The 238,723-nt window shown below is 52.2% G+C and overlaps 9 protein-coding genes across 32 annotated transcripts; 6 read left to right on the top strand and 3 right to left on the bottom strand.

Annotated features, from left to right (window-relative positions):
* Positions 1-3,356: 3,356 nt before the first annotated feature.
* On the top strand, positions 3,357-35,452 carry COL7A1 (collagen type VII alpha 1 chain). The gene is made up of 118 exons (XM_050781043.1): positions 3,357-3,529; positions 4,056-4,236; positions 4,903-5,062; positions 5,150-5,243; positions 5,336-5,497; positions 5,661-5,824; positions 5,900-6,029; positions 6,132-6,248; positions 6,351-6,497; positions 6,585-6,701; positions 6,781-6,930; positions 7,011-7,139; positions 7,760-7,903; positions 7,992-8,117; positions 8,220-8,363; positions 8,864-8,983; positions 9,113-9,256; positions 9,588-9,713; positions 9,795-9,941; positions 10,196-10,318; positions 10,656-10,802; positions 11,043-11,177; positions 11,264-11,407; positions 11,489-11,625; positions 11,913-12,039; positions 12,124-12,270; positions 12,356-12,528; positions 12,943-12,978; positions 13,062-13,088; positions 13,185-13,229; positions 13,301-13,363; positions 13,804-13,884; positions 13,974-14,009; positions 14,150-14,185; positions 14,363-14,434; positions 14,543-14,620; positions 14,857-14,883; positions 14,965-15,018; positions 15,139-15,201; positions 15,304-15,363; positions 15,491-15,526; positions 15,745-15,789; positions 15,867-15,902; positions 16,257-16,301; positions 16,397-16,432; positions 16,552-16,587; positions 16,962-16,994; positions 17,145-17,198; positions 17,580-17,639; positions 17,729-17,764; positions 17,872-17,952; positions 18,054-18,089; positions 18,285-18,329; positions 18,559-18,630; positions 18,867-18,911; positions 19,154-19,180; positions 19,398-19,427; positions 19,544-19,624; positions 19,696-19,731; positions 19,807-19,842; positions 19,934-20,014; positions 20,257-20,292; positions 20,717-20,779; positions 20,867-20,911; positions 22,514-22,549; positions 22,622-22,657; positions 22,775-22,870; positions 22,989-23,024; positions 23,112-23,147; positions 23,251-23,298; positions 23,645-23,680; positions 23,789-23,911; positions 23,994-24,194; positions 24,290-24,325; positions 24,406-24,468; positions 24,667-24,735; positions 24,811-24,855; positions 24,982-25,044; positions 25,226-25,270; positions 25,600-25,635; positions 25,765-25,800; positions 25,923-25,967; positions 26,132-26,164; positions 26,244-26,306; positions 26,423-26,458; positions 26,537-26,617; positions 26,751-26,819; positions 26,950-26,985; positions 27,066-27,107; positions 27,305-27,349; positions 27,431-27,475; positions 28,192-28,227; positions 28,310-28,369; positions 28,508-28,615; positions 28,764-28,835; positions 28,976-29,011; positions 29,142-29,201; positions 29,298-29,342; positions 29,557-29,592; positions 29,713-29,748; positions 29,825-29,881; positions 30,022-30,093; positions 30,610-30,681; positions 30,924-30,959; positions 31,311-31,391; positions 31,591-31,644; positions 31,720-31,773; positions 31,847-31,909; positions 32,284-32,346; positions 32,451-32,567; positions 32,732-32,809; positions 32,906-32,959; positions 33,194-33,242; positions 33,858-33,890; positions 34,029-34,115; positions 34,324-34,416; positions 34,548-34,745; positions 35,105-35,452. Exons 1-118 carry the CDS (start codon positions 3,445-3,447, stop codon positions 35,119-35,121), a joined length of 8,832 nt encoding a protein of 2,943 aa, XP_050637000.1. The 5' UTR covers positions 3,357-3,444; the 3' UTR covers positions 35,122-35,452.
* A 942-nt stretch (positions 35,453-36,394) lies between these two features.
* On the top strand, positions 36,395-36,739 carry UCN2 (urocortin 2). The gene has a single exon (XM_050781028.1). It carries the CDS (start codon positions 36,395-36,397, stop codon positions 36,737-36,739), a length of 345 nt encoding a protein of 114 aa, XP_050636985.1.
* A 1,452-nt stretch (positions 36,740-38,191) lies between these two features.
* PFKFB4 (6-phosphofructo-2-kinase/fructose-2,6-biphosphatase 4) lies at positions 38,192-80,679 on the top strand. Of its 8 annotated transcripts, none has more exons than XM_050780892.1 (15): positions 42,680-42,756; positions 48,440-48,510; positions 49,136-49,252; positions 49,410-49,506; positions 57,890-57,956; positions 61,481-61,555; positions 61,939-61,995; positions 62,634-62,755; positions 65,101-65,308; positions 65,959-66,105; positions 72,788-72,892; positions 74,604-74,733; positions 74,835-74,897; positions 76,384-76,448; positions 78,553-80,679. In XM_050780892.1, the coding sequence occupies exons 3-15, from the start codon at positions 49,141-49,143 to the stop codon at positions 78,610-78,612; spliced, it is 1,308 nt and encodes a 435-aa protein (XP_050636849.1). In that variant the 5' UTR covers positions 42,680-42,756; positions 48,440-48,510; positions 49,136-49,140; the 3' UTR covers positions 78,613-80,679. The 8 variants fall into 8 exon arrangements, with proteins under 8 accessions (XP_050636845.1, XP_050636850.1, XP_050636843.1 ...); XM_050780891.1 differs by having other exon boundaries at positions 42,682-42,756; positions 48,404-48,510; XM_050780888.1 differs by lacking the exons at positions 42,680-42,756; positions 48,440-48,510 and adding an exon at positions 38,192-38,320.
* Positions 80,680-98,365: 17,686 nt separating this feature from the next.
* On the top strand, positions 98,366-135,283 carry SHISA5 (shisa family member 5). Of its 5 annotated transcripts, none has more exons than XM_050780993.1 (6): positions 98,366-98,540; positions 101,244-101,400; positions 122,166-122,246; positions 133,409-133,524; positions 133,678-133,890; positions 134,065-135,283. In XM_050780993.1, exons 1-6 carry the CDS (start codon positions 98,471-98,473, stop codon positions 134,142-134,144), a joined length of 717 nt encoding a protein of 238 aa, XP_050636950.1. In that variant the 5' UTR covers positions 98,366-98,470; the 3' UTR covers positions 134,145-135,283. The 5 variants fall into 5 exon arrangements, 4 of the variants coding, with proteins under 4 accessions (XP_050636950.1, XP_050636949.1, XP_050636948.1 ...); XR_007723509.1 differs by lacking the exon at positions 98,366-98,540 and having other exon boundaries at positions 101,099-101,400; positions 134,065-134,836; positions 134,942-135,283; XM_050780992.1 differs by lacking the exon at positions 98,366-98,540 and having other exon boundaries at positions 101,099-101,400; positions 134,065-134,186; positions 134,610-135,283.
* A 236-nt stretch (positions 135,284-135,519) lies between these two features.
* Positions 135,520-229,598, bottom strand: TREX1 (three prime repair exonuclease 1). Of its 2 annotated transcripts, XM_050780881.1 has the most exons (3): positions 229,595-229,598; positions 136,835-136,898; positions 135,520-136,520 (listed from the first exon to the last, which is right to left on the bottom strand). In XM_050780881.1, the coding sequence occupies exon 3, from the start codon at positions 136,493-136,495 to the stop codon at positions 135,554-135,556; it is 942 nt and encodes a 313-aa protein (XP_050636838.1). In that variant the 5' UTR covers positions 136,496-136,520; positions 136,835-136,898; positions 229,595-229,598; the 3' UTR covers positions 135,520-135,553. The 2 variants fall into 2 exon arrangements, with proteins under 2 accessions (XP_050636838.1, XP_050636837.1); XM_050780880.1 differs by lacking the exon at positions 229,595-229,598 and having other exon boundaries at positions 136,835-137,410.
* ATRIP (ATR interacting protein) lies at positions 137,500-158,643 on the bottom strand. 4 transcript variants are annotated; one of them, XM_050780787.1, is made up of 14 exons: positions 158,275-158,643; positions 154,947-155,080; positions 152,458-152,628; positions 149,638-149,756; positions 145,506-145,663; positions 143,680-143,775; positions 143,223-143,352; positions 142,341-143,030; positions 139,272-139,408; positions 139,021-139,112; positions 138,495-138,575; positions 138,071-138,323; positions 137,765-137,801; positions 137,500-137,668 (listed from the first exon to the last, which is right to left on the bottom strand). In XM_050780787.1, coding segments are annotated over exons 1-14 (2,346 nt in total). In that variant the 5' UTR covers positions 158,522-158,643; the 3' UTR covers positions 137,500-137,667. The 4 variants fall into 4 exon arrangements, with proteins under 4 accessions (XP_050636744.1, XP_050636745.1, XP_050636742.1 ...); XM_050780788.1 differs by having other exon boundaries at positions 137,765-137,798; XM_050780785.1 differs by lacking the exon at positions 137,765-137,801.
* On the top strand, positions 164,889-173,692 carry CCDC51 (coiled-coil domain containing 51). 6 transcript variants are annotated; one of them, XM_050780927.1, is made up of 4 exons: positions 164,889-165,102; positions 170,533-170,731; positions 171,994-172,158; positions 172,699-173,692. In XM_050780927.1, exons 3-4 carry the CDS (start codon positions 172,009-172,011, stop codon positions 173,455-173,457), a joined length of 909 nt encoding a protein of 302 aa, XP_050636884.1. In that variant the 5' UTR covers positions 164,889-165,102; positions 170,533-170,731; positions 171,994-172,008; the 3' UTR covers positions 173,458-173,692. The 6 variants fall into 6 exon arrangements, with proteins under 6 accessions (XP_050636884.1, XP_050636881.1, XP_050636879.1 ...); XM_050780924.1 differs by having other exon boundaries at positions 164,889-165,211; positions 170,538-170,731; XM_050780922.1 differs by having other exon boundaries at positions 164,889-165,211.
* On the top strand, positions 175,755-202,193 carry PLXNB1 (plexin B1). 4 transcript variants are annotated; one of them, XM_050780648.1, is made up of 38 exons: positions 175,755-175,850; positions 180,468-180,520; positions 181,184-182,296; positions 183,166-183,348; positions 183,653-183,781; positions 183,907-184,007; positions 184,307-184,439; positions 184,733-184,889; positions 185,160-185,268; positions 185,343-185,451; positions 185,860-186,540; positions 186,751-186,873; positions 187,078-187,200; positions 187,486-187,579; positions 187,665-187,837; positions 187,966-188,117; positions 189,600-189,705; positions 189,887-190,023; positions 190,295-190,471; positions 190,707-190,893; positions 191,012-191,254; positions 191,984-192,160; positions 192,237-192,385; positions 192,892-192,992; positions 193,092-193,309; positions 193,430-193,608; positions 193,745-193,811; positions 194,041-194,187; positions 194,999-195,167; positions 195,481-195,584; positions 195,659-195,743; positions 195,962-196,134; positions 196,310-196,470; positions 196,565-196,712; positions 198,951-199,015; positions 199,144-199,219; positions 200,253-200,327; positions 201,458-202,193. In XM_050780648.1, exons 3-38 carry the CDS (start codon positions 181,190-181,192, stop codon positions 201,560-201,562), a joined length of 6,423 nt encoding a protein of 2,140 aa, XP_050636605.1. In that variant the 5' UTR covers positions 175,755-175,850; positions 180,468-180,520; positions 181,184-181,189; the 3' UTR covers positions 201,563-202,193. The 4 variants fall into 4 exon arrangements, with proteins under 4 accessions (XP_050636605.1, XP_050636607.1, XP_050636609.1 ...); XM_050780650.1 differs by lacking the exon at positions 175,755-175,850 and adding an exon at positions 175,856-175,886; XM_050780652.1 differs by lacking the exon at positions 175,755-175,850 and adding an exon at positions 176,536-176,594.
* Positions 213,507-234,974, bottom strand: FBXW12 (F-box and WD repeat domain containing 12). The gene is given in 10 exon segments (XM_050781389.1): positions 213,507-213,754; positions 227,490-227,667; positions 228,327-228,459; positions 228,570-228,728; positions 229,621-229,740; positions 229,742-229,831; positions 232,358-232,476; positions 234,024-234,181; positions 234,385-234,422; positions 234,871-234,974. Coding segments are annotated over 10 exon segments (1,182 nt in total). The 5' UTR covers positions 234,961-234,974; the 3' UTR covers positions 213,507-213,657.
* Positions 234,975-238,723: the final 3,749 nt, after the last annotated feature.

Here is a 238,723-nt window from a genome sequence, read left to right as displayed (position 1 = left end):
GACCTTGTGCCAGGTCACCCCCTGGTGGTCTCTAGTTTGCTGGGGTGGACCAGAGGGGCCAAGGGGTATCTCCAAGGATGCCTCTTGCGTGTGTTTACTCTGGATTCTGGGAGGAGGATAGCCTGGGGCATAGTGTTCCCATTTGGTTTCTAACTGCTGCCTGGACAAGCAGGGCAAGAATCCTTTGCCTCCGCTGACTCAGGCTCCAAGAATAGCCCTGAGCTCAGTGGGGCCCAAGCCCCCTCCTTCAACTACATCTGTCCCAGGCAAGTCCAGAGCTGCTGCCCTGACAATCCCCTCCCCATTTTCCTGAGGCTGCCAGGACCCGGTACAGCTCTTAGCTACCTAGTCCCTCTGTTACCTCTTTGGATTCTGGTCCCCATGGTGGGTGGGCAGGTAGGCCGTTCCTCCTTCACCCCCCAGTGCTTCCACAATCAGGTTCTCTGGGATCCCAGGGGGAAGTTGAAAGTGAGGGGCCTAGTTTTCCTTTGAGGAAGTCACTGCCTGGCAATCACAAACAGGGTGCTGGGACAAGGTCGTTTAGAAGAGGGCTGTTGAGAAGTCCCCCCGGCATCCTAGCTTGGAAGTAGCCCAAGGAACCCTTGTACCGTTCTCACCCTGCCCCAGTGCCTTTCCTTCACCATTGGGTGCCGTAAGTTGTCAATTCGGAGACATTTGTTAAGCACCTTCTATGGTCCGGGACCAGGGCATTGCACAGATCATTCTACTTTGTGAACCGCTGGAGAGAAGATGCTGGGCAGCACAGAACCCTGACAGGCCCAACCCTGGGTGCTCGTGGAGATGCAACACCCAGGCAGGGGAACAAGTGCCAAGTCTGTTGCCAAGTTTGAGCTCCTGGAGGATGGGGCTTCATCTGTAAGCCCAGCCTGGCCCTTAGAGACTACAGGTGTGCTGGTCACGAGAGCTTGAGCTGCTGGGAGTGGTCTGGTTCTAAGGGACCTTGCATACCAAGCCAGGGACTCTGGTCTTTACCCTGGAGCCATGCTGGGGAGGTGTGTGGAGGTTACCATGAAGAGAAGTGACTTGGTCAGCGTTGAGATTCAGCATGGGGACTCTCGGGCCACATTTCTGTATCAGTCCTGGTGAGCTGTGCTGTGGCAGAGCAGAGGTCATGGCCACACAAGAGCTGGAGCCAGCTGCAGGGGACACAAAGAGGACTACATTCCCAGCAGGGCTGGGAGACGCAGGGGCAGGAGTGGATTGGAGGAGGGTAATCTTCCATAGTCCAGTGAGGAGTTTGGTGGTGTCTAGGGCACAGTGGGATGTGTGGGGCTGGCACCTGATAAAGAGGCCCTGGTTGGAAACAGATGGGGAGAGGTAGTGACTGAGGCCAGGGAAGGAAATGTTCAGGGAAGCTTGGGAGGGAGAAAGATGTGCTCTGGGGGCTCCACTGCCCTGATGGGATTGCAGATAGGTACTGGCCTCTGGGGCTGTGCCCTAGGCTGTGTGCCTCCCAGGAGGCCAGAGCCGGGGCCTCAGAGGGCCACACTCCTGCTCATAAGCCTCATAGGAGCTCCAGACATGTAGTCATTCCAACCTTACTCCTACCTTCCCAACAGCCTCTCCCAGCACCCTTTGAGAGACCCTCTCACAGCAACCTGTCCTTTCTTTTGGGGGTACCTCAATTCTGATGAGGTTTGCCTGAGCACCCACCCTCCCAGCTGGGCCTCCTGTCTCCCCTAAGGCTGGCCCACATATGCACATATGTCTGTACTGTACTGTCTGTGCCACTGGCCTGCTCTCGCCCGCCCTGGCTGTGCAGGAGGAAGTGACAGTCTTAGTGGGAAGGGGCTGCTTGTGTGATGAGAACATATGTGGTTCTCTGCAGCCCTCACCTGGAGCACACCTTGCAGGGATGGGGGGTCCTGGGACATGGTTGAGGAGACTCTGACCTTGGAATAAGGTTCTAGGCCCCATGGGGTCACAGCACTGTGCCCCAGGATAGTTTCGGGGGTCAGTAATAAGGAATAGCCCCAGCCTTCCTTGGGCAATAGGAAAGCAGGCAGCATGGATGGTCTTCACTGCCTCCAGCTCTGGCCACACCGGAGTCCTCAGGCTGTGGGGCTGGGCATATTAGAAGGGGCCCAGCAGCCTTGGTGAGTATAGATGTGCTTTCTGGGCTGCCCAGAGTTATTCAGGATTAGCAGAAAAAAAGGGGGAGCAGGACCCAGATGGAGGCCTGCCCTTCTTAGGGGTGCCTGTCTGCTTTAGTGTCACCCATCTAATGAAGAGATACGCATATACAAAGTCCCACCTCCTTGGGACAGTGGCCCTGGTCTGGTGTGTTGGGGGACTGTCCACAGCCTCAGAAGCCAAGCTGGAGGAGGGTGGGAAGTCAGCCTGGGTAAGGGGAGAGGAGTAAGGTAGCGGGCAGTTAGGAAGCCAGAAGCTACAGGTACCATGAGGGCAATGAGGAAAGGAGGAAGGGGCCCAAGGAGACCTCGGCCTGGTGGGGGAGATGGGTGGCAGGGACCTGCAAGAAAAGTAGATGGAATGAGGGGATGCCTATGGGTGAGGACATGTAGGTAGGGGGACCCGGCCTGAGGCATGGAGGGCTGGATTCCTGAGAGATGAGCTGTCACTGTGGGTGGTCCCGCTCCCTTCAGGCACAGCTGGATTGCATCTGCCTGGGACATGGTAGAGGGTGTGGGACACTGGGACATATGCATAAGCATGACACAGGTTCTCTCCTCCTTCTGGCTTATCCCCTACAAAGACAGGGTGAGTTACTTGGATCTAGGCCAAGGGGACCTTGGTTTCCCTAAGACAGGCCCAGAGTCACTCATTTGCCAGGGCTTCTCTCCTGTCAAGGAGATTGGGGTGGGGCTCAGGAGGCCCACCAGACAGATGGCTGAATCACAGGAGTGGCCGGCGGGACCCATGGCCTGAGGGCTTGTCTGGGCACCCCCACCGGATTGGGGGTGAGTCATCCTCAGCTGCAGCCCCCACCCCCCACGGCGCTGCTGCCTTGTGGCTCTGCAGGAACCTGTCCACTCCTCAGCCTGGTCACTGTGATTGACCTAAAGCAGCCAAGACCTGTGACCTTAGATGGAGTTAGGGGTACTCCCTCAGCATCTGTCCATGGAGAACCTTCTGGGAAATTCCCAGAAGCCAAGGGGGGTCGGTGGGTTTATAGTTAAGTGCGTCATATCGTTTGTCTGGGGGAGGGGTGGTGGGGGCGGCGACCTCTCAGGGATGTGGGTGAGGGCGGGTGCCTGGGTCCCCGCCTGCCGCTCCGCCCCCCGAGATCAGGGACTTTTCTCTGCTCTGCCCGCGGGACTGCAGCGGCGGCGGCGGGAGCGGGCGGACGCGCAGGCAAGACCAGGACTCGGGCTGGAGGGGCGCTGGGCTCGGACCCGCCAAGGCCGCAGGGGAGCAAGGGGCAGAGGCGGGGGTCCTAGCTGACTGCTTCTACCGACTAGGATGAGGCTGCGGCTTCTGGTGGCCGCGCTCTGCGCCGGGATCCTGGCAGGGGCGCCCCGAGTGCGAGCCCAGCACAGGGAGAGAGGTGGGCACCGCAAGGGAGGACCCGGCCCGGGGCACTGCACCGTGTCACCCTCCGCTCCACTCGGCCTTCATCCCCGACACCCCCCCGCCCACAACCCAGCCAACTCCGCGACTCCCCGAGGATTCCTCCTAATTCTGGGACTCCCCGAACCCTCCGCGGTCGGTGCTGGGTTCCCTAAACTGCCTCCTATCCTGTTCCGACTCAAATTCTGGCTCCCTGGATGCACGCGGGGTCCCCTGCCTTATGTCAATCCGCGCCGGCCCCTAGAGGCTGACCTCAGTCCCAAGTCCACACCCGTGCTGGCGACTCTCCCTCCCCCGCACACCCCAACCCCCCGCGGGAGTCTGCTCTGGGACCCACCCAGCTCGACTCCCTCCAAGGCCCCCAGGCTCAGGCCGACTCGGCCCTGGTTTGCATAAGATGAGGCCTACTCTCCCCACCATCCCAAGTCCCAGCGAGGCCACCGTGCGGGGAGGCGGGTGGTTGGCCTCCCAGAAGAGGCCCTGATCTCTTCTGCCCGCCCCAGTGACCTGCACGCGCCTTTACGCCGCTGACATTGTGTTCTTACTGGATGGCTCCTCATCCATTGGCCGCAGCAATTTCCGCGAGGTCCGCAGCTTTCTCGAAGGGCTGGTGCTGCCTTTCTCTGGAGCAGCCAGTGCACAGGGTGTGCGCTTTGCCACAGTGCAGTACAGTGATGACCCACGGTGAGTAGCGGCCCTAGGGGCTGGGGACCCCGGGATCCCACCAAGACCCCTTCCCCAGGAAGGGAGGAGACCCCGGAAACCTCAGACCGGGTCTTTCCGGAAACAAGTTTTGGGGAACCTAGAGACCCCCTAGCCAGGACCTCCTCTGGAGACAGAGATAAGGATTCCCTAGGTAGAACCTTCATGCCCTGAAGCACCTCCAGGCTATTGCAAGACAGGAAGGTGCAAGACAGGCTGTGTTTTCTGAGCTGGAGATGGGGAGCCCAGGAGGGGCCCCCCATGCCTGTTGGACTCTTCATGTTCTAGCCCCTTAACCCCTGCAGCCGTTCACCAGAGGTGCTCCATCTGGCCAGCATCCACTTTCCTACATCTGGACCCCTTCTCCTGCAATTATTTAATTAAGCAGCATCTTGTTTCCCACAGACTGTGAGCCCCTAAGGGCTCCTTCAGGCCTGCCCAGGCCCAGCTGCAGATGGTGCACAAAGGAGCCCCTGGGGAGTTTGTTAACCTGGGGGTTCCAGAGGAAAGTGGATGTGGAGAATCACAGAATGAAGGGACCTCTCAAGAGAGCCTGATACCCATAACCCTCACCCTAGAGGCCTCCTCAAGGCCAGGGCCAGAAGAGATCCTGAGTCCTAGCCTGTTGCCACCCCTACCCTCCAACAGGACAGAGTTCAGCCTGGATGCACTTGGCTCTGGGGGTGATGTGATCCGCGCCATCCGTGAGCTCAGCTACAAAGGGGGCAACACTCGCACAGGGGCTGCAATTCTCCATGTGGCTGACCGTGTCTTCCTGCCCCAGCTGGCCCGACCTGGTGTCCCCAAGGTGATCCTTACCCCTTCCATGCCTCCCAAGATGACCCCAAATTAAGTGTTCAGAGGAGCCGTGATTTGACCCCTGCACCTGTCCCAGGTCTGCATCCTGATCACAGATGGGAAGTCCCAGGACCTGGTGGACACAGCTGCCCAAAAGCTGAAGGGGCAGGGGGTCAAGCTGTTTGCTGTGGGTAAGGACCGAGCAGGGATGACAGGTCAGCTGGGGAGTGGGAGCGGTCAGAGAGCATGTGGGTGACTGAGTCCTGACTGGTTGTCACTTCAGGGATCAAGAATGCCGACCCTGAGGAGCTGAAGCGAGTTGCCTCACAGCCCACCAGTGAGTTCTTCTTCTTCGTCAATGACTTCAGCATCTTGAGGACACTACTCCCCCTCGTTTCCCGGAGAGTGTGCACAACTGCTGGTGGCATGCCTGTGACCCGGCCTCGTGAGTTCCTGCCTACATGGTGTGCCCCGACCTAGACCCTGGACCCCAACCCCCACTTGGGAGTGCTGATTCCATCCTATGTGCTCCTGACCCTAACCCCAACTCTGCACCACACATGCCCACCCCAATCCTCCTGCCTGATGCCCTGATCCCCCATTCCCAGTGGATGACTCAACCTCTGCTCCACGAGACCTGGTGCTGTCTGAGCCAAGCAGCCAATCCTTGAGAGTACAGTGGACAGCGGCCAGTGGCCCTGTGACTGGCTACAAGGTCCAGTATACTCCTCTGACGGGGCTGGGACAGCCACTGCCGAGCGAGCGGCAGGAGGTAGGATGTCAGGAGTGATAAGTGGTGGCTGGGGACTTGGCTGGGCAAGATAAAGTGACCTCTGGCCCTGGGCAGGTGAACATCCCAGCTGGTGAGACCAGCGTGTGGCTGCAGGGTCTCCGGCCACTGACTGAGTACCAAGTGACTGTGGTTGCCCTCTACGCCAACAGCATCGGGGAGGCAGTGAGCGGGACAGCTCGGACCAGTGAGCAATTCTGCCAGCCTCTGACCCCATTCACCTAACTCCCCACCCCAGTACCCCCTCCCACTCCTGACTCCATGAATCCCTGGTGGGACTCTCCCCCAGCTGCCCTGGAGGGGCCGGAACTGACCATCCAGAATACCACAGCCCACAGCCTCCTGGTGGCCTGGCGGAGTGTGTCAGGTGCCACTGGCTACCGTGTGACATGGCGGGTCCTCAGTGGTGAGTGAGAGATGTGGGCTGAGGGGAGTCCCTGCACCTCAGATAAAACTGTAGAGTCCTGTGTCTGCAAGGCTCACTGGCCTTTTGGTGCCCCCCATGCAGGTGGGCCCACACAGCAGCAGGAGCTGGGCCCTGGGCAAGGTTCAGTGTTGCTGCATGACTTGGAGCCTGGCACAGACTATGAGGTGACCATAAGCACCCTGTTTGGCCATAGCGTGGGGCCCACCGCTTCCCTGACGGCTCGCACTGGTGAGAAGGCTGGGCACTTTCGTCAGGCTGGGATGGGCAGGCAGGGCAAGGACCGGAGGCCACTGACATCCCATGTGCCCTGGGCAGACACTTCTGTTGAGCAGACCCTACGCCCGGTCATCCTGGGCCCCACATCCATCCTCCTTTCCTGGAACTTGGTGCCTGAGGCCCGTGGCTACCGGTTGGAATGGCGGCGTGAGACTGGTCAGTGTGGGGGAAGGGACGGACAGGCAAGGGTCAGGCCAGGCATGGCGTCAGCTGGCCTGACCCTGTCATCTTGCAGGCTTGGAGCCACCACAGAAGGTGGTGCTGCCCTCTGATGTGACCCGCTACCAGTTGGATGGGCTGCAGCCGGGCACAGAGTACCGCCTCACACTCTACACTCTGCTGGAGGGCCGCGAGGTGGCCACCCCTGCAACTGTGGTTCCCACTGGTGAGGGCTCTGTGGGCTGGGCCAGTGAGTGGGGGAGGTGTCGGAGCCCCAGGCTGCCTCTATGCTGTGCTCTCCAACAGGACCAGAGCTGCCTGTGGGCCCTGTGATGGACCTGCAAGCCACCGAGCTGCCCGGGCAGCGGGTGCGAGTGTCCTGGAGCCCAGTCCCTGGTGCCACCCAGTACCGCATCATTGTGCGTAGCACCCAGGGTAAGGTGGACACAACCAGCACCCCCACCACACACACTGAAGTTCCAGCCTCTCCTTCCACACCTGGGTCCCTATAGTCTCCTCCCTGTCTCCTTATCCATCTGCTTCCCAGGATGGCACTGAGCCCTGAAGTGTCACAGGGTGTGTCTGCCCCTACCCTGCCCCAGCCGATCTCCTCCCTGCCCCACACCCCTGTCCATGGCTTGCGACTCTGCACAGCCACAAACTCAGTCACCTGCCTTTCTGTGACCCTAGTGGTGACCACTGTACACCAACCTCTCATTGCACGTCCCCATCCAGCACCGACTTCTGCCATCCCACGTCAGTGTCTATCAACAGCTCATCAGTTCTCACTGCAGTCCACTGGCTCCTGTCATCCTACATGCCAGCATCCCACGGACCCCTGTCCTCCAGTGTCCCTGACCATCACTGGCCCCTTTCATCCTATGTCCTTGTCTTGCATTCACTTTTTTCAACCATATCCCATCTCTCTGGTCCCCACCACCCCACATCCCCACCTCCATGGCCCTTCTCGCTGTGTGTCCCTGTCCATCACTGCCATCGTCCCACGTCGCTGTCTCTTTTTGACCCCTGCCCACCTACGCTGACTTCTCTCTTAGGGGTTGAGCGGATCCTGATGCTTCCCGGGAGTCAGACAGCGTTCGACTTGGATGACGTTCAGGCTGGGCTTAGCTACACTGTGCGGGTGTCTGCTCGAGTGGGTTCCCGTGAGGGCAGTGCCAGTGTCCTCACTGTCCGCCGGGGTAAGCACTACAGGAAGCTTGTGGAGGACAGCTGTCTGCCTCACTCTGGTCCTGGTTCTGACCTCTGACCTCTGTGTTTAACCCCTAGAGCCGGAAACCCCACTTGCTGTTCCAGGGCTGCGGGTTGTGGTGTCAGATGCTACGAGAGTGAGGGTGGCCTGGGGACCCGTCCCTCGAGCCAGTGGATTTCGGATTAGCTGGAGCACAGGCAGTGGTCAGTGTGGGGTGTGTGGGGGGACTGCTGAAGGGACCAATGAGGGTATGGGGGCCGGAGGGGACAGGCAGGAGCCATGCCAGCATTTCCCTCTGACCTCAGGTCCAGAGTCCAGCCAGACACTGCCCCCAGACTCTACTGTCACAGACATCACAGGGCTGCAGCCTGGAACCGCCTACCAGGTGGCTGTGTCTGTACTTCGAGGGAGAGAGGAGGGCCCTGCTGCGGTCATCGTGGCTCGAACAGGTCAGGGCCTACCCCTGTCCCTTGACTCTCTGCCTCCATTGCTCTTTCAGACCCACATGCCTTCCCTTGCAGACCCTTGCTACTCCCCAGAACTCCTGCCTCCCCCTTCAGATTCCTACTCCCTCCTCCCTCAGAGACTCTGCTTCCCCTTCAGTTTCAGCTGTCTCCCCTTAAGCCCTTCCCATCTTCAGATTCCCCCGCTTCTCCCCTAAGACTCCCACAATCTTTGCCCTCAAATTTCCACCACCTCAGCCCTCAGACCCCCACCCCTTTTTTGCTGGACCCAAATCTCCTCTGAGATTTACACTTTCTCCTCCATCAGACCCCCTCACTGCCTCCTAAAACCTCCATCTCCCCACTTCTCCACTGGACCTATTCACCATCTCCTCTATCAGATCCCTGTCTTCTGTTAGACTCTCATCGCCTTCCACTATCAGTATCAGATAGCCCCACTCCTTCCTGCCTGCTCCAACAGACTCCCCATTGCCTCTCCCCACTAGACCCACTGGGCCCAGTGAGGACCGTCCATGTGACTCAGGCCAGCAGCTCATCTGTCACCATTACCTGGACCAGGGTTCCTGGCGCCACAGGATACAGGGTTTCCTGGCACTCAGCCCACGGTGGGGACTGGGGTTTGGGAGGGGGCAGGTCAGGGTGGAATGGGGGCTGGGGGTTTATTGGGGGTCCAAGTGGGGCTCTGGGGGACAGAGTTTGACTAGCCCTGGAGTTGCCTCCATCCCTGCTCCTAGGCCCAGAGAAATCCCAGTTGGTTTCTGGGGAGGCCACAGTGGCTGAGCTGGACGGGCTGGAGCCAGATACTGAGTATACGGTGCATGTAAGGGCCCATGTGGCTGGTGTGGATGGGCCCCCTGCCTCTGTGGTTGTCAGGACTGGTGAGTGGACCCTGACCAGCTGCTAGCCACACTGAAATAGCTACCCTGCCCTGCTGTGTATTCCTGATTGCCCAGCTGCCTCCACGCCCCTGCTTAGTGACTGTCCTGTCCACACTGACCCACCCCGCACTGATTAAGTGTCCACCCACGGTGACTTCCTGGTGGCCCCACACTGCCCACCCCAAGGCACTGACCTCCTCCTTCTCAGGGCTGCCTACAGTGACCTGTCCATACTAACCTCACACTGACTTTCAGATTACCCCCGTGTCAACCATGCCTGCACTACCACTCTGTTCTCTGCCAGACCCCTTTACCTTGCCTCTGTCCCCAGCCCCTGAGCCTGTGGGCCGTGTGTCAAGGCTGCAAATCCTCAATGCTTCCAGCGACGTTCTGCGGATCACCTGGGTAGGGGTCACTGGGGCCACAGCTTACAGACTGGCCTGGGGCCGGAGTGAAGGTATGGCTCCCTGATGCCACCCCTATCCTTCCTGGCTGGGACTGCCCACCCCTAACCATTGCTCTATGCCCACCTGGCCAGGTGGCCCCATGAGACACCAGATACTCCCAGGAAACACAGACTCTGCAGAGATCCGGGGTCTCGAAGGTGGAGTCAGCTACTCAGTGCGAGTGACTGCACTTGTCGGGGACCGCGAGGGCACACCTGTCTCCATTGTCGTCACCACGCGTAGGCAGAGCATGAGCTGGAGAGCCTCGGGATGGGTGGTGTGGATGGTTTGGGGATCGGGGCTTGTGCTCCAGATTGGAGAAAGGACCAGGATTGGTAGTGAGCCTTTGGGGGTGGGGTCTGAGAGGAGGGAAGGTGAAGCCCGGGATAGGCAGAGGGGCTGGCTGGGTGGGGTGCGTGTGCCAGGGTGGGCCTGGGATTGGCACAAGGGCCATTGGGGCAGAGCCTCCCTGATTCCTGAGCTTTCTCTCCAGCGCCTGAGGCTCCACCAGCCCTGGGGACGCTTCATGTGGTACAGCGCGGGGAGCACTCGCTGAGGCTGCGCTGGGAGCCGGTGCCCGGAGTGCAGGGCTTCCTTCTGCGCTGGCAACCAGAGGGTGAGGGGTGTCCCTGGGAGGGGGTTAGGAACCAATGGGGGCAAAGCTGTGACAGATGCTGCAAGGTAGGTGAGGACAGTGACAGTGAGTGGGGTCTGTCATTGGGGGTCTGCGAGATCAGTGACAGTAGGTAAGATCAGTCAATGAAGTGGGCAGGATCAATGAGTTCATGGAGGGTCAGTCTGGCAAGGTCCATAAAGTGGGCAGAGTCAGTGAGGATAAGGAAGTCAGGAGGGTGGACCCAGTTAACAGAGCCAGTGAGGTGGGCGGGCCCTTTAATGCCTCCAGGTGTCACTCTCCCACATGCTCTTGGCCCCCACCCTCACGCCTGCCCCAGGTGGCCAAGAACAGTCCCGGGTCCTGGGGCCCGAGCTCAACAGCTATCACCTGGACGGGTTGGAGCCAGCCACACAGTACCGCGTGAGGCTGAGTGTCCTAGGGCCGGCTGGAGAAGGGCCCTCTGCAGACGTGACTGTGCGCACTGGTAAGCCTGCCTCACCTTGGCGTGCTCCTCCCCTACTGATGACCCACCCTGGCTTCCTGCACCCCGATTCTGAGTGACTCCTCCTGTACCCCCACCCCTCACCCTCTGACCCTGGGTGACCCCAGCATGACCTCTCATGACGCTTCAATAAGACAAACCCGACCCAGGATCTCAGATCTCTCTCCCCTCTGGGTTCTCAGGACTCAACCTCTGATCCTCGATCTTTCATTCCTCCTTCAGAGTCACCTCGTGTTCCAAGCACTGAACTACGTGTGGTGGACACCTCGATCGACTCGGTGACTTTGGCCTGGACCCCAGTGTCCAGGGCATCCAGCTACATCCTATCCTGGCGGCCACTCAGAGGCCCTGGCCAGGGTGAGGGGGAGGCCAGGGTTGGGGTGGGCTGGCAGTTGGGGTTCTGTGGAGACTGATTTTTAATCAAGTTCTCTCTCCTGCATAAGTGCCTGGGGCCCCGCAGACACTTCCAGGGATCTCAAGCTCCCAGCGGGTGACAGGGCTAGAGCCTGGCGTCTCTTACATATTCTCCCTGACGCCTGTCCTGGATGGCGTGCAGGGTCCTGAGGCATCCATCACACAGGCGCCAGGTATGGTGGGCATAGTGGGAAGGGCAGAAAGGTGTGTCTGGGTGGGCTGCTCGCTTCAGTAACTTGTTCCCCTTCCTGCAGTGTGTCCCCGTGGCCTGGCGGATGTGGTGTTCCTACCACACGCCACTCAAGACAATGCTCACCGTGCGGAGGCTACGAGGCGGGTCCTGGAGCGTCTGGTGTTGGCACTTGGGCCTCTTGGGCCACAGGCGGTTCAGGTTTGGTCCTGGGGCAACCAGATTCTTACCTCTCCCTGTGGCCCCCCACCCAGGCTCCATGCCAGTTACCATCTCCTGACCACCCAACAGGTTCAGTCATTCTCCCAGCTCTCCCACAGGCTCCAGATCTCACCTGCTGCCTGGCTTCCTATCCTGCCGTCACTGCTGACTCCCTAATAGATAGTCAGGCTTTGGTCACATACAGCCTGATGTGTTTCTCCAGGCTCTGTGCACCCCCATCCCTGCTCTATCATCCTCCTTAGGCTCTGTGTCTCCCTCCACCCCAGGTTGGCCTGCTGTCTTACAGTCACCGGCCCTCCCCACTGTTCCCCCTGAATGGCTCCTATGACCTTGGCATTATCTTGCAAAGGATCCGTGACATGCCCTACATGGACCCAAGTGGGAACAACCTGGGTGAGGACTGCAGCAGGCATGGACTCTTGGGGCTATCCACTGGGAACTTGGTGCCCCAGGGTTCTGACATGTCCTTCCTTCCAGGCACAGCCGTGGTCACAGCTCACAGATATGTGTTGGCACCAGATGCTCCTGGGCGCCGCCAGCACGTGCCAGGGGTGATGGTTCTGCTAGTGGATGAACCCTTGAGAGGTGACATATTCAGCCCCATCCGTGAGGCCCAGGCTGCTGGTAAGGAGTAGGCTGATGGGGAAGGGGTCTGGGAATAGGGGTGGCCCTGACAGGGCTATCAAGCAGCCACTGGACCCCACCTTAGGGCTTAAAGTGGTGATGTTGGGAATGGCTGGAGCGGACCCAGAGCAGCTGCGTCGCTTGGTGCCGGGCATGGACTCTGTCCAGACCTTTTTCGCCGTGGATGATGGGCCAAGCCTGGACCGGGCAGTCAGTGGTCTGGCCGCAGCCCTGTGTCAGGCATCCTTCACTACTCAGGTTTGGAAGAGGCCTCTGGGGGACTGGGTGGTAGAAAATAAGGGATCTGGCCGGGCGCGGTGGCTCAAGCCTGTAATCCCAGCACTTTGGGAGGCTGAGACGGGCGGATCACGAGGTCGGGAGATTGAGACCATCCTGTCTAACACGGTGAAACCCCGTCTCTACTAAAAATACAAAAAACTAGCCGGGCGTAGTGGCGGGCGCCTGTATCCCAGCTACTCGGGAGGCTGAGGCAGGAGAATGGCGAGAACCCGGGAGGCGGAGCTTGCAGTGAGCCGAGATCGCGCCACCGCACTCCAGCCTGGGTGACTGAGCAAGACTCCGTCTCAAAAAAAAAAAAAAAAAAAAAGAAAATAAGGGATCTGGGGGTTCTTGGTAGAAATGTTCAACCTCAAAGAGACCCTATGTCCACAGCCCCGGCCAGAACCCTGCCCAGTATATTGTCCAAAGGTAAGAGTCCTGTGACGAGAGGTGGGCAGAAGCTGCACCTGGGGCTAGCCACTCTGACCCACATCTGACATGTCTTTCCCCAGGGCCAGAAGGGGGAACCTGGAGAAATGGTGAGTGCCCCTGTAGGGCGGGGAATAGAGAGTGGGTTGGGTGTCAGTGGGGCAGGGGAGGTTGGCAGCACAGGTCTCACTGATCACCCTTCCTAGGGCCTGAGAGGACAAGTTGGGCCTCCTGGCAACCCTGGCCTCCCGGTGAGTGGCCCCCACATCTGTCCCTGCACCCTGACTGGCTTATCACCACCTAACCTGCTCTCTTCTCTCAGGGCAGGACTGGTGCTCCTGGCCCCCAGGGGCCCCCTGGAAGTGCCATTGCTAAGGGCGAAAGGGTGAGTGTGGGGACCATCGAGGTTTCTCTGAGGCACTCCTCAAAGCTTTCTCAGGGTTTTTACAAGAGGGAAGGAATAAGCAGAGTTAGAATCATCGGAAATTCCTAGAAGCCCAGCTGGAGGTTATAAACCACCGCAGAGACTTTAGGGGACACTCTGAAGTAGAAGGGCCAGTGGGGCTTCTAGCCCCTCTGCAGAGCCTGAGCAGCAGCTCTAAGTCCCAGAGGCAGGGAAGCCCTCTGCCTTGTCACTGCCCTTGTGCCTGGAATTGGACTCCGTGCAGCTCTGAGGGGCCACTTCTCTGCCTCACTGTTCCACCCCCAATAATACCTGGGGGCCAGTGAGGTAGGGGACCCCTTGTTGATGGGGTGAGGCCCCTCCAGCAAACCAGGGGCCTTGGGGCAGGGTCCCTTCCTGCCCTGACCTCTTCACCTCCTCAGGGCTTCCCTGGAGCAGATGGGCGTCCAGGCAGCCCTGGCCGCCCCGGGACTCCTGGGACCCCTGGAGCCCCTGGCCTAAAGGTGAGCAAGCCTTGCCCTGCGGGTCAGGGTGGGCGCTGCCTGAGTGGGTGGGTGGCTCCGACTGTTCTGCCTCTGGCCTCCATTTGCAGGGCTCTCCAGGGTTGCCTGGCCCTCGTGGGGAACCGGTAAGGCGCCCTCCCTTCTTTGCTCTCCAAGTGTCTTCCCAGGGCTCTTCCACAGGGCGGGAGCCTGGGGTGGTGGGTCAGTGCCCACGCTGACACTCGCCTGAGCCCAAGCACCACCCTCTGCTCTGTTTGGTCCTCAGGGAGAGCAAGGACCTCGAGGCCCAAAGGGGGAGCCGGTAGGTGAAGGGGGAAGGGAGGCGGCCGGGATGTCCCAGGGAGGAGCAGGACTGCCCCACGCCAGACCCTGTGCAGGGCCTAAGGCGCGAATAGGAATAGCTGGACGTGTCTAGGGGCTTATTCCAGCTCAAGGCCCCCATATCCTGAATCCTGCCCACTGCTCTCTGTCCCTACAGGGGGCTCCCGGACAAATCACTGGAGGCGAAGGACCTGGGCTTCCTGGGCGGAAAGGGGACCCTGGACCATCGGTAAGTCCAGAGTATGTGGTGGCGAGTGATGGGTAGTGGGGGGACTGACAAGAGCGGGTGAGAGGAGGGTCTATGGGGTTGCACCTTATACTTTGTCTCCTCCATCAGGGCCCCCCTGGACCTCGTGGACCACTGGGGGACCCAGGACCCCGTGGCCCCCCAGGGCTTCCTGGAACAGCCATGAAGGTGACAACCTCATGAGTGCCATGTGATGCAGAGACCTGGTGACCCCATTTGAACCCACATAACCCCTACCAGTTCCTCTGGCTCTTGTGACCCTCTGATCACCCCCATCCTCACCATGATGCCTCAGTTCTCCCAAGATCCTTGTAATCCAATTGGACCCCATGACCCTCATCCCTCCTAGTATCTTTGGGAGTGAGGTGTGGCCCAGGGTCATGGGGTCATCATCTGTTTTCTAGGGTGACAAAGGTGATCGTGGGGAGCGGGTAAGTGAGGGACAGGTTGTGCTGGGGGTGGCTTGGAGTCTGATTCCCCTGTTCATTCCGTGACCTGCTGTTCTCTTCCAGGGTCCCCCTGGACCAGGTGAAGGTAGCATTGCTCCCGGGGAGCCTGGGCTGCCGGTGAGTGGGCCTTGAGGCTCTGCTGGGGGCCCTGCTCAGGGCTGTGGGTCTCTCCTGGGGCAGTGGTTGGGTGCTGGGCTTCATAGTTCTTTGCTCACATTTTTACTCATTTCCTCCTAGGGTCTTCCCGGAAGCCCTGGACCCCAAGGCCCCGTTGGCCCCCCTGGAGAGAAAGGAGAAAAAGTAGGGAGCCTGACTTGATGATATCCCAGTTCTGGGGTGGGAGGCTGGGTGCTAGGGGCAGGGCCTCCCTTCGGTCTTCCCACCCGCGCGTTTCTCCTTCAGGGTGACTCTGAGGATGGAGCTCCAGGCCTCCCAGGACAACCTGGGTCTCCGGGTGAGCAAGTGAGTGGAGGGGCCAGGGGTTCTGAATGTGGTGGGCACAGCTCCAGCCCCCACCTCAATCATCAACCACTGCTCCATCCTCATGCCCAAACGCAAATCTCTGAACCCCCAAATTCATCCCTTCCAGGGCCCACGGGGACCTCCTGGAGCTATTGGCCCCAAAGTGAGTACCAGTTGGGGGACTGAGGTGTGAGGGGTGCTACTCCGGGCTCCCCGTGGTGTTAGGGGAGGCTGGAAGATCAGGAGATAACAGTTCCCTCCAGGTCAGAGGTTGTGGTTTTGGAGGGGGTGGTTGGAGTTTGAGACCCCTTGTCTGGGGTTTGACATTCAAGCCCGCCACCAACCCTCTCTCTCTGTTGTTCTCTCATCCTCTGTCTTCAGGGTGACCGGGGCTTTCCAGGGCCCCTGGGTGAGGCTGGAGAGAAGGTAAGTGCAACCTGGGGGGCTCCAAGGGCCCTGGAGGATCTGGCCCAACTCAGCTCTGACCTCTTCTGTTCCATCAGGGCGAACGTGGACCCCCAGGCCCAGCGGGATCCCGGGTAAGCCCACTGGCTGCAATGCTCATACCAGCTGACCTGGCTGTGCCCTTTCTGGTTTTGGCTTTTTGCCCTTGACCCCCGCTGCCCCTGCTCCTCACCCCTCCTCAATGACCCCTTATCCCTGCTGATACAGGCTCTAACCATCAGCCCCAGGGACCTGGCTTTAAATCTCTGACCCTGCTGAACTGACCTTGACTTTCACTGACCTGGTCTCTGTCCTCCTGCCAAGTCTACCCCTGCCAACCTAAATCCCAATCTTCCCTGACCCCTCTCCAGCCCCCACCCCAGCCTCTAGCCCTGCCCATATCCCCCATCCCCACCCACCTGCACAGCTCTTCCCTTTCTTTCCTCCAGGGGCTGCCAGGGGTTGCTGGACGTCCTGGAGCAGAGGGTCCTGAAGTGAGTCTGTGACTGTGGTGGGACCACGAGTGGGACTTTTGTGTGTCCCTCCCCTTTCCTTTCCCCTCCTGGACTCCCACTTTCTCTACATTCAGGGGCCACCAGGACCCACCGGCCGCCAAGGAGAGAAGGTGGGTCCTCGACTGGGGGTGTTACTATCTGGTACTAGGGGTGTGGCAGGTGGGACACTGGGATTTGGGGCTCCAAGGTGACTCCCTGACCTGTCCCTGCTCCTATCCTCTCTCCACAGGGGGAGCCTGGTCGTCCTGGGGACCCTGCAGTGGTGGTGAGTGATGAGAGGATGGGGCTCTGAGCACAGCACAGCCCTTGAGCAGTGATCCTCCTATAGAACACTATCTGGGCTGTGATTCCACAGTGCTGGGCCCGTGAGCAGTCTCAGAGCTCTGTGGCTCACCTGCTAGAACCTGCCTCCAGACTCCTGGCTGTGATCCTGTGACCCCATGACCGCCATGCAGGTCATGAGCTCTTTGTGTCAGTCCATTTCGTATAACCCCTTCCCTGCTATCGGCGGTGACCCTGTGACTTCTGGGTGGAGACTGAGCTGTATGACTTCGAATTCCGTGTGACCTCCATTCCAATGAAGACTGGTCATACAACCCCAAGGCAGGGCCAAGCTGTATCTGTCCTGTTTGTTTTCAGGGACCTGCTGTTGCTGGACCCAAAGGAGAAAAGGTAAGCCTGGTATGGGGCAAGGGGAGGTTTCTACAGAGTTGAGGTCTAGGTCATAGGGCCTATGTATGGGACTTGAGGGTCATAGGACTTGCTAGGTCAGGGGGTTAACTGGAGCCTGGGACTAGCACTGATGGTCTTTGTCACCTCCAGGGAGATGTGGGGCCTGCTGGGCCCAGAGGAGCTACTGGAGTCCAAGGGGAACGGGTAAGTGAAGGGAAGTGGTTTTTTTTGGGTTTTTTTTTTGTTGTTTTTTTTTTGAGACAGAGTCTCGCTCTGTTGCCCAGGCTGGAGTGCAGTGGCGGGATCTCGGCTCACTGCAAGCTCCGCCTCCCGGGTTCAAATGATTCTCCTGCCTCAGCCTCCCAAGTAGCTGGGAGTACAGGCGCCCGCCAGCATGGCCGGCTAATTTTGTAGAGACAGGGTTTCACCGTGGTCTCAATCTCCTGACCTCGTGATCCACCCGTCTCGGCCTCCCAAAGTGCTGGGATTATAGGTGTGAGCCACTGCGCCTGGCCCGTGAAGGGAAGTGTTTAGGGGGCGGTTGGTAGAGGTTGTCTTCCTGACTTCTTATCCTTCCATCCACAGGGCGCACCTGGCTTGGTTCTTCCTGGAGACCCTGGCCCCAAGGGAGACCCTGGAGACCGGGTGAATCAATGTCGGAATGGGGAGTGTGACAGAGGGAGATGAGGTGGTAGGACCCTGACTAAATCCTGTCCCCCTTCTATTCCCTTCAGGGTCCCATTGGCCTTACTGGCAGAGCAGGACCCCCAGTGAGTACCCATGACCCTGGGCAACCTCAAGGCTTCCGGGATCCCCTCCCATTGAGGACTGCCTGCTTTGAGCATCCTGCATCACCTCCCTCTTGCCTCCTCCACAGGGTGACTCAGGGCCTCCTGGAGAGAAGGGAGACCCTGGGCGGCCTGGCCCCCCAGGACCTGTTGGCCCCCGAGGACGAGATGTAAGAGGCTGGAGCCGGGGGAGTCATGGCGGGTAAGGGAGTAGGGCTGTTGCCAGCATCATGGGGTTCTTGAAACCAGGGCTGACACTCATGTTTCACAGGGTGAAGTTGGAGAGAAAGGTGACGAGGGTCCTCCGGTGAGACTTCTTCCCACTGTGGTTTCTGATCCTTTACCCTTGAACTAGGATCCCAGTGGGCTGGGGCTCCACCAGACCATCCATCCACTCCTTGCCTCCTGTCCAGCTGCTGCTCAGGCCCTTCTCTGTCCCCTTTCCCTGAGTGAGTTAGATCCTAACTCCCCTGTGCAGTATGACTTTTCTTTCTATCACCAGGGTGACCCAGGTTTGCCTGGAAAAGCAGGCGAGCGTGGCCTTCGGGTGAGTCTTGGCAGAGAGAAGTAACGGGGTGATGGGAGGTGGGCATGAAGGTGATAGGAAAGGCTGAGGGGGGCTAAGGGGTGATGGGAGGCCCTGCAGGGAGGCATGGGGTGATGGGAACCTCTGATGTGGATTTTGGAGTGATGGGGAGCCTGAGGCAGTGTAGGGGGTCACAGGGGTACCTGCAAAATACTGGGAGGGTCTGTCTCAGGCCAGCTGCTCTTCTTAGGGGGCACCTGGAGTTCGGGGGCCTGTGGGTGAGAAGGGAAACCAGGGAGATCCTGGAGCGGATGGACAAAATGTGAGTCCCAATCTATGACTCCTCACCCCAACCTTAACCCTCCAACCAGTCAATTCCCAACACCTGATCCTATCCCCAACCCCGTAATGCTAAACCCTCCCAATCTTTACTTCCTGTGACCCCTGCATCACGCCCACCTGAAGCCTACCAACATTCCCATGAGTCCCCATGGTGCTTCCAAAGCTCCCCCAAACTGCTGCCCACCTTGAGTGGTCCTGACCCCTGCCTTTCTGCAGGGCAGCCCTGGACCATCTGGATCCAAGGGTGACCGTGGGGAGCCGGTGAGTAGGGCTGGTGTCCTGGGCTCAGAAAGGATTGAGGGTCCCCTGGCACTGCTGCCAGTGTGCCTTCACACGAGGGGTCTGGAGGTCAAGGTGGGAAGCATGGATGGCCACCCATGCCTGCTGGGGGCTGGCATTGGGGTACTTCGGGGAACTTGGGGGCAGAGTTGAGCCTGGAGCAAACCAGAGCCATGGCCTGGGACCTGAGGCTTCCTGTTGACTATAATCATTTCCTTTCCCAGGGTCCCCCAGGACTCCCGGGACGGCTGGTAAGGGCTGCACTGGGTCTGGTCCTCTGTCATTGCCCTCACTTGCCCCTTTGGCTCCACGTCATGTCCCCTCGTTCCTTCCACTAATTCCCACTTCCCCCAGCTGCCCCTCTGAAACCTCCACAGATCCCTGGAGCCCCTCACAGACCCTGTATCCCCTCGCCAACCACTCTTCCCCTTGTTGAGCCATTCTTCTCACTGGCCATTCCCCCCACAGGTAGACATAGGACCTGGAGCAAGAGAGAAGGTATTAGGGTCTGTGGGTGGAGGGTAAGAAAGACCCCAGTGCCCCTCCCGGCAGGTTCTACCTTGGGCATGGCTTAGCTTCCAGGCTGTTCCTCAGCAAGCTTATCTCTGCCACAGGGAGAGCCTGGGGACCGCGGACAAGAGGGTCCTCGAGGGCCCAAGGGCGACCCTGGCCTCCCTGGAGCCCCTGGGGATAGGGTGAGTATGGCTGGTCCTGGGGGTGCAGGTGTGGGAGGGCCCACTCTGATTTCTTCCTCCCCTATCTTCAGGGCATAGATGGGCTTCGCGGGCCCCCAGGCCCACAGGTGAGTGATGCACTTTGCCCTGTCTGCCGAGTCCCCATCTTGCCCTCACCTCTTATCTGACCCTGTTCCCTCCAGGGGGACCCAGGTGTCCGAGGCCCAGCAGGAGAAAAGGTGAGAGGGTGTGGAGGTTTCTCAGGACATGAGCCTGGGTTATCAGATCCACCTCGGCCTTGGTGGCCTCTTACCACTCTATTTTCCACAGGGTGACCGGGGTCCCCCTGGGCTGGATGGCCGGAGCGGACTGGATGGGAAACCAGGAGCCTCTGGGCCCCCTGGGCTGAATGTGAGTCTAGGTAGTCCTGCCTGGTTGTCCCCTTCCCTTATCCCTTCACATGAGGGCCCTAGACCCCAGCCTCGTTGGTTGGTCTTGGCCTTGACGGGCTCTGGGGCCAGACATGTTGTCTCTGTCTTCTCCCAGAGCCCTGCCTGGGTGGGGTGCATTGTTGCCATGCAGGCCTTAGGCTTACAGGGACTAGAGCCCCTGACCCCATGACCATGATGAACTGACTTTGAGTCTCTCCTCAGGGTGCTGCAGGCAAAGCTGGGGACCCAGGGAGAGACGTAAGTGAGGGGAGATGCTGGGACAGAGGGAACTCAGGGGTTTGCATAAGCTCCGACCAGATCATCATAGTCACAGCATCAGGAGAGTGGGGGGCGTTGGTTCACCCTTGCCTTTGGGAGGGGTCTCAGTCCTCGGGAGGGGTCTCAGTCCCTGGCAGACAGGTTTTAGTAGAATCCCCCTTTCTGACCTTCTTTGCCTTGGGAGTCTTCATAGGCCCTCCAAGTTCTGGGAGTTCTTCCCTTGGGAGTATCAGCAGGGGGCCCCCCATCCATGGGGTCTGTGCCTGAGGGATCTCAATGGGACCTCCCAGTCTTGGGGGTCTGTACCCTGGAGGGAGATCTTATTGGGGTCCTCTTAGTCCATGGGGTATGCCCCAAGGAATATCTCAGAGGCCCTATAAATCTTAACAAATACTTTTTCCAGGGGCTTCCAGGCCTCCGTGGAGAACAGGGCCCCCCTGGCCCCTCTGGTTCCCCTGGATTACCGGTGAGTCCAGACTTTCATGTTACCCTATTTTCCCCCTTACTACCCTCACCTGATCCCTGACATCTGACCAGTGATCTGTTCCCACAGGGAAAGCCAGGCGAGGATGGCAAACCTGGTCTGAATGGAAAAAACGTGAGTGTGTCCAGGGCAACTGCGGCGAAACCTGCCAAGAAACGCCAGCACACCTACATAGCCAAGATCTCTAGCAACACATGAGGCACACGTGCAGACACATGCATCCTGGCCCAGACATACAGATGCATCCAGAAACATAGTTCTTTTTTTTTTTTTTTTTTTTTTGAGACGGAGTTTCGCTCTTGTTGCTCAGGTTGGAATGCAATGGCACGATCTCGGCTCACCGCAACCTCTGCCTCCTGGGTTCAAGTGATTCTCCTGCCTCAGCCTCCTGAGTAGCTGGGATTACAGGCATGCGCCACCACGCCTGGCATTTTGGGTTTTTTTGTTTTTGAGACGGAGTCTCGCTCTGTCGCCCAGGCTGGAGTGCAGTGGCCGGATCTCAGCTCACTGCAAGCTCTGCCTCCCGGGTTTACGCCATTCTCCTGCCTCAGCCTCCCGAGTAGCTGGGACTACAGGCGCCCGCCACCTCGCCCGGCTAGTTTTTTGTATTTTTTAGTAGAGACGAGGTTTCACCGTGTTAGCCAGGATGGTCTCGATCTCCTGACCTCGTGATCCATCCGTCTTGGCCTCCCAAAGTGCTGGGATTACAGGCTTAAGCCACTGCGCCCGGCCGCATTTTGTATTTTTAATAGAGACAGGGTTTCTCCATGTTGGTCAGGCTGGTCTCGAACCGACCTCAGGTGATCCGCCCGCCTCGGCCTTCCAAAGTGCTGAGTTTACAGGCGTGAGCCACCGCATCAGGCCTGGAAAAATAGTTCTATATGCACACACATGCAGCCTCACAGAAACATAGGGGTTTGGTGAATGGGCCAATTTGTGCCAGGATGGGTTGACACATGCCCAGATAATCCACAGCCATAGGCACAAGTGAAGAGCCACAGACAGGTCAACAGGCACAAGCACACTAGTGTGAAGCCACATTTGAGGCACTTAGAGACATGTTGACACCCAGACACTTCCACCCAGACTCATGTGCTCAGACATGGACCCCAGACTGCATGTGGACCTGTGTTGAGACATGGTGAGACACACATGGATGGCTCTGACCTGTGACATGTGCTACGACATGCTGGCACATGACTTTATATCGTCACCCACACGCTTATGGTCGTACACATTGAGCTACACACGAGTTGCAGACAGATGCCAAGACATAGGCCTCAAGACCCAAGGCACTGGGGGCCTTTGGAGACATGTATAAGCCCATGCCCATATGCAGACATGGGCCAAGATGTGCAAACAGACTAGGACACCCAGACCCATGGGTACATGTACTAAGACACACATGGATATGCACACACCCAGGACATGTGGACAATCACCAACCCCGAGATGCATGAATGTGGAGCTACCTCTAGAGAGCCAGAGACAGAGGACATGTGTGCAGTTGCCTGTTGGGGTGAGCAGGGCTGCACAGGCACACCCTTAGACATGCAGCAGCTCACTCGGACGGCCACAGGCCATGCTCCAAGACATACACAGCCATGGAGCTACAGGCCCAGAAATACAGTCATAGTCATCTGAAATCTGCCAAGATAGTGTCTTGCAGTCAGACACAAGTGAATGTTTGGGCTGATGTGAGTCCTCTGCCCACAGGGAGAACCTGGGGACCCTGGAGAAGACGGGAGGAAGGTAAAGTCCCCCACCTGGGGTCTCCCTGGTCTCTGCTTGGAGCCATGTCTGAAGCATCCTTGTTTTCCTTAGGGAGAGAAAGGAGATTCAGGTGCCCCTGGGAGAGAAGTGAGTGTTGGAGTTTTCTGCAACCTCTGACCCCTGACCCTGACCCTGACCCTGGGGGATATGACTCCACTCTTTTCTGAGGTCTCAGGGTCCTGATGCTGACTGCATCCCTCACAGGGTCGTGATGGCCCCAAGGGTGAGCGTGGCGTTCCTGGCATCCTTGGACCCCAGGGCCCTCCAGGCCTCCCAGGGCCAGTGGGCCCTCCTGGCCAGGTGAGTGTCCTGGGTCATTCTGGGACTTGGGAGCATTAGAAGCCATTATGTTTTCATGGATAACCCTCCCAGGAAGCCATAGGCCTGTGTGACCCCTTTGTGTTCTGCCGTATCTCAGGGTTTTCCTGGTGTTCCAGGAGGCACGGGCCCCAAAGTAAGTGTGTGGATGTTGGGTAGGGGGCGTGATGAGGGGCTGACCAGGCTGGGGGTCATTTCCTCACCTGGTCATTCTTGTTTTCAGGGTGACCGTGGGGAGACTGGATCCAAAGGGGAGCAGGTGAGGCCCCCACCTTTTCCACACGCCCAGGTAGCCACAGCACCCACATGCGCACATGCACGCCCATAGGCTGGTTCCTAGCAGTTTGTCTTCATTTTTCCAGGGCCTCCCTGGAGAGCGTGGCCTGCGAGGAGAGCCTGGAAGTGTGCCGGTGAGCCAGCCTTGGGAAGTCCCCTTGATTCTGTTTTGCATGCCCATGGGGGCCACCTCACCATCCCCTTCCCCTTGCCACGAGGCTCCATAGGTTCTGTGCTGTGTGTTCAGTGCCCTGCCCCATTGGGGTTCTTGTAGCCCACACTCAAGGGAACTTGGGCAGTGGGGACATGCCAGAAAGGGGCTCTCAGGGGTCTCCAGCCATGCCTCAGCCAAGTGCTAAAGGGTGCTCTGGGCAAGAGGCCTGGGGAAAAGGGCGTGGAGGTGCTTTCCTGAGGCTGCGTGGAGCAGAAGGCAGGAGCTTCTCTGTCATGGGCAGCCCTTCACCCAGCCTTTGTCCCTAGAACGTGGATCGGTTGCTGGAAACTGCAGGCATCAAGGTGGGTTGTTTAGGGGCTGGGGATAGGGGCAAGTGGGCCTAGCAGGGCCCACAGGCACGGGAGCTGCAGCGATGCACCCCGCTCCTCTGACCTCTTGCTGTCCCTCAGGTGTCTGCCCTGCGGGAGATCGTGGAGACCTGGGATGAGAGCTCTGGTAGCTTCCTGCCTGTGCCCGAACGGCGTCGAGGCCCCAAGGGGGACCCAGGCGAGCGGGGCTCCCCAGGCAAGGAGGTGAGCAGAGGTGGCTCAGTGGGGTGTACCCTGTGGGGGTGTAGCTGTACAGCAACCAGCATTCTCTCTTCAACTCCTGCAGGGCCCCATCGGCTTTCCTGGAGAACGCGGGCTGAAGGGAGACCGTGGAGACCCTGGCCCTCAGGGGCCACCTGGCCTGGCCCTTGGGGAGAGGGGCCCCCCTGGACCTCCCGGCCTTGCCGGGGAGCCTGGAAAGCCTGGTATTCCCGGGCTCCCAGGCAGGGCTGGGGGTGTGGGAGAGGCAGGAAGGCCAGGAGAGAGGGTGAGGCTGGGGGCTGGCCGGGAGAGTAAGGGAAGAGCGGTTGGGAGGGGTGGGACCCCCATGGGCTTGGCCCTCACCCGCTATTTGCATTTCAGGGAGAACGGGGAGAGAAAGGAGAACGTGGAGAACAGGTGGGCTGCGATGGGCTCTGTGGCGCAGGCTGCCTGGAGGCTGTGCTGGGGCTGCCACCCCATTTTCTTGTTTCCTGCAGGGCAGAGATGGCCCTCCTGGCCTCCCTGGATCCCCTGGGCTCCCTGGACCCCCTGGCCCCAAGGTGATCACCCCATCCCTGCCCTAAGCCTGTGACTGGTGACCAGGAAGCCACCCTTAGCTTGGTCCCCAGAAATATGGTAGTGTGTGCCATGACCCTGGAATTTCTGACCCTGTAACCCTCTGTGATGCTAAGATCTGTGATGACCCGCCCATGCCTCTATGACAGAGACATCTCTCCCCTGTGACCTTGTGTTTTTAGGTGTCTGTGGATGGGCCAGGTCCTGCACTCTCTGGAGAACAGGGACCCCCTGGACTCAAGGGTGCTAAGGTCAGTGTGTGGGTTCAGCTCGGGGCCACCCTCTACCGTGGCACTAGGGACTGACTTGACATCTCATCCCCACAGGGGGAGCCAGGCAGCGATGGTGACCGAGGTCCCAAAGGAGACAGGGTGAGACCTCTCCCCACACTTCCATAGAGTCCCCCTCCTTTCTGGGGGCACGTGAGAGGTGATGTGCTTAAGTACCTGGGTGTGTGGCAGTGACTGGGGGCTCAGGGCACAACACTCTGCCTTCAGGGTGTGCCAGGCATCAAAGGAGACCGGGGAGAGCCTGGACCGAGGGGCCAGGATGGCAACCTGGTAAGTCCTTGCCCAACAGCCACACATGTGCAAGAAGGTGGCTCTCATATATGTTGTTCTATGTGCAGGGCTGGGGTCTGCACTGCCTGGGACTGTCTGAGTCCTGACTCTGTCAAGGGGGATGGTGGGTGGAGGGGAAGTTGGAACTGGGAAACTAAGGCCTGAAACCTGTTCTCTGCAGGGTCTACCGGGAGAGCGTGGTGTGGCTGGGCCTGAAGGGAAGCCGGTGAGTGATGGCTGAAGCACCCGGCCCAGGCTCTGGACCCTCCGCTAGGTGCTGCTGCTGCTGTGTGTGTGCATGTCTGTGTGTGTGTGTTTGTGTGTGCCTGCTTGTGTGTGCCTGTCTGTGTGTGCCTGTGTCTGTGTGTGTGGTTGTATGTGGATGTGTGTGTGCAGGCCCATGTGTGCTATCTGTGAGAGGCAGCCGATAGGTAGGTGTTATCTGTGACTGGAAAGGGTGAGGTATGGAAATTGCCCCAAGGTAAAAGCCCCAGAGGTTGGGAACAGGCCCAAGTGAGGCCCAGATTGAGGCTCATCAGTGCCCTCTCTACGTAGGGTCTGCAGGGTCCAAGAGGACCCCCTGGCCCAGCGGTGAGTACCCAAGAACCTTCACCTATCCTGCCTCCATCCTGTGCCCTGCCCCAATGAGCAGTACTGCCTTAGTTTCCCTGGTGGGGCGAGGCTAATTCCCCCTAATCAGACTCTTTTTCTCCCCAACAGGGTGGTCATGGAGACCCTGGACCACCTGGTGCCCCGGTGAGTGACCAGGGAGTGAGGGTCTGGAAGGGATGGGATAGGCATTGGCCACAACTGATAAGCCACACCTTCTCTGTGTTAATCCCTGAGCCCTGTTCCCTGCCCTTGACCCTTTTCTCTAGGGTCTTGCTGGCCCTGCAGGACCCCAGGGACCCTCTGGCCTGAAGGTGAGTCTAGGTGTGTGGATGGGAGGAGGAGGCTCCTTTGAGCCATGTCCATGCCCGGGGTAGTGTGTGCCAACCTCCTGGGCTGTCATCTCCTGCAGTGAGGCTGAGCTCCAGGAGCCCTGGCCGCGTGGGCTCTGCTCATGCAGTCTCTGGGTTGTTTGCAGGGGGAGCCTGGAGAGACAGGACCCCCTGGACGGGTGAGTGGCCTAGCTCACATGTTAGGGTCATAGGGAGATGGGTGGGGTTGGCACTGCCCTGAACTTTCTCTTCCTCCAGGGCCTGCCTGGACCTACTGGAGCTGTGGGACTTCCTGGTCCCCCCGGGCCTTCGGGCCTTGTGGTGAGTGAGCCCTGTGGCCCCTGCAGGGACACTGTGTTTTCACTCCTTGGGGCCCATGTTCTCTCATGTCCTTGTGTGTCCCTTGTTACCCTGACATCCTACTTGTTCTCCCTCAGGGTCCACAGGGGTCTCCAGGTTTGCCTGGACAAGTGGTGAGTTCTGGGGGTCAAGGGTTGGGCTCCAGGGGTCAGGGGTCAGCAGGCAGCCCTGACAGAGCTCCTCCCTCTCAGGGGGAGACAGGGAAGCCGGGAGCCCCAGGTCGAGATGGTGCCGGTGGAAAAGATGGAGACAGAGGGAGCCCTGGTGTGCCAGTATGTGTTCTGGGGGCAGCTCGCTGTGGGCCTGCTGTGGGGTGTGGTGGCCCGCTGTGAGCTTGAAATATGAGGAGTGGGGCAGCAGGGGTGGTAGTGGAGACACTGAGTTCCTCCCGCTGCTGTGCCATAGGGATCACCAGGTCTGCCCGGCCCTGTCGGACCTAAAGGAGAGCCTGGCCCCACGGGGGCCCCTGGACAGGTGATCTTTGACCCTGACTTCCACCCCCTGCAGTAACTCCTCTGCTTCACCCACAAGCCTGTTTCCAAACGCATGGGGGTGGCAGGGTGGGGGCGGGGAGGAGAAGGAAACTCACTAGCATTCCCCACAGGCTGTGGTCGGGCTCCCTGGAGCAAAGGGAGAGAAGGTGAGTGTGTAGGGGCTGCCAGTGAGGAGGGGTCAACTGGTGGGGGCCGAGGAATCCCACTGACCCCTCCCCCTTACCAGGGAGCCCCTGGAGGCCTTGCTGGAGACCTGGTGGGTGAGCCGGTGAGTAGGGAACTTCTGACAGCAGAAGTTCTGGGGTTCCTGTCTCTCCAGTGGCCCAACATCTGACCTTTGACCCATAGTTTACCCACCCTCATGACCCTCAGCTTTCACAGTAGACCCCATATTTGAGCCCTGGCCTCATGCCTCCCTCTGGAGTCTCATCTGTGACTGTGTTGCCTCCTGACCTCTGTCAACAGGGAGCCAAAGGTGACCGAGGACTGCCAGGGCCGCGAGGCGAGAAGGTGAGGTGGGCTGGCCCCAGGACCTGAGTACTGAGAAGAGAAGGCTCAGTCCAGACACCCCTCTCCAGCCATTCTTTGCAGGGTGAAGCTGGCCGTGCAGGGGAGCCCGGAGACCCTGGGGAAGATGTGAGTCTGGGGCCCGGGCAAGGGTGAGCCTGGCCTGAGGCGGGTGATAGTGGGCACAAGGGGCCACTCTTGGGCCTGGGCACATGTCTGAGCCCCTGAGTCAGGCTGCATGTCCCAACATCCAGGAGCCTGCTCCCTGGAGAACAGGGAGCCACAGGCTGTTAGCTTCCACACACTGAGCTCTGGGGGGCCGTGTCTTGGCTTCTGTGTGCCTGTCCTTGGTCTGTTCCTCACCGCATCTGGTCACACATGTGTGCTCTGGTCTGATCTCCCAGATCCCAGAACACACCTGAGTTCTTGTGAACCTCTCCTTGGTCCTGTGTTTACAGTCCTCCTTTCCCCTGCCCCTGACTGCCAGCGTTCAGCCTGTGGCCACGCCTGCTCTACCCGGGAGTGGACGTGTTGGGGTTCCCCTCTGAGCTCCCGTGTGTCCGCACTCACGTCTGTGGAGCCAGATGTCTGCACTCGTGTGTGGGCTCCGTGTGCCTGTGGCCATGCCGGAACTCCCACCTGTCTATGGTCGTATCTGAGTGTCCCTCTGTCTGTGCCATCCTGAGACAGGCCATGGTCATGTCTGAGTTCCAATTCTTGGTCGCATGTCTGAGTTCCCAGGTGTTCATGGTCACATCTGAGCTCCCCTGGGAATATTTTGGGCCATGTCTGAACTCTGTGCTCATGTTCCTACCCTCTCACATGCTGTTTGCTGGGATTTTTAGGGTCAGAAAGGGGCTCCAGGACCCAAAGGTTTCAAGGTATGTGTACCCAGAAGGGTCCCTGCTGGGGTCCTGGTCCTGAGACTCCATGAGCTTGATCTGATGCCTCTTTTCCTCAAAGGGTGACCCAGGAGTTGGGGTCCCAGGCTCCCCTGGGCTGCCTGGCCCTCCAGGTGTGAAGGTAAGTCATACCCCATCACCGGTTGTGGGGGCAGCGGGCCAGGCGGCTGCTGGAGGTAGGAGGAAGAGGGAGTTCTGATGAGAGTCCCGGGAGAGGTCCTGCATTGACCATTTCCTCCCTTTGCTGTGTTGATTTCAGGGAGATCTGGGCCTCCCTGGCCCCCCTGGTGCTCCTGGTGGTGTTGGGTTCCCGGGTCAGACAGGCCCTCGAGGAGAGATGGGTCAGCCAGGCCCTAGCGGAGAGCGGGTGAGGGACTGGAAACAGCATGTAGGGGCTTGGTGAATCTGTGGTGGGAGGAGAGGGCCCTGCTTTGGGGGTTCCCAGTCTTGAGGGGGCAGAGGGTAGGAGGGTTTCCAAGTCACTCTCTGCCTCTCTTGCTCCATTTTTCTGGTAGGGTCTGGCAGGCCCCCCAGGGAGAGAAGGAGTTCCAGGCCCCTTGGGGCCACCTGGACCACCGGGGTCAGTGGTGAGTAGAGGTGCCCTAAAGCCCCACGTGTTTGATTGCCTGTCCTCGTGAGGACTTAAGATGGGGGCCGGGCCATACTGTGGGGTGTTGGGGGAGGCACTTTGAGACCCACAGGACCCTCACCTCACTCTGACCTATAGGGACCACCTGGGGCCTCTGGACTCAAAGGAGACAAGGTAGGTTGGACAAATGCTACCGGCTGTCTCTTGTGCCCTCGTCACCCCCTCCAGCCTCCACTGACCTCCCATGATCCTGCGTCCCCCACTGATTCCCCTCACTGATTCCCCGTGTCCTGTTGGTCTCCAGGGAGACCCTGGAGCAGGGCTGCCCGGGCCCCGAGGCGAGCGTGGGGAGCCAGGCGTCCGGGTATGTACGTCCTACTCCACAGCCGAGCTCCCTTCATCCCAGCTCTTGCCTCAGATTTCCAACCTCTGAGTCAATGAACTTAATGTCACCATCCAGGGTGAAGATGGCCGCCCTGGCCAGGAGGGACCCCGAGGACTCACGGTGGGTCCTGCTGGAGGAAGTGACAGTGCTGTGACTTCAGTCCCCTGCCTGTGCCCTTTGTGCCCCAGGACTCTCTGCCATCCTCCCTAGCCCTCTGGCCCTCCTGGTCTACCCCTGTCCCCTTTGGTCCCCAGTGTTTCCCTCCTCCCCTCGATCCTCCTCTTTCCTCCACTGCCCTAGTTCCTGTAGCTCACAGTCGCCTTCTCTCACACAGGGGCCCCCTGGCAGCAGGGGAGAGCGTGGGGAGAAGGTAGGAATGTGGGGAAGGTCCTGGCATGAGTGGGACGGGTGAGTGGATCTTGCATGATATTAGAATTCAGGCCTGGGGCCTCCCCAGTTTGGGTGGGACTCACACTCTTTCGCACAATAGGGTGATGTTGGGACTGCAGGACTAAAGGGCGACAAGGTGAGTGTGGGCATGGGGAGGGCAGGGCAGGGGCCAGGGTGCTCCCAACTCCTCTGACTCCTCCCTGCCCCCTCAGGGAGACTCCGCTGTGATCCTGGGGCCTCCAGGGCCACGGGGTGCCAAGGGGGACATGGTGAGTGAGCCCACATGCAGACTGGGTCTTCCCTGGGTGCGAGAGGGACCCCATGGGGCTGGCCCAGGGCATCTGAGAGCTCAAACCCCCAGAGGGTGAGGGACCTTCAGCCCCTTACCATGACTTCTTACCCAACCCAGGGCGAACGAGGGCCTCGGGGCTTGGATGGTGACAAAGGACCTCGGGGAGATAGTGGGGACCCTGGTGACAAGGTACGGGGAAGGGGGTGGTGTACTGTCTGTGGGGTCCTGTGGCTATGGGAGTTCCACAGCATCTGTGAGGGCAGGAGGGGAGGATAGGAGGGGACTTTCTGGGGTTCAGGGGGAAGGGGTTCTGTGGCTGACTGTGGAGTGACTGAGAGGAGGGGCTCCAGGGAGAGCTCAAGGCTTTGGTGTGAGGTTAGGAGAGCTCTGTGCACTGGCCCTATGAGGGGCCCTATAGGGACAGGAAGGGGGCTCCTTGGGTGTCCCCATCTGAAGGTGCTTCAGATGGGATGAGGAACCCAGTGATAAGAGGGAGGGGCAAGAGTCTGGAGTCCTTGGGGTGAGAAATGAGCCAGTCTGTGGACTACAGCCCCCAGCTCCACCCTGCTATGGCATGGGCTGGGAGGGGCGTGCCGCTGGGTCCGGTCGTGAGTGACTCAAGCTCTGCCCCAGCTGGCGGGCTCATTGTATTCTAAGCTGCCAGCCTGGTCTGGTCCCGATTGTATCCCTCTCCCTATCCCACAGGGCAGCAAGGGAGAGCCTGGTGACAAGGGCTCAGCTGGGTCGCCAGGACTGCGTGGACTCCCAGGACCCCAGGCAAGTCCTGCCCCAGGCCCAGGCCCAGGTCCAGAGCCAGCATCACACACACACATATCCTGGGGGTCCTCTGAGTGCCGGGGGTTCTGGCTCCCTCGCTGCTGGCCCCATGTGTGTTCACCTGGGATCTGTGTGTGGGCTGGGCCCCGGCCACTGAGCATCTGAGTGGCCACACATGCAGCGGATGGGCCAGCATTGGGGACAGTCCCACTGAAGGGCTCCCCCATCTGTGTTTCTCACAGGGTCAACCTGGTGCAGCAGGGATCCCTGGTGACCCGGTAAGATGCCCCTGCTCCCACAGGGGCCCCCTGTTCCCAGAGGGCCCCCGTCACCGTGGTGGTCCCACCAATGTGGTAGCTTTTGACCTTACAGTGACCCAGTGCTCTCATGGTGTCCTCATGTTGCCCAGGGTCCCCCACTTCCACAGTAGCCACCTATGATGGTATCCCCTGCTGATGGTGACCCTTATCCCCTGCCTGTGGTGACCCTTGTCCCCATGGCAAGCCTCAGTGGCTCCGACCTCCAGAGGTGACTCCCATCCCATGGAGTTCCCTACCCACTATCCAGGGCAATTCTCTTTGGTCCCTCACTGACCTCCTCTGACCTCACATGGACCCTCTCCCTGCTAGGGCTCCCCAGGAAAGGATGGAGTGCCTGGCATTCGAGGAGGAAAAGGAGATGTTGGCTTCATGGGTCCCCGGGGCCTCAAGGTAGGAAAGAAACAAGATTGTATTTTTTTCTGGTCAGAAAGGCCTAATGTTGAAGGGCGAGTGGCCTGGGGTCAGATGTTAGGGTGCTGGGTCAGAGGTTGGAGTACCTGAGGCCTGTTTGGAGAGTTGGTTTCAGGGCGAAGGGGATCACAGAGTGAGGCGTCTGGGAATCACTTCTTCACCTGCTTTTCTCCCTCAGGGTGAACGGGGAGTGAAGGGAGCCTGTGGCCTTGATGGAGAGAAGGGAGACAAGGTGCAGAGGGGATGGGGGATGGGGGGGCTATGGGGCCTGGGGCCTAAGGCTGACCCCACTGCCTGATGCCTGCAGGGAGAAGCTGGTCCCCCAGGCCGCCCTGGGCTGGCAGGACACAAAGGAGAGATGGTGAGTGTGGGCACGCTCAGAATGAGGGGGCCATGGGCGGACTGGGGCCAAGCTCATGTCTTTTTTTCTCCAGGGGGAGCCTGGTGTGCCGGGCCAGTCGGGGGCCCCTGGCAAGGAGGGCCTGATCGGTCCCAAGGTACAGGGTCTGTGGACAGTGGACATGACAGGGAGTCAGGATGGGGCAGGGAAGCTCACAGTCGGGTCATGGGGGTGTAGGGACAAGGAAGGCTGTGGAGGGTTGGGACTGAAGTGGGGCTAGTCTTGAGGTGTCAAGGTGGGTTGGGGTCACAGTGGAGTTAGGATGAAAGCATGGGAGGTAGAGGGGGCATGTGTATCAGGACAGGGGGCTATAGTGGAGTTGGAGTCATGGGGATCACATCTGGTTGGCTCACAGGTACTCGGGTTACAGAAAGTTTGGGCATTAGGCCAGGGAGTGCATGGCAGTTCAGGGAGGGTCCAGAGCTGAGGGAGATCAGGGCAGAAGGTCTCTCATGCTTCTTCTGTTCCCAGGGTGACCGAGGCTTTGATGGGCAGCCAGGCCCCAGGGGTGACCAGGGCGAGAAAGGGGAACGGGTGAGTTGAGGCCATGGTCATGGTGAATTGAGGGAAGCGTGCCCTTTGGGAGAGGGTCCATCTTTGGGGCCTCTAATTACTGCCTCTGTCTTATATCTCCCCAGGGAACCCCAGGAATTGGGGGCTTCCCAGGCCCCAGGGGCAGTGATGGCTCTGCTGGTTCCCCGGGGCCACCTGGCGGTGTTGGTCCCAGAGGCCCTGAAGGACTTCAGGGCCAGAAGGTAAGGGGCCCCAGCTCTGACTCCTGACCCCTTCCCTACCCTTCCAACCTCATAATCATCCTCCAGCCTGCCTGCCCCAACCTTTGAAGCTGTGACCCCCAACCTGCCTGACTCCTGATCCCTGCTGTCTCTGACCCTGCTCATTTGGTCCCTGTGTCTGACAGGGTGAGCGAGGTCCCCCTGGAGAGAGAGTGGTGGGGGCTCCTGGGGCCCCTGGAGCCCCTGGCGAGAGAGGGGAGCAGGTGAGTTGGGATACCCAGGCTTGGGTCAGAGATCGGGGTGACCTCTGTTGTCCCTGAGATCAGAGGTCACAGCCTGGTCCCATCTGTTATACATAGGGGCGGCCAGGGCCTGCTGGCCCCCGAGGCGAGAAGGGAGAAGCTGCACTGACGGTGAGTGTGGGCCTGGATGGGCCTGGATGGGCCTGGATGGGCCTGGATGGGCCTGGGTGGGCCTGGGTGGGCCTGGGTGGGCCTGGGTAGGCTGGGGCCCTCCCTCCCTCACCCAGCACCCTGACCCCTGGGCCCTGGCTCCATGCAGTCTCTCTATGGTCCCTGCATTATGTGCCCTATGTCCTTCCTGTGAGCCATGGGTTCTTCATGGTTCCCTTGGCCTTCTGCTCCCAGGAGGATGACATCCGGGGCTTTGTGCGCCAGGAGATGAGTCAGCACTGCGGTGAGTGGTGCCCAGCCTGCAGTCTCCCACTCCGTGCCAGCACCCTAGGCAAGGGCAGGCAGGCCCCTAGAACTTACAGGGCAAGCAGTTAAGAAAATGGGGGGATGGATGGATACACAGGACACGTGTGCTTCAGTACTGACACATGACACGTGTCCCCAGTGAAGGGCGACACACAGGCAGATGAGGATTGCCATGCAGTGTTCTTGGATGTCCAGCTTGGCTGTATGGGGAGCAGGATGATGGTGGGAGCCAGAGCTGGTCCCCTTGGGCCTGACCTGGACCCGATGGGACTATGACGACCCTGAGGGGCATCAGAGTGAAGCTGTCTCTTCCCATCTCTGTCTGCGCCGCCTGCGTGTTTCTGTGTCTGGCCTGCTTCTGTCTCTTGCCTTTTGTTGGCCTGTTCCCAACTTCGCTCTCCTCTGCCTTCTTCCCTTTTTCCATCTCTCTATCTACCTCCCACCCTCTCTCTTCCTCTCTCTCCTGTCTGTTACCCTCTCCTGATGTCTCTTTGTGTATCTCTACCCCTCTGCGTGTGTGTCTCTGTCTGTCTCTCCATCTTCCCATCCTTCTCTCTGTCATTTTCTCTCTATCCCTCTCTGCCCCCTCTAGCCTGCCAGGGCCAGTTCATCGCATCCGGATCACGTGAGTAGTTTTCTACTCGCAGAACTTTCTTCACCCCAGGCCCTGCCTTGCCTATCACCTGGGTCCTTTCAGCGGGGTTGGCTGGGATGGCTGCCCATGGTGACCTCAGGGCCCTGAGGCCCCTGCTCTTGGCTCCAGGACCCCTACCTAGTTATGCTGCAGACACTGCTGGCTCCCAGCTCCATGCTGTGCCTGTGCTCCGCGTCTCTCATGCAGAGGAGGAAGGTGAGGACAGCTGAACCCGTGGGGCAGCTATGGGTGGGGCCCAGACATGCACATGGGTGTTCATGCATGCAGGGCACATGCCAAGCACATAGGGTCTGCATGCAGGGCACACGCATGGGCACTGTGTGCACACAATGGAGATCAGTGCTGCCCACCTTGCCCCGGGGCCAGCAGCCACTGTTCCCAGCACACCCTGCCCTACCTGCAGAGCGGGTGCCCCCTGAGGATGATGAGTACTCCGAATACTCCGAGTATTCCGTGGAGGAGTACCAGGACCCTGAAGCCCCTTGGGATAGCGATGGTGAGAATGGGGGGCTGCGCCCAACGGGGCTTGGGGAGGGGCAGGCAGAGCTGACCCTTGCTGACCTTCCCCTGACCTTTTAACCCTCTCTGATTCCCACAACCCCTATTGACTTGACCCCATTGGCCCAGACCCCTGTTCCCTGCCGCTGGATGAGGGCTCCTGTACTGCCTACACCCTGCGCTGGTACCATCGGGCTGTGCCAGGCAGCACAGAGGCCTGTCACCCTTTTGTCTATGGCGGCTGTGGAGGGAATGCCAACCGTTTTGGGACCCGTGAGGCCTGTGAGCGCCGCTGCCCACCCCGAGTGGCCCAGAGCCAGGGGATAGGTATGAGCTGAGCCCCCACAGTGGGGGGACTGGGCACTGAACCTGCCTGGATCAGGGTCTGGGGGAGGAGTCCTTGGGCCAGGGTCCCAGGTCAGGGTCCTGGAGGAGACGCTCCTTCACACTAGGGGACCTGGGGCAGATACCCAGACCAAAGAGCTGAATATTGAGCACCAGCTGTGGAGCCCCCAGTAGGGTCCCCTTCCATGTTCCCTTCTTTAAAGACCTAAGTATGGACCCTTCTGAGGTCAGAGCCCCCACTTCCTGTTGTAGCCTCAACTCCCTCCCCATGGGTGCCTCTGCCTGAGCTTCTCTGGGTAAGGTCAGATGGCTGATGACCGTTTCCAACCTGTCCTCACCAGGTGCTACCCAGGACTGAGGCCCAGATGATGAGCTGAGATTCAGCATCCCCTAGAGGAGTCAGGGTCTCAGCAGAACCCGCTGTCCCTCCCCTTGGTGCTAGAGGCTTGTGTGCACGTGAGCGTGCGTGTGCATGTCTGTTATTTCAGTGACTTGGTCCCGTGGGTCTGGCCTTCCCCCCTGTGGACAAACCCCCATTGTGGCTCCTGCCACCCTGGCAGATGACTCACTGTGGGGGGTGGCTGTGGGCAGTGAGCGGATGTGACTGGCGTCTGACCCGCCCCTTGACCCAAGCCTGTGATGACATGGTGCTGATTCTGGGGGGCATTAAAGCTGCTGTTTTAAAAGGCTCCTGTTGTGACTGTTTGGGAAAATGGGGGTGTCAAGGGGGAAGGTTTTCCCTGGGGGGGTTGGTATTATTCTGCATGGGTACACAGTCCCTCTGCCCAGTCCTGGTCACTGTCTTGTGATTCGCAGTCTCTAACTTGTCCCCAGAAAGGAGTAGATAGGGTGGGAGCTAAGGACATGTCTCCACTGCCCCCTGGGAGGGATGAGTCATAGCTGGGGGGCTGCCTCATGCCAGGAAGCATGTCCCAGCTCCCACCCCAGGGGGCTGAGGGAGATAAATGGGCCCTGAAGCGGGGTAGAGGGTCAGACCACAGGACAGCATTGCCTGGCCCCAGCCCCAGGCAGCCACGGCAGCCTGACTTACCCCAGAAGAAGCTGGTGGCGGTAGGACTGGGTTGGGTAGGGATGGGAAGGATCTTGGGGGTTGAGTGGATCTGGGGTTTGGCTTTATGGAGGGCTTGGACCCAGAGGGCTCTGGGATCTCTAGCTGCTTTTCTGCCTCTGAGACCCCATTCCTGCCCTTCTCTTTCCTGGATCAGCTGCAAGCTCTCCTGCTGAGAACTGCCTGCCCTCCTGTGGACTCTGTGTTTCTCTCTGTCTGAATCTTTCTTTCCATCGTGCTCCCTGTCTCTGGGATCGTTTCTGTCTCTGTCTGTTTCTTCCAGTCTCCATTTTGCTCTGCCTCCATCTCCTTCATCTCCCCCTCTTGCTGTCTCTCTGTCTCTGAATTTCTTTGTCTCTTTTTTTCTGTCTTGCTTTCTGCCTCTCCTCTTGTTTCCCCTTCTCTGTCTCCGGCCTGGCCTCTCTAACCCCTTTCTCGGTGTCTTCCTCTCTCTCCATCCCCCTCTCTGTCGCTCTGCCCTTGCCATCTGTCTCTGTCCATGGACCCCTGTTGACCAGGGCCCCTGCTTGAGCCCATTTTCTCCTTGCAGCCTGACCTCACGATGACCAGGTGTGCTCTGCTGGTGCTGATGGTCCTGATGTTTGGCAGAGTCCTGGTTGTCCCAGTGACCCCTATCCCAACCTTCCAGCTCCGCCCTCAGAATTCTCCCCAGACCACTCCCGGACCTGCACCTGCAGCCTCAGAGAGCCCCTCAGCTGCTCCCACATGGCCCTGGGCTGCCCAGAGCCACCGCAGCCCCACCCGCCACTCTGGCTCGCGCATTGTCCTATCGCTGGATGTCTCCATCGGGCTCTTGCAGATCTTACTGGAGCAAGCCCGGGCCAGGGCTGCCAGGGAGCAGGCCACCACCAACGCCCGCATCCTGGCCCGTGTCGGCCGCCGCTGAGCCTGAGGGAGAGGGTCACAGTGATAGGGCTGCCCTGGATGGGAAGACCTGGAGGTTAGCCACACAGCTGGACAGATGCTGCCACATCTGGGCATAGAGTGTCTGGACACTGCCACATGAAGCCACTGTCATGCAGGTCATTTCACATCGGAGTGCCCCACAGAGTCACAGTGTGTCTGGACAGCTTGGATATTGGACATTGCTAAGCTGGGTCACTGCCACATGGAGTCTTGCCATGCCTGTGTGCCCGACAGACCTAATATATGTCTGAACAGCTTGGATGCTACCATGTAAGGTCACTGCTGTGGCAAGTCTTGCTGTGTCTGGGTGCCCCATAGTCACAGAGCACCTGGACACTGCCACATGCAGTCATCATCATGTTACTTTCAGGAGCCTCAACACGAGAGCTCAACACTGCCTCTGAGACAACCCTCTGAGGCCCATAGGTCTGTCCTGCCACAGGCCACCACACAGGGAGATGCTGGCTGAGGGTCACTTGCTTGCTCTGTGCCCCATGAGGCAGCACCTGCCCCAGATGGACGGGGCTGTGAGGGGTATCTCCAGGCACAAAGCCTGAACACAGGAAGCCTATGACCATGGCACGCATGTGTGCGTGTGTGGCTGGTCCTCTGACAGCTATGAGTGTGTGTGAGCAGAGTAAAGGTACATGAGGGGTCTGAGAGGAGTGGGTGCTTGTCCCCCAAACCTGCATGAAGCAAGCACAACTCCTAGCCAGGCACTGTCCTCCCCATGTACCCCTGCATCCCCAGCCTCAACCCAGGGACACGCATGGCTCACAGGAGACAGGGCTCAGGCTGCTGGAGCTCTGACCAAACTCTGCCCCACTTCATGCACAGATTGCCCTGGGCAAAGGTGTTCACCTTTCCAAGCCTTGATTTCCTTATCTGTAAAGCAGAGCAACACCAGCAAGCCTGTGAGCATTGTGTGTGTAGCAGACATGGAAGTCCTACAGCAGGAGGTGCTCAATAAATGCAAAGCAATTGAAGGATGGGATGTGCAAGAATCCCAGTCATGTGCACCCAGGCTGTGACACATGAGGGGTGAGTCACACCTGGCTTCTCTGCCTTCCTCCCTAGCTCCCCCCTTGACTGACCTGGTCCCTTGGCTTGGAAGGATTAAGTTTTGCCTGATTTCACAGCCCAACTCCATTGTTGGGCCAGAGACGGAACTGACTTTCTGGGCATCGTGGATAGGCTTGCCTGCAGAGGGGACAGGCACTCTGGGCCGTGCAGACAACTCTAGGTGGACATGAAGGCAGACGCTGGGTGGCATGGGCAGCTCTGGCGGGAGAGGGAGGCCATATTAACCGAGCGTGGCCGGCTGACTGGAGTGGGGGCACTGGCGCTGCCCTCGCAGTTGTAAGCAGCCCTGTAGGGGCGGGCCTAGGGCGGGCTGGGGAGGCGGGGCTGCAGGAACCACACTCTTCAGAGTGCTGGGCGGGGTGACCCCACTCTGGAGCTGCAGGGGGCAGTGGCCCTGGCCAGTTTGGTTGCAGGATGGACAGATGCTCGTTAGGAGGCAGCTCCCTGACGGACCTGGGGCCAGGGAGCAGCAGGCGGGGTAGGCACGGGACAGTGTGGGGAGGGTGGGGGGTTAGGGAAAGACCTGGATGAAGTCAGAGTTGTGCTGGTGGGGTGCGAGAATGCTGGGGGGTCTCTCCTGGTTTAGGGGTGCTCTGAGGGGCATTCATCCGTCAGTGGCCTGAAGGAGGGGGAAGATTGTCGCCTTGCAAAGGAGAGGGGGCTGGGCCAATGGGGAACTATAAATAGTGTCTTCCTCGAGCCCAGGGGGAGGGACTGCCAGCTGGAGCTGCCCAGGCCCTCCTGCTCTGCTCTTTGCTGGCCTCCAAGGGATCATGTTTGTCCAGGTCTCCTCTTAGGGGTCACACCAGTTTGGGGAGGTCTAGAGGCTCATTTAGGAAGGGTTTCACATGATATGGCTTTAGCCCTTAAACCAGCACTTCTAGGGTGTCTGCTGTGTGCCCTGTGCCAGTCCTGAGCTTCTCTGAACACCTGCTATGTACACAGTTTGGTCATGAACCTCTCTGAACTCTTTCTGTGTGCCCTTGCTGGTCCTGAATCCCTAAGCACCTACTGTACGCCCTGTGGCAGGCTGGAAGAAGGAAGTGCAGATCAGGGTTCCCAGGCTGCTTGGTGACATGGCTCTATACCCCGAAGTCAAAACCTCACACTCCCTGTGAGCCCTGGGCCCAGGGAAACACAGGAGACAATCCTTTGCTGGAAATGGCCAGAGGAAGCTGGAATTCCTGGAAACTCCTGAACCTCCCAGTGGACAGCAGGGGTGGGGGTGGAGAGATATATATGGGAAGGGAGGCAGCAGAGAGCAGCAGGCCCCACTGCAGCCTGCCTGTCTCTGCACATGCCTGGGTACAGGGCTTGTGAGTGTGTGTGCATCTGTGTGTGCATGTGCAGCTGTGCCAGTGTCTCTGTGCATCAGTGTGAGGGCCTGTGTGGCACGCACTGACACCCCTGGGTCTTTATGCTGCAAAGGGTGGTTTGTGGGCCAGATGTGGTAGCTCACGGCTATAAACCCAGGGCTTTGGGAGGTCGAGATGGGAGGATCGCTTGAGGCCAGGAGTTCAAGGCTGCAGTGAGCCATGATTGCACCACTGTGCTCCAGGCTGGGTGACGAGTGCGAGACTCTGTCTCAAAAAAAAAGAAAATTTTGTGTGTGTGTGTGTGTGTGTGTGTATCTGCGTGTGTGTGTGTATCTGCGTGTGTGTGTGGTGGGATGGTTTGGCAGGTCTGTCACGACTGGCCAGTAGATACAGGGACTGGGAAGAGTGAACTTTGAGGACTGGCCACCACATGGCTTCTAGGCTGGGACACTGGGAGGAAGTCCATTGTCAGTGCAGAGGGCACCCTGGGAGCCAACCAGGGTCAGGCCAGCCAGGTTCATGGTGGGCAGAGGCTGAGCAGAACATGTTCACACATGTGTGTACAAACATCCCAGCGTACTTCTCACACCTGGGACAGGACAGCTGGCTCGCTTTGGGATATGCTGAGGAGGAAAAAGCCATGAGGGCCAGGGATTCTACCAGGCATCCGCTGATGCTGAGAGAGCAGACGCCGGGACAGCATCTCCATGGAGAGGACACGGGGGAGTGGGAGCACACGTGTGGAGGTGGACTGTGCAATTCCAGTGGAGTGTGGGAGGCAAGGTCCGGAAGGCTGGGAGTTGAACTGAGTCCATGCTGCACTGCGGACTCACTCTGTGATCTTGGGCCCTTCTCCCTCTTCCCGACCCTCAGGTTCCCACCTGACAAACAGGGCCATGGGAGGGGAGATGGAGAATATCCTCAGAGCAGATGTGGACTGTGGCCTTGGGGAGGAACCCCAGGCATCTCCTGATGTTGAACTGTGACCTTCCAGCTGGACATAGGGGCTTGAAGGAGGGTGCCTGGGTCAGCCACGGGTAGACTTTCTGGGGAAGAGAGGGAGGTGCAGAGCTGCTGCATTTCCTGGGAACCAGGCTCATCCTGTCTGGGTGTGAGGATGCCTTCCCAGAGATAGCCGTGGCCCCCTGCCCAGGCCGGCTGTCCTCTACCCCCAGCCCTTGATTAGTGTGCCAGGAGGTCTGGGAAGAGAAGAATGGACAGGCCGGAGGAGGTGCTGGGTGTCTGTAGATATCAGAGGAGATAGGTTTTGCAATGAGTCCTGTGGGTTAGACAGGGTGTGGGTGTGTGGTAATGAGGTCTCAGAGGCCACAGTGGCACCACGATGGCCTTGGCAGTGGCCAGAAGAAAAGAGGGTTGACTGTGTCACAAACAGAATGAGTGGCTTTGGAGAAGTAGGGAGCAGGACACAAGGGGCACCCAGTTCATCAGGAGCCGCCCATGGATGTGCTCAGATCTGCTGGGACTGGGGTGGAGGAATGAGTGGGTGGATACTGCAAAAGGAGGATGAGGAAGGAAGAAGTCGTTGACCCTGCCTGGGGCAGGGTGTTCCCAGGGCAAGCAGCTAGAGCTGGTTTGGGGGAGGGTCCAGATGGGCTTCCAGAATGTGGACCTTCGGAATCTTCATTTCCTATGATGTGGGCAAGACATCTGTGTCAGTCATCTTAAGGGTTCTTGCCAAGCTTTAAAGAGCTGGGTGGACTTGGACTGATCCAAGGCAGGGCTCTGGCAGGGATGGCATGGGAAGGGGTGCTACACCTATAGCCCACGAGGCCAGTCTTGTTGCCAGTCCCATGCCCTCAACACCTGGCTCCTGGCTGGCTACACACTGGGCAGAGAGAACTTGAGGATGCAGGGCACCGGACAGGGGTGTCGTGGATGACGTCGCTAGAGGGCAGTGTGGCTCAGGTCGAAGCCGTGTTGATGGGGGCTGGGGCGGAGAGTGTACAAAGCTTGGAGAGGCGGGGCTGGGGATCCTGAGGAGGCGGGAGCCTGAAAGAGTCCGGTGGGGGCCAAACAAGAGAGTGAGCCAGCGGTTTACGAACTTCTGGATCTCTCCCCTGTTCCTTGTCCCCAGTGCATTTTCAAAGACAAGAGGGAGATAGAAATATAGTAAAAGGCAACCTTAACGTAGTTTAAAATGAATTTCTTAGAGATTGACATATTTAATTCATACTATAATACTGCAAGATTGACGATGTGCACATCCCATTTTCCTGATGAAGAGAAAATGTTATTAACATATTATTTTCAAAAAATATGTAAAAATTTAGTTGGAAAAAAAACCAAAATACTAAAAAACAAACAAAAAAAGTTAATTGGAAAAACTGAAATTCTGGAAAGACAAGATACTGCCGGGCTTAGTGAGTACCCAAAGTACTTGGTTACTAAGTCCCACGCACGGCCGGGCGCGGTGGCTCACGCCTGTAATCCCAGTACTTTGGGAAGCTGAGGAGGGCTGATCACCAGAGGTCAGGAGTTCAAGACCAGCCTGGCCAAAGTGGTGAAACCCCGTCTCTACTAAAAATACAAAAATTAGCAGGGCGTGGTGGTAGGCGCTTGTAACCCCAGCTACTTGGGAAGCTGAGGCAGGAGAATCCCTTGAACCCGGGAGGCGGAGTTTGCAGTGAGCCGAGATAGCGCCATTGCACTCCAGCCTGGGCAACAGGAGCGAAACTCCGTCTCAAAAAAAAAAAAAAAAAAAAAAAAAAAAAAAAGGTCCCACGCATTTACTCCCAGCAGCCAAAGCAAAGAGAAAGAGGAACAATATTGAAATGTGTTTTGCGTCTCTATCCATGATATAAAGGAGCTTTTCCAGCGTGGTTGAGCGCACTCCTATGGACGGTGGAGAGTCCCGGGGCTCGGAGCAGTCAAGGGGGACCCCGAGCAGGGGCAGGAGGGCGAAGCGGAGCTGACGGCTGGCACAACAGGCCTAGTGGCCCCTGTCGGCTCTGACCAACCTGGCCATGCGGGTCACGTAGGCCTCGTCCCACTGCATGAAAACCCCTCCCTCCTGGGGGCCCCGGGCTCCCCGGCAAGGAGGGAGCAGAATTCACGCGTGCCGCTGCTCAGGTATGCAGCGCCGGGGCGGGGCCCGTAGGTGGGGCCTATGCAAATCAGCGCGGGCAGATTGGGAGCGCTGAGTTTGCGCATCCGGGGCGGGCCTACATAATCCGGGTCTTGAACTGGGGCGGGGCCAGCACGATCCGGAGTTGAGCATGCGCATTCTCGATCCTGGCCTGAAGAACTGGGCCCGCTTGTTCCAAAACGGGCGGGTACGTGAGTTGGGCATGCGTGGTCGGAGGCCGGGCCCTCCCAGCTGGGGCGGAGCCTACTCACTCTGGGGCGGGGCCTGCGGGAAGATAGACATGGGCTGTCGCGGCTTGAGGAGGGGCGTGGCCCAAGGGGCGGGACCTCGGGTGGCCCGAGGTGGCCCGGCTGCTGGGTTGGAAGCGGCGTAATCCGACTCATCCCGGCCCCGGGATGGCGTCCCCACGGGAATTGACCCAGAACCCCCTGAAGAAGATCTGGATGCCATACAGCAATGGGCGGCCCGCTCTGCACGCTTGCCAGCGCGGTGGTGAGGCGGGGTCCTCCGGGAGGGGATGGGAGGTGCACCGGGATGGGTGGGTAGGGCGGCCTGGGCGGGGGTCTCGCATGGAGAAGGGGCTGTAGACAGGTGGGGAACCGGGGACAGGTGAGGCCGCCGTGACTTGGGGAGGCTGCTGGGGACAGGTGAGGCGGTCGTGACAGTGGTGGGCCAGAGACAGGTGTGGCAGAGCAGGGGTCGGGGACAGGTATGTGGGGGCATATCGGCTTGGCGGTGACTAGGTCTGGCTATCATCACCTCGGGGAGGGCGCTGGCCCCCTCGCTTCCCGCCCCAATCCCCATCGCCCCCAGCCTGGGGAGGACCCTGTGGGCACCCCAGGCCCTTCCCTCTCTCCTGGCGAAGGAGCGTGGGCCGGATTGTTGGACTGGAACTGAGCTGTGTGGCCCTAGGTGAATTACTTGACCTCTCTGAGCCCAGAACTTTCAAAGGTGGGCTAGTTTTCCAACAGGAGGAAGGGTGCCTCTTGGCCTTAAAGCTGAGCTTGGGTAGGAACTTCAGCGCAGATGTGCTCAGGATAGAGACAGAAAAGTATGCCATGTGGGCCTGTGTCTGTGTCCCTGGACATGTAAGTATCCACCTGGGGTCATGGGTGTACAGTAAAACTGGAGGGTGAAACAGCTAGGAGAATGCTGAAATTCATGGAATTGTTCAGGGGCTCACCTCTCCTAGGGTCCCAGGTGTTTAAACCGCTTCCTTGAGTTTCTGCCTGTCCTTAAATGAGCTGGCAGTTTTGTTTTTTTTTTTTTTTTCGCTCAGTGGCCCAAGCTGGAGCAAGTGCAGTGGCTCGATCATAGTTCACTGCAGTCACAACCTACTGGGCTCAAGCAGTCCTCCCACCTCAACCTCCCGATTAGCTGGGACTACAGGTGCACCACCACACCCAACTTTTTTTTTTTTTTTTTTTTGTAGAAACAGGGTCTTGCTATATTGTCTGGGCTGGTCTCCAACTCATAGCTTCAAGTGGATCCTTTGGCCTCTGCCTTGCAAAGTGTTGGGATTACAGGCATGGGTCCTGGCCTGCAACTTTTTTATTACCAGGAAAAAGAAAGATTTGTTTTAGGAGTAACTGAAACATTGTAATGAATTTGCAACTTGTCCAGGACCTCAGAGAACATCTAGTTTAACTCACAGTGAAATGGAGATCAGGAGATTGTGTGACATGCCTGGGTCTCCCTGTGATCCTGCCTCTGCTTATGTATGATAAGCGAGGGGAGAGTTCTTTGTGCTCATCCTGCTGCAGCAGCCTGGGGCCACGGCTTTGATCATGATATGAATCCTGGGGGAAGGGTGTGTGTATTTCTGGCCCCACTGTGAGTCCTGGTAGGGGAAGGCCATGTTTCTGACCAGACCAAGTCGTGGTAACTCATGGCTCTGATTGTGATGTAGGTCCTGGGGTCTGTGGCTGTCTACAATGCACATTCAGTCCTGACGGCTATGGCCAGCCCTCCTTTGAGACTCTTCTGGAGGCATGGAGGCAGAGCCAGTCTGTGTTATTAGTGTTATGTGGTCCTGACTTAGAGGAGTGGCTGCTATTACTACACAGAGGAAAGGAGTGAGGACCTGGCCTTTTTTTTTTTTTTTGAGATGGAGTTTCACTCTTGTTGCCCAGGTTGTAGTGCAGTGGTCCTGTCTCAGCTCACTGGCAACCTCTGCCTCCTGGGTTCAAGCAATTCTCCTGCCTCAGCCTCCAAGTTGCTGGGATTACAGGCATGCACCACCACGCCCGGCTAATTTTGTATTTTTAGTAGAGATGGAGTTTCACCATGTTGGCCAGGCTGGTCTTGAATTCCTTACCTCTAATGATCTGCCCCCCCTCAGCCTCCCAAAGTGTTGGGATTACAGGCACAAGCTGCCGTGCCCAGCCAAGTCTGTGAGCCTTTAAGGAGTAGGTCCTCAATAAGTGGAGGCAGAGTATTCTGTCATCACTACCATTCTTTGTTTGCTTCTCACTACGTCTGAGTCAGGGATTGATGCATCAGCTCCAAGCCAACCCCCTTTACAGGTGAGAGGAAGCTGAGGCCCAATGGGTAGGTCTCATAGCTCCTGAGGCAGGGCCTCTGTTTCTCCAAGCTCTAAGTGGGGGACTGAAATGTGGCTCTGGCCTGAGCTGAGGGGCTCATGCCATCACAGTGTCTCAGGGTGTTGGGGTAGACTGGGTTCTAGGTCCACACTTTTTCCTGGAGGAGGAAGTAGCACCCGAGAGGTCAAAGATGAGACCTGCAGGTTGTGTGGGGACTTGGGCCTCAGCAAAGGTCCCAAGGTTCACAGCAGGGAGTGGGTAGTGAATGAATGAAACCTGCCCATGCAGCACCTCCAGCTCCCAGTGCCTGCATTTGGGCAACATTTTACCCTTTGCACGGTAGACTTGTATGTTGAGTGACTGCAAGGACAGTCCGAACCCAGAGGGCGTGGGTGGGGCTGGAAGCGGATTTGGTCCCAGGGCTTTGTGGGGAGGAGGAACTAGGACCCACTGCTGGTCTGTGCTTTGTACCGGGTTTTCTCTGGAGTCTAGTCCCCAGCTCCTCAGGGCACTAGGGGCTAGTGGACTGAGGGATGTACTGCACCTCCTCCACTCCCACAGACACACCCCCACTTGATAAAACCTAAAGCCACACCTGAGGGCTGGGAGGCTTTTACCTTTCCCATCATTGGCCTCTGAGCTCAGACCTGGAGAAACTCTGGGGGCAGGTGGGTCAAGAGCCAACTCAGGAAGGACTGCAGAAAGGACGGTGTTTGATGGCTTTTCTCAGCTGAAAGGTGGCAAGACTATTCCTGGGTAAGGACATGACTGGTGTGTGCACAGGGCGACAGGAGAGATGACTTTCTGTCCCCTCTGAACAGGGCCTCCATGGCACATTGCTTTATTTTAAAGAGCTCTTCCTTCCCCAGCCTGGCCTAAGGAGGTGAGAGCAGCTGCAGTTCAGGAGTCAATTCTGGCACCCCCTCCAGGGACTTGTGGCTGCTCCTTGGGTGGAAGTGCCGGAACATAAACACTGCCCCTTGCCAGGCATGTCTCAGGCCGCTTGGCTCCTAGAGCTCATGGGGCCTGCAGCAAATTTACAGGAAAGGAACCCGTGAGGGAAGTTGGGCTGACATGTCTTCACATTTCCTTCCGCACATGCTCAATGTTATAAACTGTGTTCTTTTTGTTTGGAGACAGTCTCACTTTGTACCCCCAGGCTGGAGTGCAGTGGCACTATTTTGGCTCACTGTAACCTCTGCCTCCTGTGTTAAAGCAATTCTCTTGTCTCAGCCTCCTGAGTAGCTGGGATTACTGGCGTGTACCACCACACCCGGCTAATTTTTGTATTTTTAGTAGAGACAGGGTTTTGCCATATTGGCCAGGCTGGTCTCGAACTCCTGACCTCAGGTGATCCGCCTGCCTCAGCCTCCCAAAGTGCTGGGATTACAGGCGTGGGCCATCACGCCCAGCTATAAACAGTGTGTTCTGCTGTCCTGTTTGCTCAGTGTCACGGTCCTGTGGGCTCACAGCCGCAGGTGCAGCTGCACACCCAGCCCGCTTAGTTCACGCGCTCTGTTTCAAGGGATGCAATGTGTTCCCTCCTTGTTGTGCCTCAGTTGGCAATTTCTCATGGCTGGAATTCCCCAGTGTTTTGCTATGGTAAGCGGAGCTGTTGTGATACACTTGAACTTTGGTTTTCTTTTGGGTCATTTCCTTGGGATCTTATCTTGGGGAGCAGAGGAGATAGGTAATTTATTGCCTTGTTTTGCACCCAGGCCTGATTTGCTGCCCTGCCTGCGCACCTTGTGCTGCGCATGTGGGTGGGAGGGGGGAAGGGAAATGTCACCAAATGCCAAGGGAGGAGGCTGGAGCTGTCTCTGGGAAAATAGGAGATGTGGAAAGGGGGTGCAGATCCCCAGTCCTGAGGTTGTGGGAGCCCCTGAAGGAGCGGTCGGGAGGTGGCCCCGTCAGCGGGAGCAGGGTGGATGCAGGATTTCCTCCTGCTTAGCAGCTGTCACACTACCCTCGGTTGCTTGAGAGCCCGGCCACCTGGCCAGGAGCTATGCAAACAATGCAGACCTTAGCTGTCCACCGGCCCTGAGGAGGCAAGGCCTTGCCTGACTTGTTTTCCTCTCACCTTAGCCAATGCTGATATTTCTCTGCAAGTTTCTTCACTCTCACTCAGTCAGCCTGTTTCATGGGGTCTCCTCCTTCCTGCCCCTGAGGCTCACTGTTTGGGTCACCTTTAAACAAGGGGCATGCACAGGAGTGATGGAGCCCCCACTGGCCAGCAAGGCCCTTTGTTTCTCTGCAGGGCCTGCCTGGGGCCAGGCCACCGCCTCCACGCCCTGAGTCCCAAGGGCAGTCAGTGCTGAGGTATACCTATGGCTTTAGCTCAGTATCTGCCAGGATAGGACAGAGGGCACAGCTTCCCAGAAATGCCCAGGCTCTTCCATGGGGATAGCACTAGGCTTCTCTGAGGGATGATTGCCCCGTTTTACAGCTGGGGACGCCGAGGCTCAGAGTTCCCAATGAGTGTCAGACTCGAGATGGCAACCCAGGCCTGACTCCTGAAACCCCGCGGAAGTGCTCCTGGGGCCTCTGTGCTCTGAGGGAGACAACTTGTTGGTGGGGACAGTCTGTCTAGGCAACCAGGTGAAGGCACTTGCAGAACCAAGTGGGCAGAAGAGGGGCAGTGACAGGTCCCCACATCTGTCCATCTGCCTGTCTGCTATGGTTTTACCTGACCCAGGTCCTAAGGATGAGGAAAAGGAAGCTTCCTGAGGCTTCTGACGTGAGACCGCATTTGATGGCACTGGAAACTGAGCTGGGGGCTGGGCTCATGCCTGTAATCCTAGCACTTTGGGAGGACAAGGCGGGCAGATCACCTGAGGTCAGGAATTCAAGACCAGTCTGACCAACATAATGAAATCCTGTGTCTACTGAAAATACAAAAATTAGCCAGGTGTGCACCTGTAATCCCAGCTACTTTAGAGGCTGAGGCACAAGAATCGCTTGAACCTGGGAGGCAGAGGTTGCAGTGAGCTGGGCGCCACTGCACTCCAGCACTCCAGCCTGGGCAAGGGCGACAGAGCGAGACTCTGTCTCAAAAAAAAAAAGAAGGCCGGGGGTGATGGCTCACACCTGTAATCCCAGCACTTTGGGAGGCCCAGGCGGGTGGATCACCTGAGGTCAGGAGTTTGAGATCAGCCTGACCAACATGGTAAAACCCTGTCTCTACTAAAAATGCAAAAATTAGCCAGGCGTGGTGGTGGTATCCTGTAATCCCAGCCACTTGGGAGGCTGAGGCAGGAGAATCTCTTGAACCTGGGAGGTGGAGGTTGCAGTGAGCCAAGATCGCACCACTGCCCTCCAGCCTGGGAGACAGAGCGAGACTCCGTCCCCAAAAAAAAAGAAAACTGAGCTGGGTGCCACGAGATGGAGCTGGCAGTTCTGCTGCCTTGGCATCTGTTCTAGCTAGCTGGGGATATAGGGGCTGCATTCAGACCCTTCATTCCTTTAGCCTGGCATCTTCTCTGGCTGGCACACTGACCTGTGGCACATGGATGGTGGTGGGTGGGCTATCAGAGGGACTGTTCTTGTGGGCATCTGTCTGGGTCTCTGGTCTCAACCCCTTGTCCTTACCCTGAGAGACTTCTAGATGCCTCCCTCCCTGATCCTGCCCACAGTTCCCGAGCACCAGCGCTGTGCCAGGCCCCAGGACCCTGAAGGGCTCAGATACCACAGGGCTTCTTCTGCTGTAAGTGATCAGTCTAGAGAGAAGAGTGTCATTAGTGAGGTGACCAGGATTGAGGGTGAGGGTGTTCCTGGTGACCATGGAGATGCCTTGGGGAAAGGACTCGTTGAGGAAGTGACTTTTGAGGTGGGCTTTGTGTGATGAAAAGAAGTTCACCACGGGGAGGGCACGCAGTGGGGCTGTGTGTTCTGGGAGCACTGAGTGATGGCTGGGGTGGGAGAGATGTAAAAATGTTAGGGTATGGATTCCTGGATGACAGAGGCAGGATGTTGATTACCCTGCTGGGTTTTGGTCCTGTCCTTCGTGATGTGGGGACCCTCCTAGCTGTGTTTAGCCAGTGGCAAGGTCGGTTGACTTTATACCTAGTGGTGCACATCAGGACGAAAAGGGCTGGAGAGATCCCACTGTGTGTGCCAGAGCCCAGGCGGGCCTGGGGAAGGGGGACACGCCAATGGTGGCTTGAAACCGGCATCTGGGGCCACTCCAGGAACTGTGTGATGCTAGGAAGCCAAGAAGATGCATCTGGTGCCATTCCCATGCCCTGAGGCTGAGAGAACACAGGCCGAGAGGGAGGGGTTTGCTGGGAGGGTCCCGGCCCTCATCTGACACCGTGCTGCTTGCCTTTTAGTGTGCATGACCAACTGCCCAACGCTCATTGTCATGGTGGGCCTGCCCGCCAGGGGCAAGACCTACATCTCCAAGAAGCTCACTCGATACCTGAACTGGATTGGTGTGCCTACTCGGGGTGAGGCTTGGCCCCAGCTATCCGAGGGAAGCTTTGTGGGGCATGGCGAAGAGAAGAGAGAAGGCCTATCCTCTATTCTTTGGCCTGGGGGTGGATCAAGGTCAGGGTTGGTAGGGGTTGCTGTTGCTGTGAAAGCTGAGCCTCTCCTTTCCGCCAGAGTTCAATGTTGGCCAGTATCGCCGGAACATGGTCAAGACCTACAAATCTTTTGAATTTTTTCTCCCCGACAATGAAGAGGGCCTGAAAATCAGGAAGTAAGTATATGTGTTGGGTGTTGGGGGAGAGGTTGCTGGGGGACCCAGTGTGGAGATAGCTAACACATTACTGACCATTTACTGAGAAGCCCCTGGAGTGGAGCTGCTGGTGAATGACTGAGCTACTCCTGAGCCCTGGCCTTGCCCGGCCCTGACGGCTGTGTGACAGGGCCGTGTGACAAGGCTGGTCTCTGGATCTCTCAGGATGTGGTGGGGGTGGGAGGTGATGGGTTTGGGGATGAGAAGAGAGGGTGTGTTGTGTGGCCTCCTGGTGGCTGGGCCATTCCTGCCCTGGGGTTAAGGAGCCCTTGGGAAGAACAGCCTGTGGGAGGGGAGGACAGAGCTTCAGGGAGGTGAGAGGGGCTCAGCCCACACAGGTCATAGGAGCTGCTGCCTGGAGGTCATCCTCGCTCACCCCAGCGCCCCCGTGGGGATGCCTGCTGCTGGGTAAGAGAACCTGAGTGAGTACAAGCATACAGGCCTTAGGGATGGAGCAGGGGGCGGGGGACTTCCTCCCTTGCCCCAGGATAAGCTCTCTCCTGTGTATTTGGAGCATGTTTGCCCTGTGCTTGCTATGTTCTTGGTGTGTGATTGCTGGTGTGATTGACTTTGCATTGACATCTCCTAGGTGCTGCTGGGTGAGTCGTTCACACTTCTGCTGTTATTCCTGAGATAGAAATGTGTATATGCTACCCCCACCCCGAACAACTTTCAGACTTGAACTGAGTCCTTTCTTCAAGGAACTGAGTACCAGCTGGTGGTCTGAGCAGCCATGCTGTGCTTTTCTCGGGAGGTGTTAGCTGGGGGCTTGAGAAGCACCTTATCAACTTAGGGTGACAGAGACTTGCTCTTGGCCCAGCCATCAGGATAGGGCAGTGAGCAGAGGTTGACCCAGCTCTAGTGACTTCCCCAAATTAAGCCCAGCCCCAGGCCAGAGGCTACCAGGCTGCCACTGGGGTCCACACTAGGCTGCCTGTTCTTTCTCTGGCCACCAGGGGGCAGGAACTCCCTGCTGTGGGTCTTGGACCTTCAGACCAGAGACTGCCTTTGTTCTTCCATCGGTGTGGCCTGGCAAGGCTGTGGCACCAAGAAGGGAAGGGGAGCCTGACATTCAGGTTTCTGTGGCTAAATTGTGGATAAAAATCAAGGCTGGACCCTCTGGTTATATTGAGTCAGATAAAAAGTAGGGGACTAATGTCTGAACCTACCGTGTGCTGGGTTCTTGATGCCTGTTGTCACCCCCCCTTTTACAGATGAGGAAACTGAGGCTCGGACAGGCCAGGAGTCTCACACAAAATAGCAAGTTTATGTCAGCACCCAGACTTGAATCTAAGCCCATCTACTGCTAAAAAGTGTCCATCATTCCAATATTCCTCAATAGGTAGGTCAAGGAACATATAAAATGCAAATTTTATTTATTTTTTTAATTATTATTATTTTTTTCATGATGGAGTCTCACTCTGTTGCCCAGGCTGGAGTGCAGTGGTGCAATCTTAGCTCACTGCAACCTCCTGGGTTCAAGCAATTCTCCTGCCTCAGCCTCCCAAGTAGCTGGTACTACAGGTACATGCCACCATGCCTGGCTAATTTTTTTGTATTTTTTTTTTTTTTTTTTTTTTTTTTTTTTTTGAGACCGAGTCTCGCTCTGTCGCCCAGGCTGGAGTGCAGTGGCCGGATCTCAGCTCACTGTAAGCTCTGCCTCCCGGGTTTAGGCGATTCTCCTGCCTCAGCCTCTGCAGTAGCTGGGACTACAGGCGCCCGCCACCTCGCCCGGCTAGTTTTTTTTGTATTTTTTAGTAGAGACGGAATTTCACCGTGTTAGCCAGGATGGTCTCGATCTCCTGACCTCGTGATCCGCCCGTCTCGGCCTCCCAAAGTGCTAGGATTACAGGCTTGAGCCACCGCGCCCGGCCATTTTTTTGTATTTTTAATAGAGACGGAGTTTCACCTTGTTGGTCAGGCTGGTCTTGAACTCCTGACCTCAAATGATCCTCCCACCTTGGCCTCCCAAAGTGCTGGGATTATAGGCGTGAGCCACCGTGCCTGGCCTATTTTATTTTATTTTATTTTATTTTATTATTTTTATTTTTATTTTTATTTTTTTTTGAGACGGAGTCTCGCTCTGTCGCCCAGGCTAGAGTGCAGTGGCGCAATCTCAGCTCACTGCAAGCTCCGCCTCCCGGGTTCACGCCATTCTCCTGCCTCAGCCTCCTGAGTAGCTGGGACCACAGGCGCCTGCCACCTCGCCCGGCTAATTTTTTGTATTTTTACTAGAGACGGGGTTTCACCATGGTCTCGATCTCCTGACCTTGTGATCCGCCCGCCTCGGCCTCCCAAAGTGCTAGGATTACAAGCGTGAGCCACCGCGCCCGGCCTTATTTTATTTTTTAATACCCCCACCAGATGCAAATTTTAAACAACCCAAGCTGTGGATGCTGATAGCCTAGCCTGTCTCATCTTCCCAGCAGCTTCTGTGGTGGGTGGTGCCTCACTTTTCCAGATGCTGAGACCAAGGCCAGAAAGTGAGGGGGGTGCCTTGGGTCACTCAGGGTTTGAATTTGAAGTCTGTCCTGTCTGAATCCATAGTGTTAGTGGGGAGAGTCTGCCAGCCGTTCCACTCTGGCTGTCCCCCTAAGGTGGGGATATTTCGGATTAATTCAAATGAAGAGACCTAGACTCAATAGAGGTTGGGAAGCTAGTCCAGCGTCACCCTGCGACAGAAGCTGGGGACAGGCTCATTGCTGCCTTTCTGCAGGCACACCCTGTGGCTGCCCTAGAAACCCTCTCTCCTGTATCCGAATCCTGGCTCTGGCTGGGCCACAGGGCCATTTCCTATTAATCAGCCCAAAATTTCCCAATTAGCAAAATAAAAGAACCGGAGTTTTTAAAGTGGAAAACCTGGGAAGAGACAGCTGTGTTTCCCAGAGGCCCAGTTACTCACACAATGTTGAAGTCCTTCTCTGACACTGGACACAGCAGAAGATCTAGAAAAGTGCATGCAAGGCCGGGTGCAGTGATTCACGCCTGTAATCCTAGCACTTTGGGAGGCTGAGGTGGGTGGATCACTTGAGACCAGGAGTTTGAGACCAGCCTGACCAACATGGCAAAACCCCGTCTCTACTAAAATCACAAAAATTAGCCACATGTGGTGGTGCACACCTGTAATCCCAGCTACATCAGGAGGCTGAGGCATGAGAATTGCTTGAATCTGAGAGGTGGAGGTTGCAACGAGCCAAGATCGCGTCTCTGTGCTCCGGCCTGGGTGATTGATAGAGCAAGACTGTGTCTCAAAAAAAAAAATGTATGCAAGGGCATGAGTACACATATTCTAAACAGGCACACTCATACTCCTGCACACAGTCATATACCACACACAAGCCCCCATGCACACACACACGTGGGCACGTGCATACATGTGCATACCTCATAGGCACACATCTGGACATGCATATACCATATGTGTATATACACATGCACACCCCCTGTGTACACAGTCACATTATACATCAGGGTATATGTACATGTGTGGGCACCTACACATATAAATACTTGGGCTCACGTGAGCCACACATGATTCAAGGGCCATTACACACATGCAGGCGCACATGTTCTCACCCTGTATATACATACACACCTGAGCAGGCTCATACATGATGTGTTGGCATTCCCCAAGACTGCCCTCAGGTTCAGTGATTTGCTAGGGTGACTCCCAGGACTGAGCATATAGCTGGACTCATAGCTAAGACTTAGTATGGCAAAATGACACAAAGCAAAATCAGAAAGAGAAAAGGGGCCTGGGGTGAAGTCCAGAGGAAACCAGGAGTGAGCATCAAGATTCTGTCCCCATGGAGTCACACAGGATGCACTTAATTCCTCCTGCATTGAACTGTGACAACACGTGTGAAATGTTGTCTGCCAGGGAATTTCATCAGAGACTCAATGACCAAGGTTTTTATTGGAGGCTGGTCACATAAGCACCCTGTGCCTAGCATGTACCAAAATTCCAGACTCCAGAAGGAAAGCAGGTATCCAACATAAACCATGTTGTTTGTATAAACAGTCTATGCACAGTGAGCTCCTCTTATAATTCAGGGAAAGGTTTTGTTTTTTTTTTTCTGAGACGGAGTCTTGCTCTGTCGCCCAAGCTGGAGTGCAGTGGCGCGATCTCGGCTCACTGCAAGCTCCGCCTCCCAGGTTCATGCCATTCTCCTGCCTCAGCCTCCCAAGTAGCTGGGACTACAGGCACCTGCCACCACACCCAGCTAATTTTGTTTTGTATTTTTAGTAGAGATGGGGTTTCACAGTGTTAGCCAGGATGGCCTCGATCTCCTGACCTCGTGATCCACCTGCCTCAGCCTCCCAAAGTGCTGGGATTACAGGCATGAGCCACTGCGCCCGGCCAATTCAGGGAAAGTTTTATATCACTAGAGGGAACCATTTACCATCAATTTCCCCGATCCTTGGCCGGGCGCGGTGGCTCAAGCCTGTAATCCCAGCACTTTGGGAGGCCGAGGCGGGTGGATCACGAGGTCAGGAGATCGAGACTATCCTGGCTAACATGGTGAAACCCCGTCTCTACTAAAAATACAAAAAACTAGCCGGGCGTGGTGGCGGGCGCCTGTAGTCCCAGCTACTTGGGAGGCTGAGGCAGGAGAATGGCGTGAGCCCGGGAGGCGGAGCTTGCAGTGAGCCGAGATCACGCCACTGCACTCCAGCCTGGGAGACATAGCGAGACTCCGTCTCAAAAAAAAAAAAAAAAGAAAAAGAAAAAAAATTTCCCCGATCCTGGCCAACGGCCAACCTCACAAGCAGGCCTTTTGAAGGGGACCATTCTCACACCTGCTGTGTTAACTCTTCCACACACATGCAGTCACCCACTACACATGAAGGTGGTGCACACACATGCATACCTCAGAGGCATGTGTGTGGGCACATACACACTTGTGCTCACCTGTATGCACATGTGGATCTGTGCACACGTACACACCAAGCATGATCACATTTGTGCTCAGTCACATAGCACATGAAGAGATGTATACACACACACCACGTGTACACACATGGGCACCCCCACATGCATACTCTATATGCTTGGACACACACACACAAACTTATACACATGGGTGCATGCACACACATCCTATGTGCACACATGCGGGCACACTCATTCACACCTGTGCCCATTTAGTCACACACTGCACACAGGGATAGTGCACGCTTATGTGTGTATGCATCTGTGCTCACACATGGGCCCAGGGAATGCTCACACAGGTACACTCACAGATTTACATGTACATATTTGGGCACAACACACTCATACATATCCACCCACACATGTGGATTCATGCACATATGCATCTCTTCACCCTATTCGCACTTTGTCACACACACACACGCACACACAGGCTCCCAGGCTCTTCCCTCAGCATCTCCACCGGGGCCCTGAGGTGTCTTCTGCATGGTGGTGTCATGGCCAGAGCAGCCCACAAAAGAGATCTTAGCCCAGAACATGGGGCTCTAAGTGCAGGTGGTGAGAAATGTCCCCACAAATGCCAGTTACCTGGACTCTCAGAATTCAGATGTTTTTGGCATGAGGAAGAAAGCACCTTCAGGCTCTAACTGAAAGAACTGTTGGGGCAAAGAAATGGTTACAAGGGCTGGACGTAGTAGCTCACGTGTGTAATCCCAATATTTGGGGAGGCTGTGGCAGGAGGATCACTGGAAGCCAGGAGTTAAAGACCAGCCTGGGGAGCATAGTGAGACCCCGTCTCTTAAAAAAAAAGAAAGAAAGAAAGAAAGAAAAGAAAGGTCACAAGGAGCCATAAGAGAAGAGCTTCTTTCAGTGCCCTGGACTCAGCTCTACCACTGATTTCTCTGTGGTTTCCAGATCAGCTTCTGCCTCTGTATTTCAGGCATATTGTCCTGATGAGAGCTCTTTGACTTTGACATGCTGGGAGTTTAAACACAAAATCCAAAGATCAACAAAGTCAGGAAGGCTGGGCACTGTGGCTCATGCTTGTAATGCCAGGACTTGGGAGGCTGAGGAGGGTGGATCACTTGAGGTCAGGAGTTTAAGACCCACATGGGGAACATGGTGAAATCCCATCTCTACTAAAAATACAAAAAATTACCTGGGTGTGGTGGCACATGCCTGTAATCCCAGCTACTCAGGAGGCTGAGGCAGGATAATTGCTTGAACCCAGGAGGTAGAGGTTGTAGTGAGCTGAGATCATGCCGCTGTACTCCAGTCTGGGCAACAAAGTGAGACTCTGTCTCAAAAAAACAAAAATCAAAACCAAAAAACACAAGGCTAGGAGATCTAGCTTTACACTTACATAGAAGAAGGAAAGAAAATAGATCAAGGCCGGGCGCGGTGGCTCACGCCTGTAATCCCAGCACTTTGGGAGGCCGAGACGGGCGGCTCACGAGGTCAGGAGATCGAGACCATCCTGGCTAACACGGTGAAACCCTGTCTCTACTAAAAAATACAAAAAACTAGCCGGGCGCGGTGGCGGGCGCCTGTAGTCCCAGCTACTCGGGAGGCTGAGGCAGGAGAATGGCGTGAACCCGGGAGGCGGAGCTTGCAGTGAGCTGAGATCCGGCCACTGCACTCCAGCCTGGGCAGCAGAGCGAGACTCCGTCTCAAAAAAAAAAAAAAAAAAAAAAGAAAGAAAATAGATCAAAAGGTAATTTAGCTGTCTCCAGACCTCATAGGAGAAATTGATACGATAAGAACAGGCCGGGCGCGGTGGCTCATGCCTGTAATCCCAGGGCTTTGGGAGGCTAAGGCAGGTGGATCATGAGGTCAGGAGATCAAGACCATCCTGGCTAACACAGTGAAACCCCGTCTCTACTAAAAATACAAAAAATTAGCCAGGCGTGGTGGCAGGCGCTTGTAGTCCTAGCTACTCGGGAGGCTGAGGCAGGAGAATGGTGTGAACCCGGGAGGTGGAGCTTGCAGTGAGCCGAGATCGCGCCACTGCACTCCAGACTGGGAGAGAGAGTGAGACTCCGTCTCAAAAAGAAAAGATGAGAACAATCCTGGCTGGGCGCAGTGGCTCGCGCCTGTAATCCCAGCACTTTGGGAGACCAAAGTGGGCAGATCAGTTGAAGTCAGCAGTTTGAGACCAGCCTGGCTAACATGACGAAACCCTATCTCTACTGAAAATACAACAGTTAGCCAGATGTGGTGGCAAGCACCCATAATCCCTGGTACTTGGATGGCTGAGGCACAAGAATTGCTTGAACCTGGGAGGCAGAGGTTACAGTGAGCTGAGATTGTACCACTGCACTCCAACCTGGGCAACAGAGAGTAATACTCTGTCTAAAAAAAAAAAAAAAAATCCTTATGTGTCAATCCATTTTGCAGCAATAAATGAAAAAGCTGAGAACTTATAAAGATTGTGTAAACCTGGGCAACATAGCAAGACCCCATCTCTAAAATAAATTTAAAGATTAGCCAGGTGTGGTGGCATACCCCTGTAGTTTCAGCTACTCTGGAGGCTGAGGCAGGAAGACTGCTTGAGCCCAGGAGTTTGGGTTGCAGTGAGACATGATCCCACTACTGCACTCCAGCCTAGGTGGCAGGGCGAGACCTTATCTCAAAAAAAAAAAGATCTGAAAACTGTATAGTCAGTGTTCGGTCATAGGTGCGGGATTCCCATTCTGGAGGGTATGCATATGATAGAAGCAGAGATGCAGAACCCTCCCCCAGAAGGGGTGGTTTGGGGAATTCTCTTTCAGGAAAGAAAGTTGAGCATTAAGCCTAACACTGCCTGAGGGCCAGCACTAGCGTTCCTCCCATCCCCACCACCAACTCCTGACATGCACACAAGAAAACGGCTGCTTTTAAAAATGGTTATTTTGAAATACAAAAATTAGCTGGGTGTAGTGGTGCATGCCTGTAATCCCAGCTACTCAGTAGACTGAGGCACGAAAAGGGCTTGAAACTGGTCAGAAGTTGCACTGAGCCAAGATCGCACCACTGCCCTCCAGCCTGGGTGACAGAGCGAGACTCAGTCTCAAAAAAAAAAGGAGGCCTATTTTGATAATCAGGGAAAATATATGACAATTAGAAATCATGAATATGGCACAATGACAACATGGATTTGCACACAATGAGAAGATGAGGGAAAATACAGAAACGTAGTGCTTAAAAAATGTTGCTAATGGCCAAGAATATATAGCCTTCCACCTCACAGGAGCAGAGTTAGCCAAACACTGAACATTATGCGGAGGAAAGACAAGAGAAATTTTGAAAAGAGAGCAAGAGATCTTGGGACTGTTCCTTCTCCTGTCATGTCTCCTCCTGTCGTGTGTCCCTGGCCACCCTCCTGCAGCCAGGGTCGGGTGCTGAGCTGACCCTGTGTTTTCTCTCCTGAAGGCAGTGTGCCCTGGCAGCTCTCCGTGACGTCCGGCGATTCCTTAGTGAGGAGGGGGGACATGTGGCGGTGAGTGTGACACCCTGGTGACAGCTGGGAGTGACACATGGGAGCCCACCCACATCTGTGCCTTTGCTCATCAGGCATCTGGAGGGGAAGGCAGGGTGTGTGTGCCCCAGATGCCCTGGGTGCCAGCCCTTGGGAGGAAGTCTACAACAGCTATGCAGGAGGAAGCGAGAGACTGGATGTGGGCCAGGAGTTTCCCTCTGGGTATGTGGTGGCCGCACTTGACCCTGCAGGACTTCCCTCTGGATACTTGTATTGTTGGCCACCCCAGAAGTTACAGGCATCAGGTTGCCTAAGTCTTTAGTAAATGTGGTTTTTCCTGGTGTGGAGAGAGTCCTGCCCAGCATTACTGGTTGTTGCAGGAACCCACCAAATCCTGGGTTAAGGGGATTCCACCTGTGTGTTGGCCCCCCTAGTCAGATGGAAGGGCGGAACAGGGTTGAGCTGGGGTGTCTGTGGGAAAGGGCTCTACCCCAACCTTATATAGTCAAACACAGGGTCTGTTCTTTCCCTTCCTTTTCCTTCTTGGAGTCATGCCTTCCGGAGTTCTCTGTCCCCAGCTACAATCTGTGCCTGTAGCACAGCCATTGCCCTTCTCTCTCCTGGGTTGAATGTTCTGCCTATGGATCCCACATCATCTTCTCCTAGACTTACTGATTTGTTTCGTTGAAGCACATTCACCAGTAACTTCCTGAGAAAGGTGCTTGGGGAGGTAAATTGTGTGAGACCTTGCATGTCTGAAGTGTCTTTTTTTAATCCTCACATTTGATGGTTGGGTATAGAATTCTAGGTGGAAAGTGCTTTTCCCTTAGAACTTCTACAACATCACTCTGATGTCTTACGGCTTCTAGTGTGGCTGTGGAGAAGTCTCACGTCATTCTGATTTGCTGATCTTCCTAAAAGCTTCATCTCTGAGAGGGAGCTGAGAATTTCTCATGCCCCTTCCTCTTGGGAGGCCTTTAGGGTCTTCAAGGTGATGTGGTTTGTGGTGGGTCTTCTCTCTTCCACCACACATGGTCCTAGGGGGCCCCTTTTCATCATAACACTCTTGTTGTCCAGGTTATGGAAATTGTCATGTATTATTTCTGTGACAAATCACCTCTGCCTCTTTCTGGCAACTCACTCCATCCCTACTCTCATTTTCTGAGCTGCTTTTTCTAGAACTGGTGGCTGCATGCTAGCTTGATTCTTTTTTTTTTTTTTTTTTTTGAGACGGAGTCTCGCTCTGTCGCCCAGGCTGGGGTGCAGTGGCCGGATCTCAGCTCACTGCAAGCTCCACCTCCCGGGTTTACGCCATTCTCCTGCCTCAGCCTCCGAGTAGCTGGGACTACAGGCATGTGCCACCATGCTTGGCTAATTTTGTATTTTTCATAGAGACAGGGTTTCACCTTGTTGCCCAGGCTGGTCTCAAGTTCCTGGTCTCAAGCAATTTGCCTGCCCCAGCCTCTGAAAGTGCTGGGATTATAGGCATGAGCCACTGCACCTGGCCCAAATTCCTTTTTTTTGTTTGTTTGTTTGATTTACTTTCTGTTTTTCTTGTTAAAGGTTTTGCTGGAGTGTCCAGTGAGCCCTGGCTGGATGCCCTTTTTAAAAAAATGATGCTGGGCTGACATGGTAGCTCGTGCCTGTAATCGCAGCACTTCGGGAGGCCAAGGCAGGAGGATTGCTTGAGCCCAAGAGTTTGAGACCAGCCTGGGCAACATAGCGAGACTCTGTGTCTACAGAAAATTTTTTAAATTAGCCAGCTGTGGGCCAGGCACGGAGGCTCACGCCTGTAATCCCAGCACTTTGGGAGGCCGAGGCAGGCAGATTATGAGGTCAGAAGATTGAGACTATCCTGGCTAACACAGTGAAACTTCGTCTCTACTAAAAAAATACAAAAAATTATCCAGGCATGGTGGCGGGTGCCTGTAGTCCCAGCTACTCAGTAGGCTGAGGCAGGAGAATGGCGTGAACCTGGGAGGCGGAGCTTGCAGTGAGCTGAAATCATGCCACTGCACTTCAGCCTGGGTAACAGAGCAAGACTCCATCTCAAAAAAAAAAAAAAAAAAAAAAATTAGCCAGGTGTGGCTGGGCGCAGTGGCTCACTCCTGTAATCCCAGCACTTTGGGAGGCCAAGGTTGGCAGATCATGAGGTCAGGAGTTCCAGACCAGCCTGGCCAACATGGTGAAACCTCATCTCTACTAAAAATACAAAAATTAACCAGGTGTGGTAGCACATGCCTGTAGTCCCAGCTACTCAGGAGGCTGAGGCAGGAGAATTGCTTGAACCAGGGAGGTGGAGCAATTCTCCACCTCCACCTCCAAATTCTTGTAGTAAGCCGAGATCATGCCACTGCACTCCAGCCTGGACGACAGATCAAGACTCTGTCTCAAAAAAAAAAAAAAAGTTAGCCAGGTATGGTGGTACATGCCTGTAATCCCAGCTACTTGGGAAGCTGAGGTGAAAGAATCACTTAAGCCCAGGAGGTTGAGGCTGCAGTGAGCTATGATTGCTCCACTATATTCCAGCCTGGGCGACAAAGGGAGACCCTGTCTCAAAAAAAATTTTTTTTAAACAAAAACAAAAAATGATGCTGTAACCCAGGTGTGGTGGTGCACAATTGTAGTCCCAGCTACTCAGGAGGCTAAGTTTAGGGGATCTCTTGAGCCCAGAGGCTTGAGGCTGCAGTGCATATGATCTTGCCTGTGAATAGCCATTGCACTCCAGCCCAGGCAACACAACGAGACTCCATCTCTGAAAAGAAAACAAAAACTTAAAAAATAAAAAAATGATGCTGTTAAAAAAACGGCTTAGACATGCTGGTGGGTGGGCCGCATCAAAGGATGCTTCTCAAAGAGCTCCAGATGGGTCAGTGCCCAGCTGGATGGGGTTGGGAAGGGGGCCTGGGCCTCCAGCTCTTCTTTATCAGCCAGCCAGTCTTCCCATTTCCTCCCCACCTTTGTCCCTTTTCCTAGCAATGCCAGCACACCCTCCTGAGTTCTCTGGTCCTGCGCAGGTGGTGTGAACTGGTTGGCGAGCACCTGTGTTTGGTTTCCTCCATGACTTTGAGTCCGTCACCATGGATCTATCTGACAGAATGTTGTAGATGCCTCCATCTCCTGTCCTCTCTTTTTCTCTTTATCTTTCCGTTCCCATTTTACTGGGTTGTCAAGATGGAGTAGAAATAAAAGTAGGTTCAGTTCACCAGGTTTAACTGGTTTCACTGAAATTCCTGTTGGTCAAACACAAACTGAGTGCCCATTGTGTGCAGAGCAGCACTGAGTAGGTTCTTCTGTGCTAAAGATCTGCTCCCCTGCTGGGAGCATAGGCATCCTCTCCTTCCATCTTCCTTGGGTCATTCTCTCCAAGGAAGGGGAGGGCCAGCCCAGCCCTTGCAAGTCTGAAGGAGACCGGCCAGGCAGGTGGCCCTGGCAGCAGCTAGTCCTTGTAAAAAACCAGTCCCCAGAGAGCCTGTGCTGCGGCCCTCAGGTGACTCCTACCTTCCCCAGGGCCAGAGGCTGAGTTAACCCTAGTTTGGTCCTAGGTTTTTGATGCCACAAACACCACCCGAGAACGGAGAGCGACCATCTTTAATTTTGGAGAACAGAATGGCTACAAGGTGAGGCCTCCTTGGCTCCTCTCCTTGGTGGAACTGTGGCATGCCCCCTGCCCTCCAGGGCTCCTTTCACCACCTGCTGATGCATAAGGGGCATGGGGCTGGCATGGCTCCTGAGCGTAATTTGGGATGAGAAGGGCTGTCTCCACCTGGGGTTTGCTTTCCAGAGGGAAGGGGGTTTTGGTGGGAGAGTCTAGGATAGGGCAGCACCTGCTTTAGCTCCGGACTCCTTGACCCTGCCTCCAGCCCCCTGAAGCAGGGTTTCAGGGCCTGGCTGCTGGTCAGCATGGGCCTCGGGGGATGGAGAGCTCCGAGCAAGGCAGGAGGCCCTGAACATGTCCGTGTTCCTTCCTCCCACCATCCCGGCGCTTCTGGTCCTGCCGCAGACCTTTTTTGTCGAGTCCATCTGTGTGGATCCTGAGGTCATAGCTGCCAACATCGTGGTGAGTGGTGCATCTGACCTTGTCAGAAGGTCGTGTGTGACAGGGACATCCCTTTTCAGGTTTTGGCTAATCTTAATTTGATCTTGAACCTTGCGGGGGCTAGGGAGGCAGTGTAACATCAAATGCTGGGTCAGGTGAGCCTTGCACTCTGTGGACCACTGTGTGGAAGGCTGGGTGGCTGGTGGACATTCACTCACCCCTCCTCCCCATCATAACCACCTGGACACTAGGAGAGCACCTTCAGCAGGGGTGGGAGGGTGGGTGAGGGGCATGTTTTATATTTCAGAGAAAGAAAGACTCATTCTTCCCTTCTCCTCCCCCAGTTTATCTCAGGAATGGCCATCTGGGTCTGGGGAAATGAGAGTTCAGGGTGGGGAAAGGCCTCTAGGCCTCCCCCGTACCCACAAGGATGAGGGACTTCAATCCCTGGACCCTTAGTGATATCCTCTCTGCACTCGTATGAGAACTCAGACCAGGGAGCTGCTGGACCAGCCCCCAACCTCAGCTTCCAGCCTCAGGTCCCCGCCCTGGTCTCTGGCCCAACCTCCTCCAGCCCCCTGCACCGCAGTCTCCTTGGTCTCTGGCCCCGCCTGGCTTCTGACCCTGGTATGTCCTTGCTCTGTGCCTGGCTCCGGCAGCAAGTGAAACTGGGCAGCCCTGACTATGTTAACCGCGACAGTGACGAGGCTACCGAGGACTTCATGAGGCGCATTGAGTGCTACGAGAACTCCTACGAGTCGCTAGATGAGGACCTGGATAGGTGAGTCAGGGCAGCGCCGGGCCCTGCAGCTGCCATGGCGGGCAGCAGGGGTCATACTTGGTTGCCTCCTGTGGCTCCCCATGGTGGTGGCTGGGGGACCAAAAAGCAGAGATGGTCTGATTTTCTTGTTTATTTCCTTGGGGCAGAAATTTTTGGCCAGAGGTGACTTGCAGAACACCTGCTACCTCATCCGAAACTCTGCGAGTCAGGATTTTATACTATTCCATCATGAAATCAAGCCAAATTTCTATGCAGGGGGTCTTAAAGCAGGGGTTGGCAAATATTTTCTGTCAAAGATCAGAAAGTAAATATTGTATTTAGACCTTGGAGGATGTACAGCCTCTGTTGCAGGCACTTGCTCTGCTGTCACAGTACAAATGAAACATAGATGATATGTAAATCAATGGGTATAGCTGTGTTCCAGTAAAACTTGATAAAAACAGCCCGCAGCTGAATTTGACTGTCTGGCCATAGTTTACCAAATCCTGTCTTACAGAACACATGGGGCAGTGGGCTGGGTAAATAATAATGTGAAGTATTACATCACAGAATGTAATACTTGGTGAAGTATTACAGTCATCATTATAACTCGTCATTGTGGAGAGACATGGGAAAATATAACACTGCATTCAGTGAAAAGGCTGGAATACAAACTTGTGCTTGGGTTCTATAATTCTATAAGCATCTGTAATACAGGCCGGGCAGAGTGGCTCATGCCTGTAATCCTAGCACTTTGGGAGGATGAGGCGGGAGGATTCCTTAATCCCAGGATTTTGATACCAGCCTGGGCAACATGGTGAAACCCTATCTCTACAAAAAATACAAAAATTAGCCTGGCGGCCGGGCGCGGTGGCTCACGCCTGTAATCCCAGCACTTTGGGAGGCCGAGGTGGGTGGATCACAAGGTCAGGAGGTCAAGACCATCCTGGCTAACACAGTGAAACCCTGTCTCTACTAAAAATACAAACAAATTAGCTGGGCGTGGTGGCGGGCACCTGTAGTCCCAGCTACTCGGGAGGCTGAGGCAGAAGAATGGCGTGAACCCGGGAGGTGGAGCTTGCAGTGAGCCGAGATCACGCCACTGCACTCCAGCCTGGGCGACAGAGCGAGACTCTGTCTCAAAAAAAAAAAATTAGCCTGGCGTGGTGGCGCACCCCTGTTGTCCCAGCTACTCAGGAGGCTGAGGTGGGAGAATCACCTAACCCCAGGGAGGTCAAGGCTGCAGTGAGTTGTGATTGCACCACTGCACTCCAGCCTAGGTGACAGAGTGAGACCCTGTCTCAAAAACAAAAAAAGGATGCACGTAAACAAAGAAACATAAGCAACTCTGAGATGAATGCTTTTGGGGTGTGCATAGAGCAGTGTCCTCAGCTGGGTTCTGGAGCCAGCCCAAGCCGGGCCTGAGCTGAATGGCCTCTGCCGCCTGGGTCTCTCTGTGGCTTTCATGGTTCCCCCACACAGCATTTCTTTTCATGGTTCTGTGGTGTGATCCATTTGTCTGGAGTGGTGGTTTGTCAGTAAGCATTGCTCTTGCTTTTATGGTGGTGTCATCACGACACCCCCAAACCAAGGTCCCAAGGTCCAGACAGTGAGAGCTCAACTGAGAATATCCAGAGGACTCTCGGCCTGAACCAGAGCCCACCGTGCACCCCCACACCCTGCACCCCCACAGAGACTGATCAGTGTGCTGTCCAAGCTGCAGTGCCATACGGATCCAGAGCACGGAAAGTGGCTGAGCTGGACTTATCGGCTGCCACCACCGGCACCATCCTCCTGTGCTTCTTGTCTCGTCCACCAGCTGCCCAGGGTGGGGTGTGGCAGCTGCTCAGCACACTTGGATGACCTGGACTGGGCTGTAGTGGGAGGAGGTCACGGGAAGGAAAGGCCAGGTCCTTGGATGGCTGGCCAGGAAGAGTGGGGGCGTGGAGCGTTTGCCAGCTACTCTCAAGTCAACAACCCTGGGGAAACCTGTCTCTTGGTTCAACTTACAGACAGTGTGTTGAGAACTCGGAGGTAGGCCAGAGGGGCCCCAGGGACACATGAGCAGCGGAGAAAGTCATGATGTGGTATGGCGGACCCCCAACTTTGGATGTCACCTTTGGGAAGCATGATGAGTGACGAGCACCTCCCATCTCCTGTCTCCCACAGGGTTTGCCTGTGCGTCACACTCACTGTGTTGCTCCCGCCTCACCCCCATCACTTGCACACCAGCTGACGGTCCTGAGGGTTGTAATCTCTGGTGGTCAGAGGTGCAAGGCCTCGCAGCGACTCTGTGGCTGGCCAGACGTGCTCTGTGAGGACCCTGGCCACACTCACAGGCTTCTTTCTACCTTCTCTGTGGACAGGGACCTGTCCTATATCAAGATCATGGATGTGGGTCAGAGCTACGTGGTGAACCGTGTAGCTGACCACATCCAGAGCCGCATCGTATATTACCTCATGAACATCCACGTGACCCCCCGCTCCATCTACCTCTGCCGGCACGGGGAGAGTGAGCTCAACCTCAAGGGCCGGATTGGCGGGGACCCAGGACTGTCCCCCCGGGGCAGGGAGGTCAGTGCATGTGTGCCTGCGTGTGCACATGGGCCTGCATTTGTACGTCTGCATGGCTAGGTTTATGCATGTGTGTGTGTGCTGGGGCTGGGCTCCCATTCTTTTTTTTTTCTTTATTTTTTATTTGTATTTTTTGGGGGTGGGGCTTCCATTCTTTTAATGTGCAGTCGAGGTGAATGACCTTCATTCAGCCTAGAATCTTCCCATCATGTAAGGAAGGTCACCAAGCAACAGGCAAATCTCTGGTGTCTGTGTGAACTGTCACTCGCTGAGCCCCTTTTGTCAGAGGCATGCCACCCTTGGAGCGACCTGAGTCCATACAGTGTAGCAGATGGCTGTGTCGCAGTCCAGGGGAGATAGTGAGACCTCAGTGGTCACGAAGCACAGGGCACCTGGTTGTGAGGAGGCAGTGGCCCTGATGAGTCACAGCTGGAACTGCGTTACTGTGCTCAGGGTCTGGGAGGGTGGACAAGAACAGCACTGTGTTCTTGTGTGTCAGCATGTGTGTCATTGACAAGTTAGTTCATGCTTTTTACCAAACCTGTAGTGAGTGTTCAAGGTGAGGATGATCTCATGAACCCTGCGGCTGTGGGATGCTTTAAGGGCATCCCAGGACCTGTGGGTCTGAGTTTGCTTATGATGTATTTCAGTTTGCCAAGAGTCTGGCCCAGTTCATCAGTGACCAGAATATCAAGGATCTGAAGGTCTGGACAAGCCAGATGAAGAGGACAATCCAGACGGCTGAGGCGCTAGGTGTGCCCTATGAACAGTGGAAGGTCCTCAACGAGATTGACGCGGTAGTTACCGTCCCTCCCTCCCTGTCTGCTTCCCGGACACCGCAGGGCCGATGCATCGCATTGTAACAACAGTGACCATTGCTCCCCTTGGGCAAAGGAGAGGAGAGAGAAAGGATACAGGAACCTAGGGGCTGGGAGCAGAGAGGAAAGGGCAGCCTAACAGGATGGGACCTTGGGTGAGCCCTAGACCATTCTCAGGAGTGAGCCTGGAAATTGACACCTCAACCTTACTCTCCTCCCTCCCTGTGGCCTCCTGCTAGGGTTCCTCATGGTCTAGCTCAACAAGAAATCAGCGGCCAGGGGAGCTTGGTAGCTGCAGTCAGCCATAGCCAACCTGCCAGGGATCTGGAGACACAAATGAGGTGAACCAGCACGGCCTTTGTCTCTTTAAAGATGCTGTTCTGGCCTGGAGCGGTGGCTCACGCCTGCAATCCTAGCACTTTGGGAAGCTGAGGTGGGCTCATCACCTGAAGTCAGGAGTTTGACTCCAACCTGGCCAACTGTCCAGTATCATCCCATAGGTCACTGAACCTCTGGTTTTTTTCTTTCTTCTGTTTATTTTTTCTCAGTCTTTTTTTCCTTCCGAGCTTTAGTTCACTTATCTTTACTTCTGCATTTTTATTTATTTATTTATTTATTTATTTTTATTTTTTTTTTTTTTTGAGACGGAGTCTCGCTCTGTCGCCCAGGCTGGAGTGCAGTGGCCGGATCTCAGCTCACTGCAAGCTCCGCCTCCCGGGTTCCCACCATTCTCCTGGCTCAGCCTCCCGAGTAGCTGGGACTACAGGCACCCACAACCGCGCCCGGCTAATTTTTTGTATTTTTTAGTAGAGACGGGGTTTCACCGTGGTCTCGATCTCCTGACCTTGTGATCTGCCCGCCTCAGCCTCCCAAAGTGCTGGGATTACAGGCGTGAGCCACCGCGCCTGGCTACTTCTGCATTTTTATTAAACCCATCCAGTGAACTTTTCATATCAGATGTGGTGTTTCAAAGCTCCGGGAATTCCACTTTTTTCCTTTCTGGAATCTTTCATTATTTCTTCATGGTGCTTGGCTCTGAAGTCCAGGAAGTGCCTCTGGGCAGTAAGCTGCTGCCTCTTCCCCTCCGCTTGCTTCCCTTTTCTCAAGGATCACAGTCCTGCCTAGTCTTGTGTCTAAAAACAGTTGTTTGATTTGTCCTTTTATTTATTTATTTATTTATTTGAGACGGAGGTTTGCTCTTGTTGTCCAGGCTGGAGTGCAATGGCACGATCTCGGCTCAGTGCCACCTTCGCCTCCCGGGTTCAAGTGATTCTCGTGCCTCCGCCTCCAGAGTAGCTGGGATTACAGGCACCCGCCACCACACCAGCTAAATTTTGTATTTTTAGTAGAGACAAGGTTTCACCACATTGGCCAGGCTGGTCTTGAACTCCCGACCTCAGGCGATCCACCCGCCTCGACCTCCCAAAGTGCTGGGATTACAGGTGTGAGCCACGGCACCCTGCCATTTTGTCCTTTTTTAAATAATAGTTGTTTTTGTTGGGGCCAGAGCAAATCTGGTACCAGTTGCTCCATCGTGGCTTGGTCTGTATTATGGGTGGTTCCCATTTCAATATGAAAAGTTTTGCTGTGGATATATACTTTGACTAATCTGAATATTACCACCCCTGCTTTTGTTTTTCAATTTTTTTTTTTTTTTTTTACTGTAGTAAAATACACATAACATAAAATTTATCATCATAGCTGTTTTGAAGTGTACATTTCAGGGCTATGAAGTATATTTACAATGTTACGCAACCATCACCACCATGCATCTGCAGAACTCTTTTAATCTTGTAAAACAGAAACTCTGTACCCATTGAACACATCAAGCCAGATGTGTTGGTTCATACCTGTAGTCCCAGGTACTTGGGAGGCTCAGGTGGGAGGATTGCTTGAGCCCATGAGTTTGAGGCTGTAGTGTGCTATGATTGCATTCACCAATGGCCCTTGCACTCCAGCCTGGGCAACATATGAGACCCCATCTCTAAAAAAATTTAAAAAAGAAAAACAATAACTCTATTTGCTACTCCCAGCCCCTGGCAACCACTTTGTCTTTATGACTTTGACTACTTTATACACCTCATGTAAGTGAAATCATATAGTATTTGTCTTTTTGTAACTGGTTACTTCAGTTAGCATAACATCCTCAAGGTTCATCCAGGTTGCAGCTTGCACAAGAGTTTCCTTCCCCCTTTTTTTTTCAAGACAGCATCTCACTCTGTCACCCAGGCTACAGTGCAATGCAGCAATCACTGCAGCCTCAAACTCCTAGACTCAATGATTCTCTTGTCTTAGCCTCCTTTGTAGCTGGGACTAGCAAGTGTACACCACCATGCCTAGCTAATTCTTTTATTTTTTGTAGAGAAGGGAGGCTCGCTATGTTGCCCAGGCTGGTCTCAAACTCCTAGCCTCAAGCGATTCTACCACCTTGGCCTCCCAAAGTGCTCAGATTACAAGTGTGAATCACCACACCCAACCTGAAGAATTTTCTTCCTTTTTAAGGCAGAATAAGATTCTATTGTATACCACATTTCCTGTATCCATTCATCTGCCAATGGACACTTGGACAGCTTCCACTTTTTAGCTATTGTGGATAATGCAGCTATGAATATGGATACAAATGTCTCTTTGAGACCCTGCTCTCAATTCAGTTGTTTTTGGTATAGACCTAGAAGTAAAATTGCCAGATCCTATGGTAATTCTGTTTTTATTTTTATTTTATTTATTTATTTATTTTTGAAACGGAGTCTTGCTGTGTCACCCAGGCTGGAGGGCAAGGCGCGATCTCAGCTCACTGCAACCTCCACCTCCCTGGTTCAGGCAATTCCCCTGCCTCAGCCTCCCGAGTAGCTGGGATTGTAGGCGCACACCACCACGCCTAGCTAATTTTTTTGTATTTTTAGTAGCAACAGGGTTTCACATGTTGGTCAGACTGGTCTCGAATTCCTGACCTCAGGCGATCCACCTGCCTCAGCCTTCCAAAGTGCTGGGATTACAGGCATAAGCCACCGTGCCCGGCATCTGCTTTTATTTTTTTGAGGAACTGCTGTACTGTTTCCCATAGCAGCTGCATCATTTTACATTTCTACCAGAAGTGCACACGGGTTCCAATTTCTCCACATCCTCGTCAACACTTGTTGTTTTCTTTTCTTTTCTTTTTATTTTTATTTTTATTTTTTTATTTTTTTTTTTTGAGACGGAGTCTTACGCTGTTGCCCAGGCTGGAGTGCAGTGGCGCGATCTCGGCTCACTGCAAGCTCCGCCTCCCGGGTTCCCGCCATTCTCCTGCCTCAGCCTCCTGAGTAGCTGGGACTACAGGCGCCCGCCACCGCGCCCGGCTAATTTTTTGTATTTTTAGTAGAGACGGGGTTTCACTGTGGTCTCGATCTCCTGACCTTGTGATCCGCCCGCCTCGGCCTCCCAAAGTGCTGGGATTACAGGCTTGAGCCACTGCGCCCGGCCTCTTTTCTTTTTAAATAGTAGCCATCCTAATGGGTGTGGTATTGCATTGTGGTTTTGATTTGTTATTCCTGCTTTCTGTCCATATAATTTTTTCTTTTTCTTTTTTTTTTTTTTTTAGCGACAGAGTCTTGCTCTGTTGTCCTGGCTGGAGCTCTATGGCACCATCACAGTTCACTGCAGCCTTGACCTCCCAAGTTCAAGTAATCCTCCTACCTCAGCCTCCCAAGTAGCTAGGACTACAGGCGCACATCACTGTGCCCAGCTAAATTAAGAAAAAAAAATTTTTTTGGCCAGGTGTGGTGGCTTATGCCTGTAATCCCAGCACTTTGGGAGGCCACGGTGGGCAGATCACCTGAGCTCGGGAGTTCAAGACCCAGGAGGTGGAGGTTGTGGTGAGCCAAGATCCTGCCACTGCACTCCAGCCTGGGCAACAAGAGCAAAACTCCCTCTCAAAATTAAAAAAAAAAAAAATTTCTGCCTCCCAGTTTCAAGTGATTCTCCTGCCTCAGCCTCCTGAGTAGCTGGGATTACAGGAATGAGCCACCAAGCCTGGCTAATTTTGTATTTTTAGCAGAGATGAGGTTTCTCCATGTTGGTCAGGCTGGTCTCAAACTCCTGACCTCAGGTGATCCCACCTTGGCCTCTCAAATTGCTAGTATTACAGGCGTGAGCCACTGCACCTGTCCTAAATTTAAAAAATTTTTAGAGATGTGGTCTTGCTATGTTGCCCAGGGTGGTCTTGAACTCCTGGGCTCAAGCGATCCTCCTTCCTTGGCCTCCCAAAGTGCTGAGATTACAGGCATGAACCACCATGCCCAACCTGTCCATATTTTTTTATTATATTTTTTCCCTTTTATTTTTAACATTTTTGTATCATTTTCTTTAGAATAAAGAGCATAGGCCAGGCGCAGTGGCTCATGCCTGCAATTCCAGCACTTTGGGAGGCTGAGGCGGTCAGATCACTTGAGGCCAGGAGTTCGAGACCAGCCTGGTCAACATGACAAAACCCCGTCTCTTCTAAAAATACAAAAAATTAGCCAGCCATGGTGGCCTCTGCCTGTAATCCCAGCACTCAGGAGGCTGAGGCAGGAGAATTGTTTGAACCCAGGAGGCGGAGGTTGCAGTGAGCTGAGATTGCACCACTGCACTCCAACCTGGGCAACAGAGCGAGACCCTGTCTCAAAAAAAAAAAATAAGATGGAAGCTTTCTCTGTCTTCCTCTTCACTTCCTTCTGTGCCTTCACCAGAATAATATTTCATGTCTAAATTTCTACTAACAGTCTCTTTAAGACAGTCTAAGCTTTTTATCATGCACCACAAAATTCTTCCAGCCTCTACCCACTATCCAATTTCATAACCACTTCCACATTTTTAGTTCTTTATTACAGCAGCCAGCAGCACTTCACTTCCTGGTACCAAAATACGTATTCAAGTGTGGTGGTGCACACCTGTAGTCCCAGCTACTTGGGAGGCTGAGGTGAGAGGATCACCTGAGCCTGGGAAGTTTGAGGCTGCAGTGAGCCAAGATCACACCACTGGACTCCAGTCTGGGTGACGGAGTAAGACTGTCTCAAAAAACAAAATGAAACAAAACAAAAGAACCACTAAATATAAAAAAAAGTATGTATTAGTTTACTAGGGCTGCTGTAACAAAGCACTACAGATGAGTGGCTTAAAATGACATGAATTGATTCTCTCACAATTCTGGAGGCTGGAAGTCTGAAATGAAGGCCTCAGCAGGGCTGTGCTCCCTCTGAAGGTGCTAATAAAGAACCTTCCTCACCTCTTCCTAGTTTCCAGTTGTTGCCAGCAATCCTTGGTATTTCTTGGCTCATAGCCTCATCATTCCAATCCCACCTCTGTCCGCTGGCTGTCGTCACATGGCTTTCTTCCCTATGTGTGTCTGTCCGTGCCTTCACATGGCATTCTTTTTTTTTTTTTTTTTTTTTTTTTTTTTTTGAGACGGAGTCTCACTCTGTTGCCCAGGCTGGAGTGCAGTGGCACGATCTCAGCTCACTGCAACCTCTGCCTCCCAGGTTCAAGAGATTCTTCTGCCTCAGCCTCCCAACTAGCTGGGACTATAGATGTGTGCCACCACACCCAGCTAATTTTTGTATTTTTTTAGTGGAGACAGGGTTTCATCATATTGGCCAGGCTGGTCTCAGACTCCTGACCTTATGATCCACCCGCCTCAGCCTCCCAGAGTGCTGGGGTTGCAGGCATAAGCCACCGCACCTGGCCTACATGGCGTTCTTAAAAGGACACCAATGATTGAATTTAGGACCCACTCTAATACAATATGTCCCCATCTTTTTTTTTTTTTTTGAGACAGAGTCTCACTCTCTGCCCCAGGCTGGAGTGCAGTGGTGCGATCTCGGCTCACTGCAATCTCCACCTCCTGGGTACGTGTGATTCTCCTGCCTATAGGCGTGCGCCACCACACCTGACTAGTTTTTGTATTTTTAGTAGAGATGGGGATTCATCATGTTGACCATGCTGGCCTTGAACTCCTGATCTCAGGTGATCCACCTGCTTCGGCCTCCCAAAGTGCTGGGATTACATGCCCAACCAACTTTTCTTTTTTTTTTTTTGAGAGGGAGTCTCTCTGTTGCCCAGGCTGGAGTGCAGTGGCCCAATCTCAACTCACTGCAACCACTGCCTCCTCCACCATGTTGGCCAGGCTGATCTTGAACTCCTGACCTCCTCAGCCTCCCAAAGTGCTGGGATTACAGGCATGAGCCATCATGCCCGGTCAGCTTTTTTTTGTTTTTTTTTTTTTTAATGGCATTTGTAGAAGATGATCTATGCTGTGTGTGTGTGTGTGTGTGTGTGTGTGTGTGTGTGTGTGTGTATCCCAAATAACACAAGTGAAGTTTTCCTTCATAGTTTGCATAACAACCTATACTCACGAGAAGTATTTTCACAGCACAGAAAAGAAAAAACACATAGCATCTCTGTATGTATTGGATGGGTGATGGATAGGTGGACAAGGCTGTCCTGGTAGCTTTTTACAAACAAGGAACCACCAATGATCAGTGTTCCTAGAGGGCCTCCCTTCCCTGGACAGGTTTCTGTTCCCTTTGCCCAGGAAATGCCCATGAATTTCGTCTCCTCTGCTTGATGCTGCCTCACCCCAAACACCCCCAAGGCTTGTCTTCTAGGCATTGTAGGAGGTGTGATGACTGTGGTATCTCCCTAGGGCGTCTGTGAGGAAATGACCTATGAGGAAATTCAGGATAATTATCCACTGGAGTTCGCCCTGCGGGACCAGGACAAGTACCGGTACCGGTACCCTAAAGGGGAGGTACGTGGGATTTGGGGCTTAGTCCCAGCCACCTACCACCCGCCTGGGAGTACCACCTGTGGCTGAGGGCCTGTGGGGCTCTACAGGGGCTGCGGGGGTAGCAGAAGGGGCCTGGTCTCAGAGGCAGGCCAGCCTGGGTGTGTGGTTCATTTCCACCCCTTCCCAGCTGTGCGGCCCAGGCCTTAGTCCCTTCCTCAGGTGTGGGGTGGGCAGTACCGTGTAGGGCAGACCTTCAACCCGGAGACCTTTGGCTCCCTGCTCTCCATTCTTGTCTTTCCCCTTCCCAGGGGTGGAGAATTCGGAAGGGCAGGGCCTGAGGTGGGGGGTCTGTGGGGTTAGGCTTTCCTGGGACCCCTATAGACAGTGAGCTGTCCCCTGGAATTCCCAGGCCAGCTCCTTTCCCAGGGAGTTGTCGGCCCTTTCCAGGGTGCTCAAATGGCTGGGGAGTTGGGGAGACCATGGCAGACCTGGGACTTGGGTCTCAGCTCATTCGCGTCCCTGTCTCGGGCCTCACCCTTCCTTTGGATGCTTCCTTTTGTCACAGGCTGAGCCCATCCTCCCTGTGGCTCCAGGCACCACCCCCAGCCCTGGCACCAGACCCGGGGAGACCTTCCACACATGAGTTGGCTACCACAAGCCACTGCACTTGTCACCTTCTCTGACAGAGGTCAGCCCCAGCCCCAGGTCAGAAACTGAGGGTCACCTTGACTGAGGCATTTCCTTCCAATTCCAGGAGGTGGCCTGGGGCAGGGGCCAAATAAAAATGCCCCCCATCAACACACATATGTACACGTATATGTACACATGTAGAAGCACCTCCACCCAGCAACTAGGCTCACAGGCCCCTATACTGTACCATCCTCAGGATAGTATAGCTCTTGGAAACATTAATTATTCCCCACATCATGTTGTGAGGCCAAGTTCAGATTTAGAACTAACCCAGATAACGGTCAGGAGAAACAAAGCAGCTGGCTGCTCAAACTTGAGAATACAGGGAGGAGAAATTCATGTTACCAAAAGAACTGATCTAGGATTTTCTCAGAACTACCAGGAGCTGGCACAAATCAGTGTGTCATTCTTGCTAATCAAAGCTCGGGGTACATTCAATTCCGACTGCTGGAGGCCATTTTTGAAGGACCACTCATTGTGTGCAGAAGGATGAAACTGATGAAAATCTAAACCTGCGAGGTCGAGAGGCCCAGCAGGGGCCCAAACCGTACATCGTGGCAGGCATAGGGGGAAGATACTGGGCAGGTAGACTGAGGATAGTTCCTGGGGACCCCAACTGTTTCTGATGAGTCACACTCCAGAAAGTTCCTGGTCTTTGCTCTCTTCCCCTGCACTTTTGTTGGTACACTCTCTTTGCTGTGGGCTGGAAGCAGGCAGAGTCTTCTCCAGTCACATTAATTCCATAGCTGAGGATTCAGTGCAGAGCTCCATGGGTGAGCACTGAGGTGGACCCTGGGATGGAGCCTGAGGCCTAGCTCTGCACTCTCAATCCTACCAGAACCTGGCCCTGAGATGGGAAAGGTGGCCCCTTTCCTCAGCTGCCCACCCCCATGCCCTCAGAAGGCTAGGCTGGAGGAGGCCCAGTCACAGCTTCCCAGAATGGTGAGCAGCTGCAGGAGTGGTAGGTGGCCCAGTGTCCGGGATGTGTCTGTCCCTCCCCCAGAGCTGGGCCTGAGGGACACCTCTCTGCTTGCCCTTGCAGTCCTACGAGGACCTGGTCCAGAGACTGGAGCCTGTCATCATGGAGCTGGAGAGGCAAGAGAATGTGCTGGTCATCTGCCACCAGGCTGTGATGCGCTGCCTGCTGGCCTACTTCCTCGACAAGGCAGCAGGTGCGGGCCATGCCCTGGGGGAGGTGGGAGGGTTGTGTGAGAAGGTAGGCACTGTCACCAGGCATTTCTGGTGTGCTAGCCATCCCCCTCTGTGTCTACAGAACAGCTGCCCTACCTCAAGTGTCCACTGCACACAGTCCTGAAGCTGACCCCTGTGGCATACGGTAAGGAAGCTTCCTGAACATTGACCATGGGTAGCCATGACCTTGGATCTCTGCACAGTTCCATGATTTTCTCCAAATTCCTGGAAAATTGTGTTAGGAACCCATTCCTTCACCCACTACCCCACTACCTTTCCCAATATGTTTTTCTTCTTTCAGACGGAGTCTTGCTCTGTCACCCAGGCTGCAGTGCAATGGCGTGATCTCGGCTCACTGCAACCTCCACCTCCTGGGTTCAAGTGATTCTCTTGCCTCAGCCTCCCGAGTAGCTGGGATTACAGGCGCCTGCCGCCATACCCAGCTAATTTTTGTATTTTTAATAGAGACAGGGTTTCACCATGTTGTCAGGCTGGTCTCGAACTCCTGACCTTAGGTAATCTACCTACCTTGGCCTCCCAAAGTGCTGGGATTACAGGCATGAGCTACCGTCATGAGCTACCATCCCCAGCCCTAATTTGCCTTTAAAAAGTTTGTTGTGGGGCCGGGCGCAGTGGCTCACGCCTGTAATCCCAGCATTTTGGGAGGCCGAGGCGGGTGGATCACAAGGTCAGGAGATCGAGACCATCCTGGCTAACATGGTAAAACCCCGTCTCTACTAAAAATACAAAAAAATTAGCCAGGCATGGTGGCGGGCGCCTGTAGTCACAGCTACTCAGGAGGCTGAGACAGGAGAATGGCGTGAACCTGGGAGGCGGAGCTTGCAGTGAGCCTATATCGCGCCACTACACTCCAGCCTGGTCGACAGAGTGAGGCTCCGTCTCAAAAAAAAAAAAAACTTTGTCGTGAAAAAGTTTATGTGGCCACACAGAAGGCCTCCCCAGTGACTTTGCTTACCCATTGCCTACCTGCATGAGGGGCTTTTCTACTGATTTTTCCAAACCCCCACAAGGCCCCATGGTCCCCAGGGCCTGGACTTTATTCTGGGTGCAGGGCAGTGTGAGTCCCACCCCTGCCTCTTGCTATACCAGCAGAGACCTCAGGCAACTTCATCTCTCAGGTCTTAGCTCCTCACCTTTAACACAGGTGCTCTTGGGGGAATGGCTGTGAAGCCCAGTGGCAGCTGATGTCACTCCACTGTGTGATAATGGCCTCATCACCCATTGCACTGTGCACCTGGCATGTGGTTGACTGGGACTTGCATGGTAGAGTTGGGATGTGGGTGGTTTGGGGGCCCTGAAGACTTTGAGAGCCAGTGACCTCACCTTAGGCCTGCTGCTCCCCCGATCCCTCTCGGCCCTGGGGTTGGGGAGCCTGGGGCCTCTGTGTGGCCCTGTCTGGGCCGCCACATATGGATAAGTATGGGTCTGGCAGGGTGTCTCGTCCTTCCTCCCGGGGCTCCCCAGAGCTGCCTAAAGTGGAAGAACTAGAGTGAGGCTGAGATGGCTGCTCCATTCCACACACCCAGACCCCCCTCCAAGAGAAGTTTCTAGCTTCTGCGGCTCAGCTGCCTTTCAGGAGTGGGGATGGATTTGCATCTTCCCTTTGGCAGGTTGTAAAGTGGAGTCCATATTCCTGAATGTGGCCGCTGTGAACACGCACCGGGACAGGCCTCAGGTAGCAATGGGGTCACTGCTGGGGTAGTGGGGTGTTCCTGATGTGGGGGTGTCCAGACTGCACATCCTCCAGGGCCAGGCCCAGCTGGGGCACCTGCCAGAGGGAGCTTGAATCTTCTGCCAAGACTGTTGTCCTATCAGCAGGGTGGGGCCTGCATCAGCCCTTCCCAAGGCACCTGCCCTGGCGATGGGGAAATCCCTGATGCTGAGCCACCAGGCTCAGGAGTGCCTGAGCTTGGGTGTGGTTGGACCCCCAGGACCTGAGGAGCCACAGGGCTCCCCAGCAGCTCCTTGGAGGTCTAAGTCAAGGGGGCCCTTAGGCTCAGTGAGAAAGAGGCTGGAGGCTAAGAATGAGGCTTACTCTTCCCACTCCCCATCCCTGCAGCTGAGGCCTCATGAGCCCCTTTTCTAACCACAGCACCTTTAAAAATTAAAATGGGATCATGCGCTTTTGGGGAAAGGGCCATGCAGATGCTGAAGGGGCCTCCGCATGGGGTGGAGACCTTGGTCCAGAAGAGCAGTCACCACCTGTGCTCCCCAAGTGCCTTGTGGAAAGTAGAAGCTCCTCAGAGTGTAGCTCAGAACCACTCTTGGTCCCATGTGGGGTCCCTCTACAATGGTGGCTCCCTCTCCCATTGGGGCCAAGGGTCGGACCTACACTTCTGGGAGCCCTGGTCCCAGTTCCTGGAGTCCATTGCACAGAGAAGGCTCCTGGGCCTCAGTGATGCCTATTGCCATCCATGATGGGGCCTGCTTCGGCTCTGGGTCCCTGCTGAGGGTGCAGGCCTTGAACTGGACCAGGACATCTGGCCTTGGACCTTATAGCATAGCTGTGTAGATGTGTCCTGTCCCTTCCCAACACCACTGCCCCCAAGCAGGACCAGTTACCCTGCAGGCCTCTCTTCCCATTGCTCTGAGAGTCCGTGCATGTCTTGGCCAAGTTCAGCCCAGGCCCAATTTAGTACCCACAAGTCACAGGGGAAGGCACCTCCCAACTGGCATCCTTTGGGCCAAGGAAGGCCCAGATGGCACTGGGCCCCCAGTGCTGACAGAGTGATGGTAAGAGAGGCCCCTGGGCCTGGCAGCCCTTGGGAGCTGACCCTGCCAGTCCATCACCATAGTGTGACTGACGGTCACTCTGCCCACTATGGGTGGGTGCTTCTCAGAGGCAAACTGCTACTAACCCCAGGTTCCTTGATGGCTCCCTTCCAGCCCATCCGTTGGGGCAGGCTGTGGTGGAAAAGGGGTGCCTCAGGAAGCCTGCCCAGCAATAAGAATTATACCTGCCCCTACAATTCCAGGGGCCGGTCCTATGAGCCCAGGCTATGGGCCATGGGGGCCATGTCTCTCTCCCTGCAGATCTGGGCATGTCATGTTGCATAAGGCAGCAGCTCAGGTCATCAGTGACCTGCTCCTGCAGGTGATGGTTCCAGGGCCCACAGCTGGGAGGAGGGCCACCAGGCTCGGGGGAACATAAGACAGCCTCAGAGATCTAAGGGAAGTTTCAGATTCCCTGTTCCTCAGGCCTGAGACACCCTGAGCCCGACAGGCCAAGGATGGGACTGAGCTCTGCAAGTTGGTGGGGGCTGTCTATAGCTGAGGGCTTCAGGAGGCCCTGTGCCCCAGTTCTGAGGGGACAGACCAGGCTGCAGACCAGGAAATGCCCTTAGGCTTCTGGGGCACCTCTGACACCTGTGTGCCCACCCTTTAAACCAGGATGGAGGCACCCCCAGGAGCTGAACCCCATCCCTGCCCCAAAAATGAGGATAAAATCCCCAAGCCAGGTTTTCCTCCTCAATTGACCCAGCCCTAAGATAGGAGGAGGTAGCAGCCTTGCTTTGGGTATTGCCTGACCTGGCTGCAGTGGAGCAGAAAACGTGGTGGCATCCTCCACCGCACCTTTGTTCTATTGTCCGTCCATCCACTGTGTGGCACGAAGCTCTTGGCCATGCATTCTCAGGGAAGCTTGCGTTCTAGAGTCTTGCGGCCAAAGCTGCTACAGTGAGAATGTGAAGCCTGACGAGCCACAGTGATAAGGAAGGTAGACAGCAGGCCTCTCATCTATTCCTGCTATGGAGTGAACGCTCTGTGTTTTTATTGTACAGAACGTGGACATCTCAAGACCTCCAGAGGAAGCCCTTGTCACGGTGCCTGCTCACCAGTGACCACGTTCATCCACTGTGACCACTAGGCAGGCACTGGTCTCTGCAGAGGGGGTCATTCCAGGCCCTCCAGTGTGTGTGACAGTCACCATGCCATGCAGGGATATTCTTGAAGCCACATATGGCTGGCGGAACCTAGAACCCCCGCCCCAACGCACCTGGCTTTGTTGACAGTCGGCAACAAGGTTGTGCATGGCTCCTGACCTGCTGCTAAGAGTCGCTTGACCAGACTGCATCTGCATGGGCTGTGCGGAGGTTGCCCAGCCCCAGGTTCTTCCGGCGCAGCTCTTAGGTGTTCACTCTCGCCAGCTCAGTTGGCTTTGTGAAGTGTGAAACCTTACAATGTGAAAGGAAAGTGCTTGCTGTGATGTTCCTACTGTGGCCCAGCTGCCCAGCGTGGACCTGGTGACTCTCCGCAGGGCCTCTACCATCCTCTCTGTGGCCACTGCCTGAGCCAGAGGCCAGGTGTTCATGGGGCCCTGAGCTTCTGCTGCCTCTGGTAAGAGGGAGAGCCCTTCCCATCCTTACCCACCAGGAACTAGAGCCCCAACCACAGCAGATGCTTCCCAGGCAGCCACTGGCCAGGCCCTTGTATCCATGTCACCCTTATTTGCAGGCATTCATGGAAGCAATGCGCTTGCTTCGGTACATTGCAATGCACAGAAATGTGCAGGCAGGGGGGCAGTTGTGGTCGCCCCTCCCCTGTTGTGCATGTACCCGGCTACTTAGGTATGCTTAGGGGAGCTGGTGGCCAGGGATGCCCCTTCAGGCCTGCTCTCACAGTAAAACCACCTCAAGACAGGGTAGGCATACGAGTTCCCTTCCTGGTGCACACACCGAAGTGCTCGAGGGAGAGGCTGCCGCCCCCTCTCCCCTTCCCTGGCTGTGAACACTGGCAGCCGATGGGGAGGTGGCCTCTCACCTGTTGCTGCCCGTGTCCACACAGGAATGTACACTGGTGGCAGAGACATGCATTTGCCATAAATGATTCAGAAACACTTGTATGGTCCTGTAAAACTTTTCTGGTGTTTTTTGACTTCTGCCTGTGGGCCTGAGGAAGGGAGAAGGCAGACCCATAGGCAGTCCCTGGGCAAGGGAGGATTTTCCCAGCTGCAGCACAGCTTTCCATTCATGTGCATGTGAGTCTGGTGAAAATGGCCTTGTGTAGTCCAGTGTCTGTCATGCCCCTGAGTTCTTGTGGTCCCAGAGAGGCAGCCTGGGCAGTCTGTTTACAGCTGGCAAACACTGGCTGGCAAGTTGTGGTGCTGGGTCAGAAAGTGTCTGGACTGGTAATCGGGTGCCCTGCTGTCCACAGGTGGACTCTGGGGAAGCCAGGCCCCTGGATCCCAAGTCCTTTGTGTCTGGAGCCTTACCTGGCCTGTGCCTGGAACGTAGCACATCTTTCCAGCCTCCCAGGGCTTTGCAGCCTGCAGATGCCACCTGCCCCTGAGAGAAGTTAGCATCCCTGGCCCTGGCTGGTGGTCTCTCATCCTTGTGTGCTGCTCTCCTAAGAGATGTCCAAGGCGGAGCAGGGGCAGGATCCTCCTTCCACACTTATCTGTCAGAGCCCCAAACCCTTTAGACCCACAGCCCAAGGACCATGCCACTCCCTTTGGGGCATGGGGACTGCAGCCTTTGCTTCTGTGTCTTTTGGAGTTTCGGTGACTTTTGTCACCTGGACACACTCACTTGTTAGCCATAGTGGGTCCCCTTGGTCAGCAACAGTGCATGTACCTCTGGATGTCACCTGAGGTGAGACCACCGAGGCCTTTTCTCTCTGTGTACAGAGGGGAGTTAGGAGCTGCTGGACTGGATGCATTACAAGGACTGGGGACACGGCAGAGGGACATCCAGGGATCAGGGCATGAGTGGGGGCAGCCCCCCAGCCTCTGCCCTGGCATGGTCTCCACATGGGCTGTGGCATGGCTGATTGGCTGCCACATTTCGGCCATGTGGGCTGGTGTGCCCATGTTGCAGGTATTTTCCCGAGTTCCCCAGAATGGATGGTATCGAATCTCAGCCACATGCAACACTGTGTCCAGCATTCTTTGCAATAAATACTTTTTAAAATATAATCTCAGGTTGTATTTGATAGCCAGTTCTCCATTTGTGAAGTGTTTTTTTTTTCTGGCCTGCTTTGTCGATGCCTGGTGCTGTGGTCTTCCTCGAAGGTCTGTGTTGGGATCCTTGGTTCAGCTTCCACCCCCATGTTCACTCTTACTGAAGAGGAATGGTGCTGCCCTGGAGTGAGCCCTGGCCTGGCACACGTGGGCAGGGGCCTGAGTCTTCCCTGGGCTGACCTGGGGTATGGGGCCGTTGTCCCTGAACAAGAGGCAAATGTGGAGGGGGCGGTGAAGCTGGAGTGGAGCACTGTTAAGGGAAGGATTCTGAGGTCCCTAGGAATGTGGGCTCCAAATGCGGCATTCTTGGGGAAGGGTCCCTGGGGGCTGGGTCGAGGATGTAGTGGCTACATGAGGCTGTGGGTGAGGGCATGCTGACCACTGTTTTGGTATTTTCTTCTTTTTTTTTTTTTATTTTTATTTTTGGAGACGGAGTTTCTCTCTTGTTGCCCAGGCTGGAGTGCAATGGCACAATCTCGCCTCACTGCAACCTCCGCCCCGGGTACAAGCGATTCTCCTGCCTCGGCCTCCCTGAGCAGCTGGGATTACAGGCATGCGCCATCACACCCAGCTAATTTTTACATTTTTAGTGGAGACAGGGTTTTTCCATGTTGGTCAGGCTTGTCTCAAACTCCCGACCTCAGGTGATCCACCCGCCTCCGCCTCCCAAAGTGCTGGGATTACAGGCGTGAACCACTGTGCCCAGCCTGTTCTGGTATTTTCTTTGTCATCTGCGTCTGGGGTGGGGAAGGTGGAGACAAGGGGCAGGGTGTTCTTTTTCCCATACCTCAGAACGTCATGGGGCTGTCCATACTTCCTGCCCTGCAGCTGGCTTTCCGGGAAGTGGGTTGTAGGGGGCTCCTCTGTGGACAAGATGGGGCAGGGCATCGCCAGGTGCCCACCTGTGCTCCTCCCAGTGTGTCAGGGCAGAGGATGGCTGTGGCTGGCCTGCTTCTGGGTGGTTTGGGTGGCCAGCAGCTATGTTTCTGCCTTCTCCAACTATGCCAAGGGGTCTGAGGGAGAGGCAGCTTTGCAGGATTCAGGTGGTGACTAAGCTCCACCTGATGAGAGCTTGGAGGACAGCTTCGGGGTCCTCACCTGTGTCTTGGCACTGAGTTCCTAGGGTGGACACCTGACTCTCTTTGAGGCTTCTCAGCACTTTTGGAAGAAGGTTTTGAAGATATTAGTAGAAAACAACAAAAGGAATGAAATATAACAATATCGGAGTTTTTCTTCAGGTCCAGTGTTGTACTATAACCTAGAAAAGGCAATTATATTATTGTGTTGAGTAGCATTTTGGGTTACCGGGAAATAATAGCCATCATATAAGGTCACAGGATATTTGTTTTGTATTTTATTTTATTTTTTTTGAGACAGAGTTTCACTCTTGTTGCCGAGGCTGGAGTGCAATGGCGTCATCTCCGCTCACTGCAACCTCCCCATCCCGGGTTCAAGCAATTCTCCTGCCTCAGCCTCCCAAGTAGCTGGGATTACAGGTGTGCGCCACCACGCCTGGCTAATTTTGTATTTTTAGTAGAGACGGGGATTCTCCATGTTGGTCAGGCTTGACTCGAACTCCCAACCTCAGGTGATCTGCCTGTCTCGGCCTCCCAAAATGCTGTGATTACAGGTATGAGCCACTGTGCCTGACTGTTTTCATTTTTTCTTACACCAACAGGAATGAACTTGAAAGGATCAGATAATATTTGGATAGAATCAAATATTGTTGCAAAGACATAGGTACGTTTCAGCAATATTGGATTTATATCTATAAATATATATAATATTTTTTACTTGCAGAGAAGAGTGTTGCCATATTTGATTTAGACTGATCATTTCTGGGTATGCTATTGTTTAAACAAAACTATTTTATTTTATTTTTGTAAAAACAGGGTCTTGCACCGAACACAATAGTTCACACCTGTAATCCCAGTGCTTTAAGAGGCCGAGGTGGGAGAGTTGAGTGAGCCCAGAAGTTTGAGACCAGCCTGGGGAACATAATGAGATCCTATCTCTACAAAAAAAATTTTCGAATGACTAAGTGTGGTGGCACATATCTACAGTCCTAGCTACTTGGGAGGCTGAGACGAGAGAATTGCTTAAGCCCAGAAGTTAGAGGTTGCAGTGAGCCAGGGTCACGCCACTGCAACCTGGGCGACAAAATAAGACCCTCTCTCAAAAGCAAAAATAAAAACAGGATTTTGCTCTGTAGCCCTGGCTGGTTATGAACTCATGGCTTCAAGTGATCCTGTTGCCTCAGCCTCCTGAGTAGCTGGGATTACAAGCGCGCGCCACTGTGTCGGCAAAACTATTTTATTAAAAGTGAAAAATGAGGTGGGGTGTAGTGGCCCATAGCTGTAATCATTTGAGATTAGCCTGGGCAGCGTAATGAGACCTTGTCTCTACACAAAATCAAAAACTTAGCTGGGCATGGTGGTTCGTGCCTGTAATCCCAGCTACTCGGGAGTCTGAGGTGGGAGGACTGCTTGAGCCCGGTAAGTTGAGGCTGCAGTGAGCTATGAGTGTGCCACTGCACTCCAGTGTGAGTGACAGAGCGAGATTCTGTCTCAAAAACCAGAAAAGTGAAAAATGGCTTTGTCGTAGACCACAAGTAGTATCTGCCACACCTGGCTTGTGGCCACAGATCTCTTTGGGGAGATTGTGAGGAAAATGCCAGGATGAATCTGTGCTGTTTTTATAGGGCCCTCCTTAAGAGTGCATGCCCCACCTCCTTCAGGGGCCCCTGGGTTTGTAAACTGACTTTTATCTAGAAAATTGGTGAGGGTCTCCTCTCTGTTGCAGACGAGTCTCTGTCAGTTGGACTTCACCCTCTCTTGTTATATAAGTGGGACTTTTCTGGCCTCTCCCTCTATTTTGGTGCTAGGGGTCTGGTGATCAGGCCCCTATTGCTAAAGATTCCTGCAGGTTGCTAAAGATCCCTCCAGGTCTGACCTTTCCGATAACCTGTAAATCCTGCATTCCCAGTCTCGGCTCCTCTCTCTCCTCTGGCAGCTCAACACTGCTGCTTGACCCTTGGCACCCCAGACTCCTCGTATCTGCATTGAAATCAAGGAGCCGGCTTGGTGCGGTGGCTCACGCCTGTAATCCCAGCACTTCGGGAGGCCGAGGTGGGTGGATCATTTGAGGTCAGGAGTTTGAGACCAGCCTGGCCAACATGGTGAAACCCTGTCTCTACTAAAAATACAAAAAAATTAGCTGGGCCTGGTGGCACATGCCTATAATCCCAGCTACTAGTGGAGGCTGAGGCAGGAGAATTGCTTGAACCCGGAAGCTAGAGGTTGCAGTGAGCCAAGATTGTGCCATACTGCAGCCTGGGCGACAGAGCGAGACTCCGTCTCAAAAAAAAAAAAGCAATCAAGGAGCCATTTCAACTCTAGTGTCTCCCACTAGAATCCCTAACCTATGGAGAAGAGTGACTATGGTGCTTATTATGCACCCCCCACCAACTTATATGTTGAAGTTCTAACCCCTAGTATTTCAGAATGTGACCTTATGTGGAAATAAGTTCATTGCAGATGTAATAAGTTAAGACCAAGTTAGACTGCGGTAGGATGGCCCCTAATCTAATATAACCTAGTGTCTTCGGAGAGAACATGGCCCTGCGAACACCCTGATCTGACTTCTAGCCCCTAGAACTGTGAGACAATACATTTTCTGTTGTTTTAGACACTCAATTTGTGGGACTTTGTCATGGTAGCCATAGCAAACTAAAACTAAAGCTTTTCAAAGATGCACCCCTCAGCAATGAATTTCCCTTTTCATTGCTGAGAAAGGAATATCTTCTGAATCTTCTTTTTTTTTTTTTTTTGAGACGGAGTCTGGCTCTGTCGCCCGGGCTGGAGTGCAGTGGCCGGATCTCAGCTCACTGCAAGCTCCGGCCCCGGGTTTACGCCATTCTCCTGCCTCAGCCTCCCGAGTAGCTGGGACTACAGGCGCCCGCCGCCTCGCCCGGCTAGTTTTTTTGTATTTTTTAGTAGAGATGGGGTTTCACCGTGTTCGCCAGGATGGTCTCGATCTCCTGACCTAGTGATCCGCCCGTCTCGGCCTCCCAAAGTGCTGGGATTACAGGCTTGAGCCACCGCGCCCGGCCTATCTTCTGAATCTTCAATCCAATCCCTTCAATCCAGGGGATTGGTTAGGGAAAAGATGAGTTGTCCATGATAAATTCAGTCCAATATTTATTCATTTATATATTTATGTATGTATTTATTATTATTATTATTATTTGAGACGGAGTTTCACTCTTGTTTCCCCTCGGCTCACCACAACCTCCGCCTCCTGGATTCAAACTATTCTCCTCTCTCAGGCTTCTGAGTAGCTGGGATTACAGGCGGGTGCCACCATGCCTGGCTAATTTTTGTATTTTTAGTAGAGACGGGGTTTCATCATATTGGTCAGGCTGGTCTCGAACTCCTGACCTCAGGTGATCCACCCGCTTCAGCCTCCCAAAGTGTTGGGATTACAGGCATGAGCCACTGCACCCGGCCTGTATGTATTTATTTTTTGAGATGGAGTCTTGCTCCCCTGAGTAGCTGGGATTACAGGCACCTGCCATCATGTCCAGCTACTTTTTGTATTTTTGTAGGGGTGGGGTTTCACCATGTTGGCCAATCTGATCTTGAACTCCTGACCTCAGGTGATCCGCCTGCCTTGGCCTCCCAAAATGCTGGGATTACAGGTGTGGGCCACCGCGCCCAGCCTCAACATTTATTTTGAATGAATAAAAATAAATACATCTTCTTTTTTTTTTTTCTTTTTTTTTTGAGACGGAGTCTCGCTCTGTCGCCCAGGCTGGAGTGCAGTGGCTGGATCTCAGCTCACTGCAAGCTCCGCCTCCCGGGTTTACGCCATTCTCCTGCCTCAGCCTCCCGAGTAGCTGGGACTACAGGTGTCCACCACCTCGCCCGGCTAGTTTTTTGTATTTTTTAGTAGAGACGGGGTTTCACCGTGTTAGCCAGGATGGTCTCGATCTCCTGACCTCGTGATCCGCCCGTCTCGGCCTCTCAAAGTGCTGGGATTACAGACTTGAGCCACCGCGCCTGGCCTGAATACATCTTCTTAAGGCTTTGGATTCTTTCCTCTGTGTTATACCAGGGAGCTTTTGGCACCTTAACTGCATTGAGTGGGATCCAGTTTTTATTCAGCCAACCAAATAGATGTATGGAACAACCCCCGACAGCTTGAGCTGGTGCATGGAATCCAAATCCTTGCTAAGTGCACCCATATTGATAAATTCAGCCCAGTATACACTTATGTTCTTATATTCTTGGTCTAGAACTTCAGTCTGTTCCCACACATATTCTCCATATTTTGGCAACATAAAATAACAGTCTTGCAATTCTTTTGATATGTGAGCCTCCCACTCTGGGCTTGACTTTGTGAAAGGGTCTCCAGACATGCTGAGATCTGTCTCCAGTTAAAAGCTCTGGAAGTCATAAGGAATTGGGGGGAGGGGCCATGAGAAGAGTTGGCTTCCTCTTGCAAGGTAACTCCTTCATGATGTCCATGGTGTCTTTCAGTGGAGGACACCTTGCCTCAGCAAGCAAGGGAGGTGCAGAAGAGGCTGAGGGTTGGTGGGGATCTTACTCCTCTGAATTCATTCATGTATCTTCATTCCACTTCATTCATTAATTTCATACTTGTGGGGGTTTTTTGTGTTTTTTGTTTCTGTTTTTGTGTTTGTTTTTGAGAGAGTTTCACTCTGTTCCCCAGGCCAGAGTACAGTGACGTGATCTCAGCTTACTGTAGCCTCAACTTCCTGGGTTCAGGTGATCCTCCCACCTCAGCCTCCCTGGTAGCTGAACTACAGGTGCACACCACCACAACCGGCTAATTGTTTTTTCTTTTTGCAGAGGTAGGGTTTTGCCATGTTGCCCAGGCTGGTCTCAAACTCCTGGATGGAAGCAATCTGCCCACCTCAGCCTCCCGAAGTGTGGGGATTACAGTTGCAAACCACTGCACCCTGTCTGTTTTTGGTTTTTTTATTATTTAAATTTTTTTTTGTTGCGATGGGGGTCTCGCTTTGTTGCCCAGGCTGGCCTCAAACCCATGGCCTCAAGAGATCCTCCCACCTTGGCCTCACAAAGTACTCAGAATATAGGCATAAGCCACAATGCCTAGCCAATTCAGCACATTTATCAAGTGCCCACCATGTGCCAGGCAGTGGGGATACAGGAGTAAGCACTACCCTGCTGTCACAGAGATGATATTCTATTGGTAGGAGATACAGTAGGCAAATAAGTAAAACACAGAGTATATGAGGGTGCTGGAATGGAGGGAACGGGCATGGGAGGGGATTGCAAGCAGGCCTCACTGAGAAGGTGACCAAAGGCTACAGGAGGCCATGGAGCATTCCATAGCCAATACAAAGGCTCTGAGGGTGGCTATGCCCAGTCAAAAAACACAGAAGAGGCTGGTGGAGCTGGAGAAGAGAGAGGAGGAGGAGGAAGACCAGGTCAGAGAGGTCATGGGGTACAGAATATGTGGGGCCTTGGAAATGGGGAGCCCGGGAAAGAGTTTTGAGCATAGTGACTTGATCTGATAAGCATTTAAAAAGAACTCCTTGGCCGGTCGTGGTGGCTCACTCCTGTAATCTCAGCACTTTGGGAGGTCAAGACGGGTGGATCACGAGGTCAGGAGATCGAGACCATCCTGACTAACACGGTGAAACCCTGTCTCTACTAAAAATACAAAAAAAAAAAAATTAGCCGGGCGTGGTGGCGGGCGCCTGTAGTCCCAGCTACTCGGGTGGCTAAGGCAGGAGAATGGCGTGAACCCTGGAGGCGGAGCTTGCAGTGAGCGAAAATCACACCACTGCACACCCCAGCCTGGGCAACTGAGCCATACTCTGTCTCAAAAAAAAAAAAAAAAAAAGAACTCCTCTGGCTGCTACAGAATCAAGACTTGATCTGAAATGGGGCTAAGTGGAAGCCAGGTCACTTATCTGGAGGCTGCTGCAATGTGAGACAATGAGCTCCTGATGGAGCTGCGGAGAAGTGGTTGGATTCTACATATACTTTTCAGGTACAGCCAAGTTTGGCTGACGATTTGGATGAAGGCATGTGAGAGAGAGATAATCCCAAGGTCTGGAGCTGCCACTTATGGACATGTGGAAGCCCGTGGGGGAAGCAAGCTGAGGATTGGGGTTGGCAGTTGAAGGTGGGTTCAAGATGTAATGCCCAGCCCGGCACAGTGGTTCAGGTCTGTAATCCCAGCATTTTGGGAGGCTGAGGCGGGTGGATCACCTGAGGTCAGAAGTTTGAGACCAGCCTGATCAACATGGTGAAACCCCATCACTACTAAAAATACAAAAATTAATTGAGCATGATGGCCTGTGCCTGTAGCCCCAGCTACTTGGGAGGCTGAGGCAGGAGAATCAGTTGAACCCAGGGGGCAGAGGTTGCAGTGAGCCCAGATCACGCCACTGCACTCCAGCCTGGGCGGCAGAGTGAGACTCCGTCTTAAAAAAAAAAAAAAAAAAGTGTGGCTTGAGAAGCAGCAGTGTAAGGAGTGTGTGATGGAAGAGGGAGTGTCCCGCCCTGTCACTGAGGCTGGAGGGTCAGGGAAGGTAGTCAGAGAACTGACCACTGGATGTAGACATGTGTGTGGACTCTAGTTTCCCAGGGGCATGCTTTGTCTTGATCGGTGCCTAACTTTCACAGGAAAGACTGAGTGAACCTGGTCAACAATGAAAGGAAAATAACGACCGGATGTGGTGGCTCACACCTGTACTCCCAGCACTTTGGGAGGCCGAGGCAGGCGGATCGCAAGGTCAGGAGTTCGAGACCAGCCTGACCAACATGGTGTTTCTACTAAAAATACAAAAATTAGCCAGGTGTGGTGGTGCGCACCTGTAATCCCAGCTACTCAGGAGGCTGAGGCAGAAGAATCGCTTGAACCCAGGAGGCGGAGGTTGCAGCGAGCAGAGATTGCGCCACTATACTCCAGCCTGGCGACAGAGTGAGACTCCATCTCAAAAAAAAAGAAAGAAAGAAAGAAAGAAAAAGACTGAGTGAGGGCCGGGCGCGGTGGCTCAAGCCTGTAATCCCAGCACTTTGGGAGGCCAAGACGGGCGGATCACGAGGTCAGGAGTTCGAGACCATCCTGGCTAACACGGTGAAACCCCGTCTCTACTAAAAAATACAAAAAACTAGCCGGGCGAGGTGGTGGGCGCCTGTAGTCCCGGCTACTCGGGAGGCTGAGGCAGGAGAATGGCGTAAAAACCCGGGAGGCAGAGCTTGCAGTGAGCTGAGATCCGGCCACTGCACTCCAGCCTGGGCGACACAGCGAGACTCCGTCTCAAAAAAAAAAAAAAAAAAAAAAAGACTGAGTGAGGCTGTGATTCAGCCAGTATTTTAATCTGGAATACACAGAATCAGCCCTTGGGTTTGATATTGGGCCATCTCAGCCCCATGGCTGCAAGAGGCTCATTTTAGCAGAGTTGAAAAAGTTTTCAGTTTGTGCCTTGACACAGGCAGCTAACAACTTGACCTCATCCTGCCGTTCTCTTTCTTTAAGCTGTTTGGTGCCATTAGAAGCAACCACTTCTCAAGCCTGTAATCCCAGCACTTTGGGAGGCCGAGACGGGTGGATCACGAGGTCAGGAGATCGAGACCATCCTGGCTAACACAGTGAAACCCCATCTCTACTAAAAAATACAAAAAAACTAGCCGGGTGAGTTGGCGGGCGCCTGTAGTCCCAGCTACTCGGGAGGCTGAGGCCGGAGAATGGCGTGAACCCGGGAGGCGGAGCTTGTAGTGAGCTGAGATCCGGCCACTGCACTCCAGCCCTGGTGACAGAGCGAGACTCCATCTCAAAAAAAAAAAAAAAAAAAAAAAAAGAAGCAACCACCTGACACCTTAGTGAATTTCTCAGGCCATTCATGCTATTCGAAAAGGCCTTGTCTTCTGTGAGCTCATCATCTGACTGGACTCCTTTGGTGTCTTTTTTTCTGATACCAAACTGTGTGGGGTTTTCCACACCAACAATCATTTGCTTATTCTGACACCAGCTGATGTCCAGCAATTCAATTCACATACCAATTCCTGGAGTTAGCACGGACCCCATGGGGTCTTTGAGACTGTGTCTCAAAAGAAAAAAAAAAAAAAGAGAGAAAACTAGGCTGAGCGTTGTGGCTCACCCTTGTAATCCCAGCACTTTGGGAGGCTGAGACGGACAGATCACTTGAGGTCAGGAGTTCCAGACCATCCTGACCAACATGGCAAAACCCCGTCTCTACTAAAAACACAAAAATTAGCTGGGTGTGGTGTGCGCCTGTAATCCCAGCAACTGGGGAGGCTGAGTCAAGAGAGTTGCCTGAACCTGGGAGGCGGAGGTTGCAGTGAGCCAAGATAATGCCACTGCACACCAGCCTGTGTAACAGGGCAAGACTGTCAAAAAAAAAAAAAAAAAAAAAGGAGAGAGAGAGAAATAAAAAATTAATAATTGTTTTTAAAAATTAGTCCTTGGCCGGGCGCGGTGGCTCAAGCCTGTAATCCCAGCACTTTGGGAGGCCGAGACGGGCGGATCACGAGGTCAGGAGATCGAGACCATCCTGGGTAACACAGTGAAACCCCGTCTCTACTAAAAATACAAAAACTTAGCCGGGCGAGGTGGCAGGCGCCTGTACTCCCAGCTACTCGGGAGGCTGAGGCAGGAGAATGGCGTGAACCCGGGAGGCGGAGCTTGCAGTGAGCTGAGATCCGGCCACTGCACTCCAGCCTGGGTGACAGAGCGAGACTCCGTCTCAAAAAAAAAAAAAAAAAAAAAAATTAGTCCTCACCAGGAATGGTAACAGATGCCCAGGGAAATGGGGGTGTCCAACTGGTCATCTGCCTGGTTGGAGCTAAAAGCAGTGGAAGTCCAACCCTGAGAAAGGAAAGGGCTCTGGCAACTTGTGGCAGGCAGAGGAGACTGAGGCGGTAAAGTCACTGCTGGTGGCGTTGCATGATAAAAAACTAAACATTTAGTCTTAGTTCTCCATTCCTCACACAGAGCGCTTTAACCCCTTAGAATTTACCGTCCTTCTGACGCAAATGAGATGACTCCTAGCAGAGCACCACCACTAGATAGCTTTAGGATATAGGCCTGAAAGACCAAGTAAGTTTCCAGGCACAGTGGCTCACGTCTGTAATCTCAGTACTTTGGGAGGCAGAGGCGGGTGGATCACCTGAGGTTGGGAGTTCGAGACAAGCCTGACCAACATGGAGAAATCCTGTCGCTACAAAAAATACAAAAAATTAGGTGGGTGTGGAGGTACATGCCTATAATCCCAGCTACTCGGGAGTCTGAGGCAAGAGAATCGCCTGAACCCGGGAGGCGGAGGTTGTGGTGAGCCGAGATCGCACCATTGCACTCCAGCCTGGGCAACAAGAGTGAAACTCTGTCTCAAAAAAAAAAAAAAAAAGAAAGAAAGAAAGAAAGGAAAGAAAGACCAAATAAGGATAAGAGTTTTGGAACTTTCAGTCACATCTCCCAAACTCTGGAGAAGGGAGGGAGGCTAGAGATTGAGTTCAATCACCAATAGCCAATGATTTAATCAGTCATGCCTTTGTAATGAAACCTCCATAAAAACTATTAAATAGTGGGGTTTGAGAGCTTCTGTGTTGGCAAACACATTGAGGTGCAGGGAAGATTGGTGTGCTCGGAGATGACATGGAAGCTCTGTGCCCCCTCCCCTCATACCTTACCCTGTGCATACCTTCATTTGGCTTGTTAAAAGAGAAAATTACAATGAATTTAGTTATAGAAATAATTGGCTTTTATTCACAATTCATGAATAGGGCAATCTCCATTCTACATGAGACTTCCCACTGGGCAGTAGCAGAATGGTGGGTTTTGTAAGGTGGGAACAAGGAAACAATACGGGAAAAGATGGCTGATTAACATCAGTTTACTTCAGGTTGCTTTCTTATAAGGGTTAAAATAGAGGGGACTCCTGACGCAGGATTTTCTTCCTGGTCACTTTGCAAGCCAGGGACCTCTGCCAGTGACATCCCGTTCAGGCCTGGCTCAGCCACACAACCTGCTGCAGGAGACAGCCCACCCACTCGGCACCCCCAGACCGAGTCTGGCTTACACACGGGTTTTCTGTGCACTGATTCCCTGTGCACATGTTCCTGAGTTCTTATCCTGCGCCCAAGAAGAATGAGGATGCACTGGCAGTCGAAGAGTGAGCAAGGCGGGGAGTTTTATTGAGTGAGGAAACTGCTTTCAGCAGAGAGCGGACGTGGGGGTGGTTCCCCTACCCAAAGGCAGGAGAGTCTCTCGTGTGGCTGGGTCTGGGGCCTTTTATGGACTCAGAATGGGGAGTGCATGATGATTGGTTTGTGAGTCTGCAAAAAAGGTTAAAGTGAAGACACCACTCAAAGGTGGGCACGACAGTGTAGAAAACCAATTGCGAAAGGGTAGGTCTATGTAAAATAGGTGAAGGATAGGAATCAATCAGAGGAAAGCACGACAAATGGGAAGACACATTCTCAATCTGGTCTGAGGATTTAATTTGTAGCTTGGCTTTCAGGCTTTAAACTGTCTTCAGCTTGGAGGTGAGGTTTCACTGGGAACCCACTCCTCTTTGACTAGGCATTTGGCTGCCTCCTGTTGCTATCACTTCCTTATTACACTGGCTCAGGTAAACTGGTTTTCAGGAAAAAACTGGTCTATTTTGAGATCTGTTTTCTTTCCTTCTTTCCTTCTTTCTTTCTCTTTCTTTCTCTCTCTCTTTCTCTCTTTCTCTCTTTCTCTCTTTCTCTCTCTCTCTCTCTCTCTCTCTCTCTCTTTCTCTCTTTCTCTCTTTCTCTCTTTCTCTCTTTCTCTCTTTCTCTCTTTCTTTCTTTCTTTCCTTCTTGATGGAGTTTAGCTCTTGTTGCCCAGGCTGGAGTGCAATGGCATGATGTTGGCTCACTGCAACTTCCACCTCACGGGTTCACACCATTCTTCTGCCTCAGCCTCCCAAGTAGCTGGGACTACAGGCACCCACCACCACACCCGGCTAATTTTTTTGCATTTTTAGTAGGGACAGGTTTTCACTGTATTAGCCAGGATGGTCTCGATCTCCTGGCCTTGTGATCGGCCTGCCTCAGCCTCCCAAAGTGCTGGGATTACAGGCCTGAGCCACTGTGCCTGGCCTGCTTTCTTAAAGTTTCAGTTTGGGCCAGGCACAGTGGCTAATGCCTGTAATCCCAGCACTTTGGGAGGCCGAGGCGGGCGGATCACCTGAGGTCAAGAGTTTGAGACCAGCCTGGCCAACACAGTGAAACCCAGCCTCTACTAAAAATACAAAAATTAGCCGGGTGTGGTGGCGGGTGCCTGTAATCCCAGCTACTGAAGAGGCTGGGGCAGGAGATTCGCTTGAACCCGGGAGGCAGAGGTTGTGGTGAGCTGAGATCGCGCCACTGCCACTACACTGCAGCCTGGGTGACACAGGGAGACTCAGTCTAAAAAAAAACAACAAAAAACCTTCAGTTTGGCCAGGTACAGTGGCTCAAGTCTGTACTCCCAGCACTTTGGGAGGCCGGGACAGGCAGATTGCTTGACTCTGGGAGTTCACTTGAATCTAGGAGGTCGAGACCAGCCTTGGTGACATGGCAAAACTCCACCTCTACAAAAAATACAAAAAAGTAGATGGGCATGGTGGTGTGTACCTGGAGTCCTAGTTACTCAGGAGGCTGGGGCAGGAGAATCACCTGAGCAAGGGGAAGTCAAGGCTACAGTGAGCTCTGGTCATGCCACTAGACTCCAGCCTGGGTGATGGAGCAAGACCTTGTCTCAAATAAAAGATAAAGTTTCAGTTTGCAGCATTTAGCATGAGTGACTCCATTTTGATTTGGTCTGGTTTGCTGGGGCCTACTGCAGGAGTTCAGTCCAAACAATGGCTCCCGTAATTTTTATTTAACAGTTGTTCCTTCTGTGGTTAGGGGAGCGCTGAGAAAAACAGCAACAGGCTACTCCTCAGTTACATCCTTTTCTTCCTTTATAATAAACCAGTAAATATAAGTAAAGTATTCTCATGAACTCTGTGAGCTACTCAGGTGAAGCACAGAACCTGAGGAGGGGGTTGTAAGAACCCCTAATTTATAGTCAGCCCAGTCAGAAATACAGTTGGCCCCCACCGGACTTGTTTTTTTGTCTGTTTGTTTGTTTTTGTTTTATTTTGATTTTTCAAGAGACAGAGTCTTGCTTTGTCACCTAGGCTGGAGTGCAGTGGTGCAATCACAGCTCATTGCAGCCTTGACCTCCTCGGCTCAAGAGATCCTCCCACCTCAGCCTCCTGAGTAGCTGGGACTACAGGTTCACACCACCACACTTGGCTAATTTTTTTTTTTTTTTTTAGAGACAGAGTTTTGCCATGTTGCCCAAGCTGGAATCGAACTCCTGGGCTCAAGAGATCCACCTGCCTAGGCCTCCCAAAGTGCTGGGATTACAGGCATGAGTCGCTGCACCCAGCCTGACCAGGTTGATCTTGGACTCCTAGGCTCAAATGATCCTCCTACCTGGGGCTCCCAAAGTGCTGGGATTACAGGTGTGAGTCACAGCATCTGGGCCCCTCTGGGACTTTTGACTGGCCTCTGAGTCTCTGTCGCCCAGGCTGGAGTGCAGTGGTGCGATCTTGGCTCACTGAAACCTCTGCCTCCTGGGTTCAAGTGATTCTCCCACCTCAGCCTCCTGAGTAGTTGGGATTATAGGTGCATGCCACTATGCCTGGCTAATTTTTTTTGTATGTTTAGTAGAGATGGGGTTTCGCCATGTTGGCCAGGCTAGTTTTGAACTCCTGACCTCAGGTTATCCACCTGCCTCGGCCTCCCAGAGTGCTGGGATTACAGGCTTGAGCCACCTCGTCCAGACGTTTTCTTTTTTTTTCTAAGGTGTTTTTTTTCCCCCTTTTTTTTTTTTTATTTGAGACAGAGTCTCGCTCTGTCGCCCGGGCTGGAGTGCAGTGGCCGGATCTCAGCTCACTGCAAGCTCCGCCTCCCGGGTCTATGCCATTCTCCTGCCTCAGCCTCCCAAGTAGCTGGGACTACAGGCGCCCGCCACCTCGCCCGGCTAGTTTTTTTTGTATTTTTTAGTAGAGATGGGGTTTCACCGTGTTCGCCAGGATGGTCTCGATCTCCTGACCTCGTGATCCGCCCGTCTCGGCCTCCCAAAGTGCTGGGATTACAGGCTTGAGCCACCGTGCCCGGCCTTTTTTCCCTTTTTGAGACAGAGTCTTGCTCTGTTGCCCAAGCTGGAGTGCAGTGGTGCAATCTTAGCTCACTGCAACCTCTGCCTCCTGGGCTCAAGCAATCCTCCCTTGTAACTGGGACTACAGGTGTGCATCACCACGCCCAGCTAATTTTTGTATTTTTTGTAGAGACAGGGTTTCGTCATGTTGCCCAGGCTGGTCTCGAACTCCTGCGCTCAAGAGGTATCTGCCTACCTCTGCCTCCCAAAGTGCTGGGATTACAGGCATGAGTCATCACTGTGCCTGGCCCTGGTGAGAATTTCTCTATCATTTGGAGGAAACTGACTCTCCTGCCACCAGGGGGAAGCAGGGGCCTTTGTGACTCACACAGCCCTCCCCACAGGTGCAGACTCATGTTGCTGCCAGGACTGCTGCAGCCCTCCATCAAAGCCGGCACCAGTGCCCCTGACTGACTCCAGGGAGGCTACGTCTGATTGGTTGGGGCTAGGGCAAAAGCACTTGCCCTGGGGCAAAGGAATCTGAAAAAGATAATATCTAGAATGTTCCTCCTCTGACGTGGAGGAAAGGGGACCAGGTGCTGAATGAAGAAGAATGGCAAGTGTTCTACTGTAGAACTCACCCATCCTAGCCCTGCGGTCAGTCCTGGGGCTGGGCTGATGGCCTCATCCTCACTGGTCACTCTCACCCTGGGCTTTACAAGCATCAATCGGTGTTGCTTTGCCCCAACAGCCTGATGCAAAGTTCTCACCTACAAACTGTAACCAAGGTCCCAGCAGAAAACAGTCATTCTTATCAAACTGGGTATTTGAGGAGAGTTTAATAAAAGTGCTCTTGCACTTTGGGAGGCTGAGGCGGGCAGACTGCTTGAGCCCAGGAGTTTGAGACCAGCCTGGGAAACATGGCAAAACCCCATTTCGACAAAAAATACAAAAATTATCTGGATGTGATGGTGTGCATCTGTGGTCCCAGTTACTCCGAAGGGTGAGGTGGGAGGATCACCCCAGTTTCCTGGGAAAACTGAGGCTGCAGTGAGCCGTGACTGTACTCCAGCCTGGGTGACAGAGTGAGACCCTGTCTCCAGAAAAAAAAAAAAAAAAAATGTGCTGTTTACAGAGCTACCTAGCCTTGGTACAGCATCTGGGCCAAGTTTGGTTTCTGCCTTGGAGGGGTCACTTTCCCCAGGCAACTTGTATTTCCAGGCTTTGTAAGCCTGACCCACAGAAAATGCCTGCACACGTGGGCATATGCCTGTGAGATGCATGGTTGCAATTTCCGAGCTACTGGGGTGATCCTAGCCTCCACTCTCTTGCCCATGCACAGCCCTGGGTGGGGCCCAAAACACCCACCAAGCTCAACCATGAGCTGTGGGCAGATAAGAGGGTGTGTGAGAGCCAAAGACTAAAAAGGCAGGGAGGAAGCCAGGTGAGAGGCCCCTAAAGGATCTGGGGGTAGGGGCAGCAGAGTAGAGAAGCCAAAGGAAGGCATGGGAGGTGGGAAAGGACAATTCTTTTTTTTTTTTCCTTTTTTTTTTTGAGATGGAGTCTCACTCTGTCACCCAGGCTGGAGTGCAGTGGTGTGATCTCGGCTCACCACAACCTCTGCCTCTGCCTCCTGAGTTCAAGCAGTTCTCCTGCCTCAGTCTCCCGAGTGGCTGGGATTACAGGCATGCACCACCTTGCCCGGCTAATTTTGTATTTTTAGCAGAGAAGGGGCTTCTCCATGTTGGTCAGGCTGGTCTCAAACTCCCAACCTCAGGTATCTGCCCGCCTCTGCCTCCCAAAGTGCTGGGATTACAGGCGTGAGCCACCGCGCCCAGCCTTGTTTTTCTTTTTTGGAGACAGGGTTTTGCTCTGTTGCCCAGACTGGAGTGCAGTGTCGCAATCATAACTCACTGCAACCTTCATCTCCTGGGCTCAAATGATCCTCCACCTCAGCCTCCCAAGTAGCTGAGACCACAGGTATGTGCCACCATACCCAGCTAATTTAAAAATTTTCTGTAGATACGGGGTCTCCTTATGCTGCCCAGGCTTAGGACAACTCTTAGGAGCTTGGCTAGAGGGCAGGGAGTGGAAAACCAAGGGAAAAGAAACCAAGCTTGTGAATGGTGCAGAGTGGAATGAGCAACCTTTAGGGAGGCAGAGGGTTGGGCACCCAGGGTGTGGAACACAGGATGGCTCTAGAGCTGGACATGAGGGGCATGCAGTGTCCATTCTGCAGAAGGGAGACCTGGGCTGCACCCAGCTTTGGAGAGTGGAGCTCAAGAGGCAGAGGTGGGATAACAAGGCTGGGCTGTCAGGGAGGATGTGACTCCAGTCCCATACTAAGACTATCCTAGAGGGCATCCTGCCTGGGGACAGTCATATCCCTGCGCCCCACATGTGTGCTGAGCACGGTGAGTCTTAAGCCCTTCTTGGCCAGGAGGTGATGGGGGCTTATTGGAGACCCAGGCCTTCCTCTCCCGGTTCTAACACCCTAGCCTGGGAAACTGCTGGGAACATCCCAGATTGTCCCTTTCGGTTCCTCTTCGTCTACAGCGATGCCCCCACCTTTAGGTGAGAAATATATGGTGGCACACAGGGTGCACAACCCGGCCTGGGTGCCTCATTAGCGTGACATTTCATGTTTTCTGTCTTGAGTGAAATGTTCTGATTGTGCCAGGTGCAGAGTGGGGGTGGGTCAGGAACTCTGGGCATAAAAGGAAGAACGACTCAACATCCCTGATTCTGCCTGGACCCCTGCCCCGCAGTGAGGGGGCAGAGCCCTGTGCGGGAAGTTGACCTGGCTGTGCCCTGGGAGCTGCCAGTTTCTAGCTCAGTCCTGGCCCACTGCGCCAGCGCTGAGCCTGCCAGGGCTGAGGCTGGGGATCACCTTGGGATGAGGGTATCAGTCCCAGGGGGCAGGAGATCGCGTGTCCTCTGAGGTGGTGACTGGGCTTGCAGAAGGGAACCGGCATTTGTGGAGTGTCTACTGAGTGCCAAGGTCTGCGCTGGGCACTGTCCTCGCACCGCCTCACTTAGTCCTCGGGCAAGTGAGGCTCCGCTGGGACCGCGGCTGGGAGGGATGGCTGTGGCTGCCCCCCACCGCCCACACAGTAGGCGCTCAGAGTTAGGGTGCATATTCCCGGGGACGCCCTCCCGGCCTGAGAGCTGTGGGCCGCCCCTACCCCCCAAGCATCCGGTCCGGGAACGGTCCAAGTTTTCACGCAGACCCCGGGCGCGGAGCTGGCCCCGAGGCTGGGAAGGCATTCGCTTCCTTCCCTCCTCCTCCCTCCTCCTCCCTCCTCCCTCCTCCCTCCTCCTCCTCCCTCCTCCTCCCTCCTCCTCCTCCTTCTCCTCCTCCTCCTCCTCCTCGCCCCCTCCCCCTCCCTCTCCCCCTCCTCTCCCTCCCCCTCCTCCTTTCCCGGGCGGGGGTTCCGGGAACCGTCCGGGCCAGGGCTGGGCGGGGCGAGGGAGGGGGCGGCCGCGCGGATCGCTGAGGCAGTGGCGGCACCGCGCCCCGCGCTCGCGTCCGTCCGTCCGTCCGCCCGTCCGTCCGCCCAGCCATGGCTGCGCCGGTCCCCGCGCTGCGGATCCTGTTGCTGTTGCTGCTGCTGCTACCGCCGCCTCCGGGTGGTGAGCCGGGGGTGGGGGCGGCCCGTCCTGCCCTGGGACCGGGCAGACACTTACCCGCGCTGCCGCTTCAACGAGCCGGGCAGCACCAGCCCCACCATGTCCCCCACCGACCCCTGATTGCCCCGAGGCCGTCAGCGTCCCCCCACGACTGCGGACCTCTCCTTCACCTGAGCACCCTCCTTTCCTGAACAACCCTGCGCAGACCCCAGGCAGCTGCCACCTTTGTCTGTCCTGGAACGGTGGGGAAGGGTCTGCCCTTCCGCCCTTGTCCCTGGGGATGGGATCCCCAGAGGCTAGGGTAGGGTTCCCCCACCTAGCTTTAGTCTGGCGGGTGGCTGCAGGGCGGCCTGGCCCCTCCATCAGAGGCCTTCCCTCTTTGCCTGTGTTTAGTGTCTGGGATCCCCCACCGCTGCCTCCATTGGCCCTTGTGTTGCTGGAGAGCCTGGCGCTGAGGCTGTCCTCTGGGGTGGAGACACCACTGTGTGTGTTGGTTGCAGATAGATAATTCACAGACTCTGGAAGGCTGGCTGGGGGCGGGCCCTTTAAAGGGTTAGGAATTGGAACAACCCCCTGCCCACCCAGGAGAAGCCAAAGACCCTTTTGGGGTGGGTGGCTTCATGGGGGGGAAGGCTATATTTCCTGGGGGCTGGGATGAATCCAGAGGACCTGGGCCAGAGAAATGAGAAAGGGGAGACCTGTGCCCAAAATCCCCCACTCCTGGAGTGAGCCTGTAGGAGGGTCACAGATTCAGTGAGGTCTGGGGGTCAGAGAGCATTTGTGCCACGGACTCAGCCTAAACAGCCTCACTGGTGTGTCTTCAGCCCTAGCTCAGAGGTTGGGCTGTGAAGACCCTGCTCCATGTGTTTTCACCTGAGCCACCAGGCGCGGGCCATGCTGATGGTACCAGGTTTCAGGTGGGCAGCTGGCCAAGCTGGGCTGGTCAATGGTCCAATCCTCTGCTCCATGGCTTTGCCAAGAGCAGGGTTCTGCCTGGAGCTGCCAAGAAGTGCAGTTCCCCCCAATTCCCCACTAAAGTTCCCTCTTCCCAAGGAGGTCACTCAGTGTCTGTCTCTGGGCTTCACTCTACTGACAGCCTCAGGATGTGTGGTGCCCTGATCAGGCTTGGGCACCAGATGCTGCACATGGCCAGGTGCCTGGCCTGGCTGGGTCTCCAGAGGCCACGTGCTATGCCAGACTGTTTCCAGGCCAACCTAGTTATGCCTCAGGGCTATCATCAGGCCTGTCCCCTGACTACTGTGGACTTGTGGGCCTTGCTGGACTAGGTGTTCTCTTTGGAGTCTGCTCTGGCAGAATCTGGTACTGTTCCTTCCTGCTAGTGGGCACAGGTCTCCGCTAATGTAGCCTGAGGATACATGGGAACATTTGACTGTAGCATCTTCCTGGAGGTTTGTAAACCTTGTGGTCATCCAAAACCCTGGGACATTTTCCACATTTGTTGTCAGCCAGATCCCCTCAGCATGACCTTGTATATTGAGACTTGTAAGGATGTCATTAGATCCCAACTCTGTGCTGAGAGGCTTGTGATGGCTCCAGGGCTACAGATGGTGCCACTGCCTTGGAGCCCTGTTGCCCAGGCTGGTCTCAAACTCCTGGAAGAAACAGACATTTCCTGGATAACTGCTGCAGGCCCAGAGCAGGGCTAAGTGCTTTGTGAACACTGGTATGGTGGGTGTGACAATTTCTGACCAGGAGCTAGCCTACCATCACGGTCATGGGGTGGTCCGTGAGAGCCAGGCCCCTGCCGTTGTGGTGCCCAGCAGGGGCTGAGGCTGCTATGGCTGAGTGAGAGGGAGAGTGAATGAGGATTAAGAACCAGACAGTCTGGCTGGGGCGTGGTGGCTTATCCCTGTAATTTTGGCACTTTGGACGCCAAGGTGAGTGGATCACCTGAGGTCAGGAGTTCAAGACCAGCCTGGCCAACATGGTGAAACTCTGTCTCTACTAAAAAATACAAAAAATTAGCTGGGCCTGGTGGCAGGCGCCTGTAATCCCATCTACTCGGGAGGCTGAGGCAGGAGAATTGCTTGAATCTGGGAGGCAGAGGTTGCAGTGAGCTGAGATCGTGTCACTGCACTCCAGCCTGGGCAACAGAGCGAGACTCTGTCTCAAAAAAAAAAAAGAAAGAAACAGACAGTCCAGTGTCTGATCCCCTGCAGGTGTTGAGCTGTGTGACTTCTTGCCTGGGCAGCTTCTGGAGGAGGCCGCCTGGAGTAGGGCCTTGAAGGATGAGTAGAGTTGAAGGGCAAGGGATAGGAACCAGGCAAGAATGTGAACAGAGTGTGGACAGGTTGGAGAGCTGGAGTGATCTTCAGGACTCTTTGCAGTTTAGACCCTGCTTGGAAACTCGGGGCCTTGATCCTGAAGTAGTGGGAGTTAGGGGAGGTCTGAGAGCAGGGTGTGGCCCCATCAGACTCACACTGAGAAAGCTCACCCTCCTATCAGGAGGCCAGTGCACTGGCGAGGGAGAGAAGGAGCCCAGATAGGGCAGCTCTGTTGTGGCATTTGGGATAGGGCAAGGCTGAGGGGGAGCAGTGGCCAGGGGTCAGAAGATGGCCTGTGGCTAGGGTGGCTCAGAGATGGTGCAGCATGTGTGTGGTCTGGTGGCTGTGCCAGGGAGGGCACTGTGTCTGCTGGGGCCTGGCCCTGTGGGCCCAGATGAACAGATGTGTTTCTCCTCTCCAGCGCATGGTGAGGTGTGTACGGCTTCCCATGGACTCAGCCTCTTCCCCGAGTCCTGTCCAGATTTCTGCTGTGGTACCTGTTATGACCAATACTGCTGCTCTGACGTGCTCAAGAAATTTGTGTGGACCAAGGAAAGGTGTGCTGTGCCTGAGGTCAGGTGGGTGCAGCGGTGGGCCACAGGGTGGGTGGCTTGAGCCTGTGCCTCGCAGGACAGTATGTGGAAGAGAAATAGCTCTGCACCTCTGGCCTCTCAGCCCTCTCCAGGTGGTGGCCAGAGCATTGGAGCAGAGGGTTTAGGGATCTCCTGTTCTGGACTGGACCCCCTAGACCTGCTCAGTTAATCCCCTGTCCATCTCCTCCCTACCCTGAGGGCTCTGGCTCGCTGAGCCTTGGGCTGAGCAGGTTTCTTAGGGGTCCTTGGCCTCAGCTGATCCTGTGGCTCACCCCAGGTGTGTACCTGTGCCAAGATACATCCTCAGGGTGGGTACCTGGGCTTGACTGTACCCCAAAGTATGCACATGCCCCCAAAGGGTATCCTTTGTTCAGGGACCCTCTTGTGGAGCCTGTAGGGCGCAGTGCGTAAGCATGTGACCCAGTGTGAGCTCTATCCGTGTCCTCCCAGTGCAGCCTATGAATTTCCCTGCATGTTGGGTGTAGACGGTTTCATGGCTGGGACCAAGGTTCCAGGCCCCTGTGTGTGGCTGTTTGCCGTATTCTGTATTTCCTTTGTTTGGCCTCATGTGTAGAGGGTTGAGATGGTCATACTCCTCTGCTCATGGCAGGTGATTATCCTGGGTCTGGGCAAGACCAACCCCCGCTGTCTTACATAATTATTTTTGTGAGATGGAGTCTCACCATGTTGCCCAGGCTGGTCTCATACTCCTGGGCTCAAGCCATCCTTCTCCCTCAGCCTCCTGAGTAGCTGGAACTATAGGTGTGCACCACTGTGCCTAGCCTATATATTTACTTTAATATCTCAGGATCATTTCATTCCCTTCCCACCCCACGGGCAACTGTCTGCTATGTATAAGGTGCATCCTTTTTATTACTTGAGTTCTTGCAAAGTAAGAACTTGTAGGTCTTGTAGTGTAAGACCTAGCCACATTGCTGTGGCATGTCTGGCTCTTGCCCACTAATGCTGTGTCCCTCTGAATGGTGTGAGTCCACAGTGGTTGTCACGATAGATAGCTTCAGTGGGCATCTGGTATACCTCCTTTTATGGAGCTGTGTAATAATTTTCTTGGAAACACATCTAGTTGTGCAGTTGCCATGTCATAGATGCACACAGTTATCCACTAAGAACTTCCAGGTGCTCTTGGGAGTGGTGCACAGGGCCACACACATGTCAGTTCTGCCTGAGGGTTCCTAACGGGTCAGCTTTTACCCTTTCACTTCACCTTTTGGCTTTTTTTTTTTTTTTTTTTTTGAGACGGAGTCTCGTTTTTGTTGCCCAGATTGGAGTGTAATAATGTGATCTTGGCTCACTGCAACCTCCACCTCCCGGGTTCAAGTGATTCTCCTGCCTCAGCCTCTTGAGTAGCTGGGATTATGGGCATGCACCATCATGTCCGGCTAATTTTGTGTTTTTAGTAGAGACGGGGCTTCTCCATGTTGGCCAGGCTAGTCTCGCACTCCCGATCTCAGGTGATCTACCTGCCTTGACCTCACAAAGTGCTGGGATTACAGGTGTGAGCCATCGCACCCGGCCTGCCATTTGTATATTTTACAAATGTCTTTAAAAACATCTATTGGCCGGGCGCGGTGGCTCAAGCCTGTAATCCCAGCACTTTGGGAGGCTGAAACGGGCGGATCACGAGGTCAGGAGATCGAAACCATCCTGGCTAACACAGTGAAACCCCGTCTCTATTAAGAAATACAAAAAAACTAGCCGGGCGAGGTGGCGGGCGCCTGTAGTCCCAGCTACTCGGGAGGCTGAGGCCGGAGAATGGCGTGAACCCGGGAGGCGGAGCTTGCAGTGAGCTGAGATCCGGCCACTGCACTCCAGCCTGGGCGACAGAGCGAGACTCCGTCTCAAAAAAAAAAAAAAAAAAAAAAAAAAAAAAAAAAACATCTATTGTAGGCCGGGCGCGGTGACTCATGCCTGTAATCCCAGCACTTTGTGAGGTCGAGGCGGGTGGATCACGAGGTCAGGAGATTGAAACCACTGTGAAACCCCGTCTCTACTAAAAATACAAAAAAAAAATTAGCCAGGCACGGTGGCGGGCACCTGTAGTCCCAGCTACTCCGGAGGCTGAGGCAGGAGAATGGTGTGAACCTGGGCGGAGGTTGCAGTGAGCCGATATCACGCCACTGCATTCTAGCTTGGGTGACAGAGTGAGACTCCATCTCAAAAAAAACAAAAACAAACAAACAAAAAACATCTATTGTAGCCGGGCATGGTGGCTCACGCCTGTAATCCCAGCACTTTGGAAGGCCGAGGTGGGCAGATCACCTGAGGTTGGGAGTTCAAGACCAGCCTGACCAACATGGAGAAACCCCGTCTCTACTAAAAATGCAAAATTAGGCTGGGTGCGGTGGCTCACGCCTGTAATCCCAGCACTTTGGGAGGCTGAGGCAGGCAGATCACCTGAGGTTAGGAGTTCAAGACCAGCCTGGCCAATGTGGTGAAACTCTGTCTCTAGTAAAAACACAAAAAACTAGCTGGACGTGGTGGTGGGTTCCTGTAACCCCAGCTATTCAGGAGGCTGAGGCAGGAGAATCACTGGAACCCGGGAGGCAGAGATTGCAGTGAGCCGAGATTGCACCATCCACTCCTGACTGGGTGACAGAGCAAGAGACTCTGTCTTAAAACAAAAACAAAAACAAAAACTATTGTGGTATTTCTTTTTTATTTTTATTTTTTTTGAGACAGAGTCTTGCTTTGTCACCCAGACTGGAGTGCAATGGCACGATCTTGGCTCACTGCAACCTCCGCCTCCCAGGTTCAAGCAATTCTCCTGCCTCAGCCTCCTGAGTAGCTGGAATTACAGGTGTGCGCCACTACGTCCGGCTAATTTTTGTATTTTTGCTAGAGACAGGGTTTCACCATGTTGACCAAGCTGGTCTTGAACTCCTGACCTCAGGTGATCTGCCCATCTCGGCCTCCCAAAGTGCTGGGATAACAGGCATAAGCCACCGCACCTGGCAGTATTTCTTTTTTTAAAAGCAGGAGCATTCCATTTAAATTTAATGTAGAGGGCCAGGTGGGTGCTGTGGCTCATGCCTGTAATCTCAGCACTTTGGGAAGCTGAGGTAGGAGGATCACTTGAACCCAGCAGGTTGAGGCTGCAGTAAGTCATGATTGGTGCCACTGCACTCCAGCCTGGGCAACATAGCAAGACCTTGTCTCAAAAATTAATTAATTAATTTAATGTAGCTATTGATATTCTGGGGTTATATTTGCATCTTTTGTGCTATTTGTCTCTCCTGCATTAACCTTTTTTTACTTCCTGTATTGTTTTGATTTGTTTTTACACTATGTTTTTCTTCGATTGTTACTTCTTTTCTATTCTGTTTTTTTTTTTTTTTTTTGGAGACAGAGTCTCTCTGTCGCCCAGGCTGGAGTGCAGTGGTGTGATCTCGGCTCACTGCAACCTCCACCTGTCGGGTTCAAGCAATTCTCCTGCCTCAGCTGCCCAAGTAGCTGGGACCACAAGCGCAAGCTGCCATGCCCAGCTAATTTTTTTTTATTTTAGGAGAGACAGGGTTTCACTGTGTTCCCAGGCTGGTCTCGAACTACTGAACTCAGGCAGTCTGCCTGCCTCAGCCTCCCAAAGTGCTAGGATTACAGGCATGAGCCACCACCCCCAGGCTTCTTTCCTATTCTGAATGCCTTTTTTTTTCTTGCCTTGTTGTGTTGGCTAAGCCCTCAGTTACAATGTTGAGTAGAAGTGGAGAAAGCAGACATCTGTGTCTTGTTTCCGAGTTAAGGGGGAAGGCATTCAGTCTTTCACTAGTAGGAAGGATGTCAGCTGTGGCTTTTTCACAGGTGTCCTTTATCAGGTTGAGGCAGTTCTCTGCATTTCTAGTACACCTAGAGTTTTAATTATGGATAGATGTTGAATTTTGTCAAATGCTTTTTGTGCATTTGTAGAGATGACTGTATGATTTTAAAATTTTTATTCTCTTAATATGGTAAATTATATTACTCTCTAAAACAGTATTTTATGTGAGTATAGAGCTTAGGTTGATGGTTATTTTTTCTTATCATATTGAAGCTTCCATTCTTCTGTCTCCCAGCTTCCATTATTTCTGTTGAGACATAGGCTTAACAGCCAGTGTCTCTCATTGAAAAGAAATCTCTCTCTTGCTCTTTTTTTTTTTTTTTTTTTTTGAGACAGGGTCTCACTCTGTTGCCCAGGCTGAAGTACAGTGGTGCAGTCACTGCTCATGGCAGCCTCAGCCTCCTAGGCTGAAGCATATCCTCCTACCTCAGTTTTCCAAGTAGCTGGGATTACAGGTGCCTGCCACCATGCCTGGCTAATTTTTGTTTATTTTTTGTAGAGATGGGGGTCTCCCTATGTTGCCCAGGCTGGTCTTGAACTCCTGGGCTCAAGTGATCCTCTCACGTCGGCCTCCCAAAGTGCTGAGATTACAGGTGCACCTAGTTGAAATCTCTCTCTCTTTTTTTTTTAAACCCTCTGATGGCTTTTTAAGATTGTTTTTTTCTTTGTCTTTGGTGTTATTCGTTCACTGTGCTGTATGTAGGTATGGATTTCTTTTTTTTATGCTGCTAAGGATTTGTTAAGCTTCTTACGCTTGTGTTGTTGTTGTTGTTGTTTGCTTTTTGTGAAGAACGGGGTCTTGCTATATTGCCCAGACAGGTCTTGAACTCCTGGGCTCAAGCTATCTTCCTGCCTCTGCTTCCCTAAGAGCTGGGATTACAGCGTGAACCACTGCACCTGGCTGGGATTTGTTAAGTTTCTTGAACTGTGGTTTCACATCCCATCAGTTCAGGAAAATTGTCTGCCATTACTTTTTTTTTTTTTGAGTCCAGGTTTAGCTCTGGCCCAGACTGGAGTGCAGTGGCACAATCACGGCTCAAACAAACCACCTGCCTCAACCTGCCAGGTAGCTAGGACTACAAGTGTGTGCCACCATGCCCTGCTATTTTTTTATGTTTTATTTTTTGTGCAGATGGGGTCTTGTTATGTTGCCTAAACTGGTCTTGAACTCCTGGCCTCAAGTGAGCCTCTAGCCTTGGCCTCCCACAGTGCTAGGATTACATCTGCCATTCCTTTTTTATTGGTAGGGGACAGAGTATTGCTCTGTTGCCCAGGCTGGAGTGCAGTGGTACAATCTCGGCTCACTGCAACCTCTGCCTCCCAGGTTCAAGCAATTCCCCTGCCTCAGCCTCCCGAGTAGCTGGAATTATAGGCGCGTGCCACCATGCCTGGTTAACTTTTGTTATTTTTAATAGAGATGGGGTTTCACCATTTTGGCCAGGTTGGTCTTGAACTCCTGACCTTATGATCTGCTCACCTCGGCTTCCCAAAGTGCTGGGATTACAGGCGTGAGCCACCGCACCTAGCCCCATTACTTCTTTAAATATTGCTTCTTTCTCCTTTTTCTTTCTGTCTGGGACTCTGAGTAGACACATGCTATACTTCACCCTTTCGTGTGCATTTCTCTTAGCCTTTCTCTTATGTTCATCTCCATGCTGCTTTCTGGGTAATATCTTCTAACTTCTCAGGTCATGTAATTCTTTCTTCAGCTGTGTCTAATCTGCTGTTTTTCTTTTTTGTTTGTTTTGGTGTTTTTTTGCGATGGAGTTTCGCTCTTGTCGCCCAGGCTGAAGTGCAATGGCGCGATCTCAGCTCACTGCAACCTCCACTTCCCAGGTTCAAGTGATTCTCCTGCCTCAGCCTCCTGAGTGGCTGGGATTACAGGTGCCCGCCACCACGCCCGGCCAATTTTTATATTTTTAGTAGAGACGGGGTTTCTCCATGTTGGCCAGGCTGGTCTCAAACTCCTGACCTCAGGTGAGCCGCCCACTTCGGCCTCCCAAAGTGCTGGGATTACAGGTGTGAGCCACTGTGCCAGCCTCATCTGCTGTTAAGCCCATCCACTGAGGTTGTTTTGTGTGCTGTTATATTGTGAAATATAAGTCACAGAAAAGTGAACAAAATAAACATACAATTCAATGATTTATCATGAAGCAACTGCTTTACTACTAGTAGTTGTAGTGAACTACAGACACACGCCACCACTCACAACTATATGCATTTATTTTAAATATGTTCGTAGTAGAAGATGTGAGAATCAAGTTTCATTTTTTAATTTGGATATCCAATTGACCCAGCACCATTTATTGAGAAATCCTTTTCTTCTATTGCTCTGCAGTTACAACTTTGTTATAAATCGAGTGTTCACATGCGCATGGATAGATACGTCTGTAGGCTCTATTCTGTTGCATTGATCTATTTTTCTATCTTTGAGCTAACAGTAGGCTCATAATTACTGTAGCTTTGTAATAAAGCTTGATATTCTTCAATATTGTCTTGGCTCTTTTTGTCTCTGGTATTTCCATATAAATTTTAGAATCAGCTTGTCAATAAAACTACCTTGGACTTCACTGACTCTATAGAACATTTCTGTGGAATTTTTTTTTTTTTTTTTTTTTTTTTTTTCCCCGAGACAGAGTCTCACTCTCACCCAGGTTGGAGTGCAATGGCGTAATCCTGGCTTACTACAACCTCCACCTCCCGGGTTCAAGTGATTGTCCTGCCTCAGCCTCCCGAGTAGCTGGGATTACAGGTACCCGCCACCACACCCAGCTAAGTCTTTTGTATTTTTAATAGAGACAGGGTTTCACCAGGTTACCCAGGCTGGTCTGGAACTCCTGACCTCAGGTGATCCACCCGCCTCAGCCTCCCAAAGTGCTGGGATCACAGGTGTTAGCCACCACACGCGGCCATTTCTGTGGAATTGATATTTTACTATATTGAGTTTTCCAATCCATTAACATGGTATTTCTGCTTGTGTATTTAGTTTTCTTTCCTTCTGTCTCAATTTTGTATTATATTTTTTCTATTTCAAAGTCTTATATATATTTCATTTTTTCCTTTGTACTTTTTTTGATGGTATTATATTATAAATAGTATAGTTTAAATTTCTTTTCTTTTTTTTTTTGAAATGAAGTCTTGCTCTTGTCCCCCAGGTTAGAGTGTGGTGGTGCGATCTCGGCTCACTGCAACCTCTGCCTCCTGGGTTCAAGCGATTCTACTGCCTCAGCCTCCTGAGTAGCTGGGATTACAGGCGCCTGCAACCACGCCCAGCTAATTTTTTTTTTATTTTTAGTAGAGACGGGGTTTCATCATGTTGGCCAGGCTGGTCTTGAGCTCCCGACCTCAGGTGATCCACCCACCTTGGCCTCCCAAAATGCTGGGATTACAGGCGTGAGCCACTGTGCCCGGCTTTTTTTTTTTTTTTTTTTTTTTTTTGAGATGGAATCTAACTTCGTTGACCAGGGTGGAGTGCAGTGGCATGATCCTTTCTCACTGCAACCTCTGCCTCTCAGGTTCAAGTGATTCTCCTGCCTCAGCCTCCCAAGTAGCTGGGATTACAGGCGCCTGCCATCTTGCCTGGCTAATTTTGTTTGTTTGTTTGTTTGTTTGTTTGTTTGTTTTTTGAGATGGAGTCTGGCTCTGTCGCCCAGGCTGGAGTGCAGTGGCGTGATCTTGGCTCAGTGCAAGCTCCGCCTCCTGGGTTCACACCATTCTCCTGCCTCAGCCTCCCAAGCAGCTGGTACTACAGGCGCCCGCCATCACACCCGGCTAATTTTTTGTATTTTTTTTTTAGTAGAGACAGGGTTTCACCGTGTTAGCCAGGATGATCTTGATCTCCTGACCTCGTGATCCCCCCGCCTCGGCCACCCAAAGTGCTGGGATTACAGGCGTGAGTGACCACACCCGGCCTAATTTTTGTATTTTTAGTTGAGATAGCGTTTTACCATGTTGGTTAGTCTGATCTCGAACTCCTGACCTCAAGTGATCTGCCCTCCTTGGCCTCCCAATAGTGCTAGGATTACAGGTGTGAGCCACTGCCCCCGGCCACGATTTTTATTTTCCAATTGTTTATTGATACATAAATGTGGAAAACTGTCTGGGTGTGGTGGCTCATGCCTGTAATCCCAACACTTTGGGAGGCTGAGGTGGGCAGATCACGAGGTCTGGAGTTCGAGATGAGGCTGGCCAACATGGTGAAACCCTATCTCTACTAAAAAATACAAAAATGGCCGGGCGCGGTGGCTCAAGCCTGTAATCCCAGCACTTTGGGAGGCCGAGGCGGGCGGATCACAAGGTCAGGAGATCGAGACCACAGTGAAACCCCGTCTCTACTAAAAATACAAAAAATTAGCCGGGCGCGGTGGCGGGCGCCTGTAGTCCCAGCTACTCAGGAGGCTGAGGCAGGAGAATGGCGGGAACCCGGGAGGCGGAGCTTGCAGTGAGCCGAGATCGCGCCACTGCACTCCAGCCTGGGCAACAGCGTGAGACTCCGTCTCAAAAAAAAAAAAAAAATAAAATAAAATAAAAATAAAAAATAAAAAATACAAAAATTAGCCAGGCATGGTTGTAGACTTAGCCACTTGGGAGGGTGACGCATGAGAATGGCTTGAACCCAGGGGGCGGAGGTTGCAGTGAGCTGACATCGTGTCACTGCACTCTAGCCTGGGCAACAGAGAGACTCCATCCCTGCCCCCCCAAAAAAGTGGAAAAACAAACTCAGAGTGCTTTATCTATTCTCTCACACCACAACAATCAACGTAAGATTTCTGTGACCAAATGTGTGGGAGTTTCTTCCCACCCACTGACCAAGCAATCAATTTGTTTTGTTTTTTGTTTTTTGTTTTGAGCCACTTCACTCCAGCCTGGGTGACAGAGCGAGACTCCCTCTCAATTAAAAAAAAAAAAAAAAAAAAAAAAAAGCATTGTAAAAGGAACATATTTTTTCTGGGTATATATCTAGGAGTGGAATTACTAAGTTATTATGTGCATGTGTTCAGTTTAGGCAGATAACTTCCAAACAGCTTTCCAACATGTTATAAATGTGCCATTTGTACTCCCACCAGCCATATATGAGGGTTCCAGTTTGCTCTACATCCTCTTCAAAACTTGGATTGTAAATCTTTTTCAAAATATTGAGATATAGGCTGGGTGGAGTGGCTCACACCTGTAATCCCAGCACTTTGGGAGGCTGAGGTAGGAGGATCGCTTGAGCCCAGGAGTTGGAGGCTAGCCTGGGCAACATAGCAAGACTCAGTCTCTAAAAAGAAAAGAAAAGGCCGGGCACGGTGGCTCAAGCCTGTAATCCCAGCACTTTGGGAGGCCGAGATGGGCGAATCACGAGGTCAGGAGATCGAGACCATCCTGGCTAACCTGGTGAAACCTCGTCTCTACTAAAAATACAAAAAACTAGCCGGGCGAGGTGGTGGGCGCCTGTAGTCCCAGCTACTCGGGAGGCTGAGGCAGGAGAATGGCGTAAACCCGGGAGGCGGAGCTTGCAGTGAGCTGAGATCCGGTCACTGCACCCCAGCCTGGGCGACAGAGCAAGACTCCATCTCAAAATAAATAAATAAATTAATTAATTAAAAAAGAAAAAAAATCGATATATAATTACATACAGTAAAATGCACAAATCTTTCATGTTTCAGTTTGATGAGTTTTAACAGATGTATACATTTCATGTATACAACATGCTAGACCACATATAAATCATTGTCATGGTAAAAAGTAGGAGGTTCCCCCAAAAATTAAAAGTAGAGCTACCATGTGCATATGATCCAGCCATCACATCACTGGCTATATATCCAAAGGATATGAAATCCATACCTCAGAGATACCTGCTCTCCCTTGTTCATTGTAGCATTATCACGATAGCCAAAGTATGCAATCAATCTACCTGTCATCAGTGGATAAATGGATAAAGAAAATGTGGTATATGTACACAGTGAAATACCATTCAGCCTTAAAAAGAAGGAAATTGGCTGGGTGCAGTAACCCACGCCTGTAATCCCAGCACTTTGGGAGGCTGACAGAGGTAGATCACGAGGTCAGGAGATTGAGACCATCCTGGCCAACATGGTGAAACCCTGTTTCTGCCAAAAATACAAAAATTAGCTGGGCGTGGTGGTGCGCACCTGTAATCCCAGCTACTCGGGAGGCTGAGGCAGGAGAATCCCTTGAACTCGGGAGGTGGAGGTTGCAGTGAGCTGAGATCACGCCACTGCACTCTAGCCTGGCAACAGAGTGAAACTCTGTCTCAAAAAAAAAAAAAAAAAAATGGAAATCCGGAAATCCTGTCATTTATGATGACATGGATGTACCTGGAGAACATTATGTTAAGTGAAATAAGCCAGGCACAGAAAGACAAATACAGCACCATCTCACTTATATGTGGAGTGTCAAAGTCAAACTCATAGAATATAACAGAATAAAATGGTGGTAACTGGAGACTAAGAGGTGGCAGGATTAGGGAGACGCTGGTCAAAGGACACAAAATTTCACTTAGGAAGAATAAGTTCAAGAGATCTATTGTACATCATAATGGTGACTATAGTTTACAATAATATGTTGTATACTTGAAAATTGCTAAGGAAATAATATATTTTGCGTGTTCTCACCACACACACAAAAAAAGTATGTGAAGTAGTGCATATGCTAATTACCTAAATTTAACCATTCAATATATACATATTTCAAAACATCATTTTTGTACACCATAAATATATACAATTTTTGTCAGTTAAAAAAGAAATCAGATGGGTGCGGTGGCTCATGCCGGTAATCCCAGCACCTTGGGAGTCCGAGGTGGGTGGATCACCTGAGGTCAAAAGTTCAAGACCAGCCTGGCCAACATGGTGCCACCCCATCTCTACTAAAAAATACAAAAATTAGCTGGGTGTGGTGGCACACACCTATAATCCCAGCTACTCGGGAGGCTGAGGCAGGGAGAATTGCTTGAACCCGGTAGGCAGAGGTTGCAGTGAGCTGAGATGGTGCCACTGCACTCCAGCCTGGGCGACAGCGAGACTCCATCTCAAAAAAAAAAAAAGAAACTGGATTTGTCAGCCTTTTTCTTCAGCTTCTCAGCTTCCTCGGGTGAAGGTTTGTACAGACATGCTCACCTCCAAACATTGGGGCATGCATGCAGAGAGAAATCGAATTTTTCTTCCTCTTTTTATAAGGACACTAATCCCATCCTGGCAGCTTCGCCCTCATGATCTCATCTAAGCCTAATTACTGTTTCACGCGTCGGTGTGAAGAGATCACCAAACAGGTTTTGTGTGAGGAACATAGCTGTTTATTTCACCTGGGTGCAGGCGGGCTGAGTCCAAAAAGGGAGTCAGCAAAGGGTGGTGGATTATTATTAGTTCTCATAGGTTTTGGGATAGGCGGTGGAGTTAAGAGCAATGTTTTGGGGGCAGGGGGTGGATCTCACAAAGTATATTCTCAAGGGTGGAGAGAATTATAAAGAACCTTCTTAAGGGTGGGAGAGATTACAAAGTACATCGATCAATTAGGGTGGGGCAGAAACAAATCACAATGGTGGAATGTCATCAGTTAAGGCTATTTTCACTTCTGTGGATCTTCAGTTGCTTCTGGCCGTCTGGATGTACACGTCCAGGTCACCGGGGATATGATGCTTAGCTTGGGCTCAGAGGCCTGACAATTACCTCTTTTTTTTTTTTTTGAGATGGAGTCTTGCTCTGTCCCCGGCTGGAGTGGAGTGGCATGGTCTCAGCTCACTGCAACCTCCACCCCCTGAGCAGTCTTACCTCATTCCAGAATCAACTCTTAACTCTAAAGTGCAAAGCCTTATTCAAATATTATCTAAATCAGATATGAATGAGACCATAGGTGCATTTCATCCTGAGGCAAAATTTATCTCCAGTTGTGAAATCTGTGAAGCCAGAAATGCATTTGTGGGACAGGCAAAGGATAGCCACTCCTATTACAAAAGGGAGAAAAATCAGTAGGAAGCGTAGCCAGGGCAACATGGTGAGACCCCATCTCTACTAAAAAAATCACCAGGCATGATGGTGCGCGTATGCGGCCCCAGCTATTGGGAGGCTGAAGTGGGAGAATTGCTTGAGGTCGGTGGGGGCAGAGGTTACAGTGAGCTGAGATTGTGCCACTCTATTCCAGCCTGGGACAGAGTGAGACCCTTGTCTCAAACAAAACAAAACAAAAACAAACAAAAACAGTAGGAAGTGATAGGTACTGTCAATGAAGAGCCAAACTCTGTAAAATATTTGAAGAGATTTATTCTTAGCCAAATATGAGTGACCATGGCCTGTGACACAGCCCTCAGGTCCTGAGAACATGTGCCCAAGGTGATCAGGCACAGCTTGGTTTTATACATTTTAGAGAGGCATAAGACATCAGTCAAATACATTTAAGAAATACATTGGTTAGGCCGGGCACAATGGCTCATGACCGTAATCCCAGCACTTTGGGAGGCCAAGGTGGGCGGATCATGAGGTCAGGAGATGGAGACCATCCTGGCTAATACAAAAAATTATCTGGGTGTGGTGGCAGACGCCTGTTGTCCCAGCTACTTGTGAGGCTCAGGCAGGAGAATGGCATGAATCTGGGAGGCGGAGCTTGCAGTGAGCCGAGAACGTGCCACTGCACTCCAGCCTGGAAGACAGTGAGACTCAAAAAAAAAAAAAAAACACAAAAAAGAAATACATTGGTTTGGTCCAGAAAGGTGGGACAACTCAAAGGGCAGGGAGTGGGGGGTGGAAGGCTTCCATTCTATAGGTGAATTTAAACATTTTCTAGTTTGGCAATTGGTTGAGTTTGTCTAAAGACAAAATTGATCGATAGAAAGGGAATGTTCAGATTAAGATGAAGATTGTGGAGACCAAAGTTCCAAGAAGTCTTCTAGTGGCTACCCTTAGTGACAATAGATGACAAATGTTTCCTATTCAGATCTTAGTTACTCTCTTTAGGATTGGGAGGGTCTGGAAGAAAAAGATCTAGCTATGTTAATAGAGATTCTTACAGATGCACATTTCCCCCCATAGAAAACAGCTTTGCAGGGCCATTTCAAAATATGGCAAAGAAACATGTTTTGGAGTAAAATATTTTTATTTTTTTTCCTTGTCTCGTAATGTTATGCCAGAGTCAGGTTGGAAAGTAAATCACGATCTATAGGATTAAATAAAACCCATTTGATGAGAATGTATGATTTGTAGGGCATGACTCCCCAGGCCCCTTAGATAGGAATTTGGGCAAGATAAAAAGTCAGAGTTTAGTTCTCAGTGCCAAGTAATTCTAAATTCTAGCAAGACAAACTCCAGTAGACTTTAAGGCTTGGGAATAATCCTCTTTGGCTGGACACTCTGCCCTCTGGACCCACTGGGGTGGGGGCTGTACCCCCATGGCTCTGCTGGGTGGTGGTCCTAGCCTTCAAAACTGAGGTGGCTGGCCCGGCGCAGTGGCTCATGCCTGTAATCCTAGCCCTTTGGGAGGCCAAGGTGGGCAGATCACCTGAGGTCAGGAGTTTGAGACCAGCCTGACCAACATAGAGAAACCCCATCTCTATTAATAATGCAAAAACAGCCGGGCGTGGTGGCTCAACCCTGTAATCCCAGCACTTTGGGAGGCCAAGGCAGGTGGATGACAAGGTCAGGAGATGGAGACCATCCTGGCTAACACAGTGAGACCCTGTCTCTACTAAAAATACAAAAAATTAGCCAGGCGTGGTGGCGGGCGCCTGTAGTCCCAGCTACTCGGGAGGCTGAGGCAGGAGAATGGCGTGAACCTGGGAGGCAGAGCCTGCAGTGAGCGGAGATCGAGCCACTGCACTTCAGCCTGGGCGACAGAGCAAGACTCCGTCTCAAAAAAAAAAAAAAAAGTATGCAAAAATAGCCGGGCATGGTGGTGCATGCCTGTGATCCCAGCTACTTGGGAGGCTGTGGCAGGAGAATCGCTTGAATCCAAGAGGCGGCGGTTGTGGTGAGCGGAGATTGTGCCATTGCACTCCAGCCAGCCTGGGCGACAAGAGCAAAACTCCGTCTCAGAAAACAAACAAACAAACAAAAAAAAAACTGAGGTGGCGGCAACCTTGTTTTGGCCTGTGCACCATGGACCTTTGGTGGGAGTGGCAGCCTTGATGATTGAATTGTCTTTGGGATCCTTTTCTTGTCTTTAAGAACACCGCACCTTGAAAATAGCTCTTCCAGGCATGATGGCTAACGCCTGTAATCCCAATACTTTGAGAGGCCGAGGTGGGAGGATTGCTTGAGCCCAGGAGTTCGAGACCAGGCTGGGCAACATAGTGAGACCTCATCTCTATAATTTTTTTTTTTTTTTAAATTAGCTGGACATCGATGGTAGCATGCACTTGTAGCCCCAGCTACTCAGGAGGCTGAGGTGGGAGGATTGCTTGAGCCCGGATGATCAAGGTTGCAGTGAGCTGTGATCTCACTACTGCACTCCAGCTTGGGTGGCAGAGTGAGACCCTGTCTCAGAAAAAAAAAAAAAAAAAAAAAACCAGGTGTGGTGGCTCTCACTTGTAATCCCAGCACTTTGGGAGGCTGAGGCGGGTGGATCACGAGGTCAGGAGATTGAGACCATCCTGGCTAACATGGTGAAACCCTGTCTTTACTGAAAATACAAAAAAATTAACTGGGCGTGGTGGTGGGCGCCTGTAGTCCCAGCTACTTGGGAGGCTGAGGCAGGAGAATGGCGTGAACCTGGGAGGTGGAGCTTGCAGTGAGCCAAGATCATGTCACTACACTCCAGCCTAGGTGACTGAGCAAGACTCCGTCTCAAAAAAAAAAAAAAAAAAAAAAAAAGCTGTAGTAGGGGTGTCCAATCTTTTGCCTTCTCTGGGCCACTTTGGAAGAAGAAAATTGTCTTGGGCCACACATAAAACACACTAATGATAGCTGATGAGCTAAAAAAAAAAAAAAGAAATTTCAAAAAAAAGAATCTCATGTTTTAAGAAAGTTTAAGAATTTGTGTTGGGCCACATTCAAAGCCATCCTGACCTGAATGTGGGCTGCTGGCCACAGGTGGGACAAGCTTGCTCTATGGCCTAGTCCTGTAGGATCTTAGACGTCCGACAGCCTTCCTTCACTTCATCCCCTTTCTCCCCTCTGGCCGGTGCTAGGGTGACTGATTAGGTCTGTGGTTCATACCCATTCTAATCTCCTTACCTCGCAGTTTTTGGACTATACTCTTAGTATTTACAGTATGAATAGGCTGAGAATTGTCCAAATTTTTAAGTTCTAGTTCTTTTTTTGCTTAACAATTCATTTCTCTTTTTTCACCTTTTTTTTTTTTTTTTTGAGATGGAGTTTTGCTCTTGCTGCCCAGGCTGGAGTGCAGTGGTGTGATCATGCCACCATGCCTAGCTAATTTTTTTTTTTTTGTATTTTTAGTAGAGACAGGGTTTCACCATGTTGGCCAGGCTGGTCTTGAACTCCTGACCTCAGGTGATCCACCCGCCTCTGCCTCCCAAACTGCTGGGATTATAGGCGTGAGCCACCACACCTGGCTGCCTGTGGGTTTTTCTATTGTCAGTTGTTTCTGCTGTTTTCTATTCATACTGTCTAGTCTCCTCGTGTTCCTGAAAATTTTTGATTGTGTGCCTAACATTGCATTTGCAAAATTGATTATAGAAATTTGGAACTCAGGACTTTCTCCAGGGAGGATTGAGGTTGCTTCTGGCAGTAACTCTAGTGTTCTAGGATCACCTGGTTTAGCAGCAGAGACTGAAATGATTAGAGGCTGAGCCGTCTACTCAGTCTCTCCCTTTCTCTTAAGGTACAGCTTTTTGGGTCTCAGCCTGAGTGAATGGGGGTCATCAGGGCCGCCTCACCTGCTGGGCTCTGGATCTAAGCCCTGTCACCTTGGTCTCCTGAAGCTTCCAGAAGTGCTGCTTAGCCTCTCAGCTGCCCTTCTGAAACTAGCTAGTGCTCCAAGGAGAAAAAGGACCTCAACTGTCAGGCTCATCTCTGGATCTTTGTCCCCCGCCTCACCACCACTCATATCAGCTTCACATTCTTTCCATTGCTCTCTGAAGCTTTCACACTGATTTCTTTTATATGTATATATATAAACTATATATAATTTATAAATATATGTTTTATATATAAATATATATCTGTTATATATGTGTGTGTGTATATATATATATGCACCCAGCCCACAGATTTCTTAAAAAATATTTTCTCCTTAGCTTTACTAGTTTTCCTCCAAGTGTATTAGGGTATAATTGTTTATAACGCTTTTACATTTTATTTTGTTTTATATCTAATTTTGGAACGTTTCAAATCAGTACAAAAGCAGAGAGAACAATATAACTCCATGCATCCATCACCCACTACCAGTTACCAGTACTCTGACACCATTATCTATATACCTCCGGCCACTTTTCTTTTTCTGAATTTTTTTTTTTTTTTTTTTGAGACGGAGTCTCACGCTGTTGTCTCACGCTGTTGCCCAGGCTGGAGTGCAGTGGCGCAATCTCAGCTCACTGCAAGCTCCGCCTCCTGGGTTCACGCCATTCTCCTGCCTCAGCCTCCTGAGTAGCTAGGACTACAGGCGCCCGCCACCGCGCCCGGCTAATTTTTTTTTGTATTTTTAGTAGAGACGGGGTTTCACTGTGGTCTCGATCTCCTGACCTTGTGATCCGCCCGCCTCGGCCTCCCAAAGTGCTGGGATTACAGGCTTGAGCCACCGCGCCCGGCCTCTGAATTATTTTAAAGCAAATCCCAGACATCATAAAAAGTTCTCCTTAAATATTAGTATATGGCTGGGTGTAGTGGCTTGCACCTGTAATCCCAGCACTTTGGGAGGCTTTGGCGGAAGGATCACTTGAGTCCAGGAGTTTCAGACCAACCTGGGCAACATAGTGAGACCTTGTGTCTACAAAAAATTCAAAAAATTAGCTAGGTGTGGTGGCATGTGCCTGTAGTCCCAGCTACTTGGGAGGCCAAGGTGGGAGGATCACTTGAGCCCGGGAGGTCATGGCTGCAGTGAGCTGTGATCACACCACTGCATTGCAGCCTGGGTGACAGATGAGACCGTCTCAAAAAAAAAAAAAAAAAAAAAGGCCAGGCACGGTGGCTCACACCTGTAATCCCATAACTTTGGGAGGCCGAGATGGGCGGATCATGAGGTCAGGAGTTCGAGACCAGCCTGACTAACATGGTAAAACCCTATCTCTACTAAAAATACAAAAATCAGCCGGGCATGGTGGCACGTGCCTGTAATCCCAGCTACTCAGGAGACTGAGGCAGGAGAATCGCTTGAACCTGGGAGGTGAAGGTTGCAGTGAGCCAAGGTTTCACCACTGCACTCCAGCCTGGGCGAACAGAGATGAGACTCCATCTCAAAAAAAAAGTGAGTTTTCATTGCTAAAAATGAGGTCTTTGAAGGGAAATATAACTATTTCCCTTCCAATATAAGGGAGATATAACCACTATTATGTTTGGCACAATTAGCAATAATTCACTGATAACTTTCAATACTGCGTTCAGTTGCCTCCACTAGTTTCCAAAATGCCTTTTCACAGATGGTTTGTCCAAATCAGAATCCAAATAAGGTTATTATGTTATTTTATTTATTTATTGTTTTCGAGACAGAGTCTCACTCTGTCGCCCAGGCTGGAGTGCAGTGGCATGATCACAGCTCACTGCAGCCTGGAACTCCTGGGCTCAAGTGATCCTCCCACCTCAGCCTCCTGAGTAGCTGGGACCACTGGCATGTGCTACTTCACTCGACTGCCTCCTTTTTTGTGGTTAGTCTTGTCAGAGGTCTATCAGCTTTGGTTTGCTAATCTTCTCTATTCTCTATTATTCTCTACGGAGTCTCGCTCTGTCCCCTAGGCTGGAGTGCAGTGGCGTGATCTCAGCTCACTGCAACCTCCGCCTCCTGGGTTCACACCATTCTCCTGCCTCAGCCTCCGGAGTAGCTGGGCCTACAGGCGTCTGCCACCATGCCCGGCTAATTGTTTATATTTTTAGTAGACAGGATTTCACTGTGTTAGCCAGGATGGTCTCAATCTCCTGACCTGGTGATCTGCCCGCCTCAGCCTCCCAAAGTGCTGAGATTACAGGTGTGAGCCATCACGCCCAGCTGAGACAGAGTTTTGCTCTTTTCGCCCAGGCTGGAGTGCAATGGCATGATCTTGGCTCACTGCAACCTCCGCCTCCTGGGTTCACACCATTCTCCTGCCTCAGCCTCCCGAGTAGCTGGGATTACAGATGGCCACCACCATGCCAGGCTAATTTTTGTATTTTTAGTAGAGACAGGGTTTCACCGTGTTGGCAAGGCTGGTCTTGAACTCCCGACTTCGTGATCCGCCCTCCTCGGCCTCCCCAAGTGCTGTTATTACAGGCATGAGCCACCACCCTGCCTGGGTTTTCCATTACTTTTAAATAAATCATCTTGAGTTTTTTTTTTTTTTTTTTTTTTTTGAGACAGAGTCTCGGTCTGTCGCCAAGGCTGGAGATCAGTGGCGCAATCTTGGCTCACTGCAACCTGCATCTCCTGGTTTCAAGCAATTCTCTGCCTCAGCCACCCGTGTAGCTGGGATTACAGGCACCTGCCACCACACCCGGCTAATTTTTTGTATTTTTAGTAGAGACGGGGTTTCACCATCTTGGCTAGGCTGGTCTTCAACTCCTGACCTCGTGATCCACCCACCTTGGCCTCCCAAAGTGCTGGGATTACAGGCGTGAGCCACCGCACCTGGCTCATCTTGAATTTAATATCATCTTATTTATTTATTTATTATTATTTTTCGAGATGGAGTCTCCCTCTTGTTGCCCAGGCTGGACTGCAATGGCATGATCTCAGCTCACTGCAGCCTCCACCACCTGGGTTCAAGTGATTCTCCTGCCTCAGCCTCCAGAGTAGCTGGGATTACAGGTGCCCGCCACCACGCCTGGCTAATTTTTGTATTTTTAGTTGAGATGGGGTTTTACCATGTTGGCCAGGCTGGTCTTGAACTACCTCAGGTGATCTGCCTGCCTCGGTCTCCCAAAGCACCAGGATTACAGGTGTGAGTCACTTCACCCGGCCCATATCATTTTTTTTTTTTTTTTTTTTTTTTTTTTTTGAGACGGAGTCTCGCTCTGTCGCCCAGGCTGGAGTGCAGTGGCCGGATCTCAGCTCACTGCAAGCTCCGCCTTCCGGGTTCACGCCATTCTCCTGCCTCAGCCTCCTGAGTAGCCGGGACTACAGGCGCCCACCACCTCGCCCGGCTAGTTCTCTGCATTTTTTAGTAGAGATGGGGTTTCACCGTGTTAGCCAGGATGGTCTCGATCTCCTGACCTCGTGATCCACCCGTCTCGGCCTCCCAAAGTGCTGGGATTACAGGCTTGAGCCACCGCGCCCGGCCCATATGATTTATTTTTAACCATTCCTATTTCCTGATAAATTATTATTATTATTATTATTTTTGAGATGGAGTCTTGCTGTGTCGCCCAGGCTAGAGTACAGTGACGCGATCTCAGCTTACTGCAACGTCCTGGGTTCAAGCGATTCTCCTGCCTCAGCCTCCCGAGTAGCTGGGATTACAGGTGCGTGCCACTGTGCCTGGCTAATTTTTGTATTTTTAGTAGAGATGGGGTTTCACCATCCTGGACAGGCTAGTCTTGAACTCCTGACCTTGTGATCCACCCTCCTTGGCCTCCCCATTTCTTGATAAGTTCTATTAAATATATAAATCTCCCACTAAGAACTATTTTATCTGGGTTTCACAAATTTTGATGTATTTTCATCCTTCAGTTCTACATACTTGTTAATTTCCTTTTTTACTTCTTTTTTTTTTTTTTTTTTTTTTTTGAGGCGGAGTCTCGCTCTGTCGCCCAGCCTGGGGTGCAGTGGCCGGATCTCAGCTCACTGCAAACTCCGCCTCCTGGGTTTAAGCCATTCTCCTGCCTCAGCCTCCTGAGTAGCTGGGACTACAGGCGCCCGCCACCTTGCCCGGCTAGTTTTTTGTATTTTTTAGTAGAGACGGTGTTTCACCAGGTTAGCCAGGATGGTCTCGATCTCCTGACCTCGTGATCCGCCTGTCTTGGCCTCCCAAAGTGCTGGGATTACAGGCTTGAGCCCCCGCGCCCAGCCTCCTTTTTTACTTCTTTGTGATCATGGTATCTCCCCTGCTAGGTAAGTATCTTGTATGAGTTCTTATTTAACACAATACAACTCAAGAGCTTTGGTTTTATTTTGCTTTTTTTTTTGTACTTTTAGTTTCCCAAGGTTTTTTTTTTTTTTTTTTTTTTTTTTTTTTAGTGCTTTTTAAAAAAAACTTTGTGGCAATGTAGGCCAGGTGCAGTGGCTCACGCCTGTAATCCCAGCACTTTGGGAGGCCAAGGCGGGCAGATCACAAGGTCAGGAGTTCGAGACCAGCCTGGCCAGTATGGCGAAACACCGTCTCTACTAAAAATACAAAAATTAGCTGGGCAAGGTGGCGGGTGCCTGTAATCCCAGCTACTCAGGAGGGTGAGGCAGGAGAATTACTTGAACCCGGGAGGCGGAGGTTGTGGTGAGCCAAGATCATGCCACTGCATTCCAGCCTAGGCGACAGAACAAGACTCTATCTCAAAAAAATAATAATAATAATAAACTTTGTGGCAATGTAGTTACTGATTTGTAACTTCATCCTGTTGTGGTCAGAGAAGATCCTTTGTATGGTATCTGTCTTCTAAAATCTGCTGAGATTTGTTTTGTGGCCTAACATATGTTCTCTCCTGGAGACAGTCCAGTGGACACCTGAGAGGACGTGTGGCTTTGTGCTGTGAGATCCCAGTGTGGGCAGAGTCCACCTCTGGAAGGCCATTGAAGCCACCGGTTCATAGTCACTTCTGCACACATTTTGCGGTGCCCTAAGGTAGTGTTTGTGCTGGCGCGCTCGGTGGGGTTTCATTGTGCTGATCATGAGGTTTCCTGTTGGCAGTGTGCCCGCCAGTGTAGAGCCGGTGGAGCAGCTGGGCTCAGCGCTGAGGTTTCGCCCTGGCTACAGCGACCCCATGTTAGGGTAAGTAAAGCCTGCAGGCTGGGTGCATCTTCCTGGCAAAGGTGACAAGAGGACTCGGTGGGGCCAGAGTGCATCTGGGGGACTGGGATGATTCGGTCATTGGGGTGGAGCCCAAGAAGCTGTCACCATATCTGACTGCGAGGACACTTGCTCCTTATGTTGTGAAGGTGTCTTCATTAGCGTGCTGGGGTGGTGGGGACGGGGGTGACTGCGGTCGCAGGTTGACAGTTGAAGGACCAGGAGTCGGGGTCACATTGCCCTAGATGCTGGGTTGAGTCAGCGGATGACTGATGGGTCCCAATAAGGGCAGGAGTGACAGAATGGGGCTGTGCTGGGCATGTGATGATGGTAGATGGGGGTGGGTATATTGCGGTTGGACATTGGTGACAAGGGTGATGGTGATGGGGTGATGGTGCTGGCAAGCGCATGGTAGTGGGGTGATAACGGTGGGGAGAGGTCCTGGGATAACCAATGACGCCACAGTTCGTGTCAAGCTTTGTGGGTCGTGGTTACTGTGTCAGGACTCTTCTCTCAGGGAACCAAGGAGCAACCCCAGCCCCCAAGCCCCAGTCCCCTTGGCTGGGCTCCGGCCTGTGTTATTGCCATGGTAACAGGAGTTGTGACATCTTCCTGGAGGTGGAATGGGTGTGCAGCCACTAGGGCGGGCTTTCCTGGCTGAGTCTATTCCACTTGCTGTCTCCCCCCTGCCCTGGTGGATCTAGAAGCCATTTAAAGAAAAGTTCTGCCCAGGAGGGCAGGGTTGCCCCTTTGGAGGAAGAGACCTTGGGCTCTGGGCCTGGGTGGGGGGCTTGGGTTCTTGTTTTGCCCCATCCCATCCTATAGGCCCAGGCAGGTATGGGGCCTCACTGGCTACAGCAGAATCAGGGCAGGGTTCCTGTGCATGGAGGAGGGGAAGAAGTGCAGTTGTGCCCCTCCTCAACACCTCAGGGCTGGTTGGAGCCTGAGATCTCTACAGGCCTTCCCCTCCGTGTCCAGGAGCCCAGAAGCGTCTGGCTGTCCTGCCCCGAGGCCCAGGATCGTGGGCTTTCAGATGGCCCCGTGGGAGATGCCTACGCCCAGCCTGTGTGGGCCTGGAGGCAGTCCAGGAGTGGGCCTCGTCCTGAGGACAGTGGGCATCACGGAGGGTCCTGGGAGCGCTGGGGACTGAATGGTGTTTTAGGAAGACCACACTGGCTGCTCTGTGGAAGATGGAAAGAGCAGATGGGGCGGGTGTGGGAGGTGGAAAGTCGTTTCTGTAGGAGATGGCCTTAGGCGGCATCCTGGCCAGAGGCACTGGAGGCCAGAGAGAGCCAGAGCTTGGAGGGGAGAGGTGAGGATGGAGACATACATTCAGCAGCTCCCTCAAGGGAGGGTGTGGAGGGAGTGGGAAGGACCTGGGGCTGGACACTGGACAAAGGCAGGCTTGCGGTGAAGTGCAGTGTGGAATGGAGATTTCACACCATGGAGTCCATGGCACCCTGGGCAAGAGCCAGGCAGTGGAGCAGACTGAAGAGCGGTTGGAAATTGTATGCTGGTCGCAGGCAACTCCTTGGAGAGTTTTGGCCGTGAATGGATGAGGAGTAAGACAGGCATTGAAGCTGGGCACAGTGCCACACTCCTGTAGTCCCAGCTACTTGGGAGGCTGAGGCAGGAGGATCACTAGAGGCCAGGAGTTCAGGGGTACAGTGAGCTATAATCCTGCCTGGGAGTAATCCCTGCACTCCAGCCTGGGCGACATAGCAAGACCCCGTGGATTTTTATTTTTTATTTTTATTTTTTAAGGGAGGCCAGGTGTGGTGGCTAATGCGTATAATCCCAGCACTTTAGGAGGCTGACACGGACAGATCACCTGAGGCCAGGAGTTCAAGACCAGCCTGGACAACATGGTGAAACCCCGTCTCTACTAAAAATACAAAAATTAGCCGGGCATATTGGCAGGTGCCTGTAATTCCAATACTCTGTAGGCTGAGGCAGGAGAATCACTTGAACCCAGGAGGCAAAGGTTGCCGTGAGCCGAGATCGCGCCACTGCACTCCAGCGTGGGCGACAGAGTAAGAGTCCGTCTCAAAAACAACAACAAAAAAGGGAGTTGGAGAATCCATGTGAAGGGTTTCTTGTGGTGTGTTTGTTTGTTTTTTTTTCTTCCAATGGTAGTGATTTGAGCTGGGACAGCAAAGAGGAGACAGTGCGGAACAAGCTCCCAGAGGGGCATAGGAGGAGGAGTGGCTTCCTGGGGTTGTGGCAACAGGGAGGTGACTGGGGCCAGCTCAGCTGCACCTGTGACTCCCCAAGGTATGCGTGTGGGACCTGTTCTGTTAGCCCAGCTGCCGCCGTGGTGTGCACGGCACTGGGCCTCGTGTGCTGTGTGCTTGGTGCGCCCTGCTGCCTCCTGCCCCAGGCTATTTTGCCCATGCACTGAGAAGAGCAGGTGACTGGAGTGATGCTCCCCATCCCGCACCTCCTGTCATCCCTTGTCCTCTGCTTTGTTCTGAGCCCCAGCTCATGCCTAGGACCTGCTTTATAAAGGTGCAGGAGCAAAAGAGGTGGGTGCTGGGAGGAGAGCGGGGACAGGGCCATCAGTGACTCCTCTCTTTTGAACACTCTCAGGTGGCTGCCTGTCTCGCTCCCAAGGAGACATCCTCTGCTGGGCATACGTGTGCTGCCTACTTGGCCAAGGGCACTGTTTGTCCACTGGAGAGTTGGCTCCTTGGTGAGGGTCTGGCTCCTGCTGTCAAGGCCATGGCCAGGAGCTCAGGAGAAGCCAGGCAGGGGAAAGACCCCAGGCCAGGGGCCCCACCCAGCTCTGCCCCACTGCCTGCCACTGACCCCTCCTCCTCTTCTTATTTTGGGACCCTTGCCTCTGACTGTCTCCCTCTGGGCTTTTTTTTTTTTTTGAGATGGAGTGTCTGTCCTGTTGCCCAGGCTGGAGTACAGTGGCACAATCTCTGCTCACTGCAACCTCCGCCTCCTGGGTTCAAGCCATTCTCCTGCCTCAGCTTCCTGAGTAGCTGGGATTACAGGTGTTGGCCACTATGCCCGGCTAATTTTTGTATTTTTAGTAGAGATGGGGTTTCACCATGTTGGCCAGACTTCTCTCGAGCTCCTGACTTCGTGATTTGCCCGCCTCAGCCTCCCAAAATGCTGGGATTACAGGCGTGAGCCACCGTGCCTGACCTGGGCTACTTTTTGACTTTTCTAGGCATGAGGCAGCAGGCTGGAGCCTGGATTCAGATGGGTCCACATATGCCTGGCCCAGAACCCCTGCCGCAGGAGGATGCCACCCATGGCAGGGGTTATAGTGTGGCCCTGTTTGTGGGCTCAGGGTTGGCCCAGGTCTTCTGCCCCCTAGACTTTGGCAAGTGAATCTCTGTTTAATGCTGAGTGGCTCCAGCCATTCATGGCTTGTTCACTCCCTAGAGCTTCTTTAGTCTTCTGGTTGTTTTGGGTCCTGCCCTCATGTCCTCTTCCCAGCTCCTTGCACTCACGGGACTGTCAGGCAAGACTGTTGGGTTTCTAAGCACCGAGTGGCAGAAGCTCTGGCTGCAGACCCCAAGGAGGCCACCATTGACCCTCTGCCATGACTCCACTGCCACAGTGCAGGGGAAAGGGAGAGAGGCCCATTAGGCAAGGTGTGGCCACAGCCGCTGTGCTACCTCCCAGCCCTCAAAGCGTCCTTTTTGTGGTTCTCAGGCCCTCTGTGGTACAGCCTGTCTGGGGCCTTGCTGACACCATGGGGGTAGTGTGGGTATCCCAGGTCCAGAGCCAGCCTGTTCACTGTCAGGCTTCTGAGCCCACGCCAAGCCATCGCATCCCCTGTGACTTGCACGTATACGCCCAGATGGCCTGAAGTAACTGAAGAATCACAAAAGAAGTGCAAATGCCCTGCCTCGCCTTAACTGATAACATTCCACCATAAAAGAAGTGAAAATGGCCAAGCCTTGCCTTAAGGGATGATATTATCTTGTGAAATTCCTTTTCCTGGCTCATCCTGGCTCAAAAAGCTCCCCCACTGAGCACCTTGTAACCCCCACTCCTGCCCGTCAGAGAACAACCCCCCTTTGACTGTAATTTTCCTTTACCTACCCAAATCCTATAAAACAGCCCCACACTTATCTCCCTTTGCTGACTCTCTTTTCGGACTCAGCCCGCCTGCACCCAGGTGAAATAAACAGCCATGTTGCTCACACAAAGCCTGTTTGGTGGTCTCTTCACACGGACGTGCATGACATTCACAGTCTAAGGTTTGGAGCCTTCCATTTCTTGGAGGCCCCCCAATTCTCCCCAGACCCTACAATCCTGCCCGAACTCCCTGCCAGGGTGGCTGCTTCTCTGCCTTCTGTTCTCTCCTGCTTGGGCTGACTCTGTCTTTTGAGCTTGGCCCCAGCCTTGGGCCTTTGGAGACCCCATTCCTTCCTCTCAGAGGCGTGGTTCCTTTGGTACTGTAGCCATGTGTGGCCTTGGACCCTAGGCCCACTCTGCAACCACCCCTTGAATTTGCTTGGTTTTCTAAGGTTACCACGCCTGGATGTCCTGCCAGGAGCTACCATGGGGTCCCTGAGTGAATTTATTCATTTACCCGTCCGATATTTATTGATTCATTCACAAGATTGTTTAAAAAAATTTTTTTATTGAGCACTCACCATATGGTAGGCACTGGAAGTACAGTGGTGGCCGAAAGCTGTATTGGATGATAATGGTACAAAGCAGGGGCAAGATGTAGTTGATCAAATGCTCACACACAACAGAGTGTCTGTTTATGAACTGAGGTAGAAAGGAATTTAATTCCATGTGGGCATGTGCTGAGGGGCCTGGCCTCTTCTGCATGGTGGGGAAGGTGCTCCTGAGGAAGTGACACTTTGAGCTGAGGCCTGAGGGGTGAGCAGAAATGAGTTAGGTGTGGGTGAGATGAAAAGAGGAAAGGGCTGAGCTGGCAGGAGGATCTGCATGTACAAAGGCCTTGAGTAGGACACAGCATGGTGCTTTCAAAGCTGAAAGGAGGGGAATGGGACTGAGCACAGAGGTTGAAGGAGAGGGGCCAGTTCCAGACCACACATGACTTTGTGGGCCTAATAGGGAGTTTTATTTTATTTAAAATGTTAATTAAAGGTCTGGCACGGTGGCTCATGCCTGTAATCCCAGCACTTTGGGAGGCCAAGGTGGGCAGATCACCTGAGGTCAGGAGTTCGAGACCAGCCTGGCCAATATGGTAAAGCCCCATCTCTACTAAAAATACACAAATTAGCCAGGTGTGGTGGCGTACGCCTGTAGTTCCAGTTTCTCTGGAGGCTGAGGTATGAGAATCACTTGAAACCTGGGAGGTGGAGGTTGCAGTGAGCTGAGATCACACCACTGCACTCCAGCCCTATGACAGAGAAAGACTCTGTCTCAAAAAAATAAATAAATAAAATAATAAAATAAAATTTTAATTAAATATTAAAATCTAGCCTGGGCAACACAGTGAGACCCTGTCTCTACAAAAAATAAAAAAAATAGCCGAGTGTGGTGGTGCGTGCCTGTGGTTCCAGCTACTTGGGGGACTGAGGTGGAAGGATCACTTGAGCCTGGGAGTTTGAGGCTGCAGTGAGCTGTGATTGTGCCACTGCACTCCAGCCTGGGCAACAAAGTGAGACCCCACCTCAAAAAAAAAAAATTTCCTTTATTATAAGTTTCAGTGTCTGGTGAGATAAATCTTCTTCTTCTTCTTCTTCTTTTTTTTTTTTTTTTTGACAGATTCTCACTCAGTCTCCCAGGCAGGAGCAAGCTTCCCGAGTAGCTGGGATTACAGGTGCGTGCCACCATGCCTGGCTAATTTTTGATTTTTTTGATAGGTAAAGACGGAGTTTTGCCATGTTGCCCAGGCTGGTCTCGAACTCCTGGGCTCAAGCTTCCCCAAAGCCCCGGCCTCCCAAAGTACTGAGATTACAGGTGTGAGCCACAGCACGTGGCCTCTTTTCTTCTTTTATTGTCAACTATAATACGTATACAGGAAAGCACAGGTACACACACTCTATTTAACATGTAATTATAAAGCAAATTCCTTTGTAATCCCAAGAGCTACAGGAGCCATAGCTGGCGTTGGAGTAGGGGGTGACATGATGGACCCTGCAGGGTGGCCGGAGAACAGGGGAGACAGACTGGAGAGAGTGCTGGTGGGAGAGGAGGAGCTGAAGGGATAGGCTGGACTTTGCTCGCTGTGGTGTGTCAGCCAGGGCCCCAGGGTCGCCCTCTAGGCCTAGTTGGATGCAGAAGCTCCTCCTGGAGGCTGGTGGAACAGGACTGGTGGGTTAGGTGGAAGTGGGGGTGGGGGTGCTGCTGAGTTAGAGTGTGGTTGGGGCCCACAGAGGCTGGGGTGGCTCTTGGACTCCCTAGTGGCCAGGCTGCATTCCGAGGCCAGGCCCCGCAGGCTCCGCTCAGAGAGGCAGCTCTGGGAGGCAGCTGGGGCACCTCTGCTTCCCCTCCTCTCTGGCCCCCACCCCTTGGCTCCTTGGCTGCTAGCCCGCTACTGGGTGGGGCCATCCTGTGTCTTTAAGAGGGTGGAACGGGGCCTCGCGTCTGTGCTTCCTGTGGCCAACGTCATCTGGAGGAGATTTGCTTTCCTTTTCTCCAAAAGGGGAGGAAGTTGAAACTGAGTGGCCCACGATGGGAAGAGGGGAAGCCCAGGGGTACAGGAGGCCTCTGGGTGAAGGCAGAGGCTAATATGGGGTGAGCTTGGGCCCCATGCTGCGTGTGTGTGTGAGAGACAGACACTGAGAGAGCTCTGGAGGGATGATAACGGCCTTGCGGTCGCGTGTCATTGATGGCGTGTGAATGTGTGTGTGTTTCTCCATTCCTGCCTCTGGTTGGGCAGGAAGACACCTATAGTCTGCTGGTCCTGTCTTAGGGCTTTGTCCTGGATGGCCTGGGGCTGATGGCTCCTGCTTTGAGAGTCCTGAGGGGTGCTTTTGAGCCCGGAGTCTTTAGCTCTGTCCCTGGCTGTGTTGTGGGGCCCTGCTGAAGTTGTGCAGCCCCAGGGCGGGGAAGGGGGGAACCCACACCCTCCTTGGGCCTCTGTGGGGCAGAGGCTGAGGGGATGCTCTACAACTCTGGAGTTTTTGAATGCGTTTGATGCAGTTACCAAGCATTTGCCTTTTGTTAGAATAAAGCTTGGGTTGGGCATGGTGGCTGACACCTTTTTAAAAACTTACTATTTTTTATTTTTTTGGAGATGGAGTCTCGCTCTGTCACCCAGGCTGGAGTGCAGTGGCGCGATCTCGGATCACTGCAACCTCTGCCTCGTGGGTTCACGTGATTCTCCTGCCTCAGCCTCCAGAGTAGCTGGAACTACAGGCATGTGCCACCACCCCGGCTAATTCTTTTTTTTTTCGTATTTTTTTTTTTTTTTTTTTTTTTTGAGACGGAGTCTCGCTCTGCCGCCCAGGCTGGAGTGCAGTGGCCGGATCTCAGCTCACTGCAAGCTCCGCCTCCCGGGTTCACGCCATTCTCCTGCCTCAGCCTCCTGAGTAGCTGGGACTACAGGCGCCCGCCACCGCGCCCGGCTAGTTTTTTGTATTTTTTAGTAGAGACGGGGTTTCACCGTGTTAGCCAGGATGGTCTCGATCTCCTGACCTCGTGATCCGCCCATCTCGGCCTCCCAAAGTGCTGGGATTACAGGCTTGAGCCACCGCGCCCGGCCTTTTTTTGTATTTTAGTAGAGATGGGGTTTCACTATGTTGCCCAGGCTGGTCTCAAATTCCTGACCCCAGGCGACTGCTTTGGCCTCCCAAAGTGTTAGGATTATAGGCGTGAACCACTGCTCCTGGCCTATTTATTTTATTTTATTTTATTTTATTTTTTTTGAGACGGAGTCTTGCTCTGCCACCCAGGCTGGGGTGCAGTGGCCGGATCTCAGCTCACTGCAAGCTCCGCCTCCCAGGTTTACGCCATTCTCCTGCCTCAGCCTCCTGAGTAGCTGGGACTACAGGCGCCCGCCACCTCACCCGGCTACTTTTTTGTATTTTTTAGTAGAGAGGGGTTTCACCGTGTTAGCCAGGATGGTCTCGATCTCCTGACCTCGTGATCCGCCCGTCTCGGCCTCCCAAAGTGCTGGGATTACAGGCTTGAGCCACCGCGCCCGGCCTATTTATTTTATTTTTTATTTTTTTGAGATGGAGTCTCCCTCTGTCACTCACGCTGGGGTGCAGTGGCGCCATCTTAGCTCACTGCAACCTCCACCTCCTGGGTTCAAGCGATTCTCCTGCCTCAGTCTCCTGAGTAGCTGGGACTACAGTCTTGTGCCACTACGCCCGGCTAATTTTTGTGTTTTTAGTAGAGTCAGGGTTTCACCATGTTGGCCAGGGTAGTCTAGAACTCCTGACCTCGAGTGATATGCCCACCTCGGCCTCTCAAAGTGTTGGGATCAAGGGCGTGAACCACCGCACCTGGCCAGTTTTTATTTTTATTTTTTATTTATTTTTATTTTTATTTTTTTTTTTTTGAGACGGAGTCTTGCTCTGTCGCCCAGGCTGGGGTGCAGTGGCCGGATCTCAGCTCACTGCAAGCTCCGCCTCCCGGGTTTATGCCATTCTCCTGCCTCAGCCTCCCGAGTAGCTGGGACTACAGGCGCCCGCCACCTCACCCGGCTACTTTTTTGTATTTTTTAGTAGAGAGGGGTTTCACCGTGTTAGCCAGGATGGTCTTGATCTCCTGACCTCACGATCCGCCCATCTCGGCCTCCCAAAGTGCTGAGATTACAGGCTTGAGCCACCGCGCCCGGCCTATTTTTTATTTATTTACTTTTCTGAGACGGAGTTTCGCTTTTGTTGCCTAGGCTGGAGTGCAATGGTGTGATCTCGGCCTACTGCAATCTCTGCCTCCCCGGGTTCAAGAGATTCTCCTGCATAAGCCTCCCAAGTAGCTGGGATTGCAAGCACCGGCCATCATGCCCGGCTAATTTTTTTTGTACTTTCTTGAACTCCAGATCTCAGGTGATCCGCCTGCCTCGGCCTCCCAAAGTGCTGGGATTATAGGTGTGAGCCACCGCGCCCAGCTGTTTTTTATTTATTTATTTATTTTTTGAGACGAGTCTCTGTTGCCCAGGCTGGAGTACAGTGGCCGGATCTCAGCTCACTGCAAGCTCCGCCTCCTGGGTTTACACCATTCTCCTGCCTCAGCCTCCTGAGTAGCTGGGACTACAGGCGCCCGCCACGTCGCCTGGCTAGTTTTTTTGTATTTTTTAGTAGAGACGGGGTTTCACTGGGTTAGCCAGGATGGTCTCAATCTCCTGACCTGGTGATCCGCCCGTCTTGGCCTCCCAAAGTGCTGGGATTACAGGCTTGAGCCACCGTGCCCAGCCCGCTTTTTATTTTTTAAAACCTTTTATCATCCAGCACAAAATGTCAGGCTGTTTTTTTTTTGTTTTTTGTTTTTCTTTTTTTTTTTCGAGACAGATTCTCACTCTGTCTCCCAGGCTGGAATGCAGTGGCGCGATCTTGGCTCACTACAACCTCTACCTCCTGGGTTCAAGCAATTCTCCTGCCTCAGCCTCCTGAGTAGCTGGGATTACAGGCGTGCACCACCACAACCGGCTAATTTTTTTATTTTTAGTAGAGACGGGGTTTCGCCATGTTGGCCAGGCTGGTCTCAAACTCCTAAGCTCGTGATCCACCCACCTTGGCCTCCCAAAGTGTTGGGATTATAGGCATGAGTCACAGCGCCTGGCTGGCCATGATGACAGTTTTAATCCCAGCACTTTGAGAGGCCGAGGAGGGAAGATAGCTTGAGGCCAGGAGTTGGAAACCAGTTAGGTAACATAGTGAGACCCCTGTCTCTACAAAAATAAATGTGGTAGTGCATGCCTGTGGTTCCAGCTACTGGGGAGGCTGAGGTGGGAGAATCACTTCAGCCTGGGAGGTGGAGGCTGCAGTGAACTGTGATCACACTACTGCACTCCAACCTGGGCGACAGAGCGAGACCCCGTCTCAAAGAATAAATTGAAAAAGAGAAGAATGAAGCTTGGCCTCTGCAAACACGGCAGGGTGGCTAGTAAGGGGCTCTGTCTGCACTTGGAAGTCAGGTTTTTTTTTTTTTTTTTTTTTTTGAGACAGAGTTTTGCTCCTGTCTCCAGGCTGGTATGCAGTGGTGTGATCTCAGCTCACTGCAACCTCTGCCTCTCAGGTTCAAGCAATTCTCCTGCCTCGACCTCCCAAGTAGCTGGGATTTCAGGCACCTGTCACCGTGCCTGGCTAATTTTTGTATTTTTAGTAGAGATAGGGTTTCACCATGTTGGCTAGGCTGGTCTCGAACTCCAGACCTCAGGTAATCCGCCCTCCTCGGCCTCCCAAAGTGCTGGGATTGTAGGCATGAGCCACCGCCCCCGCCTAGAAGTCAATTTTGGTGAACTTCCCAGCCCAGGCTTGCTTTCTCAAAGGGCAGGCCCTCTGACCTCCTGCCTCCAGGCCTCTGTGTCCTCCCCTTGGCTCTTGGCCCTTTCACCTGTAGAAGTGGCCGAGCAGGTCAGAGGTGGGGGACCCAGGGGTGTGTGTGACCCCTGGCACAGTGCTTGGCACACAGCAAGCTTGCAGGCAGAGGCAACTGTCCTTATCACTCAGGGGCCAGCCTCCCTGCCCTGGGGCTGTCGTGGAGTGCAGGGGAACACTAGGGGCCTCCTGTTCCGGCCACACTGGCCTCTACCCTCCTGGGGCTTCTCTCTCTCTTCACCCCGTGCTTCCTGAGCCATTTTACCTTCACTGTCTGCCTCTTACACTGGACTGTGGGCTCCCAGAGGCCGGGGCTGGCTGTCTTGCCCACTGTTAAGTTTTTTGACTCAAATCACAGTGCCTGACTGTGGCATGTGCCCTATACCCATCTCCTCATCACTTGGTTGTGAGGTAGACAAGATAGATGTATGTGTGTGGGGTGGGACTTGAGCTTCCTCCCATGCCTGTGAGGGTGGGACAAGCGGGGCAGACCTGGGGCAAGATGGTTATAGAGACTCACATATACCCCAGTTTACACACAAGGAAACAGATTGAAACAGGTGCAGGCCACCCAACAAGGAAGTAGCTGTATCTGTATTGCCCAGACCCCTTCTGGCAAGAGGGGCGTGCCCTGGGAAGGGGTGGAGTGTGGATGCTGGTCTCGGGGGAGGGTCGAGGGGCCCCAGGTCACATCCAGCTCTTTGGCAGGTTCGGAGCAACCTTGGCCGTTGGCCTGACCATCTTTGTGCTGTCTGTTGTCGCTATCATCATCTGCTTCACCTGCTCCTGCTGCTGCCTGTACAAGACGTGCCGCCGACCACGTCGTAAGTGTGCCTACCCTGCTCCACTGTGACCCCCTGGGATGGCAAGGGGAGCTGACCAGGCCCTGCTTTGGCTAAGCTGGAGGGATGGGTGGCAAGCCTGGCCCTAAGACCTGGGGAGGTGGAGGAGGGTCCTCACTGGAATTCTCTTTGCAGCGGTTGTCACCACCACCACATCCACCACTGTGGTGCATGCCCCTTATCCTCAGCCTCCAAGTGTGCCGCCCAGCTACCCTGGACCAAGCTACCAGGGCTACCACACCATGCCACCTCAGCCAGGGATGCCAGCAGCACCCTACCCAATGCAGTACCCACCACCTTACCCGGCCCAACCCATGGGCCCGCCGGCCTACCACGAGACCCTGGCTGGTGAGTGCCCCTGCTGACTCTAGCCCTGCCCAACTCCCTGAGTATCTGCCAGCATCCCTCGGGCACCCATCCCAGAGTACATCACTGAATAGGCCTCTGCCCCTTTCTGCTCGCCTGCCACTCATACGGCAGCCCACCATGCTCACAGCCAACCAGGATCCTCTCTGCTTTCAGGAGGAGCAGCCGCGCCCTACCCTGCCAGCCAGCCTCCTTACAACCCGGCCTACGTGGATGCCCCGAAGGCGGCCCTCTGAGCGTTCTCCGACCTCTCTGGCTGCCACTTGGTTATGTTGTGTGTGAGTGGTGTGCAGGCACGGTTCCTTATGTCCCAGCCGTGCTGTATGTGTCCTGCCTGTATATGTGGCTTCCTCTGATGCTGACGAGGTGGGGAATGATCCTTGCCAGAGTGGGCTGGGACCAGACTTTGTTCTCTTCCTCACCTGAAATTATGCTTCCTAAAATCTCAAGCCAAACTCAAAGAATGGGGTGGTGGGGGCACCCTGTGAGGTCGCCCCTGAGAGGTGGGGGGGTTCTCCAGGGCACGTCTGGAGTTCTTCTCCAGCTTACCCTAGGGTGACCAAGTATGGCCTGTCACACCAGGGTGGCGCAGCTTTCTGTATGATGCAGATGTGTCCTGGTTTTGGCAGTGTAGCCAGCTGCTGCTTGAGGTGATGCAGGCGAAGCTTGGGATCTGACCAAGTTGGGCTTTGATTCTTTAGGCAGATGTCCCATTGTTCCCTGGAGCCTGTGTCGTGCCTGTTGGGGGTCAGGCAGCCTCCTGATGCCAGAACACCTCAGGCAGAGCCCTTCTCACCTGAGAGTTGTCTGCCTGGACTGTCCCCTGTCCCTGCATCTTCCCTGGGACCACCCGGAGGGCCACATCCACACACAGCCTAGCTGCCCACAGGGAGCTCTGCTGCCCTTGCTGGCCCTGCCCTTCCCACAGGTGAGCAGGGCTCCTGTCCACCAGCACACTCAGGTCTCTTCCCTGCAGTGTTTTCATTTTATTTTAGCCAAACATTTTGCCTGTTTTCTGTTTTAAACATGATAGTTGATATGAGACTGAAACCCCAGGATAGTGGAGGGAAATTGGCTCAGAGGAGACGGACAACCTGGCAACTGTGAGTCCCTGCTTTCCCTGACACCAGCCTCATGGAATATGCAACTCTGGTACCCCAGTCCAGGGTGTTCTGGCAGCAGGGACACCTGGGCCAAGGGGCCATCTGGACCAAAGGTGGGGTGTGGGGCCCTGGATGGCAGCTCTGGCCCAGACATGAATACCTCGGTGTTCCTCCTCCATTACTGTTTCACCAGAGCTGTCTTAGCTTCGAATCTGTTGTGTTTCTGAGTCTGGGGTCTGTACTCTTGTTTATAATAAATGCAATCGTTTGGAGCTGCTGCCCCCTTTCTTCCTGGCTGCTGGGATTGGGATCAGGCTGTACTGTTTCCATCAACCATTCGGGCTTCTCGTGTTTTCCCTACTTTTATTGAGCTCAGATAGTTGATCATCCTGCTAGGGAAAGTGAGGGACAAACACTATGCCCTCCTCCCCAGGTCCCTGAGTGTGGGCAGAGGTCTGGACTGCCAAGAAGGGTAGGAGCCAAGTGACCACTCAGTGCTGGAGGAGGGGGGGGTCTTTATTCATCAGATTTTCCTTCTTGGCCTACTCCCCAGGTGCAGCCAGGGATAGTCCATACAGTGTGGCCACTGCCAAGGTCAGGACGGCCAGTAGACCCAGTGGTGCCAGCAGCCCCTCCCTGGGTAGGGCTCCAGGGTCCTTCATTGGAGGAAGATCCTTGGGTCTCCTCTCTCCAAGGCTGGGACTAGTGTTCCTGGTTGTGGCCAGGTGTGCAGGGGCTGTGACAGCAGATGGTCTTGGCTTGGTCCCAGCAGAGGCTGTGACCCCATACATGGGCCTGATGGTGCTGAAGGGCCTGGCGTGAGCATCTACCCACCGCAGCAGGGCCTGTGGTCTCCACTGACAGATGCTGAGCAGGGCCAGGACATCACCCTCAGCCGTGTGCGAGTCCGGAGGGGACTGCCCATACAGGCGTGTGTAGATGCTGCCTAGGCTGTAGCTCTTCCTTGGGCCGTGTTCTGAGGGGCTGTCTGCTCGCTCCACGGCCTTCAGCGCAGTGATGCTATCCACACAGAAGGCACCATCCAGAGCACTGGTGAGGCCCAGCATAGCCAGCTCTGCTTGGAGCAGGGGGAAGTCATAGCGGTCACCATTGTGTGCCACCAGGCACCAGGGCTGTGGCTGGCGCCGCAGGAAGGCTAGGAGCAGGTTGGCCAGGTTGTCATCGAAACATTGACGCCCATGCGCTGCCAGCACAGCTGTGCTCAGACCTGTGATCTCGCTGGCTGCAGAGCTGCAGGCTTTTCCCGGAGCCACGCACAGGGAGAGCTTGTCCACCACACGCGGTGGTGGAGGAACTGTGGGAGGTGGTCCCTGAGAGGTGGGGGGGCTCTCCAGGGCACATCTGTGGACAGCCAGCAGGCACAGCTCCGTGACCTTGGGCTGGGAGAAGGGCAAGCCAGTGGCCTCCATGTCGAAAAAGATGAGGGTCTGCATGGGCCCCGGGGGCAGGGCCTGCGAGCCCATGGTTGGGTAGGACCTGCCGCTGAGCCTGGGGAGGAGCATAGGGTGGGTGAGTGCCCAGTGTTAAGATCCGAAGGGGAGGGAGTGGGGTAGGGGGTGGGCAGAAGCACATCTCAGGCCTTCCCTGCACAATCCTGCCCTGTCTGTGAGCTCCAGGGCCCATTTTCAGGCAGGAAGTTGGAGAGGGTGGGGTGGTTTCCTTAGTGGGACCAGCACATTCGACTGTCTGAGAGGGCTCCCTCTTCACATGACTTGGCCCCTCCCCTAGTGCCCCCTTAGTCTGGGGTCGGGGAACCCATGGCCCTCCTGCCCTGCGCCATCCCCTTGGGGAGCCACACTTACCGTAGCAGGCAGGCAGGCAGGCAGTAGTGACTTTGCTGCACACTCTCCCGCGGCTCTCGCTGGCAGCAGTGGCGGGAAGTGAAACTTGGTATGGGCCCGCCTACAGCCCCACGTGAGCCAGGCCCGCCCTGCTCGTCAGCCTGCCTGGTCTGTCCCTCTCGCCAACATCCGTCCCCCCACCCCCACTTCCCCGCCCCCAGGGGACCCCAGAGGCCTTCTGAGATCCACGGCTGTGGCCTGATGGTGGCACAATGCACCGGGCCATCACACCAATGACAGGCAGCTGGAAGGACCAGGGCAGTGGCGCCAGACCAGCTCCCGGTGTTACACACTGCTGGGAGCTCCTGCTGCAGCCCTTTCGTGCCCACCTGTGGGTCCCACTTTTCCAGGCTTTCCTGGTTTAGGCCTGGGCCAAGAGCCACCTCCTTCCCTGCCACACAATGGTTTCTTCCCATGGCCCCAGCCCAAAGCAATGACTCAGGACAATTCCACAGGCAAGGCAGGGCTCCTTCCTCAAGGCAGATCGGTTACCATGGGGACTGGGGCTCAGCAGCAGCCAGGGACAGGAAGAAGGATCCCAGCCACTCAAGGTCCCGGTCCCGGTCCCGGTCCCGCTCCACCCCTCCCACTCCGCCAAAGAGATTAGACTCAGGAAACAAGGCCAGCCGGTTCTCTGGGCAGTTCCTGCTGGTCACTGCTTTAATCAGTTGATGTGGTAAGGAAAGGAATGGTGCTGGTGCCACCATGTGGCTGGACACTCAGGGCCTCAGCCACACTCCAACTCGGGGTCGTCCACATCGGTTTCCGCGGCACAGAGGTCATCCAGGGCTGCCTCTGAGACAAAGAGGAGAGGTTCTTGGTGAGGGCCCAAAGGTGCCAGGGCCTAGGGCGGGTCCCACCTCTCCTCCCCCAACGCCCGCAGGAACTAACCAGTCCCTTCCAGACCCAGGCCTTGCTCCCTCAGCTACTGCAAACAAAGTGATACAAAAGCAATTCAGACACAGGTATTTCTGGAAAAACTGTGGCTCTGCCAGGCACATTCAACAGATAGGAGCAAAAGGCAGCCCAATATGCTTGGAGAAGAACTGGGGCAGAAGATAAAAGAAAATGACCCCAGTGCCGGAACAGGCTGTAATGGGCAGGGGCCTGCTGAGGGGATGCCCAGGAATATGAGTTGTTGGGGAACCTCAGGGAGAAGCCGTGGGGGCTGGGCGGGAGGGCCTCTGGCAGGCTCACCTTCACAGTCGGTCACGTCAGGAAGCCCGCGGATGAGCATGCTGACCCCCGGCATCACCTGGTCATACTGATGCAGGACCTCCACGCAGTGCATTATGAAGAGCTTGTCCTTCTGGGACAGGCCGTGCAGCAGCAGCACCGTGTCCCGCAGACAGCGCACTGTCCGCCTCTGCTGGTCAGTCCTTGGGGGCCCACCTGCCCTCCGCACTGTCAGCCACTGTCTATGCAACATCACCGTGAGCGCTCTGACCACCTGGGAGAGAGGGGGCACAGACTGAGGTCTGGTGCCACCATGGCCTGCACCCTAACAATCCATTCAGCCTAGCCACCTCAGGTGAGGGGGTTTGCAGTGGGGTCTACAGTCCTTGCACAGAGTCCCCTTACCACCCACAGAGCTGCCAGCTGTTGGCCCCTGCCTACTCACCTCTACATTACACTGGCAGTTGGAGCCAGTGACTAGGGGCAAGGGGCTCTGCACACCAAGCTTAGCCAGGAGCCACACCACCTAGAACAAGAACAGATCAGCTCCATCGTGGGCAGAAGAAGACCAGTCCCTGTGAGGGCTTTCTCAAGCTTCTGTAAGAGTTCACTTACTTCAGCAACTGCTTGTCTGCACAAATGGGGTCCAAGAAGTGGTGTGGGACCTTCCCAGGGCAGACCCAGGACGAGCACCCATGTCTCACCAGCAACCCACCTGCCTCCAGCCCCCCATCCTGCCCCCAAGCCCCAAAGCCAGGACAGGTTCAGTCATCAGGCAACTCTGCCAATTCCTGTCTGCATTGCATCTGTGTAGTGCACAGCCCCCAAACTGAGTTTACCTCTTTAGCTGCTTGATATACTCGTTACTAAAATGAACTAAAGCTCCTTTTCTCCCCAGTAGAAAGAGGAGATTCTGTCGGTTCTTAGGATGGGGTGGGGACAGTGTCCAGAAGGGGCTCTGGAGTTTTTACCTCTTGTTCCAGCTGGAGCCATTGTGTCTCTGAGGCCACTCTGTCAGGCCGTGATGTGATGTACATGTACAGCAGCAGCAGGAGGCAGTCTTCTGAAAAGGACAGTGCACCTCTCACTCAGGGTGCCCTTTCTCATGAAGAGCCTGGGCTACATGCTGCAGAAGCCCTCCGAGGCCCTTGACCCTGTCCCCACCCCAACACTTCCCTTGATCTGCAGGAGCAGTCCAGACGCCCGCCCCACCCTGCTTTACCCGAGTGGGAACAGAGCTGAGGTGCCAACTGGTCGTGGTCCGCAAGGAGGGAGAGGAGCTCAACAGCCAGCACCACGCCAGGCAGGGGTGTCTCTGGGCTGAGGCACTTTGGCAGCACTTGGAACACACACTGGAACCTAAAAGACAAGGACCCAGAGAGAAGTGACACTACCCAACCACAGCTTCATAACCTACCCTCACATTCCACTAGAGGTAACAGAAAATTGAGCAAGGCAGTACGAACAGGTGAGTTGGTTCAGCCAGACTTGGGTTTCAGTGCTGGCCTGACCTCCACTTACTTACTATGAAACTTGTTTCATGTGAACAAGCAGGCACTTCCACTGCAACACTGCTGCAGCTGAGAGGACAGGCCCTCATCTGGCATAGCATTGCCCAGGAAGTGGGATGACCTCCTGGACCTGGGATGCCTGGCTTCCATATGCTCCCAAACAGGGATGCAGGTCCTAACTTAGGTGGGAGAGAAATGTTCTGTGCCCACAGAAGGATCGGCCAGGGCTCCACAAGTGATAAACATGGCCTTGGCTATAGTTGGATCTTATGAGACCTCTTGCAGGGCAAGAAAAACCATTTTCTCTACTTGTTAGAAAACGTATCTGCTGCCAGTAGAATGTGCCTACTGTGGGGTGTGCAGGAGGGAGGAGTTCTGGGCACACTGCCACAGGTCTCAGGGGCAAAAGGAAAGCTATTACCAAGAAACCAAGCCCCAAGGCAACTGCTGCTGTTTGCTAAACCCACATAGCCTGGAGAAGCACGGTGGACTGGCCTGGTGGGTGGAGAGAAGAGCAATTCTGAAACACCCTGTGGGGACTGGCCAGCTGTGTACCCCTTCAGACATCTGCAGTTTCTGAGCACAGAAGGTCAAGATATCCCTCAGTATGTCCTCAGGAAGCAAGGTCTCACTATGTGGGGTGAACTCACTTTAGAGCAAATCCTGCACAGCAGACAAAAAGTTCAATGCTTTTTAGTTGTCAGGGTGTGCAGACCTTTGCGGGAAGCTTCAATTTAACATGGTTGTTACCTGGTTTCATTACTGGGCTGTAAGAAGCCCAATATCTGCCACTTGCAGAAGGTATTGCAAGGAAAATCCACCTTTATATACAACACAGTGGTTTCCAAGTTATTTTTTGATAGTGTAATAACTTTTTCTTTTTTTTTTGAAATGGAGTCTTGCTCTGTGGCCCAGGCTAGAGTGCAGTGGCATGATCTCAGCTCACTGCAACCTCTGTCTCCAGGGTTCAAGTGATTCTCCTGCCTCAGCCTCCCAAGTAGCTGGGACTACAGGTGCCACTACACCCAGCTAATTTTTTGTGTTTTTAGTAGAGATGGGGTTTCACCGTGTTAGCCAGGATGGTCTCAATCTCCCGACCTCATGATCCACCCGCCTCGGCTTCCCAAAGTGCTGGGATTATAGGCGTGAGCCATCACGCCTGGCCCATAAGAACCTTTTTAAATGAAATTTTATGAAGAGCCCCAGTACATGAAATAGATAAGCACCCAGCCATGGCTGTGTTTTGAATGTCCCTGTGGACAAGCTCAACAGGAATGGAATAATGGTGTGTCTACCACCAGCAAAAACATGGTTTCTGGGATTCTTTTTTTTGAGATAGGGTCTCACTCTGTCACCTAGGCTGGAGTGCAGTGGCATGGTCACAGCTCACTGCCACCATGCCTGGCTAATTTAAAAAAAAAAAAAAAATTGTAGAGATGGAGTCTCGCTTTGTTGCCCATGCTGGTCTCAAACTCCTGGGCTTAAGTGATCCTCCCACCTTGGCCTCCAAAAGTGCTGAGATTACAGGCAGGAGCCACTGTGCCCAGCCTGGGATTCATTCATTTAACAATTATTAAACAAATAACCAAGGCTGGGCCCAGTGGCTCACACCTATAATCCCAGCACTTTGGGAGGCCAAGGTGGGTGGATCACCTGAGGTCAGGCATTTGAGACCAGCCTGGCCAGCATGGTGAAACCCTGTCTCTACTAAAAATACAAAAATTAGCCGGGCGTGGTGGCAGGCACCTGTAATCCCAGCTTCTCAGGAAGCTGAGGCAGGACAACTGCTTGAACCTGGGAGATGGAGGTTGCAGTGAGCCGAGATTATACCATTGCACTCCAACCTGGGCAACAAGAGTGAAACTTCGTCTCAAAACAAAACCAAAAATAAACAAACAAAACAGCCACTATGAGCTGGGCCCCTGCTGGGCACTTGAGTGCTGGGTCTGCCTGATCCCACTGCCTACACTATACTGCGGTGCTGTGTCCAGCTCTGAGTACCACCTTTAGCATGGGCCAGACCAACCAAAAATATTCAGATGGAAACAGATCAGGAAACAGCAGTGCTGAGCTCAGAGATGAGATGGTTTCAGATACATTCAGCCAGTGGAATCATTCCAACATAGAAACTGGCCCTTTGGTAGAGTGCTGAGAGGGAGACTGGATTACTGGATGAGGTGATGGGCTGGCTGTGTTCACAGTTCTCCCCAATCTTGTGGCTCTGGAATCCCAAGGGAGGAATTTATGATCAGTGTTCATTCGCTAGGTTCACTGTAATACTACTACCCACAAACCATAAGAGGAACATGCCACCCCAGATGCATGCTAAAGATGGGCACAATGACAGGCAGAGACTCCAGCAAGGTCAGCCTGTGGGCCGCAGATCCTCCCCACATCCTCTGCTTCCTTAGGGAACCCACTAAACTTCAACGTGCTTGTGATATATGGTCTTCACCTTACCCACATCTCAGGTTCAGAGGCCCCTTGTCTTAGCCCTTGTTCTGGGACAGGGCCCTCCTCCACAGAGGTTAGCAGCCTCCTTTAATCATGTGTGCCTTCTGCTTACCTGTTGTTCAGAGGCAGAATTAAACCAAATAAACCACTTCCTTGGTTCTCCCATTTGGTCCCACTTCCCATCACTTCAGAACTCCCTGAACCAGGCCTTAGAACTAACTAGTGTAGATAAGTCAAGATGTGAGCAAAGTACAAGAGACACGGGTTAGACCTTAACAGGTCAGGTGAGACCCACAAAGAATCATGACTCCTATGCTGCTTTATACCTGGGCAAGAAATCAGAGGAAGTGTTTTCGGCTAATTTCACCAAAACCTTAAGGCACTGGGTCAGGACACTGGCTTGAAGGTGACCTGTTGCTGCAGAAGAGAAAGCCAACAGGTGAAGAAGCATCTTCAACAGTGGGTGCTGTCCTTGGTCATCAGCAACCCCCCTTGGGGCTGAGGTCATATCTCCATCACTAAACCTGTGAACCAGGCTCCCATTTCCTTCCCCAGCAGCAGAATCTGCCCCAACTCGTGACAGTAATAGGGAGACCACTGCTCCGCTGTGGCACACCAGGTGCTGAAGAATGCTAAGTGCAGTCACAGAGAAGCCTTCCAGGATGCACACTGAGTCCTCAGGGTTGGTCTCTACCCCAGAGCTCACGCGGGAGGAATGTGTCGGTGAGTCCCCAGGTGCTCCACTTCTCTTAGCAGCTGCCAAGTCCTGCAGGGCCTGGCAGTGTAAGCCGATGAAGAACTGTACAAGGGGGAGGAAATGCACGGCTCCAGGAAGCTGGCAGAGTGGGAAGGCCCTTCTGCCTCCCTCTGCTGGGTCTCCATCACGTGAGCACTCATTCCTGGCAACCAGATTCAGTCCAGTGAATGCCAGGTTCTGTGCTTCTCTCAGGGCTGAGAGGGAAAATGACCCATCCTGAGAACCTGTGGTCCTGAGGCCTGACATTCCAGCCAAGGTACTGGCAACAAACACAAAGAAAAATAGGTAAGTGTGGGATGGAGATAAGGTCAAGGGCCCCAAACAGCTTGCCTGCCAAATTCTCCAGGCTCCCTGCCCTTCCCACAGACTTCCCAGGCTGGCTAGGACCAGAAAGGAATTTGCTTCCAGGAAGCTCCTTCCCAAACAAGCTTTCCAGGAGTCTTATGCTTACCTGCCAAACCCTGGTGGCTGCAGGGGGGTGCCAGCAGGAGACTCAGAACTACTACTCAGGAGGTGGCACAGGCTTAGGGATGACCCTGGGATCAAAGGCTGCTTCAGGAGCAGGTTTATCAAAATGGAACCTGTGAAGACAAGGTGACTCTAGAAGGTTCTGACATGGGAGATCTTTTCTGTGGCCTCAGAAGGAAACAGTAAGGACTCTTTGGATGCCAACTGTCCTCTAAGTTGCCACTAAGCCCCAGGTAGATGCCTGTGGGTGCAGAAGGCTCTGGGACATACCTGCCTTTGGCCCTTTCCACTTTATAAAGTCTTCTGCTTAAGCCACATACTTTGACTTCCCTGGACTCCCTGAAGGACTGCCCAGGGCGCCGGTTCTCAGAGGCCTGGGCAATTCTTCTGCATATCACTCAGAGCCATGCAGGCCCCTGCAGAAGCAGGGATTCTGGTACCTTGAGTGTTTGATCTCTGTCTCCAGCTGTCAACAAAGCTTTTCTGGGCCTCTTCTTGTTTTATGGAGTCACCTCTCAGACTGTGGGTCTTACTATCTGAAATGTGATAAAATGTAAATCAAAACTTGAGCACAAAAGCATGGGCATATTAGAAACTTTTACATGCAATGAGTTTAAAACACAGGCTGTTCTACTTCTTCCACCTTGGATCAAACAAGAGCCAAAGCAGCTCAAAAGCCCTGCATTTTTTACCTTTCTTATGTAAAACAGGAACTCATACAAGGAAAGGAAAAGAAAATCAAGCTGTTTGCCTCACTCAAAATGAGGCAATTAGATAAAACAGTAACCACTAACATTGACATGGTGCTTGTTATGTGCTAGACACTGTTCTAAGAGCTTTACACACATCAGCCCATTTGTTCCTCAGTGACCCTACAAGTAGTTATCATTAGCTCTGTTTTACATATAGGGAAACTGAGGCACAGAGACTAAAGGACTTGCCCAAATTACATAAGCCAGTAAGCAGCATTACTGGGACTCACATCCAGGCTATTGGGCTCTACTGCCTGCTTGTAACACTACTGTACACTGCCACTTTAGCTGCTAGATTCCAAAAATGTAAGTGGGCTGCAGTTTCTCAGAAGTGTGTAATGGCCAAGGATTTGAAAGGTTGATGGTAAAAAGAGGGTCAATGTATCTGATTTATAAGATACATTGACATAGCAGTCTGAAAACCTACTGATGTTAGATTGTCTCTCTCAAAAAAAACAGCAGCATCCCCTCAACCTGGACTGAGTTATAAAAACTCAAAAGCTGGACTACAAAAGGAAAACAGAGGCTGGGCACGGTGGCTCATGCCTGTAATCCCAGCACTTTGGGAGGCTGAGGTAGGTGGATCACGAGGTCATGAAATTGAGACCATCCACGCCAACATGGTGAAACCCATCTCTACTAAAAATACAGAAATTAGCTGGGCATGGTGGTGTGCACCTAGTCCCAGCTACTCGGGAGGCTGAGGCAGAAGAATCACTTGAACCTGGGAGGCGGAGGTTGCAGTGAGCTGAGATCACACGTCACTGCACTCCAGCCTGGTGACAGAGTGAGACTCCACAAAGAAAAGAAAAAAAAAAAAAGAAAAGAAAAACAGGTTCCTGCATACTACTGATGGTTTAAAAATATACCCACAACCATGATGGCAGGTGCCTGTAATCCCAGCTACTCGGGAGGCTGAGGCTGGAGAATCACTTGAACCCGGGAGGCAGAAGTTGCAGTGAGTCGAGATCGTGCCATTGCACTCCAGCCTGGGTGGGTGACAGAGTGAGACTCCGTCTCCAAAAAAACAAACAAACAAAAAACGCCCACAAATGCTTTGACACACCTCCCTTCAAAGGGTATAGCTTGATTTCCCCTCCTTGAGTGAAGCCCAGACTCAGTGATTTGCTTCTAACAAACAGAATGTGGCACAGGTGACGCTGTGTGACTTCTGAGGCTAGGCCACAAAAGGACAGCTTCTGCCTGGCACTCTCTCTCTCTGGATTTGCTGGCTTTAGAGGAAGCCACCCACCAGGTTATAAGGATACCCCGTATCCATGTGCAGAGGCCCATGCGGCAAGGAATTACACTGCCAGTCATGTGAGTGAGCCATCTTGAAATAGATCCTCCAGCTTAAGACAAGCTTTCAGTGATTCCAGTCCCTGCAGAGATTGTCCCCACTATGCCCTGTCAGAATTGCTGATCACAGAAATTGGGAGAAAATAAATAACAATTGTTTTAAGCCACAAATTTGGGTAGTTTGTTAAAAAGCAATAGATGACTTATGGACTTACCCTCTCTGCCCACCAGCGGCTTGTATCCTGACTCTGTCTGGCAGGGGTGGGGAAGGGACATGTTAGCACTAAAAGACTCCTTTGTAGGAAAAGATGTTTTTCCAAATTGTGGAGAACATGCTTCTGGCTTTATAACCACAGAAGGGTTTTTCCTAGGACTGGAAAAAGTTAACTATGAAAGCAAAGCAATGATTCTACTAAAACAATTCAAAATACCTGGTTATAAAATTTCTAACAAACTTTAAACTTTTCATGTCTAGGTGTTTTAACCAAAGGTTTTATCTATTATGTCTACCATTCTTTGTCAGGGGAGCAGTGCAAAATTCCAGGCATTTGGTTTTCTTTTTTAAATATATTTTTAAATTTTAATTTCTCTATAGAGATGGGGTTTCGCTAAGTTACCCACGCTGGTCTGGAACTCCTGAGCTTGAGTGATCCACCCACTTTGTTCTCCCAAAGTGCTGGGATTACAGGCATGATCCACCGTTACTGGCCAATTCCAGGCATTTTGATCCAAATCGCTGAAAAAGTTTTTACTCATTTTTATATTTTTCTAATCATCCAAAAAATATAATATTAGCCAAAATTCCTTTACTATTCTTTATTATCACTATTTCCAATTCCACCAAAACTTTTTTTTTTTTTGAGACAGAGTCTTGCTCCGTTGCCCAGGCTGGAGTACAGTAGCATGATCATAGCTCACTGCAGCCTTGACCTCCTAGGCTCAAGCGATCCATCTACCTGTAATCCCAGCCTCCTGAGTAGCTGGGATTACAGGCACACACCAACATGACCAGATTTTTTTTTTTTTTTTTTTTGGTGAGACAGTGTCTCACTCTGTTGCCCATGCTGGAGCCCAGTGGCACAATTATGGCTCACTGTGGCCTTGACCTCTTGGGCTCAGTGATCCTCCCACCTCATCCTTCTGAGTAGCACAGGGACTACAGGTATGCAACCACCACATCTGGCTAACTTTTTATTCTTTCTAGAGATAGAGTTATTTCTAGAGATTGGGTTTCACCATGTTGCCTAGGCTAGTCTTGAACTCATGGGCTCAAATGATCAGCCCACCTCAGCTTCCTAAAATGCTGGGATTACAGGCGTGAGCCACCAGGGCCGGTAATTTTATTTTATTGTTTTTTTAGTAGCAGTGGGGTTTTGCTATGTTGCCCAGGCTGGTCTCGAACTCCTAGCCTTAAGCAATCTTCCTGCCTTAGCCTCCTGTGTAGCTGGGATTGCCTGTGTAGCTACCATGCCTGGTGCAAAACATCTTTTCAATGTGGAACAAACTGTTTTTTTTTTTTTTCTGGGACGGAGTCTCGTTCTGTTGCCCAGGCTGGAGTACAGTGGTGTGATCTTGGCTCACTGCAACTTCTGCTTCCAGGTTCAAGTGATTCTCCTGCCTCAGCCTCCCAGATAGCTGGGATTACAGGTGCATACCACCATGCCCAGCTAATTTTTATATTTTCAGTAGAGACAGGGTTTCACCATGTTGGCCAGGTTGGTCTCGAACTCCTGACCTCAAGTGATCTGCCCGCCTCAGCCTCCCAAAGTGTTGGGATTACAGGTGTGAGCCACTGCGCCCAGCCAATGTGGAACAAACGATTTTTTAATAGTCACAAGACTTCCAGGCTGGGCGTGGTGGCTCACACCTGTAATCCCAGTAATTTGGGAGGCTGAGGCGGATGGATCACCTGATGTCAGGAGTTCAAGAGCAGCTTGGCCAACATGGTGAAATCCCATCTCTACTTAAAAAAAAATACAAAAAAACTAGCCTGGCGTGGTGGTGTGTGCCTGTAATCCCAGCTACTTGGGAGGCTGAGACAGGAGAATCACTTGAACCTGGGAAGTGGAGGTTGCAGTGAGCTGAGATCATGCCACTGCACTCCAACTTGGGCAACAGAGCGAGACTCTGTTTCAAAAAAAAAACTTCCAATAGAATGCAAAGACTTTAAATAGAAAAAGAGTTGGCCGGGCGCGGTGGCTCAAGCCTGTAATCCCAGCACTTTGGGAGGCCGAGACGGGCGGATCACGAGGTCAGGAGATCGAGACCATCCTGGCTAACACAATGAAACCCCGTCTCTACTAAAAATACAAAAAAATTAGCCGGGCGAGGTGGCGGGTGCCTGTAGTCCCAGCTACTCGGGAGGCTGAGGCAGGAGAATGGCGTAAACCCGGGAGGCGGAGCTTGCAGTGAGCCGAGATAGCGCCACTGCACTCCAGCCTGGGCGACAGAGCGAGACTCTGTCTCAAAAAAAAAAAAAAAAAAAAAAAAAAAAGAGTTATCAAAATAAGTATCAAAATTTTGATAAACCTATTAAGTATGTTGAAAACTGAGCAACTTCTCAGTGCTAATGTCTTTATGTTAGAGAAGCAGTGTTAACCCTCTGATCTGATCATATAATGCTGAGGTCTTTCTGTTACTGATGTGTGAAGAGGATCCCCTCAGCTCTCTTATGTGGACAATGCAAGGCATGGAGAGTTCAGTTTCACACACTGCCCATTATGAGCAAAGGCAGCAGAATGTTCAAAACCAGAAGATGCCCTGACACTGTTCAAATCTCAAGGCTGGGCCAGGCACAGTGGCTCATGCTTGTAATCTCAGTAGTTTGGGAGGCCCAGGCTGGCAGATCATTTGAGTCCAGGAGTTCGAGACCAGCCTGGCCATGATGAAACCCCATCTCTAAAAATACAAAAAGTAGCCAGGTGTGGTGGTGCATGCCTGTAATCCCAGCTACTCGGGAGGCTGAGGCAGGAGAATCACTTGAATTTGGAAGGTGGAGACTGCAGTGAGCCGAGATCACACCATTGCACCCCCGCCTAACAGAGTGAGACTCCACCTCAAAACAACAACCACAACAACAAAAAACCACAGCAAATTTCAAGGCTGATACTGACAGTGCCAGACATCTCTGTAAGGCAGAGGGCAGGACAGATCATTAACAAGTTGAGGCCAGGCACGGCGGCTCATGTCTGTAACTCAGCACTTTAGGAGGCTGAAGTGGGAGGATTGCTTGAGCCCAGGAGTTCAAGATTAGCTTGAGCAACATAGTGAGACCCCGCCTCTGTATAAAAACAAAACAAGGCCGGGCTCAGTGGCTCACGCCTGTAATCCCAGCACCTTGGGAGGCCGAGGAGGGTGGATCACGAGGTCAGGAGTTTAATGAGATGAGCCTGGCCAACATAGTGAAACCTCATCTCTACTAAAAATACAAAAATTAGCTGGGCGTGGTGGTGTGTGCCTGTAGTCCCAGCTACTCAGGCTGAGGGAGAATTTTTTGAACCCAAGAGGTGGAGGTTGCAGTGAGCTTGAGATTGTACCACTGTACTCCAGCCTGGGTGACAAAGTGAGACTCTGTCTCAAAAAAAAAGAAAAACAAAAAAGTTGAGCACATCTGACCACAAAGAATGGGGCTGTTGGACAAGGGTCCCCAGACAGCAAATAAGAAAAAATATTCCAAGTAGCTGGAACTAAAATACACTCATGCTTGCAACAAAATCAGTTAAACAAATTACATAAAAGTAAAGACTGGCCCACCCCCAAAATTTGGAGATCATTTCTCCAGGTCTTTCTTTCTTTTTTTTTTTTTTCTGAGACAGAGTCTCGCTCTGTCACCCAGGCTGGAGTGCAGTGGCGTGATCTCAGCTCACTGCAAGCTCTGCCTCCCAGGTTCATGCCATTCTCCTGCATCAGTCTCCTGAGTAGCTGGGACTACAGGCACCCGCCACCATGCCCGGCTAATCATTTTGTATTTTTAGTAGAGACAGGGTTTCACCGTGGTCTCAATCTCCTGACCTCGTGATCCGCCCGCCTTGGCCTCCCAAAGTGCTGGGATTACAGGTGTGAGCCACCACACCCGGTCCGTTTTTCCAGGTCTTTCTGGTCCGGAGGAATTATGTTTGTAAAGTGCCATATAGTGGCAGCATTTCTAGAGTATGGGCCTTTATGCTGTGATGTCTCAAACCACACAAGCTTCATCTAAACCACCTCTGAATCCTTCAGGAAAAGAGGATCTCTGTCCAGGTGGCAGGGTCTAAATGACCTTCATTTAGGACTGGCCTGACATTGTTATGCAGATTGTTTACTAAATAATGCAAAACTGAACTATCCCTCCTCCAGCACCATCATTACCTGACATGGGAAACAGAGGGAGCAGCCAGTTTATTTGCGCGTTCACTGGTCTGGAGCTTTGTCCTTAATTCATTCATCTCTGCATCTTTAAACTGGAGTTCAGACTGCAATGATTGGAGCTGGAAGGCAAAAGAAACATGCTTGTAGTGGCCCCATCATATACACAAAAATATCTCTGGGCTTCAAAATCACAAGCCAGTAAAAGACAAACAATGAAAAAATACATATGAAAGTCTGCTGTGACATAAACGTCCTAAAATATCAAACATTAGCTTTCTTTCTGAAAGACAATATGGTGCGCTAAAAAGATAATGGACTCTAACTATTATAAGGGTAGTTTGTGAGGGTTCAAATACCAGCCCTGGCTGGGTGTGGTGGCTCAGGCCTGTAATCCTAAGCACTTTGGGAGGTTGAGGCAGGAGGATCATTTGAGTCTAGGAGTTCGAGACCAGCCTGGGCAAAATAGCAAGACATTGCCTCTACAAAAAATTTAAAAAATAGACTGGGCACGGTGGCTCAAGCCTGTAATCCCAGCACTTTGGGAGGCCGAGACGGGCGGATCACAAGGTCAGGAGATTGAGACCATCCTGGCTAACCCGGTGAAACACTGTCTCCACTAAAAAATACAAAAAACTAGCCGGGCGAGGTGGCGGGCGCCTGTAGTCCCAGCTACTTGGGAGGCTGAGGCAGGAGAATGGCGTGAACCCAGGAGGCGGAGCTTGCAGTGAGCTGAGATCCAGTCACTGCACTCTAGTTTGGGCGATAGAGCAAGACTTCGTCTCAAAAAAAAAAAAAAAAAAATTTAAAAAATAAAAAAAAGAATTAAATACCAGCCCACCATTTACTAAATGTCTTTGAACTCTAGCTTATTTGAAACATAAAATGCCTGTCTTCATCATCGTTGGGAGGATTAAGCAGAATGATGAGTGTAAAACATTCAGCACAGAGCTTGGTAAGGGGCTCTATGTCAGCAGTAACATACTGACCTTTATTAACCAATGCAATGGTGCACAATTCCAGGTCTTCTTCAAAGTTTGGGAAGAGCATTTGGAATAGTTTACCAAGACACTGTGCAGTATAGAGACACCTGCTGCTCTGGCCTGCAGGTGCCACACCCAACAGTAACTGGCATCATTCCCCAAGCACACTCTGTGCCAGGCCCAGCACCAGACACAGTAAGTGCAAGAACGTGTGAGTCTCCCAACAACCTTTCTGGTTATGTTTTGGAACAGATAAGGGAAATGAGCCATGGAGCTTAAGTTATTACCTTGAGATCACCGCTAATGTGTGATGAAGCCTGGATTCAAATTCAGGTTTGTCTGACTGCAAATTCCTTGCTCTTCATCACTTATACAGAAAGTTAACTATTGCGGTTAGTGTTGGGCACAGGTAAGTGCTTAAAGTTTGCTAAGTTTGCTGAATGAAACAATGAGAGAATAAGATCCCATGTCCTGATTGAAGCATGGGGAAGTGCTGAGGGAAAGTTGTGGTAGGTACTGGATACCTACTGTTTTTTTTTCCAGAATAGCATTTTCCTCTCCCTGAGAAACAGGCTGGGCATGGTCGCTCATGCCTGTAATCTCAGCACTTTGGGAGGCCAAGGTGGGAGGACTGTGTGAGCCCAGGATTTTGAGAACAGCTTGGGGAACATAGCAAGACCCCGTCTGTACCAAAATTTAAAAATTAGCTGTGCCTGGTGGTGTGTGCCTGTAGTTCCAGCTACCTGGGAGGCTGATGGGGGAGGACTGCTTGAGTCTGAGAGGTCAAGGCTGCAGCAAGCTGTGATTGCACCACTGCACTCTAGCCTGGGCAACAGAGTGAAACCCTGGACCTTGTCTCAAAAAAAAGAAAAAGAAAAAAGAAAAAAAAATCAGTAATTTCCCTACCTCTGACTATTTTATTAGAATGAGAGCTATCATTTTTTTGCTTTTGGTTACAGCAATTGGCCAGGGACAGACACTTAAGTTAGACCAATCAGAGCCTTTCTCAGAATTTTAAAACTTGCAATGAGGAAGCCTAAGTCTTTTTTTGAGACAGGGTCTCGCTCTGTTGCCCAGGCTAGAGGATAATGGCATGATCGTGGCTTACTGCAGCCTCAAGCTCCTGGGCTCAAGCAATTCTCCCACCTCAGCCTCCTGAGTAGCTGGGACTACAGGTGCACACCACCATGCCTGGATGATTTTGTTAATTTTTTCTTTTTTTTTTTTTTTGTAGAGATGAGGTCTCACCAGTTGCCCAGGCTGGTCTCGAACTTCTGGCTCAAGTGATCCTCTCACCTCAGCCTCCAAAGTGCGGGATTACAGGTGTGGGCCACTGCACGTGGCCTTAAGTCTTAATTCTGCTCTGTATTTACAAAATATGAGCCCAGGAGCTTTTGGAGAACACACCCTCTACCATAATGATAGAGCCTTTTTATAGCATAGAGAATAAAAATGTCCTGGCAAGATTTAAGTCATTTAAGGCCCCAGCACACCCCTGTTCTTCCAAGACTTGGATATGGAAGCCAATACATTTCCTTTTAGCCTAAGCTAGGTCAGTTGAGTTTCTGATCTAGCAAAAGAGCCCTAATGTAAGCCTGTTTCTAGAAATGCTAAGCTAGTTATTCATTCCCGCCAAGACCACAGCAAAATAGAGTTTCACCTAAATCCCTTCCCAAAACATATCCAGACACTGGAAGAAGAGTGCTTGGCAATTAGATGAGAGCAGAAAGTATTTAAGATAAACAAATGTTGAAATCTCCCTGGAAGATTTACAGGCAACCCTGGTCAAAGAAACTCAGTGGGCAGGAAAAGCTGGTGCAAAACAAATGCTCTGGGTCACCTTTTTGGAGAATTCCTTTTCTTTGTCACTGAGTGCTTGGGTTTTCTCTTGCTCAAGAAGAAAATGTGATCTTCTCTGTTCCTCTAGAACGGATTCCGTCTGATGTAGTGAGTCTCGCAAAATTTTAATTTCTCCATTCTTAATGAGAACTTCTTCTTCCATTACTTTCATCTGTAAATACCAAATTAATCTCGTGAAAACTTTGTAAGAGAAAACTACTTATGTACTTTGTTTTAACATGTAGTTGGGGAGATGGAGAAAGCACAGGAAAAACATATCCTACAGATAAATGAGTACTCAAAATATATCCACAGCAACCAGATGTCACCATGGTCTGCTAGGCCTGTTCATGGGACAGCTGATATTCATCAAGACAGCTTAAGGATACACTTGTCACTCATGCATGCAGGTTCTTTTTGCCAGGGAGGGGGATCGGGTTGCTTAGGCTGGAATGCCGTGGCACAATCATAGCTCAATGTAACCTCGAACTCCTGGGCTCAAGTGATCCTCTCACCTCAACCTATTGAGTAGTTAGGACTATAACGCATGTGCCACTAACCTGGCTAATTCTCACTTTTATTTGTAGAGACAGGGTCTCATTGTATTGCCCAGGCTGGTCTTGAACTCCTGAGTTCAAGCAATTCTCTCACCTTGGCCTCCCAAAGTGCTGGTATTACAGGCATGAGCCACCTTGCCTGGCCAGATTCCTTTTTTTTTTTTTTTTTGAGACTGAGTCTCGCTCAGTCGCCCAGGCTGGAGTGCAGTGGCGCGATCTCGGCTCACTACAAGCTCCACCTCCTGGGTTCACGCCATTCTCCTGCCTCAGCCTCCCCAGTAGTTGGAACTACAGACGCCCGCCACTACGCCCGGCTAAATTTTTTTTGTATTTTTAGTAGAGACGGGGTTTCACCATGTTGGCCTGGATGGTCTCGATCTCCTGACCTTGTGATCTGCCCGTCTCGGCCTCCCAAAGTGCTGGGATTACAGGTGTGAGCCACCGCGCCCGGCCGGTTTTTGTATTTTCTAGTAGAGACGGGGTTTCACCGGGTTAGCCAGGATGGTCTCGATCTCCTGACCTTGTGATCCGCCCGTCTCAGCCTCCCAAAGTGCTGGGATTACAGGCTTGAGCCACCGTGCCCGGCAAGCTTTTTTTTTTTTTTTTCTTGAGATGGAGTCTCTCTGTTGTCACCTGGGCTGGAGTGTGATGGCACGATCTCGGCTCTGCAACCTTCACCTCCTGGGTTCCAGCTTGCCTCAGCCTCCCGAGTAGCTGACCTATTACAGGTGCCCGCCACCACGCCCAGCTAATTTTTGTATTTTTAGTAGAGACAGGTTTTCACCATGTTGGCCAGGCTGGTCTCGAACTCCTGACCTCAGGTGATCCACTGGCCTTAGCCTACCAAAGTGCTGGGATTACAGGTGTGAGCCACCATGTCTAGCTGGATTCTTTAGGCTCTAAGAGGCATTAACAATCTGGGTCAGCTGGGTGTGGTAGCTCATGTCTGTAATCTCAACACTTTGGGAGGTTGAGGCCAGGAGTTTGAGACCAGCCTGGCCAGAATGGTGAAACTCTGTCTCTACTAAAAATACAAGAATTAGCTGGGCATGGTGGTGCACACCTGTAGTCCCAGCTACTCTGGAAGCTAAGGCATGAAAATCGCTTAAAACCAGAAAGCAGAGGTTGCAGTGAGCCGAGACTGTGTCACCGCACTCCAGCCTGGATGACAGACTCCATCTCAAAAAAAAAAAAAAAGATCTGGGTCACATACTTTGCACAACTAAAATTCCACATTATATTCCTGGTTTTCTTAGGGACCTACAGATGGTGATATGAAGGGTGTCTGCTTTCTTGCAAAGCTGCTAGTGCAAATAGCAACCATTGGCCGGGCGCGTGGCTCAAGCCTGTAATCCCAGCACTTTGGGAGGCCGAGACGGGCGGATCACAAGGTCAGGAGATTGAGACCATCCTGTCTAACACGGTGAAACCCCATCTCTACTAAAAATACAAAAAACTAGCCAGGCATAGTGGCGGGCGCCTGTAGTCCCAGCTACTCGGGAGTCTGAGGCAGGAGAATGGCGAGAACCCGGGAGGCAGAGCTTGCAGTGAGCTGAGATCGCGCCACTGCACTCCAGCCTGGGAGAATGAGCAAGACTCCGTCTCAAAAAAAAAAAAAAAAAAAAAATAGCAACCATTATGAAGTTGTGTTCTTCACGTGAAGATATATGCTATAAATTCGTCTCAGTACCCTAAGTTTGTATCTCTTTTTGGATCTGGTATACAGTGTTTTTCTTCTTGCCTTTGCCATTAGGAATTTCATGATTTAGTTTCTTTCAGCCTAAACTTTCTGGCTGTCTTTCCCTAGTCTTCTCCCATGTCATAGGGATGAATCTAGACACTTGTTTTGCAATTTTTGTATATTTTACTGTACATGCTCTTAAACACATACGTGAATGAATTAGCTACAAAAACAGCAAGTTAAGTCACTTACCTTTTCTTTCAGTTCTTTGTATTGTGCTTGAAGTACCTCTAATTCAAAATTATCTTTAATTGGAACACTTTCTCTGTTTTTCCCCGCAGGATTTTTTGACATGCCATCTATTAATCTGTGGACCTTATGATCACCTGTAAAAAACAGTTCCATATACATTTCAGGACCCAACATTTTCCCACTTTCACCAGAAAATGCTGAAAATACCCACTTTTTTTTTTGAAATAGGGTCTTGCTCTGTCACCCAGGCTGGAGTGCAGTGGTGTGATCACTGCTCACTGCCACCTTGACCTCCTGGGTTCAAGTGATCCTCCTGCCTTAGCCTCCTATGTAGCTGGGACTACAGGTGTGTGCTACCATGCCTGGCTAATTTTTTTTTTTTTTTTTGTATTTTAGTAGAGATGGCGTTTCACCATGTTGGCCAGGCTGGTCTCGATCTCCTGACCTCGTGATCTGCCCGTCTCGGCCTCCCAAAGTGCTGGGATTACAGGCTTGAGCCACTGCGCCCAGCCAGTAACTATTATTGAATAATAAATAGATCATTGAGTTCTGGCCAATGAGATCTCCTCAGGCTTTAGATGAGACTCTTGGAATTGGATGAAGGATAGGGAAAGAGTAACAGGATCTGTTGTTTTAGAAGGATCATTTATGAATTTCAGCCGGTGTGGTGACTCATGCCTGTAATCCCAGCACTTTGGGAGGCCGACACGGGCTGATCACTTGAGGCCAGGAGTTTGAGACCAGGCTGGCCAATATGGTGAAACCCCATCTCTACTAAAAATATAAAAATTACCCGGGCCTGGTAGCACATGCCTGTAATCCCAGCTACTCAGGAGGGTAAGGCACGAGAATCACTTGAACCTGGGAGGTGGAGGCTGCAGTGAGCTGAGATCACACCACTGCACTCCAGCCTGGGCAACAGAGCAAGACTCCGTCTCAAAAAAAAAAAAAAAAAAGAAGGATCATTTATGAGTTTGAACCATGTTCTTAGGTTGAAAAACACCTATATTGCTTACTAGGTCTTTCTCTGCTTTGCTTTCAAGAGCAATTCTTCCCAGCACTTTGGGAGGCAAAGGCAGGAGGATTGCTTAAGCCCAGGAGTTCAAGACCAACCTGGGCAACATAAGGAAAAAACCCCATCTCTACAAAGAATTTTAAAATTAGCCAGGCAGCCGGGCACAGTGGCTCACACCTGTAATCCCAGCACTTTGGGAGGCTGAGGCGGGGTTTAGTGAAACCCCGTCTCTACTAAAAAATACAAAAAACTAGCCAGGCGAGGTGGCGGGCGCCTGTAGTTCCAGCTACTCTGGAGGCTGAGGCAGGAGAATGGCGTAAACCCAGGAGGCGGAGCTTGCAGTGAGCTGAGATCCAGCCACTGCACTCCAGCCTGGGCAACAGAGCGAGACTCCGTCTCAAAAAAAAAAAAAAAAAAAAAAAAAAAGTTACTGACCACATACAATATGCCAGGCATGTTAGGCTCTACAGATACAATGGCGAGCAAAATTGATACTGTCCTTACACTCACAGAGCTTAAAAGACATTTGACAAATAATCACACAGATAAATGGAAAATTATAACTGTGATTAAGAACTGCAGAAGAGAACAAATACAGGAAAGTCTGTAATATGACAGCAATCTGACTTACGTGGGATGACTGGAACATTTCCCTAGGGAAGACTTGAAGGAGCTGAGAGCTGAAGGACAAGTAGGAATTAACCAGATAAGTGGAGATGAATGAATGGAAAGTATACTCAATGTACAAGGAAAGAACAATGTATAAAGTTCCTGTATTGTAAAGAAGCAGAGAGAATTCAAAGAAAGTTAGTGCAGCCAGAACCCAGAGAGTGAGAAAGGGCCAAATCAGGCTGGGCCTTACAGGCCATGTTAAGGATTTTGGTCTTTACACTAGAAGTGGGAAATTATTAAAGGGCTTTCATTAGGGGTGTTCATGGCTGGGTGCGGTGGCTCACGCCTGTAACCCCAGCACTTTGGGAGGCCGAGGCAGGTGGATCACCTGAGGTCAGGAGTCTGAGACCAGCCTGGCCAACACGGCAAAATCCCGTCTTTACTAAAAATACAAAAATTAGCTGGGCGTGGTAGCGGGCACAAGTAATCCCAGCTACTTGGGAGGCTGAGGCTACTAGGGAGGTTGAGGCAGTATCGCTTGAACCTGGGAGGTGGAGGCTGCAGTGAGCCAAGATGGCACCACTGCACTTCAGCCAGGGTGACAGAGTGAGACTCCGTCTCAAAAAAAAAAAATAGGGGTGTTCATGTATATAAGATAATAGTTATGTATATAAGATAACAGCCAGATTTGAGTTTTGAAAAGATCACTCAGAATGTAATGTGAAGCCTCACTTGTAGGGAGTCAAGACTGGAAATGGGAAACCAATTTAGCAGACTATTGTTCAAGGGAGGACTCATGGCAGCATAGATCAGGCAGTTGGTAGAAGTGATAAGAGTCCAGAGAAGGATTAAGAAGGTAAGCTTGACAGGCTTTGCAACGAAATTAGATGTAGAGTCAAGGAAAGGCGAAGAGTCGCCTTGTGCCACTGGATGGAGAGTGGTGCTAGTTACTTCCTTGTGGTCATCATTCTCTGAATGTCTGCTTTGCCGGCACCATGCTAGAAATGCTGGAGGAGGACTGGGTTTCCAGGAAATGATCGTGTTGAGTTTAAGGTGCCTTGAGACACCCAAGTACAGATGCAAGGTGCACTCAAAACCTTTCTCTTTCTAGGAGTCCTCAAGACTTCACTCATTCCTCAACTAGCATGTAAGCTCCATGAAGGACAGTTTTTGTATTTTGTTCATTGTTAGCTCAGTTGCAGTTCCTCACGTTTGGGCACCTAGCACAGTTTACTGGTTGTATAAAATAATAAATTTATTTCATCTCTTGCCTGTGTCAGACTCCTCCCATGCTAACACTGCCCAAGGGAGACAGTGGGCTTCATAAGATCTAAAGCCGCTCAAACTTGTCACAAGAATGGGTCCTCATGCATGGGTAGTGATGGTTCTGATGGTGGTGGTAGGTGTGTTCCAAGGATCTCTGCTTAGAACCAAGAACCAAGTGGCCTAAACTTTAGAAAATAAAGTAAAATGTCAACTTAGCGTTCTATGTTTCAAATCTGCTGTATGACCTGGCTAATTTATTTCCCCCTAAAATCAAAGGACCTTCTGGAAGACAACCGCTGCTTAAATCAGAGTGTTCCCATATTTTAAAAAGGCGAAAGGGCAGTGCTGGCCGCGAGGCTCCGAAGCCACAGCCATCAAGGCGATCTGGCGCGGTCTGCAACTCCCTCCGAGAAAAAGGCCGCGAGGAGCACTCACTGGACACGTGCTGAGCCGCGGCCGGACATTGGCTCAGGGCCTGTGACGCGAGGGTGTCAAGCTCCTCCAGGTCGTCGGCAGTGAAGTCCCCATGCGCGCCAAACGGGTCGTCAGGGTCCGGGGCAGCGGCCGCGGAGAAGCCCCGGGCCCGCTTGCTAGGGGGGTGCCCGGTGCCCGGCGGCGGGCCGGGGCGAGGCGCCGGGGGCTCGCTCCGCCTCTTGCTGCCTGGCGCGGAGGTCCCCGCCATGCTTTCCGCTCACCCCAAGTATCCGACAGCGACAAGCCACACTTGCCTACCGCCAGGCCCGAGAACCGGACCAACCGCCCGCGCGCCGCGGCTTGCCTCCACAGCGAGTGCCCCGCCCCTGGCCCAGGGGCCAATCAGCTGGCAGGCGGAGGGCGCGGAAGAATGACGAAAGTCCCAGCGCGCCGCCAAACCCGGCCCTGCCGGGTGTTCAGAGGTCCACGGCTGGAGTTCGGCAGGTTTGCTGCAAGGACTCAGTGCCGCACGACCGGTTACCGTAGGCGCGGGTCGGAGGCGCACCAGCTCCGCCTCGCGGGTGGCTTTACGCTCTCTCCCTGGCACTCTGTGGAGGAGGGCTGCGCAGGAGCAGCTTGCCCTAGCATTTAACGCGTGTTGCGTTTGAGTCGAGCCAGGCAGCATTCAGGGATGTGGTCTCCGTGACCTCGTTTTCGTTCTCCCGCCAGACCTACTTCCTACAAGCCCCGAGGCTTTCTTGAGGAGAGTGTAATTTGTTGGATGAGGAGTATGAATGGAGCTGTCGTGTGCAGACATCTTCGGGTATAGTGAATGTTTCACATATGTACATTTGAGGTAGGCTTAGGGAGGAGGAAAGTCCAAGGAGGAGTGATGTTTGGAGCTGTTCCTGTGTGGGAGGGGGTGGGAGCTGCCCAGGCTGTTAACATTCATTCCTCTGAGTGCTGGAGTGTTTTTTTTTGTAAGCCCTGGTTGCATAGAATAGGGCTCAGGAGGTCAAAGAAGTCCCTCTGTAAATGGCACCTGGGCTGTCCTACAGGTTGAGTCAAGTTAGCAGGATAGAGGGGTAGGAGGCCGGCACATAAGACTAACACGAGAATTCTACATTGAAAGGGAAGCCACAGAAAGGCCAGGTCAGTTACCTGTGGCGAAGACAGAGGTAAAGCTTCACAAAGGAGCAGCAATTTGAGGTGGGCTTGCGTGCCTGACACATTTTATTGGGCAGCTGTGGTGTGCAGAACAGCCGCAATAGAGAACTGGCAATGGAGAGTAACAGGAGCAAGACCCTTTCAGCCTTACCTGCTCAGTGCCAAACTTCACCTGTGAGTGTCCCAGGAATGTTTGTGAAGGCATTAAATAAAAAGATTAAATGAAAAAGAGAGTGCTATCAGGGCCTTCAGTGTCTAAGGAGTTGAAAAGTTTTTTGGAGTAACTGGTAGTCTCCCTCAGATAGCTGCCCAAATGTTGCATGCTTAATTGCTGCAGGACTCTGGTCCTGGAAAGAGACAGGATTGTTCATTTGTTAAAGGGGGATAGGTTCCACCAAGTAACTTGCTTTCACGAACAGTGTCAATCACTGGTGCTCAGGCTTGTTTTAGCAGCATACGGCTGGGTGCCAGCTGGCAAGGCCCCATAGGGAATGCCTGAAGCCTAGAGAAGGGTGCTCCTGGCTGTGCAACTTTCTGGAGAGGACCAACACAGGCTTCCCCCCGCCCCCCCATCCTGCGTTAATATCTAGTACATTAATCATGAAAGTTTTAAATATTCTAAAACCTAGTTTTGATTTAGCAAAGCCCCATAATGGTTCCAGAGCTTTCTTTGTGCTTCTGAATTAATTTTTTTAAAAAATACAGGGTCTTGTTCTGTCTCCCAGGATGGAGTGCAGTGGTGTGATCTTGGCTCACTGCAGCCTCAAACTCCTGGGCTCAAGTGATCTTCCCATCTCAGCCTCCCAAATAGCTGGGACTACAGAAGTGCACCCCCACACCCAGCTAAGCGTTTTAATACATATTTAGCATACATTATGGTCTCACCCCCAACCCCTTGCCTGGCACTGGCACCGGCACCCCCTCCATCCACCAGCAAGTGGGCTGGGGCTTCCTGCAGCTGCTGCCCTGGACCTGTTTGGTGGGCATGGGGACTTCACCGCCATCAACTTGGAGGATCATATCATTTGCCCTGCCCTGCCTCTTCCACAGTAGAGAAGTTCCTTGACAACAGGAACTGTTCCCTGGTACGTACCCCAGTGCCTGCATATAGCACACGCCTTACATGAACAGATGAACAAGTCTCACCAAAACATTCGGCAATCTGGATGTCACAACATAAAGATGGGTTTTAAAAGCACAAATGCTGGTCAGGCACAGTGGCTCATGCCTGTAATCCCAGCACTTTGGGAGGCTGAAGCAGGCAGATCACTTGAGGTCAGGAGTTTGAGACCAGCCTGGCCAACATGGTGAAACCCCCCTCTACTAATACAAAAAATCAGCCAGGCATAGTGGCAGGTGCCTGTAACCACAGCTACTTGGGAGGCCGAAGCAGGAGAACACCTTGAACCCGGGAGGTGGAGGTTGCATTGAGCAGAGATCATGCCACTGCACTCCACCACCTCCCCCGCCAAGAAAAAAACGTGCAAATTCTTCCACTAACCTCATGTAAGGTATTGTCAGGCATACAACCACACGAGAAGGACATCCTTTCAAACAAACGAGTTGGTTTAATTTCAGGTGATACAAAGTTTAGGGTAGAACAAAGACCAAAGAGCAGACTCTGGCAAGGTTCTGAGCTGGTTTTACTTTAAATTCACAGTTATGGTAGGAATGACTTAGTGAAAACAACTAAAGAGATGATGAACCACTGTAAGTTTTTTTTTTTTTTTTTTTTTTTTTTTTTTAACAAAAGTTTATTCTTAAATGTACAACAGCTCCAAGACAACACTTAATTCCAGCTTTAGGTGGCAAAAGATGTTATGGCAGGGAATATAGACGTTTAAATAAGGATGAAATAAAGGGTCACCACCTCCTCAGGCACAAGGAACAGCTTACTTTTTGCCAGATTTCTTAATTCCACCTGTGGCTGCAAAAGAAAAATAGTCACAATTAGGGAAAAATATAGTTCTTACGGTAGAAGCCCCATGGACCTGCTGTGGACCTTAGTAAAGCCTGGCTTTTGTACTGGGCATTCGTTTTAACACAAGCATGGATAGCAGCTTCACTGATATTGTCTGTTCTAGGTAAAGGTAAAATGAGGATAAGATGGAGTTTACAAGCAGTGGCTGGCTGCGCACTGGTCTAGATCTACACTCCTGTATACTTCACAGATTGGCTTATTTAATCCTCATGCCCTATCAACCCATTTTACAGAAAAAGAAGTTCTTTTTTTTTTTTGAGACAGAGTCTTGCTGTGTCGCCCAGGCTGGAGTGCAGTGGCACGATCTCAGCTCACTGCAACCCCCGCCTCCTGGGTTCAAGCAATTTTCCCGTCTCAGCCTCCCGAGCAGCTGGGACTACAAGCCCCAGCTAATTTTTGTATTTTTAGTAGATGGGGCTTCACCATATTGGTCAGGCTGGTCTCGAACTCCTGACCTCAGGTGATCCGCCTGCCTCGACCTCCCAGAATGCAGGGATTACAAGTGTGAGCCACCGAGCCCAGCCTTTTTTTTGGGACAGAGTCTTGTTTTGTCACCTAGGCTGGACTACAGTGGTGCAATTGGGCTCACTGCAGCCTCCGCCTCCCGGGTTCAAGCGATTGTTTATGCATCAGCCTCCCGAGTAGCTGGGACTACAGGCACATGCCACCACATCCGGCTAATTTTGGTATTTTTAGTAGAGATGGGGTTTCACCATGTTGGCCAGGCAGGTCTCGAACTCCTGACCTCAAGTGGTCCACCCACCTCAGCTCCCAAAGTGCTGGGATTACAGGCGTGAGCCACTGTGCCCAGCCAAAAAAGAAGTATTATTGTTAGGTGTTGTTCAAGGTATGTGACAAGCCAGGATTCCAACCTGAGTTGTCTGACTTCAAAGTCCACATTCTTAACTGCCACGTTACACTGCCTTCCATATTATGATCCTGGCACCTGGTATACTCTACTAATTTACAAATCATCATATATGTGGAACCCAGTAGGCAATTTAAGAAACAGTGTAGGATTGGGCCAGGCGCGGTGGCTCACGCCTGTAATCCCAGCACATTAGGAGGCTGAGGTGGGCAGATCACAAGGTCAGGAGATCGAGACCATCCTAGCCAACATGGTGAAACCCTGTCTCTACTAAAAATACAAAAATTAGCCAGGAATGGCGGTGTGCACCTGTAATCCCAGCTACTCAGGAGGCTGAGGCAGGAGAATCACTTGAACCCAGGAGGCGGAGGTTGCAGTGAGCTGAGATCGCGCCACTGCACTCCAGCCTGGGCGACAGAGTGAGACTCCATCTTAAAAAAAAAAAAAAAAAAAAAAAAAAAGAAACAGTGTAGGGTTATATATGCCTAATACAGGGAAGAAGATCCAAAGGGGCCTGACAAAATAAACCTTAAAAAAAAATATTAGATGATGCTCAATGACAAACAACTAGCATAGAGTTACACTAAGGACTGATCTTTTCCCTATACACAATCACAGATTAAAGAGGGTGCAAGATACTTTTTTTTTTTTTTTTTTTTGAGATAGGATCTCACTCTGTCTCCCAGGCTGGAATACAGTGGCGTGATCCCAGCTCACTGCAGCCTGAACTCCTGTGCTCAAATAATCCTCTTACCTTTAACTCCTGTGCTTAAATGAGGCTGCCTCAGCCTTTTAAATAGCTGGGATTACAGGAAATGAGCCACCCCCACCACGCTCAGCTAATTTTAAAATTTTTCTGTAGACAGGGTCTCCCTTTGATGCTGTGAACTCCTAGCCTTAAACAATCCTCCTGCTTAGGCCTCCCAAAGCACTAGGATTATGGTCGTCAGCCACTGTGCCTGGCCCCTTACACCATTCTGAAAAGGAATCTCAAGAACTAGAATCTCAGTGCTGGGTAGGTAAAGAATAATGGATCAAACCCACTGGAGAGAGGTCTTGAGAAGCCCCGGATGACACTCCCACCATCCTTGTCTCCATCATGCCTAGTGTGGCTCACAGTGCTCAAATAGGGCATAAACAACTGTGGAGAAAATAATCACTAGTTGGATGAATGTAAAATAATGCTTAAGATGCACATAAAGTACTAGAACTGCTGGGCCTGAAAAATCTTTTGAAATGTAATGAATTCCTCCTACATAAAAGATGTAAAAAGGTGGAGGATTCAGTTAGAAAAGCATATGGAGCAACAGCACACTGAAGAGCCTGGACTTTATCTTTTAGTCTAGGCACACCCAGAAGTAAAAAGACTCAGAAAGCAAAAGCATAGAGACAATATGAGTACCAAAAAAAAAGGGTGGCCGGGCGCTTTGGCTCAGGTTTGTAATCCGAGCACTTTGGGAGGCCCAGGCAGGTGGATCACCTGAGGTCAGGAGTTGAGACCAGCTTGGCCAACATGGTGAAACTCCGTCTCTACAATAAATACGAAAAAAATTAGGCGCGGTGGTTCATGCCTGCAATCCCAGCATTTGGGAGGCTGAGGCGGGTGGATCACGAGGTCAGGAGTTCAAGACCAGCCTGGCCAAGATGGTGAAACCCTCTCTCTACTAAAAGTACAAAAATTAGCCGAACTCCGTCTCAAAAAAAAAAAAAAAAAAAAAAAAAAAAAAGAAAAATTAGCCAGACGTGGTGGCAGCCGCCTGTACGCCCAGCTACTTGGGAGGATGAGGTAGGAGAATCGCTTTAACCAGGAAGGCGGAGGCTGCAGTGAGCCGCGATCGCGCCGCTGCATTCCAACCTGGGAGACAGAGTGAGCCTCTGTCTCAAAAAAACAAAACAAAACAAAAAACACACAGAAAAACTTCGAAGTCAAGTAACGTTCAAACACTAAGAAGGCAGTAAAATACGAATTTGGGGCAAGAGATTGCGGAAGACACTGAGAAACTTAACTGTATGAATCTGCGTCTGAGGTAAATACATTTCAATGTTTCCGTTTCTGCATTCCCTAAGGAATGGAAGTCCAGACTGCCTGGGAGGCAGGAGACTTCGTTTCCAGCTCCCGGCCCTTACTGCTGCTGCAAATCCGAGACTGGCTAAGGACCATCCGCTACAGCGGACGTCGGAAAACGAGACCTCGCAGTTCAGGAGGCAGGAAAAAGGCATGTCCGCGCCCTCATCCCAACAGACGCTCATAGCGATTGGCCAGCTTGAGCTACATTCAGCCCCCACTTACCCAAGGGCCCCTTCCCCGCGGCCTTCGCTTTTAGCTCCTCGAGTTTCTTCTGCTCCTCTTTTTGTTTCTGCTTGAAAGCCTTATCTTCCTGGGGAGAGGCAAAGGGGGTTCAACTCAGGCCTGTTTCCCAGGCCCTCCGCACCCGCCCGTGTCTCCGCGCCCGCCCTCACCTCGTCCATCTCCTTGGCCTGCTTCTTAGGCTGTTTCAGTGGCTTCTTCTTGCCCCCTGTGGGCGACACGAACACGTTCGGCCTGCCCCTGCCGCCCGGTCCCCGCCCCGCCGTCCCCGCAGTCCTCACAGTCCTCACCGTCCCGCAACACTTACCTTCGCGGCCGGACATCGCGCCTGGCGCCCCTTCCCCAGACCCTGCCACCGGAAACGGCGCGTCTTCCCCCACCCTCTGTCGTAGACAGCGGAGCGGCCCCCCTGATTGGCTCCTAGTCAGGAAGTTGAACTCTCGCTACCGGATGCGGCGCTCCAGGGGCGGGGACTAACAGGTCAGAGGTCAACTGAGTGGCAGACGCTAGGTCCTGCCGCGCCAGGTACGAGGAACTAGGGTCGTCCTGCCAGGGTAGAATCCGGAACCGTAAGAGGGGTACTTAATCGGAAGGCCCCCCAGGCCTGTGGCCGTGCGCGGGAAGAGCACTTCAGGTACACAGCAGGGCATGTGCATGTGCAAAGGCCTTGAAGCTCGGCGCGTTCCTGGAACCGAGGAAAGCACAGCTTGGGTGGAGGTAGAGTAGGCTGGGAGATGGCAGAAGTGGGAGGGAGTTATATCACATGGTCCTATAGCTTTGAAAACCCCTGTAAGGAGTTTGTTTTATAATATAGTCAGGGGTGCAGCAGTTTGCGAATTCTGTTTATTCATCTATGAAAATGGTCTAAAAAATTTATTTTGGTCATGGCCATACAACTCTGTGAATATGCTAAAACCACTGAATTGTACACATTGCGTGAATTATATGGTATGCAAGTTATTGCGTGAATTATATGGTATGCAAGTTATATATCAATAAAGCTTTTTTTTCCCCCCCGAGATGGAGCCTTGCTCTTGTCGCCCAGGCTGGAGTGCAATGGCACGATCTTGGCTCACTTCAACCTCTGCTTCCTGGGTTCAAGCGATTCTCCTGTCTCAGCCTCCCCAGTAGCTGGGATTACAGGTGCCTACCACCATGCCCGGAAAATTTTTGTATTTTTAGTAGAGACGGGGTTTCGCCTCCCCAGTAGCTGGGATTACAGATGCCCGCCACCATGCCTGGAAAATTTGTGGTAGAGACGGGGTTTTGCCATATTGGCCAGGCTGGTCTCGAACTCCTGACCTCATGATCCTCCTGCCTCAGCCTCCCAAAGTGTTAGGATTACAGGCGTGAGCCACCGCGCCTGGCCAAAGCTCTTAATTTTTTAAGTAACGGTGCTGAGTGCTGGGATGCTACAGTGTCCAAAGATTAGGCAGATGAATACATTTTTTGCTGGGTATGTACTATATGTAGGTACCAAGCTGAAATTCTAGTGAGTGAGACAGACTATAACCAAAGCAAATAAATGAGATACATATTGTAGGTCATGTGATAGGTGCATGGAAAAAATAAAGTGTAGACAGTGGGTCAGGAGTGCTAGGGTGGGAGTGGGATCGCCATATCTGATAGGGTGTGTGTAGACCTCCCAAGGGGCTACTAGTTGAGCAGGACTTGAAGAAGGTGAGGGAGCAAGCAGCACTGATAGCAGCTGTCATGAAGGCCCTGAGCTGGGGACAACCTGGTGCGCTCCAGCAACTTCAAGAAGATCCATGTGCTTGGAGTGGAGTGAGGAAAGGGAGACTAGTGGGAGATGAGGTCAGAGGAATGAGAGCCAGTGGGTAGGTTCCCTGTAGGCCATGGAAAAGACAGGCTTTTACCTTGAGAGAAGTGGGGAACCGTTGTAGGGGTTGAGCAGAGAGACATGGTCCCACCTGTGTTTGGAAAGGAACATTGACTCTGCTGACAATAAATTGCAGTGACTGGAATAGAAGCAGGGTGACGTCTGTCAGGAGGCTCTTGGGATAGTCCAGGCTAGAGATGTGATGTAGGTCATTGGGACCATTTGGTAGCAGTGGCAGAGGTGAGAAGAGGAGGGATCCTGGATTTGGAAAGCCAGTGGCATTTGCTGATAGATGGATGTGAGGTGGGAGAGAAATGAGGAATTAGGAGTGATGCGAGGTTGTTGGTCTGAATACTTGAACCTGGTATTGCTGTCCTCCATGTTGGAGAAGGCTATGGGAAAAACAGGTTTGGGAGGGGAAGATGAGATCTCCATTAGATTTTCAGGCAGACGGGCCGGGCGTGGTGACTCCTGCCTGTAATCCCAGCACTTTGGGAGGCTGAGGTGGGTGGATCACGAGGTCAGGGATTCGAGACCAGCCTGACCAACATGGTGAAACCCCGTCTCTACTAAAAATATAAAAATTAGCTGGGCATGGTGGGGTGCCTGTAATCCCAGCTACTCAGGAGGCTGAGGCAGGAGAATTGCTTGAACCCGGGAGGTGGAGGTTGCAGTGAGCCGAGATTGCGCCACTGCACTCCAGCCTAGGCGACAGAGCAAGACTCCGTCTCAAAAAAAAAAAAAAAAAAAAGATTTTCAGGCAGAGATACAGGTTGGGAAGTTTGATAAATGAGCCAAGAACCCTGTGGAGAGAGGTATGGGCTGGAGAAGTCAAGAGTATAATTTTTTTTTTTTTTTAAAACAACTTTATTGATGTATAACTTGCATACCATACAATTCATGCAATGTGTGCAATTCAGTGGTTTTATTATATTCACAGAGTTGTATGGCCTTCACCAAAATAAATTTTTTAGACCATTTTCATAGATGATTTTTAAAACCACAGGACTGGATAAGAGGAGTCTGAGTGCTGAGCGCTGGGGTGCTGCATATTCCAGAGGTTAGGCAGATGAGTGGGCACTGGAAACCAAGTGAAACGGCATGTGAAGGAGGAGGGGGTGAAGGCCAGATCAGAGGGAGCTGGATGGAATCAGAGAAGAGGAACAGAAACAGTGAATTCAGGCAGTCTGTCAAGGAGTTTGGTTATAAAGGGAACCAGAGAAATGGGGCAGTTGCTGGTGGGGGTGTTAGATCAATTACTGAGCAGTGTCTCAGGAAGAGAGAGGATTTGGGCCCTGGGGCACAGGTTGGTCTTCCCTAGAAGCATGGGTTTTTTTTATCCTGAGGATCAAGAGAGGAGGTGGAAATGGGGCAGTTACTGGTGATTGGGAGTTTGTGGAAGTTCTCTTCCAACTTTTTATTATTTTCTTGGTGGAAAATGAAGCAAGCAGACTATCAGGCTGGAAGTGAAGATGAGGAACATGATAGAGGCTTGAGGAAGGGGCGGTTGGTGGGAGAATGGATCTGAAGGGGCAGGATTCTGAACTTGACCCTCAGGGCCCTGCTTCACCTGTCCAGCTTCTCCATCCATTCATCTCTGCTTTTGCTTTCCAGTTGCACTGACTGCCTTTCAGGTTTTGAGCAACCTCAAGCACTTTCCACCTTTTCTCTTTGCCAGGAACATTCTTCCCCTTGGTGGTTGGGGGGCCTGTGAAACATCTAAGTGGTGACATTCTGGGGGCTGAGAAATGGGGCCTGGGGTTGGGGGCTGGTGGGGTGGTGGAGAGCCTGAGGGGAGGGACTGGAGTGGAGAAACAACTTGGGGATTATTGCCACATTCCCTTATGAAGTCTCTGTTGTCACCCAGCTTAGGTTCTAGTGAGAGAATAGGCAACACATAAGGAAATGTGTCCATCAGGAGAAAAATAAAGCAGAGAACCTAGCTGGGGAGGGAGTGGTCAAGGAAGCCTTACTGAGAGGTGATATTTGGGCAAAGATGAAGATGTCAGGGTGAGCTGAGTGGACTTGTGAAGGAAGAGTCATCCAGCTGGAGGAGGTGGCAGAGCACAGAGCAGCACAGTGGCTGGAGCAGAGTATGGCAGTAGAAGGAAGAGGATGAGGGCTGAGAGGTCTCAGGGCTTCTTGGCCACCGCCAGGTGAAATGGGAGCTTTTAGGGGATTTTGATCAGAGGAATGTAATCTGATTTTTGTGTTACGGAGCCTTGGGCTGCCATATGCAGAACGTGGGGGTGGGGAAGGGGAGGGAAGAAAGCGAAGATTGCACAAGAGACAGTAGAGTAGTTGTCATCTCTGCCAGGAATGGGTGACCTTCCTGGGGTCTAAAAGTGGGCAGCTAGTAGAGGCGGTGCTGGGAAAGGAGGCTGAGAAGGTTGGAGGAAGCCAAGAGGGGCAGTGATGTTGGGAAGAGAGGGTGTTGAAAAGTGGTGCCAGCCATGGTGGACACTGCATGCTTTGTTTGATGAAGGATACACCTGCAGGGGTGTTATAGAGTCCCAGCCTGTGCGTCGTGGGTGCTGGCCTTGAGGCCTGGGAGTCTGACTGGCTGCTGGGGCCTGGATGGTATGCACCCTCATGGCTATGGAACCCAGCCTTATGAAGGGGGCCCAGGGGTTTGGATGTGGCACGAGCTTTGGACCACTGTCACAGTGATGTTCCCTTCTGTGGCTCTCAGCTCAGGCCCACTTTGCCCAGAAGACATGTTTCTACCCTACCAGCTGTGTTTTCAAAGCCCCTGAGCTTCTCCAAAGACAGCTCTTAGCACAGCATGATGGAGAGGAGGCTAGGGTGCTGTGGGGGGCCTCTGTCTCACATCACCTTCCATCAGGAAGCCCCTTTCTATTCTGTATCTGGAGCTCCTTCAGTTTCTTCCTGTCTGCAGCTCTCTTTGCTTTTCTCTCTCTGGCCTGGTCTGTTGGCCACCAGGTGTCGCTCTCACAGCCAGGATCAGCGCTTAGGGACTTTGAGGTGTGGTTTGGCCAGAGGAGGGTGCTGTTGGCTCAGCTTTTTCTGAGAAAACGGGTCACCTGGCCACCTCTTTGTGGTCCTCAGAGTCACTGGCACTCTTGGGCTCAGGTGAGGCCTGATTCTGGATAACAGGAGACTCCCTGCTGTTCAGGTAATGAGAAGCAGGCCCAAATATCAAAGCAAGGTGGAAGAGGGAAAGATGAGAGAAACCTAACCCGTTGAGCAATGGCAGGTTGGAGAGGAAAGAGAAAGTTTATGGAAGTCAAGAAGTGTGAGACTGAGAGTTGGTGGCCTGGAAAGTCTGGGGGCGAAGACAGATGGCGTGAACCTAAGAAAAGTCCTCTGTGGCAAAAACAGTTTTGTTTTGTTTTGCCGTTGGAATTGTCTTAGAGGAGAGCTAAGAGTTTTCTGTCTTGGGTCACAAATGGCCTGTGTCCTTAGGCCCTTGCACAGAATTGAAACTCTGCTTCCCTTGTGCTGAGGCAGTCCTTAGAGAGTCTGGGGAGTTGGTTTTGAGGCTGTTTAACAGAAATGATCCTGGATCTTAGTCTTCCTGAATTCCCCTGAGTTCTACAACATTGCAGGGAGTATTTATGCATCTTTGTGGGGCTTTGTCAGCATGTATACAACTCTGGTTTCAAAACTGTCTTTGATATCAGAAACCTGGACATCAGGATTCTCATTCAAGTCACAGCAGAGAGACCTGGGGGATGTAGGGAAGTGGGTAGCAGGGAAGGGCCCGCTTTGTGTGGCATGGTGGCAGGCACTGGAAGGAATGGTATCCTAGAGGCTCTTCCCCAACTGCGTTCCATTGCCCAAGAGCACCCAGGGGAGAGCCTGACCATCCTCTTGCCACAGGGGCCGCAGTCTCTGGGCGCAACAGGGTGGTGCTCAGTTTAGATGATTTTAGTGAGGATTAGTCTGTTCAGAACTGTCCCTAGGCCTCAGAACGGACTTATGTCCAGCCTTTCTCAGCTGTGAGCTGACCTGTCTGGCGTCCCCCTCACAGATCTCCTGATGGCGGGGCGCAGCCCTGGGTTTGCCATGCAGCACATCGTGGGTGTGCCCCGCATACTGGTCCGGAGGGGCCTCCTTGGAAGGGACCTCTTTATGACCAGGACTCTCTGCAGCCCAGGCCCAAGCCAACCCAGAGAGAAAAGACCTGAGGAAGTGGCCCTCGGGCTGCATCACCGCCTCCCAGCACTGGGAAGAGCCCTGGGGCACAGCATTCAGCAACGAGCGACCTCCACAGCCAAGACTTGGTGGGATAGATATGAAGAGTTTGTTGGACTCAATGAGGTTCGAGAGGCCCAGGGAAAGGTGACAGAGGTGAGGAGGGGAGCTGGGGTGGCTGGCCCTGCCCTCTGACTTGGGAAATGTGCCAAACCAGTCACGTGGTGCTGGGTAGCCACATCCAGACTTGTGTTTGGCCTCATTTCTCATGTGGAAACCTGGGCTTGATGCTTCTGGGGTGAAGGTCTCCATGTAACTGTGCCACCTACTTTCTCTAAAAACAGTTACTGTGTACTAATAAGTCCCTGGCCACTAACATCCAGTCTGTGAGGCCAGCAAATACTTCCTTTGTGGACTGTTTGGGGATTGATGGTGAAAGTTACCTGGGGCTGGCCGGGCGCGGTGGCTCACGCCTGTAATCCCAGCACTTTGGGAGGCCGAGGCGGGCAGATCACAAGGTCAGGAGATCGAGACCACGGTGAAACCCCGTCTCTACTAAAAATACAAAAAATTAGCCGGGCGTGGTTGTGGGCGCCTGTAGTCCCAGCTACTCGGGAGGCTGAGGCAGGAGAATGGCGTGAACCTGGGAGGCGGAGCTTGCAGTGAGCCGAGATCGCGCCACTGCACTCCAGCCTGGGCGACAGAGCGAGACTCCGTCTCAAAAAAAAAAAAAAAAAAAAATTACCTGGGGCTTGCTGCAGTACTGTTACTGTGTGTAATTACAACATCTTTTGCGAAGGTAGAGGGCAGTAGGAAATGTCACACTGTGAGTGGAAAGAGCGAGTTGTGGTTGTCAAGTCCTTTGTGGTGGCAGAAAAGCATTCTGTCATCTTTGTTCCCACTCCTGCTTAGGCATGGAGTAGTGTAGCAAGGTGGGAAGAACCTGGGGTTCAGCAGGGGCTTTGAGACAAACAGTGCCATTTCTTTCCTTGGAGATTTTGAGCTTGGCTGAGCTGGTGTTTCCAGGTCTATAAACTGTAGGCTGCAGCAGTGCCTTTCATGGCATTGTTATGAGGCATATATAAGGCAACACACGGGAAACAGCCTACCAACACAAGCCTACCAACACAGGTTTGATGGACACAAATTGTGTGCATTGTTAGCTGTTTTCAAGTTTTTTCAGGGGCATGTTATTTCTGCTTGAATGGCTGAATCTCGTGATTCTGATGGGTGTGGCCCAAGGCTGCACTTTGAACACCACTGGGTGAGCCAGGATTAGTGTCTAAGGAATTCCGTTTCCACCCTTTGCAGCTCACACCCCAGTGACCTCTTCTTAGCCACAGCCTCGCTGGGAATGCAGCTGAGCCTGTGTGGGTGTGGAGAGAAGGTGCAGATGGCCTCCGGTTTTCTCTTTGCAGGCTGAGAAAGTGTTCATGGTGGCCCGAGGGCTTGTCCGAGAGGCTCGGGAGGACTTGGAAGTTCACCAGGCCAAGCTGAAGGAGGTGAGGGACCGCTTGGACCGTGTCTCCAGGGAGGACAGTCAGTACTTGGAACTGGCTACTCTCGAGCACAGGATGCTGCAGGTAGGCACCTCAGGAGGCAATCCTTTCACACCTGGACAGTGACCCTCGCCTGGCAGATCATGGAGGGGCCAGGTGGGAACCCTGACTGGTCCTTAATCAGAGGCCTGGTACAGAGGTGAACCAGAAGCTCCTACGGAGGGACAGAACCCCAAGCTTCCAGAGCCTGTCCATCTACTTTCTTCTGGAGTACAGGGGCCAACTGTTCAGAGCAGTGTAGCCTGGGACCCAGAATGCTGAGGAAGGAGAACCATGGAGGGGCTGGCCCAGGAAGTGCTGGACACTTCCCTTCGTGTAGACATAAGTACACCTCTGGTCAAACCCAGGACTGCTCAGGTGGGACGATCATGTAACTCACTTTGCTCACTCCCAATTCCTTTGCCCCTCTGACCCAGCCGGGTTCGTGCTACCTTCATTCATTCAGCAGGGGTCTATGGAACATGTACTCTGCCAGGCACAAGGTAGTGAGCCATCTGTTGGTGGCTATAGCTGCAGGGCCACCTTGTCCCCATGTAACCCAGTAACGTGGCTTTGCTTCTGCAGGAGGAGAAGAGACTTCGCACAGCCTATCTGCGTGCAGAAGACTCTGAGCGCGAGAAATTCTCCCTCTTCTCTGCAGCTGTGCGGGAAAGTCATGAGAAGGAGCGCACAAGGGCGGAGAGGACCAAGAACTGGTCCCTCATTGGCTCAGTCCTGGGGGCCCTGATTGGTGTGGCTGGCTCCACCTATGTGAACCGTGTCCGGCTACAGGAGCTGAAGGCCTTACTCCTGGAGGCACAGAAGGGGCCTGTGAGTCTCCAGGAGGCCATTCGAGAACAGGCGTCTAGCTACTCCCTCCAGCAGAGGGACCTCCACAATCTCATGGTGGACTTGAGAGGCCTGGTACATGCTGTTGGGCCGGGGCAGGGCTCTGGGTCACAGGCAGGTACTCCCCCTACCAGAGACAGAGATGTAGACGTCCTTTCAGCTGCCTTGAAAGAGCAGCTCAGTCATTCCAGGCAAGTCCATTCATGTCTAGAAGGCTTACGAGAGCAGCTTGATGGCCTAGAAAAGACTTGTAGCCAAATGGCTGGGGTGGTTCAGCTTGTAAAGGCTGCAGCACACCCAGGCCTGGCGGAACCAGCAGACGGGGCTATGCCCAGCTCCTTGCTAGAGCAGGGGAGTATGATCTTGGCACTGTCGGACACGGAGCAGAGACTAGAAGCCCAAGTCAACAGGAACACCATCTACAGCACCCTGGTCACCTGTGTGACATTTGTGGCCACACTACCTGTGCTCTACATGCTATTCAGAGCCAGCTAACCCCTGGCCCCTCCTCCAGAGGGTCTGAGGCAATATCTGTAAATGTGGATTTAGTTAGAGACTTGTAGCAATGAAGTGAGCCTTTGGGGGTGTGTATAACCTCAATCTGAAGGAGCAGCATCTGTGTCACTCACCAGCAGGCACACTTCACTTTGCAGACAAGGTTCATTTACATTAATTATCAAAACTTTGTGCTAATGTCCAATTAAAATATCCTGAGTTTTATTATTTAAAACAATCAGACTGAGTTTTTTTCATTGAGAATCAAGATCCAAGACTTGAAGGTTGGGCCTGGAGTTGGGGTAGTCACCCCCTTTAGTTCCTCTCTCATCTCCTGTCTGTCCTCTTTTCTGAACTGTTATGGATGCACTCCTGAGGCCTAGATTTTCATTTTGAATTTCCTGGCCTGCCCTCCACTTACCTGACTGTCCGATGTCAGATGGCCTGGGAGTTCCAGCGAGTGGAACCTAGCCAGCTGCCTACTCATTGGTGACCACGGTTACTTCCCATCTCCTGGATCACTTTCTCTACCATGTGGGGGAGAACTTCCTGGTTCTAGTACTGGAGGAGTGATCAGAGGAAAGCAGGGAAGAAAGACTGGGGGAATGGTTGATAAATGTTGCTGGGGACATAAGTATAGGAATTGATGGCCAATCTGGATCCCTGGTATAGAGAGTGCTTTGGGCAGCACTGGTGTGCCACTGGGGCTGGGTGCACCTCCACACAGCCCGGGGAAATCTTCCACAGGCATAGGCAGAGCTCAGGACACCAGGAGTGTGCATGGAGAGGCAGTGATAGGGAAGAGGGGGTCTCCCACGGGTGGGAGGTGCAGTGGGGGCATGTGTATGATCTCTTTTCAGAGGGGAACAGTGACCCATGACCTCCTGGACTAAATGGCCATGGGTGGCCTTGTGTGCCCTGAGTAAACAGGAGTTTTGGGCTAGTATTCAGTCCTGGTGTTGGAGTATTGGAAGTCAGGCACGTTCCAGAGAACCCACTCCCCTTTGAGAGCGCAGGGTAGCTGTATGCAGGGGCTGCAGGTGGGGGCTTGTTCACTGGTGTCTGTGCAGAGCTGTCAGAGCCTGTGGAGCCAGGAGTGTTTCCCATAAGGCATACTTTCTTCTTGGAGCCTGTGTTCAGTCTTGGGCAGTGAGTATGGCCCAAATGCCCGCCACCTCAGGTTCTCAGCACCTGGTCCCTCAGTCACTCTATCCTTGGCGAGTAATGGCTCCCCAGAATGGCATGGGATGGAAAGACCCTGCGCTTAGAGTGTTCACATTCCTCATAGGGCAGTAGGTATCGTATCTGTGTACAGATGAAGGGGGTTGTGGGGTTTGGAAGACCCAGTTTCCTCTGAGGTGAGATAGGTCCTGAAGGGTGTGTGCTTGGATGAATGGATTTGGGGAGGGAGGGATTCTGTGCATGTGAAGGGGGCTCCTGCAAGCTACATAGGCAGGAAAGCCAAAGTGGGTGAGGGACTGGGGCAGACTGTCCTGGCTGGGGTGGTGATGAGTGTGGGGGAGTTGCGCAGCATGAAGTCAGAGGCCCGGGGTACCAGGTTGGCAGTCTGAGGTGAGAGGCTAAGGGTGAGGGATCCAGGGAGGGATTGCTATGCTGCTGCAGAAAAGGTGCTAAGCACCTGGACTCAGATGCTGGAAGTGGGAGTGGAGGAAAAGGGGTGACCTGACGGGAGACCCTTGATAGCTGGCGGGAGGTGGGAAGAGGGTGTCTGTAGCTCTAGGGCAGTAGCCAGTGTGGATGACCTGAATCTCTTGATTGAGGTTCACCTAGCCTATGGAGGCCTTGGAGGCTTTCAGATGATGCGTGTGACATTTTTGCCTCCCAGGAAGCTGTGCCAATGGCTTTTAGCCAAAGTCCTCCAAAAGTCCTAATCGGATGGGCCAGATTCTGGCTCCTGAGTTAGCCGTGGGCGTGCCAGGGTGTGAATGGCCCTGCACAGGGGACAAATGGTCCCCAGGAGAGAACCCTTCTGCCAGTGTTTCCTCCCGCAGAAGGCCCAGGTGTTTGCCAGTGAGAGAGCCCAGACTTGCTCAATGCTTCTCAGCTTGGGGTGGGTCCAGGTCTGGGTCCTGGGCTGGGAAGAAAGGAAGGAAGTGAGCCCTTGCTTGTGCGCCTCTGCAGCCCAGGTGCCCTGCCTTCACAGCCCCGCTAGAGGTGGTATCACCCCCACTTGCTGGTGAGCAAATAGGCTGGGGGGGTTGGTGTCAGGTTACATGGCTTAGTTGATGGCGCAAGCCCAGGTCCAAAGCCCATGTTCTCAAACAGCCAGAGGTGGGGCCGGAAGGAGGGATTGGCTGTTGGGGAGTACTGGGAGCAGGGGCGGTGGGCAGGGCCAGGTGCGCAGGGGAGAAACAAGGCGCTTCGGAGTTCAGGTAAAGAAAGTTGGGGAGGATGACCACCGGAGCCGGGTAAGGAGCTCTGGGCGCGGGGCGAGGCCGGGCGCTGGCAGGAGAACGGGTCGGGCAGGTGAGGGACCCGGGTGCGACCCGGCTCTGGACGGGCGGGAAGAGGCCAGGGCGCTGTTCCACCAGCACCTGCGGGTGCGGAGCGCGACCCTCCGCCTCGGCCCCTAGTAACCGGGAAAGTTCCCAGTTCCGGTTCCAAGGCGGCGCGCAGGTGAGGCCGACGGGGCGGGGCGGCTTTGGCTCCCGGGGTTCACTCCTCACCCCTCTGGGCTACCGGCGTTGCCATGGCGACCGCCGCTGTGCAACCCGCCCCCGCCCTCCCGCGTGCGGGAGGGGTCGGATCCCCAGCCCTCGGCCGACGCTGAGCCCGCGGGGTTGGAATGCGGGGTCCCGGGCGGCTCGGGGCCGCGCGCCCGGCTCTCCGGGCTGCTTCCGGCCTGGCTCGGGCGGCGGGCGGGGGGAGGGCAGCCCGGCAGGCGAGGGGGAAGGAGCGGAGCCGGGCCCGGCCGACGCGGCTTTGTCTCCTTTGTTCCCGGCGGTGGCAGCGTCGCGCGGGAGGGGCGGGCAGCGGGCGCAGTTTTCCGCCCCTCGGTCTCCGGGTAACAGCTGCGGCTTCGCCAGACCCGGGGGGAGGCCGCTGCGCGCGGAGCCCGAGCGCGGAGCGGCCGGCGCCCGCCTCGGCGCGCACATCCCGTGGGGCCTGGCCGGGTGGTGAGTGCGGGGCTCGGGGCCGGGGCGGCGAGGACCGGGGCTCCAGAGGTGGAACGGGTCGGGGCCTCGATCCTGCCGGGCAGGGGCGGCCTGGGTGAGTGGTGGGCGACTTTGGTTTTGAGAGTTGGGACCACACTTCTCCGCGCGAAGGGAAACTCTGGCGGCTCCGCCTGGAACGCGATTGGGAGACTGAGGAGGTGGAGCTGCTCCTCCGCGCCCCCTCCTCGCCGCCGCCACCGGGGACCGGCCGGCCCCTTCCCCGCCCTCCCAGGGCCACTGATGGGGTCCTCGCCTCGGGGTCCGGGGGTTGGGGAGGGTCAAGGACGAGCCGAGTGGGGAGGTCGGGGCTTCCCCTCAGTAGTAACAGCCCTTTCTGGCTGCTCCCGGTGGGACTGACAAAGGCGGACCTCGAGCCTGCTGACCCCCAGAGGGGGGCCCTCCTCTCCACACACAGACATATTCAGTGGGTGATCGATCAGCGCCTGGGGTCATCGCAGGTGCCTGGTAAATGGTGGATCTCCCCACCCCTCCTCAACACACAGAAAACAGGGCGAGCAGCGGGCACTGCTGCACTGTCAATGAATAACTCACCTCTGTAGTGGACCCTGGAAGCTGAGCAGGAGGTTGAAACGGGAATGCCGGCTTCCCACTAATTGGAAAGCAAGGCAAATGTGGGCTGTCCTATGGCCCCTCTGCAGGTGCGGAATGGCGGGGTTTGTGAGCCCCTTTTGTTGTCGAGGACAGCTCCACGGGGGTCCGGGAGGTGCTTGCTCTGCAGACAAAAGTTGGGCAGTCTTGGGCCCCCTGAAAAGGTTCAGAGTAGGGTGGGCCCAGAAGAGACTCCAGGCAGGCCTGGGCACAGGCAGAATTAGGCTTTGGCTGTGAGCCTGAACAGGGCCTCAGATGTTGGGAGTGGGCAGGAGATCCAGGCTGTGTAAGTTGGGGATGTGAGGTCTGGTTCTAGATCAGCCTTTTCAGTCTGCCCTGGCCTGGTCATTAACAAAAGTGGGGCCAACGTCTTCCCTTTGAGAGACCAAGTGGCTTGGAGGGATTGTGGGCCTTCTATCTCCCCTATTTGTTGGGTTTTCTTGGCTGTGAAATGGGGGTACGTTCACCATGCAGGGAGCATCTGGTCTGTGCTGAAGTCTGTGCAAGTTGCCGGGGCCTCTGAATCGAAAGCATACTCCCTGCCTTCAAGGAGCTTCAAGTCCAGAGTAGGAGGGTGGAACTGGGAGAAAAGTGACCCTGGCTGGCATCACTAATGCCAGGCACATGCCGTATCATGTTTACTGGTCAGAGCAATCCTTCTTCCCATTGTACAGCTAGGAAATCTGAGGCTCGGAGAGCCTGAGGCCGAGCAGCCGTGCCTGTCAGAGTGTTGGCTAGGTGCGTCCATTCTGTCCACTGCATGCAGTGGCCTCCTCAGAAGCCTGGGAGGACAGGGGAGGCTCCCCAGTTAGAAGATGGTTGGTGTAGGAGTTAATGGGATAGCGAGGGAGTGGGCATTCCAGGCAGCGGCAAGAGCCTGTGCGGCAGCTGGAGGAGCGAGGCAGCCTGCAGTTCAGGCTGGCAGGAACGAAGGGCATTTGTGGGGGAGCACTGGCATGGATCGGGTGGGAGAGGTGTGGACTGGAGGGGTGGGCCTTTATCCCTCCTGCTCTGGGGTGCCCCAGAGGCTTTTGGGGGAGGGGTGTACTCCAATTCTACTCAAGTAAAGCCCCAAGAAGTTGGGAGTTGGGAGGCTAGATTGGAGGGGCTGGGAGCTGCTCAGTGGCCTGTGGCAGAGATAAAGTGAAATCCATGTGCCTGAAATGGAAGAGAAAAATGCATGCTCTTCTTTCTCTCCTCCTTCAGCTACCCATGGTATGTGTGGAGGGGCAAGGGGTGCTAGGTCCTGATTCACAGGGAGACTGATTGCAGAAGCCTGACCACTTTCCCTGGAGTGGGTCAGCGGCCGATCTCCTCGGTGGCCTGGCCAGGAGCTGTTCTGATCCCACCCATTTCTTCCTGTTGTCTCCTCATCCAGTGTTTTTTTTTTTTAAATTAATTATTATTATTACTATTTTTTCATCTCCCAAGGCTCTGTCATCCATCAATCCAGTTTTGATATCACATATGGGGAGTGGTTTTGTTGCTGCCCCTTGAGGGCTGGAGAACTTTGGCATGCAGTAGGCTCTGAGCAAATATTTGTAAACATGTAGGAGTGAGTATTGGTCTAACTATGGGACCCTGTGCCCAAGGCCCATCCCTGGCATGCGGTGGCAGGAGAATTGAACAGTAGCCCCGTGCAAGAGATGACCTCTGCCCATCCTCAGGTGGACTCTGTCTTCCCATGGGAAGAAACTTTCTTTCCTCATCCCTTGGAAACTAGGTGGGGGGCTCCTGGGCAGCCTGGTCTTGCCACAGTCCTGGGATCCTGGCCGGGTTCAAGACTTTCCCTGCTGCCCCCTTCCCCCCCGCCCCCTTGGGTGGCAAACAGAGGCAGCCTTGTTCCTGCTCCCATAGAGCTGCCCTGTTTTCTGCACACTAAAAATGGAAACCCCCAAGCTATTTCGGGAGCAGTGCCCAGCCAGGCTGTGACCACGGCCCCCCTGCTCCCACCGGGCTGTGGCCACAGTGTCCCAGCTTCCACCAGGCTGCTGGACCCTCCCCTGAGCCTTGTGCCCAGCCCTGTTCACTTTGGGGCAGCCTCAGGAGTACGCTGCTCAGGCCTCAGCTAGGATGAGCCGACCTGGGAGAAGCAAGCGCTTGATATTTTGCGCAGGCAGCTTGGCAGCTGGGTGATGGGAGGGGCTGGGCAACGTGGCCTGGGCACAGGCAAGTAGGGGAAGTGTCTCCCAGTCTGAGATGCATTGTCTGTCCCAGCACTTCACCAACCTTGGTGCTCTTGGCTGGGGACCACTGGGGAAGGTGGTGTTGCCATAGTTTCTTGTTTCAGGGACTCAGGAGCCTCAGCTGGGGCCCAAGAAGGGGTCTGTGTAGAGAGCAGGCACCCAAAGTCTGGGGAGGTCCTGGTGATGGGCCTGGGAACAGCCAGGCATGGCACCTTCCTCCAGGACACACTCCACTTAGCCCACATCTTGGGTCCTGGCACTACTCTGAAGTGCAGGAGAGGAAATAGCAAGAGATGGCCTAGCTTCTACAGCTCTCTATATGTAGGGCTCCAACTAAGTACTCTCGAACGAGGGGAGTGTGCATGAATGTGTGTGTGTGTCTAAATGTGAGTGGTGGTCTGAATGTCTCAGGTGAGTGTGACGTGTGTGTGTTCCTGTGTGTCGATATGGATGTGTCTTCATGTGGTGTTTGAACATGGGTGGCTGTGTCTGTGTGTGTCACTGTGCTGTGTGTATAGATGGCATCTGCATCTGTGTGTGTGTGTGTGTGTGTGTGTGTTTGTGTGTTGTAGGTGTACACATGCAGGGTGGGTGGTGTGTATGCATCTTGCTGTGCGAGTGCCTGTCTGCTGAAGCGCTGGTAGCCCTTTGGGCTGGGACAGCCCCTGGCCGTGTAGAGGGTGTATACCTGGGTTCCTTTACAAGGTGAAGTTTGAGCAGAGAGAGGGACCTCACAGGGAGAGGGCCATGCTGGGGGCCTGGCTGGACCCTGCTAGCCGTGGGGCTCCTTCCTAGCTGACCTTTCCCAGGCCCCTCGGGTGCCTGGCTCTGCCGCCCTCCCCCTCCTCGTGTGGGCTCCGAGGAGGCGTCCTCTGTGGAATGTGTTTGGTGGCCAGGGGCCAGGCTGGGCCCAGCTCCACCAGCAGGCTGGGCGGTGGGGAGGGGGTGCTTCTGTGCTGCCTCCCCAGTGGGGAGCCCAGGGCTTCCATGTGCCTGCAGCCCAGGCCCCAGCTTCACACTCGGCTTTCCCCTCTTCTAGGTGACTCCCACACGGGTCATGCTGTTGTCTCCTGATCCAGCCAGCCCTGCCAGGTGAGCCTGACCTCACACTAGATATCTAGGAACAGCATGACTCCTACCTATTCTGAGGGCTCTCGGAGGTGGGGTGCAGCCCTTCAGGCCCCACCCCTCCGAGCTGGAGCCTCCTCACATCTCTCAGGCCTCTTGGTTCTGTGGTTATTACCCTTCTGGATTCCTGGCCTGAAAGGCCCTGACCCCAACTCTTGTCTTGCTCTAACATTCTGCTGGCTCAGGAGGCCTCCCTCTCCTTCCTCCTTCTGCCTGGGAAACCCTCATCCATGTAGAGCCTCTCCTTTCTTGGGGTCTGGGCCCCTCCTTCCCATCACCTGCTCTCCTGCCCCATCCAGACCCTGCTTCCTGGGCATGGCCTCTCCAGCCCCTCACCCTCTGATCTGGGGGGATGGTGAGTGGGGTGCAGGTCTCCTTAGAGAATCGTGCCTGCCAAGAATGGGCAGTGTTGCCTAGGAAGTATCTCCTATTTCTGACCTCGTTCTAGTGTGTGGTCCTGAGGTCATCCTGGACATAGTGCCTGTCTAAGAAGCCTGGTCCTCCTCTGCTCACCCCCTAGGTTAGGAGGGGCATCTTGGCAATGCCACAGTCCTATCCCTTACCAGTGGCCCCAGGGTGCTCTGGCAGCCACATGAGCCCCACTCTCTCGACCTGTCTCCCTGCCAGGTGACCATGCCTGCCCTGGGCCCAGCTCTTCTCCAGGCTCTCTGGGCTGGGTGGGTCCTCACCCTCCAGCCCCTTCCACCAGCTGCTTTCACTCCCAATGGCACGTATCTGCAGCACCTGGCAAGAGACCCCACCTCAGGCACCCTCTACCTGGGGGCCACCAACTTCCTGTTCCAGCTGAGCCCTGGGCTGCAGCTGGAGGCCTCAGTGTCCACCGGCCCTGTGCTAGACAGCAGGGACTGCCTGCCACCTGTGATGCCTGATGAGTGCCCCCAGGCCCAGCCTACCAACAACCCGAACCAGCTGCTCCTGGTGAGCCCAGGGGCCCTGGTGGTGTGCGGGAGCGTGCACCAGGGGGTCTGTGAGCAGCGGCGCCTGGGGCAGCTTGAGCAGCTGCTGCTGCGGCCAGAGCGGCCTGGGGACACCCAGTATGTGGCTGCCAATGATCCTGCGGTCAGCACGGTGGGGCTGGTAGCCCAGGGCTTGGCAGGGGAGCCCCTCCTGTTTGTGGGGCGAGGATACACCAGCAGGGGTGTGGGGGGTGGCATTCCACCCATCACAACCCGGGCCCTATGGCCGCCGGACCCCCAAGCTGCCTTCTCCTATGAGGAGACAGCCAAGCTGGCAGTGGGCCGCCTCTCTGAGTACAGCCACCACTTCGTGAGTGCCTTTGCACGTGGGGCCAGCGCCTACTTCCTGTTCCTGCGGCGGGACCTGCAGGCTCAGTCTAGAGCCTTTCGTGCCTATGTGTCTCGAGTGTGCCTCCGGGACCAGCACTACTATTCCTATGTGGAGTTGCCTCTGGCCTGCCAAGGTGGCCGCTACGGGCTGATCCAGGCTGCAGCTGTGGCCACGTCCAGGGAGGTGGCGCATGGGGAGGTGCTCTTTGCAGCCTTCTCCTCGGCTGCACCCCCCACTGTGGGCCGACCCCCATTGGTGGCTGCTGGGGCATCTGGAGCCTCTGCCCTCTGTGCCTTCCCCCTGGATGAGGTGGACCGGCTTGCTAATCGCACGCGAGATGCCTGCTACACCCGGGAGGGCCGTGCTGAGGATGGGACCGAGGTGGCCTACATCGAGTATGATGTCAATTCTGACTGTGCACAGCTGCCAGTGGTGAGTTCCAGTGTTGCCCTGCTTTTCCCCCTCTCTGAGGCCACTGGCCAATTATTTGCAGCCAAGGAGCTGCCCAGAGTGTCCGAGGGCAGCTGGTGGTAGCACGAGGATGATCAGATCAGCAGATATTAAGTGCTTCCTGTGTTTCCTGGGCAGTGGTACCTTACCACAAACCTGGCATGCGGGTGGCAGCAGTGTCTAGATGGGCTTGGACTAGGATGCTGGAGGGGTGGCCCTAGTGTAGGTGGATTGGGAGGATGTTTGGGGGTTCTTGGGTAGGGACAGGGACCTATAATGGAATGAGACCTTTGGCTCTTGAGCAGGAGAGGAAGGTGAGGTCGGGATTGATGAGCTGTAGCCTCAGGATGGATAAAAAAGGGAAGAAGCTGCACGCAGGGTTGAGTCAGTGAGAGGCAGGAGAGGGCCCCGGTGAGTGGACTTGGAGCAGAAAAGCAGGCTGTGAGAGGTTTTGGAGAAGTGGTCCAGGAGCAAGGTGACCACAGAAACTGGAGGAAGCACTCCCAGGCCAGGGATGGGAGAAGGTGGGGCCACAGGCAGCGGTGGGGATCAAAAGAGGGGGAAGGAGCCACTGGAAACTGCCCAAGGACTGGAGCAGAACTGGAGATCAGTCCACTGCGATAGGGCTAAGGATGTACCTGGGGGGATATTGTCCAGGGAAGGGTTGTTAGGGAGGGCCCAGAGAGACTGGGGACAGGGATGGGGTTGACCCAGGAGGGCCAGCAGAGAAGACACTGTTGTATAGGGAGAGCTACCAGAGCGGCTGCGGGAGGGAATGAGGTTGGCCAGGGAGGATGTGGCCAAGGAGGTTATCCAGGGAGGGCCTTCCTGATGCTTCTTGCTGCCTATAGGACACCCTGGATGCTTATCCCTGTGGCTCAGACCATACGCCCAGCCCCATGGCGAGCCGGGTCCCACTGGAAGCCACACCAATTCTGGAGTGGCCAGGGATTCAGCTAACAGCTGTGGCAGTCACCGTGGAAGATGGACACACCATTGCTTTCCTGGGTGATAGTCAAGGGCAGCTGCACAGGGTGAGCCCACAGGAAGTACTGGCCCCTGTCCCAGAGTCTGGAGGGAACAGGTTGCTGGGGACCCAGCCTGGTTTAAGCTATCCCTGTGACCCGTGGGCCAGGAGAGATGACCTGAGCTGCTCTCCCAGGACTGGGTGGTGTTTACCTGTGATTTTCCTCCATCCCCGCTAGGCTGGTTGGTATGACCTGTGACTGCCCAGGAGGAAATTCTGTCTGTAAATTACTTCGATTGGGTGGAGGAGGGGAGGGCTTTGGGCCTCTGCCCATGGACTTGGATCCCAGACCCTGTGGTCTCTGATCCCAGGTCTACTTGGGCCCAGGGAGCGATGGCCACTCGTACTCCACACAGAGCATCCATGAGGGGTCTGCAGTTAGCAGAGACCTCACCTTTGATGGGAACTTTGAGCACCTGTATGTCATGACCCAGAGCACAGTGAGTGCCAGGCATAAACAAGGGCATGGCTGCTGGGAGGGGCCTCTGGGTGGGGCCAGAGACCCATTTGTGGGTGAGCCACTGGTGTTTGGATTGCTGGCCTCAGGTCCTCTTTGCTGTCACAGCTTCTGAAGGTTCCCGTGGCCTCCTGTGCTCAGCACCTGGACTGTGCATCTTGCCTTGCTCACAGGGACCCATACTGTGGGTGGTGTGTGCTCCTTGGCAGGTCAGATTCCTGACCCCATCCCAGTCTCAGCCTCAAGCCCACAATGCTCCTGCATAATTGTCCTGTCCAGAATTCCTGAACCTTAGTGCTTGACTCTCAACCCCTGATCCCCAGACACCCTGATTCCCCACCCCCATCCTCTGCACTGGGCATCAGTGCCCTGCCAGGGCAGACACAGGAACCTGTATCATACCCACTCTAGGGCCCTGCCCAGGTCCTCCAGATTGTAGGAGTCCCTACCCTATGAACTCCCAGTGGCCTGTGGGGGTCACAGATAGACACTGGTCATTCTTGCTCAGGTGCAGTCGCAGTTCTGAGTGCTCAAGGGGCCAGGGCCCAGAGCAGTGGCTATGGAGCTTCCAGTCTGAGCTGGGCTGTCTGCGAGTGGCAGCCATGAGTCCTGCCAACATCAGCCGAGAGGAAACGAGGGAGGTGAATGATCAGATAGGGAGGGCCCTGGTGGGGAGGGCTCTGGGCATCAAGGTCTGGGTAGAGATCTTAGATCCTGGTGTCAGACATGTCAGATACCACATGGCCTCACACAAGTCACTTCTTTTAGGAGCTCAGTTTGCCCATGTATTTCTAACTCAGGCCAGAGGGCGTTTGGGGAGGCCTGAGGTCTGTTAACTGCTGGTGCCTGTCCACATTGGGTGCCCCATAAATGTGAGCCCTGGTCTGCTGCCCACTAGCCCCAACAGTGTGTCTGTCCTTGGCTCTCTTGGCAGGTTTTCCTATCAGTGCCAGACCTGCCACCCCTGTGGCCAGGGGAGTCATATTCCTGCCACTTTGGGGAACATCAGAGTCCTGCCCTGCTGACTGGTTCTGGTGTGATGTGCCCCTCCCCAGACCCTAATGAGGCCCCAGTGCTGCCAAGAGGAGCCGGTGGGTGAGAGAATGGGCCAGCCTTGGGGGAGGCCAGCCCCTGCTCCAGGGGATGCGGTGGGGTTAAGGTGTGAATCCAGGCAAAGAGCCATGAATGAATGCCTTTCTCTGAGTCCTCCCACTCCCCAACCACCTGAAGCCTCCATTCTGTGCCCTTGGACTGTATTCCCTCACCCCGGGTTGTCTTCCCCATTCAAGGGCTCAGGATATCGGCTCTGGGTCTGAGTGCACCTCCTTGCTGCTTAACCCTGGCCCTCTCCCCTTCTGCAGACCACGTCTCCGTGAGCGTGGAGCTCAGGTTTGGCGCCGTTGTGATCGCCAAAACTTCTCTCTCCTTCTATGACTGTGTGGCGGTCGCTGAACTCCGCCCATCTGCGCAGTGAGTTCCTCGCCCTGTCCCCAGGCCTGGGCTTCCCCGTGGCGACCCCTGCCCCATGGCTGTGCTCTGTGCAGGTGCCAGGCCTGTGTGAGCAGCCGCTGGGGGTGTAACTGGTGTGTCTGGCAGCACCTGTGCACACACAAGGCCTCGTGTGATACTGGGCCCATGGTTGCAAGCCATCAGGTGAGTGTGACCTTGGGCTGGGCCATACGGGGGTGGGTTGGGGGTCCCAGTGTGAGAGTTTTTCTTATGGCCTGGGGTCTGTCTGCCTATGTGAGGCTCTGTCCTGAGCACCAGAGCCGCTGTGTGTAACGGACTCCCTGGAGAACAGCCGCCGATACATCCCGCCTGTTTTGGGAGAGGGCGTTTGTAGCTGAGAGGCAGGGGAGGTCTGGCCTTCATGCCCCACCTCGGCACAGACACCCCTGGAGCCTTCCCCCACAGTTTTCTCCTGTGGAGAATTAATGGGCTGTTTTTATTTCTCTTTTCCTTGGTCTCCTTTCCTCTTAACATACACTGTGCCTGCCTGCATCCTGTCCCGCGCCTGCCTGCTGAGTGGCCCTTCCTGTCTTCCTCTGCCTCCCCCTTCAGAGCCCCCTTGTCTCCCCAGCCCATCCTGCAAGAGACGGACCCAGCCCCTCCCCACCCACAGCACCCAAAGCCCTAGTCACCCCTGCTCCTAATACCCTTCCTGTGGAGCCTGGGGCTCCGTCCACAGCCACAACTTTGGACATCTCACCTGGGGCCAGTCCTTCCCTGCTCAGCCCCTGGGGGCCGTGGGCAGGTTCTGGCCCCATATCTTCCCCCAGCTCCACAGAGTCGCCTCTCCATGAGGAGCCCTCCCCTCCCAACCCCCCAAATGGACCTGGAACCACTGTCCCTGCCCCCACTGACTTCAGACCCACAGCCACACCTGAGGACCTCTTGGCCTCCCCGCTGTCACCCTCAGAGGTAGCAGCAGTGCCCCCTGCAGACCCTGGCCCTGAGGCCCTTCCTCCCACAGTGCCCCTGGACCTGCCCCCTGCCACTGTTCCTGCCACCACTTTCCCAGGGGCCATGGGCTCCGTGAAGCCCGCACTGGACTGGCTGACGAGAGAAGGCAGCGAGCTGCCCGAGGCGGACGAGTGGACGGGGGGTGACGCACCCGCCTTCTCCACTTCCACCCTCCTCTCAGGTGATGGAGACTCAGCAGAGCTTGAGGGCCCTCCCGCCCCCCTCATCCTCCCGTCCAGCCTCGACTACCAGTATGACACCCCCGGGCTCTGGGAGCTGGTGAGGCCCAGCCCAGGAAGGAGGCCTCAGGGGAGGGGATGTGGGGAAGATGCTACCCCTAGCTTGCCTTGTGATTCTGCACTGGGAGGGGGCGAGGGGCAGGGTGGAGTCTGCAGCCCCACACAGGCCTTGCCCCTGGAATCTGGCAAGGCAGAGGGCTGAGCTGGGCAGGGTGGGCTCCATAGACTGCCTTGCCCTTGGTGCCTGCAGGAAGAGGTGACCTCGGGGGCAAGCTCCTGCCCCTGTGTAGAGAGCGTTCAGGGCTCCACGTTGATGCCGGTCCATGTGGAGCGGGAAATCCGGCTGCTAGGCAGGAACCTTCACCTTTTCCAGGTCAGTGTGTCCTGCCTGCTGCTGTCCTTGCAGCCTCCTTAGCTTTGACAAACTCTGCACAAGCCCTGGGGAGCAGGAAGAGGGCAGAGTCCGAGGGCTCAACTCCAACCCAGAGGCTGTGCTGGGGGATCTGTTGGGTGACCTACAGGACTCCCTGGACCCAGCTCCTGAAACTGCCCAAACAGCTGTGTTCTCTGCCCTCAGGACGGCCCAGGAGAAAATGAGTGTGTGATGGAGCTGGAGGGCCTTGAGGTGGTGGTTGAGGCCCGGGTCGAGTGTGAGCCACCTCCAGATACCCAGTGCCATGTCACCTGCCAGCAGCACCAGGTGCACACCATGAGCGCCTGTCGCCCTGAGGGAGTCTGCACACCCATTTCCGACCTCTGACCATGTGCCCCATAGAGTCCTTGCATCCTAGCTCTGACCTGTAACTTGAGGCCCCATGGGGTCCCCATACTCCATTTCTGGCTCTGCCCTCCAACCTGTGGCCCCATGGGGTCCCTCTGACCCTATGCTCCTAACTGGTCATTTTAGTCCTTTCTCTGACTACCCCCTCCCCTGGCCTGACGCTTCCCCCAGTGCTTGACTCTGAACCCACTCCAATTTCTCCAGCTCAGCTATGAGGCTCTGCAGCCAGAGCTCCGTGTGGGGCTGTTTCTGCGTCGGGCCGGCCGTCTGCGTGTGGACAGTGCTGAGGGGCTGCATGGTGAGCCACCTGCGGGCTGCTGGGCTGGCGGCGGTAGCAGGGCTCTCCCAGGCCTGCCTCTCACGTGCGTCTCTGCCACCCCCAGTGGTACTGTATGACTGTTCCGTGGGACATGGAGACTGCAGCCGCTGCCAAACCGCCATGCCCCAGTATGGCTGTGTGTGGTGTGAGGGGGAGCGTCCACGTTGTGTGACCCGGGAGGCCTGTGGTGAGGCTGAGGCTGTGGCCACCCAGTGCCCAGCGCCCCTCATCCACTCGGTTTGTTGAAAGGCTGGCCATCCCTTCCTCAGTGCTGCCCTTAGAGGGAGGGTGTGGGGGCCCAAAGGTGGGAGGTTGGGGCTGCCTTTCCAGTTGAGTAGAGGTGAGCAGTCCTTGTCCTGGAACAGGTGGAGCCACTGACTGGGCCTGTAGACGGAGGCACCCGTGTCACCATCAGGGGCTCCAACCTGGGCCAGCATGTGCAGGATGTGCTGGGCATGGTCACGGTGGCTGGAGTGCCCTGTGCTGTGGTTGCCCAGGAGTACGAGGTCTCTAGCAGGTGAGCTGGCTGCACCCAGCTGGAGCGTGGCGTAGCCTGGGGCCTCCACGGTTGGCTTTTCTGCTTGGGGCCTCCATCCCCCGCTCATCTGCCCCACTGTCTCCCTGTTCCTTGATTCTGGCCACAATGCCTGAGTGCCAGGGTTGCCACTGAAGACCCTGGGCGCCCACCAGACCTGTAAGTTCCTGGCATGGGCTTCTGGGGAATCCTTCCTGGGCCTGTCACTGCCCAGAGCTGACTGGTGGCTCTGCTTCCTGCTCTGCTCAGCTGGTCTTCTGAGGGACTGTGGATATATTAATAGCTGTGGCAGCAGGACCCTGAGATCAGACAGATAAACTCAGGGACTGGCCTTCTCACCAGCTCACTCTTCCCCAGGCATTGTCCTGGGCTGCCAGGCTCCTCAGGAAGGTAGACTTGGAAGGCACACCTCAGAAAGGCACACCTGCCGAGGGCCAGACTCTACTGTCGTCTCTCGGGACCCCTGCTGCCTTCCTGGGGCTCCTGGGTTATGGTAACCTGGCCAGCGGTTGCAGGCCCCAAAGGTACATGTGCAGGACATTCCTAAGGAGATGTCCGCAAGCAGCAGGGCCCAAACCTGGCTGAATATCAGGGTAATCTGCAGACCCTGTCCCAAACCAACACAGAGCAGATCCTTAACTGCCCCTCAGACATCTGGGTTCAGGAGGCCCACGGTGGGGCCCCAGAATCTGTATTTGAAATAAAGAACTACTCTGCTAGAGCATGGAGTGTCCCCTGAATGTGTTATGACTGAGAACTTACAGTGACTATCTAGACTGTTAGTGTTCCAGACCATAAGACTTTGTGATTTATGAAGCAATTGGCATATATTCTGTCTGGAGCCTCCCCTGCGTGGCTCACATGTCACTTGTGTCTTCCTAGAGTGTTTGCAACAACTGTGACAATGTCACTGAGTTGAGCCACTGCAGGCTTAACACTCTGGAAGTTAATTTGCCCAAGCTTCTGTTTTCTGGCTAAGAACCAGCATTTTCTTAGACGGTTCACTTTCCCTTCACATGTATTCCTCTGTCTGACTAGAGGCTTTCAGGGACTCTTTTTCCTGAATAAATCAAGTTTCTACCATGCTTTGAGTGGGTACTGTGCATGTGACGTGGCAGAGGACATGGGCGGCTAGCTGTGCCCACTCTTTTGCTCAGCAGCTCACCCCACAACCAGGCTAACAGGGCCCCTTTGTAAAGTTATGCCACAGATAAATTCTTCCTTGTTGGGGGCCTCTGGGGTTGAACTTAAATGATTGAAACCACAAATATTAATTCTCAGATACCAAGGCCTTCTGATGTGTCATAAAGAATTCCCTCCAAAGTGAGAGAGGGTCTCTGTCAATCTTGTGGAGGATGGGAAGGGGAAGACCACCTGACAGTGGGGCAGGGAGAGGGGCTGCCAGGTAAGCTTGAGGGGCCGTCGATGCAGCCTGGCACCCCCTAGCCTGCTGTGTGCCTACAGCCTCGTGTGCATCACCGGGGCCAGTGGGGAGGAGGTGGCCGGCGCCGCAGCGGTGGAGGTGCTGGGAAGAGGACGTGGCGTTTCAGAGCACGACTTTGCCTACCAGGTACCTGACTGCTAAGCCACCCCCAGCTGCCAGCGGGCCACCCCCTCTGGTGACTCCTCTCAACCTATCTGGTTTTGCCTTGGTGGGGCTGCCAGTCCTGGACCATCCTGTTTCTCAGGCTGTCCCCGCCTCCCTGTGTCTGGTCTGATGCTTATCTCTCTCCCTGTCCTCCTTCCCACAGGACCCGAAGGTCCATTCCATCTTCCCAACCCGCGGCCCCAGAGCTGGGGGCACCCATCTCACCCTGAATGGCTCCAAGCTCCTGACTGGGCGGCTGGAGGACATCCGAGTGGTGGTTGGAGACCAGCCTTGTCACTTGTGAGGGGCACTTCCTCATCCTGCAAAAATCCATGTGCTCCAGGGGAAAGATGGAGGGGTCTGGGATCCTGGGGAGAGCAGAAAGGGGAAGAGGGCCAGTCTGCTTCTTCAGAGAGTGGCTGGACCCTCCCTAGCCGGCTGTGGTGGGAGTGCACCTCCAGGGACACCTGGTGGAGACTGCAGTCAGCACTAGAGGGAAGCCAGCTGGGGCCTGAGTGGTCCAAGTTTCCCCTGCCTGCGCCCCTCCATTCATTCCCACCTCCCCTCCCAGGCTGCCGGGGCAGCAGTCAGAACAGCTGCGGTGTGAGACCAGCCCATGCCCCGCACCTGCCACGCTCCCTGTGGCTGTGTGGTTTGGGGCCACGGAGCGGAGGCTTCAACGTGGACAGTTCAAGTACACCTTCGACCCCAACATCACCTCTGCTGGCCCCACCAAGAGCTTCCTCAGGTGTTGGGCCAAGGGTGTGGCTGCATGGCAGGTGGCAGGGAGATCTTTGCAGCTCCACTATGTGGGGGTTTGTAGGGCTTTATGTTGGGGCACTGAGAATCCCATGCTGCTGGTAGGGGCAGGGGGTCATGTGGTTTGGGGCTGGGGCTGAGCTGACCTAGCTGGGACTGGGCTGTGCTTTAGGTCCAGGTAACATAAGCCATCTTACATTACGTAAGCTCATGGTCTGTTTCAGTGGAGGACGTGAGATATCGGTCCGTGGCCAGAATCTGGACGTGGTACAGACACCAAGAATCCGGGTGACCGTGGTCTCGAGAATGCTGCAGCCCAGCCAGGGGCTTGGACGGAGGCGTCGCGTGGTCCCGGAGACAGCGTGTTCTCTTGGACCCTCCTGCAGTGGCCAGCATGCAGGACACCCTTGGGTACCCCACACTCTCCCCTCGCCCCATACCACACCCTGGGGATAGCCAGAGCAGGTGCCAGAGGAGGCTCTTCCCATTTTTGCTTGGCCCCCCGTCAACCTGCCTGTCTTCCTTCCAGTTTGAGGAACTATGCCATGTCAACTCCTCCCAGCTCATCACATGCCGCACACCTGCCCTCCCAGGCCTGCCCGAGGACCCCTGGGTCCGGGTGGAATTTATCCTTGACAACCTGATCTTTGACTTTGCAACACTGAACCCCACACCTTTCTCCTACGAGGCTGACCCCACCCTGCAGCCACTCAACCCTGAGGACCCCACCATGCCATTCCGGCACAAGCCTGGGAGTGTGTTCTCTGTGGAGGTACAGCTCCTACTTGGACCTGGCAGGGCCCCGAGACCCTTCCCTTGGCTGGACATCTCTACTGTGTGTGGTAGAGGCCGAGACAGTAGAGCAAGGGCCGGTGGATGGACATGGCTCCTCATCTTTGCTGTGTCGGGGGCAGAGGGGGCTGGTGGGGGGTGCCTAGCCCAGGATCTGGCATGGGCTTGACTGCTTGGCTGGTGGCCTGGGTCCTGATGCACTCCATGGCAGGCTCTGGAATGACTGCATTTGTATGTTTGGCCTGTGCAATAGCTGGGTGGCGTGGTCCACACAGGCCATCGGGCTAATCCCCGAGTTGGCAGCCTGGCTCACATAGACATGCACTAGGCAGGTGTCTTGGACATACACAGTGGGCAGCTGACGGGCATGCGGGCAGACCACAGGTCGATATGCCATCATCACCCACCTGGTGAGTCATCAGACACAGAGTGGGGGCTCCGGCTTTGTTAGGTAACTGGGCAGGGTTTGGGAGACAGCTTTATGTTCTCCAGATTTTTCGTTCTGGAGAAGAAAGATAGGAAAGGGCAGCCAAGGGTGATGAGGAGCAGCTTGGAGGACACCTTGTGACTGGCCTGCACGCAGGGGACGGGTGCTGAGAGGCTGTCAGCCCTGCTGCTGGGAGTGGGTCTCAGGGTCCTTCCCACATTTGGGGAGGACAGGATCTGAGGGAAGGGTCCTGAGTGATTGATCGGTGACCCTCTGTTCCAGGGAGAGAACCTGGACCTTGCAATGTCCAAGGAGGAGGTGGTGGCTATGATAGGGGACGGCCCCTGTGTAGTGAAGACACTGACCCGGCACCACCTGTACTGCGAGCCCCCTGTGGAGCAGCCCCTGCCACAGCACCATGCCCTCCGAGAGGCACTTGACTCTTTGCCTGAGTTCACGGTCAGTGGGCTGGTCCCTGGCCGGGCTGGGCATTGACCTGGGCTGAACCCTTGCTTACAGGCGGCTCCCGACACAGGTGCAGATGGGAAACTTGCGCTTCTCCCTGGGTCACGTGCAGTATGATGGCGAGAGCCCTGGGGCTTTTCCTGTGGCAGCCCAGGTGGGCTTGGGGGTGGGCACCTCTCTTCTGGCTCTGGGTGTCATCATCATTGTCCTCATGTACAGGTGGGTGCAGCCAGATGTGGCTGGGCTGGGGCAGGTCGTGGGATCTGGCTGGACTGGGAAGGGACAGACTGGGCCAGGAGTCAGGAAACATTCTCTGTAAATGGCCAGAGAGTAAATATTTTAGGCTTTGCAGGCCAAGTGGTCTCTGCTCAACAACTCAACTTTGCCACTGTGGCACAAAAGCAGCCAGGGACGACATGAAAACACATGAATGTGGCTCTGTTCTAACAAATCTTTATTTATAAAAATAGGTTGTGGGATGGATTTGGCCTGGTTGTGGTTGACTGATCTCTAGGCTAAACTGTGCTGGGCTAGACGGGGCACGGGTGTTTGTGACTTGCTTGGGAGGGGAAAGGCTGAATTGTACTGGGCTAGGCTTGAGCTTGGCTGGCATGGCTGGGTTGGACTGTGGTGGATGAGGCCAGGGTGTGCCTCGGGATAGGTCAGGCAGGCCTGGGCCAGTAGGACTCATCCGGCCGTCCCCTCCTGACCCTGGTGCTGAGCAGGAGGAAGAGCAAGCAGGCCCTGAGGGACTATAAGAAGGTTCAGATCCAGCTGGAGAATCTGGAGAGCAGCGTGCGGGACCGCTGCAAGAAGGAATTCACAGGTGTGCCCAGGAGAACGGGCCCTGCCCTCCAGGGCTCTGCCCAAACCCGCTCCCATCACATGGGATTGGTGCCCAAACCTGGCCTCTTCTGCTCAACAGACCTCATGACCGAGATGACCGATCTCACCAGTGACCTCCTGGGCAGTGGCATCCCCTTCCTCGACTACAAGGTGTATGCGGAGAGGATCTTCTTCCCCGGGCACCGCGAGTCGCCCTTGCACCGGGACCTGGGTGTGCCTGAGAGCAGACGGCCCACCGTGGAGCAAGGGCTGGGGCAGCTCTCTAACCTGCTCAACAGCAAGCTCTTCCTCACCAAGGTGCCCCCACCTGCATCTTCCTGGTCTGCCCCTGGCCCTGCCCCTTCTCCAGGGCGTGGTTTCTGAGCCCGCCCTTCTGTCCCCCAACCCCCTTCTCCCACCCCCTCTCTTTGGCTGCAGTTCATCCACACGCTGGAGAGCCAGCGCACCTTCTCAGCTCGGGACCGTGCCTATGTGGCGTCTCTGCTCACTGTGGCACTGCATGGGAAGCTTGAGTATTTCACTGACATCCTCCGCACTCTGCTCAGTGACCTGGTTGCCCAGTATGTGGCCAAGAACCCCAAGCTGATGCTGCGGAGGTCTGTGTGGCTGTTGGGGCTGGGTGGCCCTGGATAGCTGGAGCTGGGGTGGGGCCTCAGGCTGGGGGGTCTGCAGGATAGAGAGGCCCGCAGCCCCGCCTGCTGACCCTGGCATTCCCCTTTCCCATCATCTCAGGACAGAGACTGTGGTGGAGAAGCTGCTCACCAACTGGATGTCCATCTGTCTGTACACCTTCGTGAGGGTGAGGGGGCAGAGCTGGACAGGGCTCCTGTCTAGGGAGGGTCAGGCCCTCTAAACTGCTAAGCCCTCAGCCACCATGCAGCTCGGACACTTGTGCCAGAGCAGAGACTCCTGCTCAGCCTGTCCTCAGTCCCCTTAAGCCCGTGTCCTGTCCCCTTTCCCAGTGTGCGTCATGTCCCATACACCTCTGCCACCTGCCGGGAGGGCCCTAACTGCCTGTGCTCTCCTAGGACTCTGTAGGGGAGCCTCTGTACATGCTCTTTCGAGGAATTAAGCATCAAGTGGATAAGGGGCCAGTGGACAGTGTGACAGGCAAGGCCAAATACACCTTGAATGACAACCGCCTACTTAGAGAGGATGTGGAGTACCGTCCCCTGGTGAGGGTGTGCAAGTGTGTGGCCTGCAGTCTGAGTGCGGTGAGGGCGAGGGTGGAGAGTGTGTGGGTGTGTGGGCTCTGGACACCAGCTTCTGATGTGGGTACCTGGATGTAGAGCGGGGTGACCTCTGGCTGGTTGCTGGTGAGAGCCCATCAGACTAGTTTAGCAGGATGGCAGTTTAGAGCAGACCTTGATGATAAGGCCTCCAGGTGCCCCAGACTAGGGATGGAACCAGAGTAGCCACAACCAGGGTTTAGGAGGAGCCAGCCCTACCTTGGACCATGGGCTTGAGCTGTGCCAGGGCCTGACCTGTCGGCCTGGCCCTCCTACCAGGGATGCGGCCTTGCCCACCAAGCCAGCCCCACTCTGGCAGGTCTTCTCTCTGGGTTGCTTTCCCCTTAGTTACGCACAAGGGTTCCTGCGGGAAACCCCCATTAAGGCCTGCTGAACCCCTCCCCTGTTGGATGGGTGGGAATATTTGCTCATGCAGGCTTCCCGAAGCTCCTTCAGCCTGGCCCATTCAGCCAGGAACCTGGGGATCTGAGTAATGAGGGACTTGTGCTTACTCCTTTTTTTCTGCCATTTACCCTGTAGTCATTTACAAGTGCTCTGCGCTAGGTGCTGGGGTCACAATGGGGAGGAAGCTGCTGTCCCTGGGGAAGGCAGGCAGGTGAAGAGACGAGAGTTAGGGAATGTGTGGTGCATGGGGGTCAGAGGCAGCAGCCCCTCATGAGTTGTCCCTGCCCTTGGTCTGTGTCTTGGTCATCCTGAGTGTACATGAACCCTGACGACTCCTGTGTGTCCTGCATAGACTTTGAATGCACTGTTGGCTGTGGGGCCTGAGGCAGGAGAGGCCCAGGGTGTGCCCGTGAAGGTTCTGGACTGTGACACCATCTCCCAGGCCAAGGAGAAGATGCTGGACCAGCTTTATAAAGGAGTGTCTCTCACCCAGCGGCCAGACCCTCGCACCCTTGATGTTGGTAAGGGCGTGGAGAGCCCCTGGGGACCTGAGCCAGTGTTGGGCCTGGGCTGGCCCCAGACCAGCTCTGCAGGGACAGCTCATCACTCAGGGTGGGGAGGATGCTGGGAGGTGGGCAGAAGCCGGCTTTGGAACATCTTTGTTGGACAGCCTCTCATCTGGGGAGGGGTCCTGCTCTTGGTCTTTGGAGAGGTTGAGGTTGAGTATGACTGCCCCGTGATGGAGGGGCTGGTGTCCCCGTGGAGGAGGAGATGGGCTTTACTGTGGGAAGGGTATCCTCCAGCCCTGCACCCAGTTCTGCCTTGCCCTTGCAGAGTGGCGGTCTGGGGTGGCTGGACACCTCATTCTTTCTGATGAGGATGTCACTTCTGAGGTCCAGGGTCTATGGAGGCGCCTGAACACACTGCAGCATTACAAGGTAGGAGGGGTGGGAGCTGGAGGAGGGCATGGTGAGCTGGGGCTGGTGGAGGGATTACCAGCTGTGCTCAGCAGGTCCCGGATGGAGCAACTGTGGCCCTCGTCCCCTGCCTCACCAAGCATGTGCTCCGGGAAAACCAGGATTATGTCCCTGGAGAGCGTGAGTACTGCCCCCAACACGGCCCTCTGTCCCTGCTGTGCTCAGCCCAGAGTCATGGGGAAGGTCCTCTGGGCCTCAGGGCAGGCTTGTGCCTATTTCCTTTCTGCCCAGGGAAGCTCTCAACCAGGTGCCCCCACCCCTGGGAGAGCTGGCAAGAACCAGGGGGCCTGGGGAGGTGGCACCTGGGGAAGGGTGACAGCTGTGGGCTCTTGGCACAGGGACCCCAATGCTGGAGGATGTAGATGAGGGGGGCATCCGGCCCTGGCACCTGGTGAAACCAAGTGATGAGCCAGAGCCGCCCAGGCCTCGGAGGGGCAGCCTTCGGGGCGGGGAGCGTGAGCGTGCCAAGGCCATCCCTGAGATCTACCTGACCCGCCTGCTGTCCATGAAGGTGGGGTGGGGCTTGCCAAGGTGGTGGGGCCTGGGCTGAGGGGGGAGCATGGCCACTCGTGGGATTTGGGGGTGCTGTGGGGTTTGTGCAGGTACAGTGCCGGGGGGTGTCTGAGGCTGCGCTGCTGCTGAGGGCCCTTTGCTGACCACACCTCTCTGCTTCCCCCTTCCCACAGGGCACCCTGCAGAAGTTTGTGGACGACCTGTTCCAGGTGATTCTCAGCACCAGCCGCCCCGTGCCACTCGCTGTGAAGTACTTCTTTGACCTGCTGGATGAGCAGGCCCAGCAGCATGGCATCTCCGACCAGGACACCATCCACATCTGGAAGACCAACAGGTAGGGTGGTGCTGGGTGGGCTCTGGGTGTGTGTGGGGGGTTTTCTCTTGTGCCTCCCCAGCACATTCATTGGCCATGCCTGCCCCACCCGCAGCTTGCCTCTGAGGTTCTGGATCAATATAATAAAAAACCCGCAGTTTGTGTTCGACGTGCAAACATCTGATAACATGGATGCGGTGCTCCTTGTCATTGCACAGACCTTCATGGACGCCTGCACCCTGGCCGACCACAAGCTGGGCCGGGTGAGCAAGTCTGGGATGGATGTGGAGGGGGATGGGTGAGGGTGGACAGTGCTGTGTGTGCACTCAGATTCTAGGCTTTTCTGAGAACTTCAAGGAGGACTTCGGGGAGACCTCTGACCTTCCAAGCCGAGGCTTCATCCCAGGGCCGCCTCCGTTTTAAGGGATGAGCAAGAGGTTGGGGCATTGTGTGCCAATTCACAGCTGAAGTTGTGGGCAGCAAGTGCAGCCTGGTGTGGCTGGGGCATAGAGTGCTGGCCAGGCGTGGAAGTAGGCCAGGGCCAGTTGGTCAGGACTCACTCCTGTGGCAGTGGGAACCACAGAAAGTCTGGGAACAGGGAAGTGGTGTGACCAGACCTGAGAGTTTGTGGAACATTGTGGCTGCTGTGCATGGATGAGCTGAGTGAGGGAGTCCCACGAGGGTGCTGTGCTGTCCTTCTGACAAGCAGCGGCTGGGTTCAAGCTGGGCAGGAGGGTGCAGGGCAGGCAGAAGCTGAAGGTTGGATGTGGGGGATGAGGAAGAAGGAGCGGGGGTCACACATGATCCCTGGGCCTCTGGCTATGGTAAGCTCAGACTTGGAGGAGGTGAGTCTGGTGTTTGTGGGGTTTCCAGGTAGAGACATGGATTGTTCAATCCCAGAGCAGCCCTGGGCTGCTGGGTGGGTTTGGTTCCTTAGGGTGCTGGAGGTGTCTGCCTGCCAGTAGGGCAGTAGGGAAGAGAGTCCAGGGGGTGTCACGGTTTGAGGGATGTGTGAGGAGGAGAGCTGGGAAGTACAGGAGACTGAGTAGTTGGAGCTGTCCGGGAGCACAGAGGTTGGGAGTCTGTTGTCACAGCAGTCAAAGCCGGGAGTTCCCTGACATATGAGGTCCCCAAGGTGTCTGCTCAGGCATCCAGTGGGCAGGGCCCTCGTGTAATTCTGCAGGTCCATGAGTGGGGCTCTGCTTAGCCTTTACCCCCAGGTCTCAGTCGGCGAGGGACCTCTTGAGAGATACTTCCCTACACCTCTGGGAAAAATCAAAATTAGCTGAGCACGGTGGCTCACACCTAGAATCCCAGCACTTTGGGAGGCTGCGGTGGGCAGATCGCCTGAGGAGCTCAGGAGTTTGAGACCAGCCTGGGCAACATGGCAAAACCCCGTCTCTACAAAAAATACAAAAATTAGCCAGGAGTGGTGGTGTGCGCCTGTGGTCCCAGCTACTAGGGAGGGTGAGGTGGGAGGATCACTTGAGCCTGGGAGGTTGAAGCTGCAGTGAGCCATGACTGCGCTGTTTGCTATACTTCAGCCTGGGTAACAGAGCGAGACCGTCTGAAAACGAAAAAACAGAAAGTTCTGTTCAAAATTGTAGCACTGTCTTTTGGGAGCCATTTTTGATCCAGATGCTGTCATCATGCCTATAATGAGCTAAGAACCAAAGGGCCACACCAGGACCCGCAGGGCCACCTCCAGGGTAGACCCTATGTGGTGGCTGGGATTTTTACCAGATCTTCCCAGTACCTACCCTTCCCAGCAGAACAGCAGATGGTTCCTGGGTAGCTCAGGAGTAGCCCCAACCAGGAATGCCAAGGGTTCCCCCATGGGGAGTTGTCGAGAAGGTGCGAATCCTGACTCAGGTTGACAAGAGGAGCTGGCCTTGGGTCCCTGCTCACGGTGGGCAGTGCCACCTCGAGATATTTCTCACCTTCCCAGCAGCTCTAAGATGAGGAGAGGTCCTGAGAACAGAAGTATGCTGCCCAGAGCCCATGGCTGCTGGGACTTGAACCCAGTTCAGTGGTAGAGGCTGTGTCTAGGTGTGTTAAAGTGGTGGAAACTGACTGGACAGACCTGCTTCAAATCCTAGCTCAGCCACCGGGGAGTGAAGTGGTCTGTGGCCGCTTAGGTAATGTTCTGGGTCTCAGTTCACTCACTTTTAAAATGATGACCCTGGGAGTGAACAGCAGCTTCGTGCCCTGCATACCGGGCTCTTGCTGGATCTAGGTGGAGGCATGTGGAGCCGAGCAATTATTTCTGATGACATCAGAGGCTGGACGTTGGTGGAGGGGAGGGAGCAGTGGAGGCTTCTGCGGAAGGAAGTATACTAGGGTGACCACCTGAGCTGGTTTTCTGGGACTCAGGGGCTTCCTGGGATGTGAGACTTTCTTTTCAAAACTGAAGCAGTGCTGGGAAACCCAGGACACTTGATCACTCGAACAGGTGATCATCCTTCCTTCCTTCCTCTTTTCTGTCCTCCTGCTATGTCCAGGACTCCCCGATCAACAAACTTTTGTATGCACGGGACATCCCCCGGTACAAGCAGATGGTGGAAAGGTATTGGAGGGTGCGGTGGGTAGAGGTTGGAGGGTGTGTGCAGCTGAGACTCGGGGGGTGGGCTCTGGTGGGGAGCGGGGGAGTGGGCTTGTTTACCCAGCAGCTGCTGTGCCCTGTCTCTCTGGCAGGTACTATGCAGACATCAGACAGGCTGTCCCAGCCAGCGACCAAGAGATGAACTCTGTCCTGGCTGAGCTGTCTTGGGTAAGGCCTCCCTCTGCTTCTTGGGTTGGGCATAGGCCTCCTGCCACAACGGTCCTGTCCACTTCACACTGCCCCTTTGCAAGGAAGCCCTTGGGAACCTTAGTAGCCCTGTGAGCTGGTTGGGGCAGGAAACATAAGTACAGAATGTTCCAACTGCCACTGAAAGACCAGAGCTCCCACCATCTCATCACAGAACAAGCAGGGGTCTTGTCCTGGCAGCTGCCATATACCCTGATTCAGCCAGGCACTTGTAAGGTAGCTGGGATTCAGCCTCAGGCCTGCCTGGGTCTGCCTGTGTGCGTCTTCCCACTGCTGTGCCTCCCTTGGTGGCACAGGTGTCCCCTCCACTTCCCCCATTCCTAAAACAGCCCTAAAATGTAACTCCAGGGAGTTATGAACAATGTTTCTGAAATGTTGATGGTGATGACAGCCACAACCACAACACTAATAGCAGCTGTAATTTTGGGGTGTTGTGTGTGAAGCCCTTCATGGGGTGCTTTGATTGTCTTACTTGATCCTCACAAGAACTCCACAAGTTAAGTGACACTGACTCCATCATCCAGGTGAGGAAGTTGAGGCTCAGAGATGTCCCCATGGAGGGGCCTGAGAGTGACCTCAGGAAATACTTGAGTTAGGCCAGAACAGAATCATGCTGGGCTGTCAGCCTGCAAGTGAAATCAGTGCCACTTGGCTCTGGAGTCACCTGGGTGGCAGAGGGTCTGGGCTAGAACCTTAAGGGATTGAGAGAGGCAGGGCTCCAGTGGAAACCCCAGACCTTGCTGAAGCAGTTAGACCTGAGCTGTCTTCCTACCACGGAGACCCTCTTGGCGCTACCCTGTTCTGTCACCATCTGGCACGCCTGGCCTGGGGTCCCTGGGCCATGGAGGGGACTCTGCTTCCCACTGTAGTGCCCATCCCATTCCCTACCTCTCAGGTCCCCTTCTCCCCCAACCCTTCCCTGGGGTCCTGGGCCACCTCCTGTGGCTGTCTGTACCCCTCATCTCTCTCACCTTTCATTTGGCCTCTTTCCTAGAACTACTCTGGAGACCTCGGGGCGCGAGTGGCCCTGCATGAACTCTACAAGTACATCAACAAGTACTATGACCAGGTGGGCAGGCCCTGGGCCCCAACTGGGAGGCTGACTCAAGGCATCCCAGGAGACTTAAGGGGCTCTGACCCTGTGACTCATGGTGGGGGCTTTGGTCTTCCCCAGGAACAGCATAGTGGGGGACCGGGCCCCTGGGCGGCTTGGGAAGTGTTCTCCAGGCGGGTTTCCTGGCATTGACTGTACTCTCACTTGTCCCACCACTCCCCATTCCGGCTCCCCAGCAGGATGGCGAGGCACAGTGCTGGTGGTTGTGGGGGCCAAGGGGTCTACCAGGGCCTGGAGGTGGTATGCATTTGCTGAGTTGGCAGCATGTTGGGCATGGCCAACATGCAGGTGCAGGCCTGGCTTGGCTGCATGAGCTGAGAAGAGGAGAGTCCAGGCACACGGGCTGGGGTGTGAGGGTACACTGGAGCTGGTGAATCTTTTTGGACGATCCCTGGGCTGGGCCTGAAGAGCTGAGCACCTGCCAGTCAACCTGCTGGGTGCCTGATGGAATAGTCCACTTAGATGTTTGTGTGGCACCAGTGAAGTGACTGTTGCTGCTCAGAGATGAGGAACCTGCCTCATGGCCCACAGTCTTCCTGGGCATGGTATGGGCCATGGCATGGGGCATGGGGGAGGCAGAGTGTAATGCAGGCATGTCCCCTCGTGGAGACATAGTGGGCAGTGGCTGTTTTCCAAAGTGCTGCTGCCCTCCGGTTCCTACTGGCTCCCTTGGTGGCAGCCCCCAATTTGTGGTTGGTGTTTGATCAGTGTCTGTTTTCTCAGCACATGTGTCTGGTCATTCTTGGGTCTCTGCCCCTTGTCTGGCACCAGGCAGATAAGAACTTGGGAAATGCTGTTGCCGGGCAGGTGGGTGAGCCAGGATGGCTGCATCAGGGCTTCTGAGGGGCTCGGTACTGAGTCAGGTCCTTCATTTCCTACCTTATTCGTCCAGAAACGGTGGCTTTGATGTTATTACCCCTCCTGCTGGCGAGGCCCTGAGGTCACAGAAAGTACGTGAAGTGACTGGCTGGGTTTCTTGGCCTTCTATCCCACTTGTGCCACAGCGTCTTAGGAGGGCTGTTGAATTTTGCAGCAAACACGTTGGCCAAAGAAGTCTCCCCTGATGGCATCGGTCTCTGTTTCAGATCATCACTGCCCTGGAGGAGGATGGCACGGCCCAGAAAATGCAGCTGGGCTATCGGCTCCAGCAGATTGCAGCTGCTGTGGAAAACAAGGTCACAGATCTATAGGGACCCAGGAGCCACGGCCTGCTATTGCTTCAGCCCGGCCTGGGCAGCCCTGGAAGCTCGGGGGGAGAGGCCACCTTCTTAGGTGCCTGTAGTGACTGACAAGCAGTTAGTGGAAGGTGACTCACAGTCTCCTGGTGGCTCTGGCCTCGGCCCTGCTGGACCCACCTCCTAGGCCAGGGGCCTCAAGGCTCATGGGGTAGGACCTAGCCTGCTTCCCGAGTCCAGGGACCCTATGACACCGGTCTGCAGGGAGTTGGGGACTGAGGGCTTCCAGAGAGTGGCCGGAAGAGCCTCCAGGCCCCTGGGGAGACTGTGCTGTTCCTGAACACTGGCCTTGGCTGCACTGGGATTCGGAGAGGAAGGAGGAGAGCCCCATACTTCCTGTCTGCCTCCTCCACCATTCCTGACCTCAGTTGAGCTGCCTCTGGCCTCGTTGCTGCTGCCACATCCTAGGTCTAAGAGTTGAATGCCTCTCCTAGGCCACTGCAGACTGACCCCTCAGCAGGGCTGGCTGTCACAGGGCCACCCTGCCTCACAGGGAGCCATGGTGAGGGCCATCTGCTGCAGGGGGGTCTTGGGGAGAGTGGTGGCTCAGTTGACCCAGCTCTTCATTAAAGGATAACACACTGCACTGAGTCTGATGTGTGAGGCTGGCCCAGCCCCCGGCTACTAGGAGGATGGCAGCTATGCCTGACAGGTACCAGGGGGATGTAGTATCTGCGCCCTGGGGAAGTCTCATGGTCCCCCATCATATCCCAGACTGCAGGGCTGGCTGAGGCTCTCCTTGACTCCTGGGCAGGGCCTGGTGGGGTGAAGGCTTCCATGAAGGAAGTAAGAACCCCATCTGGGGCAGAGCTGGTGACTGAGATAGAGGGGTCTGCAGTCTCTTCAGGGGGGCCTGCTTTATCTGCAGTTTGCTTATTCTCACTTCTCCACTCATGTTCTATTTATCTTGAAAGGGACTAGGAAAGGATGACATAATTACAGGCAACTCTAGGCAGAGGGGGTCTCGAGGGCTCTTTTCCATGGTCCTGTTCCTGGACTTAGGGTTTCTGTGTTGCTTTCCAAATCAGGGCATCCTAGGGCCGGCTCCTAAACTGTCTGCCTCCATGAAGTCCGCCTTATATGGTTCTTCCTGATTTGTAGCTGGAGGTGAGCTTGGAGACTGTCTTACCTGCTCTCATGTTGCTAGTTGGGTCTGTAGGGCAGGGGATTGATGCCCCTCTTGACTGAGACCACCCTCGGCCTTAGCAGAAGGCCAGCCCCCCATGGAACAGAAGAGATAGGGTGGCAGCTATGCCTGGCAGATGAGAGGAGGGCCCTTCTGCCTTGAGGCCTTCAGAGGGCTCATCCCTTTGGCCCTCTGCTTACCCTTCATAACCCAGTGACCCTTAGCATTTCCTCTCATTTGGCACAGAGACCCATCCTCCCCTCAGGGTCTTCATTGAGTGTTTGGAGATATAGAGACTGATAGAACTCCAGGAGGACTCCTATCCCCTGCCTCTTTTTGGCCCTAAATAAAGCCATCCACAAAGTCCTTGTCCCTAAGGAGCCATGTTGGTCTTGTCTGTGCCAGGGGTAGTCATAGCTGCTATTCTTTGCAGTGGCTTCATCGTCCCTTCTTTCCCATTTCTGCTGGATGTGGGGAGCACAGTCAGGTCAGCAGCCAGGTGCCATCATTTGGGAGCATGTGAGCTTGGATGCTCTGGCCAGGTTTTTGTAGCCACCCAGAATGGTCCTGACTCTCCCCCATTGGCTGCTCTGGCCAAACTGTGGAATGGGTCTCCATCTTGACCATCTCCAGGAGCAGGGTGAATGGGAAATCCACTTGGGGTGGACTTCAAGCAGGCACAGAGGGAAACAGCCTTGGTCAGCATCACAGACCTCGACAGAGCCGTGCTTCTGTTACAGAGGCCTCTCTGTTCCAGGTTCAGGCCCATGCAGGTTTTAGGGGCAGGTGAAGGCTTCCAGGAGAGGGGGGCCATGTGCCTGCACGCCTGGGTGCATGCCCGCGGGAGGGGTGAGTACTGAACGTGCTCTGAGTCACTCACTGAGTCATGGCTCGGCTGCCACAGAACATTGTTATATAGACATAGAGAAGAAAAACCTGGCACAAGAAGATAGGAAATTCTGTCTTCGCTCCAAACCATGACCAAGAATGGAGATTCCAACACCAGCAAGAATTTGTGATCACTTAACTTGGGTTATGGCCACAATTGCTGCATAGAACATTTGTAATTCAGTTTGATCAATTTTTTCCTAATTTTTTCTTAAGACTGCAACGAAAGTGTGCCCTCATTATTACATTTTTCACAAACCTGTTAGCATATAAAGGGCCTTTGTTTCTCATTACCACCCGGGGCTCCTTAAGGCATTTTATGGAGTGATTTGCTTTATTAAAAAGAGCTTTCACCAACTTAAAAATTGGAATAATTGTCCAAATGGTTACATGACTCAGGAGTTCTATATTTTTACTAATTTTCTGATACTGAAAGAGTCATGTGCTAATTAAGATAACAACTGAATTTATGCTCATGAATGTTGGAATTCTTAGAAGCCACCTGAAACCTTCCCAATGGTCAGGACTCTGGATCCCATTGGCCAGTGCCAACAGGTGGCTCTGGGCTGTGCTGGGGGATACAGGGAACCCAGCTGTGTTCTGCTGAGCACCAATGGCTGCTGATGCATGTGTTTCCTCCACCGGGTTCCCTAAGGATGGCACATTGAACAACAAATACACCCAAACCACCTAGGTCAGCTGACTGGTGATGTTTTATGGATCTCTCTTTAAAAGTGTTCTGTTGGCCAGGCGCAGTGGCTCACGCCTGTATTCCCAACACTTTGGGAGGCCAAGGCAGGTGGATCATCTGAGGTCAGGAGTTCGAGACCAGCCTGCCCAATGTGGCAAAACCCCGTCTCTACTAAAAATACAAAAAATTAGCCGGGTGTGGTGGCGGGCACCTCTAATCCCAGCTACTCCGGAGGCCGAGGCAGGAGAATCGCCTGAACCCGGGAGGCGGAGGTTGCAGTGAGTCGAGGTTGTGCCACTGCACTCCAGCCTGGGCAACAAGAGCGAAACTCCATCTCAAAAAAAAAAAAAAAAAAAAAAAAAAAGGGAAAGTGTTCTGTCTTAATTAAGGATGATGGTTTATCCAATTCCAATTCCAAATGTTTACCAAAAATCTAAGATAAGGATATCACCATGATGTTTGAAAGAGAATTTATGCCCTGGTTGTGATGTTGGGGTTTTATTGATAAGAGTTTCAGTTATCTGGATGATATGTGCACGTGTAAGGAAACAGAATGGTTTGCCAGTTGTCCAGGTGGCCATGAAGAGAACCTCTGCAGGTCTAGGAATGTGAAGCTCAGATTTTGGAAACGGTCCGGTGTCCTGGGCCACAGGTGAGTGGCTGAAGCTGGTGGTTTGCTGCCATCTTCTGGCCATAGTGTGGAATTTATCAGAAGCAGCTACCAATGAGGGTGTCTGGAGCACTATAAATTGCAAGCCTGGGCAAGATAGCCAGACCCTATCTTTTAAAAAAATCTTTAAAAATTAGCTGGGCATGGTAGCACACACTTGTCTCAGCTATTTAGGAGGTTGAGGTGGGAGGATTGCTGGACCCCAGGAGTTTGAGGCTGCTGTGAAAGATTATGCCACTCCACTCCAGACTGGGTGAGAGTGAGACTCCGTCTCTTCAAAAAAAAAAAAAAAAAAAAAGAGAGAGAGAGAGAGAAATCACAACAGTGGAATTCAGTAGTGCTGGAGCGTAGTGAATAATCTTACCTTGTCTTTAACGTGAATTCTGGTTTTAGAGTGAGCTATGTTTTAGGACGTAGTTGAGATAGAAGCTGATAAGGGGGTGGTGAAGCACAGCTATTATTAGTCCTGGGCTAACAGATATCAGTGAGTGACTAGTCAAGAAAATAGCCGGGCACAGTGGCTCATGCCTGTAATCCCAGCAGTTTGGGTGGCCGAGGCGGGTGGATCACCTGAGGTCAGGAGTTCGGGACCACCCTGGCCAAGATGGTGAAACCTCATCTCTACTAAAAATGCAAAAATTAAGCTGGGTGTGATGGTGTGCACCTGTAATCCCAGTTACTGGGGAAGCTGAGGCAGGAGAATCACTTGAACCTGGGAGGCAAAGGTTTCAGTGAGCCGAGATCACGTCACCTCACTCCAGCCTGAGCAGCAGAACCAGACTCTGTCTCAAAAAGAAAAAAAAAAAAAAAGAAAACAGAAACCACTCTACGTGTTTCCAATGGAAGGAATTTAAATATAAGGGATTGATTATGAAAGTGTGTGAAGGGGCCGGGCGCGGTGGCTCACGCCTGTAATCCCAGCACTTTGGGAGGCCGAGGCGGGCGGATCACAAGGTCAGGAGATCGAGACCACGGTGAAACCCCGTCTCTACTAAAAATACAAAAAATTAGCCGGGCGCGGTGGCGGGCGCCTGTAGTCCCAGCTACTCAGGAGGCTGAGGCAGGAGAATGGCGTAAACCCAGGAGGCGGAGCTTGCAGTGAGCCGAGATCGCGCCACTGCACTCCAGCCTGGGCGACAGAGCGAGACTCCGTCTCAAAAAAAAAAAAAAAAAAAAAAAAAAAAAAAAAAAAAAAAAAAAAAAAGTGTGTGAAGGACAAAAAGGGTAGTACTTATCCAGCGGTGAGTGACTATAGAAGCCTCTGTCACCTATAAGCTGGCAAAGGGGACAGCAGTGTTACCCACAGCCCCTGACTGCTGACTCAGTGGCGCCCATGGGAAGCCAGGAGCTGCATGCTCACTGACGCTGCAGGTGCCTGGGAACCTGATATCCTGGCCCCTCCACCCACACTGGTGAGTCGGTGTTGCTGGGGCACCTGCTGCCCTAGTGAATGGGTGCCACCAGGAAGAGGATTCAAGCCTCTCTTCTCTCTTGCTCAAGACCTCCTCCACCACCAGACTTGTCTCAAGATCTCAGGCCCAAGAAGCCCCAGGGAGTGGAGTGACAGGAGCCTTGCTCTGGGAGGCAGGAGACCTGGATTCTAATTCCTCCTCCTCTCACTGACTGGGCCTCTGGAGAGAAGGGCGGGGACATTCTGGCATGTGGCAGGAGCCACCCTGTGTCATGGAGTTGGATCCCAAGCTGGCACCTGGCAGGATTTAATGAAGAAACATTTGTCAACTGCTGGATCAGTCCAGCTCCCGGCAGGAAACTGACAGCATGTACCAGGAAAGATGCAGCTGGAAGAGAGTTTAATGAGGGGACTACTTACAGAGCTGCGGGCTCTGGGAAGCTGATAAGGGGCGGTGAAGCACAGCTGTTATTAGTCCCGGGCTCCAGGGGTAGGGACAGAGTAGTAATCAGGACCAGTGGGGCTATGGCTAAAAGTGGAAGCTTTGGAGGGAGGATGCTGGGGGAATAATTACCCTGGCCTCTTGCTCCTCCCCACTGTCCAGACTCCTGTCAGCCTGTCCCGTTGGCCAAGCCACCTGAAAGCCAGAGAGGGGAGCCCAAATGGTAGGGCAGCCTCTGGACTGCTGAGTAGTGAAGAAGTGGGCAGAAAACTGCCTCTGGCCCGAGGACTTGCTGCCCTGCGAGGCACCTAGCAGGTGCTTTGTCATTCAGCGCCACAAGGTCATGGCCATAGCAGGACTTGGTTTCCAGCCCCCTGGCTTGCAGAATTTTCCACCACACTCCATGCCCTAGTGCTCCTTGGGCGGTGCTGCACTGTCCACCTGAAGGATCTTGGAAACATCAAATTTTGGGCATTCTTCACTTTCTCTTCACTTTCTCTCCAGGTTGGGTGGGATGCTGGGTGTGCAAATAGAGACCCAAGGAAGACTCCACGCTACAGTCTGTGTCTACAGCTTCATGTCAGGGCAGAAGTCAGCAGGGCCAGGCACAGACCCATCCAGAGTTGAGGGGGGCCAGGGCGCCTGGTTACCCACACCCAATGAAATGTGTGTGGGGCACTCCCAAGCCCCCATGCAGAGACAACCCCTCGCGCCTGTGCCCAGCCTAGGTTGCTGACTGGAGTGGGGGCAGCAGAACTGTGTGTGTGTGTGTGTGTGTGCGCGTGCGCGTATATTTGATGTATATGTTTGATGTGTGTGTGTGGCATTGGGGACAGGCAGAGGCTGTGCTCACTGAGGAATGATGTTCTGGTGGAACACTCCATGGACTTACAGCTTGAGAAGTGGGCTTTGGCCAGGCCCTGGCACTGACCACCTAGGAACAGTCATCTCTTCCAAGCCTCTGGTTCCTCTTCTGTAAGCTGCGAGTCCCTAACCATCTTTCCAAAGGGAGCATCCTGTGCAAACTGTCACAGGAGGCGGAAGGACCCTGGTCTCCCTCAGAGCCTCTAGAGCCTGTGGGCAAGAGCTGGCCCTCAATGCCGAGGTGCCAGGTCTGACGCTGGTGAAGAGTGACCCAACTGGGCGACTGCCTGAGGCCTCGGAGGAGGACAAGGAGGAAGCAGCAGGGTACATACCTTGCCCTGGCCTCTCCTAGGGTAGAGGACGGTGTGAGCCCACAGAGGCCGTCATCTAGCCTGAGAGGTTTCTTGCCTCTTCCTCCCATGCCCAGGGTTCTCCCTGGGTTCTCCCAGACTGCAGAGCAAGATCCAGGCTCCCCACGATGCCAGAGGCCCTGCCTCTATCCTCTGTCTGACCAGCACCCCTATTGCTAACCCCACACATGAAGGATACTGTTTTGGCATCATCATTTGTGAGGGCCAGGCTGGGGAAGGGTGAAGAGAGCCTCCTTCCCCAGGGAGGCTGAACCCAGGGAGATGGAGTGACATGCCCCAAAAACACAGCAAGCGGGACTAGAACCCATGTCTCCAGATGGAACCCCAGGCTTCCACTGCTCCATGCTGTGCAGGTTCCACCTCCCACCCTGCTGCTGTCGCCGGGGGGCCTCAGGCCACTTCCTGAGCCCCTCTGTGTCCTCAGTCCATGATTGGACTGGGGGTCCCTGGGTCCCCTGGAGGACTAGCCAAGCACAGGTCCTTCTTTGCTTCTTACTCCCCACCCCAGTCTCCTTGTTCTTCAGTCTTTTGCTTTCTCACTGGCTGCCTTCTCACACCTCCCATGGCTATGCCCATTTCTCCTTTTAACTCTGTCAACTTTTGGATCCTATATGCCTGTAATCCCAGCACTTTGAGAGGCTGTGGTGGGAGAATTTCTTGAGCCCAGGAGTTCAAGACCAGCCTGGGAAGCATGGCGAAACCCTGACTTCACAAAAAGTACAAAAATTAGCCAGGGGTGGTGGTGCATGCCTGTAATCCCAGTTACCTAGTCACTCAGGAGACTGAGGTGGGAGGATCACATGAGCCTGGAAGGTTGAGGCAGCGAGCCAAGATTGCACCACTGCACTCCAGCTTGGGTGACAGAGTGAGACCCTGTCTCAAAAAAAAAAAAAAAAAAAAAAAAAATTATTGAGGGCAGGCGTGGTGGCACCTGCCTGTAATCCCAGCACTTTGGGAGGCTGAGGCAGGAGGATTGCTTGAGCTCAGGAGGTTGAGGCTACAATGAGACATGTTTGTACCACTGTACTCCAGCTTGGGTGACAGAGCTAGACCCTGTCTCAAAAAAAGAAAAAAAGGAGAAGCTACTGAGTTGCCATAAAACCATGTGCTTCTGATTGAGTGTGTGTGTGTGTGTGTGCTTTTATAAGGGGATAAAGTATTTACTTGTAACCCAGGAAAATATATTAGTTTCCAGATTAACATATTTTGCTGCTTTTCAAATTATGGTTTCTAAATATTTCATTTTTTTCAAGTTTATGCCAAAATAATTTGAGGTATTGCTAATCTTTCAAATGTGAGATTTCCAACAATCACAAAGGAAAGTATTCTCCTGAAAGCAGCATTTTGGTAATCATATTATATGAATTTATTTGAATTATTTTATTTCCCCTTTTTATTGAGATGGAGTTTCACTCTTGTGGCCCAGGCTGGAGTGCAATGGCGCGATCTCGGGTCGCTACAGTCTCCGCCTCCTTGGTTCAAGCAATTCTCCTGCCTCAACCTTCCAAGTAGCTGGGATTACAGGCGCCTGCCACCATACCCAGCTAATTTTGGTATTTTCAGTAGAGATGGGGTTTCACCATGTTGGCCAGGCTGGCCTTGAACTCCTGACCTCAGGTGATCCACTCTCTTTGGCTTCTCAAAGTTCTGGGATTACAGGCATGAGCCACCACACCTGGCCTCTTACTGAGTTTCGAGAGCTCTTTATATATTTGGGATACAGATCTGTAGGGGTTTGAGGGACCTGGGAGCTGATCAAAGAAAAATATGTGACCATGGGAGGCAGCAAACTTTACTGAGTGGGGCTTGGGTAGGGTCGTGTGAGAGCATGAGACCGTCTAGAGGCTTGAGGTGCAGGAGCCACCATCCAGAAGGGGAGGAGAGCAAGGGAACACTTGGAGAGGAGATGGGAGTGGGGACCTTTGTGTCTAGGTGATGTTGCTCAGCAGCAGGGGCGTGGGAGCAGATGGGAATCTCTGGGTCAGAGAGCTCTGAATGGCTGTAGCAGCCTAGGGTGTTATAACCAGAAGGCACTATCTTACCAAAGGGCAATAGCTGTCAGATGAGGTCTGTGGGGAGGGATGGCATGGGAGATAGCATGCAAAGCAGGCAGGCTCTAAAGGACTAAAAATCTGCTTGTTTGGGCCATTTAAAAAATAATTACGTAGGTAAAAATTTGAGTTTGTCCCCAGAATCTTGGGCTAATGGGTCTCAGCCTGCATCAGATAGTCCAGGGCCAGGCGTGGTGTCTCATGTCTGTAATCCCAGCACTTTGGGAGGCCGAGGCAGGCGGATCACGAGGTCACGAGATCGAGACCATCCTGCCCAACATGGTGAAACCCCGTCTCTACTAAAAAATACAAAAATTAGCTGGGCTTGGTGGCATACGCCTGTAGTCCCAGCTACTCAGGAGGCTGAGGCAGGAGAATCGCTTGAACCTGGGAGGCAGAGGTTGCAGTGAGCTGAGATTGTGCCACATACTCCAGCCTGGTGACAGAGCAAGACTCCGTCTAAAAAATAAATAAAAAATAAACAGTCCCGGAGTCAATACTTGGAGGCTGTCTTTGGCTCATTTTTAACAATTGATCCCATGGTCTGAGATTCTTTCAAAATTGTGGCCAGCACTGTGGCTCACGCCTGTAATCCTAGCACTCTGGAAGGCTGAGACAGGATGGCTTGAGCCCAGGAGTTTGAGGCCAGCCTGGGTGGCATAGTGAGATCTTGTCTTGATCTCTTTAATAATCATAATCATAATCTACATGGTATGTTATTTTGTAATGCCTGGGCTTGGAGTCAGTGAAAGCATCTTTAGGACCCAGAATACTGCAAGGGTACAAACTACAATTTCAAAGCCTATTCACAGCCAGTCTATGTATTTAGTGGGAAGAGCCAGGCAAAGAAGATTTTGATATATCTGTTTAGCAGAATGATATATTCTGGCCCTTGGCTGTATGTCCCTGGGTATCTATAAAGCTTGCTGTAGACATCCACATACAGTGAAATGTGCTTACAAGCACACAGACCCCTCTTTTAGCAGCCAGAAGGTAATGTCGGACTAGGTACAGTCAACACCAGTGAGGGTAAGAACTTCTCAGGTAAGGAAGAGGCACAGCAGCAGAGGAGGGGTTAAAATCATAGGCCGTCTGAAACCAGCAGCAGAGGATCCATTTTTCTCCCAAGTGTCACCCAACGTTGCTACCTGGTCCAGGGGCAATTAGAATTTTATCTCCTGGGCATCAGAAGCAGGTCTAGGTTTGTCCCAAGTGCTTTCCATGGAACACATATGTGGGTGGTGATAGGGATGCTTCCATCTCCTGTGAAATTTTTACTGAATAGAACATGTCAGTCAAATCTGTAAACCATTCCCATGTTATCTTGAATGTCATCCATTAAAGTGATGCCATCTGGTAGAGGTGCTCTCATAAAGGGAATGGCCTTGTATAATTCTCTGGAGTCTAGAGTTAGCTAACCTCCACTCAGCAGTAGTGACTAAGCTCAGGCCATACTGGGAAATGGAAGAGGCGAGATGGTAAAATTCAACACCCCTTCTTTATGCCAGCTACAACCAGCCATTATCCTTCAGTGCCTTGCTGTGCCCTAGTGACCTATTTATCACCCTCACTGGTAGGGGATGGTTAGCTAGTTCCCACTGGATGATGCCTACCAAGTAGTGCTTCCCGTGTCTGAGGAAGAAAGAAAATCAAACCTGGATTACTGAGTCTAAGTCAGAAGTGGGTGGCCATAGCCACCTAAGACCAGAGGGATGGCCACTAAAGAGGTGTTAGAATAACACTAGATTATTTCTGTGGCTTCTCTTAACTTTTTCATTCCCAATTAATCTTTTTTTTTTTTTTTGAGAGGGAGGCTTGCTCTGTCACCCAGGCTGGAGTGCAGTGGCGTGATCTCGGCTCACTGCAAGTTACGCCTCCCAGGTTCATGCCATTCTCCTGCCTCAGCCTCCCGAACAGCTGGGGCTACAGGTGCCCGCCACCACGCCTGGCTTTTTTTTTTTTTTTTGTATTTTTAGTAGAGACGGGATTTCACTGTGTTAGCCAGGATGGTCTCGATCTCCTGACCTTGTGATCCGCCTGCCTTGGCCTCCCAAAGTGCTGGGATTACAGGCATGAGCCACTGCGCCGGCTTTTTTTTTTTTTTTTTTTTTTTTTTTTACAGATGCCTAAACCCTCTTTTATTTCACACAGCTATGCAAATTGTGAGGCCAAGGATATGACTGCAAACAATTAAAATTTAATTTACATGAATAAGCTTTCTTCCCCATGAAAATACTATGTGTTGCTTCACACTTGGTCTAACACACACACAAAATCCCCACCCTATCTGACACCGACACACTCAACATCCAATATTAAGTACAGTTTCTATTTTATTTTTATCCAGAGAATATTCTTCAGTCTTGAAGGACTCAGCTGTTTACGTGGGCTTTGGTGGGGGTCATGGGGCAGCACCCGCAGGTGTAAATCTGGGTGGGGGTTTTCGGTCTTTGTGGCCTTCATGAGATTGATTCCTGACTACTTTGCTGTGAATTGCACAACTCACACAGTATTAATAGCTTCACACACAGCTTGGGAAGCACATAGGCATCGAAGACGCTTGCTTCAGTAATGTCCCTGACTGCTGTGGCCTCCACTATGTTTTGAATGACGAATTTCTTTTTTTTTTTTTTTTTTTTTTTTTTTTTTTGAGACAGAGTCTCGCTGTGTTGCCCAGGCTGGAGTGCAGTGACGCGATCTCGGCTTACTGCAAGCTCTGCCTCCTGGGTTCATGCCATTCTCCTGCCTCAGCCTCCTGAGTAGCTGGGACTACAGGTGCCCGTCACCATGCCCGGCTAATTTTTTGTATTTTTAGTAGAGATGGGGTTTCACCATGTTAGCCAAGATGGTCTCGGTCTCCTGACCTCATGATCCACCCACCTCGGCCTCCCAAAGTGCTGGGATTATAGGAGTAAGCCACCGCGCCCGGCCTTGTTTGTAGTTTTGAACAATGCTGAGGTGCTATACATGCTTTGCTCTGGGCCACCATGTTTCTGGAAAATGAAAGCCCAACAGCAATTCAATTTTACCCACCTTTTAACCTAAGTTATCTGGGAATTGCAGATCCTTGTGGGATCCTACTTATTCCTGTTTCCTTTGGCAAGTGACATTCTTTGTACATGATTCTACACATTTCTCTCCCTCTGTCTTATCTTCTACCTTGGTCTCCACTGCCCATGTATTACCTTATAGAATTTGTTATCTCTTACAATCAAGAAAATGGTTTAACTAGATCTCTTCAGCCATGTCATATGACCACTTCCATTGTTCTTTAATTTTCATTTTCTTCTAAGGGTCTCACTCTGTTGCCCAGGCTGGAGTGCAATGGCACAATCACAGCTCATTGCAGCCTCAAACTCCTGGGCTCAAAGGATCCTCCCACCTCAGCCTCCCAAGTAGCAGGGACTACAGCCATGTGCCACCACTTCAAGCCACAACATCTAAATTTCACTAAAATAATCATTCTGGGCTTGCAAACGAATTCTCTTTACTACATTGCAGAAGATGATGCAAGGTCAATTTTGTTAGTTTCCATATTACATGTTCAAAGAATACATCACCAGCATGCTGTATTCACTTACTGTCACCGTAAGTACTATGCTTGCATTATCACACATCACACTGGAGATGCAGCTGTCAATGGAAAAATAAGATCATCAGTGAACAAAAGAAAAAGTAGGTATATCCATTGTTAATACTGAATTGGAACTTGACTAAGATATCAATATTCTTTCCAGGGAAAGTTACACTGATTATTATTTGCAGGAATAGCAATCTCAACCTGCTCTCAAATATTATTGCCAGAATTGTCAGTATCTGATTTGACAGATTATCTGGTTTAATGATGATTGGAGAGGTTTTTTTTTTTTTTTTTTTTTTTTTTTTAAATACAGGGCCTCGCTGTGCTGCCCAGGCTGGAGTGCAGTGGCACCATGTCAGTTCACTGCAACCTCCATCTCCTGGGTTCAAATGATCCTTCCAACTCAGTCTCCCAAGTAGTTGTGACTACAGGCACACGCCACCATGCCCAGCTAATTTTTAAAAATATTATCTTGTAGGCCAGGCATGGTGGCTTATGCCTGTAATCCCAGCACTTTGGGAGGCCGAGGTGGGTGGATCATGAGGTCAGGAGATCAAGACCATTCTGGTTAACACGGTGAAACCCCGTCTCTACTTAAACTACAAAAAATTAGCCAGCGTGGTGGTGCATGCCTGTAGTCCCAGCTACTTGGGAGGCTAAGGCAGGAGAATTGCTTGAACCCGGGAGGTGGAGGTTGTGGTGAGCCGAGATCACGCTACTGCACTCTGGCCTGGGCGACACAGTGAGATTCCATCTCAAAAAAAAATGTATATAATATATATATTTTATATTATATATATAAAATTATATATATATTAGATGTATATGTATATATATTTTTTCTTGTAGAGATGGGGTCTCAGCATGTTGCCCAGGCTGGTCTCAAACTCCTGCACCCAAGCGATCTGCCTGCCTTAGCCTTCCAAAGTGCTGGGATTATAGGCATGAGCCATTGTGCCCAGCCCTAGATTTTTATTTTAAAATAGAATTCTGTTCCCTTTTGAGTATACCTGTTCTACTCCAATAGAATATCATAAGAGATGCCATGCTTCCCTCCCCACTGTGTGATGAGGGAATGGTGGGAGCATAGCTCTGTTGTCGATTCTTATTCTGCATTAATGAAGTGACAGTTTTACCCCTCTCCACCAGGAGCCCAGAAACTGTAGGGTTAGTACCCTGTTGACCACTCCTGCCTTGCACTAACTCAAGTAAAGGTGACACTTCTCCCCCTCCCCACCAGGCCCTGAAGACACAGAGATGGAATCCTGTCGACTATCTCCCCGAGTGCACTGACGTGAGTAGAAATGGTACCCCAGACCAGGTGTGGTGGCTGACTTCTGTAATCCCAGCACTTTGGGAGGCCAAAGTGGGTGGATTACCTCAGGTCAGGAGTTCTAGACCAGCCTGACCAACATGGCGAAACCCCATCTCTACTAAAAATACAAAAATTAGCTGAGCACAGTGGTGCATGCCTGTAGTCCCAGCTACTTGGGAGGCTGAGGCAGAAGAATTGCTTGAAACCAGGAGGTGGAGGTTGCAGTGAGCCGAGATCATGCCACTGGCACTCTAGCCTGGGCAAAAGAGTGAGACTTTGTCTCAAAAAAAAAAAAAAAAAAATGGTACCCCTTCCTCTGCCCACAAAGCACTGCAGAGATAATAGCTGAAAACATCCCCAAATTCATAGACCTATAGATTCAAAAAGTTAATCAAACCCAAACAGGTTAAACCCAAAGAATTTCATACCAGACATATCCTAATCAAATTTCTGAGAATTAAAAACAAAGGAAATAACCTGTACTCAACCAGAGCAAAATGACACATTATCTAGAGAGATACAAAGATTTGAATGACAATGAATTTCTCATCAGACATCATGGAAGCCAGAAGGAAGAGGCAAAACATTTTTCAAATGCTAAAAGAAGTTAATACGCCAATTAAAACAGAGTATCCCTGGTCAGCAGCAGAATGTTATAAACAAACAACAAATAAAGCATACAGAGTGTAGAAGGACCCCAAATAGCCAAAGCCATCTTGAGCAAACCTCATTACCACATTTGCTGGAGGCATCACATTACCAGATTTTAAAATACATCACAAAACTATAGTAATCAAAACATCATGGTTGTGGTGTTTTTGTTTTGTTTTTGTTTCTTTGTTTTTTGAGACTGAGTCTTGCTCTGTCACCCAGGCAGGAGTGCAGTGGCATGATCTCGGCTCACTGCAAGCTCTGCCTCCTGGGTTCACGCCATTCTCCCACCTCAGCCTCCCAAGTAGCTGGGACTACAGGTGCCCGCCACCACGCCCAGCTAATTTTTTTTGTATTTTTAGTAGAGACAGGGTTTCACCATGTTAGCCAGGATGGTCTTGATCTCCTGACCTCGTGATCCGCCCGCCTCGGCCTCCCAAAGTGCTGGGATTACAGGCGTGAGCCACCACGCCTGGCCGGTTCTTGTGTTTTCATCCCCAGAGACAAACTGTAAACAAACAAAAATCCAGCGTGGTACTGACATACATACAGATACATTGTCCAGTGGAATGGGATAGAAGGCCAGAAATAAACCCTCACATTTAAGGTCAATTGATTTTTGTTTTAAACAAAAGTACCAAGAACAGTCAATGGAGAAAGGACAGTCTCTTCAATACATGGTATTGGCAATGAAAAAGGAAAACTACAGACTAATATCCCTGATGAACACAGACGTGAAAATCCTCTAGAAAACAGTAGCAAACTGAATCCAACAGCAAATCAAAAAGCTAATTCACCATGATCAAGTAGTCTTCATTCCCGGGAGCAAGGTTGGTTCAACACATGCAAGTCAATAAACATGATTCCCCACATAAACAGAATTAAAAACAAAAAACCATATGATCATCTCGATAGACACAGAAAAAGCTTTCAATAAAATGCAGTATCCCTTTGTGACAAAAACCCTCAAGAAACTAGGCATTGAAGGAGCATACCTTGAAATAAGAGCCATCAATGACAAATCCACAGGCAATGTCATAATGAATGGGCAAAAACTGGAAATATTCCCTTTGAGAACTGGAACAAGACAAGGATGCCTACTCTCACCACTCCTAGTAAACATAGTAGTGACTAGTAGTGATAGTAGTGATAGCTCTAGCTAGGAAGCCCTAGCTAGAGCAGTCAGCCAAGAGAAAGAAAGAAAGGGCATCCAAATAGAAAAAGAGGAAGTAAAACTATCTCTTTGTGGACAATATGACAATATGATTGATTTTGTGTGTGTGTGTGTGTCTGTGTGTGTGTGTCTGTGTGTATAGATATATATAATATGTATTTTTTTTTTTTTTTTTTTTTTTTTTTTTTTGAGACGGAGTCTGGCTCTGTCGCCCGGGCTGGAGTGCAGTGGCCGGATCTCAGCTCACTGCAAGCTCCGCCCCCTGGGTTTACGCCATTCTCCTGCCTCAGCCTCCCGAGTAGCTGGGACTACAGGCGCCCGCCGCCTCGCCCGGCTAGTTTTTTTTTGTATTTTTTAGTAGAGACGGGGTTTCACCGTGTTCGCCAGGATGGTCTCGATCTCCTGACCTAGTGATCCGCCCGTCTCGGCCTCCCAAAGTGCTGGGATTACAGGCTTGAGCCACCGCGCCCGGCCTTATAATATGTATTTTTTAAATCTCCCCAGAGAGGGTCTTATTGTGTCACTCGGTCTGGAGTGCAGTGGCACAATCATGGCCCATTGCAGCCTCAACCTCTGGGCTCAAGTGATCTTCACACCTCAGCTTCTTGTGTAGCTGGGACCACCAGTGCACACCACCATGCCTGGCTAATTTTTTTTTTTGTAGAGACAGGGTCTCTGTATGTTGCCAAGGCTTGTCTTGAACTCCGGGGCTCAAGTGATCATCTTGCCTCAGCCTCCCAAAGTGCTGGGAATACATGCATGAGCCACTATGCTCCATGACAATATGATTCTATACAAAGAAAACCCTAAAGACTCTGCCAAAATGCTCTGGGAACTGAAACCAACTTCAATAAGTTTTCAAGATACAAAAATCAATGTACAAAAATCAGTATTTCCATATACTGATACTGTTTAAGCTGAGAGCCAAATCAAGAATGAAACCTCATTTACAACAGCACCCCACAAAATAAATTACCTAGGAATACATCTACCCAAGGAGGTAAAAGATCTCTATAAGGAGAACTACGAAACACTACTAGAAGCAATCATAGGCCAGATGTGGTGGCTCACGCCTGTAATCCCAGCACTTTGGGAGGCTGAGGCAGGCGGATCACTTGAGGTCAGGAGTTTGAGACCAGCCTGGCCAACATGGCCAAACCCTATCTCTACTAAAAATACAAGAATTGGCCAGGTGTGGTGGCACGTGCCTCTGGTCCCAGCTACTTGGGAGGCTGACGCAGCGGGATCTCTTGAACCCGGGAGGTGGAGGTTGTAATGAGCCGAGATTGCACCACTGCACTACAGCCTGGGCAACAGAATAAGACTCTGTCTCAAAAAAAAAAAAAAAAAAAAAAAGTAAATCCTAGGTGACATAAAAAAAAAATGCAAAAACATTTCATGCTCATGGAGAAGAAGCAGTATCATTAAAATGGCCACAATCAACAGATTCAGTGTTATTCCTATCAAACTACCAATGTCATTTTTCACAGAACTAGAAAAAAACTATTCTAAAATTTATATGGTATCAGGAAAGATCCTGATTCCATGTTGAATAGCCAAAGCAATCTGGAGGAAAAAGAAGAAAGCCAGAGACATCAGTTTTCTGACTTCAAACTATACTATAATGCTATAATAACCAAATTAACATGGTATTGGCACAAAAACAGAATAAAGATTCAAGGAACAGAATAGAGAACCCAGAAATGAAGCCATACACCCACAGCCAACTGATCATCAACAAAAGTTGACAAAAAAACAATGGAGTAAAGACTCTCTATTCAATAAATGGTGCTGGGATAACTGACTAGCCAAATGTAGAAGAGTGAAACTGGACCCCTACCTTTCACCATACACAAAAATTAATTCAAGATGGATTAAAGGTTTAGATGTAAGACCCCAAACTATAGGAGTCCTAGAAGAAAACCTAAGGAAACACTATTCTAGACAACAGTGTTGGCTTCGGGAAAGAATTTATGACTCAGTCCTCAAAAGCAATTGCAATGAAAACAAAAATTGATAAGTGGGACCTAATTAAACAAAAGAGCTTCTGCACAGGCTGTACACGGTGGCTCACACCTGTAATCGCAACACTTCGGGAGGCTGAGGCAGACAGATCACTTGAGGTCAGGAGCTTGAGACCAGCCTGGCCAACATGGTGAAACCCTGTCTCTACTAAAAATACAATTAGTTAGGTGTGGTGGCGCATGCCTGTAATCCCAGCTACTCAGGAGGCTGAGGCAGGAGAATCACTTGAACCCAGGAGACGGAGGTTGCAGTGAGCCCAGAGCCCAGATTGTGCCACTGCACTCCAGCCTACGTGACAGAGTGAGACTCCATCTAAAAAACAAAACAAAACAAAAAAGGTTTTGCACAGTAAAAGAAACTATCAACAGAGTAAACAGATAACCTATAGAATGGTAGAAAATATTCACAAATCGAGCATCTGACAAAGGTCTAATATTCAGAACCTCTAAGGAACTTAAACAAGTCAAGTAAAAAACAAACCCATTAAAAAATGGGCAAACATGGACAGCTCAATGCAGCCTTGAACTCCTGGGCTCAAGCAATCCCCCAACCTTGGCCTCTCAGAGTGGTGGGATTACAGGCGTGAGCCACCATGCCTGATGATCTCACTTATACATGGAATCTAAATAAGTTAGACTCGGCCGGGCGCGGTGGCTCAAGCCTGTAATCCCAGCACTTTGGGAGGCCGAGACGGGCGGATCACGAGGTCAGGAGGTCGAGACCATCCTGGCTAACCCGGTGAAACCCCATCTCTACTAAAAAGTACAAAAAACCAGCCGGGCGGCCTGTAGTCCCAGCTACTCGGGAGGCTGAGGCAGGAGAATGGCGTAAACCCGGGAGGCGGAGCTTGTAGTGAGCTGAGATCCGGCCACTGCACTCCAGCCTGGGCGACAGAGCGAGACTCCGTCTCAAAAAAAAAAAAAAAAAAAAAAAAAAAAAGTTAGACTCATAGATGTAAAAGATAAAATGGTGTTTACCAGAGGCTAGGCAGGGTCAGAGCAGAGGGTTAGACAGGGAACAGGGAGGTGTTGGTCAAAGGGTACAAAGTTTCAGTTCGTCAAGAGGAATAAATTCTGGTGAGCATGGTGGCTATAGTTAATAATAACATATTGTATGTTTCAGAATAGCTCAAAGAAATTTTAAATGTTTTCACCACAAATAAATGATAAATATTTGAAGGGATGGATAATTAGCCCAATTTGATCATTTCAGTGTATACATGCGAGAAAACATCATATTGTACCCCATAAATATATACAAGTATTCTTTGTCCATTAAACTTTTGTATTTAAACTTAAAGGACAGATTAGCATAATGGATAAAAAGCGTGACCCAACCAGATTCTATCTACAAGAAACTCACTTCAAATATAATGATATAAGTAGGTTGGAAGTAAAAGAATGAAAAACAATATAACATGCAAATATTAACCAAAATAAAGCAGGAGTAGTTAAATTAGTATTCGATAAAGTAGACTTCAGGGCAAAGAAGATTATCAGGGACAAGGAGAGACATTACACAAAAACAAAAGGGCCAATTAACCTAGAAGATATATTAATCCAAAATGTGTATGCAGCAAGTTACAGAACTGCAAAATACATGAAAACTAATAGAACAAAGAGGAAAAATAATCCATAATAGGAAATTCAACAGTCTCTCAATTGATAGAATCACTATACTGAAAATCAGAAAGGATAGAAAAGAACTAAAGAAGATCAACCAAGGTGATCTAATTGTCATTTATAAAACATTGTGCCCAACAGGAGAAGAATACACATTCTTTTCAAGCTCACATGGAAACATCGAACATTCACCAAGATAGAGCATATCCTGGGTCACAAAACAAATTTTAACAAATATAAAAGAATGAAGAAAATATGGAGGATGCTCTCTGGCCATAACAGCTTTAAATTAGAAAATCATGATCAAAAAGATCACAATAAAATCTCCAATCTTAGAAATTAAACATATTTTAGAATAGTCCATGACTCAAAGAGGAAAAGGGAAATAAATATATGGAACTCAATGAAAATAAAAATAAAAATATGAGGATTGCAGCTAAAACAGTGTTTAATGGAGAATTTAGAACACCAAATGCTTATATTTCAAAAAGAGGTCAGAAATCAATGATCTAAGCATCCACCTTAAGAAACTAGAAAAGGTCAGGCACAGTGACTTATGCCTGAAATTCCAGAACTTTGGGAGGCTGAGATAGGCAGATTGCTTGAGCCCAGGAATTCAAGAGCAGCCTGGGCAAACTGGCAAAACCCCATCTCCACCCAAAAAAAAAAAAAAAAAAAAAAAAAAATTAATTAATTAATTAAAAAATAGCCTAGTATGTAGGTGCACCCCTGTAATCCAAGCTACTCTGGGAGGTTGAGGTGGGAGGATCACTTGAGCCCAGAAGGCAGAGGTTGCAGTGAGCTGACATAACACCCCATTGCACTCCAGCCTGACAGGTTCAGGTCGTGTCTAAAAACAAACAAACTAGAAAAAATAGCAAAATAAAAGTAACCAGAAGCAAGAAAATAAAATTTAAGAGCTGACATAGACAAATCCAGAACAGCAAAATAGAGGTTAAAAAAATAAAATAAAATAAAAAGAGACCAAAAGCTGTTTCTTTGAAAAAATAATTAAAATTAATAAGCCTCTAGTAAGGTTGACCAAAAAACAAAACCAAAACAAAAAACACAGAAATGGCACAAATTACCAATATTATAAATTAAGGAGTTCATATTACAAATTTTTTTTTTTTTTTTTTTTTTTTTTTTTTTTGAGATGGTGTCTCGCTGTCGCCCAGGCTGGAGTGCAATGGCCAGATCTCAGCTCACTACAAGCTCCGCCTCCCGGGTTCACGCCATTCTCCTGACTCAGCCTCCCGAGTAGCTGGGACTACAGGTGCCCGCCACCTCGCCCGGCTAGTTTTTTGTATTTTTTTTTTAGTAGAGACGGGGTTTCACCATGTTAGCCAGGATGGTCTCTATCTCCTGACCTCGTGATCTGCCCGTCTCGGCCTTCCAAAGTGCTGGGATTACAGGCTTGAGCCACTGCGCCCGGCCTCATATTACAAATTTTACAGGCATTAAGAGGATTAAAAGAAACAAATCTACACACATTTCACAAGTTAGATAAAATGACTGATTGCTGGAAATTCAAACTATAAAAACTCACCCATCATAAAATAGATAATCTGAGTTGTACTATAACTATTAAGGAATGTATAGTTAAAAGCTTTTCAAAAAAGTCATCTCCAGGCCCAGATTATTCTACTGAAGTTTACTAAACATTTAAGGGAGAAATAACACCCTGAGGCAGGAGAATCACTTGAACCCAGGAGGTGGAGGTTACAGTGAGCCAAGATCGTGCCATCACACTCCAGCCTGGGGGACAAGAGCAAGACTTCATTTCAAAAAGAAAAAGAAAGGAAAAAAAAACTACAAACCAATATCCTTCAGAAACACAGAAGCCAACAATCATTAAACTCAATTCAGCAATATGTAAAAAGAGTAATAAAAAATGAGTAAGTGGGGTTTAGTCTAGGAATGCAAGGCTGATTTAATGTTCAGAAATTCCATATATCCAATAAAATAAATGAAGAAAATCCACTTACAACAGCACCCAAAATTGAAATACTTGAGTAAATTGAACCAAGGAGGTAAAAGATGTGTATACTGAAAACTATAAAACACTGATAAAAGAAACAGAAGACATAAATAAATGGAAAGCTATCCCATGTTCATAGATTGGAAGAATTAATATTGTTAAAATGTCCATATTCCCCAAGATGATCTACAGATTCAATGGAATTCCTATCAAAATTTCAATGACCTTTTCCACAGAAATAGAAAAAGCAATCCTAAAATGAATATGGAACCACAGAAGACCCCAAATACTCAAAGCAATCTTGAGAAGGAATAAAGCTGGAGGCATCATATTATCTGATTTCAAAACATATTATAAAGCTACAGTTATCAAAACAGCATATTGGCATAAAATCAGGCACATTGACCAACAGCTCAGAATAAATGATCCCAGAAATAAACCTGCACATTTATAGTCAATTGTTTTTCAACAAAGGTGCCAGGAACACATGATGGAGAAAGGACAAGCTCTTCAATAAATGGCATTGGGAAAACTGGATATTCACATGAAAAGAAAATAAGTTTGGGCTTTTTCTCACATCACATACAAAACTCAAAATAGATTAAAGACTTAAATATAAAACCTGAACTACAAGAAGAAAGTTCTGGGGAAAAGCTCTGTGACATTGATCTGGGCAATGATTTTTCGGATATGACCCCAAATGCACAGACAACAAAAGCAAAAATAGGTAAATGGGATTGCATCAACCTAAAAAGTTTCTGCACAGGAAAGAAAACAGATCAAAAAGACAACCTATGGAATGGGAGAAAATATTTGCAAATTATACATATAAGGGTTAATATCCAAAATATATAAGAACTCGGCTGGGCGCAGTGGCTCAAGCCTGTAATCCCAGCACTTTGGGAGGCCGAGACGGGTGGATCATGAGGTCAGGAGGTCGAGAGCATCCTGGCTAACACGGTGAAACCCCGTCTCTACTAAAAAAAATACAAAAAACTAGCCAGGCGAGGTGGCGGGCGCCTGTAGTCCCAGCTACTCGGGAGGCTGAGGCAGGAGAATGGCGTAAACCCGGGAGGCGGAGCTTGCAGTGAGCTGAGATCCGGCCACTGCACTCCAGCCTGGGCGACAGAGTGAGACTCTGTCTCAAAAAAAAAAACAAAAAAACAAAAAAACAAAAAACCAAAAAACCAAAATATATAAGAACTCAATAGCAAGAAAACCACCATATTAAAATGGGCAAAGGTTCTTCATTGCCAACAAAATGGCCAACAAATACGTGAAAAAATGCTCAACATTATGAATTATCAGGGAAATGCAAATTAAAAATGCAATGAGATACCACCTCATTAGAGGTGTTAGAATGGTTATGGTCAAAAAGACGAAAGATAAACAAGTGTTGGTGAGGATATGAAGAAAAGGGAACCCATGTATGTTGTAGGTGGGAATGTAAATTAGTACAGCCTTATGGAAAACAACATGAAAGTTCCTCGAAACACTAAAAATAGGATTATCATATGATACAGCAATCCCACTTCTGGGTATACATCAAAAGGAATTGAAATCGGTATGTTGAAGAAACGTTTGTACTCTCATTACTCCCATGTTCACTTCAGCACTATTCACAATAACCAAGATATGGAATCAACCTAAGTGTACATCAATGGATGAATGGATAAAGAAAATGTGGTATATGTATACATACATATATACACACACACACACACACACACACACACACAATGGAACACCATTTAGCCTTAGAAAAGGGAATCTTGTCATGTGCAACAGCATGGATGAATCTGGAGTTCATTATGTTCAGTGAACTAAGCCAAGCACAGAAAGACAAATACTGCATCATCTCACTTATGTGTGACAACTTAAAAAAAAAAAATCGAACTCACAGAAGCAGAGAGTGGAATGGTGGTTAACAGAGGCTGGGAGAGAGGGGGAATGAGGAGATGTTGGTCAAAGGGCCCAGCGTTTCCGTTAGGCAGGAGGAATAAGTTTCAGAGATCTGTGGCATGGTGACTGTAGTTCATAATAGTGTATCATATTGACAAATTTGCTGAGAGTAGATTTTAAGTATTTTTTTACCACAAAAATACTGTATGAAGTGATTGATATATTAGCTTGATATAATCATTCTATAATATATACATCTATGAAATCACATTGTACCCATAAATATGTAATTGTTATTTGTTAATTAAAAACTAATAAGATACTCTGTCCTGACCACTAACAAAAAAAGAAAATCAATATAATTCACCTTACTAAGAATCTAAAAAAGAAAAATTATATGCTCATATCAATTTATGCAGAAAATGCCTTTGAGAAAATTCAACATCTATTCATGATAGTAAAAACCTCTCAGCCATCTAGGACTAGAAGAGAATGTTTTCAACCCAGTAAGGGGCATCTACAAAAACATACAGTGAATATAATAATAATAATGGTGAAAGACCAAACACTTTTCATCCAATGCAAGGATGTTGGCTCTCTACTCCAGTGCCACACAGGAGGTTATAGCCAGTGCAAAAAGGGAAGAACAACAAGGCATACATTTGAAAAGAAAGAAAGAAAGCTGTTTGACAAATGACATGATTGTCTACATAGAGAAAGCACAAAGTCTCTACCAATCTATGAATAAAAGCTTTTAGAATAAATGAGTTTAGCAAGGTTGTGGGATACAAAATCAGTATACAAAAGTCAGTCATATTTCTATATACTAGTAATGAAAAATGGAAATTGAAATAAGACAGTACTCTTTATAATAGCATCAAAACAATGAAATATTTAGGTATAAGTTTTACAAATATGTGCAAAATCTTTGTCCTAAAAACTACAAAAACACTGATAAAATAAATTAAAGATGGCCTAAAACAGTAAGAGACATTCAGGTTCAAGTATTGAAAGAGCCAAAATAGTAAAGATGCCAATTGCCCCTAATTAATCTCTAGATCTACAAATTCCAATATAAATCTCAGCAGAATTTTTGTAAAAATTTACAAACCAATTCTAAAATTCACTTGGAAAACAAGGGAACCAGAATAGTCTGAATAATTCTGCAAAAGAACAAATTAGTGGACTCATATTATCTGATTGCAAAGTCTCTATAAAGTTACATTTTCAACATAGTGTGTTATTTGATAAGATACATATATAGATGATTGGAACAAAAGAGAAAGTCTCAAAATTAACCCATGTAAATATGGTTGATTTTGGACAAAGGTACACAGGCAATTCAATGGAGAAAAAAGAGTTTTTTCAACAAATGGTGCTGAATCATTAAACATTCATATGCAAAAAAAATACACCTTGATCTTTATCTTTCCCTTATAAGATTTAACTCAAAATACATCAGAGACCTAAATGTAAAACCCCAAACTGTAAAACTTTTAGAGGAAATCTTAGAACATCTCTGTGATCTTGGGTTAGGCAAAGATTTCGTAGGTACAATGCCCCAAGCCCAGTCATTTTAGAAGAAAAATTGTACTTCACAGTTAACACTTGCTCTTTGAAAGACACCGTGAAGAGAGTAGAAAGACGAAGCAGAGTGGGAGAAAGTATTTGCAAACCCTTATCTGATAAAAGACGTGTATTCCAAATATATAAAGGACTATCAACACTCAATATTAAGAAACTCAATATTAACAACCCAATTAAAAAATGGTCAAAAGATTTGAAAAAATGTGTCAAAGAAGATATGTGGATGGCAAATAAATTGCTCAATGTCACTGGGAAAAGGCACAATAAATATCACAATGAGGTATCACTATACATCCATTCAAATGTAAGACAGAAAACAAATCCCGGGAAAGTATTTGAAGTTATTGAAAGGAAATAAGTATTTATGATTGGTGTAGGCTAAAATTTATTAGATACAGAGAGCAAAAACCATGAAAGTCTGCTAAGCACGATCACAGATATTCAAAGTATTTTTGCCTCAAAACACTGGAAAATAATTATCTGAACGTAGACATTTTCCTATTCTTGTAAAAAAGTTAATAACAGCAGCATGATACTTCCTAGTGTGGACATACGACGGTAATTTAAACAATCTCTTATGTTTGGGCACTTAGGGAGTTTCCAGCTCTTGACTATCACAACTGCTGTAACAAACAGCCAATGTACTTGAATGATTGGAGGTATAGCTTCACAGTAAATTCTTTTTAGTGGTGTTGGCAGTGCAAAGGATATATGTATTTTCTTAGATGTCGCCAAAAAAGCACTATAAGCAGTATAATGACTAGCAATAATCTGGAAGAAAATGTCTGCAAAGACTTAGGAGTCAAGACTTCTACGTGTATTACGTAAAATCTCAAGAAAAACAATTTAAAGGCAAGCAAACCAGGGGCAAAAATCAACAAAATGGAGGGAAAGGCAGCTCACTGAAGCAGCCACCAAGTGGCTAATGAACTCACAAAAGGCACAACTTAGCAAGAAAACACAGGGTATTGAGGACATAATCTATCCACTGCTCGTGGGAATATAGATTGAGAGCCACTTTGGGAAGACTTTTAACATCTATTGCAAGTGCCGGGACTTCAAGAACTAGTGATTCTCTTTTCAGGCATGAGTTTATTGATATCTATCCTCAAAGAATCTTAAAAAAAAAAAAAATCCCTGTTCTCCCTTCATTCATCTTGATGTAGAAATTAGAAGTTTTTGGCCGGGTACGGTGGCTCACGCCGTAATCCCAGCACTTTGGGAGGTCGAGGCAGGCGGATCACGAGGTAGGAGATTGAGATGTCAGGAGATCGAGATCATCCTGGCCAACATGGTGAAATCCCTTCTCTACTAAAAATACAAAAATTAGCCAGGTGTGGTGGCACCATGCCTTTAATCCCAGCTAGTTGGGAGGCTGAGGCAGGAGAATTGCTAGAACCCGGGAGTCGGAGGTTGCAGTGAGCTGAGATCACGCCACTGCACTCCAGCCTGGTGACAAAGGGAGATTCGTCTCAAAAAAAAAAAAAAAAAAAGTGTTCAGGGAATGTTTAGGTCACAAAACAGAGCTTACTCATCTGTTGTGGGATCATGCCATATGTTTTCCAGGCGATAGCAGCTCCTGAGGTATGGATGGCGGCCTCCTTCTTCCCACATGTACACGTGCACAGAGTTCTTGGACGTGGTGAGCACATAGCGAGGATCCTTCCAAGGATAGCCAGAGTGAGTGGCCAAGGAGTCAAAGTCAGATCAAAAAGCAGTGGAGGAGAATCATACATACCACCCAGAAGTTGAGGTTGGCTAAGCAGATTTTCCCTTCTTGGGGAACAAGTCAAGGACTGTGTGGCTTTTACTACCTGCCTTCTGAACTCCTCCCTCTTTGGTGCCCAGTCCACTAGTGCCCCCCTACAAAAGGCCTGCTCAAAGGCCAAAGCCTTCCTCAGAGTGATATTCAGAGGCTGTTGCATATTCAGTTACTTTTGGACTTCTCTATACTTTCCAGCCAACATAGATAAAAGTAAAGAAGGCAAAAGAGAACAAGGTCAAAGATATTTGTTTTTTAAACAAATTTTTTTTTCTTTTAAGAGGTAGGGTCTCGCCATGTTGCCCAGGTGGGAGTGCAGTGGCTATTCACAGGAGCAATCCCACTACTGATCAGCATGAGAGTTTAGACCTGTTCTGTTTCTGACCTGGGCCAGTTGACCCCTCCTTAGGCAACCTGGTGGTCCCCTGCTTCCAGGAGGTAAACGTATTGATGCCAGACTTAGTGTGGACACCCTATCAGCATAGTACTCTATGGCCTGGAACTCCTGGGCTCAAGCGATCCTCCCGCTTCAGCCTTCTGAGTAGGTGGGACTATAGGTGCACGCCACCATGCCCAGCAATCCCTATTTCTTGATACCTGTCTCACCCTCCTCCATTTCTTTGGCAAATTCGGGCTTCATGAATGAGTTTTCGTTAACATTTGCCACATCAACTGGATGTTGTTGCTTCAAAGAACATTGTTTCCTGATCATCACAATGGATTCCCCTTGTGATATGGTCTGAGAGAGGGAGCAGTGTGCCTGGTCCTCACTGAGCTCTGCAGTTTCTCTGCATGCTTCCTAACTTGACATTCCCATCCTGAAGTTCAAATACACAGAACAGCACCTACCTGTGGCAAGGTACGACGATATGTCCCACATGCAAATATCCATTTCTTGTCAGGAGAGCAGTGTAGAAATACAATACCATATTGAGATGCAGTAACTTCAGAAACATCCCTTAACCCAGGCAGTGTAAATGTGTAGATGTTACCTGCAGCATCACCAACCTGAAACCAAAACATCCCCACCACATCAATAGGAAGATATGTGAAATCCTAAAGTACAGAGGAGGCAGCACTGTCAGCTGCAAGATATGCCACCGTTTCTTCAATCACATAATGGAGATCAAAACCTCTGACCAGTCTAGCTTGAGACACTGTTGGGATAATCCCATGGAATAAAACTTTCCAAGCCCCAAAGCATTCTTCTCAAGGACAGTTATTCATTAGCACATCAACACTATGCTTTTTCTCAATGTCACCCAAAGCCATCTCTCTCCCTCGACTATCCCCAACCAAGTTCATGGACTGGGCAATAACACACACTGGAAAGAGGCACATATAAAGTAATTCAGAAAGTTTTTGGCTTTTTGTTTTTAGAAGAATGGCTGGGGAAATGTACTTGAGGCAAGTCAAGGGCCAAGATAGCATGGAGGTTTGTATAACATTCATTGATATATTGTGATTGACTCACAGGGTATGTGGAAGGGATGACTACAAGAGAAATAGGCTGGGTGTGGTGGCTTATACCTGTAATCCCAGCACTTGGGAGGCTGAGGTGGGCAGATCATGAGGTCAGGAGTTCAAGACCAGCCTGGTCAGCATGGTGAAACCCTGTTTCTACTAAAAATACAAAAAATTAGCCAGGCATGGTGGCGTGTGCCTGTAGTCCCAGCTACTCAGGAGGCTGAGGCAGGAGAATTGCTTGAACCCAGCAGGCAGAGGTTGCAGTGAGCAAAGATCACACCACCGCACTCGAGCCTGGGCAACAGAGTGAGACTCCATCTCAAAAAAAAAAAAAAAAAAAAAAATAGGGATAGGACAGTAATGTGACACGGATGCCTGACAAAACAGCAGGCATTTGATTTTTTGGTCCCCTCTAAATTCAGGGCTCACTTACCGTCAGGAATGGGCCATCCTTTGTGAGATAGGCTTCCATGCCATAACAGGACTCTGGCATGCGGAGAATGGCCAGAGCATCCCTGTCCTGACAGTTCCACACTTTGATAGTTTTTTTTCTGATCCATAGTGATGGCAAGATGCATCTGAGGAAGGGTTACCAGATTTAAGAAATAGAACTCCTGGACTGGGCTTGACCAGATCATGGTGCCCTAGAGAACAAGAGTAATACAATCTATGTTCAAGGAACTCTTACATCTACTGTGCTTTCATTCTGTCCATGTTTATTTGGAAGTCTCTTCCAAATCAGATCTTCTTGCTTCTGGCAAAAGATATGAAAATTCTCCACATCTCAATATTTTGGAGGAGTGAACACAAAAACAGGAACTACACACTATGCTCAGAGACAAGAACTTGGTACATAACAGGTGCAAAGAATGATCAGACTTCCTGAGTTCAAATCACTTCTGCCTCCTACTAACAGTACAGCTTCAGCAAGTTGCTTTCTATCATGCCTTCTAATGAGGCTGTCATTACGTTTCACAACTCATGAAACATACTTAGAATTTTGCCTAGGACACAGTAGGAACCCAGAACGCATTAACTATCATTAAAATTGTTATTCATTCATCAACCTTGTACATTACATATAAGATAGAATAGTTCTTTCTAGATGATTCTTTAGCCTTTAAAAAAATTGTGAAGTATATCATACAAGAAAAGAGCACGAAGTTTAATAAATTATCACAAGTGAATGCTAATGTACCACTTCTAAGCCCTCCCAAAATCCCCTTTGCATGTGCTCTATTTCACAACTCCCCTATGGCTCCCCACACTCAAATGTAATCACTATTTTGATTCCTCACACTATAACAAGTTGCCTATGCAGTAATATCTATGGCCACATAACCAAGCATCCGAAAATTTAGTGGCTTGAAACAGGCTTTTGCTAACTCAGTTTCTTTTGATCAGAAATTCAGGGGCAGCTTGACTGGGTAGTTCTGGCTGTAGGTCTCTTGAGGGTGAAGTCAAGTTTCACTTCCAAGATGGCTTCTCATATAGCTGTGTAAGTTGATGTTGGCTACTGGCAGGGGTCCTCAGTCCCTCACCACACAGATCTTCTCTGGAGGGCTGCTTGAGAGCTCTCATAACACTGTGACTGGATTTCTAAGAGCTAATGACCCATGAGTGAAGAATTGTCTTCTGTGACATAGCTTCAGAAATTATACATCATAATTTCCACAATATTCTATTGGTTCCACAGGTCAGCCCTATTCACTGCGGCAGTGGACTACACAAGATTGATCGTGATTATTGTTGGGCAAAGATATTTGGGCCATCTCAAGAGACTGGCAGCCGTAGCCTGCCCCATAGCCCCCAGTGATTCACTTTCCCCTACATGAAAATATATCCACCATCTCCCAATGCTCTCAAATGTCTCATACCATGATAGTATCATTGCAGAATCTAGGATCTCATTGTTTCTAGGTCCAGGTATAGATGAAGCGCTGTAGATTCAGTTTATCTTGATGTGAAAATCTTTGAACTAAATATACAAGTTATCTGTCCCTCACCATCCCCAAAGTACAAGTGTGGGGTAAGCACAGGATAACAGTCGCTGTCATTCAGAAAAGGTGAAAATGGAAAAATAGGAATCACTGCTACAAGAAATTTTGAAATCCAATAGAAAACATGCTGGCAATTTGTTGATTAGGACGCAAGGCCCAAGAAAGATTTTTGATGACTCTTGGTTCTACTCTCTAGTTTCTTGATTCTGTCTGAGTCATCCTTTACTTTCTATATATGATGGCCCAATTTTTCAGCCAAATTGTTTTGGTAGTCTGCTTCCTGCCAAAGTTCTGAAATCCAAAAAGCCTCTTTTCCTTTTGTGTGTTTTGGCCCCTTTAAATCCAAGCTGGCAGTGTTTCTGCCAATGTAATTCTCTTTAACAAAAACTTTGTGGGTCTAAGAACCTCACCGCAGTTTATACAATTAGACAAAAGCCACACTCAATTTTGAGATAAATCGTTTGTGCGCCTTGGAGATCATCTGAGCTAGAGACTACTTTCTGAAAAAACCAATATAACAAATGCCAATTATTGACAAAGAGGCAATAGAACAGGTAATAAACATGCACAAAGCCCAAACATTATTTCACAAATGCACTCCATGTTATTGATAGAAAATAAGACCTTACACAAATTTATAGATAGAAACACAAATTAAAAAGTAAATTCTCAGCCAAGCGCAGTGGCTCACGCTTGTAATCAAAGCACTTTGGGAGGCCGAGGTAGGCGGATCACGAGGTCAGGAGATTGAGACCATCCTGGCTAACATGGTGAAACCCCATCTCTACAAAAATACAAAAAAATTAGCTGGGCGTGGTGATGGGCACGTGTAGTCCCAGCTACTTGGGAGGCTGAGGCAGGAGAATGGCGTGAACCCGGGAGGCGGAGCTTGCAGTGAGCCGAGATTGCACCATTGCACTCCAGCCTGGGCAACAGAGTGAGACTCCATCTCAAAAAACAAACAACAAACAAACAAAAACAACAACAAAAGTGAATTCTATGTGTGTCTATGGTCCAAATGAAAAGGTCACAAATTACATGATAGAAAACCTGATTTGACACTTTGTTTTTGTTACCACTTCCGAGTATTTTCCTCTCAGCACTTCCGTTTCACATACAGAACAGGATGGATGCAATGCAGTACTTTTGCTACATATTGGCCAGACTCACCTCTTGCACATCCCAGGCGCAAAGCTCTTGCTTTGGAGATACACCACAAATGATTGATTTCTCCTGTTCATCCATTGTCAGGCTATTTCCTGAGAGATAAGCCAACTCCATGTCATATGCTAGAAGGAAACACAGAAGACTTGGCCACCAGATAGTTAAGGGATGATCCAAACCAAAAGAAGATAATTTAAAATATTTCTGTACCCTCTTAGGAAGGTTTGGGTAACAATATGGAGAAGATAGAAATTGGGCTCCAGAGTCATCCAAACACAGGTTCCCATGGCAGACTGGCCGTTTGGGAGATGTTGGCCAGCTTGCTTTTCCTTTTAATCCTCAGTTTCCAAAGATATAAAAGGCATATTAAAATATCTCCATCAGAGAAGTTTTCTGAGTTTTAAAAGCGTTATCAAGTCCAGGCACAGTGGTTCACGCCTGTAATCAGAGCATTTTGGGAAGCTGAGGTGGGCGGATCACTTGAGGCCAGGAGTTCGAGACTGGTCTGGCCAACATGTTGAAACCCTGTCTCTACTAAAAATACAAAAATTAGCATGGTGGCAGGTACCTGTAACCCCAGCTACTTGGGAGGCTGAGGCATGAGAATTGCCTGAACCCAGGAGGCGGAGGTTGCAGTAAGCCAAGATCACGCCACTGCACTCCAGCCTGGGTGACAAAATGAGACTCTGTCTTAAAAAAAAAAAAAAAAAAAGTTATCAGGATTAGGTCAGGTACAATGGCTGATGCCTGGGAGGCCAAGGTTGGAGGATCGCTTGAGCTCAGGAGTTCAAGACCTGCCTGGGTAACAAAGTAAGACCTAATCTGTACCAAAAAATTAAAAAATTATGGCTGGGCATGGTGGCTTATGCCTGGAATCCCAGCAATTTGGGAGGCCAAGGCAGGTGGATCACTTGAGGTCAGGAGTTCAAGACCAGCCTGGCTAATATGGTGAAAACCTATCTGTACTAAAAATACAAAAATTAGCTAGGCATAGTGGTAAATGCCTGTAATCCCAGCTACTCAGGAGGCTAAGGCAGGAGAATCACTCGAACCCAGGAGACAGAGGCTGCAGTGAGCTGAGATCGTGTCATTGCCCTCCAGCCTAGATGACAGAGCAAGACTCAACCTCAAAAAAAAAAAAAAAAAAAAGTTAGCTGGTTGTGGTGGGGCACCCCTGTAGTCCCAGTTACACAGGAGGCTGAGGCAGGAGGATCTCTTGAGCCCAGGAGGTTGAGGCTTTATCTCTATAAAAAATTTTTAAAATTAGCCTGGGTGACAGGGCCAGACCCTGTCTCTAAATAAATGCATACGTAGGCTCTACTGCTACAGCCTCAACCTCCTGGGCTCAAGAGATCCTCCTGTTTTTTAAAGTTTCCCATTAAGTTTTTATTTTGATCCTGGGAGGGATGAGAAGCCTTAGGAAAAAGGGAGTAACAGGACCTGATTTTATGTTGTGAAAAAAATCACTCTAGTTTGTTCATTCAGCACAGATGGCGGGGACAAGAGGAAGCAGGGAGACATCGCATGGTATCACGGCAAACCAGTCTGGTTCAATTTTAATTCCTTTTCCCTTCACTGAATGAGAACACACAACTGCACACAGCAAAAATCAAATAGAGTGGACCTCTGAAAACAAGTTTCTCATGTTCCTCTAGGGCACCTGTCCCCATACCAATGTTCTTCGTGACTTTGTAGATAAAGTTATGCGGCTGTGCCAATGCCAACCGAAGCTCCTTCCTTCTTTGATGCAGGAAAAATTTCTTCCATGTGTGTGTGCCCAGGTGTTGATTGGTGAAGTTGCTGCAGTCCCATCTCTGCAGAGATAGCGACCTGGAAACAGAGTCACAGTCCCATCAGGCTGTTCTCAGTCAGTTCACCTCCTCAGAGCTCTGGTTATATCACAACCCCCTACTCACACTAACTTTCTGTGTATATCTCACAACACAGCCACACACAGGCCTCGGTACACAGCACGGGTGCGCAGTCAGATGATCTCCTCTCCCCTTCCCTCCTTACCCTTTCCCTTTCCTTACCTCCACAGGAAATCGCTCTCTGCAATCCTATTCCAATGCTATGGGAGAAAGGAAGAGACAAGCAGGCAATCAGGTACATCAGAGAGCAGGGGCAATCCTCTGCTATTATTTGTTCTGGGAGCTGGGCCGGCACAGGTTAATCCGCTGGGATTCCAGCTCTCAAAGCACTCCCCAGTGCGGGGAGATAAGGAAATGGTAACAACAGAGACCTGTCACTGCTCATACAAGCGCTGGGTATTCCCATGAGTTCACAGGAAGACGTTCTGATTTCCTAGGGCTTGAAATGGGAGCCTCAAGGACTGTTTAGTCAGCACAACTCTTGGATGTCAGCTTGTCCTTTCCGTTTAACAGAATATGAGGCCTTCAGAGTGAAGGACGCTAACCCCCAAAGCCTCAATGTAGCCCTCTGCTATTCTGCAAAGTGGTGCTCAAACTGGTCGAGAGAAGCAGCTGGCATGGGGGCAGTGGGAGGTGGAAGGCCTTTACCTTGTTCACCTGGGAAGCCTGCAGCAAGCCGAACAGGTCCAGGAAAGAGAAGATTTGCTTCAAAGCTAAGTCAGGCAATTGGATCTCCATTTCACACAGCCTGAACCCACATCCACTTTCCTTTCTCCTCTCTGGGCCGCTCTGAATTTAAAGGCTTTGCCAAAGTCTGCAGCACTTGTAAAGATTTTCACCCCTGCCCATCTGTGTGCAGTAGAAACAAGCTGCAGGTGTGCAGACTCCCGGGCTGACCTCCACCCCGGCCTCTCCCCTGGGGCCTCATCCACACAGCTGGCGGCATCCCTACCTAAACCCACGTGTTTGTGCTGTTCATTGTTTACAGGAGCTCAGCAACACCTGTGCACTGTGAGCTGGAGGTGCAGAACCTGGGGCAGCCCCAGCTGCAGATGAAGTTGTCAGGACCCTCTAGGAAATGTCATCGAATGCACTCACTTTGATCAGATCCCAGTGTCTCTATGACTCTATTTAAGTTCCAAACTCCTGGACTTGGAGTCAGCTTGCCCCGTGTCTGTGCCTATCATAGGATCTTGAATCTGGTGAGTGGGGCTCATCTCTCAGCGCCAGCACGGCCTCAGGGTTTCTACCTTCTCACATTTAACTTTGCAGTGGAGGAGAAAGAACGTGCCAAGGCAGCTTCTCCACAGAGGTCCGCGCAAAGGGAGCAGGCCTTGCCGGGGATGGCTCTCCCAGCCGGTGGCTTTCCCTGGGATGTGACGCTTTCCCACAGTTACAGATCTCCCAAGAACCTGACAACTCATTCTGGGATTGTCTAAAGACCGTGTCATAGCCTGAGTGTTTGTGTCCTCTCAAAATTCCTATGTTGACATTCTAACCCTCAGTGTGATTGGAGGTGGGGGGCCTTTGGGAGGTAAGTGGGTCACAGGCAGTGAGTCCTTATGATGGGACCAGTGCCCTAATAAAAGGGACCCCAGAACACTCTCTAGCCCTGTTTATGTCATATGAGGACATGAGAAGGTGTCAGCTGCAACCTGGAAGAAGGCCCACACCAGAACCTGACCATGCCAACAGGTGAATCTTGGACTTCTCACCTCCAAAATTTTGAGAAATAAATTTGTTGTTTGTAAGCCACCCAGTCTATGGTACTTCGCTGCAGGATAAGACGGGGGTCCCTCTGTGAGGCTCAGCGGCCAATCCTTCTTAAAACTGCTGCCTCCAGGCAGACACACGGGAGTGGTTGTTGGGAGGCCCATTTATGACACAGTAGTAAGAGAGAGGAAAATTACAAATTGATATGGTGAGGAATTAAAAAGGAAAAGCAAAGATCAAGAAGCACCTAAAGGGGCATGGGGAAAGGCGAGACAAGGGATGTGTGGAGAGAAGTGAGAGAAATACAAGGGGAAAAGATTTGTATTTCATTAAAAGGAAATAATGCAGAGAGCCAGGGCCGTGGAAGGACACAGGAGGAGAGAAAGCTTGGAACAGACTCGACTGTAGAGGAACAGAATTAATGCAAAGATATAGAGGTCTGAGAAATAAAACACTTTAAAATATGACAAGGGAAGAGAAGAAACAGTAAAATAAAGGATATTTTAAAAGTATTAAAACACAAATATTATAAAACATACAGATAGGAAATATAAGTTTAAGTGAACTGTGAGACAAGACAGAGGAGGAATAAAATGGAAAAGAAGACAGATGAGAAAGAAGGCAAATGTAAGGAAACTGAAGCAAATTGCCGAATGGTGAATGAATGAATTTGAAATAGAGGAACGGGGGCCAGGTGTGGTGGCTCACGCCTGTAATCCCAGCACTTTGGGAGGCCGAGGCGGGTGGATCACCAGGTCAGGAGCTTGGCCAACATAGTGAAACCCTGTCTCTACTAAAAATACAAAAAATTAGCTGAGCATGGTGGCAGGCGCCTGTAATCCCAGCTACTTGGGAGGCTGAGGCAGGAGAATTGCTTGAAGCTGGGAGGTGGAGGTTGCAGTGAGCTGAGATCGTGCCACTGCACTCCAGCCTAGGCGACAGTGCGAGACTCCATCTCAAAAAAAAAAAAAAAAAAAAAAATAGAGAAACGGGAAGGTGTGTTGGGGGGTGGTGGGGTGGGGTGCTACCAGAAAAGGGCAGAGAAAGACACATTGCAACAATAAAGACAAATCTAAATGTCACAGGAGTTAAGAGATGTAAAATTTTAGAGAAGTGAAATGGTAACTCCGTAATAGTCTAAGCACAAGATAAGATGTAGGTGAGAGAATGGTCCGGACATTGTCTGGGAGAATGTAGATTAAAGCAGGCAGCTGGGGAAACCTGAGAAGAAGGATTGATAAGGAGTCGGGCAGCCTGAGAGTAGGACAGAGAGGGAGGGACGGCACAGCACAGGAAGTAAAGAGGGCATAGCAGGGGAGAAGTAACAGCAAACCTTTCATGGTGCCTTCTGCAGGCGAGGCACCTGTCTAAACAATTTACATGGGCTCATCTGTTTAATCCTCACAACGACTAGACGAGGTAAGTCCTATTACTGGCCACCTTGCAAGGCGCTCCGTGTTCTCTTAGATTCTGAATTTGTCTGGCATCCATTCGTCACAGGGCCAGTTGTAGTCTCTCTATATTTTTAATTTTCTGTATTCTTGATGCTCTGGCATTTGTGATCTTGCTAAATGGGGAGAGACTCCCCATCCCAACCCTAGCCAGATAGCAAAGGGGAGTGCCCTTTAAGCAAACGAACCAAGCTAGAGCCCACACCCCCAATCATCTCCTTTACCAAAGTCTCACACAGCAAGTTAATATTCCTCCTGCCCTAAATCAACCTAGGGCCAGGTACCAGACAACTAGGGACAGCCCCTATGCCTCAAAGCCAGCCAGAACCATTTAAACTAGCCCATTCTAAAAGGCTCACCCTATTCTGCCCTCTGCCTTTCTTACAGAAAACACAATAAAGGCTCAAGCCTATGCTGCCCCGCCCCTTCTGCCTCCTGACTGCCCTTGGTGCTCTCCATGTGGCCCTGCATGGGGAACCAGGCCTCTTGTTTATAGGGATCCGTGAATATAAACTTCTTCCTTTGTGACAATCATTGCTGTGTCTGCACGCTTCGCCACACCTGATTAAAACCAATCCCAGGCACCAGTTTTAGAACACATAGGTGGGGGCCAACACATACAGAAGTTAGGTGACGTGCCCACAGTGACACCCCTGGGAAGTGGCACCGGGTTTGAACCCCAGCAGTCAGCCCCAGAGCCAGTGCTCTTAGCTGTTATGTTCTAATGGCTCAAAGAGAAGAGGGAATTGGGAAAACTTGGAATGATTAGGAGAAGAATGAAAGTGGATATATTTTTAGCCTTGAGTTTAAAATGCTAAACAACTGAACAAAACATGGTCCAGTAGTCCCAGCCACTCAGGAGGCTGAAGCATGAGAACTGCTTGAGCCCAGGAGGTGGAGGCTGCTGTGAGCCATGATCATGCCACTGCACTCCAGCCTGGCAACAGAATTAGACCCTGTCTCAAAAAAAGAAAAAAAAAAAAAAAAAGATACAAAATGTGTTCAAAGAAATGAAGTAAAGAGAATGCTGACTAAACAGGAAAGAACACAGAAGATACATTTTTTAAAGATGGTGACAAAGGGAAACACCAAAGAGAGGAAACATGAGAGAGATTTTTAAGAGAAATAAGGAAGGACCACATAAGTCAGCCGGTTGTCCCTGGCTCAGCCTGGGGAACTCAACTGTCCCCAGTGCAAGCAGGGCGTGACTGACTTCTGTCTGGCTCCAGAGGTATGGGGCTCAGGTGGGCAATCTCAACCCACATTGGGGTACAATTATTGCGTCACATCCACTGGCCCTGATACATTCCCTGATGGGAGTCACTGGAGAGAGTGCA

This window comes from Macaca thibetana, chromosome 2 (genome assembly GCF_024542745.1).
Source record: "Macaca thibetana thibetana isolate TM-01 chromosome 2, ASM2454274v1, whole genome shotgun sequence".
Taxonomy (NCBI): domain Eukaryota; kingdom Metazoa; phylum Chordata; class Mammalia; order Primates; family Cercopithecidae; genus Macaca; species Macaca thibetana.
Note: the sequence above shows the minus strand (reverse complement) of the source record. Positions and strands in the feature narration are given on the sequence as shown.

Excerpts from the sequence above, each read along its gene's own strand:
- COL7A1 (XM_050781043.1), top strand. The coding sequence starts at position 3,445 with ATGAGGCTGCGGCTTCTGGTGGCCGCGCTCTGCGCCGGGATCCTGGCA. Across the intron at positions 26,820-26,949 it reads CCACGGGGGCCCCTGGACAG|GCTGTGGTCGGGCTCCCTGG; the intron begins GTGATCTTTGAC and ends CATTCCCCACAG. Across the intron at positions 27,350-27,430 it reads CAGGGCCGCGAGGCGAGAAG|GGTGAAGCTGGCCGTGCAGG; the intron begins GTGAGGTGGGCT and ends CATTCTTTGCAG.
- UCN2 (XM_050781028.1), top strand. The coding sequence starts at position 36,395 with ATGACCAGGTGTGCTCTGCTGGTGCTGATGGTCCTGATGTTTGGCAGA.
- PFKFB4 (XM_050780886.1), top strand. The coding sequence starts at position 42,660 with ATGGCGTCCCCACGGGAATTGACCCAGAACCCCCTGAAGAAGATCTGG. Across the intron at positions 49,253-49,409 it reads GATTGGTGTGCCTACTCGGG|AGTTCAATGTTGGCCAGTAT; the intron begins GTGAGGCTTGGC and ends CCTTTCCGCCAG. Across the intron at positions 72,893-74,603 it reads ACCGGTACCCTAAAGGGGAG|TCCTACGAGGACCTGGTCCA; the intron begins GTACGTGGGATT and ends TTGCCCTTGCAG.
- SHISA5 (XM_050780992.1), top strand. The coding sequence starts at position 101,138 with ATGGTGCAGCATGTGTGTGGTCTGGTGGCTGTGCCAGGGAGGGCACTG. Across the intron at positions 101,401-122,165 it reads TGTGCTGTGCCTGAGGTCAG|TGTGCCCGCCAGTGTAGAGC; the intron begins GTGGGTGCAGCG and ends TCCTGTTGGCAG. Across the intron at positions 133,525-133,677 it reads GACGTGCCGCCGACCACGTC|CGGTTGTCACCACCACCACA; the intron begins GTAAGTGTGCCT and ends TTCTCTTTGCAG.
- TREX1 (XM_050780880.1), bottom strand. The coding sequence starts at position 137,289 with ATGGGAAGAAACCATTGTGTGGCAGGGAAGGAGGTGGCTCTTGGCCCA. Across the intron at positions 136,521-136,834 it reads CTGCCTGCCTGCCTGCTACG|GCTCAGCGGCAGGTCCTACC; the intron begins GTAAGTGTGGCT and ends GCTCCTCCCCAG.
- ATRIP (XM_050780785.1), bottom strand. The coding sequence starts at position 158,521 with ATGGCGGGGACCTCCGCGCCAGGCAGCAAGAGGCGGAGCGAGCCCCCG. Across the intron at positions 149,757-152,457 it reads AAAAGGAATTCTCCAAAAAG|CTCCAATCATTGCAGTCTGA; the intron begins GTGACCCAGAGC and ends TTTGCCTTCCAG. Across the intron at positions 143,031-143,222 it reads CAGCCACCAGGGTTTGGCAG|TACCTTGGCTGGAATGTCAG; the intron begins GTAAGCATAAGA and ends GTTTGTTGCCAG.
- CCDC51 (XM_050780921.1), top strand. The coding sequence starts at position 170,420 with ATGGCGGGGCGCAGCCCTGGGTTTGCCATGCAGCACATCGTGGGTGTG. Across the intron at positions 170,732-171,993 it reads CCCAGGGAAAGGTGACAGAG|GCTGAGAAAGTGTTCATGGT; the intron begins GTGAGGAGGGGA and ends TTCTCTTTGCAG. Across the intron at positions 172,159-172,698 it reads TCGAGCACAGGATGCTGCAG|GAGGAGAAGAGACTTCGCAC; the intron begins GTAGGCACCTCA and ends TTGCTTCTGCAG.
- PLXNB1 (XM_050780648.1), top strand. The coding sequence starts at position 181,190 with ATGCCTGCCCTGGGCCCAGCTCTTCTCCAGGCTCTCTGGGCTGGGTGG. Across the intron at positions 186,541-186,750 it reads CCCCCGGGCTCTGGGAGCTG|GAAGAGGTGACCTCGGGGGC; the intron begins GTGAGGCCCAGC and ends TGGTGCCTGCAG. Across the intron at positions 192,161-192,236 it reads ACTCTTTGCCTGAGTTCACG|GTGCAGATGGGAAACTTGCG; the intron begins GTCAGTGGGCTG and ends CTCCCGACACAG.